Source organism: Zalophus californianus, chromosome 4 (genome assembly GCF_009762305.2).
Source record: "Zalophus californianus isolate mZalCal1 chromosome 4, mZalCal1.pri.v2, whole genome shotgun sequence".
NCBI lineage: Eukaryota > Metazoa > Chordata > Mammalia > Carnivora > Otariidae > Zalophus > Zalophus californianus.
The window spans coordinates 19,679,108-19,914,528 of record NC_045598.1 but is presented as its reverse complement, the minus strand read 5'-3'; the positions used below and the strand labels follow the sequence as shown (position 1 = coordinate 19,914,528).

General features: G+C 46.2%; 4 protein-coding genes, 1 long non-coding RNA gene and 1 pseudogene across 21 annotated transcripts; 2 read left to right on the top strand and 4 right to left on the bottom strand.

The window, feature by feature from the left end:
* Positions 1–87,450: 87,450 nt before the first annotated feature.
* Positions 87,451–124,746, bottom strand: RPS6KA1 (ribosomal protein S6 kinase A1). Of its 7 annotated transcripts, none has more exons than XM_027616365.2 (22): positions 124,592–124,746; positions 118,494–118,538; positions 109,946–110,062; positions 109,600–109,681; positions 107,547–107,627; positions 107,291–107,370; positions 105,882–105,988; positions 104,941–104,978; positions 104,414–104,556; positions 103,936–104,006; positions 103,555–103,643; positions 102,482–102,546; positions 102,123–102,225; positions 100,572–100,702; positions 99,318–99,443; positions 99,028–99,117; positions 98,473–98,631; positions 90,491–90,652; positions 90,168–90,244; positions 89,819–89,936; positions 88,766–88,964; positions 87,451–88,424 (listed from the first exon to the last, which is right to left on the bottom strand). In XM_027616365.2, the coding sequence occupies exons 1-22, from the start codon at positions 124,652–124,654 to the stop codon at positions 87,934–87,936; spliced, it is 2,637 nt and encodes an 878-aa protein (XP_027472166.2). In that variant the 5' UTR covers positions 124,655–124,746; the 3' UTR covers positions 87,451–87,933. The 7 variants fall into 7 exon arrangements, with proteins under 7 accessions (XP_027472166.2, XP_027472180.2, XP_027472154.2 ...); XM_027616388.2 differs by having other exon boundaries at positions 88,158–88,424; positions 88,766–88,903; positions 124,592–124,745; XM_027616379.2 differs by lacking the exons at positions 118,494–118,538; positions 124,592–124,746 and adding an exon at positions 112,748–112,894.
* Positions 124,747–142,506: 17,760 nt separating this feature from the next.
* LOC113937228 lies at positions 142,507–156,756 on the top strand. The gene is made up of 4 exons (XR_003524555.1): positions 142,507–142,892; positions 150,512–150,632; positions 156,242–156,499; positions 156,645–156,756. It is a non-coding gene; the product is annotated as an uncharacterized LOC113937228 (long non-coding RNA).
* Positions 144,828–145,072, top strand: LOC113937223 (annotated as a pseudogene).
* Positions 156,757–168,875: 12,119 nt separating the features above from the next.
* On the bottom strand, positions 168,876–172,833 carry HMGN2 (high mobility group nucleosomal binding domain 2). The gene is made up of 6 exons (XM_027603716.2): positions 172,573–172,833; positions 171,528–171,572; positions 171,322–171,351; positions 170,918–170,968; positions 170,188–170,283; positions 168,876–169,727 (listed from the first exon to the last, which is right to left on the bottom strand). Exons 1-6 carry the CDS (start codon positions 172,585–172,587, stop codon positions 169,692–169,694), a joined length of 273 nt encoding a protein of 90 aa, XP_027459517.1. The 5' UTR covers positions 172,588–172,833; the 3' UTR covers positions 168,876–169,691.
* Positions 172,834–172,943: 110 nt separating this feature from the next.
* DHDDS (dehydrodolichyl diphosphate synthase subunit) lies at positions 172,944–203,470 on the bottom strand. 11 transcript variants are annotated; one of them, XR_003521704.2, is made up of 9 exons: positions 202,783–203,364; positions 200,792–200,908; positions 197,801–197,943; positions 194,826–194,942; positions 193,791–193,892; positions 185,473–185,587; positions 183,398–183,505; positions 174,031–176,196; positions 172,944–173,920 (listed from the first exon to the last, which is right to left on the bottom strand). XR_003521704.2 is itself a non-coding variant. In XM_027603640.1 (9 exons), exons 2-9 carry the CDS (start codon positions 202,843–202,845, stop codon positions 175,957–175,959), a joined length of 1,005 nt encoding a protein of 334 aa, XP_027459441.1. In that variant the 5' UTR covers positions 202,846–202,973; positions 203,394–203,470; the 3' UTR covers positions 173,927–175,956. The 11 variants fall into 11 exon arrangements, 10 of the variants coding, with proteins under 10 accessions (XP_027459441.1, XP_027459480.1, XP_027459454.1 ...); XM_027603640.1 differs by lacking the exon at positions 172,944–173,920 and adding an exon at positions 203,394–203,470 and having other exon boundaries at positions 173,927–176,196; positions 202,783–202,973; XM_027603679.1 differs by lacking the exon at positions 172,944–173,920 and adding an exon at positions 203,394–203,467 and having other exon boundaries at positions 173,927–176,196; positions 202,783–202,855.
* A 4,457-nt stretch (positions 203,471–207,927) lies between these two features.
* Positions 207,928–219,877, bottom strand: LIN28A (lin-28 homolog A). Its single transcript, XM_027579315.1, has 4 exons — positions 219,847–219,877; positions 219,198–219,382; positions 208,813–208,997; positions 207,928–208,147 (listed from the first exon to the last, which is right to left on the bottom strand). The coding sequence occupies exons 1-4, from the start codon at positions 219,875–219,877 to the stop codon at positions 207,928–207,930; spliced, it is 621 nt and encodes a 206-aa protein (XP_027435116.1).
* Positions 219,878–235,421: the final 15,544 nt, after the last annotated feature.

The following is a 235,421-nucleotide window of genomic DNA, read 5'->3' as shown; positions in this document are numbered from 1 at the left end:
GAGTTTGAGCAAAAGGGCAACTATGTCAGTTGACGGAAGCCAGAAGCAGAGTTCAAATCCTGGCGTGGATTTCCGTCTGGAACTGCCTGCTTCTTAAAGTTTGTAACTCCGTGTTCAGAAACAGCCCCAGCGGAGGCTTTGGGAGCAGTGTGAAAGTCTAGCACTACCATCTGACAGCAAGCAGCAAAACTTTGGGCTGCATATTAAGCGAGGAAAGTGGATTGAAGCGAGAGTCAAGGCAATTCATTATATTATCGGCTCCCAGACGGGAGCTGTAAGATACGAACTGGATCGCCACGGAGAAAAATGGAATGGAGTCTAAATGGCGCTCAACAGCTCTTAGCGGTAAAATTGTGCCTGCCCAGCACCTAGAATCCTGAAGCAAGCAACTCCAGAGGCATCGAGCTTGGCGGGCGCTCAACAGATGCTTGTGTAGATGCTTTCTTCCACTCATCTCAAAGTTTTAAAATAATTTGGAGGAATTTACATTTAGAATAATAAGGAACACATTTTGAGAAATGTTCATTTCTGAATGAGGCTTTCTTTTTTTCCCCTACCAGAAGAGTAGCTCTGCAAAAATACCTTAGGGTGTAAATCAACTTGCTTTTTTTGTACCAACATAAAATGAGAATTACCCTCACCATCACCTCCCCAAAACGTAAAATCAGAAATAAAATAAAAGATCCAGGCTGGTCTGGTTTGTGGCAGATTTCAAACAAAACCTAACAACCCAGATTCAATCTAACATGAGGAAATAGGTACCAAGTCTCACACTGTAATATGTACCTTTTCCTTATCCACCAATCTCATTGGCGAGCTTGCTGACTATTCTTTTGGAGAAGACAGAGTATAGCTTCTAACAATATTTTAAAGACAAACAAACATACCTGAACTGGAGTTTTATAAAACCACTGGGCAGATCAGGAATTTGGACATTTCTGCTGAGCCTCACTGAAGGTTTATATTCATCAACTGATACAAAAATAGTATATGAAAAATCTACTTGCCAAAAAGCTTGAAAGCCACGTTAGAGTCCACCAGAAGAGAAACTGAATGATTTTGTATTTGGGACTTATTACACTAAGTTGTTTTTCAATTTGGAGAGCTAAATACCACCAATATTACCAAGGAAAGATAAGGTCAGCAATCTTAATATTGAGGGCTATTGCTCAGGAACAGGAAAAGTCTGTTATCTTTGACTTCCCATATTAAACCAATGTAGGCTGCTTTTGTTTTGCTTTACTTTAAAACCAATCTAGGAAAATTTCACACACGTAAAATGATTGTAAGGGAAATTTTTGAAAGTTGAGGGTAGAAGAGAAAATCCGAAGGAAAATAAAATATTCTAGGTGGGTGTTTATTTCAGCCCTGATTGCATAAAGCTTTCTTGCACTGCCATTTTACTGAGATAGGAAGAAGAGTCAGTGAGTGGGGAAGTTTCTCGTAGCAACTCTGGAATGGATCTGGAATGGAGTCTTTTTCTCCAACACAAGTTCTGTAGAAGAGAGTGGGAAAGAGAAGGAAAAATTGTGTGAGCACTGACAAAATGGAGGGAGGCAGGCAGGCAGTCCTGTAAACCCGGATGGGAGGCTGAAACAGCAAATGTGCCGCCTGTTCTCTGCAACACAGCTACCTCAAGAGAATACTCCAGCATGATCATCCGGGCTTTTTATGTAAGAATCAAAGAAAATCCAAAGGAACCTATTAGGCATAAGACAGGAAGTGAATGGCCCCTAAGGGAAAGCATTCCGACTAGCTTTAATAGAATTGAAACCCAACTATCCCTACAAAAAGAAAATGGCTTCTTCCAAAGATAAAAGTGGACCAAACAAAAAAGTGAGCTGTGATCTACTGTAGTGGTAGTGTTATGGCACTCCAGTGAAATGCAGAACTTACTAATGACACCAGAGGAAAGCTGCCATGAAAAACTCCAGTTGGTTTTGGCACTTTCTGCCTGGAAATTTAACAACATTGGATTCAGAAGCCACCAGAGGGGCTAGAGGGCCGGGACCGGCAGGTTAGTGCTCATTGGCCTACCCTTCCAAAGATACTACTGGAAACCTGTGTACAAATGTGTTGTTGTTCTGCCAGTCTTGCTGTGGAGGGAGAAAACAGGGGACAAAGGAGAAACAACCCAACACACTTCATCGCGCCTATCCGACAGGCCACTGAAAAACAGCACAGAACCTCCCACCACACACACATACACATACTCCTCTCTACCACAGTGTGTTTTCATTAATGGAGTCCATCCACACACTACACTCAAACAAAAGAATACACAATGCCATACAACATTAGGCACGATTTTTGCCCCCAACACCAAGACCAGGATGTAGATTATACATTGCTTAAATGTGAGGTCCCTTTTGACTTAGAACAGTCTAAGAGCTCATTTATTTTTTTTTCCCCAACCAACCAAAGCTACCTAAAAATATGGATACTCTGTCCAGCAAAAAAGAGTGGATGGCTAATATCGTGTTTCCCCATTAGCCCAGCTAAAGTTAGAAGTCCAAAGTATTCTAGAAAAGGAGTATTATAGTTGACTCCACACCTACTCTCTGTTTTTTATGAACTAGCAGCCAGTGTTTCTAAGATGGAATCATAGGAGAGTTGGAGTACTACATGGCCTTCAAAAAGATCTTCTCTAGGAAAAAACTTAGAGGTAAGGAGGTAATCCTGATTGGCCACTGAGGATTTTTAGTAATCCATCATTAGCACAATTTGTAACTTATTGTGGAGAGGTTAGATAGAAACCATTTTTATAAACTTAACCAAATACTATAGATCAAGGGCACTCAGTTTCCCCCTTGAATACTCCCCTTTCATGATGAGGCAGCTTTACCCTATGCACCTGACCTTCATCAGCAATCCTTGAGTTGCGTGTGCTATTCTGACCCAATTCACACCAAAATGGGTCTTCTGGGGCTCAGAAATCTTGTGAGTATATTATTCTTTCAACTAGAATGTAATAGCATGACTATTGCTAATAATAAGATCATTCCAAAGCCATATTTATATACTTCATTCAGTACCTTGTTCCTTGCCTTTTTTGTTTTTAGGATTTTATTTACTTATTTGAGAAAGAGAGCACAAGTTGGGGAGGGGGGACACAGAGGCAGAGGGAGAAGGAGACTCCTTGCTGAACAAGGAGCCTGATGCAGGGCTTGATCCCAGGACCCTGAGATCATGACCTGAGCTGAAGGCAGACGCTTAACTGATCCACCCCGATACCCCTCTTGTTCCTTGCTTTAACTATCTCCTAGAATACTTATTAATACTATGTTTGGCATAGACATTATTTTTATTTATTTTTATTTTTTAAAGATTTTATTTATTTATTTGACAGAGAGAGACACAGCAAGAGAGGGAACACAAGCAGGGGGAGTGGGAGAGGGAGAAGCAGGTTTCCTGTGGAGCAGGGAGCCCAGTGCAGGGCTTGATCCCAGGACCCTGAGATCATGACCTGCACCAAAGGCAGATGCTTAACAACTGAGCCACCTAGGCACCCCTGGCATAGACATTGTTTTAAAAAAAGATTTATTTATTCATTTATTAAGATTTTATTTATTTATTTGACAGAGAGAGAGAGAGAGAGATCACAAGTAGGCAGACAGGCAGGCAGAGGGGGAGGGAGAAGCAGGCTCCCCGTTCAGCAGGGAGCCTGATGCGGGGCTTGATCCCAGAACGCCGGGATCATGAGCTGAGCCAAAGGCAGATGCTTAACGACTGAGCCACCCAGGCGCCCCTTATTTATTTATTTTTAGAGAGAGAGCACAAGTGAGAGGGAAAGGGAAAGAGAATCTCAAGCTGACTCCACGTTGAGTGCGGAGGCTGACGAAGGGATCAGTCTCACCACCCTGAGATTTCCAGAGCTGAAGCCAAGAGTTGGATGCCACCCAGGTGCCCCTTTGGCATAGACATTTCTAAAGTCCCACAATAAAACTCACAGGACGGCCTTGTGATAACAAGAGTTCTAGGACTAAATGCAATAACAAACAGGAACAGTCATGCCGAGCCGTAACCGTTCACTGACATCACCTTTTGATTGCCTGTGAGTGACTCATATTCTCAATGATCTGCTAATTGAAGATTAATTAATTTAGTAGGTTCTTCACCATTGCACATCATAGGATCTGACCCAGTCTCTCCCTTACCTCTACCCCACATGTGCACACATACACACACACACTCTGACATCATGTTTCGGTGTATGAGAAATATTTAATAGGAACAACAGGGGAAACATTTTCTAAACAACTAAAAATATGAAGGGGACTGGATAATAAGGGATGCTTGTTTTCTACTTTAAGGTTTTTACTTCTATACTTAAACCCCAGAACACATACACACACACATACACACATACGAATATACGCGAATATACATATTATACATACATAAAGAATTCAAAACAAGTTTTTAAAAAAGGGCATCTTCAAATATATATATGTCTTTTTAAGGGATCACAGATGCCAGCCAGGATTAGGGTTATACCAAACGTTACCAAACATATTCTATACTGCCATTTTCCACACTAAGTGAAACAGAACAAAAACATGGAGAAGGAATTTACAGGAATGGAGTACTACAAAGATGTGAAAACTCTGTGAGAGGTCTTCTTTTGGGAGATGGGGGGTGGGGATTAATTAGGGAAAGACAAGATTTAAACAGGATGACCTACCTAGTATTCAAAGCAAAGAGTCTACCATTTGAGAGCTATATCAACATTTGAGACAAATGTCCAGACTTTGATTTTAAGTCAGATTTCCAAATGGCTGTATTCATTTATAAACTGTAATGATCAAGATTTTTAAAAATATTTTATTTATTTATTTGAGAGAGCATGAGAAGGGGGAAGAGTAGAGGGAGAGGGAGAAGCAGCCTCCCTCTGTGCAAGGAGCCTGATGTGGGGGGCTCAATCCCAGGACCCTGGGATCATGACCTGAGCTGAATGCAGACACTCAACCGACTGAGCCACCCAGGCACCCCCAAGATTTTAAATAGTCTCACAAAATCTAATCATATGAACTATGTATGCTCAGATGCATCAGAGCAGAGGCTCTCCATGAGTCAACTGACTATCTCTGCACTATGATGCTTTGAAACCAGTCTAGAATTTTCTACATTTTGATTTTGGATATAAATTCTCTTCATTGAGTTTACTTTTAAATGGGAGGCCCTTTTTTTTTTAAGATTTTATTTATTTATTTGAGAGAGAGAATGAGAGAGAGAGAGAGCATGAGAGGGGAGAGGGTCAGAGGGAGAAGCAGACTCCCTGCTGAGCAGGGAGCCCGATGCGGGACTTGATCCCGGGACTCCAGGATCATGACCTGAGCCGAAGGCAGTCGCTTAACCAACTGAGCCACCCAGGCGCCCAATGGGAGGCCCTTTGACATCACTCTGCTGTAATGTACAATATTGTATATACACTACCTTTCTACCTCCTATAAAGTACATTGTAGGCTGACGTCTACCTAAGAGGAAAGACAATGCCTCCAAAAATAGTATAGGCTTTTTTCATTCAAAATTTATAAGTTCTTAGCACTCAGGTCAAGGTCCCTCATTTTCTAAGAAAGTTGATGAAGAAAGAGAAAAGAGAAACAAAGAAAAACTTAAGACTTGGCAATACCCTGGGCACCTGGGTGGCTCAGTTGGTTAAGCGACTGCCTTTGGCTCAGGTCATGATCTCAGGGTCCTGGGATTGAGCCCCGCATCGGGCTCCCTGCTCAGCGGGAAGCCTGCTTCTCCCTTCCCCACTCCCCCTGCCTGTGTTCCCTCTCTCGCTGTCTCTCTCTGTCAAATAAATAAATAAAATCTTAAAAAAAAAAAAAGACTCGGCAATACCCATTCTATAGGTCCTTGAGATTTGGGTGAGTACAAGAAAATAATAGATGATAAAAGTGCTGTGAGATCACTGACCTAGTTATCAAAGGTAGTATTATTAATAATACTAATGCTCTTACATGCAGGTTATATTTTAGTCATTCTTTTCCCTTAGTGAGAATTAAGAGAAGTGAATTAAGATAACTTCTCCTGCTCCTCCCTCTTTTCTCTCTTCTCTCTTTTTTTGTCTCAGTGTCACATAGGCTCTCACGTTGGGTAATTGTACTTGGACTAACCAGTACAAAAATGTCCACGAGGTACAATTTTTGCCACATGGCTGCTCTCAAAGTTCAGGCTCCTGTACATAACAATGCTCATAACAGGGACTCCTGCATAGATTGGAACCCAGTGCTCCTAAGGCAGCTACGTGGAATGATGAGATACTTGTTCTATCTACCTAGCTGACTCCAAGTTTAGAATGGTCTTTGGTCTTTTTAACAAGAGAAACAACTGTCCACCAAAACAAATGGCTAAGATGCACCAAATCAAATAATGTCCTGAATTGGACAGATGAGGAAGAAAAGAACAAGCAGGACTTAGCGTCCATTTAATTCCAACAGAATCCTGGTGCTAGATGAGGAAACAGAATAGAGCCTTCCAACCTTTTGATCCTTGCTATTGAGGACAAGAATTTGATCTTTAGGTCAGTGTTTGGAGGGTTTCAAAATTAGTGACCTGGGAAGTCCCCAGCCAGCCGCTAGCACTTCCTCACTCCATGAACATGTGGCTACTCTTTTCAGGTGGCTGGTGTCTCCAGTTGAGTCTTTTTGAGCACCTCATGCAGCAGTGACACAAAGCAGAACAGTTAACAAAAGAAAGCCTAAATATTCAAAGCTGCATTGAACAGGTAGAACCCCTTGTTTTCTTTTTAAAATTTGAAAATAGGTGTTCAAGAGAATTCTTTATAAAACAGGTTTTTAAAAAAGGGCATCTTCAAAACTAGTTTCTGTTGGAGTGATAATTTACTTTAAACTCTAAACTTTATAAAAGTTGGCGTGATATTTACCTTAAACTCTAAACATTTACCAGTTGACAGCATTAGAGTCTTCTGTGATTTAAAAATCAAATAGAGAAGAAAACAAATTCTTGTCTCCATACTGCTTGGGCCTTCATATAGGTAATGAAGAGTACATGGTGATAGAAATGTGTTGGCAAGAGGTTAAATTTATAAAAGTGTAAAAAATGGGAAGAAATAAATTTTACTAATGCTGCATGGCAGGAACTTGCCAGTGATAATGTTTGCCACATTTTCTTCCAGAAACCAGGAAAACCAAGGAGACGAAGTTAGCCTCAAAGTCGAAAGCATATGAAAAGTAAACAGACACATTGGGCAGCCCCTGTATCTCTGTAACTTCAAGAGAATAGCCCAACCATAACATGAAGGAACAAGGCACCTGGGTACTCACCTAGTGGTGCAGGCCATGGACCTCCTAGGTCAGAGAGCCTCAAGAAAGAAGCAGCAGCAGTCCTTGCTCCAGCCCAAGCCATGTGCCTGTGATGTCATGTCATTTGCAGCAGGAATCCCTCTTCCATGGGGAGCTATTAAGGAGCAGCTCCGTTCCAAAACAGGGTTTTCCAAATTGCTTCTCTCTGTAGGCTTCCCCGAGGGCCAGGCATTAGGAGAACTTGCCTGTTGTACCTGTATAGGAAAAGGAAAATAACAGAGGCCCTAAAATGAAATTAAGCAATTCAGTTTGAAAATTTTTTCAACAAAAGTAAAGATCATTGTTGTTGAATTATTTCAGCTTCACACTTAAGAACCAAGGAGACCAGGGTGCCTGGCTGGCTCAGTTGGAAGAGCATGTGACTCGTGATCTTGGAGTCATGAATTCAAGCCCCATGTTGGGTGTAGAGAGTATCTAAATAAGTAAAATGTTAAAAAAAAAAAAAAAGAATCAAGGAGACCAAAATTCCTGTAGACTCTCTGAACTTTTCTTTGAATTCCTTAATATCAGAACTAATCCAAAAAAACCCATAACTTCTATGTATGAAAAATTTGATTTCATATGGATTTTTTTTTAGATTTTATTTATTTATTCATGAGAGACAGAGAGAGAGAGAGAGAGGGAGAGGGGCAGAGGGAGAAGCAGGCTCCCAAGGAGCAGGGAGCCCGATGCGGGACTCGATCCCAAGACCCTGGGATCATGACCTGAGCCGAAGGCAAATGCTTAACCATCTGAGCCACCCAGGCGCCCGATTTCATATGGATTTTACTAGAGCTCTAAATAACAATGCCTTATTCAAACGGTAAAGAAAAATAAACTTAAAGAAGCATCTCCTGGGGCGCCTGGGTGGCTCAGTTGGTTAAGCGTCCACCTTCAGCTCAGGTCATGATCCTGGGGTCCTGGGTTTAAGCTTCTCCCTCTGCCCCTCCCCCTGCTCGTGCTCTCTCTCAAATAAATAAATAAATAAATAAATAAAATCTTGAAGAAAAATAATAGTAATCTTATGAATGACCACTATGTGCATGCCATATAGTCTCTAGTACTCAAAAATCCACTAAGAGGGGCACCTGGGTGGCTCGGTCATTAAGCGTCTGCCTTCAGCTCAGGTCATGATCCCAGGGTCCTGTGATCAAGCCCCGCATCAGGCTCCCTGCTCTGCGGGAAGCCTGCTTCTCCCTCTCCCACTCCCCCTACTTGTGTTCCCTCTCTCACTGTGTCTCTCTCTGTCAAATAAATAAATAAAATCTTAAAAAAAATCCACTAAGATAGACGGTATTATCTCCAATCTATAAAGGAAGATACTGAAGCATAGATAAAGTAATCCAAGGTCATGACACTGGTAAATGACAGTCAGGATTCAAACCTAGCTCTCTTACAAATTCCAAATCCTAACTTTTCAATAAAAATAGATAATAAATTCCATAGTATACTTTAGTAATGTGCTTTTTTAAGATACTAGTATTAACTGTTATTAGAAGCATCATATATATATATATATATATGCCACTATACATCTAAATGGCACTATCAAGTATGAGGTCAAAATAAAACTATTTAGTTGGTCCTTTAACTTTATTATTATTTTTAAAGATTTATTTACTTATTTCAAAGGGAGAGAGCGCCAGCAGGGGAGAGGGAGCGGGGGAGAACTGGCAGAGGGAGAGGGAGAGAGAAACTCAGGCAGATTCCACACTGAGCGTGGAGCCTGACGTGGGCCTCAATCTCACGACCCTGAGATCAGACCTGAGCTGAAACCAAGAGTGAGACGCTTTAACCAACTGCGCCACCCAGGAGCCCCAGATCTCTTAACTTTTGAGTTCAGAGCTGACATAATATTGATCCCAATCAGACAATAAACATAATTTCATTGGGCATCTTAGAGTCTCTCTATTCAAATTGTGGTTCTAAGACTAGAAGTTTCAGGATCACCTAGGAGCTTCTTAGAAACGCACAATGTCAGGCTCCATTTCAGACCTTCTGAAACATAATCTGTATTCTGACAAGATCCTTAGGTGCTTTGTATGCAACTTAAAGTTTAAGTGGCATTGTCTTAGAGATGGGTGATTCCAGAAAAAGGGATGCCTCTCCCCCATACTGAGGCCGTCCCTATTCCTAAAACCAGGGAGGGAGAGAATGGTAAGAATGCACTCACATTATTACCTTTCCTCTCTGTTTTTTAACTAAATGTTCATCAGTCATTCTTTTTTTTTTTTTTGGTAACAACTTTATTGAGATATATTAAAACTCACCCATTAGGGGCGCCTAGGTGGCTCAGTCATTAAGCGTCTGCCTTCAGCTCAGGTCATGATCCCAGAGTCCAGGGATCGAGCCCCGCATCAGGCTCCCTGATCCACAGAAAGCCTGCTTCTCCCTCTCCCATTCCCCCTGCTTGTGTTCCTTCTCTCGCTGTGTCTCTCTCCCTCAAATAAATAAATAAAATCTTAAAAAAAAAACACCTCACCCATTAAAGTGCACAATTCAATTGTTTTTAGCTTACTCAGAGTTGTGCAACTGTCACCACAATCAATTTTAGAACGATTTCATCGCCCTCAAATGAAACCCCATACTCGTTAGCAGTCACCCCCAGTCTCCCCAGTGCCAACCCTAGGCAATTACTAATCTTTCTGTCTCTAAAGATTTGCCTATTCTGGACCTTTCCTACAATACAGTACAAAACAATATATGGTCTTTTGTGATTGGCTTCTTTCACTTACCATGTTCTCAGACTTCAACCATGTTGTTTATCAATCCGTCTTAATCCTTCCTCATAAGTGGTAGTTATTCCTTCAACAGAGGTGTGGGTGCCAGGCAATGGGACCCATCAGCCACTCCTCCCTGTGCCACTCCTGAGTGCCACTGCTCCCCTAGGAGGAGCCTTGCTCTTCCCAGTACTAACTACCCTAATAAGGAGGTCTTTAACAGAGTTCCCTTTTCCCCATCTTCTCCCTGGGATTTAGCAGCTCAAGTACAGCTGGCCCTTGGCCAAGTTTCTCTCCCCAACACCTGCAGGCACTACCAGTGCTGCCACCTTATGCCCATTTCTTGAAGTAGTGGACACTGGGTCAGGCACTCTCCTCCTCCCCAGAGCCCTGCTCTTTACTGTTTCTACAGCAATAAGGTTGTGACTCATGACAGAGTGTGACCAGGAGAGGTCGAGGGTGTGCTGTGTGGGAACACGTGCCTGGTACCTTCAAACAGCCAAGAGGCAGAGAAAGAAACAAGTGCAAACGCACTTGGGGCTAAAGGGGACATGATTTTGCAATCTCTCTTCCTGATTCTCTCGGCTGTTTCTTCAGCTACCATTTCTCTTCCTCTCTTCAGCTCACTTTCATTTCCCTATGCTATTCTTCACAGAATAGGGAACCTAAACATCTCTCCCCTTTCCTTCCTACCTGGATTGTTTTCTCTTGTGCTTCCAGCAGCACAACGGTTGGGTACTTAGACATTTGGGTATGCTAAGTTACTTCTTAAAAAAGAGAGTCGGTCTCAACCTTCTGCCCTACTGAACAGCAGATTAAGGAAAAGTTTGGTTTTTGTTTTGTTTTGTTTGTTCTCCAAAAGCAAGATGTTCTTTAATAAATGAAGAATTCTTGATAAAATTATCGGTCCCAAAGAAAAACCAGCATAATAACAAAAACACTTCCCCTCGTTGCTGGTGGCTGGATTTGGAACCTTGCCTGAGTTCATTTTGGGGTATGTAGCTTGACTGCAGATTGTCGTACACTACCCTGTACTCCCTGAGTAGCCCATATGTCCGCAGGTCATGCCCTTAGTCCTGGGAAAGGCTTTCCAAACTAAGGCTACAGGTACCTCAAGCTCTCATTGCCACTCTATCATAGTCGTTCACGAAATCTTTGGATACTACTCCACACCAGCCCTGTGCTGTACACAAGGCAGAAAAGGATCCAGCTCTCTCTTGTTTTGTGCAAGGGGATGTGGAGGAGGCTATATAATGGTACACTGCAGCCCTAATAGACCTGTCATGTGTTTGGCGGATTCCCTTAGTGTGTCTTAATGAATCCTGCTCTCTCTGAGTGAAAGCAGGCAAGAAAGACCTTGCTGTTTTAGACATCAAGGAAGAAAAGCAGATGGACTTGTGTGGTCCTGGCTGGTAGCCTTGCAGAACCTTCTGCCTTCAACTTACTCTGACACTTGAATAACCCCTGAGAGCCATAGAGGTATCACAAGGCTAAGAACCATAGTATTAATGGATTTCATGATATTACTGAATTCTTAAATAATAGCTTATATGTATTAGGCGTTGCTTAGAAATTATTCTTATATATAATCTTTGTTAATTTATATAGTTTCATATTATTTAGCAGCATAAATAATTTACATTGTGGGTTTGTTTGTATGATCATCCTTTAATTCTTGGGAACTTAGAAAAGGTGTTGCATACCTTTTCTATTTTCTACTTTTGTCTTCCACAGAGCTGGGCATGCCAATGGGAGCTTGTTAAACTTTTACTGTTAGTCAGCTTGTAGTGGAATGCATTATTTATTTTCTCTTGCTTGGGGGGTCAAAGCAACCAACCAGATCTAAAGACGCATTTAGAAGACCTGTCAACATAAACTGGTGTGTGTTTACTCTTTGCTGTTACAATCCAGAAAAGCTCCATTTATCTACACTTTTGAAAAATGTGAAAAGTCTGAATCCATTTTCTAAATAATTGGAAGTAATCCCTTTAAGTATAAAATGCTTAAAAATCTGGCATTAATGAAATATTATTTTAAATAAAATAGATTTCTGCATTCTTGAAACATATAGCAAATGTAATTTAACTTCTTATTTTCTTGGTCATTATTAGCATTCAGAACTAGAGTGTGGGCGCCTGGGTGGCTCAGTTGGTTAAGCGTCTGCCTTCAGCTCAGGTCGTGATCCCAGAGTCCTGGGATCTAACCCCATGTCAGGCTCCCTGCTCAGTAGGGAGTCTGCTTCTCCCTCTGCCCCTCCCCTCTGCTTGTTCTCTCTCTCTCTCTCTCTCATGCTCTCTCTCACACTCACTCTCTCTTAAATAAATCAATAAAATCTTAAAAAAAAAGAACTAGAGTGCAAAGTGATGCATCTTCAAGAAAGGCAGAAATATTCTAGGCTTTTTGCTCTACCCCAAATGATCCAAGGTTGGTGTGTTTTTGTGTTCTTTTATGCCCTTCTAATAATTTTTTTTTGCATTCTTAATCTTCATTTTATTTTATTTATTTATTTTAAAATTTTAATTCCAGGGTGCCTGGGTGGCTCAGTCGGTTGAGCGTCTGCCTTTGGTTTGGGTCATGATCCTGGGGTTCTAGGATTGAGTTCCACATCAGGCTCCATGCTCAGTGGAGAATCTGTTTCTCCCTCTGCCTCTCCCCCTCCCCTGCTCATACTCTCTAAATAAATAAATAAAATTAAAAATAAAATAAAATAAAACTTTAATTCCAGTAGAGTTAACCTACAGTGTTATATTAGTTTCAGGTGTACAACGTAGTGATTCAACAAATCCATACAGTCATCATGATTAGTGTACTCTTAATCCACTTCACCTGTTTCACCCATCCCCCACCCCTCCTCTCTGGTAACCAACTGTTTGTTCTCTATAGCTAAGAGTGTGCTTTTGGGGATGCCTGGGTGGCTCAGTCTTTAAGCATCTACCTTCAGCTCAGGTCATGATCCCAGGGTCCTGGCATCAAGCCCCACATCGGGCTCCCTGCTCAGCAGGAAGCCTGCTTCTCCCTCTCCCACTCTCTCTGCTTGTGTTCCCTCTCTCACTGTCTCTGTCAAATAAACAAAATTAAAAAAAAAAAGAGTCTGCTTTTGGTTTATCTCTTTTTTCTTTGTTCATTTGTTTTGTTAAATTCCACATATGAGTGAAATCATATGGTTTTTGTCTTTCTCTGACAGACTTATTTCACTTAGCATTATACTCTGTAGATCTACCCATTGTTGAAAATGGCAAGATTTCATTCCTTTTTATGGCTTAGTAATATTCCATTACACACACACACACACACACACACACACACACACACACACCCCACACACACCCCACATCTTTATCTTTATCCATTCATCTATCAATGGACATTTAGGCTGCTTCCATACTAGTAATTTTCTTTCTGGCTTTTTGCTCCCTATTTTGTTAAGATATTAGATAGTACCTCTTATTACTTCCTGGGTGCCTGGCTTTGGCAGTCCTCTACCTAATCTGTGTCCTAGGAAACCAGATAACCAAGTTTATTAGCATTGTGTATAAAGTGAGAGCAAATAGATTTTGAATCTGAGAGTCTTTCCTAAAAGTGAGTAGTACTGGCTTTTCAAAGGCAGTTCAATGTTCCTTTTTACTTGCTCCGATATTCTCAATTCCCCTACAGATACCCTAGATTGTTAGATAAATTACTTTCTGTAGAAAACTGAGGTATTATCACAATACTTTTCTGCTAACACAATTCAGCCAGATACAATTTTTTTCATCAAAAGTTCTTTGTGGGGCACCTGGGTGGCTCAGTTGGTTAGGCATCTGCCTTCAGCTCAGGTCACCATCCCAGAGTCCTGGGATTGAGCCCCATTTGGGCTTTCTGCTCAGCAGAGAGTCTGTTCCTCCCTCTGTCCCTACCCCTGCCCCTGCTCCTGCTCTCTCAAATAATAAATAAATAAAATCTTAAAAAAGTTATTTTTGTTTCTGAACTGTTCTTTTTAGTTCCTCCTTATTTCTGATTTAGAAACCATTAGTCCTTCCAATATGGGGATAAAGAAAACCTAAATAACTTAGAAACCTGGTAAAATTTCAAGATCTTCTTATAGATTACAGAGAGATTTCAAAATGCAATACTTTTTTCTGATAGGAAAAATGTCTGAGTTGTAGTTTTAAGTTAAAACCCATGTCCTCAGGCACGAGGTGGCTCAGTTGTTAAGCTTCTGCCTTCGACTCAGGTCATGATCCCAGAGTCCTGGGATCGAGCCCCACATCAGGCTCACTGCTCAGCAGAGAGCCTGCTTCTCCCTTTCCCTCTGCTGCTGCCCCTGCTTGTGCACTCTCTCTCTCTCTCAAATAAATAAATAAAATCTTTAAAAATAAAAAAATAAAACCAACATACTCAATTTAAAAAATATTACAACTACCATTTTATATTGAGTGTCCAATATATGCCAGGTGTACATATTTTTTCCCTCTACTTAGAACATCTCTGCAAAATATGTTAACAACCCTAATTTACATTTGTGGGACGCTAAAGCTAATAGACATTAAATGACTTAAACAGGGTTATAGGAATAATAAGTATAAGAGCTGAGATTCAAATCCAATCCTGAATCAAAAGTCTGGATTCTCTTTTCTTTTTTCTTTTTAAAAACAGAAAATAGAAATTTATTTGTCAAATAACAGTCTGGAAGATTCTGGACTTCAGGCAGCTCTGTTCCACCTAGTCAGTCAAGGACTTGGGTTCTTTTCATATTTTTGCTTTGCCCTCTCCTATGGGGATTTCACCTCCACTGCATGGTCAAAACTTAGTCTCAGGCACATCTGTTCCAACTTGCTCTGAATCAGCAGTGGCCGAACAGGAGCAGGCAAGTAAAACTTCAAATGCCCATGTGTTGAGGGAAAGGAGAAATAGGGGATCTGGATGCCCCTGGATGAATGAGGGTTAAGGACTAGGGATGCCCATCTCCCTACATTCACCTACCTCCCTCCTCATTCCCAGACCTAGAAAGCTACTCTGAAAGTCTGCATCTTTTCTATTAAGCCAAATTGCCTTCCTTATACTATTGCTTGTGAGGTAATAAGAGGGTTTTCAGCACGTATTCTGGTAATTGTGGTCAACTTGACCATGGACCTATTGGTAATAAATGTAGCCAACCAGCTGTCTGTAATCAGCAATTATTATTTGAAGATAAAGTGGAAGTGGTTCTTTTCAGCCGCTAGAATCTCCCCCTGAAGGAGGTGTTGGGGATGACTTGGACTAGCCCAGCTTGAGGCAAAGGCCATATCTTTTAAAGGCCATTATTGGGTTTCATAAGAGCAGATCTAAAGCCACCTGAGGAAAGCCAAATGGTTAAATATTAGGCTATCGGGGATATGAACACTCCATCCAGAGTGCAAAGGCAAATATTGGGCTGATGGAATATAGAGTTGAGATTTTGGTGAGAACAAGTACAGAAGTAGTTCAATAAGAAGAAATCTTAGGCGGAGTGCCTGGCTGGTTCAGTCGGAAGAACACACGACTCAATCTCAGGATTGTGAGTCTGAGGCCCCACTTTGGGTGTGGAGATTACTTAAATAAATAAGTAAATCTTAAAAAAAGAAGAAGAAGAAGAAATCTTGGGCAATTTTCTAAAATACCTGTTTCTGGAAGATATGTAGACAGGGCAATCTGGTTTAAAGGGGACAGGGTCTTCCATGCAGATATATGGGATGACTCAAATCATAGGAGCTGCTCACAAGTTCCATCAGCCAATGGCTTGGGCCTCTAATGAATAAATGACAATAAGAATTGTGCTTTTCTGAGTTCTTATTTAATATTTACAGCAGCTTTTTGAAGGCTTTAATTCTTTAGTTTTTCTTCCTTATTCCATTAATTGTGACAAATACCAATTCTGGTTTGCCTCAGTAAATTCATGTTTTCTCCCATTTTCTGCTTCTGCTTTAGGTTAGTTTATGCTGTGTAATATATGACATATATATTACTGCATTAGATTTCCTACCCAAACTGCTTCTACCCAGTTAGCTATACTATTCCATGATTCTTTAGCCAACTCCATCCTTGGGTTGGGTTTTGTTTCTTTTCCTTGACTTCTTTTTCCTTCAGATTTTCACATGTATAGTTTTGTCTGCTACTTGGTCTTCCATACACCTACTACTTTTTGCCTAGAAGATGTGAAACATCTCATCTTCAATATGGTAAACAGGGTCGGGGTTCTAGGGTTTCTCCTTTCTTCAGATGCTCTACCCCATCAAAGTTGGGGCCAAAATGCATTTGTGGTCAAAACCCAGTCGAACTAAAAGTTAACTAAGGTCAATAATTTAGCCTTCAAACTTTGCTTTGGATCTTTGTGTGAGGAGGAGGGGAAAGTAAGGATGTGGGCTGGGAGCTATGGAGCCATGTTTATGTCATGTCTCATATTTTCCTGTTAGCATCTTATTCCTTCAGTTCCTATAGTTGTAAGCTGCAGTGATTGAGGGTTAACCTAGTATGGTCTTACTCCATTAAAGAATCCTCTCCAGTGTATTATGGTATATCTCTTCATACCTTATCTCATGATGCTCCCTTCAGCAAAAGTACTTTTATGGCTCCTCCAAGTCTCATATCAAATGTCACGTGTATGGGAAGCAGTCTTTAATTCCTCTAGCCTGGGGTTGGCAAACATTTTCAGTAAAGAATCAGAGAGTAAATATTTTAAGCTATACAAGCCAAGAGCAATGAGAGTGCCACTTAACGCCTCCGTCTCAATGATTTCACTCTACCATTGTAGTGCAAAAGCAATCATAGACAATAGACAAGTGGGAGTGGCTGTACAGCAATAAAACTTTATTTATAAAAACAGGCAGTGAGCTAGATTTGGCCCATGATCTATGATTTATTGACCCCCTACTCTACTTATATATTTCTTTTCCAACCTCATTGTTCATGCCTCCATTATCACATTTGTACTGTAAGTTTACCTCCATCAGACTATGAGCACTTTGAGAGCAAGTATTCTGTCTTTACATCTCTCTGAACTGAGCAAAATGGAACTCCTAATGATTACAGGTACTTTGTAAACATTTATGGGAAAAGTGGGGAAGAAAGGTAGGAAGTGGTGGGGTTCTTAATTAAGTAGGAAACAGGATCCTGCAAATCCTCTACTGGTAGGCAATTGAATATGAACTTCTAGTAACACGAACAGGTGTTGTTTATAAAATGGCTGTGTTAGGCTCTTCAGCAAGTTTGCATTTGGAGATTTATATATGTGGTAGCCAGCCCCCAAGATGGCCCTTAGTAATCCTTACATCCTGGTACTGATACCTCCCTCCCATGCTGAACCATGACAATCTAGTAACCAATAAAATACTGTGGAAATAAAAGTGTATGACTTCTGGGGCAAGTCATAAAAGACATGCGGCTTCTGCCTTGCTCTCTCTTGGATCACTCTCTCTGGAGGAAACTAGCTATGTCTTGAGAACAAGCAACTGTATGGAGTGGTCCATGGAACAAAGAAATGAGGCTTCTTGCCAACAGCCATGTGAGTGAGCCATCCTGGAATTGGATCTTTCCTTCCTCCGTTAAGCCTCAGATGACTGCTGTTTCAACTGACATTCTGACTATAAACTGATGAGAGATTCTGAGGTATACTACTTAGACTCTCCTGAAATCCTATGAGATAATGTTTATTATTGTCTTAAGCTGCTAGTTTTGGAAATTATTTGTTATACAGCAATAGATAACATACAATATGCTAAGTGGCTTTCATTCTATCTAAAATCCCTATAGTCTTTCAGAACACCTTGTTAGCATTTCTTCTAGCATTTAAAATATCTAACTCTATACTTGTTTAATGTCTGTCTCTTTCATTGGGGCAGAGACCACATCTAATTTTTCATTGAGCATAATTCCCAGCATTCAGGAGGCATTCAAATGTTTTTTTTTGTTAATATCTAGTAACAAACAAAATAAAGAATCTTAAACCCAAGAGTGATTTGCTCCCAATGTTTTGTGTCCCTAAAACATATTATAATGGTGCCTTTCCAAAAATCATCCTTCACATGCGATTAAAACATTTACGTGCCTCTATTGTAGCATTATCACACCAAATAGGAGTTGCCTATCTATGAGCTCCATGAGGGCAAGGACCTTAGCTTATCACGTTATATTTCCAATATTTGCAAGTGCCCCCTACAAAGGTATTCAATAAGTGCTTGCTGAGTGATAAATTAAGTGATCAATTTGTGGAATGACTAAAACTGGACTTCCCATGATACTGTACAAGACTTGAAATTGTGCCATATCACTCAGTATTGCACTTTGGGGAATTCTTTGCTTTGTTGTAGTATCACCAATTATACTGAATTAAAAAATAAAACCCTCTAAATAATTCCTCTTGACCAAACCAGATTTAAATAAGAGGTCCTACTCAGACAGTAAATCAGAGCAAAGATAGTAGCATCTTTTATTTCAAATGCTGTTCCAGTTCAGCAGGTGGAGAACACAGGAAATAGATATTTCATAAGACATGTGGATCTACAGACTAGTCAACCCCTGTTTATACTGAATCAGCAAATCCAAGGATACCAAGATTCTGCAATTAGAAGGGCTCTCTTGAAAGACAATGCCATTCAAAATACTAGAAAGTTCAAGTGGTAATAGGATTTGGATAATTCATGATACATGCAATAGTAAAGCCCAGAGCAAAATGCCTAGAGACTGTATAGTATTTACAGTAATACTTACGAATGGTCATGGGTATAAATACCATTATTATGGGTGTCAACAAGTTAGCAGATACTTTTAAAATTAATTTTTCTTTTGGGGCACCTGGCTGGCTCTGTCAGTAGAACATGCTACTCTTGATCTCAGGGTTGTGAGTTCAACCCCATGTGGAGCATAGAGCTTACTTAAAAAAAAAAACAACTTAATTAAAACTAAATTAATTTTTATTTTATGTTATTGTGAAAATTTACAAAGAACTATTAAAGTCATTCTCAGTGGAAAAGTACATCTAAGGTACATATTATACCAGAACATATCAGTGATCTGTCCTGACTTCAACTAAAGCTGCTTATACAAATTATATAATAAGTATACACACTAATTAAAATTATCCAGAGTATCAGTTGTTTTAGGGATGACTGAGAGTTGAATCAGTTAATTTTCTCCTGTTACTTACAGTTCCTATTGCAGTGGCTACTAATATAACTTATTTATATTAATGTATCTATATAGAGTTCCATCATTGAAATAATGAAGTCATATCTTTCACTAGAGATCCTTCTGTTGATGCCTTCTCATGCCATATACAAAGAATTGCTGCAAAACAATAACAGAAACAAATCTATCTTAAATGGCCAAAGTGTAATGACCATGAAACACAGACCCTAGTAAAGAACCAAAGACATTTAAGCTGATTCTTCGAGGGTACTCCCGTGCTGAAACATTTTCATTTAGATTGCCATAAAGGGGAGAGCACAGTAATGCCGGCAATGGACCACATAGCTTTTTTTTTAGGTATTTCCTTTTTTTTTTAAGATTTTATTTATTTATTTGACAGAGAGAGACACGGTGAGAGAGGGAACACAAGCAGGGGGAATGGAAAAGGGAGAAGCAGGCTTCCCACCGAGCAGGGAGCCCAATGCGGGACTCGATCCCAGGATACTGGGATCATGATCTGAGCCGAAGGTAGACGCTTAACAACTGAGCCACCAGGTGCCCCAGACCACACAGCTTTGAAGAGGACCTCCTAACAGTGTCGAAGGAGCCACCAACATATAGTTGGTGTTCAAATGGAACATTCAAACATGATGCTTTGGGACTGGGCTCTGTTTATATGATGTTGATATAAAGAGCATCTCAGCCCCAGTTGTGGCTTGCTCACCAAGAGTTGTTCATTGCAATGGTCATGAGAGAAGGAGCTTTGTTAACAGATAAAGCTGACAAAGCTGTTAATTAACAGTTCCTAAGAAGTAACCATGAAGGCCTGAATTATAACTTTCACAGAAGTAGCCAACTTCGTTATGTTCCAATTTAATATATCGAATTTCATCATACATTCTCAAGCTACAATGGCAATCATTCATTCAACATATATTTTTTAAAGGCCTACAATTGGGGCAAATGGGTGTCTCAGTCACTTAAGTGTCCAACTCTTGATTTAGTCTCAGGTCATGATCTCAGGGTTATGAGATTGAGCCCCACGGCGGGCTCCATGCTCAGTGGGGAGTCTACCTGAGATTCTTTCTCCCTCTCCCTCTGCCCCTCCAGCTGCTTGTGTGCATGCACTCTCTCTCTCTCTCAAATAAATAAATAAATCTTAAAAAAAAAAAGGCCGATGATTTTCCTGGTACTGTTTTAGGTGTTAGGGTTACAGAGGTAAACAAAGTGAACAAAAGACTCTACCCTTAAAAACTTACATTTTAGTGCTGGAAGACGGATAATTAAAAAATAGTTAAAACAGGGGCCCCTGGGTGGCTCAATCAGTTAAGCGTCTGCCTTCGGCTCAGGTCATGATGCTAGGGTCCTAAGATCGAGTCCTACATCAGGCTCTCTGCTAAGCAGGGAGCCTGCTTCTCCCTCTGCCCCTCCCCACTGCTCATCCTCTTGCTTTCTGTCTCTCAAATGAATAAATAAAAAATCTTTAAAAATATCATTAAAATATAGGTAGTATATATGTCCGATGATTCAAAAGAAAAATAAAACAGGAAAGGGAGAAAGAGAATGCCAGGGTTAGGCAAGGTTGCAACTTTAAACAAGACAATGAGGAAATACCTCAGTGGAAAGGAAACATCAAGCAAAAATCTGAAGTGAGTGTGGGAGTTTATTAATCGGCTCAGACCACCATAACATAATACCATAGATTGTGGGGCTTAAACAACAGACATTTATTTTCCAACAGTTCTGGAGGCTGGAAATCTGAGATCAGGGTGTCAGCATAGCTGGGTTCTCATAAGAGCTCGCTCCCTGGCTTGCAGACGGTAGCCTTCTTGTTGTGTTCTCACATGGTCTTTCCTGAGTGTGTGCACATGGAGAGAGAAAGCGAGAGAGAGCTCTCTGTCATCTCTTCTTACATGGACACTAACCCTATTAGATCAGAACTCCACCCTCGTGACCTCCTTCAACCTTAATTACCTTCACAAAGGCCCTATCTCCAAATAGTTACATTGGGGGTTAGGGCTTCAACATATGGAATTTGGGTGAGGGACACAATTCAGTCCGTAGTAGGGAGTGAGCAGTGCAGATACCTGGGGAAGAATGTTTTAGGCAGAGAGTTTGGGCCAGAGATGTAAGTTAGGGATTTATTAGCACACAGATGATATATATTTTTTAAGATTTTGTTTGTTGGAGGGAGAGAGCGCACAAGCAGGGGGAATGGCAGGCAGAGGGAGAAGCAGGCTTCCCTCTGAGCAAGGAGTTCAATGTGGGGACTTGATCCCAGGACCCAAAGGCAGATGCTTTACCGACTGAGCCACCCAGGCATCCCATACAGATGATATTTAAAGCCATCAGGCTAGGGGCACCTGGGTGGCTCAGTGGGTTAAGCGACTGCCTTTGGCTCAGGTCATGATCCCAGGGCCCTGGGCCCTGCTCTGTGGGGAGCCTGCTTCTCCCTCTGCCTCTGCCCCTCCCCCTACTTGTGCTCTTTCTCTCTCTCTCTCAAATAAATAAATAAAATCTTACAAAAAAAAAATAAAGCCATCAGGCTAGATGAAATCGCCAACAGAGTGACTGTTGAGAAGAGATAACAAATCCAAGGTTTGCATCCTGCTGCACTCCAACCTTTAAAGGTCAGAGAGATGAGGAAGAAGCAGCAAAGGAGACTGAGAAGGAGCAGCCAGTGAGGTAGTTGAAAACCAGGAGGGTGTAGTATCTGGAAGCCTAATGAAAAAAGCATAGTATTTCAAGAAGGAAGGGGTGAGAGCTGTGTCAAATAAAAATGAAGGCTGAGTCCTGACCATTGGATCAATAATATGGAGGTTACTGGTGACTTGATCAAGAACAATTTTGATGCAGTGTTATGGGTAAAATCTTGGTTGGAGGAGAATCACGAGACACTGAGTGAAGAGGAATTTAAAACATTGAGTAGAAAAGCAACAAAAGAAAAAGTAGACAAATTGGACTATATCAAGATTTTAAACATTTTACTGCAAATGATAGATACCATCAAGAGAATGAAAAGACTGGGAACCTGGCTGATTCAGTCACTGGAGCCTAAGGCTCTAGATCTTAGGGTTGTGAGTTTGAGCCCCACATTGGGTGTAGAGATTACTTTAAGCATTAAAATTATCTAATTATTTTTAAAATAAAAATTTTTAAAGATTTTATTTATTTACTTGAGAGAGAGAGAGAGTGAAGATGAGTGGGGGTGGGGGCAGAAGGAGAAACAGACTCCCTGCAGAGCCGGGAACCCCACTTGGAACTTGATCCCAGGACCCCGGGATCATGACCTGAGCCGAAGGCAGACGCTTAACCGACTGAGCCACCCAGGTGCCCCTTAAAAATAAAATCTTAAACAAAAAAAGAGGGGCACGTGGGTGGCTCAGTCGGTTGAGCGTCTGCCTTCGGCTCAGGTCATGGTCCTGGGTCCTGGGATCAAGCCCCGCATCAAGCTCCCTGCTCAGCGGGGAATCTGCTTCTCTCTCTCTCTCTCTCTGTCTGCCCCTCCCCCTTCTTGTACACACTCTCTCTCTGTCAAATAAATAAATAAATAAAATCTTTAAAAAAAAGAAAAAAAAGAAAGTGAAAAGACAACCTACAACATGGGAGAAAATATTTACAAATCTGATAAGGGACTGGTATACAGAATATACATTAAAAACTCTTAGAACTCAACAACAAAAAAAACAAGGAACCCAATTTTTTTCAAATGGACACAGGATTTGAATAGACATTCCTCCAAGTAAGATATGTAAATGACCACTAAGCACATGCATAGATGCCCAACATCATTAGCCACTAGAGAAATGCAAATCAAAACTATAATGAGGGGCACCTGGGTGGCTCAGTTGGTTAGGCAGCCCTACTCTTGATCTCAGCTCAGGTCTTGATCTCAGGGTCATGAGTTCAAGCCCTGCACTGGGCTCTGCACTGGGCATGGAACCTATTTAGAAACAAAAAACAAACCATAATGAGATATCAAGTCACACCAATCAGGAGGGCTATAATCAGAAAGGCAGACAATAACAAGTGTTGGTGAGGGTGAAGAAACTGGAACCTCATATATTGCTGGTAGGTATGTAAAGTGATGTAGCATTTTATTTTTTTTAAGATTTTATTTATTTATTTGACAGAGAGATAAAGAGAGAGCACAAGTAGGCAGAGCAGCAGGCAGAGGGAGAGGGAGAAGCAAACTCCCTGCTGAGCAGGGAGCCTGACGCAGGCCTTGATCCCAGGACCCTGGGATCATGACCTAAGCTGAAGGCAGACGCTTAACGACTGAGCCACCCAGGCGCCCCAAATAAAACTTTTAAAAAAGAAAAAGTAGCACTCAGCACTGAATAATGGCAAGTCAACCCAATCAAATTCTCTCTTTAAAGACATAGAAATGCCAGGTGAACAAAGGGAAGGCAAGTAACTGAAGCCTAAGCTGTTGAGATTTTAGCAGCTTTGTGCTAAGTATAAAACATGAATTATTTGTAGGGAAGTTTTCAGTTGTCATCTAAAGAGTGAACCCAAACACTTCTTGAAAACAAGCTCACCCAGAAGGAACCCATGCACAGCACACTGGCGTGAAGTCATTTACTACCACTGATACTAGTAAACTAGTAGTGGTACAAATGATACTACTACTGGTATCACCCATACGGTATACATCTAATCATATGAAGCATTCTCCAAGGAGTTTTCAAAGAGAAACCAAGTCATTTCATCAGGTCAAATCATAGTGTCAATAAAAAATTTTAAATAAATTATCTTTTGTTCAAGGGGAGCAGAAATGAATAGAAGTGAGAACATCTAATCCAACAAGGCTTCTAAACCTTCTAAATCTTCATCTCTTCTTAAACCTTAAGCCCCCTTCCTACCTTGCACTCAGCTAATGAATTTGCCTTCTATGTTACTGGGAAAAGAAAGGCAATCAGATAGGAACTTTCTCATCCTCTCACCACCAAATCAACCATCCTATCTCTATCAGCACTCATATTCTCTGCCTTCTTTCCTGTGACAGAGGAAAAGTGTCCTTATTCCTATTAAAGGCCAATCAATTGGGGCGCCTGGGTGGCTCAGTCGTTAAGCGTCTGCCTTCGGCTCGGGTCATGGTCCCAGGGTCCTGGGATCAAGCCCCGCATCGGGCTCCCTGCTCCGCGGGAAGCCTGCTTCCCCCTCTCTCGCTCCCCCTGCTTGTGTTCCCTCTCTCGCTGTGTCTCTCTCTGTCAAATAAATAAATAAAATCCTTAAAAACATATATCTTAAAAAAAAAAAAGCCAATCGACCCACTTAAGCTCTGTGTCCCATCCCTTTAGCCCAGTCATGGGCTTTGCTACTGAAATTTTCCCTAATCTTTCCTGCATCATTGATTCCTCCCTTTCTTTTGAAAACATGTAAACATGCTCTAGTATCACCTTCCCCATACTTAAAAAAATTCTTGTCGGAATTTTTAAAAAAATACTTTTGGAGTGGGGAAGGTTTTTAAAGTATGATACAAAACTCAGATAAATTCAACTATGTAAAAATTTAAAATTTCTGGAGAGAAAAACATAAATAAAGTGAAAAGACATATCTGCAACTCATATCACAGAGGGCTAACGTGCCTGGTATATTAAGAGCTCCTACAGATGAATAAGAAAAAGACCAATGACTCATTAGAAGAATGAACAAAAGGGAGGAAGAGACAATTCAAAGAAATACAAATAGCTTTTAAACTTTTGAAAATATATTCAACCTCACTCAAAATAAAAGAATGCAAATTAAAGGTACAAGAAACCATCTTCAATTACTAGATTGGCAAAGATAAAAAAATTTTGATAATACACTGTATGGGGAAACCGGTGTTCTCATCATTGCTGGTAGGAAATATACTGGTACAATTTATATAGAAATATTTGGCACCATATATATCAAACTCACAAATGTACTTACCCTTTGACTCAGCAAGTCTAAGAAATTTTATCCTACAGATCTATATTTCCACACATGTGAAAAGACCTATTATAAAATTATTCATTGCAGCTTTATTTGTAATAACAAAATATTGGAAACCACCTAAGTATTCATCAGTAGGGATCACTAGGGGATTGAATAAATAAATTATTATATAATAACATAATGCAACCATAAAGAAAGCAGAAGACCTTTTTATATACTTATATAGAACAATCTTCAAGATACATTGATAAGTAGAAAAGCAAGGGGTAGAAACAGTATGTACAGTGAGCTACCATTTGTATATTTGTATAAAAGGAGGGAAGATAGAAGAATATATATACATATACATGTAAATATCTGCTTGTATATAGAGTATTTCCAGAAGGATTTGTAAGAGACTAGAAACATTGAAATGAGGGAGGAAAAACATTGTGACTAAGGGAAAGGTATGGGAGTGAGATTTTTCACTGTATATCATTTTGTACCAAGTAATGTAATCTATTGAAAATTTTGTTTTTATTTAAAACTATTTTTTTAAGATTTTATTTATTTATTTGACAGAGACAGAGACAGCGAGAGCAGGAACACAAGCAGCGGGAGTGGGAGAGGGAGAGCAGGCCTCCCGCCGAGGAGGGAGCCCAATGTGGGACTTGATCCCAGGACCCTGGGATCATGACCTGAGCCGGAGGCAGACGCTCAACGACTGAGCCACCCAGGCGCCCCTATTTAAAACTATTTTTAAAATTTTCCCTATCCCACCTCCTCCTATCATCCTATTTCTTTACAAAACTACTCAAAGCATTTGTCTCTATTTGCTCGTTCTACTTTCTCATCTCCATTCTCTCTTTAATCCATTTAAAAATAGTTTTTGTCCCTTCCATTCTTTTTTTTAAATATTTTATTTATTTATTTGACAGAGAGAGCGCACAAGTAGGGAGAGCTGCAGGCAGAGGGAGAGGGAGAAGCAGGCCCCCCGCTGAGCAGGGATCCTGACACTGGGCTCGATCCCAGGACCCTGGGATCATGACCTAAGCCAAAGGCAGCCGCTTAACTGACTGAGCCACCCAGGTATCGCTTTTTTTTTTTTTTTTTTTTTTTTAAGAGCGGTTGAGAGAGTAGGGGAGAGGAGCAGGGGGAGAGAGAGAGAGAATCTTAAGCAGGCTCTACACCCAGCATGGGTCTGATATGGGGCTCAATCTCACAACCCTGAGATCATGACCTGAGCCGAAATCAAGAGTCAGACACTTAACTGACTGAGCCACCGAGGCACCCCTGTTTTCACTATTCTACTGAAACTGCCTTTTCTGGGTCATTATAACCTTTATCTTGCCAAATCCAATGGCCTTATCTCTACCTTCATCTTAACCTCTCAACAGTATTCAACTCTGTCAACTACTCCCTCCTTGAAGTCATTTCTTTTCTTGGCTTATAGAATACTTCATTCTCCTAGTTTTCTTCTTGTGTCCTTGGTCATGTTTCAAAGATTTTATTTATTTATTTGACAGAGAGAGAGAGAGTGAGCACAGGCAGGGGGAGTGGAAGAGGGAGAGGGAGAAGCAGCCTCCCTGCTGAGCAGGGAGCCCGACATGGGGCTGAATCCCAGGACCCTGGGATCATGACCCAAGCCAAAGACAGACACTTAACTTACTGAGGCACCAAGGCACCCCAATACTTTTTTTTAAAGATTTGTTTATTTATTTATTTATTTTTATTAAAAGATTTTATTTATTTATTTTGATAGAGAGAGAGAGACAGCGAGAGAGGGAACACAAGTAGGGAGAGTGGGAGAGGGAGAAGCAGGCTTCCCGCTGAGCAGGGAGCCCAATGTGGGGCTTGATCCCAGGATCCTGGGATCATGACCTGAGCCGAAGGCAGACACTTAACAACTGAGCCACCCAGGTGCCCCAAGATTTGTTTATTTAATTTTGAGAGAGAGAGAGAGAAAGTGGGGGGAGGGGCAGAGGGACAGAATCTTTAAGCAGACTCACCACTGAGCACAAAGGGCTTGATTCCATGACCCATGAGATCATGACCTGAGCCAAAATCATGAGTGGGACACTCAAACAACTGAGCCTCCCAGGTGCCCCTAAGATATTCTTTTAACATAGCATGTGGGATCTTTTTTATAGAAATAAAAAAACTAGAGGGGCGCCTGAGTGGTTCAGTCGGTTAAGCACTGGACTCATGATTTCCACTCAGGTCATGATCTCATGGGTCGTGATATTGAGCCCTGGGTCAGGCTCCATGCTCAGTGGGGAGTCTGCTTGAGATTTTCTCTCCTTCTCCCTCTGCCCCTCCCCCCATTCTCTGTCTCTCTCAAATAAATAATTCTAAAAAAAAAAGAAATAAAAAAACTAGTACATAAGTATATGTGTACAAAGATATTTATTGTGGCATCATTTGTAGTGGGAAGAGCCTGGACTAAAAAATAGTCAGGTAGCTACTCTCTCTACATCTTTCTCTCCCTGTAGTCAACATGTTTCCTCACCTCTGTTTCTCTCTATATTTCTTCCTGGACTTGCAAATGGACCAACAAGGTCACCAGGTAGGAGTCTCTCTGATCTTACAAATCTCAGTGCTTCCTACCACCTTAGTCTAGAATTTCCATTTTGCTTATATGCAAATCTGTTATTTTTATGTCATTTTTATTTATTTATTTATTTAAAGATTTTATTTATTTATTTGTCAGAGAGAGAGACAGAGCACAAGCAGGGGGAGTACAGGCAGAGGGAGAAGCAGGCTCCTCACTGAGCAAGGAGCCCAATGTGGGACTCGATCCCAGGACCCTGGGATCATGACCTGAGCCGAAGGCAGCTGCTTAACTGACTGAGCCACCCAGGTGTCCCTTATTTATTTATTTTTAAAGATTTGTTTATATTAGAAAGAGAGAGAGAGAGAGTGTGAGTGAGTGAGTAGGGAGAGAGGCAGAGGGAGAGAGAGAATCTTAAAGCAGACTCCCCGCTGAGTGCAGAGTCCAGTGCAGGGCTTGATCCCAGGACCCTGAGATTATGACCTGAGTAGAAATCAAGATTTGGCAGCTTAACCAGCTGAGCCACCCAGGCACCCCTTTTATATCACTTTTAATAGTTTCTAGTTGTCTGCCAAGCTTTTCAAGTTTGGTTTTTATCTCCTTGAACATAGTACACAGAGTTGTTTTAGTTTGTGTCCAGTGATTGCAACATACAGAATCCCTGTGGGTCTGTTTCTATTATCTGTTATTTCTCCTCCTTAATCATGGTGTCTTGTCTCCTTGTGTGTCTGGTTATCTTTGTGCTGGACACTGTATTTGAAAAAACAATTTTTTATATAAATAATTTGAGACTGAGGATGATGATATTTTCCTTCAAAGAGGATTTTGATTTACTCTTGCTACTAGCAATTAGGGCCAATCTAATACAAGTTCAGACCCTGAGATTTTTCTGGACCACTTAGATGAAATGAAGTCAGCCTGAAGTCTGTATGAGGGTTAGTTTACTTTTGGTGTTCCCTTATACCTATAGTGCAGCATTTTATTTTATTTTTTTTAAAGATTTTTATTTATTTATTTGAGAGAGAGAGAATGAGAGACAGAGAGCACGAGAGGGAAGAGGGTCAGAGGGAGAAGCAGACTCCCTGCCGAGCATGGAGCCAGATGCGGGACTCGATCCTGGGACTCCAGGATCATGACCTGAGCCGAAGGCAGTCGCTTAACCAACTGAGCCACCCAGGCGCCCATAGTGCAGCATTTTAAAGGCCTGGTCAAAGAGGGTGATATGTCAGGGTCATCACCCTTTATGGGCCCTAGACTCCAACTTTTGTCCCCATCAGCTCTCAACACTGCCAAAAGTGCAGCTTAGTTTGACAATCACCTCTTCTGAATTAGTAAAGGTAGTGAATGCTTCCAGACAAAAGCAGCATGAGTGTCAGGCTCATCTCTCCAAATTCCTTACCTACTACCCAAAATCTTGGCCCAGTAATTCTTCACTATCTTCTTAGTTATTAGATGCTTTTTATGTTTCATCCAGTTTGTTTAGCTGTCTTCAGTAGGAGGGTTGAGTTGAATTACATAGTCTATCATTACTAACAATGAAAGCCCATTCAGTTTACTTTATTTCTGCAAGAGAAAATCTCATTAGCTCCAGTCAAGGGCCCATTCCTACTCTTGTGGCCAAGGGTCTAAGGTCATTTAATATACAGAGCATTCAATAGCTTTGAGAGGGCAGGTTCCTAAGAAGGGGATATGAGCATAGAAAAAATGATTGGCATCTCTAATATACCAAATTACCTGCTATTCTCTAAATGTACCCTCCTATATCATATTCCTGTGCTTTTTCATGTGCTGTCTCCTCAGCCAGGATTTGTTCCCCTCTGTTCACTAGGGAAACTCCCATTTCTTTTTCAAGACTTAACTCAAATAAGAATGCCTTATCTCAAAAACAAGCAAGCAAAAACAAACAAAAAGACACCTCTCCTGGGAGCCTGGGTGGCTCAGTCGGTTAAGCGACTGCCTTCAGCTCAGGTCACGATCCTGGAGTCCCGGGATTGAGTCCCGCATCGGGCTCCCTGCTTGGCGGGGAGTCTGCTTCTCCCTCTGACCCTCCCCCCATCATGTGCTCTCTCTCTCTCTCTCATTCTCAGTCTCTCAAAATAAATAAATAAATCTTTAAAAAAAAAGACACCTCTCCTATATGCTCTTTGTAATGTGCATAAATCTTTTCATAGCAATTATTCTATACTGAAGGATAAGAATTATTACTATTACTATTATTATTATTATTTTGCTGATATGACTTGACATTGTGCCAGACACATTCAACAAATATTTGTTGAGAAATGAATGAATGTGAGTAAAGAACAGCTTTTTCCTAAGTTTCCTCAGATCTTATGTTCTATGATTCTATAAAATTCCAACTCCAAAAAATAACTTAGTTCAGTGGTTTGTAATTCACTAGGCCTTACTTAATACTTACAATACTTACAATACTTATTCCTTTTCCTGCTAGGAATAAATAATACAGGTATGTTTTGAGAGAGAGTAGACAATGATATAATTTTAGAGGTAATTTCCTAATTTTTTTCCTTTACTAGATTTGGTACTCTCAGATTCTGACTTGTTTTCTGTGTTTTCATGCTTGGAAGACAAGGCTTCAAACTCATTAGTTAGCTTTATATCTACTTTGCACATTGCCCATCTCCCTCTTCATTCCCACAACCATCCCCCTCCATTTCTATCTCTTCTTCCTTCTAATTTTTCATTCTTTCTTTATACAAAGGACGTTCGCTGATCACACAACTGGTCAAATGCAGCTTTATATCTACACAGTTCTGTAACTTCTCTGAAAATCAGAGACCTAAAGCATATATCAAGTTTAATAAGGAGTCATAGCAATTTCTAACAAATTCAGAATATCCCTCAGGGACCCCTATCAACCAGTTCTAACAGTTGCACTACAAGGGAGAAATGGAAAAATCCTTGTTAGTGCCAAGAAGACACCTTTTGAAGATCTTTTTGAGAAAGATTAGGAGGGCAGTGGCTAGATAGGCCACTCATTAGCAATCACCTTCACCAGAATAAGGAAAAACAGAAAGCATCTGTTTAACCATATTCCCAAAAAAGTAGAGACTAGGAAGAAAACACACAGAAAGGGGCACCTGGGTGGCTCAGACAGTTAAGCGTCTGCCTTCTGCTCAGGTCATGATCCCCGGGTCCTGAGATCGAGCCCCACATCAGAGCCTGCTTCTCCCTCTCCCTCTGCCTGCCGCTTCCCCTGCTTGTATGCTCTCTCGCTCTGTCAAAAATAAATAAAAATCTTACAAAAAAAAGAAATAAAGAAAGAAAAGAAAACAGACAGAAAACAATAGTAGTTCTTCCAGGAGCAACAAAAAGAGAGTTGAAGTGTGAACAGTTGTACAAAGTTGGAAGGATACAAGAAAAAAAAATACTATTAAGTAGTTCTTTCAGCTCTAATGTGGCTACTGTCTTTAGAAAAGAATCAGTAGCCCAAAACTAAAGAAGCAAAATAAAAATGATAAAGTTTTACCCAAAGAATGAATAGCAAAGTGGATTTACTAGGTTTTTTCCTAAAATATGCTTATTCATTAACAATAAGAAACTTCTGATATTCCATAGGTACTGATAATTTGAGCCATTTCTTTGATCTTTTGAAAGGCTTCCTTTTCAATTGTTGTAGCCTCAAGTTCCCAGAATCATTATTGACTACCTAAGTGGTTTTAATATAATTTCCCAAGGCTTGCATGGGAATTTTCAACCTATGATATTTAAGAATCTCACATGCTCCAACCCAATATTTGTATTTTTTGTATACAGCAGAAAAAAATTATTTAAGTTGAGGGAAGGGCTAAAGAAAAGAGAGAATAAACCAACACATTTTTAAAGGCTGCTTTGGCAAATGCTTGGATGAACAAATGGCTAACAAGGAAAAGTTAGGAGGTAAACCAGAGATGGAGCAAGTAGTCAATCACCCCTTGAGAACACTCTCTTAAAGAGTAACTGGGGGCGCCTGGGTGGCTCAGTCGGTTGAGCGACTGCCTTCGGCTCAGGTCATGATCCTGGAGTCCCGGGATCGAGTCCGGCATCCAGCTCCCTGCTCAGCGAGGAGTCGGCTTCTCCCTCTGGCCCTCTTCCCTCTTGTGCTCTCTATCTCTCATTCTCTCTCTCTCTCAAATAAATAAATAAATAAAATATTTTTTAAAAATCTTAAAAAAAAGAGTAACTGGCCACTTCTGTAATATTTTTGCCCAAAATGTTTAACTTTAATCATAAAGAAATAATCAGATTGGGCGCCTGGGTGGCTCAGTTGGTTAAGCGACTGCCTTCGGCTCAGGTCATGATCCCGGAGTCCCGGGATCGAGTCCCACATCGGGCTCCCTGCTCAGCGGGGAGTCTGCTTCTCCCTCTGACCCTCTTCCCTCTCTTGTGCTCTCTCTCTCTCTCATTCTCTCTCTCAAATAAATAAATAAAATCTTTAAAAAAAAAAAAGAAAGAATCAGATTAATCCAGATTAAGGTGTTATCTCCCCAAAAATGGCAATATCATGGGAAAAAAGTGAGGAATTGTTCTAGAATAAAGAAAACTAAAGAACTGAAGACACCTGAGGACAAAATGCAATCCTGAATTAAAAAAAAAAAAAGCCATAGAGTAAATTATGAGAACAATTGGGAAAATTTAAATATGGATCATATTCTAGGTAATAAAATTGTGTCTGTGCTAAATTTCTTAAGAATGACAATTGTAGGGCTGCCTGGGTGGCTCAGTTGTTAAGAGTCTGCCTTCAGCTTAGGTCATGATCTCAGGGTCCTGGGATCGAGCCCCGCATCGGGCTCCCTGTTCTGTGGGCTCCCTGTTCTGCGGGAAGCCTGCTTCTCCCTCTCCCACTCCCCCTGCTTGTGTTCCCTCTCTCACTGTGTCTCTCTCTGTCAAATAAATAAATAAAATCTTAAAAAAAAAAAAGAATGACAATTGTAGGGACGCCTGGGTGGCTCAGTCAATTAAGCGTCTGCCTTCGGCTCAGGTCATGATCCCAGAGTCCTGGGATCGAGTTCCACGTCAGGCTCCCTGCTCAGCAGGAGCCTGCTTCTCTCTCTCCTCCCTGCTCATGCTCTCTTCTCGCTATCTCTGTCTGTCTCTCTCTCAAATAAATAAAATCTTAAAAAAAAAAAAAAAGAATGACAATTGTATTGTGGTTATGTAGGTGTATTGGGCTGAATGGTGGCCTCAAAAAAGATATGTCCTAATCCCCAGAACTTTGAATGTTATTTGGAAAAAGGGTTTTGTAGATGTAATTAAATTAAAAATCTTGAGATGAGGAGACTGACCTCGGTTTTCTGGGTGATTGCTAAATCCACTGAGAAGTGTCCCTATAAAAGACACATAGAGGGGCCCCTGGGTGGCTCAGTTAGTTGAGGGACTGACTTTTGATTTCGGCTCAGATCATGATCTCGGAGTTGAGAGATCAGTCCCCGTGTGTCAGGCTCCACACTGGGTGTGGAACCTGCTTGAGATTCTCTCCCTCTCCCTTTGCCCCTCCCCCACCCCCACCCTTCACTCATATGCACTTGATCTCTCTCTCTCTAAAAAAATTAAAAATTAAAAAAACTTTTTAAAAAAGACATATAGAGGAGACAGAGAAGAAGAAGAGGCAACGTGACCACAGAGGCAGAGGTTGGAATGATGTGACCACAAGTCAAGGAATACAGCCAGCCACCAAAAGCTGGAAGAGGCAAAGGATTCTCCCATAGAGCCTCCAGGGGAAGTGTGGCCCTGCCAACACCTTGATTTTGGACTTCTGACCTCAAGACTGTGAAAGAACACATTTCTTTTGTTTTAAACCACCAAGTTTGTGGTGATTTGTTACAGCAGCCACAAGAAACAGATACAGTAAGAACATGTATCTATTTTTATTTAGGCAACACAGGCTAATATATTTAGCACATTTAAGAAAGTGCCATAATGCCTGCAACTTGCAGTTTACTTTTGAAAGGATCTTTTTTTTTTAAGATTTTACTTATTTATTTGACAGAGAGAGAGAGCAAGCGCAAGCACAAGTAGGGGGAGCAGTGGAGGGAGAGGGAGAAGCAGGCTCCCCGCTGAGCAGGGAGCCCTATGTAAGGATGGATCCCAGGACACTGGGATCATGACCTGAGCTGAAAGGAGACACTTAACCAACTGAGCCACCCAGGCACTCCTTTTTGAAAGGATCTTAAAATATTTTTAAAGTATATATGTGTGTATTTTAAAGATATATACATACACATATGTAACAAGGCAAAATATTAATGTTAACATTGATAAATTTAGATGAAGGGTATATGGCATAGTCACTGCATTATTCTTTCCATCTCTATGTAGAATTGAAATTTGTAAAAAGTTAAAAGTTAGGAAAGAGGAATAAAAGAGTACTTCTCTAGCTCAGAATAAAGATTTACTGGCCATACTGGAGCTGTCATCTCTTAAAAGCAGCATTTATGGTACAAGGACAGTTATTTCAGAAAGTTTCTTGGAAATTTCAAATCAACACTAGCAGCATCTGCTGCCTTATATGCCCCACCCAACCCTCAAGATGGAAGGGCTATGAAAAGTAGCTAATGTTTCTGAATGGGGCGTCTGTGTGGCTCAGTGGTTAAGGATCTGTCTTCAGCTCAGGTCATGATCCCAGGGTCCTAGGATTGAGCCGCATGTTGGGCCCCTGCTTCTCCCTCTCCCGCTTCCCCTGTTTGTATTCCCTCTCTGGCTGTCTCTCTCTCTGTCAAATAAATAAAATCTTAAAAAAAAAGTTTCTGAATGACAGAGCTAAGCAGGCTCTATATCTTACTTATAATCTGGGGTGGCAAGGAGGTGGGGTGGCCAGTTTAAATAAAGCCAGGATGAACTTAGAAGATAAATTTATTTCTGACCTAGAAGGAAGAGAAAAATGAAGGGAAATCAGAGGGAGAGTTGAACCATGAGAGACTACGGACTCTGAGAAACAAACTGAGGGTGTTGGAGGGGAGGGGTGTGGGGGGATGGGTTAGCCCGGTGATGGGTATTAAGGAGGGCACGTACTGCATGGAGCACTGGGTGTTATACAAAAACAATGAAGTGTGGATCACTACATCAAAAACTAATGATGTATTGTATGGTGATTAACATAACATAATAAAATTAAATTAAAAAAATTTATTTCTGACCTTCCTCTTCTTCAGATTCATGGTCATTTGCATTACTAATGATTCCACCTGCACACATAGGTTCCTTCCCATCTTGCCTTTGTGGATATAAATACAGAGACCATTAACTTGAAAGGTGCTAATATGATTAAAGCCCTCTGGAGAAGAAATACAAACCTAAGGTAATAGCTTTAAGAAATAATACAAATACTATAAGCAGTACTGAGACAAAAGAAATTCAGAGCTCCAGTTAAACTCTTCGCTCTCAAAGTTGAAGATAAAGTGAAAGCAATTGTTATAAGTCAGGAAAATAAATACTGTGGAAATTCAGAAAACATGGACTAATTGGCTCAATTCTGTAATGATACATGACCAAATGGCATCTGTACAAGTGACGAATAACAAAATAAACCAAGGATGTTGATCTGCATTCATACACGTTGCTAATTTAAGAAGAGAATTAGATAAATGTTTTTCTGGATCCTAATGATAAAAATATAATCAATTATTCCAATTTAATTTTCTACTCATTCGTTTAAATATATATTTTTAAAGATTTATTTATTTATTTGAGAGAGAGAGGGAGAGAAAGGAAGAAAGGTAGCAGGGAGAGAGGCAGAGGGAGAGGGAGAGAAGCAGACTCCCTGTTGAGCACGGAGCCTGAAGACCCTGAGGTCAGGACCTGAGCTGAAATCAAGAGTCAGATGCTTAACCAACTGAGCTACCCAGGTGCCGCTCATTCATATATTTTTGAGCACCTGCTATGTGTAAGGCACTGGGGTTGCCATGGGATGGGAGGATTTAAAAATAAAAGGTGAAAATGAGCTCCTAATTTCAAGGTATATATGTATATATATTTTTGAACTAACATAATTCATGTACCATAAAATTTACCATTTAAATTTAAAGTGTAGGGCGTCCCTGGCTGACTTAGTCAGTGGGGCATGTGACCACTGATCTTGGGGTTTTTAGTTCAAGCCCTATGTTAGGTGAAGAGATTACTCAAAAAAATAAAATCTTAAAAAAATTTAAAAATAAATTTAAAATATATAATTTAGTAGGTTTATTTCACAAAGTTGTGCAAGCATCATCATTATCTAATTTCAGAACATTTTCATCACCCCCAAAGAAAACCTTGTATCTTCTTAGCAACCACATCCCATTTCTACCTCCTCCTAGCCTGTTGTGGCCACTAATTACTTTCTGTCTCTTAATTTTCCTACTCTGTACATTTCATATAAATGGAATCATACAATATGTAGCCTTTTTAGACTGGCTTCTTACATTTAACATAATGTTTTCAAGTTTCATCCATGTTGTAGCAAGTTTCAGGAGTTCATTCTTTTTTATTTCTAAATAATATTCCATTGCATTTTTGGGGAAAAATTTTATTTATTTATTTGAGAGAGAGAGAGAGAAAGAGCATGAGCAGAGGGGCAGAGGGAGAGGGAGAAGCAGGCTCTCGCGGAGCAGGGAGACTGACGGGGGGCTTGATCATGACCTGAGCCGAAGGCAGACGCTTAACGGACTTGAGCCATCCAGGTGCACCCCCCTGCATTTTTTTAAGTTTTATTTATTTATTTAAATAATCTCTACACCCAATGTGGGGCTCAGATTCATGACCCTAAGATCAAGAGTTGCATGCTCTCTGACTGAGCCAGCCAGGCATCCCCCATTAAATGTTATACCACATTTCGTTTATCCATTTATCAATTGACAGATACTTGGATTGTTTCCACTTTTAGGCTATTATGAATATTGCTGCTATGAATATTTGTGTACAAGTTTTTGTATGAGCAAAGTTAATTAATATGGAATGATTAATTAATGTACTAATTATGTATGAATTAATGTGTATCAATTTATTGACACAGAAGTAATGGAATGTAGTAATAAGCATCATGTAGTGATTTTTATTGGTTTTGGCTTCCCAGCACCTATTCCTCCTTCCTACTAGTAAAAGTACCCATATTCTTTTATGTGTAATAACACAAGGAAGCTTCCAAGGAATCTGACTCCACACTCAAATCCAGGGTAGACCTTTTTGATCTAAGTCCAGCACATCCTATCTCCATGGACATTAATTAGTTCAGTGACAGGTGAGTGACCTTCATTCAAGCCAATGAGATATGAAAAGATCTTTGCTGGGGCTTCTGGGAAAGATGCTTCCTTGTTCTTCTGAAGTAGCTCCCTTGAGAGATGTTCTTTTACTACTAGAGATGAGGGAAGACATATAGCTCTCCTAGAAACTGCTACAACCATATTGAGATTGAGCATATTGAGCCATATTGAGCAAATTTTAGAAAATCAAATATTTTTTAAAGATTTTATTTATTTATTTATTTGAGAGAGAGAGAATGAGAGATAGAGAGCACGAGAGGGAAGAGGGTCAGAGGGAGAAGCAGACTCCCCGCTGAGCAGGGAGCCCGATGTGGGACTCGATCCCAGGACTCCAGGATCATGACCTGAGCTGAAGGCAGTCACTCAACCAACTGAGCCACCCAGGCGCCCAGAAAATCAAATATTTTGAAAAAGAAATGGAAAGAAACCAGGTCTTTGGTAATATCATGGAGCCTCAATACTGAGGACCAAACTTTGCCTGAGTTTTCAGTTAATGACTAGTAAATTCTCTTAATTGTTTAAGCGAGTTTGAAATGAGTTTTCTGTTGCTTACAATCAAAAGATTACATCATAATATTAATAGAAACTAAATTTTTATAGCGCTTTATAATGTAACTCTGAGCTATGTGAATTCAGTGGTGGACACATTGGATACAGCCTGAGGGAATCATTAAAGTATTCATGCAGAAAGTGACATTTGTTGTTTTTGTTTTTTTTTTAAATTTATTTATTCATGAGAGACAGAGAGAGAGAGAGAGGCAGAGGCAGAGGGAGAAGCAGGCTCCCCGCTGAGCAGGGAGCCTGATATGGGACTCCATCCCAGGATCATGACCTGAACCGAAGGCAGACGCTTAACCATCTGAGCCACCCAGGCGCCCCAGAAAGTGACATTTGAATTACAACTTGCAATTTAGAAAGCATTAACTAAGTACAATGGACTAAACAAAATTAAGCAGATTTCTTTTATTGTAGACCTTCTCAGAGACTTTAATATTCATTCATAATATATTCATAATGTGAATTATAAATATATTCAAGAGAGGGATATAATATTTGGTGTTTACTTAATTTATTAATATCTGGACACCTAGTAATATCTCAAAGAATCCAGCTGGCTTGATAAACTGGCATGTATAATGTGTTAATGGGTGGCTAAAAGAGAAGAAAAGATCATCTTGGCCATCTTATTAGAAAATTTTTATGAAGATGAAGACATTTAAAACAAATTTTAAGAGATTGGCAAATTCTGAATAAGTAGAATGGATATAGGTAGCTTCTTGACTAAGTCAAGTTCATCAGCTAAACCCCTTAGTCAAGAAGAATTCTGAAAGGGTAGTCATCAGCAGTGTCATTCTTTAAAGTTTGTCAGTAAGGTGCTTTTTTCCTAGAGTCTTGGAGCAAATTCAACAAATTAAAGATAATAACTATTAGTAAAATAAGCTAAAGTGAAAAAATTTTAAATGTATTGCCCACTGTATTCATAGGAAATACCTGCAGAATGGAGGCATGAGTAACAGGCAAGTGATTCCTTTATATTTGATAAAGCACCCAGTAATCAATCTGTTTGTCACATCTTGGTTTCACTATATAATTATGAAAGAACCCTGAAATAAATACTACATCTTTTCAGCTCTAGCTATCTAACAGGAACCACTGATAGTTGGAGAAAACTCTGCAAGTTCGTAGGTGATAAAATTAGGAAATTAAGGGTTGTTACTTTATTAGAATCATTAAGTGTCTGAAAACCCATTTACAATTATTGATAGTAACACCATTTACCACAGATGAACAGTCCTTTCTCTTTGTTTTTTTCAAATCAGGTCTATGAATAACAGAGTGATTAAAGCTTGAAAAAAAAAAGAGACCAGAGATATTCATATATGTGTCCATTTTTTATTTTCCAAAGAAAATTGTACAACTTTGCCATAAGTTGCTTTCAACAAAGTTTTGGTTTACCCATAAAAAGATGGTGGGGAGGTGAGGATGGGGGTGGGTTTGGGGATAGGAGTGGGAGATTAACTAATAAAAGAAACCCAAAGACTATTTCTAGAAATGCTACACGGCAGAAGGAAGAAAATACAAACACTGGCCTTAAAACAAAGTCTCCGTTGACTTCTTACATCCATCAGTCAGTGCTTATCCAAATTCCCTGCTGAAGTAGCATCTTGCATACCACACATCTAACCCATAGAAGGTCAATTTGTCCTCAAGCAGGTAAAGCACACAAAACCAAATTCCTGGGCTGCAAAGATGCAAATGCTGACAAAATAAGATGTTTATAGGGAAGTTCTTATCAACAGCTAAGTCTTTAAAGGTATAAAAATCTGAGATACTCTTCAAGGTACCAGATTCATATACCAAACATTCACTGCCAAGTTTTGCTACTTAGTGGTTGAGTTTCTAGCTGAATTATCTTAAAAATATATAAATTATAAGAAATTATTATTGCCTTTCCCCTTCCCTTTAAAAATTGCTACATTAGGGAGCGTGACTGGCTCATTTGGTAGAGCATGTGACTCTTATTTCAGGGTCATGAGTTCAAACCCCACATTGGTTTTAGAGATTACTTAAGGAAATTAAAAAAAAAAATGGCTACATTACTACTTAGGACCCCAAGACTTGTTCATTGCCTTAGTCTTTCACTTTCCCTCATGACAATTTTTTTCTTGATATTTTACTCTGTTCCTCTGAACATGATTCCCAAAGGTCTTTTCAAATAATTCAATATTTTAGAAAATAAGGATATGATATATTTTCAGCAGAGTTAAAGGCAATTCAAGACTCTACTCTCTGGGGCTTAACAAAAGATCACTCATTCATTAAATAATATTCTAATTACTTTCAATTGTTTCCATTGGACTATGGAATTTTTTATTATAGAGACAGATATTATCAACCACTATTTTTTCTTAAATCATTTTCAAAATATTGTGTAAGTAGAAAATAATGCACTGAAGATACACAAATATACAAGAATATCTTTCATTATCTTAAAATTATCCCAGCTACTCCCCCATGGTATCACCCCAGGAAGTAAAAATCATGGAATACAACTATTTCTTCACCTTTCACCAAAGGCAAAGATGAAAGAATGCATTAACATAGTCTGCTCTGGGGCGCCTGGGTGCCTCAGTTGGTTAAGTGACTGCCTTCGGCTCAGGTCATGATCCTGGAGTCCTGGGATCGAGTCCCGCATCGGGCTCCCTGCTTAGCAGGGAGTCTGCTTCTCCCTCTGACCCTCTTCACTCCCGTGCTCTCTGTCTCTCATTCTCTCTCTCTCTCAAATAAATAAATAAAATCTTTAAAAAACAAACAAACAAAAAAAAACAAAGTCTGCTCTGGAATGGTAAAAAGGCAAAACTGAGAAAATAAGGAAGATCCAGGTGATTGAGGAGAATTGAGAACTAAGTAAAAGATAAGGGTGGGAGAGAGAAAGACATTGACAGACACAAGTCCATACAGTTGGGCTGCAGGAAATATAAGATCCAGATAGAACATGGGTGCTGAGATAGAAAGATCAGTGCACTGGGAGTCAGGATATTGCATTCTTGCCACACCTCTCAGATATCAGCTTTATGATGCTAGCTTTTGTTTCCTCATCTGAAGTATAAGGAGATTGAACAAACTGCCCCTGATATTCCATCTCTAACTTTCTAAGAACTGATGGAAGTCTCCCAAGTGGTGGAAGGTAATATAAGCCAAGATGGAAATTTGGAGGAATCTGAAGCCCAGCAAGAATTTCACAGAGTGTGAGGACAGGAATAGCCAGGGTAGAAAAAGAAACTGAGAAGTTGAAGAGTCAAGAGTAGATACTACATGAACTATCTCCATTTTTTATACCAATGCTGTAAGAAAAGAGAAAATAATTTAATAACCTAAAATAAACCTAATAATGTGCTCACTGCTATTAGGTTGAGCCATATAAAAGTGCTGATAGTTGTTACAAAAATGGCAATTTCATATGGTTCAACTTAATATTTTCCATTATCCCATTTGGAGACAAGGAGTCTTTGTATGGATGATAATTAACTGATTTACTGTGATTTACATAGAAAACAACAGATTTGAGTCCTTAATATTTTGATAAAGCTGATATTACTCAGTAACTAGTAGAATTATTAAATGCCCCCTACCATCTATTATTATGGTTAGATTACTCTCCTTAAGACTATAATTCTAAGATGCTATATCCCCTTTTTGTCCCAGTATATTATGCCTTAATTTTTCTACAAGAAAACTGACTCATAGAATCACAGAAATGAAAATATACAATTTTCTTTAGCATACACAGTATTGAAGAGACCTTGAAATGGGGTAGCCTATGGAAAGAAGTTTAAACGGTAATATGCCATCACTCTATAGGAGAAGGGGTATGAATAATGCCATATAAAAGAAACCATCCATCTACAGAAAAGGTTGGCAGTAAGAAAGATATTGAACCTATAAGAGTAAAGTGGTGTCCCAACTATACAGCTCAAAAACTTCAAATTGATCCTTGCCTAATAATGAAGGAACTGAAAGAGGCATTTACTTATGATACTGTGGTTCTCTAGTAGAAGGAACTAGGTCTAAGGAACCAAGACACTAAAAAGAGAAGTAAAAAGGGGTGGCTCAATTTTTGCCATCCAAACACAAACACCAAAGGATTCAGTTGGTGTTGTAAAAAGCAGACTGATATCTGTAGATCTGAGTTTTGCCCCTAACTCTTGTCACTAACTTGTTGTATGATCTTGAGCAAGTCTTCACCTTCCAAAATCTGAATTTTCACCTCTTCAAAGTGAGGAAGTGGAGCAAATGATCTAAAGCAATAGAATTCCAAAATGACAGAAAATTTGAACAATAGTAGAAGGAATTTCCCTGTCCTTTATCCAAATTCATTTGCTTTATTAGTCTATCTTTACATATAGACATAAATATATGTATTTTTTTCTGAACCATTGGAAACTTAGAGCCATCATACTCTTTTACTCCTAAATATTTCAGTGTGTTATTTATTAAGAACAAGGCATTCTCTTATGTAGTTACAGTATAGATATAAAAATTAGGACATTTGGGGCGCCTGGATGGCTCAGTTGGTTAAGCGACTGCCTTCGGCTCAGGTCATGATCCTGGAGTCCCGGGATCGAGTCCCACATTGGGCTCCCTGCTCGGCGGGGAGTCTGCTTCTCCCTCTGACCCTCCCCCCTCTCGTTCTCTCTCTCAAATAAATAAATAAAATCTTTAAAAAAAATTAGGACATTTAACATTGATACAATACTATTATCTGATTCACAATCCATGTTAAATTTTGTCAGCTGTCCTAAACACATTATTTAAGGTTATTTTTTTTTTCTCAGTCCAGAATCCGATCTAAGGTCACACATTGCATTTAGTTGTCATGTCTCTTTTGCCTCTTTTAATCTGGACCAGTTCCTCAGCCTTTCTTTTTGTTTCCTGACCTTGACATTTTTGAAGAGTACAGACCAGTTATTTTGTAAAATGGCTCTCAATTTGGGTTTGTCTGACATTTCCTCATGATTAGATTCACTTTGTACATTTTTGTCAGGATTACCAGTGAAGTGATGTTGTGTCCTCAGTGCTTCTTATTAAGAGATACATAAAGTCAGTCCATCCCAATATCTGTGATGTAAGCTTGATGACTTGGTTAAGGTGTTCAAGAGGTTCCTCCACTATTTCCCCTTTATAACTATTAAGTAGTTTATGGAGAGATACTTTGGGATGTAAATATCCTGCTCCTCATCAAACTTTCACCCATCAGTTTTAGCATCTATGAATGAGTTTCTTCCTCCATCATTCCATTTATATTTATTTGTTGTCATCCTACTGATAGGAAAAGCTTTCAATTTTCCTACATTTATATAATGATTATTTACTTATTTATTTCAGTGTGGACTCATAGACTCTTATTCAATTGTTTATAACCCATTACTAATAGTAATTATTTTTATTAAAGTAGGGCTTCTTAATCTTTCTTTGTACCATGGATTCCTTTGGCAGTATGGAAAAGCCTACAGACCTCTTGTCAGAATGTTTTTAAATGCATTAAATAATTACAGAGGATATTACATTGGCTTACAAAGGAAACCTAGGATGCCTGGGTGGCTCAGTCAAGAGCATCAGACTCTTGATTTTGGCTCAGGTCACGATCTCAGGGTCATGAGATAGAGCCCCATATTGGACTTTGCATTCAGCAAGAGTCTGCTTAAGATTCTCTCTCCCTCGGGCGCCTGGGTGGCTCAGTCGTTAAGCGTCTGCCTTCAGCTCAGGTCATGATCCCAGGGTCCTGGGATCGAGTCCCGCATCGGGCTCCCTGCTCAGCGGGAAGCCTGCTTCTCCCTCTCCCACTCCCCCTGCTTGTGTTCCTGCTCTCACTGTCTCTCTCTGTCAAATAAATAAATAAAATCTTTAAAAAAAAAAAAGATTCTCTCTCCCTCTCCCTAACCCCAAAACAGATAAATAAATCTTTTTTAAAAAGAGCTTTACAAAAAAAAAAGAGCTTTACAAAGGAAACCTATTATACCAAAATAGTTATCAAAATATTAAAAATTTACATCACAATGTGTTTCTTTATTAACACATTAAATAACAAGGTCTAGTGGTAAAGGGTGCGAACTATATCAACATGTCCACAACTACAGTGTGATAGGAAATTATCTGTGATTTCTATCAATGAAATTCACAAGTACGAGTATTGCTAATACTGCAGTGATTTTGTTACTAACATTCATACTAAAAGGAAATGCTAGGGATGCCTGGGTGTCTCAGTTGGTTTAAGCGTCTGCCTTCAACTCAGGTCATGATCCCAGGGTCCTGGGATCGAGCCCCGCATCGGGCTTCTTGCTGAGCAGGAAGACTGCTTCTCCCTCTGCCTGCTGCTCCCCCTGCTTGTGCTCTCTTTCTCTGTCAAATAAATAAATAAAATCTTAAAAAAAAAAAACAAAAACAAACACACACACACACACATGAAAAACCATAGGTGAAGAGTCCAGGGCCCTGTAGCACTAAGGCAAAAAAGTGGGCCCCCTGAAGAATGGCCTGGAGCTGGTTGTGGATCCAGCAAGACCCAGCAAGGTAGAGAGACTGAAGCCCAAATAAGAGGAATGACATACCCAGGATCCCACAAAGAATGGAGTCAGAAGCAGTGGCCAGAAAAGTCATCTTTAGAAGGCTTGGTGAATGAAAAAACTTAATGGGCAGCTATTCAAACTGTGGCTTCTAAAATGACTGAAGAAACAGAAGCCTTATGAATTCCAGCTTGGATTCAGGACTAACAATAAGGATCTGTTTATGCTATATGACACAGAGGTTGACAACAAAGGGGGACAAAAGGCCCAAATTCCATTAGGATAAAGGGGATGACTTGTGTCAATTTTTCTATAGGTTTTAGTCTACAATGTGATTTTCCCTTAAGAAATCAAATAGTGTCACTGTTCTCCCAGATCAGTGATAATAAACCATAGCAGCTTGACTCTTAATGTCTATGCGGTACTATTGCAGGTTATGAGTAACAATATAGTCACATAAAAGAATTTTATTTACACACAAGAATTCTGAAAATCATCCCTAGATTTAATAAAAAATAGTATTTTCACATGTAATTTTTTCATTTTACTTAAGAAAGACTGTTCTTGAGGTTCTCACAATTTAACTTCTGAACTTAAAAATTAGAAACAAAATGAGATTGAGCTGAATACCTAGTTACTTATCTTATAGACCACCCCAGGAGAGGCATCAGTTTGCAGACTAGGATGTAACATCATGGTGGAAGTTGCAGTGAACTCTGGAAGCAGAAGCAAGGGCCCAGCCCACACATTTAGAGTAGCTGAATGGAGCTAAAACTTAAAAAAAATCATTTCAGAAGGGTAACTTAAAAAAAAAAAGATTTTATTTATTTATTTTACACAGAGTGGGGAGCAAGCACAAGCAGGGGGAGCAGAGGGGCAGAGGGAGGAGCAGGCTCCCCGCTGATCAGGGAGCCCGATGTGGAGCTCAATCCCAGGACTGGAGCTGAAGGCAACCACTTAACTGACTGAGCCACCCTGGTGCCCCAAAGTTTTTTTTTTTTAAGATTTTTTAATTTAATTTAATTTTATTTATTTGACACACACACACACAGAGAGAGAGAGAGAGAGAGAAAGAGAGAAAGAGCACAAGTAGGCAGAGCATCAGGGAGAAGCAGGCTCCCCAAACAGGGAGCCTGATCCCAGGACTCGGGGCTCGATCCCAGGACCCTGGGATCATGACCTGAGCCAAAGGCAGGCGCTTAACTGACTGAGCCACCCAAGCACCCCTAGAAGAGTAACTTTGAATAATAAAGTTCAAATGCAATGCTTTCTAGATTGATCAAAAGTATTTATTTATTTAAAAGATTTTATTTATTTATTTGACAGAGAGAGACACCGCAAGAGAGGGAACACAAGCAGGGGGAGTGGGAGAGGGAGAAGCAGGCTTCCCACTGAGCGGGGAGCCCAATGCAGGGCTCAATCCCAGGACCCTGGGATCATGTCCTGAGCTGAAGGCAGACGCCCAACGCCTGAGCCACCCAGGTGCCCCGATCAAAAGTATTTAGATTTAAGTTATATTTAATCTCTTGACTTGTGATTTTCTTTGGGGGTGGGTGGGTAAGAGTTTTGGGTCTGTCTAAACTAATCAAAGGATCTCCCCACTCCTGCTTTAGGAAGTTTGAATTCCACTAGAAACTAGATTTTACTTCTCTACCACTGATCTTCCTTAAAACGCCTCACCAAATCTATGTATGTTGGTAAGACTATTCTATTCTTCCTGAAATAAAAACTGTTTGTGAACACTCATGCAAAGTTAAACAGTACATAATTCCTAAGGCTTCTTTCTTCAGCACTTAAAATCTGAAGACCTGCACATCCTTACACTTACACTTTTCTTTCCTGACATTCCTCTGATCTTATTTTTCAATACTGGACTGTGTCCTTATTCACATTTCCATTAAATCACTGCCCACTCCAGCTCCTTTCTGTTTAGATGGTTCTTAACTATTCATTGCTCCCATTTCTTGATCTGCATGTTCAGAACCTGAGAACTGCATATGAACAAAGGGGTAGAATTTTGTAAACCACAAGTTAATATATAACTTATGCGATTTTAAAAAAATGAATTAACTATAATGAATTTTCACTGATTTGAGCCTAAGATAGAGAGTTTTATCTCCACTACCAGATTGCATTTTAAGAATAGCCCTGTTTTGGGGCACCTGGGTGGCTCAATTGGTTGTAGGTCTGACTTCAGCTCAGGTCACTATCTTGGAATCCTAGGATGGAGCCCCTCCTTAGGCTCCACAATCAGCAGGGAGTCCGCTTGTCACTTTCCCTCTGCCCCCTCCCCCTGCGTGTGCTCTCTCTCTCAAATAAATAAATAAAATCTTAAAAAAAATAGCCCTGTCTTGTCCAACTTTATATCCCACAAAAGACCTAGTACTGCTATCTATGCATCTAGGAAGTATCCATTTGCTGAACAAATGTTCAGAAAGTGTTAGCACACAACAATCTTAGTCTACTTAACAAAAAACTCTCTTGTAACAAATCTGGACTGGTTCTTAAGACCATGGTTATGCTTAGGAGACATCAGCCCAACAAATAATTTAGAAATATTTACAATAGAGGAAAATCATGATAAAAGTGTCATTCCAAACCAAACAACAAAACAGATCCATATTTACAATGTTTGGTATAAGACTCAAAACATTTGAATCTGAATTAATGAATCTCTAGATACACATAAAATTACACAGCTCTCCTGTTTCCTTTCGTTCCCAGTTATATCTTTAAAGTTTGCGGTACACAAAAAGTTTGCAGTGCTTCCAGATTTTCTCCATGACATCTCTTGCAAGCCTCTCACAGACTCGAGATAACTCTAGTTAGAGCTGAAGCCCATGGAAGAACTGACTTTGGGAAGAGGGGGAATTCAGGATAATAATAACCAACCACATTAACAAAAAGGAAAAGTTATCTTTTAAAATAAAATTGTAGGGTTTTTTTTAATCGAGTAAACAAGTGCTATCAAAATGTATTCAAAACCTTAAAAAATGATCTCGAATGCGGGGAGGAATAAGAGAATTACAAGATCTAATAGAAAACATGACACATCATGTTAAAAAAACGATTTTACATTGAACAAATAACCTCTTATCACCTCTAAACGCCTCTTGTCTAGGATCTCGAATTGGCCCTTCTTCTGACGTAGTAAACGCTAGCTACATAGTTGATTTGGGGTAAATTGTTTCTATGGCTTTTGCTAACTGGTCTGTTGTAGCTTGCCCTGTAGGACTGAGGGTCCCAAGATAAAGCCTGGGGGGCTGTCTTTCCAAGGTTGCTTAAAACTGTAGGAAATCGAGGGTTTATCTTTACAGTGTCAGTTACGGTTTGATTTGGGGAAGAACTCGAAGTCTTCGGGATCCAGCCCGTCAGAGCTCTGGATCTTAACTTCCCCATCTGTAAAATGGAGCAGGCGATCGCCACTTAGAGGAAGAATTACAGGATCACAACCCGTAGCTCCGCCAACGTGAAAGCACCCATCCAGTTGGGGCAAGGAGTAGGCAGCGCGCTGAGAAGAGCGAGAACAGGGCAGTTCGCAGGAAGTGCTTCAGGGTTGGGAGGGGAAATAGAGGGCGGAGGCGGGAATGTGAAAGCCGAGCGCTAGCTGCGGAGTTTGTACCGAAGCTCGGGGGAGGCGGGGCGAAGCTGAGGTGAAGGGGTTAGTCAGTGGATAGGCAAGACGGGCCACCTCCCCCGAAAAGAGAGGGCTGGGTGCGGGGGAAGCTCTGAGGTGGCGGCCGAGGAACGTGGGGGGAGGGGGGGAAGCGAACGCTCTCAGGAAAGGGGCGGGAAGCGCGCGCCACCGCGCGCATGCGCGCGCCCAGCTCCTCCAGCTCACAGGCCTGGGCTTCTGACCGCGCGCCGAGCGCCGACGGTGCGGACGTTAGAGAAGGAGGAGTCACGCTCCCCCTCCTCGCCCAGCCGGGACCTGAGAGTCCTGCCTCGCGTACCCGGTGGTGGCGGGTCGTCACTTTTTTCTTCAGTGGGGATTTAGGTAGCAGGGAAAGGAACCACGTTTCTCTCCCTTCCTCTTTTCTTCCCCCTCCCCGACGAAAAATGGGACGGGAGGTCCTGGGCGTGTCAGGGAGAGTCCGCTCCGGGTTTTCCCGCCTACTTTAACTCCGTGAGCGCTTCGACCGCGCGGCGCTTCACTCCACCGGGCGCGCCCGAGCCCTCCGCCGGAACTCGTTCCGCCTCCCCCACACATCTTTCTCCGGCAACGCAAAGTGGAAGCTCGGACCTCTTTCCCTGAGCTCCTCAGGCCAGGCTGTCACCCCCTGTCTTTTCGGGGTTGCGACTCTGACAGCCTCTGGCAGCTAGAGTTCTCTATTAAGGTTGCTCTGAGGGACTACTTGATGTCTCCGTGCGCTTGGTGGTGCGGCCGCGCTCTGAGCTCTTCCTGGAAACTCCCGCCTCGGGGAGCCAGGAGAGCCCGGCCGGGGGGAGGGGAGCGGAGGGGACGCGCACGCCCCCTGTCCCGGGGGAGGGCTCCGTGCCCCCGCCCTTCTCCCTGCGGGGAGGGGAGGGAAGGCGCGAGAGGGGGAGGGGAGGGAGCGGGGCACGGAAACGGGGGGGCGCGGCTTCCCGCCCCACCCCCCGCCTCGAGAACAACGGGTTCCCGCTGCTGCCCCCTGCCGCCCACAGCGCTTCGCACCCCGCGCCCCTCCCCGGCTCCGAGAGGGGCGTCGGGGGCGCCGCTGCCGCCGGGGCCGTGGGAACCGGAGCCGAGACTTACAAGAACTGACCGGTTTCCTGTCAGAAAACTTCCAGTTACTTTAGAGAAGCCGGTTGGGCTAACTTGGTCCCAGCCGGGGTTGGCCACATTTTGACTACAGCCTGGTGACCTCCCTTCTACTTTAAAACAACGGGGAATAATCTTGGGGGAAGCAGTCGGTTGATAAAACCAAGAGCAACACCACGTTGCACCGCTCCGACTCAAAGGAAATTAAGCAAAATACTGATTGTGAGGAATTTTAAATAAAAGGCCACCAAACAGAAGGAACTCGGGTTTTTCAAGTTAAAGCCCCCCCGCGCCCCCGCAACTGTATGTACGCAAAGATTTAAGTCATGAGAGTTTACTACAGCAGTACATCTGCTTGTAAGCTTACTTACTCTGTAGTCTAAAAAACCTTCGTGAACTTTTAAAAAGACGTTTGTTTCTGAATCCAACAGGAAAAAAACCAATTCGAAAGAGCCTGAAAAAGTTCAATTAGAATAGCAGCCACATTTCAACATTTCCCAGATTTTGCAATATTAAACTGTGAGGGTTTGTGCCAAATTTTAAGGCAAGAATTCTTACTGCCAAATTACAAATTTCTCAAAATGAGGGGTGTTCAACCAAATTGCTGCCAGACCCCATAAACAGGCACTAACAGCACTGCTATAATTACACCTTATTATCTCCCTCTCAGTCTTACTTGATTCACTGCCGGATAAAATCCTCATCCCGGGCGTCACTAGCTGGCCTTTTTCTGGGGCTGAACAATCACACACCTCCCATTCCTCAGTTCACCCAATGCCTCTTTAGTTGTATAACTGATCCTCTATTCCATTCTTCACAGTCCATCTCTTCCTAAAATGTAACCCAATCAGATAGGTTATTTTCACCCCAGCTTCCCTAGGGACTAAGAAATGAAGAAGATGAAAACAAATTTATCGGAATTACAAGAAAAATTTCTTCTTTGAAGAAAAGGATTTAGGCCAAGAAACCAAATTTGTTGTTTAACTCAAGCCCCCTACAGGGATTTAGCATAGTGGGTTGAATGCAGTTAAACCAGCTTAATCACTTTCTTTGTTCTGGGCTCTTTGCATTTATTTAATGTTGTATTTTAACACGATTTGACACAACCTATACTAATTTCTTCTGTTAGTGTAGAGTCTACATTGTAGACCATACAACACTTAGCAAAACTTAAGTTTCTGTGGAACCTTTGGCATTTTGTAGAATTCTGTACTAAACTGCTGTATGACCAAGACTAAACAAGAGGGGTGGTTTTGGGTGGGGGGAGGGGGGTAGGAAGTCATGTTTTCATTTTTTAAATCCAGAGATTTTTAAAGCACAAAAGATTGGCCATTGTAGACCACTTAATTCTTTTGGTAGGATATGTAGCTCCACAGCCCTCACTAGGAGTTGTATTTACTCATTTTTGTCTGAAAGTTTTGTTGTTGTTGTTGTTTCAATGCGAAGAAAAGAAAGATAATGCTGGATCTCATCCCCGATAGATTTTAATTCTTCTAGCCTTTCTCCCTCTTAAATAACAATTCTACCCTGCTTCTTACCAGCCCCAGATTGAGGGGTATTCATTCACAAATGACTCTTGAGCCTCCTTCTGAAAGTCCGCTTCCTTATAAAGCCAAAACCTCAATACTAAGGCTCAATGAATTGAGGCTTGTAAAGATGCAGGCGGAAAACCTAAATGCCTGAGAGAAATAATCGCCTTTCTGTTTTGGCGTTATCCAACATGCAGGAATATCTGTCCACTATGTGTGAGCCAGACACTGTTCTAAGCTTTTTATATGAATTAACTCCTCACAACAGGCCTAAGAAGTGGGTACAATTGTCGCCACTATTTTATAGATGAGGAAATTGAGACACAGAGAAGTTAAGTAACTAGCACAAGATCACCCAGGCTACAGTCTGCAGAGTCAAGTTTTGAACCCAGGCTGCTTCCATTATTCTTATCATCATCCAAGCTGGTTAGTTAGCAGTCTAGCTGTCCACAGAGTGAAGAGTCACCATTCGTTCACCACATTGTTCATTCAGGATGACCAAGTCCTGGGCCATGTTTTTTCCTCTGGAACTCCAGTAAAGTGAAATTCATTGAAATCTGCTTAGGAAAAGCATTTTCAAATAAAACTACTCTCTTGGAAGCCAGCCTCAGACTGTTAGCATATGTATTGTAAATGCTAACCAGGACAGATACATCCAAATGTACCAGATTCAGAACATTCCTACCTCACATTTTAAAGAAACAAGACGGTTAGAAAGCAACTTGGTTTCTCTGATTTTGAACTAGGTAGGAACCAGGAGGTAGAGTGGGAAGAGATGAGGTGATAGAAACCAAGAGAAAATAAATGGAACCTATGTGCACATGCAGAGATTGGTACTACACTGCAAGGAATGAGGATCAAGGTCACGTAGAAGAAAAGTATGTCCATGTATTATGGCAGAACTAGAAAAGGAACATGAATATCAAAACCAAGTACATGGCAAGAGGAGGCAGTGAGGAGTCGGTTTGGGTTTTCCCCATATGGAGTTCAGATAAGATAAATTATGGAGTTCAGATAAGTGGAATTTTAGGCTAGATTGATAGAAATATAGCATCTGGGGCGTGCCTGGGTGGCTCAGTCATTAAGTGTCTGCCTTGGGTTCAGGTCATGATCCCAGGGCCCTGGGATTGAGCCCCGCATCGGGCTCCCTGCTTGGCAGGAAGCCTGCTTCTCCCTCTCCCACTCCCCCTGCTTGTGTTCCTTCTCTCACTGTCTCTCTCTCTGTCAAATAAATAAAATCTTAAAAAAAAAAAAAAAGAAATACAGCATTTGGAACAAGGGGGGAAAAGCTCCACTTTATTCTGTTTAGACCACATCTAAGTAATGTGTTCAATTTTAGAGGGATATAATAAAGAACAGCCACCCAAGATGGTGAGGAGACTTGAAACCCTGGCTTATGAGGAAGAGTTGAAGAATTCATGAGTGATAGAAGAACCATCTTGAAATAACCAAAGGATTACTGTATGAAAAAGGAATTAAACTTGTCCTCGGGGGGGCCCAAGACTAGAACTGATGATTAGGAGCTTTAGAAACACACATTTTAGCTCAGAATATGGAAGAAGTCATGTGAATATGAAATAGACTGTCTTAGGATGTAACAAGTTCCACATCCCTCACGAGAAGCATACAAAATGCACATGGTGGCTGGACTATATAATATTCAAAATGCCTATCATCCTTGCTCTGTCATTCACTTAGACACTGTAAAAAGAGGAAAAACAATATAACCCACCTCATTAATTTGTTGACAAGCACTTAGCACATAGTGATAAGTGATAGCACTCACTAAAAGTCAGCTCATAGTAACATCCCTGAAGTTCTAAGATTTAGTATTTATAAATTTATCAGTGGGCAATTATTTAAGGCTTGTGTTTATAGATCACTTTTTCTGGCATTATCAATATTATCCTGAATGGTGGCTTGGGTATCACTTAGCAATTTTAGGATACCTCGATGCAACTAAAACTTGTTTAGTAGCATCCAGGGAGCAATATTGTGAATTCTACACCATCAGGATTTTAAAAGTCGAATAGTAGCACTACACTGCAATTCCAGAGGCAAACAACATGATAAGATAATGTGGGGTGACTGTAGGAAGGGTGGAGAAAATAAACTTAATAAAATCTGGCCGACTGAGAGAACTTAAGCAGCACAGCTTTGTGTTAACTGTTGAAAAGCAATAGCAGCTGAGGTCAGCCTTACATTTCACATACGAGATACAGATGAAATGGCTCATCTTGAGCAAAAGGTGTCATGAAGTCCATGAAACCAACTGGAAAAGCTGTGTACAAAGAAAGACAAGCCAACCAGTGATCTAGTTACCTGCTCACCCTGGGAAACAAGTTCTGTAAAGACTGCTGTTTCACAGAGAATAAGGCCGACCTCAGCAACATCTTCAACAAAAAGAAAATGTGTGTGACTGCTAAAAGGGCCAATAAAGTTGTCTTAGCAATCAGACTTACTTAAGTTCTTCGTTCCTCCGACCCAAAAGGGAAAATGGAGAGGAGGCAGCACAGCTGTGGAGTAGGACGAAGCTGGGGCTAGAATCTAGGCTCTGCAGAGGCTAGATGAGTGACTACAGAAATGACTTGACCTCTTCAGGCCTCAGTTTTCTCATCTGTGGAATGGAAATAATAGCATACATAGCATTATTGTGAGGATTATAGCATTTTTGTGAGGGATTATCGGATTCCCCTCATAGTACTTGTGTGAGGATTTTAGGATATATTATATGTAAAATATACTTAGGGGGCACCTGAGTGGCTCAGTCAGTTAAGTGACTGACTCTTGATTTCGACTCAGGTTATGATCTCAGGGTCCTGGGATAGAACCCTGGGACGGGCTTCACACTCAGCCTGAAGTCTGCTTGTCCCTCTCCCTCTGTTCCTCCTCCTCTCTCTCTCTCAAATAAATAAAATCTTAATACACACACACACACATATGCACACATACATACTTAGGACAGTGTCTGACACATAGTGACTAATACATTATCAGAATAAAGTTCTACTGGAGAATGGGGGAAGAAATTGTGGCCATATTAGTGTTTGCAATATAGATTCTGCCGTCTAGAGATAGCAACATTATACAAAGGGAATGGAGAGCCATGACCACCACACAACCCTCTCAGGTGGTCACTAAAAGGCCTAACGCTTAGAACTTACAAAATTTATAGAAGGCCAGATGAAATAGAATTGCAAGTGTCCTTACTCCAAATGCAAGGTAAATAATTTCCCTTCTCTCTCCTTTGGTTCTGTTTTTCTCTTCATGCTTTAATCATTTTGACACCAAGCTGTACAAAAGTAATTTAAAATTAACATGTCTGACACTTGGTAGCTAGCAGAACCTGATTCTGAACCCTGCCCCCTCTCCAGGGCAGCCAAAAGTCTTCTTTGATTGGCTACCGGTCCTGCAGCAGCTGATGAAGGGCCCAGGAAAACACATCCAACAATTAATTTGCTAATTTAGTTTTCTGTTTAATTTGAAACCAGAAAATCCTCAATCACTCAGGAGCTTGGCTTTCTGGCTCAAGCATTGGCTTCTGAAACTTCTTGTTCAGTAGTGAGCAAAGAAACAGAAGCGGAGAAAGCTTACCTTCATAGGTACATACCATGCCCCCATGCCCTTCTCACTTCAAGATGATTTTCTATAGGATCACAGTTCACAAGGACTTTTACAAGAAAAATTGGGAGCAACACATTCATATTCAGTGTAAGTAAACTGCTTCCTTAGTTACAGGGAATTTCCAGACCAATATGTTTTCAGGATTTAGAAAACTTACCTTAGGGTTACAGACAGACACAGAAGGGTTTCTACCATTAGAAATAAGCATTGCCTTAAATTATGAAGCAGCTTTCAGGTTCCCTGGGAACTTTTCTGTTGATCTTTCTTTCTTTCTTTTTCTTTTCTTTCTTTCTTTCTTTCTTTCTTTCTTTTTTCTGTTGATTTTAAAAGGAAGAGGCAAAGGCAATTTGTATCAGAGATTGAAAAAATTTGTATGAGAGAGTTTAGTGAGAAGACACACACAGGTCCCTCTGGTAATTTTCCCTTTCTGGATAGAGTCTCAGAATTAAGAAGAGGGGGCAGGCCTAGCCATCAAGTGTGCACCAGAATCCATACCCTTTCTGTGACTTAGAGTGGATTTTGTTTAGTGGGTGGTTTAATTTTACCCCTTATTTTCCCACCTCAGTCAGGTTAAACTCTTTTGCTTAAGACCTTCTATAATCTGGCCCAACCCTACCTATCAATCCCTACTTCTAATTCTTCATCAAAGTATGTATTCTAATTTGGTCAGACTCCCTGTTCTAAGAACATGCTGCTGTGTTGCTGCCTCTGAACCTCTATTCATTTCCCTGCTGATTTCCCCCACATGCTCCTCTTTCCTTTATTCAAATCCTATCCAAAACTCAAAATCTTATTTCCTCTACTCAATCTTCCCCACCACTGACTTCTCCCCTTCTGGTCTTCATATTGGTAACATTTATACAATATACCACAGGTTGACCACTGTGATGAAACCATGCTCAGTTATTTCTTATCTCATTTCTAACTTTCCAAATAAACAACAAAGTTCATAAAGCTGGGGTCCATGTCATAGCCTTGGTATCCCTCACAGGGGTTCTCTAACCTGGCTATCCATGATAATCATCAGATGCTTGTTTTAAAACAGATTATTGGGGGGGCGCCTGGGTGGCTCAGTTGGTTAAGCGACTGCCTTCAGCTCAGGTCATGATCTCAGGGTCCTGGGATCGAGCCCCGCATCGGGCTCCCTGCTCGGCGGGAAGGCTGCTTCTCCCTCTCCCACTCCCCCTGCTTGTGTTCCCTCTCTCGCTGTCTCTCTCTGTGTGTCAATTAAATAAATAAAAAAAATAAAATAAAGCAGATTATTGGGGGCACCTGGGTGGCTCAGTTGTTAGTTGGCCTTAGGCTCCGGTCTTGATCCCAGGGTCCTGGGATTGAGCCCTAGCCCCACGTCCTGCTCTGCGGGAAGCCTGCTTCTCCCTCTCCCTGCTTGTGTTCCCTCTCTAGCTGTCTCTCTCTCTCTGTCAAATAAATAAAATCTTAAAAAAAAAACAAAAAACACAGATTATTGGGTTTTACTCTCCCTGAGATTCTGTTAGGTCTAAAAGGGGACCCAAGAATCTGTATTTTTTGCAGGTGCTCCAGGTGTAGTCAGTCCCCTGATAGGATTTGGAGAATCATTGCTCATAGCACACAGCAAGAGTCACTCAGCTTGAGTAGGAACATTTAGGTATAAACCACAAAATATGTACTTATTTATATCACATGGTGACCTAATCAATGGGCATTCACACTGCCAAATTTACACCTCAGGGCACAAATTGGAAGGCATATAACCTGGCTTACCTTCTGTGGCACCAGTATGGTGGTTTGAAATCCAAATCTCCTTTCACCTTATGATCTCTTTGTAATTACAATTGCAGAGATCAGGTTGATGGAATTGATACAACTATAGCTGGTTAGAAATAGGGACTCATTTCCCATCCTTTTCCATTAGTTGCAATCTATAGTATTTGTGGAGTGGTATTTAGGGGCAAGAGGACTTTGGCATGTGAAAAACTGGTCACATTCTGCCCCAGGCCCAACTGCAAAATTGGTAAAATGTTCCTGCCCAGTTCTCACCCCATATCCTAAATCCAACTCAAGTGCTAAATGATGAAGGATTAAGCTGTGATCCCCTCCTGGGATACTTGTGTTTCAGAGGGAATCCTCTGGAAGTGAGAAGAGAGGATTATCTTAATGACTCCCAACCTTATTTGATAGGCAGAGAGCCAGAGTCCAAGATTTGGGAAAGCATTTTCTTAGAAGATGACCCCTGAACACCTCTCTGATACCTCCTGTACTCTACCATCTTCAATAAAGTGAACAATGACCATAAAAGATTCCAATTATTGTTCTCAGAGCTGAGCGAATGGGACCCTTTCTGTTTAAATGTGAACATGTTCGTCTGCTGTGGCTAGTGTTAGAAGCAGCATCTGGCTCACAGAGTCCCATCACTGCTTTGTCGAAATGCTATATTCTGGATTTTCCGTATTCTTACACTACTAAATTCAAAGAGGGAACCCATGAAGTGTTTTTTTTATTCATTCAACAAATATTTATCAAGTGCCTATTATGTCCTAAGTACTGTCCTATATTCTAGACATACAACAATGAACAGATAAAATTCATGGAGGCTACATTATAGTGGGGGGCAGGGTGAGGAAAGGGCAAGATACAAACAAAATAAACAATTATATAATATGTTAAATGATAAATGCCATGGAGAAAAAATAAGCATAGAATAGAAATGAGAAGTGTTGAGGGGGAAGTTTTAAATTTTAAACTGAATGAGCAGGGAAGCTCTCACTGACAAGGAGTAAAGACCTGAAAGAGGTGAGGAAGCAAGCAAGCCGTATAGATATCTGACAAAAGAGAATTCCTGATAACTGGCTTAATACCTCTCAGAGCATGGCTTAAGAGTTAGGACTTGCAAATTCTTTTTTTTTTTTAAGATTTTATTTATTTATTTGAGAGAGAGAATGAGAGAGAGAGAGCACATCAGAGGGGATAGGGTCAGAGGGAGAAGCAGACTCCCTGCCGAGCAGGGAGCCTGATGCGGAACTCGATCCTGGGACTCCAGGATCATAACCTGAGCCGAAGGCAGTCGCTTAACCAACTGAGCCACCCAGGGGCCCAGGACTTGCAAATTCTAACCTAAGTTGAGTGTCTTTGTTAAATTCACAATAATTTCCCCTTTGAAAGTTACTCAGCCCTTAAAGCTATAAAGGCTTCTAAGGCTCAGTTGAAATTTTCAGGTTGAAAAGTAGATTTTACCTTTTTTCCTGAAAGCCAAATAGTACTACCGTAGTCACTTAGAGGTACGGAAATCCACCCAAAAAGCAAACAAGTAAAACTTCTTGAAATTTTCAGCTAAAAGATTTTCATTTATGTTAATTTACTTTAACTAAAAACATTATTCACAGAAATAATTGGACATTGGATTTTAAATGGATTTGTTTTAAAAAATGAAAAATAGTTTCATTTGGTTCTCAGAAGAAATTCTGAAATGTGTAAGACTGGTATTATGTTCAATTTACACAAAAGAATGCTAAGACTCAGAGAGATTAAGTGCCTTGCCTTAGGTCACACAGCTAATAAGTGGTTGAGCCAGTGTTAAAACTCAGGCCTTTTGACTCTAAATCCCATGTTTTTTCCCTCTATCATAGCTGCCATTTCAGTTCCCAATTTAGGAAAATAGCTACACCACAGTATTTACTTACAAAATTTAAGCAACCTCTAGATGCCCTGTGAAACCACATCTGTCACATAAAAAAGAAAAATATCAACAGCATATTGGAAAAGCTAGTTGTGAAGTTAAACTTAAAACCAAAAGGACAGACAGCTGGCACCAGTTCCTAAGGCCTCAGTTTTAAAGGTTGGAAGTCTAAATCACAGAAGAAATATTATACCTTTCTACCACGGGGCTCTGGTAGAAGGAATGCTTTCCACCTTGGTCAGAGTAGATGCTGAGAAGAAGCATAATGTTCCATTAAGCACTAAAGTTTATCAATACCCTAGTTCAGGCAAAAGGAGGTATAGATAAAGAAGTGGTTATATTTCTAGAATTTGGTTCTTTCCCCCCATTTCCAAAACCACTATGGTCAGGGCCCTTGTCACTTATTCCTCACATTTCTGTGAAAGCCTGCCATCTGGTTTTCCCAGTTCTGTTTCTCCCCTTTCTCTGACCTGTTTCTCAAACCTTTATTGTACATCCTCCAGATTAACCTTTCTGAAGTATTATCACCCTTTTGCATAAAGACCTTTAATGACTCCAAAATGTAAGTAATTTCAAGAAAAGATTCCGTTTAGTATTCAAGACCTTATCTAATACAGCCTACTAAAACTGACACAAGATGAAAGAAAAAATGTGAATTGCCCTATATCTATTAAAGAAATTGAATTTGTTATCAATAATCTTCCCTAACGAAAGCTCGAGGCCCAGATGGTTTCACTGGCAAATTCTAGCAAACATTTAAGGAAGAAGTAACATCAGTCTTACACATATTCTTTCAGAAAATAGAAGAAGAGGGAATATTTCCAACTTGTTAGACCTTCTCTAGCCAACCAGATCTTTGACACTTCTGCCCAACCACCAAAAACTGTGTTTCCTAATTACCCCACACACAACATGCTGCATGCCTTTGCTGACACTTTCCCTTTCTTGGAATGCCCTCCCCACTCCTTTTGCCTATACAAATACTTTGGATGGATAAGAGTGAGGATTCTTAGATAATCTGAAGCTTAGGTTTATTCTTTTGTCATCTGCATGTGAAGAAGACAAGTACAGCCTTGAGAAGTGAGCATAAAAAAATAGAACAAATCATTGTTAGTACTATACATAGACATTAAGCCCAGCACAGTGTACAGAAAAGAAGAGTCAAGGGATTTTCCGATTCAACAGGGAGAAGTGTTCCCACTCATCAGTAAAATGGAATATAGAATTGTGCAAAATGTGAAGAAAGTGAGATTTTTAAAAAAGAAAAAGAATAGCAGAATACCAATAAAAGTCTTTTATGTCATTCAGCCTTTCAACAAATATTTATTGAGAGCCTACTATGAGCAAAGCATGGTGCCAGGCATTGTGCATACCCTTGGTAGTCCCTGCCTTCATAGAACTTCCAGTCTAGTGGAAGAGACAGACGATAAACAGAAAATCAGAATTATAAGTTGTGATTCACTTTTCTGAATGAAAAGAACAAACCTTGAATGAAAAGAAGGAATAATAGTGGGAACCTATTTTTATTTTTTTATTTTTTATTTTTTTTGGAACCTGTTTTTAAATTGATGGTCAGATGGGGCACCTGGGTGGCTCAGTCGTTAAGCATCTGCCTTCGGCTCAGGTCATGATCCCAGGGTCCTGGGATCAAGCCCTGCATCGGGCTCCCTGCTCAGTGGGAAGCCTGCTTCTCCCTCTCCCACTCCCCCTGCTTGTGTTCCCTCTTTCGCTGTATCTCTCTCTGTCAAATAAATAAAATCTTAAAAAAAAAACCACATCAGTCTTATCAATACATATGAATTGGCTTCATTTATCCATTAAAGAAAACATTAAAAAAAATAAATTGATGGTCAAGAAACGCCACTTGGAGGAAATAGTTTCTTGCAGGATGAGAAGGCACCAGCCACTGGGGTGAGGGCCATTCCAGGCACAGAGAAGAAAATATGTGATAGTTCTGAAACTAGAAAGTTGTCAAGTTCTATTAGCAGCCAGACAGAAGGTCAATGTGGCTGGTGAGCTGGACAGGTAGGTGAGGCCAGACCATGCAGTATCTTTTTTTTTTTTTTAATTTTGCTGACCCATCCCAGAGAATAGACCGTGCGGTGTCTTCCTGGATTTGGAAGGAGTTTGATTTTATTCAAAATACAACGGGAAGCCATTAGAGGTAAGTTAATGAGGAGAGAATTGAGAAGACATCAGATCCATAGTATTTTAAAAGGCATTATTTGCTCCCAGGGTTCAAGTGACATGTATTGAGTATTGCTGTACCAGGTAATATTCTAAGAATTTTCACATCCCATTCAATTCTCACCATAGACCTGTGAGAGAGGTATTACTATCATCATCACTTTCTTACTGATGAAGCAGCAAATGCTCAGAGATGTTCGGTGACTTGTTCAAGATTACAAAACCCAGAAGCCATGGATTTAAGATTTAGTTTCACCGATTCAAGGCCTCTGCTCATTCCATTAGATAATTTAATAGTTGCTCAGTCCCCAACATCCACAATATACTTGACTCCTCTCTGTTTCTCATATACCCGTATCATGTCCATTAGCAATTCCTGGCACCTCTACCTCCAAAATCTAACCACTTGTCACCATCTGCAGTGCTGCCACCCTGACCTAAGCCACCATTGTTTCTTCCCTACACTCCTACACTTGCCTCCTAATTGTTGTTCTTCTTACTTCTACCCTTGCACTCCTCTCTTCTGTTTTCTACACAGCAGCCAGAATAAAGCTTTTAAATAATAATTATATCATAAAACATGTCATTCCTCCAGTAGCTTTCCATCTCAGAATAAAAGCCTACAATGACAAGTCCTTACAAAGTCTGCCTCCTGCTCTCCCACTTCCTTGACCTATCTCCTACATCTCTCCCTTGGCTCACTCTTTTCAGCTACACTGGTCTCCTTCACAAGGAAACTCCTGTCTCAGGGCCCTTACATTTGCTGTACCCTCTGCCTGGAATTCTCCTTGTCATATTTGTATAGTTTTCTCCCTCCCTTCTTTTATGTCTCAGCTCAGAGTGTCCTTTCTGACCATCCTTTCTGAACTAAAAAACTCTGCTCAAGTCATAATCCCCATCTCCCTTAACTCCTCTCTGATTCTTCATAATCCTTATTACCATTTGGTACGCTACCTGTTTACTTATTTGTTTATTGTTTGCCCCATCCCCAATCCACACACTTTAGAATCCAAGTCACATGAGGACAGGAACTTTATTTTATTTTCTGTTTTCAGCTCCTGGAACACTGCCTGGCACATAGTAGGTACTCAATGAAGAGTAGCAGGTGATCAAAGAACAAAGCCTATTTGTTCAATGACGGAATGAACAGAAAGTCAAAGTCAATCTTCTGAGGTTGGAAAAACACTTTGTAAACTAAGAAGTGGTGTGGAAGTTTATTTCTTTCAGTTGGTTCTTTGGTTTCTAAGTCTTAAGAACCACTTCTGAAATCCTTAACTAAATTGAGTGGACCCCAATGATCTTGGTTTATGTAATGCTGCCTTTTGGTAGGCCACCTACTACATAACTGGTATTGCCAGGGAATCCAGTCTTGTCTTCCTTGCCTTCAGTTTACTGGCAAAGCCAGCGAGGACCCCTTCTCTTTTCTAAGGCACCCTTGCATGCCTTTAGATTTTTAGAGTTTTTATTCTGGGCAATGGGAGTGATGGTTGATGCTCTATCTGTGGTTGGGATTCTATACAGGGAAAGTCATTCAATTAAATCAAGCAGTATTGAATTCTAAATTGACACAAATGAGACAGACAGACAGCTGGAGGAGTGGGGGAGGGATAGGGAGCAGGTGCTCTGCATAATGGAGAAAGAAGAGGGACAGAATATAAATTCAAACCAATGTTGGAGAAGCTCACATGTGAGTCTAGATTTTGTACCATGAGAAAGGTAAGTTTTGCCACAGCTTACTTTACACACAGGGGTGTGGTAAACAGTGGTATCTCTGCCAAGGAGAAGGCAACAGCTTTCAAATGTTTGTGCCATTTTGGCTGCCCTGATGGCCAAATCTGCCTCTTTTCAGGTACTGTCATTTGTGAGAATCACTCTTGGTAAAGCCTGGGGTTTTCTTTTCAAGATAACCTAATCAGATAATGTTTGAATAAAAGAAAACACTTTTAAATTCCATTTCTCAAATAAAGGGATTCTTAGTGCATGAGTTATGAAGGTGAAGGAAAGCATATTTCCAGATCTTCAAATGCCAGATATAGGGGGCATTCCTGCAGAGAAGGCATGTCCCTTGACAACTCTGGAATTTCCTCTGAGAATGTTGGGGGCATTTTTCCTCTTAGCGCCCTCTTGATCAGAGCTTTGACTCCCCAGCTTAGACAATTCTTCTCTGTATCCATGGGAATTGCTCCCATAATTAGCAGTGTCTCCTGCCTGGAACACAGACAAGTAAATGTTCAAACCTGGCAGCTGATCCTGGGAAGGAGAGCTGATTAAATCTTCCCTGTTGAGAGGCACCTCTTTGATTTGTATGTGACACCTACATCCTCCACCTCAGGTTTGTCTGAGGGAAGCAGTTTCACAGTTCCATGTCTTCATAACCAGAGACCCTAATATTTAAAGATGTATTTGTTCTTAAAAGGAGACCACTGGTTCCCTAAGTCAAGCAACTTAGGAAAATGCATAGGTGATTTTCCTCTCCCCTGGCCCCTTCTCCACTGAACACCACCCTGTATTTGCTGTGATGAAAGCTCCCACTGCACAGGTATCATCAAATGCCAGAGGCCTTGAGAAATAAAAGGAGTTCAGAACACCACTAAGTACACATAAGTATTAACTACAAATATAAGAGTGAAAGAGTGGGCAAAGTATTTCTTTAGAAGTTTTAGTAAGACAGGCTGGAACCGTCAAGCCACAAAGTGAATACTATTGGTGATATTCTGTTCTAGGAAAGCTTTCTATGGGAGGAGGTGTATTCTAATCTGGATGTAACTAGGATTATGTACTACCATTCAAACATGTTCAGGAGAGACAATATCCATTTTCTTCTGACATCAAGGCAGCCTTTTAAGTTTATCCAGATTTATTTTGGTTAGTGCAATAAAAAAGCCAGGTTGGAGAATTATGTCTAACAAAAATAAAGCCATTGTATGTTTAAAGTTTCCCACTGAAAGCCTGCTTTTAAAGCAGTTTGCTGCTCCACAGCTCCAGCCATCTCGCCATACTTGCATTCAGGCAGGTTGGCTGTGAACAAAGCAAATCTGCTTCACACACAACAGCCTAAACCTACACTCTCAGGACAAAAGTTTTCCTTAGCAGTGTTTTGTACATGGCTCTGGTTAAGGGCCATTCACTTACCTCCAACCTCTTTCTCCTAGGAGACAAAGGCACCTTTGGGTTGCAGTGACACGGGAGAGTTAGAATCAGATTTGTTATCAACATTGCAGCCTTCAATTTCAGTAAGAGGCTAAATGTGTCTATTCCAACTACAGGAAGGCAGTCTTTATAACCCCTGGAGCACTTGGCCAATTATGCACCTGCAAATATACCATACAGGACATTTCAGGTTCCTAAGCACTTTGAAAACCGATACTTAAACAGTCTCAAGGGATCCTATCACCCACCTCGAATAATAGCTGCTTTGGAATCTGTTGTTGGCACCAGAAAAAGAAAGAGTCCTCTGAAGTCATTCTAAAGCCATTTTTATTGTGCATTTTCAAACAAAGAACCTCACCAAAAGAACTTCTGTTACAAAATCAGGGTAGAAAGTCAAACTCATCTCATCTAAGAGTCAATTACCCTGGCAATTTTGTGAAGGGATGGGAAATGAGTGCTAGGGGAGAGAATTATGGGGAGGGGGTGGGATTGGCTTTTAAAATTCCCTGGGTGAGAAGGGTGTTCCCACTGACTCTAAACTCTAACAGTTACAACAGAAGGGCCTCTGTGACTTTCTGGCTATAAACTTTTTTATGATTATTAACTGGGGAAATCTAGAATATGTGGAGTTTCAACCTCCATTTGCTTCTTTCTGAGAAATTTGGTTTTGCACAGAGTGTAATAACCTAAGGCTCAGAATTTATATTGGCTATCTTGATATTCCTTGCTGAAAAGCCACCTTCTTACATGTCTTACTTCTAATAAGGAGGCAGATGCCCTACATGCTGTTTATCTCAGGAAAGAAATACATGTGGGAAAAGAAGCAATTTTCTTCTCATTGCAATTAAGTCATGACCACCTGTTGTGGGATTATCCTGCCATCTGCTGTTCAAAAGAGAAATAACAGCAGACAAATGGGATGGATGAGGTAAAATGTCCCTAAGTTGATGAAGGGTTTTGGCACAGCTAAAATCTTCCTTCTTTTAAGAGTATCACTCTCTTGGGCGCCTGGGTGGCTCAGTTGGTTAAGCAACTGCCTTCAGCTCAGGTCATGATCCCGGAGTCCCAGGATCGAGGCCCACATCGGGCTCCCTGCTCAGCAGGGAGTCTGCTTCTCCCTCTGACCCTCCCCCCTCTCATGCTCTCTCTCTCAAATAAATAAATAAAATCTTAAAAAAAAAAAAAAGAAGAGTATCACTCTCTTTTTATTATTGTGAGGTAGAGAAAATGGGATTCATGGCAGGAATTTTGATGCAGGGTCCCAGAAATGCGGGTATAATCCTTTTTGAAAACAATTGGCAATATTGTATCAAGAGCTGTCCAATGTTCTTCACCTTGACTTAATCACCACTCCTGGCAACCTCTTCTAATGGATGAATTCAAAATTCAGAAGCCATGTGTGTAAAGTTGTTCATCACAATGATCATTTTATATTGAAAAAAAGTTTAAAATGTGCAACTCGGGGCGCCTTGGTGGCTCAGTCGTTAAGCGTCTGCCTTTGGCTCAGGTCATGATCCCAGGATCCTGGGATCGAGCCCCGCATCGGGCTCCCTGCTCAGCGGGAAGCCTGCTTCTCCCTCTCCCACTTCCCCTGCTTATGTTCCCTCTCTTGCTGTGTCTCTCTCTGTCAAATAAATAAATAAAATCTTTAAAAAAATAAAATAAAATATGCAACTCAAATATCTACCAATTAGTAAATGATCAAAACCATCCACTTGGTGGAATATTCTGAAGCTATTAAGAATAATTATATTTTAAAAATTGTAACTACATGATGAAGTGTTTATATTATAATGCACCGTGAAAAAAGAGAAAACTGATTGAAAGAGCAGATTAAAACCTAAGCATAGAAAATATTTTTTGGGGGGGAAAAAAGTCACACCAAGTATTACCAGTAGTTCTTTGTGAGGCCATAAAGGACTAAACATTTTTCCCTACTTTTTAGTCTTTTCCAAATGGTCTTTCACAAATATATATTAACTTGTATAATGGAGGAAAAACTTGTTTCCCCTAAAAGAGGCCAAGGTTTTAATTCCGCATTTTACTAAAAAACATTTTAAAAACCCACAAGTCCTGCATGACGATGGGCACCCACTTCAGCTCTCTCGGGCTCAAGCCTTTCATCTGTCAGTTGCTTCCCTCCCCTCCCAGGGTTGTTCAAGGATCAATCCAATAATGGATGTGAAAGTACTTTGAGGAGTATGATATTCCATATGATTTATTATTAATAATTAATTTTGTCTACAGATTCTCCACAATCTTCTCCATTATCCTGGTTTCCCTATTGATTCAAAATCAATAGGGAAAATATAAAAATTTGTATTTTCCCTCACTCTTGGCAAAATAATAATTTATAATCTTGGTGATAGACACCACTCTCCATTCAGTAATCCAAGTCCTATGGGTGCCTCCCTTGAGCTCCTGATTGGGCCACTCTAAGTGTCTCCCATCTGATCTCTCTGTCTGGTCTCTCTTCCTCCACAGCTTTGCTTACACTAGTGCCAGTCAGAGTGATCATTCTCAAATGCAAGTTTGGGGCACCTGGCTGGCTCATTTGGTAGAGCCCACCCCCCCGTTGGGGGTGGAGATTACATAAAAAAAAATAAAATGCAAATTTGGTCAAACCATTCCCCAGCTCAGAATCCTTCAATGGGCCCCACTGCTTTATGGGATTAACTTCAAAGCCCTAGTCCTGGCATCCAAGATCTCTGTGTTGAACTTTCAAGTCTCCTGATTTGTCAGGCTATTTCACACCTCTTTGATTTTGCTTGGCCTGTTCCCTCTGCCAGGAATGCCCTTTCTGGCTATCTGCCTGACAAATCTGTCCTCATCTTTGGGGACTCAGTTTAGGCATCAGCTCCTTTTGAAACCTTCCCCGAAGCCCCGCCCCTCGATATAACTTGCCATACCCTCCTTCCTACCACCAGCTCCCCTTCCCCACCATGCTTTAATAATGCCACTTATCATAGAGTCAGGTAATTTTTTGTTTTCTTATCTTACTCCTTCACTAGATTAAAAGCTCCTTAGGAGTTTACAAATCTCATATTAAGGTATATATCCCAGCACTTAATTCTGTGCCTGGTTTATAGAAGAAATTTGGTAAATTCTTGTTGAATTAAAAAAAAACTCATTTAACATTTTTTAAAAGAGATCTTATTTATGTATTTGAGAGAGAGAGAGAATCTCAAGCAGACTCTGTACTGGGTAAGGAGCCCAGCAGGGCTCGATCTCACGACCCTGAGATCATAACCTGAGCTGAAATCAAGAGTGGATGCTTAACCAACTGCACCACCCAGGCGCCCCCTCATCTAACATTTTAACTTTAGAGGGCTTTCATATTGCTCCATTTGATCCTGGTAAGTGGCAAAGCAAGGAGTTGAGCCCAGCTTTTCTTTTCTTTTTCTTTTTTAAAAATATTTATTTATTTATTTGAGAGAGAGAATGAGATAGAGCATGAGGGGCGGAGGGTCAGAGGGAGAAGCAGACTCCCTGCTGAGCAGGGAGCTCGATGCGGGACTCAATCCTGGGACTCCAGGATCATGATCTGAGCCAAAGGCAATCACTTAACCAACTGAGCCACCCAGGCACCCGAGCCCAGCTTTTCTAAAAGGAGGGAAGAAATCCCAAACCCTGTAGCAGATATTATTCTTGCTCATTCCAGATCCTCTCAGATCTCTTACCAGTCCCTCTCAGCCCTCCCTTGTTTGCTGTTTGCTTTTGCTTCCAAGAACCAGCACCTGAGGCTCTTCTGAGGGAGGATGGTCCTCAGGCTACCAGAATGGTTTTGATCCTTCCCTTTTCCCTCGTCTCCAGCAAATGACTAATTGGATGTGAGAGTTTGAAAGCCCAGTTTACTTGTCTCCAGTAGAATTTACACTCCTAAATTCCCTGAGAGACTAAGCTGCCTGCTGTGGGACTGCCTGAAATCTTATTTTTGCTTGCCTTTTTCTTCTTTCCTGCCCTGCTTTCCCTATGCCCTTACTGGCTTCTCAGAACACTTCTTCTTCTTCTTCTTTTTTTTTAAGATTTTATTTATTTGACAGCGAGAGAGACACAGCGAGAGAGGGAACACAAGCAGGGGGAGTGGGAGAGGGAGAAGCAGGCTTCCTGCCGAGCAGGGAGCCCGACGCGGGGCTCGATAACAGGACCCTGGGATCATGACCTGAGCCAAAGGCAGACACTTGAACGACTGAGTCACCCAGGCGCCCCAGAACACTTCTTTAATAAGTCTTTTATCCAGGAATCCTGGTCTCAGGGTCTCCTTCTGAGGTTCCCCAGGCATCCAACTAAGCATGTTCTTAGTTCCTACTATATGCTAGAAACTCTTGGTTGCTTGTACAAAAACTAGGTTATTTATACCTCATAAACTCTCTGTGACGGGGCCTGGGTGGCTCAGTCGTTAAGCATCTGCCTTCGGTTCAGGTCATGATCCCAGGATCCTGGGATCGAGCCCCTCCTTTGGCTCCCTGCTCTGCGGGAAGCCTGCTTCTCCTTCTCCCACTCCCCCTGCTTGTATTCCTGTTCTTGCTAACTCTCTCTCTCTGTCAAATAAATAAATACAATCTTAAAAAAAAACTCTCTATGAATAAGGTATATGTATTTAATTTTTTTGTACCCGAATAAACAGGCTTAGAGACGCTGGGTAGTCACACAGCAATTGGAAGACTCAGAAGCTGAACCTACTCACTTTTATTCCAAAGGTATGTCCTTTCCACCAGGTTTTGATGCCTCTCCGAACTCTAAATTCAATGTTTTTCTCTTGGGGAAGACTACATAATAGACTGACTAGGGTAAAATCATTTGGTGGGAACACTTTTATTTTTGGTGTTTATTTACATACCTGGTTGACTCATTTACCAATTAGTACAACTTTTAGTAGTGTCATATTGAATGGCAAAAGGAGGTAAGAGACAAAAAGACCTTCAAAATAGGCGCTCTCTTTTTTTTCTCTCCTATTATAGGATTCCCTAGATTAACCATAAATCCCTCTAATGATGACATGACCTTTGGCAAGTGTCCTAATCTCTCTGGGTGTCAAATTTCTTATCTTTATTTTATTTTTGTTTTCAATTTTCTCATCTTTGAAGTGGAGAAATAAGATGATAAGAATAGGGGCGCCTGGGTGGCTCAGACAGTTAAGCGTCTGCCTTCAGCTCAGGTCATGATCCCAGGGTCCTGGGATTGAGCCCCCCATCGAGCTCCCTGCTCAGCTTCTCCCTCTCCCTCTGCCTGCTGCTTCCCCTGCTTGTACACTCTCTCTCTGTGTCAAAAATAAATAAAATCCTTAAAAAAAAAAGATGATAAGAATACCTACCTTATAGGATAGGTTAATGAAAAACACTTAGAATGGTGCCCAATGCAAAGTGCGCACTCAATAAATGTTGGCTATTGCCGCTTCTCCTTAGTCGACAGCTGTTCTCCAAAAGGCTCTTTGTTAGTCCTTCTGTCCATATGTTCATTATGGTGCTCAACCACAGAGACTCAGGATGGACAGAACACTAGCAATGAGTCACTCATATAAGCCCCAGATGTGAGATACTAAGAAGGAGCTGCTTGCTCAGATATCAATATTGTTCTTTCCAAGCGGGTAGATTTAAAAAATACTGAATTGTTTTCACAGTTCACAAGAGTAAATTCCTATTCCCCCTTGTGGTCACTCTGATAATTACCACTGCCTTACATCCTAGACCTTACAGGACCAGATTTCTAAGAGTTCCTAGAGACCACTGAGAGACCACATTTAGCTCAGAGGTTACCAAGCTGGAGTCCCAAACCCCCACATGTCAGAGAAGGTGCTAATAAATATGTTCAGAATTTCAAAAAAAAAATCTAGCTAAAAGCATTCCATTACCAATGACAGGGAAAAAAATTTTCACACATATTAACTCAATCCTCATAACAATTCTTTAAGGTAGGTCCACGTTATCATTCCCATTTTACAGATGAAGAAGATGACTCATAGAACAAATTGTCTAAGTAACAAATAGCAGAGATGGGTTTGAACTCAGGCAGTCTGGCTCCAGGGCCTATACATGTAACTACTCGGCTGTGTGGTTCAGCTCTATTTCCCCAGTACCCTTAATGTACCAGAACTCAAGCTAGGCTCACACCATATGTCCTCAAAACTGAGCTGCATTTTGCAGATGAAAAAGCTCAGACTCAAAGAAACACAAGGAAGCTTTTGTGGGTAAAGAATACATTCATTATCGATTTGTAAAGATGGTTTCACAGGTGTATACAAATGTCAGAACTCGTCAAATTGTTCTCTGTGCAGTTCATTGCATGCCAGTTTTATCTCAATAAAGCTGCTTTTAAAAACAGTGTGGAAATATCAGGTTATTACATCAGACTGGCAAAAATTAGAAACCAGGCAATGCTAAGTGTTAGCCAAAATGGGAGGAATATAGGGACTCTAGTGGGAATGTTAAATCAGTGCAGCCATTCGGGAGAACAACTGCCAGTACATAGTCAAATTCATTTTGGCTATAGCCTAGGTCCCAGTAATTCTATTCCTGAGCCAATATTAAAAAAAGAAGAATCCCATCATAGTGAAACTGCACAAAACCAAAGGAGAGAAAATACAAAAATATACAAGTGAGGAGGACATAAAATACCTGATATCAAGACTAACTATAAAGCGATGGTAATCAAAACAGTGTGGTACTATAAAGACATAGACCAATAGAATAGTTTGGGAACAGAGGCACACATATACAGTCAATCGATTTTCAACAACAGTGCTAAAAAAGGATAGTCTTTTTCAAAAAAATGGTGCAGAAACAACTGGATATACATAAGAACAAACAAGTATCAACCCTTATCTCATACCATACAAAAAATTAATTTGTGGATCATAGGCCTAATCATCAAAGGGAAAACTGTTGCAAGAAAACAGAAAAAAAATCTTTGAAACCTTGGATTGAAAAAGCTTTCTCAGAACAAAAAAAGAAAATTAACCGTAAAGGAAAAACTTAATAAATAGGACTTAATCAATGTTAAAAACTTCTGCCTTTCTTTTTTTTTTTAATTTTTTAAGATTTTTTTTTTTTTAATTTGTCAGAGAGAGAGAGAGCACAAGCAGGCGGAGTGGCAGGCAGAGCAGGCAGAGGGAGAAGCAGGCCTCCTGCCGAGCAAGGAACCTGATGTTGAACTCTATCCCAGGACCCTGGGATCAAGACCTGAGCTGAAGGCAGACGCTTAACTGACTGAGCCACCCAGGCGCCTGATAGTTTCTTATAAAATGAAACACACACTTATGACCTAGCAATTCCACTCCTAGATATTTACCCGAGATAAATAAAAACTTATGTCTACAAAAAAAGTCTTGTATATGGATGTGTATAGCAGCTTTATTCATAATAGCCTCAAATTGGAAATAACCCAAATGTCCATCAGCAGGTAAATGGGTAAATGAATCGTGGTATATTAAGGCAATGAAATACTACTCAGCAACAAACTGAACTGATTTCTTATTTTTTTAAAGATTTTATTTATTTATTGGACACAGAGAGACATGGTGAGAGAGGGAACACAAGCAGGGGGAGTGGGAGAGGGAGAAGCAGGCTCCCCGCTGAGCAGGGAGCCCGATGCAGGGGGCTTGATCCCAGGACCCCGGGACCATGGCCAGAGCCGAAGGCAGACGCTCATCACCTGAGCCCCCCAGGTGCCCCTGAACTAATTTCTGTGGTAATATGGATGAATCTCAAAAACATTATGTTAATGAGGGAAGCTAGACAAAACTGAGTACATACTATATTACTCCCTTTACATGAAATTTTATTTATTTATTTATTTATTTTTAAAGATTTTATTTATTTATTTGAGAGAGAGAGAATGAGAGACAGAGAGCACGAGAGGGAAGAGGGTCAGAGGGAGAAGCAGACTCCCCGCCGAGCAGGGAGCCCGACATGGGACTCGATCCCGGGACTCCAGGATCATGACCTGAGCCGAAGGCAGTCGCTTAACCAACTGAGCCACCCAGGTGCCCTCCATGAAATTTTAAGAACGGGCAAACCTATATATAATGGAAAGCATATCAGTAATTTTCTGGGAGTGGAGAGATTGACAGCAAAGGAGCATGAAAGAATTTGGGGAGCTAATATAATTGTTCCATTTCTTGGTTAAAGTGCTTTTGCATGGGTGTATATAGTTATCAAAACTCATCCAGCTGTATACTTTAAATGGGTGTGTTTTATTATATGAAAATTATAACAGTACATTTGATTTCAAAAATTAAAAGAAGAATAGAAACGAAAGGAATAAGAGGATGCAGGGGAAGAGGAAAAAGGTGAGGGAGAAGCAGCATCACTCAGGCTCAGAAAGGGAAAGCGATTTACTTAAGGTCATACAGCTAATGAACTGTGGATTTTGAGATCCCAATCTAGATCTAACTGACTTCAAATCTCTGCCACTCTTTCCACTGCTCCCATCGGCAAATGTAGTTTGATTGTAGTTCACAAGGTTAGAAAAGGAAAAAATAACACAAAGCGGGCTCTAATGGTTTTCAAACAAACAGAACCATTGGTTGGGTCTTAATCCCTCATTTCAGATGGAGACCTGAGGTCCAGAGAGGGAAGTGACTTGCCCGATGTCACACAGCTGGTAAATAACGGACTGGGGCAATAACTCTGCTTCTGTGTTCTGATGATTTCTCCATGGGACACCTTCTCTTCCACTTCACTCTTTCATTTTTCTCTGCCTCAAAGAGTTAAGAAAATAGTAAAGAAAGAATAAGAAAAAAGATGGGAAAGCAATGATCAAATGAGTGTTGCAAGCAACAGAAATAAAAGGAGACAAGCAATTGAACTTGAATGGTTAAGAAAGGCTTTTCTGGAGGAGATGGGACTTGAAGGAAACTTGGAAAGACAGTCATATAAGGTCTGTGAGCTAGAGTTCAGTTACTGAGGGAACAAGTGGTCTTCATAGGAATATGGTTTGGGAGGCACACCACCATCCCATTTGGAGTTTTTTCCTCTGGAAAACTGCCAACCCCAAAACGTTATTATCAGAGCCTTAATTTTTTAGGTTGAGATCATGTATCTCCAGGAGTCCCAGGTCAGGGTAACTATCCAACACACTAAATGCAGAGCTCAGTCCTTGGCTCTTCTATCATTTTGATAATCTGTGTCTAATTAGTGGGGGCACGGGGTATGAAGAGGTCTGGAGTGAGGAGTACTACCCTGGCTAGGCCCTCTGTGTGGACTTCTCAGGTCCACAAAGACAGGTCCTGGGAGGCTTGGAGGCTGGGGATTGCCAAAAATGAGAATGGACTCTTCATTGATCCCTTAGGGTAGTATTTGGTGCTATAACAAAAACCAACCCATAAAACAAGTTATTTCTTGCTAACATAAAATCCAAAAAAGTGTCCCTGATTGACATGTGACCTTCTTTTTAGCAGTGATTCAATAACCCAGGCTCCTGCCATCTCATGTCTCTGTCCATCTTCACTGCATGGCTCCCAAAGTGGCCGAACTGTCAAACCACAGGAAGAAGAAAGGGCATGGGGAGGAGGATCTGATGGACAGAGTATGTCTTTCACATCCCATTGGCTAGAACTCTGTCACATGGCCACACCTAACAGCAAGGGAATTTGGGAAATGTAGTCTGGCTGCCTGCTCAGAAAGAGGAGGAAATAGACTCAGAAGGGACATTGCCCACAGCAATTAAAAAATAAAATAATGACCACTGATTGAACATCTGCTTTGTTCCAAACATGGTGCTGGCACCTCATTTAATTTACTTAATTAACTCAGTCCTCTGAAACACCTCTGCAAAGTAGGTATAATATATAGGGAGGGGATGACAGAGGAAAAAAAACCAAGGTTTGGAAAAGTTGGATAATTTGCCCAAAGTCACATAGCTAGTGCGTGGTGGAGTCAAGGTTTTGAACCTGTATTTGTCTGATTCAAGAGCCCAATCTATTTGTAAGAGTGAGATTCCTTTGTATCTGTGTTTCTTATTTATATTTATATCTAATCTCCTTTCTTTTTTTTTCTTTTTTTTAAGATTTTATTTATTTATTTGACAGAGAGAGACAGTGAGAGAGGGAACACAAGCAGGGGGAGTGGGAGAGGAGAAGCAGGTTTCCTGCTGAGCAGGGAGCCCGATGCGGGGCTCGATCCCAGGACCCCAGGATCATGACCTGAGCCGAAGGCAGACACTTAATGACTGAGCCACTCAAGTGCCCCTCATCTCCTTTCTATAAGGCGCTCTGTAGTGGCAACAAGTTATTTATGCCTCCTCCCAGTACCTCCAATATATGCCTTGCACATAATTGGTGATCAACAGTGTTTTTTGATTGAATAATAATACATGTACACAGTGCTTTAGAGGTACACAAAGCCCTTTTATGCCTTTAAAACAATCCTGAGGGGCTCCTGCGTGGCTCAGTTGGTTGAGCATCTGCCTTTGGCTCAGGTCATGATCCCAGGTTCCCGGAATCAAGCCCTGAGTCAGGCTCCCTGCTCAGCAGGGAAACTGCTTCTCTCTCTGCCCATCCCTCCCTGCTCTGCTCTCTCTTGCTATCTCTCAAATAAATAAATAAAATCTTAAAAAAGTAAAATAAAAACAAAACTTGAACACAAGTCTTCCAATGCCAAGTCCAGCGCTGATACCAGCATTAGCACTTTCCAATAGGATGACCTTGAGTTGGTAATTTAACCTCACAAATAATTTAACCTCATACTCCTAAGTAAAATGAGTATAATCAAAGACTTCATTCCATAGGCAAGTAAGTAAAGGCACTAATACTTATAAAGCATTTGGTACAGTGGTTGGCGCTGGGTAAGCACTCAATAAAAATGAATTATTGATTAAGAGATTTAAGTTCTTTTTTTTAGACCATGGCATGAAGCTTTATTAGTTGTTTATAAGACACATATCACTCTCAGAGATGTTTAAAAAACATGCATTTTTTAAAAAGCAAGATTTAAGTTCTTTAATAGATCATTTGATTTACGTTCTCTAACATTCCAGTTTTTTGTCATATGTACATGGAAATACTCATATCTCCTTTGCTTTTTTTTTTAAGATTTTATTTATTTATTTGACGCAGAGAGAGAGAGCACAAATAGGGGAAGCGGCAGACAGAGGGAGAGGGAGAAGCAGGCTCTCCGCTGAGCAAGGACCCCAATCCCAGGACCCTGAGATCATGACCTGAGTCGAAGGCAGATGCTTAACAACTGAGCCACCCAGGACCCCTCCTTTGCTGTTTTTTTTTTAAATATTTTATTTTTAAGTAATCTCTATACCCAATGTGGGGCTTGAACTTATAACCCTAAGATCAAGAGTCACATGCTCTACTGACTGAGCCAGCCAGGCGCCCCTGTTTTTTTTTTTTTTTTAATAATTAAATGAGCAAAAGCCTTTAAAGCCCCTAGTAAAGTGCTTAGCATGTGGTAAATGGGAAGAAGGAACAAAGAGATTGCTTTTTAAGAAACACCAAACTAAAATCATAATTTTTTCCTTCAAAAAAGTAGATGCTGGGTAGATGCAACAGGAAATGTTTGTTGACTGACAAATGAGCAGATGCCAACATCACTGCAATGTACAGCATAATAAACAAATTTCATTTTTCTAAAACATGCTTTATAGGCACTTAGAACACTTGCCTGTCCCTACTCAGGCTTTCTAGTTTCTAGGTTGGAGATCAGTAAATCATTTTCTTTTTGCCATAGTGTCCCTATAAAGGCCCTAGGGATTACTCAAGACTCTCCTTTGAGATACTGAAGGAAGTAAGGTGGCTCTATAGGGCTATGGTCATAGGAATAGTCAGCCACTTCTGGATCTCCTTACCCCTTTCATTCCTAGCACACATGTTTCGGGCACAACTGGGCTCTGAAAACCACACACACAATTCTTTTTACTTAGGAATTTGTGGCTTTTCTTTTTTCTTTTCTAGAATCATAGCTTCATTTTAGAAAGTTTGTCAAGTATTCAAAAAATACAAAGCAGGCTCCCTGCTCAGTAGGCTGTCTGCTTGTCCCTCTCCCTCTTCTTCTGCCCCCGCTTGGGCTCTCTCAGTCTGTCTCTCAAATAAATAAATAAAACCTTTAAAAAAATTTAAAATATACAAAGAAGAATCATTGTTAATATTTTGTTTATCATTTGGGTTTGTTTCTATACATGTAAAATTTTTTTAAAAATTGATCTTATTTACACTTGATTCCTAAGACATTATATCATAAATATTTCCCTATGTTCTCAATAGTTTTCCCAAAAAGATTTTATTCATGTCTGTATAAAATATCATCATATAGCTATACCATAATGCATTTTTTGCCTCACTGGTGTATATTTAAGTTTGACCAATGTCCCACCAATAAAATAACACTGTGGGATACACTTGTACATAATATCTTATATTTATTCCTAATTTTTTCTTTAATGTAAATTCAGTGGTATTCTGGAGCCTATTTGTACTGGCTCCTGAGAGCCAACTGTGGACATCTCTTCCCAGCTACACATGTATGTTAGTAGCTTGAAAATGGCCATTGTGGGAACATTTATATCACAAAATTAGTAAAGGCTACAAATCAAGAGCTGTTCTCCCCGCCCCTGTCAGTTGTTAAATATTTTTCAGTATACCACTATATAAGTTCCTCAAAGTAGTATTTAAGAAGCAAAGAGTATGTGCATTTTATACACATTTTAAACATTTTGTTATTGCCTTGTCTTCAGAAAGGTCAGGCACTTTTACTAGCAACTTATGAGAATGAGGCAGTGTTGGCATTTTAGTCAGCTTCCAGTGGAGGAAGCAGGATAAACCTTGCAGATTTTAAAAGCAAAAATCAGTGAAACAAACAACAGAAAAACAATACAAAAAGTTGATTAAGCCAAAAACTACTTCTTTGAGAGTATCAGTAAAGCTGATAAAATCTCTAGCCGATTGATCAGGAAAAAAAGAGAAAAGACATAAATTACTAACATCTGGAATGAGAGACATTCCAGGGACATTACTATACATACCACAGACATTAAAATAATAAGGGAATATTAGGAAAAACTTTATGCCAGTAAATTAGATGCCAACAACCTAGATGAAATGGACAAATTCCTTGAAAGACACAAATGACCAAAGTTCATTCGAGAAGAAATAGATAACCTGAATAGCTGTGTATCTCAATAATGCAAAGTTAAACATCTGAAATCAATCTATATAATCACTGCATCAACAGACTAAAACAACAACAAAAATGATCATCTCAATAGGTACAGAAAAAGCATTTGACAAAATCCAAAATTCATTCATGATAAAAACTCTCAGCAAACTAGAAAGAGAAGGGACTTCTTTAGCTTGATAAAGGACATCCAGGAAAAACTCACAGATAACATCATACATTGTGGTGAAAGACTGAGTGCTTTCCTGCTAAGATTGAGAACAAGACAAAATATTTTTAATATTGTACCAAAGATTCTAGTCAATGCAATAAGCAAGAAAAAGAAATGAAACACATACAAATCAGAAAGGAATAGAAAAAACTATCTTTATTTGCAGAGGACAAGTTGTCTATGTGGAAAATCCTAAGGAATCAACAAAAACAGCTATCAGAACAGATAAGTAAGTTAAGCAAAATAGCAGAGTATACGGTCAATATATAAAAACCAATTGGGGGTGCCTGGGTGGTTCAGTCAGTTAAGTGTCTGCCTTTTGGCTCAGGTCATAATCCTGGGGTCCTGGGATCAAACCCCATGTCTGGCTCCCTGCTCAGCGGGGAGCCTGCTTCTCCCTCACCCTCTGCCACTCCCCTGCTTGTACTCTTTCTCTCAATCTCTCTCTCTCAAATAAGTAATAAAAATCTTTTAAAAAAATCAATTGTATTCGGGGCACCTGGGTGGCTCAGTCGTTAAGCGTCTGCCTTCGCCTCAGGTCGTGATCCCAGGGTCCTGGGATCGAGCCCCGCATCGGGCTCCCTGCTCAGCGGGAAGCCCGCTTCTCCCTCTCCTACTCCCCCTGCTTGTGTTCCCTCTCTCGCTGTGTCTCTCTCTGTCAAATAAATAAATAAAATCTTAAAAAAAAAATCAATTGTATTCTTATATACGAGCAACACATGACTGGAAATTGAAATTTAAGAAGCAATGCCATTGACATTATTCAAAATATTAAATTCTTAAGAATAAAGTCAACAAGAGATATGCAAGACCTGAACACTGACGTCTACAAAATTAAATAAAACCTCAACAGATGGGAGTGCCTGGCTGGCTCAGTCGGTGGAGCGTGTGACTCTTGATCTCGGGGTTGTGAGTTCCAGTTCCACATTGAGTGTAGAGTACTTAAAAATAAAATCTTAAAATAAGCAAATAAAAATAAAACCTCAAGAGATGAAGATACACTGTCTTCATGAATTGGAAGACTCAATATTGTTAAAATGTTAATTCTCCTCAAATTAAGTTACAGACCTAATGCAATTCCAATAAAAACCTTACAGATCTTTATAATTCCCAGATTAACCATCACCTGGGTTTGAAATATGGAGGTAGGAAAGCAGTAAAGATTAGGAGCAAGGAATTCCAGCTTAGACAGTCCTGAATTCAATCCCAAATTCTGTTCCTTCCTAGCTCTGGGCCCTTGAGTAAATTATTTAATTTCCCATTGCTTAGGTTTCCTCATCTTTTGAGTGGAGATGATAATTTACCTCATAGTGGTCACTCTGATGATTTGGCATAGTGCTTGGTGCCAAGGGCTCAGTGGTTGTTAGTATAATTTTCATTACAATTATGGGTTTTCCTTAAAAGAAAATATTTGTGGGGCGCCTGGGTGGCTCAATTGATTAAGCGACTGCCTTCGGCTCAGGTCATGATCCCGGGGTCCTGGGATCGAGCCCCACATCGGGCTCCCTGCTCGGCGGGAAGCCTGCTTCTCCCTCTCCCACTCCCCCTGCTTGTGTTCCCTCTCTCGCTGTCTCTCTCTCTCTCTCTGTCAATTAAATAAATAAAATTAAAAAAAAAAAAAGAAAATATTTGTGACAATTAGATAGGAAAAACAAAACAAAACCTCCTTGGATAGGAAAATATCAAACAAAATTAGAATTTGAGAAATAAATTATATTTTACCAAAATTTAGAACTTCTGCTCTTCAAATAAAGTGTCAAGTCTCAGATTGGAATATTCACAATACATGTATCTGACAAAGATATTGTACCAGAATATACAAATCCTTTACAATCTATAACTTAAATTTTAAAATAGGGCAAAAGGTGGGGCGCCTAGGTGGCTCAGTCAGTTAAGCATCTGCCTTCAGGTTGGGTCATGATCCCAGGGTCCTGGGATCGAGCCCCATGGTCGGGCTCCTGGCTCGGCGGGAAGTCTGCTTCTCCCTCTCCTGCTGCCTCTCCCCCTGCTCGTGCTCTCTCTCTCCCTCTCTCTCTGCATCTCAAATGAATAAATAAAATCTTAAAAAAATAAAAAATAAAAAAATAAAATAGGGCAAAAGTTTTGAACAGACGAAAGAATACATTGGAATAACTAGGAAGCACATGAAAAGATATTCAGCATCATTAGTCATTAGAGAAATGCAAATTAAAACCACAAAAGGAAACCTCTTCCCACCCACTAGAATGACTAAAGCTAAAAAGACTAATAATACCAAAGATTGTCAAGGGTATGAAGCAACTGGAACTTTCTTTTTTTTTAAATATTTTATTTATTTATTTGACAGAGAGAGAGAGAGAGAGAGAGTACAAGCAGGCAGAGCGGCAGGCAGAGGGAGAGGGAGAAGCAGGCTGCCTGCTGAGCAGAGAGCCCGATGTGGGGCTCTTGGAGCTCATGGGGCTTGTGGAGCTCGTGGGGCTCGATCCCAGGACCCTGGGACAATGACCTGAACAGAAGGCAGACACTTAACTGACTGAGCCACCCAGGCGTCACAAACTTTCAAACATTGCTGGTCAGAGTGTAAAATGTATTTTGGAAAATAGTAATTTTTATACAGTTAAATGTACACCTAACCTGTGATGTAGCAATGCCACTTCTATATATTTACCCAAGACAAATAAAAACATATGTCCAGACAAAGATCCTACATGAATATTACTTTTAGCCAAAAGCTGGGGGGAAAAGAAATGGCCATCAACAGATGAATGGATTCAACAAATTGTGATATATTCACTCAGTGGAATATGACTCAGCAGCAAAAGGGCATGAACCCCTGATACATGCAACCACACGGATGAATCTTCAGACATTATGTTGAACAAAAGAAGTCAGACACAGAAGAGCACGCACTGTTTCGATTCCATTTATACCAGTCCTAGAACAGGCAACACTAATCTGTGGTGACAAAAATTAGAATTGTGGGGGCGCCTGGGTGGCTCAGTTGGTTAAGCAACTGCTTTCGGCTCAGGTCATGATCCTGGAGTCCTGGGATCGAGTCCCGCATCAGGCTCCCTGCTCAGCGGGAGTCTGCTTCTCCCTCTGACCCTCTTCCCTCTCGTCCTCTCTATCTCTCATTCTCTCTCTCTCAAATAAATAAATAAAATCTTTAAGAAAAAAATCAGAACTGTGGCTGTCTAATATTGGGGGAGATTGAGAAAGGAACACAAGGGAATTCTCTGGGTTATGAAACAGTTCTGTATCTTGAGAGTGTTATGAGTTTCACCAGTGTATGCATTTGTCAAAAGTCATTCAACTGTACAAAGTGTATGCATTTTTATTGTGTGTAAATCAAACCTCAATATGGTTGATAGAAATACATGTGGAATTCCCTCTTGGTCTGTCAGTGTAAGTTGGAGTTTAGGAAGGGAAACCGTCCTTGCCCTCTCTGAGTCACCTCACGAAAGGGCTATTCACAGTCAATGACCTGCCACCCACAGGCAGCTCATCAGCACCACTGGGGAGGATGTGTGCCCATTGCCTAAATCTGGCTCCTTCATGATGACTCCAGGGCCTTCTTATGGAAGCTGATCCTGCTGGTCTTGGGACCAGAGGGAACTTTGGCAAGCCGCAGACCTGAGAGGGTCCCTGAACTGAGACACAGTGGCTGGCTTCGCAGTCAGAGATTTGGGGTTCCAATCCTAACAGTAGGCTTCCTTTAGAAGTATGTGACATTAGGGTGCCTGGGTGGCTCAGTTGGTTAAGCGACTGCCTTCGGCTCAGGTCATGATCCTGGAGTCCTAGGATCGAGTCCCACATCGGGCTCCTTGCTCAGCAGGGAATCTGCTTCTCCCTGACCCTCTTCCCTCTCGTGCTCTCTATCTCTCATTTTCTCTCTCTCTCAAATAAATAAATAAAATCTTAAAAAATAAAAAGAAGTATGTGACCTTGGCTAAATGACTTAACCTCTCTGATGCACAGTGCTCCAGAAAAGCGAGGAGGCTTTTATCTTTGTATCTTCAGTGCCTGAACATACATGTCTTCTGAATGAACTAATGCCCAGAGCTGGGACAGAAAGTCTGTCCTATACACTTTGAAAGGAAAAGTGCTGGTTATCCGCTCTCCTGGAGACAATAGTTCTTAACATTTTAGGGGATCACAAACCCCTTTCAAAATCTGATGACAACCTTGTACCCTCTCCTCCAGAAAAATACACATATATACACTATTTTACATATACATATAATTTCCATATTCTTGGGAAGCCTATGGACCTCGAGTTAAGCTCCTGTGGTTCTGGAGGGTCTCACCTAACTCTGAAGGTTCTATCAAGCATTCTTGCAATTTAGCTACCCTTTTTCTCTGCACCTAATCTCTGCCAGAGCCTTTGTTCTTATAACCCCGTGAGGATGGTTTGCAGATGAGGAAAATGAGGCTCAGAGGCCAATCGACTTGCCCAAGATCACATAGCTAGTCATGGCTGGGGTTGAGTTTTGACTCCAATCTCGCGCCTTCTGATTCCAACCCCTACTCATTCCTCCAAGCGAGAATTTAGTCCCTTCAGGCGCTCTCTGAAGTCCATGCAAAGGGTCTGATAACTCTAAAGTTCTGTCATGACGGCAGGAATGACTTTGACCAAATCCAGCCCTGGTCAGAAGATTTTGAGGTGGGTGAGTGACTCCAGGCTCATCGCGTACAACCCTCACATCCCATTCAAAGATGTGTCACATGTCTCTCAATTTCAATTTGGCCCACAGTCTGGGCAGTGGGTGTGGAACAAAAGAAGGGAAGAGAAACAGGAAATTATTTATAATAAGAAGTTTCAGACTGAGTCATAAACATGAAGTGTAACTCAGAGAGAGGTTCTGGGGTAGGAGGGGCAAAGAAAGAGTGGTCCTTAAGAGAGGGCTCTCCCTGTGGGGCAAAGATGCTCAGATGCATGGACCTCTCTCCAGGCCTTGGATGTGACTCCCTCTACTTAAAAGGGGGTTGGGGAGAGGGAGAGTGAGGGAATTGAGAGGTTGGAGTCTGTGCTCTGGGAGGAGGGAATGGGTAGTCAAAACGGGCTAAGTGGGTTAAGTACTTCATATGTGTCAGGCCCTGGGCTATATGTCTCTGACGCATTACCTTGTTTCACCTTCACCAAGGAGTAGACACCACTATTAACCCCCATCTTAAAAAAGAGAAAATCAAGGCAGAGAGGTTAAATGACATGTACAACTTTGTGCTGGGCCTGGAGACTGCTTAGGATTCTCTCTCTCCCCTCCCCCACCACTCCACCAACCCCTCCCCCCTCTGCTTACGTGTGCATGTACACGCGCGCTCTCTCTCTAGCAATAAAAAAAAAAGTTTTAAATGACTTGCCCAAAGTCACACAGACAAGTGGTCAAAACTGGATTCTAACCCAGGACTGCTCGTATGTCAAGAAAACAGTTAAACAAAACCAGGATAGCCTAACCTCAGAGTCTGCACTTAACCCCAACTCTAGACAGCTTCCTACATCCTGGGTGCTGTTAGCTTGTAACTGAAAAGCTCTGTAGACACTTCACACACACACACCCTCTCTTTTAATGTTCACAATAGCCCTGTTTGACGGTTGAGGGAACCTCAGAGCAGTGCAATGACTTGCCCAATGTCACATAACAGGTCGGTGTTGGGGCTGGAGTGTGATCCCAGGTCTGACTCCACGTCCAGTGCTATTCCCACTACGAACCCACTGCTGCCTTCACAGATGAGCTGGGCAGGAGTCAAGGCAGGAGGGAACAGGTAGGGGACCCCCTGCATGGGCCTGGGGGCGGAGGTGGTGGCAGGGGAGGGCCACGAGGCAGCACAACCTTAGCACCAAACCTTTGCCTGCCGTGGCAGCTACCTTCCCTGCGGGGGAGGGGAGGGCTCCTTTAGATTTCTCCCTACTACTGTTGTGTGATTTCCCCCTTGAGTCCCTTGGAGTTAGTGGGAACCCCCCAAGAAATACAAGCTGCTCAGAAGACCTCAAAGTGGAGGAACTTTCCAGCTGCGCGGGGACTGCCTTGTGATGTGGTGGAGTCTCCGTCATTGGCGGTATTTGAGCAGAACTCGATAACCATATATGGGCGATTCCTGTAGTGGGTGGAGATTGGCTCTGAGTCTTTTAGAGCCCTTTTGACTGTGAGATTTTTGTGTGTCACTGTGGCATGAAGCCCAGCCTGTGCATACTATGAGCTTTGGGTCCAAATAGACCTGGGTTCAAAATATGACTCACGTCACCAACTTGCTGGGGGACTGTGGGCAGGTTTTCTCTCTAAGCCTCATAAGATGGAAATTATAATACCTACACCATGAGGTTGCTTTGAGTACAGGTTTCCTCCAATGTCTAAAAGCACAGCGTTCCTACGAAAATTTCTATAAGCTGAAATGACATAAAACGAAGAAGCAATTAACATTAATTTATATGGAAATTTTTTTAGCTTTCCTAAGACCCCAAAAATTACCTCTCAGGCTTTTCTGATACCTTAGAACCCATCTTGCTAATGGATGCACAGAATAAACGGAGATAAAGCACAGATGCTCCCAGACACAGTTCAAAGGTCGAGTAGCTGGCTCAGTTGGTAGAGCATGCGACTCTTGAGCTTGGGGTCCTGAGTTCAAGCCCTGGTTGGGTGTAGAGCTTACTTAAAAAAAAAAAAAAAAAAAAAAAAGGAAAGAAAGAAAAGCTGTGGTGGCTTGATGCTGAATGGGTCTCCCCAGGGAGGAGCTTGGAGGGGCTGCCTGGGGCGAGTGCTGCCTCTATAAGAGCTCACCGCAAAACAGACGCTGAATGCTCTTTATTTTCCCTTTTTGCCTTTTTCGCATAAGTGAAAATCCTCTTTAGATTTCTTTCAGTTAGCAGAAACAGATGCTAATGTAGGTCTTTCGTAAAAGCGAAATGGCCTATTGCAAACTTTTGAAAAACGGAGGATAACTGCATTAGGGATGATGTGTATATTGCGCTCAGTGTAAAGAAGGAACTCGCCAAATCAGGCCTGCTATTATGGCCATTAAATGAATGGCCAAGACACAGATTGGCAGGTCCTTTGGTGGCCTTTTATTATAGGGTTGGGTGAGAGAAATCCAAGTGTTAACCAAAGTACCAAATGTTTGGATATCTAACATATGTAGGAAACCAGCCTTTTTTCTGAGGTTGCCTGTCTTAGAAACGATCATGGAGAACATGGTACGTAGTAGGTAAAATGCAAGAAATGCTCAGGGACTTTGATGCCTGTGCCAACAATTGAGAATCTGAGTCTCTGACTCAGAGGAGACGTGTAAGACCATTTAAACAGTCCCGGACTGGGGACTTAGAATCTCTTCTAAGATCCGGACAAGGCTCATTAGTTCTGTGTGAGTGCAGCCCAGGCAATGGGGAACTCACTACCTTATGAGACTGTGCATAGGAAACTCCCCACATTTCCCAGCATATTCTCTGTTGTTTGCCAGCTGGGAAATGTAACTGCCTAACAACTACATCCTCTAATGGAGACCAGACCCCAATAGTATAGAAACGTTGATGACCACACGAGACAGATCTGTGGAACATTTAAGTAGATTTGGGGCATTCTCGGAAGCAGAGAGATGGGACAGCACATTCGTTGAGTGAGTTTCAGAATCACACAGACTTCGTTTTGAGTTCTGCTCTGCCACTCACCCATGTCCTTGCGTAAATCAACCTCCAAGCCTCAGTTTTCTCATGTATGAAGTGGAATTAATAATTTCTCCTTCAGGGGCGCCTGGGTGGCTCAGCTGGTTGAGCGACTGCCTTCGGCTCGGGTCATGATCCTGGAGTCCTGGGATCGAGTCCGACATCGGGCTCCCTGCTCAGCGGGGAGTCTGCTTCTCCCTCTGACCCTCCTCCCTCTCGTGCTCTCTATCTCTCATTCTCTCTCTCTCAAATAAATAAATAAAATCTTTAAAAAAATAATTTCTCCTTCACATGAGGATCAAATGAAGTAAAGCAAGGAAAACATTTGGTGCCCAGCACTTCCACATAGTATTCCTTTATTTAGTTATTTTTTAGAGAGCGAGAGAGGGGAGGAGGGGCAGAGAGAGAGAGAATCTGAGCTCAGAGCCCAACGTGGGGCTCCATCCCACGACCCATGAGATCAAGACCTGAGTTGAAACCAAGGGTCGGATGCCCAACCAACTCAGCCACACAGGCACCCCGGGAGAGAGAGGATCTTAAGCAGGCTGCACACTCAAACAACCCTGAGATCATGACCTGAGCCGATATCCAAGAGTCGGATGCTTAACTGACTAAGCCACCCAGGCACCCCTAGTATTTGTTTAATGGACGGGAGCCAATATCTCATGGGAAGGGGTGTCCTACAGGGTAGGAGCTCAGGGATTTTTATTGAGCATTAAAGGGAAAAGTGACTCTAGAATTTAGGGACACATGGATTGACAATTTGTTTCCCCAAGCCAGGTTATTTCTATTTGTGGGTTTTACTCAGGGAGTCAGCACTCTGAGAAGGAAGTTCCAAGCTGAGATGCTGGCAGCTGGGAACTCTTTCTGGAGACCATTGAGTTCTTGGAGAGTTGTCTTGACTCTGTGAAAATTAGAACAAGCTTAATGGTACAAGCTGCTCTTTTAACTTCCTAAGCATGTTCATATTCACTTGCTCATTGATCTTCAGGTATGCTGTGAGATGGATGTGAAATAATGATCCCATTTAGCAAGTAGGGAAACCAAGCCTCAGAGAGGTGAAGTATTTTATGCTTTAGAGTTTAGCTGCTGAGAAAACCCCTATCGCTCCCACCCTACCCATCACCAATTCCTGGTTCTTGAATCTTCCCTTTGGTGCCTGGGACAAGACATTAACTGCTCTGGGCCTCAGAGTACCAGCTTCTCTTCCTCCTCCCCAGATGCCTTTCCAGGCTCCTGCAACTCTGAGGATGTAGTTTCTATGCTTCCTCCAGTACCACCCACCATCAAGTCCACAGTTCCTGCTTTCTCTTGTGCTGACCCATTCAACAAATGCTAGCTAAGGACCAAAATATTGTGTGCCAGGCCTGGTGCTAGGTGCTTGGGGTACAAAATGAACAAAGCATAGTCCATATCCTCAAGTTCAGTCTGGTGTTGGGGAGGGGAGGAAGACATCATCAGCTGTTTCCAAACAGTGTGATGTACAAAGAAATGGAACATGAGGGTATCTGGGGATCCCAAAGGAGGACTGCCAAAGTCTGTGTGGGGTGTGCTAGTTGGTTTCTTGGAAGTGTCATTCAAATTTTCCTAAAGAATGAGTAAAAGTCAACCAGAACACACATTGCAGCAGAATCCAAGGAAGGCAGAAGCATGGCAGTTCAGGTTTTGTGAGCAGTATGAGGATAAGTTATGAGAGCTGATGCTCAGCAAGGGCCAGATCACACAGGATACTGTCAGCCTGAGCTCTGTCTTGTGGACTATGAGGAGCCACTCCAGGGCAGATGCTGGGTCAGATTTGTAATTCTAAATGGAGGATGTTGGGGACCCAAAAGACTGGAGGGAATTAGTAGGCTGTGGCAAAGAACAAAAATATGAGGATAGGGAGGGTGGAGAGGAGGGGATAAATCCCCCAAATATTCTAGGAGACAGAATTGATGGGGCCAGGATGCAGATGGGATGTGGGAAGTGGGGGAAGGGGTCAGGAATGATGCTCAGGATTCCAGCTGTGGTGAAGAGGTCCAGGATGGACAACCCTGGGCAGTGGGCAGGGCAAGACATGTTGGTTTCACTGCACAGATGGAGAAACTGAATCTCAGGGGAGTGGCACATACCCAGGTCAGGGGCTCAGCACTATGTCTCAGTAGGTGTTCAGTGCCACCTTGAAGTGCTAGCATGCTCCAAGGTTCAATGGCAGTCCCTTTTCTTCTCTGCTCTCAGTCCCTACAACAGCACTTCTCAAAGCCCAGTGTGCACACAAACCGTAGGCCAATCTTGTTCAAATGTAGAATCTGACTGAGTAGGTCTGGGGATGGGGCTGAGATTCTGTATTTCTACCAAGTTCCCAGGTGCTGCTGCTGCTGGTCTGTGGGCCACACTTGGAAAAGCTCAGCCTCTTGGCTGTATAAACTTCCTCCCAGCTCGTGACTCCCAGATTTATACTTCCAATCCAGACCTCTCTCCAGAACTCCAACTTCTTGTTACAACTCTTAGTTGACATCTCTACTTGGGTATTTAAAAGGTATCTCCCACAGAATTCTCAAACCTGTTCCTCCACATTTCGCTCCGTGTTCAACTGCTCAAGTCAAAAATCTGGAAGATATCGTAAGAATCTCCTTTCTCTCTTAGTCTCTCTATCCAAACTGCCAATAAATGCTGTCTACTTTACTTATAAAGCATATCCTGCCTGTTCACTCCCTCCCCATGCGCCCTCCCGCTTTCCTAGTCCAGGCCACCCCATCTCTCATCTGAGCCACTGCAGTAGCCACAGATCTGTCACTCACTCTGCTTCCTGCCTCCCCCGTCCCCCCATTAACTCTCTACACATGAGTCAGAGCCATCTTTTAAAAATGTAAATCAAATCATGTCACTCTTCTGCTTAAATTCTTCTAGGAGCTTACATTTTACTTGGAATTAAACCCTAATCCCTTACCCTGGGCCACAAAGCCCAGCACGACCAGCCCCACCTTCCTTTCCAACCTCATCTCCTGCAAACCCCCTAGCCCTGATATCACAACCACATCGGCTTCTCTTTAGTCCCTCCCTGAGCATGCCCAGGCTGTTTCCTCCTTGGAAACAGTGTTTCCACGCCCACCTCCTTTGCAGTCGACTCTGCCCGGCCTCCCAGTCTTGGAGAGCCCCTTATTCATTCAATCTCAGCTTCTGGGTCACCTCCCCAAAGAGGCCTTCCTGATCATGCCATCTCCCATCCCAATTTAATTCTGCATATGTCTTATCCATAGCTGACCTCAGTTTGTTAATTGTCCATTTCCCCTATTAGGAGGAAAGACCCATGAAAACAGTGACCTTGTTTTCTACTTGCTTCCCCAGTATCTGGAGTAGGGCCAAGGTGGGTGCTCAGAAAATACTTAGTGTGGACAAAATGTCCTGTTTCCCCATCTATAAACAGAGTTGATAATAGACTAGCATTAAATGAGATATACATGTAAGGCCTAGGCACAGTGCCTGGCACTTGGTCATTGGTGGCTAATAATACCATGACTCTTATTAATACCATAATGGAATCCTCTGGCAGGAATGTGCAGGAAGGGCCGGTGGGACTCCCACATGCTCCCCAAATGACCTGAGCTCCAGGCAGCTGGGCTCATTGGCCCTAGTCCATTTCTTGTTGCTGCCAAAGTCCTCAACACCCAGTAGCAGAGAGGGGAAATTCAGGGATGAAAAGCGGAGGCGAGCGTGCTTCAACTCAACTGCAAATTTATTAGAAAGGCCATGGACAGATGAACCCTGAGTAACCAGCTGAGGAAGAAATGAAAAAGAGCCCCTGCCTCTCTTGGCCCGCCCCACAGGCCTCTTGTGAACTCTGTCCTGGAGCAGACTCCAACACAAGTCAGCCCAAAAGTGCTTCCGGGATCCTCCTCCTGGGGCTGCCCAATCTCCCTGCAGGGAACCCACTGGCGGAGCCGGTGTAGATGCTGGTGCCTGAGCTGGGGGCCACGGGGTCCTGGTCCTCTCTTCCAGCAGGAAGAGGTTTAGACCAACCCCGCCACCCTCCAGCAGAACAGAACGGAAAAGGAGCTGACTGCGAATAGAGCAAGTTCTGCTAAACAGCCGAGGGCTCTGGAAGGTGGTGCCGGACTGCCTTGGAGGTATGTGCAGATGGCTACTGATGGCCCGTCGTGGGGTGCCCCGGGGTAGGATACCAAAGCTCAAAGGATTCTCAGCCGCAGAGAGCCTTGGTGTGACTCAGTGCCCCTCCTGGGGCTGCAGTGGCTATTTCTGCTCCCAGAAAGGCAAATGGATCTTGTAAAAAAATCCATGGCGGTTTTTGCCATTTTTTTTCCTTAAAAAAAGATGAGTTTGTACAGTGAATTGATTTCAACCAGCAGAGCATGAGCCGAGAAGAGTCCATCCTGGGGAAGGAGAAGGCACTTCTCACACCCTCAGTGGGGGTGATCTGGGCTGGCTGCTTCCTGGGCCCCTCGGGGCTCTGCTCCCGCTGGCCCCGTGACTCAGGCCTGCTCCCTCCGGGAAGTATGCTGCCTCTATCAAGCCAGCACCGCCCTGTGGCCTGGACGCTCTGGCTTCTCATAGGGTGGTGGACGGCAGCTTCCTCACCCGCCGCTGGGCCAGGATCGATGACTCGATGGGCTTCAGCTGAGGGGTGGGCTTGGAGCTGTTGAGTGCAGAGTAGGTGGCTGCCATGGCCCCCTGGGAGAGAAGAGGGGAGGTCAGACCACAACGGCAGGCGGTGCAGGCGGGAGCGGGGACATGCGCACCCCTGCCGCTCTCAGTGTTCCACACCCGCCCGGCCCCCTGTTAATCCAGCCTCGGCGGTCCTTCATGGTCAGTAGTCCTGCCTCCTCCATCAGACTGGAGGCTTCACAGGTCAGAGCCTCAGTCCCCCAGAGGACCATGGACACCCTTGCATATTAGACGGGAGCTCCCTGAGGACAGACAGATACGGCATCTGCAGGCTATGCCGCCCAAGTTCTTGCCCTTGGAACCCTGGCCTGGGCCACCAGAACCCCAGCAGCCGGGAGTGGCCGTACCTTCACAAGCTGCAGGTCCTGGTGGGACAGCTGGCTCTGAGGGAGCTTGTCCTTCTGGGTGATCCATGGGTGCTGCAGGACCTGCTTGGCTGTGAGGCGCTGGTGGGGGTCCACATGCAGCATCTTGGACACCAGGTCCTGGGAGCGTGGCAGACAAGACGGTTGGTGGAGTTGGCAGCGGAGCACAAAGCTGCACCCACTGATGAGAAATGGGCAAGCGGCCGTCTCCCGCTGTCTCCCGCCTGAACCCTCCCAGTTGCCCCTGTAATCCATTCTCCACATTGCTCCAAGGCCTCCCCAAGCACATGCCCTTCTTTGGGACTTCTTCCTGGAATGTCCTTTCCTTTCTCGTTCACCTTCTAGAAGCCAGGCAGGAAGGTGGGGAGAACCTAAGATTGAGATCAGGCAGACTCAAGTTCAAAACTTGACTCTTCTGCTGATCAAGTGAGTATCCTGGGCAAATTACTTCAACACTCCGAGCCTCAGTTTCCCCTCTGAGAAAGAGGGAGAACAACAATATCTGCCTCATAAGGCTGATATGAGGTACTATTTATTAAGGGCTCGACCTGTTGTCTGGCACAGAGGCTCCCATAACTGGAAGCTTGCTAATACTGAGAGCTCAAATGTTCCCTCCCCTGAGAAGGCCTCTCTGCTTGACGTGATCAGTAGCTCTACTCCATGCCTCCAGTGCCTGCACCCCTGGAGGAGGACTTGCCTTTCTCTGCTGCCTGGCATCTCTGTTCCTTGTATGCAAGCCTCTATCTCTCCCCACACCCATTTCCCTCAAGGCAAGGGCTGTGATTATGCAGCCTTCTGTCCCCCTGCAGAGCTCAGAACACGGGAAGGGCTGTGAATGATCACCAAGTTGTCCAAACAAGGTAGGACAGCAGTCTGCCTGGGAACCTTCTGCTTGGAGAAATATAGCAACAGCGATTTGTGGAACATTCCACTTGCAGAAAGGAGGTTGCAGGTTACCTCTTCATGAACTGCTAAAGAGCCCTGGGATGGGACCCTGCCTCCCCACCCCAAATGAGCTGGGCCTCACAGACTCACCTTGGCTGTCTCTGAAACTGTGTTCCAATTTCCCCCACTCAGGGTGAACTTCCCACTGCCGATCCGGGTCAGGATTTCCTCCGGTGTGTCACTGGGTCCATTGGCAAATGGAGTGTATCTGGAGAAAAGTCCACCCAGTTGGGGTATAGCCTCTGGCCTCCATCCTGGGGTTAGGGGTGGGGGTCGGGAGCTGTGTTTCTCCCTTCAGACTGAGTCCTCCCCAGGGCAGTGTCTTGCCCTTCCATGTGGGGCTCCCCAAAGCAGGGCTGAGTCTCTCGCCTTGGCCAAGCACCGGCCCCGCCTGTGCACTAGGGCTGGAGGGAGGGACCGGGGAGGAGGGGCCGCTCACCCCGCCAGCATGGTGTACAGGAGAATGCCCAGGCTCCAGATGTCGCAGCCTTCATCGTAGCCCTGGCGTTTCAGCACCTGGCAGGAAGGAAGGCAGGGGAGGGTGGTTAGTCTGAGGGGCAGCGGCAAGTGGCCCCATATGCTTGCGTGCTGCTCCCCAAAGGGCAGGACAAGGATCCCAACCATGGCTGGATCCTCCCTTGGTACCGAAGCCAAGACCATACAGACTGGAATCCTGGACCACGTGGGGCCTCTGTAAAAGGGCACAAGGCCTCCTGTGCCAGGCTCCCTTACTCTCGCAGGTGAGGAGGCCAGAGCACTCACCTCGGGGGCCACAAAGTTGGCAGTGTAGCAAGGTGTCATGAGGAGCCCATTCTCAGCCCGCAGCTGCTTGGCAAAGCCAAAGTCGCAGATTCGCAGGCACTCGGGGTTCCCAGACTCGTCCACGTACAGGATGTTGCTGGGCTTGAGGTCCCTATGAACAACCTAGGGGCAGGGGGTCCAGTCAGTTCTCAATGTGGGCAGGCTGCTAGTGGCCTAGGTCAATTGCCAGGGATGAGACAGTTAGGAAGACGGGCCCAGAGAGGGACAGAAGCACCCAGAATCTGAAAGGAAGGGAAGGGGCTGAAATGGGGCCCTTAGTGCTGCTGCTCCTGCCGACTTGAATTTCGTGTGGATGTCTGCGAGGCAGCCCTAATTTCACCTGTCCACACCAAACTCTACTTATTTCTCCCCTCAAATCTGCTCATCACAGTTTTTCCTAAAGACAACTCCACCGATGCTTCCCATTGCTTGGGTCAAAATCCTGAGTCCTCCTCAATTCCTCTTTTTTTCTTATATTCCTCAATCAAGGCATCAGTAAGCTCTGCCGTCTCTACCACTGAAATATATCCAGAGCCCAACCACTTTTCAACCCCTCTACTGGCAGCACTGATTCCAACCAGGGACGCGATCATCCCTCACCTGTATTACAGCAACCACCTCCTAACTGGTCTCCCTGCTTCCGCCCTGCCTCCTACAGTCCTAAATACAGCAGCCAGGGTGCCTGGGTGGCTCAGTCGTTAAGCATCTGCCTTCAGCTCAGGTCATGATCCCGGGGTCCTGGGATCGAACCCTGTGTCGGGCTCCCTGCTTGGAGGGGAGCCTGCTTCTCCCTCTCCCTCTGCAGCTCCTCTTGCTTGTGTGCACGCTCTCTCTCTCTTTCAAATAATCTTTTTTAAAAATATATACATACATACACACAGCAGCCAGAGGGATCCTGTTAAATTAAGTTAGATCATGTCATCCTGGCTGGAACCCCTCCAAGGTTTCCCCTTTTAAGAGGCAGAGTCCTTCCAAAGGCCTACATGGCCCCACCTGATCTTTCCCCTGCCCCTCACCCACATCTCTTGTACTCTGTTGTCCTCTAGCACCCTCCTCCTTGCTCAATCAGCTTCAACCACACCAGCCTCTTTGCACTTTCCTTCAACATGCCAAGCACACTCCTGCCTCAGGGCCTTTGCACTCACTGGTCCCACTTTTAGGAACATTCTTCCCTCAAGCATCTGCCTGGCTCATTCTCTTGTTTCTTTCAGGTCTCAGCTCAAATGTTACCTTATCAGTGAGGACTTCCCTAGACCACTCCATATAAAATAGCAAATACCAACCAGTACTCCTCAGGCTCCTCATCCTGCTTTATTTTTATCCATAGCATTTACCTCCATTTGACATAATATTTACTTAATTGTTTTTCTGAATCCACCCACTGGAATGTAAGTTCCATGAGTGTTTTGTTCACTGCTGTATCTCAACAGTTAAAATAGTTCCTCGCACAGAGCAGGTATTCAAGGAGCATCTGTCCAATGCCTGAATGACACTCACTACTGAGGCCTGAAGCAAATGACTCCTCTGGCCCCCCTCAGCTCCTCTGTAATCTGAGGGCTGAACCACTCCACTTTCCATCCTCCCCCCGTCCCTCTGTAGGGTTCTATGTAGAGCCAATCCTCCATGACCTCATTATCAACAACTCTCAGATTGCCAACCCTAGCCCAGAACTTTCCTGAGTCCAGAATCATATAGCTGCTTGCCAGAGATCAACCACTGAATGTTCCACAGACCCTCGAACCCAACGCATCCCAGACTAAACTCCGTCTCACCCTCTTGCTCTTCCTCCCATAAGCTAATAGGGTGTTGTCAAAAACCTTCCATGGATCCCTACTACCTGCAAGATAAAGCCCAAAGTCCCCATCCTGGTTGTGGGAGGCTCAGTTACCCATTCCAGCCTCACTGTGCACCACAACCCCTCAAGTGTCCTGAGCTCAGGCCAATGGAGGCTCCTTCGACCATAACCATATCTGTCTGTGAAATGGCTGCTCGCCTCCAGCACCCCAGCACAGAGCAAATGCTAAGTGAACTCTGTGCAATGAATGAACAAATCCACCTCTGAAACACACAGAGATCTTACAGGTGAGGCTAGTTGACTCTCACAGGTTAGCTGGCTTTATGAGATGATCCTTTCATAGCCCCAGTTGAGCCCCAAGCCCTCTAGCAGGTGCCGGTGGGGCAGGTAGGTTGGAGGGTAGACATGGCCCTGACAGTCCACCTCCACAGAGGGAACAGTGCCCAATGAGGAGAGGGCTACATCGGCAGGGTGGTCTGGGTGACACCTGCGAATTGTATCCATACTCTTGGAAGCCCCTTCCTGGGCTGTGCCTGACCAGCTCCTAGGGCTCGGTCTTTCCTAATACAATCATATGGCCCCAAAGACAAGGCCAGACCCCAAGAATGTGGGCCCAGCCAAGCTTTCCAGAGGTCAGGGATGCTCAGCCTGGCTGAGTGTGTGAGTGATCTTCCTGGTTTCCAAAGTACTCTCCATGGTCTCATGGGGGCTGCCGTGACACCTAGGTCAGTGGGCAGGGCAGGGACTGCCGGCTCTATTCTCCAGAGAAGGAAACCAGGGCTATGAGAAGAGAATGGACTTGTTCATGTAAATAAGAAGCAGAGGTGGGCCTTGAACCCAGCTCTGACCTTAATTCCACAGTCTGCAGTTTGGTGTGACACAGATGACACTTTTGGGATATGGAAGTTTTCGATCTTGATCCTGCCCTCACACAACCCAGAGAAATGACAAACTCCTCCAGGTACTGTGGCTCACTACAGCAGGAAGCACCCTCTCCGCCCTGGTGATTCTAATACCTGCCCCCCCCCCCCAACCCTGGTTCTGTGTGGGGGGGGGAGGGTCCCATCCCCCTGCACTAAAGACCACAACAGGCGGGGCAAGCGAGGAGGGACACCAGGCTGAGAGGGAGCCAGGCCAACCAGTCTAAGGGGCAGCTGCGACCTACCCTACTCCAGCGGACAGTCCCCGCACAGCAACTCAGGCCCAGGTTTCAAAAGGAGCCTAATTACCCAACTCAACCAAACCCAAAGCAAAGAAACCACCCCACAGCCTGCAGGCCAAACAAAATATGCACGCAGGTCAAATGCAGCCAGTGAGTGGTAGGCTGCGGCCTCTGGCAGAGCTGTGATTTCGGTCGGGCCAGAGTGTGAATCCTGACTTTAGCAGCTTGTGTGATCTTGGGCGTGTCACTTCCCCTCTCTAGCCCTCGGTTTTCTCACCTGGGAAATGGGACTGGTGACAGTGTTGAGGCCAGAAGGAACAGATGAGTATATGAGTTATATACCAGGACCATTTAGCCCCGGGCTTGGGAAATGGCAGCTGTGGTCACAGTGACTCCAGCACTACCCGGGCTGACCCCACCGCCGTGCTGGATCTTAAGCTACAGAGCGCGCTTGTTAAGAAGCACTCAAAGGGGCGCCTGGCTGGCGTGGTCGTTTGGGTAGCTGCCTTTGGCTCACGTCATGATCCCAGGGTCCTGGGGTCAAACCCCGCATTGGGCTCCCTGCTTGGTGGGGAGCCTGCTTCTCCCTCTCCCTCTGCTGCTCCCCCTGCTCATGTACTCGTGCGCGCTCTCTCTCCGTCAAATAAATAAAATCTTTTTTTTTTTTTTAGATGCAGGCGGGAGGAGCAGAGGGAGAGGGAGAAATGGACTCTCCGATGAGAGAGCATGAGCAGGCGGGAGGAGCAGAGGGAGAGGGAGAAATGGACTCTCCGATGAGCAAGGAGCCCGATGTAGGGCTCGACCCCAGGACCCTGGGATCATGACCTGAGCCGAAGGCAGGCGATTAACCGACTAAGCCACCCAGGCGCCCCAAATAAATAAAATCTTTAAAAAAAGAAGCACTTAAAGATTAGAAGACAACAAAGATGGGCAAACTAGAGGACTGGGAAGGCAGATTAGCGAGGAGACTTTTACTTACCCCCAGAGCCTCAGCTCCCTCACCTCTACAATGGGCATAACGACTTCCACTGTCTGTTGGAACCATTAGGTGAGTTGATATGTAAAGTGCTTAGAAATCTGTCTGGCCCGTGGGAACTGCTGTGTAGCGCCAGCTACCATTAGCAGCCACACCTCTGTTGTCCTCCCAATCACTGGAGGAGTGCATTTAGGCGCCTGGGACCAGACACACACACACACACACACACACACACACACACACACACATACACACACTGCAACCCGGGGGGTCCACTGCTAGGTGTGCACACATCACACACACACACACACACACACACACACACACACTGCAACCCGGAGGGTCCACTGCTAGGTGTGCACACATCACACACACACACACACACACACACACACACACACACACACACTGCAACCCGGAGGGTCCACTGCTAGGTGTGCACACATCACACACACACACACACACACACACACACACACACACACACACTGCAACCCGGAGGGTCCACTGCTAGGTGTGCACACAGCATCACAATACCCAGGGGTGGTCACCAAAAGACAAGCGCTAGAATGTCACGGCAGCATTATTTACTTGTCATCGTCGAAAACTGGTAACAACCCAAAGTCCCTTAACAGCAGAAGGGACCACAGAAGCATTGTCTGTTCATACAGCAGAAGTTACACTGCAATGAGGATGAGGGAGCGACAGCCGCACTATGACATGGAGGATTCACAGAGCCAGAGGCAACAGAGAAGGTGTTTGTAAAATTCAAAGATGAGCAAAACCAATCGAAGCTGTTAGCAGTTAGCTTAGAATGGTCATCCTTGGGAAGGGGGCAGGGACTGGTAGGGATATGACAGAATTTGGGGAAACTGGAAAAGCCTTGATTTTTTTTTTTTTTTAAGATTTTATTTATTCGTTTGACAGAGACACAGCGAGAGAGGGAACACAAGCAGGGGGAGTGGGAGAGGGAGAAGCAGGCTTCCCGCTGAGCAGGGAGCCCGATGTGGGGCTCGATCCCACACCCTGGGATCATGACCTGAGCCGAAGGCAGACGCCTAACGACTGAGCCACCCAGGCGCCCCAAAATCTTTGATTCTTGATCTGGGTGCTGGTTACGTGGGTGTATTCACTTTCTGAAAATTTACTGATTTGTACGTTAGGATTCGTGTTTATGTCATACTTCAGTAAAAAGATAACATTAAAACAAATAGAAAGTCCCAGTGGACCCTCTTGCTGGTCATCCCCTTCCCATCCCTCTTAGGAGAGTCTCAGCTTCTAAACCAGAGATACTGCCAATTCATAATCAGCTCAAAGAATCTCCCTCCAAATACCTCAATGAGAGTTTCCCATTTCCTCATCATCTCCCTTGGTATTTGGAAAGGGCCAGAAACTTCAGAGACCCACAGACTCGCAACATTGGGAAAGAGACCACTTTCTCCCATAACACTCCCCCCCACGTGGTTGTCTGTACTTGGGAGTTTATATGTCCCTAGGGGGGACATATAGAGGAGGCAGCTCTCACTCTACAAAGCCCTTCCTTGCTTTGAGCTTGACCCATTGGAAACTCACTGCTTTGGCTCTGTCTTCTAAACCTTCTTGGGGGTAACTCTAACTAGGACTCACTTGAGAACAAAACAGGAAAAGGAAACATTTACTACCTGACCTGACATATTTAAATATTAGTCTATTTGCACTGGCCATTTCAAAAGCCAAAACCACTTCGAACATGACCATTAAAACGGTACATGTGGTAACCAAACTGAAGTTCTGATTCTTTTTTTTTTTTAAGATTTTATTTATTTATTTTTTGTCAGATAGAGAGAGAGAGCACAAGCAGGGGGAGCAGCAGGCAGAGGGAGAGGGAGAAGCAGGCTCTCTGCCAAGCAAGGAGCCCGATGCGGGGCTCGATCCCAGGACCCTGGGATCATGACCTGAGCCGAAGGCAGACGCTTAATGACTGAGCCACCCAGGCATCCCACTCTGATTCTTTTTTACAAAAGAATCCCCCTCATAAATTAGACAGAATGAGACACTGCCATTTTTGCAAACCCTAATGAAATTATTGATGCAGGCAAAGATCCTGAAAGGATGAAACCATTGCATGAGAGGTTGGTGACAGTCTTTACAGTACACTGTCGGGCTCACCCACTGCCTGCCACCCATTCACCCATCCCTAGACTGTTACCACCTGAGGGGACCAATGACTAATGGGGGCAAAGTGATGCTGTGCTTGGGGATGTGACGCCGTATGAAGTACACCACACCTCCCATGAAGTGTTTTCTAACTCCTTGCTTCTGAAAAGAAGTTGAAGCAGAATATAATGAAGATTTTAGAAACACAGGCAATAGAGAAACAATTAAAATGATGCCATAGGGCACCTGGGTGGTTCAGTCGGTTAAGCGTCTGCCTTCGGCTCAGGTCCTGATCCCGGGGTCCTGGGATCGAGCCCCGCATCGGGCTCCCTGCTCAGCGGGAAGCCTGCTTCTCCCTCTCCCACTCCCCCTGCTTGTGTTCCCTCTCTCGCTGTGTCTCTCTCTGTCAAATAAATAAATAAAATCTTTAAAAAAAAACTTTAATTATAGGTATTTATGGGTCAAGTGTCATAATGTCTGTAACTTCCTTTCAAATGCACCTGTAAAAATATATGTTTATGTGCAGAGATAAGGATATAGAGGTAGAGACAAAGACAAACAGAGATAAAGAAAATGTGGCAGACTGTTAAGATTTGGTGAATCTAGAAGAGCAATGGTTTTCATAAGATTCTTTTAACTTTTCTATAGATTTGAATGTTTTCCTCAATAAAAGGTTGGGAGAAATACCCTAGCAACAACAAAAAAAGAAAGAGAGGGAAGGAGAGAGGGTAGAAGGGAGATAAAAATCTCAACAATTCTTGAATCTGGGTGATGGGTATCTGGAGGTTCATCATACTCTTCTCATAGTTTTGTATAGATTTAAAAATTTTGACAATAGAAAGTTAATTAAAAAAAAAAAAGGCACAGCAATGATCTGGCCCTATTCCTCCCTATGCAGCATTTTCCACGGGGCTGCCATGGCCCGTGGAGCCTTCCAAGGGCAGCAATGTGTCAGCTCCTGCTATCCTGAGTTTGCAGATGAGGAAACGGCTCAGAGGCGAGAGGCCTTCCCAGCAGTACACACAGCACTTGGACATGGCCAATCATTGGATTCCAGAACCTGCATTCTTAACCCCCACGTTGTCTGACTGCGAGCACCTGAAAACATCGTCTCGTCCAGAGAGAAACTCATGCTAACTCTATTTTCAGCTTCTATACACACCACAGGAAATTTTCCACCTCCATCCCATGCAATGATAAAGGCCAAGTCGTATGGTTTGGACAAGCACCTCTTCTCTAGCACCTGCTGTCTTTCCAGCAGCATTTCCTCCTGCATCCACTTCCTCTGTCCTAGCAGCCAAACCCACAACCAGATTCAACTCCCTGCAGCTTCCTAACTCAAAGACCCACCCCCAATCTGCAGCCCCTGCAGCTTCCTAACTCAGAGACCCACACCTGATCTGCAGCCCCTGCAAGCTTCCTAACTCACAGACCCACACTCGATCTGCAGCCCCTCAACCACGTTCCTCAGTCAGACATTCTGGCTCTATTCTTCTCTGGCTGTGTGACCTTGGGCAAGTCACCTCACATCTCTGAGCCTTGGTCTTCTTACCTGTAAAGTGGGGCCAATAACAGTACCTACCTCATAGGTCTGTTGTGAAAATCAGTTGAGATGACGTAAGGAAAGAACTTAGCATGGTGCCTGGCACACAGCAAGCACTGTGTAAACATTCCTTTTCACCATCTGGCCTCATGTCTCCCTCCTTCGCTTCCTTCCATCCCTCTCCTTACCCACCCACCACCCGTCATCTCCCCTCTGGCTGGCTGCCTGAAGACAGCTCCCGCCTGGGCCAGTCCTGGCTCACGCACTCTGCTGATGGTAAGACCCTCAGTAGCTGGCCATCCCCACTGGGTGCCCCCTACCCCAGACTTACCCCCTGGGAGTGCAGGTACTCCACGGTTTTGCTGATGGTGTGCAGGACAAAGCTGGCCTCCCGCTCTGAGAAGAATTTCTGCCGCAAGATCTTGTCTAGCAGCTCCCCACCCCTCATCAGCTCTGTCACCAGGTACACGTGTTTGCCATCATCGTACACCTGTCAGAGATCTCACAGTCAGGGCGCTCCCCTCCATGCCAGGCCTGGGCCCCTTGGTTACCCGTTCACCAGGCCAGGAAAGAAGGACATGAGCCTCGGATATGTGTTCTGCTCCGTGCTTCAGTGGCCCTCGTGGGGCCTTCACTTCTCTGGGCCTCTGTCCTCCCTAGACAGGAGGATATTGGCCTTGGTCCCCCAAAAGGGGCAGGAAAGTAGTCAGAGAAGGCCCGAGTCTGAAGTGGAGAGCCTTGGGGCGCCAGCCAGACTGGAGGCACAAAGATCCTTCCCTCCCATGAGCAGAGGAAAATCAGAAGTCAAAGGAATGGCAGTCCTGAGACAAATCCCAGAGTTGAGTGCCCCAGGCCCCATCCTGGTCTCAAGGACCCTCCCACTCACATCTTTCAGAGTGATGATGTTGGGGTGCTGCCCATACCGCAGAAGAATCTCAATCTCTTCTGAGGGATCCCGCTTGCTCTTGTCGATGACCTAAGGAAAGGGGGTACATGGTCGATATCGGGGGACATTCTCCAGAGTCCCTCCCTGCCACGGAGCCCACACTGCAGGGCTTGGGGGGGGGTCTCCAGCCACATTCCTTTCACCCACCCACAGAGCCTAAGGCACCCACCCTCCTCTGCCAAAGGGCCAGGGCTACACAGCCTTGGCTGAGACATGGTCAAGAGGCCCACCTTGACAGCATACTCCATATTGGTGGCCTTATGGACACAGCGCTTGCACACGGAGTAGGAGCCCACACCAATCGTCTCCTTCACGACGTAGCCATCGCTAAAAACCAGGTTTTTCCCGTGGAGTTGCTGCAGGAGACCAACAGGTGGGGCTGACCCTCTGCTCTAAAATGCAGGGGTCGTCCCCCAGTGCCCAAGGCCTTAGCTCAGTGAAGGTGGCACCAGGCAGGAGCTGGAGGCCTGGGGCAGAATCTTGGTCCTGTAACCTCGAGCAAACATCTGCTCCCTCTGGGCCTCGGTTTTCTACTCTATGTGGGCACACGTAATGGCTCCAGGCTGTGGTCAGATGGGAGTGACAAGGGCAGGCAACAGAGCCACCACACACACATCAAGAGGTCTGTGGCTCTGAGAAAGCTGGGCAGGCCTGAGGGACGTAGGAGCCCTGAGCTGGGTCCTGGCGCTGCCACTTCCTGTGAATGTGGGTGAGTTGCCTCCCCCTTTTGGGGTGTCAGAGCCCATGTCATGAGGTGTCTTAAGGTTCTGAGCCATTAACAATAGCAAATGCTTCTGTGGTACTTAGTGTGCGGCAGGAACTATTCTCAGCACTTTTCAGCAGTGACCACATGCCCTGTGACAGCCCTGGTTCATGCCTGTTGTCCTTATACCCAGTCTGGTTTACTGTTTGTCCTGGACAAAGGTGTCTCAGCTGTATAATAAATTACATAGTCACCTTAACTTTCACACACAACCACCTATGGAGAAAGATTCTATCATCATCCCCATTTACAGCTGAGGGAACCGAGGCCCTGGGAAGACATTTGTCTCACTCAAAGTCCTTTACCTTAGAAGCTCTGAACGCGGGCAATGAGCTCCAGAGTCTACACTCAGGCCTCTCACTTCTAAATTTCCCACGGAGCTGGGAAAGCGCACTCATGGGGGACAAATGTGAGGAAACATGAGCCCTCTGCACCCCCATCCCCGTCAGGGATCTGTCAGCCACCCCACAGCACTACCACCCTGGACACCCCCTCACATTTATTTATCTAGGCTGTACAACGTCCCCGGCTCTGTGCTCGGAAATTTCTATCCATGTCGCCATCCAAGCAGAGAAACTGGGGCCCAAGGAGGTTGGGAGGTCCAATGGACTACACGGTGACAGTCAGGGTTTGAACTCCAGAGCCTGTGCCCTCAGCTGCTCTGCCTTGGTGGCTCCCGGGTAGGAAAGACAACGGAGTAGCAGTCTCCTGCCCCCCTCACCTGTACCACTGAGTGCAGTGGCGCTTGTGTGGCCCGAGGCTTGCCGTCATCCTCCATCAGGCCAGTGGCCACAAAGCTGAAGCCACGGAACAGCTGATGGGCGCCAGCGCTGGGGGGGATGCCTGGGGAGTCTGTGGGGGCGGGAGGGAGATGTCACCCTGAGAAGGCGCCCTTGACCATGGGGCTTCCAGGCCTGCCTCAGCGGCTGGCTGTGGAGGTGGCTTGGGTAGGCCCCTCATGCCAGGCCTCAGTCAGCCCATCTGTTCATGTGTCTTTAGACCAGCCCAGCCCTGACACATAAGAAACATAGAAGACCCCCCATACTGGGCGTCTGGCCCAAGCCAAGACACTTCATCTCTTTCTGGAGGCTTCCTGCCTCAGGTCGGCCCCTTCGGGCCCATCTTCTGTGCAGCACCAGGAGGGATGGTCCCAACTACAAATCTACCCCCTGCCCGAACACTTCAAGTGCTCCCCTCTGCCCTCAGAAGAAAGCCCAACTCCTCAGCTGGGCAACTGAGGTCCCTGCAATCTTAGCTCCCTCTGTCCCCATTCTGCAGCTCAGCCTCACTGGACTCCCCAGGTCCTTAAAGGAGCCCCTGAGCCCCCGCACATGCTATTCCCTGTACCCGGTACTCCACAGCTCTTCTGTCCTTCAAGGCTCGGCTGTCACGCTCCCCTCTGAGAAACTCTGCCTGAGGCTGCTCCTCCAGCTCCTCACCCCTGTGCAGCTGCACTCGTCACACTGCCCAGTTTTCATGTCTCTCCCCCAACTAGAGTCTGAGCCATATGAAGGCAGGGCCAGCCCCCTGTGGCTGATCACTGGCACACAGCAGGAACCTGGTACATACGGGTCAGATAAGTGAATCAAGATAAGACAAACTGTTGGACAAGTGCTGAGCTCCCTGTCATCAGAGATGTGCAAGCCCAGTGAGAAGAGCACCCCCTCTGCTAAAACCCATCCATCTGGGAATCCTTCCAGAATTAACACTACCCCCCAATATCTGGCCAAAATATTGGGATTTATCAAACTCCCTCCCGGAAGCCCCCTCCTTGGCTTCTCGCAGTAACCCCAGGAACTGAGAGGGTCTGTGGCTGAGCCCATGTTCTAGATGAGTACACTGAGGTCCAGTGATCAGAGCAGCCAAAGGCGATTCCCACACTTGCCCCTGACCTGTGGGCGCTGCCACCTCTGCTCTGCCAGACTGTCTCCACCTCATGTTTCTGCTGGGTCGGATTCTTTAGTCCTGACGTGAATGTGAGCCTCATGTGTTCGGTCTTCCCAGTGGGCTGGAAGATGCCCCGGGGAAGGGGGCCTGACTTTTCTGCTGTGGCCTTAACCACCCACTCCCCCACCCCCTCACCCAGACACAAAGAGGCCCGTAGAGCCCTGGAGTGGGAGAGTCAGGCTGAATGAGATGGGGACAAAGAGTCGGAGACCTATCCTGCAGTCTGCCCACACCCCTGGGCCTGACCACCCCTACATCCCAAGGGGCCCCCGACTCCCTGCTTCCTTCCTGTACCCGCCCAAGATAAGCCAGACCACAGACGCACCCTTGGGTGTGCGGGACGTGAACTCGGTGTCAAAGTAGAAGGTGTCGTCAGGTTGAGCCACGGCCGGCTTGAAGGGTGGCTTGATCTCACGACGGTACAGCTTCTGCAAGGTGGGGTGGGCACTCCAGTTACCATGGCGCCCCCACAGCCCATCAGGAGCCTCGGGCAGGAGAAGGTAATTGGCCTGGAGTGCAGGCCATGCAGACAGGGCATAACTGCTGGCACCCTGGGAGGCCAACCTCGCCTCCAAGGCCATGCCGTCACCCTCTGCTCCACATCTGGGGCCCTTGTTGGTAGAAGCCCCCTTCCGCCACAGGTGAAGCCCTGATGGGGGCTCTGGGGTGGACAGACACACTCACATTCCAGTCAATGGTAGAGTAGAAGGCATGCCGCTTGATTTCCTCTGCCCCATCAGGGCCGGAGCCTGAAAGAGCCCAGATGAGGGGTCTGTCCCTGGACGGTCCAAGCCCCCAGACACCCACCCTGTCTGCTGTGTGACCGCACTATGGTCTGGGACCAGCGGCTGCAGCAGTCTACTGGGAGCATGGGGGACAATGGGCTCCCCCTGTCCCCAATCCACCCAGCCATCACCCCAAGGGCCTACTGCCCACTCAGCATTTTCTACTTTCTGGAGACCCTTATGATCAAGCTCCAATGTACTGATGGAAGAAGAAAGTCCCAGAGAGGTCAGGCAATTTGCCCAAGGCCACACAGAACAGAAACTGGTCTCGTTCTGAGATCTGCAGAGGCCCCCATCTCCCGCCCAGCCCAGGCCTCCCCTCCATTGCTCTTATCCCATGTCCTTGTCAGCCACCAGGCAGACTCTCACTCCATTCAACCCCAGGGACCCGGACTGGACCTTACAAAGCTGGTCATGGTCCAGAGGAACCCAGGGGCCAAGGAGCCAAGACAGAGTGAACATCTTCTACACAGCAGGCATGTTCATGCAACTTCATTTGGTCAACGGGGTTCGAGAGCATCATCTCCCATGGAGACGGGGACCCAGGGCTCGGGGAGGTGAAGTCAACTGCCTTGGGTCACTTAGCTCATAAATGGCCCTCATTCAACAAATATTTACGGAGGGACCACTGTGTGGGGGCAGTGAGGACCTGACACAGTGCCAGGATTGGGACCTGTGCCTCCTGATTCTTGAGCTCATGCTCTTTCTGTTGTGCCAGCAGCCTTGGCGAAGGAGCTGTGTGGGGGCCTCTGTCCTTGTCCCCAGGGGGAGTGGGGATGACTCAGTTCCTGCCTTCCCCCTACACACAGGTCACCCCCCCCCAAACACCACACATGGAGCCAGAAAGCAGGGTGGCCCGCGGCATTGTCTGCCCACACAAAGGACAACAACGGCCCCTTTCAGCCCCAGATGTGGCTCTGTGGCCTAGGCTGCAGCTGTACCCCGCTCCCCTCCCGAGCTGGGGCTGCTTACCGAGCCGGTTGGCAGGATTCCGCTTGAACAGGGCCCGCAGGAGGCTCTGGGCTTCCGTGCTCAGAAACTGGGGCATGCCTAGCTTCGCCCTAAAATAGCCCCCAGGTCTCATCAGGGCTGAGCCCGCCCCAGAGGCCCTGTCTCCCCTCCCCACTCTGTCCAGGTCGAATTTCCAGCTCAATCCAGACAAACCATCCACGAACTCACCTCCCAAAGACTTCAGGGATTCCCCGCCCAAGCCCGGGAAAGCATAATGCTTAATCCAGAGGAGGGTCTCATTAATGGAGAAATCTGAGGCAGGAACAGGGTATTATTCTGGCCCCCAAGCTGGGGCCAGCATCGGCGGAAACCCTAAAGTATCAGGGCAGGGCTGGTGCTTACTTCAGAATCAGCGTCATGGTCTCTTTCCGGTCCTTCCCCTGGAAGGGCAGGGAGCCCGTCAGCATCTCAAACTGCAAAGGACAAGGGTCTATGAGGCTCTGGTCTCCATCTCCCATGTCCCTCACCTCGTCCCACCCAGGCCACTCAGCTCCATTCCCAGGACTCTTGCTGGACTGTGGCAGGTCCACCCGGATCAAGAATTGTGACTGTCTCTCTTTCCTCTGCCAGTCAGAACACCCAAAGCAGTACTAGGGGCTGAGGCTGAGGAGAGGCCCAATCCCGGGCTGGGGGCAGCCCACGTGGGGCCAAGCCTGGAATCCTCCCAAGGAAGGAACCTGCAGCTGGGTAGAGGGTGAGGCAGCTTGGCTGGGAAAATACAGGAGGAAGTCTTAGAGATTATCAACCCCCTCACTGTACAGAGGAGAAAACTGAGGCCCAAAGCATGGGCTGAATGCTTTACCGCTGTCTGGGCACTCACCATCAACACCCCGTAGGACCACCAGTCGGCACTGTGGGTGTGGCCCTGGCGGTTGACGACCTCGGGGGCCATGTACTCCACCGTCCCACAGAAGGAATAGGCTTTTTTCTCATGGTCAATGGCCTCCTTGCTCAGGCCAAAGTCTGTGGCAAGGAGGGCAAGAGGACACGTGAGTGAAGTGTCCTTTAGGAACCCCCCTGCCTTCCTTGCTGCCAACCCCTGCACACCCAAGCCCCCTGCACACCCAACGCCCCTGCCCACAGGCCTGAGGGAATCACCCCCATGACACTCAGGAGGAGGCTAAGGCCCAGAGAGGTTAGGTGACTGGCTCAAGGTTACCTAGTGGAGAAGCTAGGGTTCACACCCAGGCCATCCCAAGGCTAGGGCCTGGACTTTTCACGACTTCCAAGTGCCTGGCACAGCCTCTCAGGTAGAATGGATCTCCTGGCACTCGGCCCAGGCCTATCAAGAGCCCATCCTGCCCTCCCCTGGGACTTGATGGGTGGGAACAGGGGCGCTCTACTCACCAGTGAGTTTGATGTGGCCCTCCTCATCCAGAAGGATGCTGTAATGGAGAGATGGGTTCTGGTGACACCGTGGGGATTGTGGGGGGTTGGGCCTAGCCCAGAGAAGGTGATCCACCCAGATCCATCTAATGAGAGGCAGGTAGAGTAGACTGGTGCTGCCATGCAGATGTGTTGCCTGCCTTCTTTGCTAATCCTTGAAACAACGGGCTGAGGTAGGGACTATAATGGCCCCATTTTAACAATGGGGAATCTAGGGGCACCTGGGTGGCTCAGCCGTTAGGCGTCTGCCTTCGGCTCAGGTCATGATCTCAGGGTCCTGGGATTGAGCCCCGCATCGGGATCCCTGCTCAGTGGGAAGCCCGCTTCTCCCTCTCCCAATCCCCTTGCTTGTGTTCCCTCTCTCATTGTGTCTCTCTCTCTGTCAAATAAATAAATAAAATAAAACAACCAATGGGGAAACTAAAGCTCAGGGAAGTTAAGTAACTCCACACGGTCACAGAGCTAATAGGTGGTGGAGATAAGATTTGAATTCAGGTCTGCCTAACTCTAAAGCCAGATCTCTTTCCAGCCCAGCACCTACTCCCCTGGGCTCCCCCGAGTTACCATTTGAGGATATTTAGCTATTAAGGAAAATTCTAGAGAGGACCATATCAAGGAACAACCTTTAGTGATGGCATCTCAGACATCACACTGGATTAGCAAAAAATGTAGGCAATCACCTGCACGGAGGAGCCTCAGCCTTGTCAACGGCAGCAATGGTGATTAGGCAACCCCCCAAGGTAGGCCTGCTGCCACCACCACCCCACTCCACCCACCTATTCGGGGGGCAGCCATAGAGAGGGAGACTTTGTTGGGGAGTCACAGCCACCCGTCAGGAGAGACCCCAGGGCCTGCCTCTGCACTCCCTAGGGAGGCTGGTATGGAGTTCGGGCTTCACTCACTTTTCAGGCTTGAGGTCTCTGTAAATGATGCCCAGGCTGTGCAGGTGGTCCAGGCCCAAAGCCAGCTCAGCCAGGTAAAACTTCACGTCCTCCTCTGTGAACATCACCTACAAGAGGCGGGAGAGGGCGTCAGCTGGGAGCGCCTCTTCGTCAGGAGCTAGGGCACTAGGCAATCAGCAGCTTCCTGGTCCTCAGGGCCCACCCTGGGGAGGACCCTTAGACACCCCCAGGCCATACTCTCTTCTCTTTATAAAGGGGGTTGAGTATGAAATGACCAACACACAAGTCACTCATTGTGGCATTGTTTGGAAGTAACAAAAGGGTTGCAAAGAGCCCGAGGGTTGAGCAGAAGACTGAAATGAACTGTCTCTCCCATGCATGATGGAGAGCTATGTAGCCATAAAGGCACAAGGAATCTCTCCATGTTCTGACACGGATCGATCTCTAAGATACACTGTCTTGAGCAAGGCAAGATACAGAACGGTATAGACAGGGTAGTGCTTTTTCTGTAAGAAAATGGGGGTTGGAATTCAGAACGTGTACGAGAATGGTTTGTATTACTAAAGAAACATGGGGTGCTTAAACAAGAAATCAATAAAAATGTTTACCTATGGGGGGTAGAGGGACTGGGGTGGGAGGAAGACTTCTCAATGAGATTTTTCTTTTCAATCATGTAAACGTATTACCTATTCAAACATTAAAATAACATTTAAAAAATTTTTTTAAAGTTTGTTTCTCTTCGGAAGGTTGACTTGTATTAATGGTCCCATCTTTATATCTGGCTCAAATTCTTTTACGTCAGTTAAAATCTTTTTGGTTAGGGGCGCCTGGGTGGCTCAATCAGTTGGGCGTCTTGCCTTCGGCTCAGCTCGTGGTCTCGGGGTCCTGCGACTGAGCCCCACGTCAGGCTCCCTGCTCAGTGGGGAGTCTGCTTCTCCCTCTCCCTCAGCCTCTGTCCCTCCCGCTCATGCTTGCTCTCTCTCTCTCTCTCAAATAAATAAATAAAATCTTAAAAAAGAAAATCCTTTTGGTTAACACATAGGACATAATGTTAAAATACCCAGATTTCTGGGAGGATTTGCGCTTCTTCCCATCCTCAAAGCCTTGCCCGGGGCAGCCTTGGAAGAATGGAGGTGGAGAGGTGAAAGACCCCTTAGCTCCTGGGAATCAGGGTGGCGTCAGACGCAGGCCCTGATCCTCCTCACCCATCCTGGGAGAAACTCTGAGGCTTGGCCAGGGGGTACCCTCTGTCCCAGGGTGGGTTCCTAGGTCAGGGTCTGCTAGGCAGGCCTGGGTGGTCCCAGGTCCAAGCCACACTGGTCACGTTCTTCACAGAGCTCTGGGATGAGACGCCTCGTTGTCTCTCAAGCTCCATCCCGGGGCCCTATGGCAGTGGGGTGTCAGCTCACCTCTTTGGAGAGCCGTGTGAAGAGGTCCCCGCCACGCAGGAAGTCCAGAATAAGATAGAGCTTTCCCTCAGTCTGGAAGGCTGGGGAGAGGGGAAAAGGCAATGGTGGAGCCAGCTGGGCCCTGGGCCCTGCCCCTCTACCCTAAGCTCCCTTGGCCTGCTGGGGGTGGGGGCAACACCGGGGGAAGGCAGCAGCCCACAGGTAGGGCAAAGCCTGGCAGGCAGGGTGGGAATTCAAGTAGGGTCTGTGGTCTCACCATAGTGCAGCTTCACCACAAACGGGTGGTTTACATCAGCTAGGATGTCTCTCTCCATCTTGGTCCGAACGCGGTCACGCACTGGCCAGAAGAGAAAGGCAGTCACGGAGAATCTAGCCCCCGCAAAACGGTCATTCCCCAAGCCCTGGCTAAGAAGGGCTGCTCTCTTTTCCAAGTGTTCTTCACACCTCATGGCAGTGCCCAGGGCTGAGCCCTGGGCGCCCTGCCCATCCCTCGAGCCCCATCTCCTGCTGTGCCCCATCAGAGGCCATTCAACCCAGTCTGTCCAAGCAACCTGCCCTGTCCTCTGCGTGCCCTTAGCCTTTGCCCCCGAGGCTCCCCCGGAACGCTTTTACCAGCCTCCGCCCCACCTGGCACAAAAATCCCTAATGCCGGTCTGGGGGATGGAGAGTATAGTCACCTGGGAGCTAGTTAGGCAGATTCTTTCCTTGGGCCTAAAATTCAGACTCATGGGTCTTAGCGGCCACCCTCACATCCTTTTTTTTTTTTTTTTTTTTTTTAAGAATAAAAGTCCCTAGGCATTCTGATCACCAGCAGGTTCTTCTTTGACTCAGCTCAGGCCTCACCTCCTCCAGGAAGTCTTCCTTAAACTGCTAAGCTGAATTAGGGCCCTCTCTCCTACAGTGCTCGTGCTTGCCCCTTCAGAGTACTTTTCACCTTCTCTTTTAATTTTTTCGTTTCCCTCACCAGATGCGGCATGGACCATGCTGGAGTTGGACTATTCCAGCCACTGTTTCCCAAATATACCTTACATTTTTACACTTCTGCTCAGGCAAACAGCTTCTCCTTCCTGGGGTACTCTGCCTCTACTATTTTTAGTCTGGAGAACTCCTAACTCCTCCTTCAAGGCACAGGTCAAGCGGCCCCTCCTTATGTGAGCCCAGCCTCTGTGAGGCTGCAACCCGCCATCCCCCGGGCTCCCCGCTCACAGCCCCAGCTGCTCCAGACTGCAGCCGTGGCTTGGCCACTCCTGCCCTGGCCTGGGAGACCTTCACAGCAGTGCCCAAGTCCTCCATCCTCCCCCTCCACGGCTCCCATCATCCCTCCTGGGGAATGACTTCTACCCCTACCAGGTTGGCCTGAGAGCATCAAAGCTACAGCACCCCACAAACAACCCTTCACGGGCCACAGGACCCCTAAAGTCGGCAAGGCCGACACTCCTTTTTTTTTTTTTTTTTTTAAGATTTTATTTATTTATTTGAGAGAGAGAGAGAGCACACGAGAGGGGGGAGGGTCAGAGGGAGAAGCAGACTCCCCGCTGAGCAGGGAGCCCGATGCGGGACTCGATCCCGGGACCCCAGGATCATGACCTGAGCCGAAGGCAGTCACTTAACCGACTGAGCCACCCAGGCGCCCAAGGCCGACACTTCTGATCCTCCCCGCCTCACCCCAGCCAGGGCCCACTCCCCCTGGTCAGTGCCTACACTGGTTCCCAGACTGCTCCAAGGGTCACTGCCCAGCCCAAAGTCCACTACCAACCACTGTCATGCCCTTTGTGAGCCTGGGAATTCTAGACCTGGCCTTGGGCTCCCTTCTGAACCTCCCTGCGATCCATCTCTGGGGCCCTGCCTCCAGTCCCCCTCTCCTACCTTTCCTAGCTGCCTCCCTGGACTCCCTGCCCCTTCCCTCACACCTTTCTCCACCCCGAGAGGGTCTCCCTCAGACTCTCCAAGCATCGTGAAGCAACTCTGCCCAACTAACCTCAATATCAGGCATGTGAAGGCCCCTGCCACAAGCACACTGCACTCACCCCTTGCCTTCCTTCCAGACATTCACCTTCAGCTATGGTAATTGGTGCTTGGCTTGCGGGGGAGGGGAAGGGTGAGATTAATCCCCAGAAGTCTTTTCTTCGAAACGGACCCTGTCTCTGCCATGAGGTAGGAGGGGCGAAGGAGGAGGCTAAGGACAGGCCTGTTTCTCTACCTTCAGACCAGGTGCTCCTCCATCAGACACAACACTCCGGAGAACCAGGCTGTCTCCCTCAATCCTGTGCCTAGCCTGGGCTCTGCACGGGGAGGTGACCTTCACTCACCTTTCAGCGTTGCCTTCTTTAGTACCTTCATGGCATACAGGTGCCCACTATCAGGCCGGGTGACCTTCCGCACGAGGAAGACCTGAGAAGGCAATGGGGAAATGGCAGAGGAGAAGCTGGGGAGGGGGCCAAGCCTGTTAGCTCCCATCCTCCAGGTCCCAGGCTGACCTCTAACTTCTCTGAGCCCCAGGTTGACCTTTTGCCCTCCCTGGGTACCAAGGTGACCTCCTGTCCTCCCCTCAGACCCATCAACCCTTGCCCTCGGATCCTGAACCCCAAGGTGACCCTTCACCCCCACCTCTGACACGACCAGTGCTGCCCTCCCAGCTGTGGGCTCAGGACTCACTTTGCCAAAGGACCCCTGGCCCAGAACCTTGAGCAGCTCAAAATGGGATGGGTCAGCCTTCTCAGAGCCAGCCTTGACGTGGTGCGTGATGGAGATCTCCTTGAGGATGCCCTCATCCTGATGGAGGGATAGAGCTGATGAGCACGGTGGGGCCCATCCAGGCCAGCAGGGGACATGGTCCCCATCCAAGCCCACTCCCCCTGGAGACAGGGCCCTGCTGGCCACACCAGACAGCTATACTGATGGGGCCAGCCTCCTGGTTCATCAATCCCAAGAGGGGTTTAAGGGCCAGGGAGGGTCAAACTACCAAGGTGCCGAGTCAGGTGAGGCTCGGCTCCCACTGCTCCTACTCTTCTGGCCCGATGAGGCCCAGAGGGATGCCCAGGCCCGGTGCAGGTCCTGCCTGTGGGACTCCCCTCCCCCTGCTGCAAAGGTTTTGGTTTTGCCACAATAGGAAGTAGAGTTTGTTCTCATACCGGGGAGGCAGAGCCAGGCTTTTGTTCCTGGTCAGAGTGGATGATAGGATCCTTCTGGCCAAAAGGGCAGGGCTCAGATGCACATGGACCCAAGAGTCAGCAGAGACTACCCCCACCAACCCACTAAGTGCCAGTCTGGGGTGGACGGGAGCTAAGGCCAGAGACTCCATGATCCACCCTTTGAAACTTCCTTCATAGGAGTCTACTAAAAACCCCTTGCCAGGCCCTAGCTGTTCTGGGACCCTCCTGCCCTCCCTCCAATTGGCTGCTATTGCCCTGGAGCCCTGAAGCGCCTCCTCACTTCCCCAGGAAGCAAGTCTGGGCAGGGTCCAATTGTCCGGCAGGGTCAGGCTGGGGCCAGGAGAGCTGAGAGCCATCTGAGGCCAAGTTCGCTGCCCGGGCACCTGCTCCAAGGGCCACAGCCAGGCCAGGACCAGACATCTGGGCACACTCACCGAGTCCCGCCTGGGGCCAGAGCCAGGGCCAGGGGCAGGCAGAGAGGTCTGGCTGGTCCTGGGCCGCTGCTTCCTGGGCAGCCAGGGGAGCAGGGCCCAGAGCCGCAGGCGGGGCGGCTTGGGATCCTGCTCCATTCGCCCGGCAGGGCCGAGGCACCATGGCAGGAGCAGGCAGCGTCCGGGGCTGCCTCGGAGGTGGCCGGGCCCAAGGCGGATGTGCAGGGTGAGGGCGGGGGCTGGGCCCAGCTCAGGGCCGCCAATCACTCGGGGCCTGTGGTTTCCCAGCTCCAGGCCTACAATCTTACCACGTTCCCTTCCTCTCTTCCCCCACCCCCCATTGCCTGCGGGCTGCCCTCTGGCCCTTTCCCCCTTCATCCTCCCCGTGGGCCTGCAAAGGGAAAGCCCCATGCCAACGCAGCTGCTGAGGGGCAACAGGTACCCAACGGGCACAGACAGGTGTCTAATGTGTACAGGTGGAAAAAGAGGGACACCCAACAGGCAGAGGCAGGCATCCACAGGTAAAGACAGATGAAGGTGGGCATCTATCAGGCAGAGGTGGGAGGGCACACAGGCCCACCAGGCAGGGATGGAGAGGGACACACATCCAGCAAGGGGAGCTAGGAAGAACACACACCCAACAAGCAGAGACAGATGGGGACATGTACCCAACAAAGCAGAGGCAGGAGGGGACCCATACCTAACAGGCAGAAGTGCACGGGACATATATCCAACAGGCAGCGACAGAAGGGGACATGAACTCAACAGGCAGAGACAGATGGGGACCCAACAGGCAGAAGCAGATGGGGGCTGGCATCCAACAGGTGGAGACAGATGGGGACACACACTCAACAGGGAGAGACAGAAGGGGACACAACCCAACAGGCACCCAACATGTGACAGGTACCCAACAAGTGAGGACTGGCACTCATCAGGTGGAGACAGAGACAAGAAGCCGAAAGAGAGGCAGGTGGGCCGCAGAAAGGGAAAGCCAGTCCGTGAGGCCCAAGGAAACTGACAGAGACCCGGATCTGACACACAGAAAGCCAGACCCAGGACTCAAGGGCAGAACTCCGGGTTCTTGCTGGCCTGCCAGGGGCTGGGGGAAGAGTTGAGGGGACATCACCTGCAAACACCCCGCATCTGGGGGAAGAGTCCGGTATTTGTGGCAGACACACCTCTGAGGTTTCATCCCTGCCAGGGCCTGCAGAGGGCCCATGACCAAGACAGTGGGCTGAGAGGAACATCGCCTGAATGCAATCTGATGGCTTTGACTCTGATCCAAATTTCCCAAATCTGTTATCCCCATTGCAGATACAGGAAACCAAGGCCCAGGGGCCAGTGACTCACCCAGGCTGAAAGTGGACCAGCGGCAGAGCCGGCTTACACTCAAATCCTTCCCCTAGTTACTGCCTGGCTTGGGGTCAGCAGGCCTCCAGTGCCAGGAAAGGGTGAGCAGGTAAGTCAGCCAGAGCCCTGCCCCGCCCCACCACCTCCCTCAATACTGGGGTCAGCACAGGGACTTTCCATTCTAGGTCTAGGACCTGACAGACACAGCCCTATCTTCAGGGGACCTGGAACAGCCACAAAAGCTGCAACCATCAGAAGCTGCAGGCTCTGCAGGCCCCTGAGTATAACCCTGGGCGGGACAGGCAGAAATCCTGGCTCAGAGAGGGGCTGAGGTGAGCCAAGGCCACACAGCAACCCTTGCCCACCCCCGCCCTGAGGTTTGAGACTCCGCTCTCTGAGAACACTCCCTGGGGACAGAAGCAGTCACCCGGAAACCCCAGGGGACAGAGCCACTCCCCAAACCCATTCCTTGCCCAGGGCCATGGTGACAGATATTGCTGGAGGCAGACCAACCCTCTGCTCACCTTTCTGGGACAGGGGAGTGAGTCTCTCTCACCCCTGGGGAAATCTGCCGGGGTCTGCATGGTGGGACTCAAGCTGGTGGCCAAAGGGCCCCGTTACTCCTCTACTTCTGCTTTTTCAGCCTTCCCGGCCCAGAAGGCAGGGTCCCTGACCCCCTCCTTCTCACTTCCCCCTCTGCAGGGAGGAGGGACAGAAGATGGGTCAGTCTCCCCTGCCGAAGAGGGGACACTGTAGACCCCACACCCATCACTCCGCAGGGGGGCCCAGGGATACGCCCTCCTCATCTCCTCTGATCCTAAGGAGGGGAGACTAGAAGACAGACAAAAGTCACAAGATGACAAGGCGATGACACACTGGGCATCCCAGCACCTGCCAACATCCCCTTGAGGGAATATGGGGCAGAAGTCAGCGAGGCCACGGTCTCTGAGTGCCCCAGGACAGAGTGCAGAAGCTCCTTCCCTGGAAAGTGACCTTCCTATGGCTGGGCCCACCCAAAATGGCAACCCACCGAGCCGGCCCCGCCTGGGATGGGCAAGGGAGCCAAAGGGCCTAGCAAGGACCTCACAGAAGTCTGAGAGGAGGAGAAGGTAGCGGTGGGGCAGGGGCTGACCAGGCCCAGCCCCCTTCCACGTGGCCTGGCCGCATCAGTCCTACCAGTACACCCCCACAGGAACTGGCACGCCCACAAATACACACAGGCCGATGATCGGAAACCATTTCCACAGACATGTGGAAACACACGCCCCCACGTACACACGGACTTCCCCTTCCAGTCCTCAGAGGGCCTCCAACGACAGTCTGGTGAGGGCCTGCTGGCAGTTGTGAAAGGGACCTCCTTAGACTGCTCACTGCACCCAGCTCCTGCAAGCAGGGCTGTGGAGGCCGGGACAGCCCGGGGAGCCCCAAAGCTCTCCGTTCCGGACCCAGTGGGGCCCCCCACCAATCCTCAAATCCCAAAGCAAAGGAAGACTCTGGCTAGCAGGGTGCAGGAAGGGGCAACAGGAAGGAACCAGTCTCAGACCTGGCCTTTGCTGGGGGTCTATGCTGGGGCTGTGAGGCCTCTGGTGGCCGGAGTAGGGGAGGACAGACACCAGACCACACCCCTTGGTCCCTGCCCCATTCCCCACCATAGATACTTCCTCTTACCTACTTCCCCCCACAGGGCAGCTGGGAGAGAACCCCAGAGCCCCCCAGCCTGATCCCTGGTCCCTAGGGTCCTTCCACCAGCTGCAGCCCAAACCCAGCTGCCAATCCCCACGGTAACGGACACCAACAGCCCCTTCCCCAGTTGGCAGTATTTGCAGGGCCTCCCGGGCCTGCCCCTTCCGGTGGGACAGATCGCTCCTGATGGGGCAGGTGAGGAGAGGTCCCAGGCGTCCCTGCTGCACTAGGCCAGGACTGGGCTGTGAGTGACAACCAGAACTGTGCCCCTTATAAACGGAGCATGTATTGCACAAGGCCGCTCTTTCCTTCAACCTCCACTGGTGTGGCTTCTGCCAGGCCCTGTGTCTTAGCTTCGCGAGAGATCCTGTCATCCCATTCCAGAGACACGAAAACCAGACTCGGACAGAAAGTGACTTGCCCAAGGCCACATGGCTAGAAAGGGGGACAGCGAAGAGCAAAATCAAACAGTGTTTGCTTCCAAAGCCTACACTCAAGTGTTTCATTATCGCCCTCCACGCAAGCCCGTTTCCCCTTTGGACATCCGTCACAGCTACCGGCCCCCTGCTCTACCCCCAAGGCCCGAGCCTGACACTAGGAGGCGCACATGTTAAGACTCAGGCCTTGTTCTCAGGCAGCTCCTGAAAATACATGATAACAAAACACAAGTGGCTACAAATCTACAATCGTGTATTAGAAGTGCCCAGAGGCGGGAACTATCTGTCCGGGGTAAGGTCCCAAAAGACCTTCCAGAGAGGTTGCAGTCCAGCTAGAGCCTGAGGATGAACAGGAGTTGGCCAGGCAGAAAGGAGGAAGAGAAAGACGCTCTATGCAGAGACCTGCATGAAGAAGGGGCTGAGGCCAGGACGCAGGGTAGGAAGGTAAGAACCGTCCACTCACTAGCTGAGCGCTCCCAAGCAAATTGCCCTCCCTGTCTGAGCCTCAGTTTCCCCCTCTGTAAAACAGAGCTTACAACTAAATACTCCACCCTCGGAAGGCTGTTGCTACAAGTACAACAGGCCACAGAGACAACGGGATGTTGTAAGCAGGACTCCTCCCTGGACTGGGTGGGCAGTCTTACTGCTGCAGTCTCCTCTGGGCAGGCTGAGGGGACACAGCCCAGCCGCATGGTCCCGGGGCCTGGGAGGGCAGGCTAGCCTACCCCGGCCAGTCCAAGGGAAGTTCCCCCCAACACCTGAGGCTTCCAAGGCTCCCCGAAGTCCGCAGTCACATCCTGCTTGTGCTCCAGCCAGAGGAGCATGAGGGATCCGGGATGGATCAGGGTTTCATAAACAGGAAGAGAGGAGGAGAGGGGGGAGACGCCCAGCTCTCAAAATAGACCTGCAGGCACTTCAACGGGGTCCAGCTCCGGAGATAGCCAGGGGAGGGGGCCGGGGGTGCGCGGTCCACCCTCATGGAGGGAGGGAGGGTGAGCAGAGCCCCAGTCCGCCTGAGGACCCCAGGCGTGCCGGGGATGCCAAAGGGATTCGGGAAGCTCTTGCCCTGGACTGCTGTCTGTGCCACGGCTGCTAAAACCCAAATCCCCCTTTCGGCCTAAAATGAATAAAGTAAGCAAACATTAAGCACCACACTTTGGGGGCACCCGGCGGGCTCAGTCGGTGGAGGAGGCGACTCTTGGTCTCGGGGGTAGTGAGTTCGAGCTCCCCACTGGGTGTACAGATGACTGAAAAATAAAATCTTTAAAAAAAACCAACAAGAAAACAAAACACAGCAAACTTTGTGGGACTGTTTGATTTATACATATCACACTCCTCCTCCGGGTGGCCCTGAGGGGTGGACCCTGTTCTTCTATAGCAAAAGCCTCTAAACCTCAGAGCAGTACAGTACCCGCCCAAGTCCTACAGCAAATGAGAAAGGGGCAGGATCCTGAACTCAGAACGCCTGACTCCCAAGGGCCCCTCCCTGCCTCTTCTCCACCTGGAAGGCCCACTTCTCTCTGGAGCTGCCAAATCCTGCCTTCGGAGGCCCAGCCAAATGCCAGTTCTGCGGGGAAGGTGGCCTGCAGCCCTACTCCCCTGCCACACAGAGCCGTAACCATTGGCCCCTGCTCAGCCCCGAGCGCAGGTGCCCCTGGCTGGTTCCCCAGGACATTCTCCTCTTACCATCTCACCAGGAGAAATGTGGGCACCAGGAAAGGGGTACGTTTCTCTGCCCGATATGGGGCCTGGTGCAGAATGGAGATTCTCTGTGCCCACAGTCATGCTCCCCGCCATCACAGCACCCACCACCACACAGCTTGCCTGTCTCCACCCGCTCCTCAAGCCTGAGAGCAACCTGAGGCTGGGGGTACTGACTTCATTTTAGGGCCCCCCAGCACTCCAGCATGGTGCACCGAACGTCTGTCTGATGAAGCAAAGGAGAAACTGGCCTGCTCCCAGCTCCTTCCACCACACAAAGTGATGAGGGCCTGACCACAGGCTGAGCGCCCCCTGGTGTGCCAAGCCCAGAAGTAGGCCCTGGAGATACTGTGAGGTTCTGGGGGCAACAGAAAAGATAGATGAGCAGGTGTCTAGAAATGGTGGAACCTAGGGTCACAGGGACTCAATACTCCCCCTCTTCAGCATGCAGTGTTCTCTGGGCTGGGAGAAGTATGGGCTCTGTGGTCAAGCAAGACCTGACTCCATTGCTCACCAGCTATGTGACTTTGGGCCTCCGTTTTCTCATCTATAAAATGGGGATAGTAACAATCTCTACATCAGGGGTGTTGTGAAAACTAAATGCAAAGCTCCTGGGGTGGTGCCAGGTATGGGTTAAGCTCTTTCTCTTCCTTAACGTGGCATTCAAGGCTCTCCTTGCCCATCCAGCTCCAGCCTTGTCTCCCTTCCCATCCCAGGGTCGTCTGCTCGAGAGCAGGGGTCATAGGCTTGAGATCAGATGTAGGTTACCCACCCGAGTAAGCACCTGCCCTCTCCCTACAAGCCCGTCTAGCTCCTGAGGTAGCTTACCACCTGCCCCCGCAAAGCTGCAAGCTCCTCTGCAACCCCCAGAACTTGAGCCCCAAGATCTGAACATCCTGGTTGTTCCTTGATTCGTTTTGTTACGAGGCACCTAGAGGCAGCTAGTTTATGGAAGGAGATTCTCCAGACCAGGGGCCCAGTCTCTGCCACTTGGTCTGGCCGCTGTTGCCCCGGTGGCCCCAGTAACGTCAGAGGAGGGGTAGCAGCCTACTTATCTCACCTTGCCCTACCCCAGGCAACTCAGCTCCCTTATCTTAGGAGGCTGAGACAAGGCAAATATCAGCACCAGCCCCAGGTCTATTTTAAAGGTCAAGCTTATGGCAAGTCTGGTGCCCAGGCCGACCCAGGTCTAGAGGGTGTGGCCCCTGGAGGGCACGGAAGTAGAGCAATACACTGGGGTACCCGCGCAGCTGGTACTGAAGTCACCATGCGCCAGGCGGTTACTACCTCATCTGTCCTTGCCACCACTCCTGTGACTCAGGTACCATCAACCCCAGTTTACAGATGAGGAAACTGAGCCTCAAAAGTGAGAACACCTCTGGCCAAATAGTGAGGGTGGAGCCAGGACGTGAACACAGGTCCACCACCTACTGTCAGAACCCACGCTCCATCGTTCCTTGGCAGCTTCCGGAGCCCCCCACGGCCAGCAGCTCTGGGGCCTGACAGCTCCTGAAAACTGGGTGTGCTCTTTCCCAACAGAGAGATGAAAAAGCCCAGGCCCAGAAGGAACAAGGGACCCACCCCAGGTCACACAACTGCCACCCAGCCCCTGGTGCTTTTGTTGACACACAAAACCAGCAACGGGGACTGATGGGCTAAAGGGAGGTGCCCAGGGGAAGCAAAGACAGCAGTGGGGAGGGAAGCACCCAGGGCTGGGAGGTGGGAACCCAGAGAAACGGCCCGGGTGCCACATGCCGAGCACTGGGCCATGGATAGACCTGGGGGGCCACCAGGTACCCTCCCTTCATGTACCAGCACCACATACCCAGAAGATTCTAGGCCCTCATCATGCCCAGCTGACCTGAGCCTCTCCCATCACCCCTTCAGCCCTTTCCTTACAGCCAGCCCAGCTGCCATTAGGAAATAAACCAAGGAAGTGGCCTGGGTGAGGAGGAGCCCGAGTTCTAGCCTGGATTCTGCTCCTGACCCTCTCTGGGCCTCAGTCCCCTCGCCTGAGAAATAGGAAGGTTGAGGGGCACTTGGCTGGCTCAGTGGGTAGAGTGTGAGACTCCTGATCTCAGGGATGTAAGTTCAAGCCCCACGCTGGGTGTGAGATTACTTAATAAGAGCTTTAGGGGCGCCTGGGTAGCTCAGTCAGTTAAGTGGCTGACTTTGGCTCCAGCTGTGATCTCAGGGTCCCGTGATTGAGCCCCACATCGGCGCGCACATCTCTCTCTCTCAAATAAATAAATGAAATCTTTTAAAAATAAATAAATAAAACAAAATCTTAAAAAAGAAAGAAAGGAAGAAATAGGAAAGTTGGAGCAAGTGATCTCTGTGCACAGGGTCACCTCGAGGTTTCAGTGGGACCAGAGAGGGGGTGGGCCTCCCTCCTCCTCCACAACCATGCAAACGGTCCCCTGCTCAGGGTGCTTGCCTTGGTCCTCACCTTGGACGGCTGCAGTCCAGCTTCTTCCCCTGAGGCCTGTCCATTCTGGAAAAGAGAAGGGAGACTGGGGAATTTTACCAGAACTTACCAGGGTGGGAGAGTGCAAAAACAGACCCTACCAGAACCCCCCCCGCCCCCACCCCATGGGGCTGCCCCTGGATAGCTAGGGAGGCCATGTAGGCGAGGGCCCCCTACCTCCGCTTTCACTGGGGGGCGCAGGTGTCAGGCCTCCCACAGCAGCCCCTTGCCAGCATGTCCCACTCCTCCCTCGCTCGCGCTCTCTGCCTAGCAAATCCCTCGTCTTTGAAGACTGAGCTCAAATGTCACCTCCTCCCAGGGAGAAGGAAAGGGCATGTGTGGCTCCCAGCTCTGCTGGAGACAAACTGTGACTCTGTGCCAAAGAACCAACTGCAAAGAGGCCTCAGTCTCCTGATCTGTAACATGGGACTAGTTACCCCACCTCCCAGAATTGCTTCAGGGATATAAGGAGACCCCAGTCTGCGCAAGTGTCCAGCCTGGAACTGGTGGCTGCCCTGTCCTTGCCCCATTCTGGGGCTCCTCCCCTGCCCCTGCCGGGCAGAACCACGGCCACCACCCTGCGCCCCTGGCTTCCTTCCCTGTGCCCCTGGCCGCACGGCAGGGACTACGTACACAGAGGGCTGCCCTTCCTAGTAGAGGAGGGGACAGAGATTAGGCCTTGGTGCTAACAGCTGCTCTCTTCCGAGCCCCTGCCACATGCCAGGCACGGGGCTCGGTGCCTCGCACCTGTAGCACCATTAGATCCTCCTGACCTGGGAGGTAGGCCCTGTCCCCATTTGGCCGACGAAGAAACTGAGGTTCAGAGGAGCATAGTGATGGCGCACCTAAGGTCACACGACTGGTAAGTGGGGATTCAAAATCCGGTCTCTGACACCCAGGAGGTGCCCAAAAAAAGGTCTGCTCAAGAGCAGCCCACACCTCAGCACAGGAACAACCTGCAGAGAGGCGGCCACTGGGGCCCATTTCTAGGCAGTCCAGCTTCTTCCAGCCCCTGGACTTCGCCCTCAGGGGTATACCAACCCCAGCCCATCCCTTTCCTGCGTGATAGGAGGTGAGTAACCAGGCCTGGGGAAGCAAGGAAGGAGCTGTCCCCACCCCTCCTGGCACAGCAAGAGTGTGGTGAGGCAGCCGGAGGCTCCCACCGGTAGCGAGACCCAGCCTAGGGCAGGTCAGGACTTTGGAGCCAGGGGCTGGGTCCACAGGGCAGCTGTGGCTTTGCCTGGCAGAAGCAGGCACAGCTGTGCTCTGCCCATTACATAATCTCCCTGCCCCTGGAGCAGCTCCTCCCTGCTGCTCGTAGAACATCCTGCCCCCTGAGCCCCTTTAATGCCCCTAATCCTCCCCAGGGGCCGCTTTGTGCAGGCCCCTCCACACACACATGCACATACATTCTGTCATCTCTCAGCAACCTGGGGGAGGGCTGGGTTGATCAGGGCCGGGGAGTCAGGAGTAGGGGCCATGATGCATTTATGTATTGAGTTCACCCAGCATTCTAAACTCTTGCTATAATTCCCGCAGATGGTCATAACGGCCTTCTTGCCTACCAGCCCCCCTCCCTGCCCTCCTCATTCCAAACCCCCATCCTTCCTCAAACTCAACTGTGATCCTTGCATTGAGCAATCAACTCTCTCACTCACGCACTACTGATTGAGAACCTTCAATGGACCAGGCCCCAAACCCTGCCATGGCTTCCAGTGCCTGCAGAATAAAGTCCCAGCTCAGTCCCCAACTGCCCAACAGAGGTGAGTAAGTATGTGGGTTCTAGAACCTGACCTTCTGGGTTCAGATTCTGGCTTCTACCACTGCATGACCCTGAGGTTACTTCATTTCTCAGGGCTTCAGTTTCCTCATCTGTGAAATGGGAGATGAAAGTAATGTATCTCATTGGGTGGCTACGAGAAGCAAACAAAATAGCGCCTATAAATACCTAGCCCTAGCACATAACCAGTCCACAAACAATAGCCATTATTATTACTGGGTCTTATTCTTGAGCTTTAACCGAATGGCCTGGGACCCTGGGCAGACCAGCTTGTTCCATATCCCCAAGCATCTGTATGGTGGCTCCTTCTACCAAGAAAACCCTTCCTGCCTTGTCACTTTGGCAAAAGCCTGGCCTTCTTTCAGCACCCAGTGTCCTCTCCTCTGTTCACAAAGTCTCAAGTCCTTTCCTCCTTCCTCTGGGCCCCAATGGCACCGAGCAAACCACAGGTTAACTTAGGAAGAAGCCATGGCTTGTCCATCATCATTTCCCTAGCAGCCAGCTCAGGGTCGGGCACACAGCTGGTCACATGAAAGCTCAGCTCAGCAGAGACAGCAAGAAGACCAGAGCAGTACTCCTATTTTTCAGACGAGGCTCAGAGTTAAGGGACTTACCTGAGGTCCCTCAGCCAGCAGGTGATGGACATGGGGCCATAACCCAAAATCACATGGCTGCAAGCCTAAATCCCCAGTGAGGGAGGGTAAGAGGCCTCAGATGCACCCAGAGGTGTGGGCTTACTGAGCAATATCTGGATGATTCAGGGGACCCCACAGGTCTTGTTTGGCTGCCTCCAGTCCCAGGGTCTCTGGCCTGGGTACCATCCTCATGAAACCCTTTGCCTGTAAGAGCTGATGCACGATGTTTCTAGAAGGGGATGGGCAGCCCTGGAGAAAGGACTGGGAGTGCAGAGACCACAGGTGAGCATCCCCCTTAGAGCCAAGGTCCTGGGAAGACAGGGTCCATGTGCCCCTCTGGCCTGACTACTGCACAGGCAGGTGGAAAGAACACAGTTCTGCAGCCACAAAGACAGAGCTGCTAATCCCAGCTCTGCCGGCCACTTGCTCTGCCCTTGGGTCTGTCACATCACTCCTCTGACCCTCGGTTTGCTCATCCGTGTCATGAGGCCAGGTCTGTCTTGTTCACAGCTGCACTGTTGCTTGGCATAGTACTTGTCGTATGATAAGTACTCAATAAATATTTGCTGAATGGATGAATAAATAAATAAATGAAAGGGGACAATGATGCTGACCTTGCAGAATCCCAAGTCAAAGACCTTGTCTAAAAAGTCTGGTACAGGAAGGGCCTTCTGGCCTCTCCCACTCTCCCCACTCTTCTTCAGAGAGCTAGGACAGCTGCGTAGGTCCCCCAGACCACTGTGCCCCCTCCCCAGAGGTGAGAGATGGATTCCAAAAGGCATTCTTCCTTCCTGCCCAAGCAGCTCTGTCTTGAGAAGCAGGGCTCAGGGCAGCGTCTGGAGAAGCCAGGCAGCAGATGGACAAAGACAGCACATGCCCCACGAGCAGGAAGCAGCCCCAGGAGCTGGGGTCAGAGCCCAGCACTGGCAGCCCTGCACGCTGCTGGAGGCTGGGGGCCAGGTGCCAGGGCTGGCTCGCAACACCGGCCCTCTGAAAAGGCTGGACAGAGGCCCTGTGGGACAAGCAGACTCGGCCAACATCCGGAGCCTCTCCTGGAGTACCTTCCACCTGGGCCAGTTTGATCCCAGCCCTTCCCCATCCTTGAGCCCTACCCTCCCCCCAACTTGTTGGAAGACAGTGGAAGATCTGGACTCCCATCCTGACTCTGACAGTAATTCATATGCCAGTTCTCCTCTCTGAGTTCAGCTGTTTCATCCGAAAATGGGGGTAATAATCCCTTTTTTTTTTTAAAAGAGGCTCCTCACCTAACATGGGGCTTGAACTCACAACCCTGAGATCAAGAGTCGCATGCTCTACTGGACTGAGCCAGCCAGGCACCCCAATAATCCCTACTTTGGGAAGCTGTTTCGAGAATTATTTTATTTTAAGGAGGTAACAGCGGTGAAGCAGGGCCGGGGGCACACAGTGAAGCTCTGTACATGGCAGGACTGGGCCCCTTGAGAAGGTTCCTGCTTCCAGCAGGGCCAGGGAAGGCCCAGGCAGAATCCTCACCCACACCAACACCTGGGCCAGGCCCTGCCTCCCAGCAGCCCATTTTCGGCAGCGTCATGAGGAGGGCAGAGCTGTCCAGGTCCCAGGCCTCTGCCAAATGCCCCCAGCAGCCCCTTGCCTGCCTCCTTCCCGGCCAGGAGCCTGTGACAGTGCCTGTACCTGCAGGTCAGGCCACTATATCGCTTACATATCACCTGGACTAAGAACAGCAAGGCCCTGTTCTCCAGTGAGAACGGCCCAACCGGCGCCCTGGCTGCCCCATGGCTCCTATTACCCAAACAATAACACCCAGTCGCCTGGCACATCCATGGAGTGGGGGAGGGGGAGAACAGGCAGCAGTGCCCAGGGCCCTGCACCTCTCAGGCCCAGGAAGCATTAAGCTAGGACCCAGCACTGGCCACTGGAGGAACAGAGGTGCAGAGAGGCTAAGGACCAGCTGAGGGTCACACACAGTTTCCAAGCTGAAGCTCTGAGAAATCACGATGTCCCCAGTCCTAGGAAATACACTAATCTTCTCCTTTCACGGAACTCAGATGCAGTTGTACTCAAAACTGAGTTGAGTTTCCTGTTCAAACCTGGTCCCCTGCCCCAGGATTCCCCAAAGGGAAGCAGGAAGTAGTACCCTGCACTGGGAATCAAGCTCCTGGGTGTCTGCCCTTCCTACGAGTATAACCCAAGGTAAGTCCCTGGGTTAAGTCCTTCCCAGCCTACCTTCCTCTAGGGAGGCCTAAGTCACAGGGGCATGCCAGGGCAAAGGAATCCACCTCTGAGCGCCCCCCCCAACCAGGCCCTTATGCCCCAGGCCTCCCGGAGGGGGGGTACTGCAGAGGGCAGTGTTCCTCACCTCAGAGAGTGAGTCAGCGAGAGAGAACCTCCGAGAGTCGTGCAGGGCTTGTAAAAACCCCATGGCAGGGATCCCAGAACAATTTACTCCAAATTGCACCTTAAGGTTGGTTACCTAATCCTGCCGCGCCCACCCTCCAATAGCCAGTGTCAGCTATGACCATCCCTTTAAAGGGGTAGCACACCCTGGATGCTGGGGACCTAGGGTCCTCACTCTAATCACAACCTGTGGCCCTGAGAGGCAGGGTACTTGGTGGGTACTTGGTGGCTGCCCCAGGTAAGAGAACGCAGAGGAGGGGAGCTAGGCAGGGGCTAGGGACCAAAGCCAGGAGAAAATCACCTTGGCTCCCGGGCTCACTGAGGTCTTCACATCCTCCCAGTATACCCCCCACATCCCCTCTGGAAATGGAGTTTCATCTGCCTCCTTCCCAGCATGAGGCCAAGGGGAAAGTTTTCTTAATCTGCTGGTTCAGGGCCTTGACCTTGACCCTGGGGGTCAAAGGACACAGGAAGAGCTGGCCGTTCTGCATCCTAGGGCTTGGCACCACAGAATCTTCAGAGGAGGACCGGAGCTGCTTCTGGGAGAGGCTGGGTGACAGAGACCAAATGCCCCAGGGGCCCAGCCCTTCCTCTGGGAGGGCTCACAAGAAAGAAGGCAGGCACCAAGGTCCTCCCTGTCTCCGGGAATAATCTTCACAAGGTCTAAGGGCTTTTCCCCACTGTCTTCTCCACAGCCTGGGGTGGGGGACACGGGTATCCTCTGGCCCTAGCCTTGGGGCAAAGAAAACCAAGAGTTTCAGCCCTAGACAGGTGGTATCACCCCATATTCCACAACTGCCAAGGGTCAAGAGGGGTAACCCTGCTAGGGTCAGCAGCGGAGAAGCGGGCAGCTCTCGGGGTAGGGTGCTGGGAGGCATCAAGGAGACGTGGGGTTCCCATGACCCTTGTCTCTTGTAGAATCCCAGACATCTGGCACCTCAGCCCTGCCCATCTGCGCTGATAAAGGAAGCTCCGACAGCTCCCGGTACAGGTCCTAGGTGTGTGGGGTGAGGGGGGCCAGATCTCAGGGCCCCGCGGGATCCCCTCTCCGGGCTAAGGGGGTTCTGGGCGCTTGGCGGAACTGTCCCTCGCGCGCACACACACACACACCCGGGGCATGGGGGGTGGAGCCGAAGAAGGGCAAGAGATCGGAGTGCACTCGCGCCCTCGAGGGCGCCCGCCAGGCTACAGCGCCGCCGCGAGCCGCCCCGCCCCCGTGGGGACCCAGGCTCGCCGGCCGCTGGCCCCCGTCCCCCGCCCCGCTCACTCACCTCCGGGTCCAGCGGCACCAGCTCCATGAGCGGCCAGGGCTCCTTGAGCTGGGCGAGCGGCATCGCGCCGCCGCCGGGCCGCCCGCGCTCCTCCGGCGGCCCGTGCCGCGCCGCCTCCCGGGTCCCGGGGTCGCCGGCTCTGCGCCCCCGCGCCCCCCCCTCCCACGCGAGACCCCCCGCGCTCGGGCTGGGCCGTCCGCCGCCGCCGCCGCCGCCGCCGCGGCACTCGCACTTCGGCTCCCTCCGTCACCCGGCGCCGCCGCGCCCATTGGCTACCTGCGCGAGGGGCGGGACCGCCGAAGCCCCGCCCCAGCCCCCGCGGCGCGGCTTTCCCGGAGCGGACCCCCGCCCCCGGCGCGCGGGAGGGCTGGCCCCGCCTCCGCCGCGAGCCCCTGGCTGGTGCTCTGCTCCGCTTGGAAGAGGCCTTCCCGGCTCCTCCCTCCCAAACCTGGTCCTCCCTGTGCGGACCACGCCGGGGTCGTCAATTTCCCCTCATCGGCTAGTGTGGAGTCACGCCCCAGATACTCCTTCTTCCTCCTGCGGGAGGGAAGCCCCTGTTCCCCTAGCCCGCCTCCCCCCGCCCCCAGGCAAGCACTCACACCGAATATTCCGGGCCTGACCCAGGCAGAAGCTTGAAAGGAACCTGGGCCCCACGCCCCTCGGGCCCTCACCTCCCGAGGCCGTAGAGATCCCCGGGGATCTTAGCGCCCCAGCTCCAGGTAGGTTCCTAGTCTTCTGTTGCCACCATCAGTACCTACAGCGCCCCCAGAGTGATTTCTTAATACACATTTTTTGGTAATCTGTCCTTGAGGGGGCCCCATTCAAGCCATGCCTCCCCAGAATCTCTCCAACTTCAGGCTCAGCCCTGGGTTGATTTATGTTTGTGCCCCCTCTGAGGAGAGCAGGGTCCAGACTCCCAGGGTTGAGGGACACAGGCTGCCCGCGGAGTAAAAGGCCAGGGAAAAGGGTTCCTCTTGGAGAGATTCAACTTCCATCTAAAGAGGAGTGAGGGGTCCAGGTGTGGTGAGATTTATTCACGGGTGGAGGAGTGGAGGGATGGGCTTGCAGTTTTCATGGGTGGGGAAGAATGGCCAGTTATTTGCAAAGCTGTTCTAAGGCAGGGGTATGGTTGGGGTGCCCGGGTGGCGCAGGGGGTTAAGCATGGGACTCGGTTTTGGCTCAGGTTGTGATCTCAGAGTTGTGACATTGAGCCCTGCCTAGGGTAAGACTCCCCCACCTCTCCTTATACCCCTCCCCACTCTCTATAATAAATAAATAAATAAGTCTTAAGGCAGGGGGGATGGAGAGGATTGTTTATCCAAAACCTTCTGTGAACCAGCTCCATCAACCTGTGATTTCTTTGAATTCCCACCACCACCTAGTTTACAAATCATAAAACAGCCTCACAAGGATGAGATGATTTATCCAAGGTCACATAGCTGGTCAAGAACAGATTAGGATTTTTAAGAAATCAAAGTGTATGAGGATTTCTCCTAAATCTAGATGCTCCCCTTATTCCACGACTTTCCTAGGGTAGCAAGTGAATTGAATTTTCAGTGGAAAAGACTGGAATCCAACAAAAAATTTTTTAAAGATTTATTTATTTATTTACTTATTTATTTATGGGGGGGTAGGCAGAGGGAGAGAGACTCAAGCAGACTCACTGCTTTAGCTCAGAGCCCTACTCAGGGCTTGATCCCACAACCCTGAGATCATGACCTGAGCCAAACCAAGAGTATGATGCTTAACCCACTGAGCCACCCAGGCGCCCCCCAACAAATTTTTTTTGAAGCAGGCTCTGTGCACAGCATGGGGCTCAAACTCACAACCCCAAAATCAAGACCTGTATGCTCTATGGACTGAGCCAGCCAGGTGCTCCAGAACCCAAAAAATCTTAGCTCTATTACCTCCTTAACATTGGAAAATTAACTCACTTTATATCTCTAAACCACAGTTTCTTTATCTGTGAAGAATTATAATCCAAATCTTTTAGGTGTATACTGAGCTCAATATTCATTTTATTTATTTTAATTTATTTATTTGAGAGAGAGTGTGAGCAGGGGGAGGGGCACAGGGAGAAGGAGAGAATCCCCAAGCAGACTCCCTGCTGAGCACAGAGCCCAATGCAGGGCTTGATCCCAGGACCCAGAGGACCATGACCAGAGCCGAAATCAAGAATCGGCCGAGCAACCGACTGAGCCACCTGGGTGCCCCTACATTCATTTTAATTCAATAAACATTTATGCCCGTATATTACATGACAGGCCCTCTTTCTGAGCATATATTGTATACCGGGACTGCGTCTAGATCCTGAGGATAGAGCAATGAACAAAACCAAGCCCCTGCTCTCACGGAGTTTACGTTCAGTCTGGTGCGAATACATAGATAATTACAGCCAACGCACACCCAGTCCCTACTGTGGACCAGCACTGTTCTAAGCACTTTGCCTGTATAAACCCATTTAATCCTCACAACATTATGAGGTAGGTGCTCTTATTATCTCCAGTGAACAGATGAGGAAACTGAGGACAGAGAAAGTAAGCATCCCATTTTCTGGGTCTTTCTGAGTTACACAGCTTGGAAAATGGTCAAGCTGAGAGACCACCCTGGCAATGTGGTCAGACTCTGTTCTCTTGTTCACTCACTCTCCACGACCCTGATGAGAAAGGGTGAGGTCTACACCAGAAGCAGCACAGACCAGAGGGGGCAGCCATTCTTAACATCCGTGTTAGTATCGGCCAGTTCAGTTGCCTGGAACCAGTTTGCAGTGTCCTGGCCCCTGTTTCTCAGGGCTAGCATTGTAATATGTGGACTTACTTGCACTAAAACACTGTTGCTGTCTATCTGAAATTCAAATTTAACTGGGCATCCTGTATTTTGATTTGCTAAATCTAGTGATCCTACTTCGGATATAGAAGACATCGCACACAGGTGCCAAATATCTGATTGCAAGCTGCACTGAAATGAGACCGGAAGAGACCCCAGAGCATTAGGGCAAAGGACTGGGTGAGGGAGATGGGGTAGATGGGCAGGAGTAGAGGAAGTGCGGGGAAAGCAGGAGTAATTTTGTCTTCAGTCTGTCCCTTTCCTGGGGCCCCTGGCCCTCTTCCTTTCCCTTATAGGAAAAGGTTCCCTATCAAGTACATCATCTCCACTTAAGGACTGAGTAGTGATTGTGCTTTCCTATGAATAAGTTTCCCGTCCTATGTCCCCTCTCCCAAAGGTATTGGAAAGACAGTGGTGGGTCATGCTGGAAAAAGGAAGCCCAGAGGACACCCGGGCCCAGCCTGGGCAGCTTGGGCTGGTCAGCTTGCCTATCTATGTTGTAGTGACAGCCATCACTCAGCAGAGAGCTGTGGAGACCAAACCATCGCCTACACGGCAGTGACCCTGCTATAGGATCAGCTCACAATTTTCCCCATTTCCCTCTAGACTCCAGCCACACTGACTTTCCTTTGGTTCTCCTGCCACAGGGCCTTTGAACATGCTGTTCCTCGTACTTGAAACTGTCTTCCCTCTTCCTCAAACCAGCTTATCTCCACAATCACTTCCTCCAGGACATCTTCCTTTACCTCCCTGTTATACAAACTCATAGCAATGGATACTTCTCACGGTTGTACCTTTCCGTGTGTTTATGGGATTATTTGATTAACACCTGGCTCTTCAATTAGTAAGCTCTGAGAGGGTAGGGGTCACATCTTGGTTCTTCATTGTCTTCCTGACACCTGACATACTGCCTGGCACATAGTAGGTGCTCAAAGACGCTAAGTGATATTCCAGCATCATCTAGGTATGAAATGGTAAATCCAGGACTCAGACCCGAGCAGTCTAACCCCATGCTCTGAAATGCTATACTCTGAGTAGTGGATAAATGTTAGCTAATAATAATAATAATAATAATGGGGTTAGAACAGGCTGTTCTGGGCGGTCACTTGAAGTGTTTGTTAAATGAATGACTCATGAAAGGGCTTTGCTGGACACAAGTGAGGTTATTATTTTGTATTCTGTTGAAGAGATTTTTCTGGCATGGAGCAGGGGGGCTGAACTGACAGGGGCTGAGGGCTGGGTTTTGGGTCTCTCTAATGCAGCCTGGGCACATGCTTGCTGTAATGTTCAAGAGCACAGGGCATTGCCTCAGGGAGAGGGTCTGTCATTACTCTTTCTTAGCCTTTCAGTAGAGGAGGGTCTCCTGGCAGCAGGTGGAACACAATGAGAGGGATCATCATAATGGCAGTCCAGTTGTATTTCACAAGTGATTACAAAAGGACAGAGCTTGGTAAGTATTTAAATAATAATCACCAACTATGGAGGCTTATTGAGAGAGTACAATATGGCCTGCTTGGAGCTGTTTACAAACAAGAGCTCATCAAATCTTCCCAACACCACCACGAGGTAGAAATCATTGTCCTCATTTTTCAGATGAGAAAACCGAGGCTCATAAAGGGCCAAGACTGCCCGTGGTCAGACAGCTGGTAAGGAGTGCAGCTGGGCTGAGAACCCAGTTCTCTCAGACTCAAAGCCAGTACTCTTAATCACTTCACTACACTGCAAGCCCAGAAGGGGAGCGCAGGGGTACACAAGGTCCAGACAGTGGGTAGTGGTAAACAGGCGAGAGGGTGGAGTCTCTCCTCTGCTCCATCCAGGTCTGGGGATTGGGGTGGCATCACTCCCCTGCTTGAAACCCTCCTGTGGCTCCTCCATCACATTTCAAACAAAACCCACAGATTTTGCTGGGCCTGCAAAGCCCCACAGGACCCGACTGCCCGCTGCCCGGGACATCTCCTCTCCTATCATTCACTCACTGCCTTCCTGCCACCAGGCATCCTCCCTGCTCACTGACACTCCAGGTGGCTCCCACCTCAGGCTTTCACTCTTGCTGTCCCCTCCACGTGGAACATTCTCTTTCCGGCTCTCTGAGTTCACTCCCTCACTTCATTCACACCTCTGCTCAAATGTTACCTCTTCAGAGAGAACTGGCCCTATCTAAAATAGCTCCCCGGCAGCGGCATCACCTACGTGTTATCTTGTTTTCACGGCACGCCTCTCCACCCGCAATCATACTGCCTATTTACCTGTTTGCTATTGTTTGTTTCTCCCAGTAGAATAAAGTTCCACGAGGCAGGACTTGTCTGTTTTGTTTACCCTTGTATCCCTGGATACATCTGGCATATGGCAAACCCTCAAACATACTGATGAATGGAGCCACACCAACCTGGGCCCTAATCCAGGCTCTGCCACCTCCTAGCTTTGTGACTTGGAGCATTTAGTTAACCTCAGTTTCTGCATCTCTAAACTAGGGGTGTCTGCATTAAGTTAGATCGGGCAATAAAACATCTGTGTGGTGCCTGGCACATGGTAGGTGCTCAGGAGAAATGGCAAGTAACAACCATAGCCCCTCTCCCCTAAGTCTTCCCCCTGCAAAGGAGGGGAGGGCAGGAGGCTGGGACTTGGAGAGTTCACTGGATGGGTTCTCCATTGGTGTGAGATGAAGATGTGAGAAGAGGCTTCGGTTTAACGGCACTGCCATGACTGTGATCACGAGGCTGGTAAAGAATGAGGCCAGAGATGGAGTCATCAGAAAAGAAGAGGAGGAACAGGAACGTGCAGGTAGGATGGTCGCAGGACTGGTGGAGAACTGGCCAGGGGGCTCCCCCACTGCCCTGGAGCCTGGGGGTGAGGCAGAAGCTTGCTGCTATTAGTTGGGGAGGATGGAAAAGGAATTGGAGTTTGAGGGACAAAAGAGGAAGCATTTGGTCATCGGTAGATACTTATCGGGCACCTGCTATGTGCCAGGCACTGTTGTGGCCACTGGGGATACAGCAGAGGAGTAGAAAGTGAGGGTCTCTGCCCTCTAGGATAGGGGTGGGCGAATTATGGCCCATGAGCCAAATCTGACCTACTATTTTTGTACACCTGTGAGCTAAGAATGGTCTTTACATCTTTCACTGATTGAAAAAATCAAAAGAAGAATATTTCCTGACACGTGAAAATTATATGAAATTCAAATTTCAGTATCCACAAATAAAGTTTTATTGGCACACAGCCATGCTCCGTTTACGTGTGGTCTAGAGCTGCTTAGCACTACAACAACAGAGCCGGAGTAGTTGCAACACAAACCATATGGCCTGGAAAGCCTGAAATGTTTTTTTTTCTTAGGAAGAAAAAAAGGTTTGTCAACCCCTGCTCTAGGAACTTCCATTCTCTTTGGAGAGACAGTTAAAGAAGCAGGTAAGCGAGTTTCAGGATGCATCTGAAGACACATCAGCATTTCCTCATACCCAGCTTCTGCCTCCGCCACCTACCCCTGGAAGGGAAGTGCTCCATCCATCTGGGCTACATTACAGCCCAGAGGACTGGGGTCATTGTCATCAGCTCCCCGCCTCTGGGCCAAGAGGAGCTAGCCTTTTCCTGAAAGGAAAGAGTCACACTCAGTGATTTGCAAAGTCTAGCACCCACTGGATCCCCTGTCCCCTCTCCCAGATCCTCAATGTAAGAACAACTTCTAGGTAACCTCAGAGGAACATCCCCTTTGTCACCAAGGCCTGCCACCTACATGCAGTGTCTCCCTTTTTATAAAAAGTCTTCTCCCACCCTACCTCATGGAGCCCTGACAGGGATAGGTCATGGGTTGGGGTTATTGTTCCCATTTCACAGACAAGGAAACTGAGACTTAGAGAAATTACCTGAATTACCCAGGGTTACGCAGCTTGAAACAGCTTGCAGATCCAGAATTAGAAAGTAGCGGAGTGTCAGCTTTGAAAGGGCCTTTGGGATTGTCAGCGAGTCATCGAAAACTGGTGGCCTGGGGCTGAGGTGAATCAGGTGAGGGTGGTGGCAAATCCTCCCTGTGCAAGACATAAGGCGTGCATTGTCTATGGAGAATTTAAAAACATGAATGCAACTGGGTAGGTCTGCTTTTTTTTTTTTTTTTTTTTTTATTTTTTTTTTTAAAGATTTTATTTATTTATTTGAGAGAGAGAGAATGAGAGATAGAGAGCATGAGAGGGAAGAGGGTCAGAGGGAGAAGCAGACTCCCTGCTGAGCAGGGAGCCCGATGCGGGACTCGATCCCGGGACTCCAGGATCATGACCTGAGCCGAAGGCAGTCGCTTAACCAACTGAGCCACCCAGGCGCCCAGGGTAGGTCTGCTTTTTATTATCACCATGCCCTGGCACTTCCAAACAATGTCAGTGATAAAATCCTCCCTCCTGAAGAGATCTTTTTGTTGGTCTAAGTTCTAAATAATTGCTGTGATTATTAAGAGTTTTAAGAATGTAATATATCTGTAGGCTTCAAATTAGTACATTTATGTTACCTAACCTTGAATAAATAATATATGCTACGTGGAAGCTAATTTGGAGAGCTCCCCGGGTACACAATTGGCCCCCAACATATGGCTTCAACTTGAGAGTTCATAGCAGGTCAGAATCACTGGAGCTCACTTCGGGAGTGTTCAGGTCCCCATATCCCTGTATTTAAACAAATTTGAAATCAACAATGATGGTACAGTGACTGTAAAAAATGAAGGAACAAAACTTGAGTTACTGCAATTCTCTCATTCTCTGTGCAGATCATTCTCTGAACCCTGCCCTGTTGCCTCTTTTGGAGGCAATTTTTCTTGCATATGTGTGTGCATGTTCCTTTTTGTTAAAAAAAAAAACACAAAAAACCCACAAAAACACTTTAATGTAACTAAAAAATATTGGTCCATTACTTTTTTCCCTTTTGTGTTGTAATTTTTATTTTTTTAAATTTTGGTTGGTCTGAGTGTGTATATGAAGTCAATAAAAGGAAATTTTTACTGTTTTCTGGCCATTATTTGTTTTATATCACAATTATTATTAATGCTAATTCTGTCATGTTGTGGTTAAAAAATGATCCATGCTGGGTGTTAAATACACACTAGATTCATTGACCTGAAGACAGAAGAAGACCCACAGACAACGGCATTATTTTCTCAATCATGATCATCATTATTATATTTTTGAACACCTACTTGGTGCCAGGCCCTGTTCTAAGGTTTGACATGTATCATCTCTCTTTCTTTTTTTTTTTTTGACATTCAACAAATATTTATTAATATCCTACCCTGGGGGGGAGGGGGGTGGGGGGATGGGTTAGCCGGGTGATGGGTATTAAAGAGGGCACGTTCTGCGTGGAGCACTGGGTGTTATGCACAAACAATGAATCATGGAACACTACATCAAAAACTAATGATGTAATGTATGGTGGTTAACATAACAATAAAAAATTTAATAAAAAATAAAAAAATCCAAAAAAAAAAATCCTACCCTGGGTGAGCACCATTGTAGGTGCTGGGAATATGGCAGTGAACAAAGTCAAATGTTTTTTCTCTATTACCCTTGAACCACTGGGCCTGGAGGTGTTTCCTTGTGTGTCATCTCACTTTAAAAATGAAGACAGGCTCCTACAGGGCTGGAATTAGGGTAAAGTGAGTGAGGCCAAGTCATGCAGTGCAAGTTCAGATCCTGTCTATACTTAACATATTAGTAGTTTGTTCATCATAAATATTTATTGCATTACTTTTGACTTCTTTTTAAGGATTTAATTATTTGAGGGGTGCCTGGGTGGCTCAGTTGGTTAAGCAACTGCCTTCAGCTCAGGTCATGATCCTGGAGTCCCAGGATCGAATCCCGCATCGGGCTCTCTGCTCAGCAGGGAGTCTGCTTCTCCCTCTGACCTTCCCTCTCATGCTCTCTCTCTACCATATTCTCTCTCTCAATAAATAAAAATCTTTAAAAAAAAAGGATTTATTTATTTGAGAAAGAGAGTGGGGGGAGAGGCAAAGGGAGAGAATCCCCAAGCAGACTCCCCATTAAGTACAGAGCCTGACTTAGGGCTCTATCTTATGACCCATGAGATCATGCCCTGAGCCAAAACCAAGGGTTGGACGCCAAATCGACTGAGCCACCCAGGGACCCCTACTTTTGGCTTTTTATTTATTTTTAAATTTTTTATTTTTTAAAGATTTTATTTGTTGGGGGGGGAGGGAGAAGCAGACTCCCCTCTGAGCGTGGGGCCCAACACGGGGCTTGATCCCAGGACCCTGCGATCATGACCTGAGCCAAAGTCAGATGCTTAACTGACTGACCCACCCAGGTATCCCTACTTGATTGTTGAGTTTTTTGGTGCCCCCTTAAATCTTACACCCAAGATGATTCCTCATTAACCTCACCATAGTCCTATCTTCGCTCATCTAACCCTCATAGCAATCTTGTGAAGCAAGTGCAATAATTATCCCCATTTTACAGATAAGAAAAGTGAGGCACAGAGAGGCTAAATGATTTATTCAAGGACACACAGTTATTAAGTAGTAGAGCTGACACACAAACATCTCTTACTTTAGAGCCCATGCTCTTAACACTACTTTACATTTGTTTGGTCCACACAGGTTGCTAAATAACCCAAATAACTTGCCATTGCTTTAATTTAAATAAAAAATACAGCTAGCTAGCTAGCTTGCTTGCTTCCTTCCTTCCTCTCTTCCTTTCTTTCTTTCACAGGCTCCATGTCCAGCTCATGACCCTAAAATCAAGACTCCGAGATCAAGACCTGAGCGGAGATCAAGAGTTGGACACCTAACCAACTTACCACCCAGCTTCTTTAAAAGTCTGGCAACCTGGGCTCACATTCCTGTTTTGTAAGCATCAGCAGGATGAGTGGCACTCCTTCTTAAATCAGGCAAGCTCGTTAGGTAGCCACAGCCCCCACCACCCTCTATTGTCTCAACTCGTCCCCCGCTTTACTCTCTTGTTGCCTGCCTGCTCCTGGGGGCATCTGGATTCGGATCCCTAATCTGTCCATTTCACAAATGGCGGAATCCAGGCTTCAGAAAGGAAGAGGCTTATCCAGTGCTCCTAGCACTCCTATGACAAAGCTGGGCTCCAAGCCAGGCCCCACAGAGCCCCTCAGTCACAGGAGACAACTGTGAGTGACTTTACTTTTAAGGGAAGCTCAGAGAGGGAGCTCCTAGACTCAGATCCAGCTAACACTCATTCCCTGAGCTCCCAAAGGCTGGCACTGAGATGGGCACGCCCATGTCCACACGAACAACTCCCAGCAACTCTGACAGGTCGCCCTTGACAACCTCCATCTTACAGGTGAGAAACTGGCTCAGGAGGTCAAGTGACTTTCCCAGGATCTCACTACAAGTTTGTGGCAAAGCTGCCTAACTTTAGTTTACTAGCTCTTGACATAAGACCAGAGGAATCTACCTCCTGCTCCCTCCCTGCAACCCCCTCTCTCACTCTTGCTGGGGTTTTCTGGGGCTGAGGCTGTAGTCACCCCTGACTAAAGTTACTCTCTTCCAGGAGGATATTGACACAGAGCAGCCTGAGAAGCAAGACTGAGTTGTCAAAAATACCTGCTAGGGGCGCCTGGATGGCACAGTTGGCTAAGTGTCTGACTCTTGGTTTCGGCTCAGGTCCTGATCGCAGGGTCATGAGATGGAACCCATGTTGGGCTCCATGCTCAGCAGGGAGTCTCTTGAGATTCTCTCCCTCTCCCTGCGCTCCTGCCAATTGGGCTCATTCTCTCTCTCTCTCATTCTCTCTAAAAAATAAATAAATCTTGCGGTGCCTGGGTGGCTCAGTCGGTTAAGCATCTGACTTCAGCTCAGGTCGTGATCTCAGGATTCTGGGGTTGGGCCCCTGGTTGGGCTCTGTGCTTAGCCAGAGTCAGCTTGTCCCTCTCCTTCCCCCGCTACTCCTCCCCTTCCCTCTCACTCTCTCAAATAAATAAAATCTTTTAAAAATAATCAATCAATCAATCTTTAAACAATATGGGGGTGCCTGTCTGGCTTAGCAGATAGAGCATGCAATTCTTGATCTTGGGGTCATGGGTTTAAGCCTCACCTTGGGCATAGAGTTTACTTTAAAAAAAAATTTAAAAAGGGGCGCCTGGGTGGCTCAGTCATTAAGCGTCTGCCTTCGGCTCAGGCCCTGATCCCAGGATCCTGGGATCGAGCCCGGTATCGGACTCCCTGCTCCTTGGGAAGCCTGCTTCTCCCTCTCCCCCTCCCCCTGCTTGTGGTCCCTCTCTTGCTGTGTCTCTCTGTGTCAAATAAATAAACAAAATCTTTTTTAAAAAATTACATAATAAAATCTTAAAAAAAAATACCCGCTTTATGCCAGGCATGTGTTAGATGCTTTTCACAAGGCTTACATTCCCTTCTTTGTGTTTATCTGCATCTTCTAAATTTTCCACAATGAATACATTTTACTTCTGGTACAAGGAATTGCTTGATCATGGCCTTGAAATGAGTCTACTAAAGATTTGGGGAAGTTGGGAATCAGTATGCCCAATCGGCAATTAAGGAAACTGAGGCTGAGGGATTGCCCAAGGTCACACAGGCAGTAAGTGATGGGAGTCAGGATGTTTTCTGAGTCTAAGGCCAGTGCTCCTTCCACTCCATTGCTCTGCCTGCCTTCTCTTCAGATCTTTTTCCACAAAGGAGTTCATGCAAATTCTAAACCTACATAAGAGAAATCAAGCATTTATCCTACTATATTTCAGGAAGATCAAATAATGAATGAGGAAAAGTTCTTTATGTAAGAATTTCAGGTAATGAATGCAAAAAAGGATGACAGAATGAGAAAATTACCTTTCGGGACGCCTGACTGAGTCAGTTGATAGAGCGTGTGACTCTAGATCACTGGGTCATGAGTTTGAGCCCCACGTTGGGTGTAGAGATTACTTAAAAATAAATAAAAACTTGGGGTTCCTGGGTGGTACAGGCAGTTGGGTGTCTGATTCTTTGTTTGGGCTCAGGTTATGGTCTCCAGGAATGAGATCCACCCCGTGTCATGCTCAGTGGGGAGTTTGCTTAAGACTCCCTCTCCCTGGGTGCCTGGGTGGCTCAGTTGGTTAAGCGACTGCCTTTGGCTCAGGTCATGATCCTGGAGTCCCCGGATCGAGTTCTGCATCGGGCTCCCTGCTCGGCGGGGAGTCTGCTTCTCCCTCTGACCCTCCCCTCTCTCATGTGCTCTCTCTCTCTCAAATAAATAAATAAAAGCTTAAAAAAAAAGACTCTCTCTCCCTCTCCTTCTGCCCTTCCACCCCCTTCTCTAAGGTGAATAAATAAATCTTTTAAAATAAATAAATATTTTAAAAAGAGAAAAAATTTTTGTAACATCTAAGGAAATGATGGATCATAGGTGGATGTTAAAACTAATAGACAAGGGCGCCTCGGTGGCTCAGTTGGTTGAGCGACTGCCTTCGTTCAGCTCAGGTCATGATCCTGGAGTCCCGGGATCGAGTCCCGCATCGGGCTCCCTGCTCAGTAGGGAGTCTGCTTCTCCCTCTGACCTTCCCCCCTCTCATGTACACACTCTCTCTCTCTCTCTCTCTCTCTCTCATTCTCTCTCTCAAATAAATAAATAAAATCTTAAAAAAAAAACTAATAGACAAAAACATTGATGGGGAGCTTCATAATGAAGAGAGCAGGCCAAGAGCCCTGACCAACAGATCAATCAATAAAAATGTTTCAACTAAATATTATGTGCCTCCAGATGTGACTTAATAATAAGCACACAAATAAGTTATTCTTGCCAAAATCATTAGACCTAATCTAATCAAGCCGCTAGATCTAACTTTCAGTTTACTGAAATACAAATGACAGAAAAACAAGTTAAACTACACCATTAGGAAGCAATCAGCCCAAACTTCTGCGACTTGGGAAACTTCTCAGGACAATGCTCTGGTTTCTTTTACAAATAAAGAGCATGAAAAAAAAAAGGAAAGAAAGGTGGAACTGTTACAGACTAAAAGTTACTTAGACATATCAACAAATGAAATGTGTGAACCTCATTTGAATCCTGATTGGAACAAACCAACTATTAAAGAAATTTGAACATGAAGTAGGCATTGAGTGATTTTAGGGAATTTTTATTAATTTTGTTAGGTATGATAGTTATGTTTGAAACAGACCTATCTGTTAAGATATATGCTGAAATAATTTGGATGAAAGGATATGATGTCTGGGATTTGCTTTATAATACTCCAGAGAGAGGGAAAAGTGGGGAGGTAATTAAAACAAGATTGGCAAAACATTGATAATTATCGAAGATATATGATAGGAACATGACAATTTATTTTATTTTTTATTTTTTTATTTGACAGAGAGAGAGAGACAGTGAGAGAGGGAACACAAGCAGGGGGAGTGGGAAAGGGAGAAGCAGGCTTCCCGCCAAGCAGGGGGCCCAATGCAGCGCTTGATCCCAGGACCCCAGGATCATGACCTGAGCCGAAGGCAGATGCTTAAAGACTGAGCCACCCAGGCGCCCCGGAACATGACAACTTATTATAGTCTCTACTTTTATGCATGTTTGAAGTATTCCATAATAGAGAGGTTTGGGTTTTTTTTTTTAAAGCTTTTATGTATGTATGTATGTATGTATGTATTTGAGGGAGAGAGAGGGAGCATAACTGGGGGAGGGGGAAGAGCAGAAGGAGGGGGAGAAGCAGACTCCCTGATGAGCAGGACCCTGAGATCATAACCTGAGCCCAAGGCAGATGCTTAACTGACTGAGCCACCCAGGCGCCCCAATAGAGTGGTTTTTTTAAGGCTTAAAGTCCATAATTAAGAAAATTGGGACAAAGAGAAAATACAGATGAAGAAATAGAAAAGTTCTGAGCTTTTTAGCAGCCAAAGCAAAGAGGGAAATAAGAGGCATGCTAGCCAAGTGTTGAGAAAGGCAATCTCATGCTTATAGTCATTTGATTCCCACTCATAAGAATGCACCCCGGGCCTGGAACACTTCCTAACCAAGAGACAAAGAGCGCACACAGCTTGTGCTGGGTTTATCACCTTGTGTGGTATTATCTTTCCTTGTCTTAAGTGCAATGAGTATTCTTTTGTTTCTTCTTTGAGCACGTGCATCATATGGCATCTGGCTAACCCCACTGCTCTATCTGTTCTCTGGAAGGGGACGAGGTCTTTCCACCATGGAACAAGGAGAGTGAACATATAGGCAAATTGCCCTGTGTCCACCACTGGGAGAGATCCGCTGGCCATCAGGGACCAATGCCCAAGATTGAAGGTGATCTCACTCCGTCTCTTCTCTATGTGAGTAAAGCATCGTTCCATCCAATGCTTGACTGCATGTGTTTTCTTTGGCAACTCAAATACCAAGACGAGATGGGTTAGAAGGGTTTAGAGTTCTCCCCTGGGATTTGTAGCAGGTGCACAGTACTCTACTCTCTTGGGATTGATAACTGGTGCACGGTACTTCACTTGAACCAAGAGATATAGAAAACCACCAAACCCACACAGTCTCTTATTTATTTATTTAAATTTTGTTACTTAACATATAGCGCAATATTGGTTTCTGGAGTAGAATTCAGTGACTCATTACTTATGTACAAAACCCAGTGCTCATCATAACAAGTGCCCTCCTAAATATCCAACACCAATCTAGCGCATCCCCTACCCACCTCTCCCCATCAACCCTCAGTTTGTTCTCTATCGTTAAGAGTCTCTTATGGTGGGATACCTGGGTGGCTCAGTCTGTTAAGCATCTGCCTTGGGCTCGGGTCATGATCCCAGGGTCCTGGGATCGAGTCCCACATCGGGCTCCTTGCTCGGCGGGGAGCCTGCTTCTCCCTCTGCCTGCCACTCCCCCTGCCTGTGCTCTCTCTCTCTCTGACAAATAAATTTAAAAATCTTTTAAAAAAATAGTTTAAAAAAGTCTCTTATCGTTTGTTTCCCTATCTCTTTTTCCCTACTTCTCATATGTTCATCTGTTTTCCTTCTTAAATTTCACAAATGAGTGAGATCATACGGTATTTGACTTTCTCTGACTTATTTCACTCAGCATGATACACTCTAGTTCCATCCACATCATTGCAAATAGCAAGATTTCATTCTTTTTGATGGCTAATATTCCATTGTACATACATACCACCTCTTCTTTATCCATTTTCGTCAGTTAGTGGACATTTGGGCTCTTTCCATAGTTTGACTATTGCTGATAATGCTGCTATAAACTTCGGGGTGCATGTACCCCTTGAATCTGTTATTTTGTATCCTTTGGGTAAATACCTAGTAGTACAATTGCTGGACTGCACAGTTTCTTATAATCAAAGAGATTCCACTGGTGGCAAAATTGCCACTTAATATGAACTACCAGGTCGGGATGCCTGGGTGGTTCAGTCGGTTAAGTGTCTTACTTAGCTCTGGCTATGATCTCGGGGTCCTGGGATTGAGCCCCATGTCGGGCTCTGGAGTCGGCTTGTCCCTCTCCCTCTGCCCCTCCCCCTGCTCGTGCTCTCTCACTCTCTCAAATAAATGAATACAATTTAAAAAAACATACAAACTACCAGGTCACCAGTAGGGGGGCCGGTCACCTGTGCTTACCTGGGCTATGAGGGACTTGCAAAGGGGTGGGCCTTAGAGATGAGGGAAATGGAGAAAGACGGGGGAGAGCCAGGACATTCCAAGTGGAGGGCACCCAGGGAGCAAGGGCAGGAAGGCTATCTCTCTTCCTCAAAGTTCCATGCTATCAGAGTAGCTCCCCAAACCTCTTCTTTTTCTTTTTTCCAAATTCCTGGCCACCCAAATTCTGCCAGCTCACTCCCCTCCCCATCTCTCAGTAGCAGCTTTTCCTGAGTGGGACTGGGAGGAAATTTCTCCAGGTCGCTCCACTCCTTTGCTTAGGTTTGTTCCTCTCTCTTTGCCTTCCTTACAAAGACTCCTTAGAACTGTCTGGGAAGGAGGAAAAGCCATGAATATTTACATGTGAGTATTTTTGTCCTGTTGCATAGAAAAAAAGATTAGAAGGAAATACACCTGAATGTTAACAGTAAGAGACCAGCAGAGCTTTGGAATCAGGTGAAGTTGGGCCCAGGTCCTCGCTCTGGCACTTTTTAGTTGTGTAACCTTGGGCAAGCCTCACAGGGGATATTTCTCTAACTCTCAGAATGCTATTCCATAAATTACTTAGCATGTATCTGGCATATAGTAATTTTTCTGTAAAGCATAGCTTACAAAATAAAGGCGTTACCACTACCTGGTAGGAATATGGTGAACTTCATTTTGTCTTTATCACTATGTTTTGCCTTTATCAGTATTTTATTTGAAAATTTTTACATTGAGGTGTGCCTGGGAGGCTCAATCCGTTAAGCCGGCAGACTCTTCGTTGCAGTGGCTCAACGGCAGACTCTTCGTTGCAGTGGCTCAACTGATGGAGCCACCCAGGCGCCCCTAAATAAAATCTTTTAAAAATTAAAAAATAAAATTTTTTACAATGAGCACACGTTGTAATTTAAAATAAAACACCATAAAGATTATTATAAACACAGGCATAAACTGTTTATCAATAGAGGGCTAAATGAATTATGGGGCACGCATATTCTGAAATACTACAAACTCGTTAAAAATGTCAGTATAATGACATGGAAAAAATGTCCACAGAATAGCAAATTGCAAAACGGTATGTGTAGCATGACCCCTTTATGTATATTTTTACACACGTTGAGGATGTAAATACACAGAGAAGGTGTAAGGATACTCAACACCATAGGTATCTCAGCGGTGAGGATGAGGGTTTTTCATTTTTTTAAATCCGTATTTTGTAAGGTTTATTTTTTAATAAGGCGAATGAATTACTTTTATATAAAAGAAAACATCAGGGCGCCTGGGTGGCTCACTTGTTGAGTGTCTGCCTTCGGCTCAGGTCATGATCCCGGGGTCCTGGAATCAAGCCCCGCATCGGGCTCCCTGCTCAGCCGGAAGCCTGCTTCTCCCTCTCCCACTCCCCCAGCTTGTGTTCCCTCTCTCGCTGTGTCTCTCTGTGTCAAATAAATAAATAAAATCTTAAAAAAAAAAAAAAAGAAAACATTTAAGGGACATTTAAGGGGGGAAAATGGTCGGGGTTTCCCGGAGTGTTTCTCAGGCCCAACAACAGAGCATGGCAGAAAGCCAAGGACTCCAAGACTATCCGCTCCGCAATCCTATCGCTGTGCAGTCCGCTCCAGCAAGCTACTGGGTGGGGAGGGAGGGGTTAACAGTCGCACCCCGTCTTCAGCCCTCAAAGTCCATCCCAGGGAAAGTCCTCTTTTGCAAAGGCTGCAACATAAAGGAACTAGTTGAGGTTGCTCCCTCCTCCCTCCCACCGCGGACCGCCAATACCTCCGCTACGGAGAGTAAGATTTGCGGGAGCCGTGAAGAAGGCAAGGGGGAAGAGAAGGCCCTGGGGCCTGGAGATCTTTCTAGATGTGGCTTGTGGCCCCTTAGTCTTCCGTCCTCCCCCAATCTTTGTTGAAATTGAAAAAGAGGAAGGATCCTGGAGGGACAGCATGGCCTCCCTGCGTTCTCAGGGTAGGGTCCGCCCCTCAGCGTGTGGAGGGAGGGAACCGCTAAGTCCTCAAATACTTGGGGGACAAGCCTGAGCAGTTCCTGGAATGCAGGGGAAATGAGTGCGATGACACACCGGAGGGCCCCTAGCAGCGGTCTCTATAAAACCATCGCCTCCAGATCGAGCCCCTAGATTGAGTCCCAGGATATCCTGGCTGGTTCCAAGAACCCGGCCCGGAAAGTAGGCGGGGTTCCTGCCCCCTCCACGCCCCCCTCTGGCCGTTCTGACCTGTGGGCCCCAAGTCCCAGGCCAGCCCCAAGGCCAGCCCATTCGGCTCCCAGGTTTACTCGGCCCCGCGCTCCCTCAAATACCCTCGCCCCAGTGCCCGCCCCGCCCCAGGAGGACCTCTGCCCGCCCCCCAGGCCTGCGCCTTCCCCTCAACCCCGCGTCTCATTTCCGCATAGTTCCCGCTCCCGGCACCCCGCGCGCGCCTCGCGGACTCCGTGGCCCGCGGGAACCCAGGCCCGCGGACCCCGCCCCGAGGCCACGCCCCCTCCAAGGCCCCGCCCCTGCACGTGCCTGCGCGTGCTCCGTCCGGTGCTCTGGGCCTGCAAGGGTGTCCCTGTCCGTATCTGCCCCCAGGGTCCCCATTCGGAGGGTTGGCTAGGAGGGCGTTCTGAGAAGCTCGAGGAAGTTGAAGGCCCGGAGGCGGAAGCAGAGTATGGGAAGGCCCGGGGTCAGGCCAGTGAGGGCCTCAGAGATCGAGCCCACGCCCACCTCCTTTCCTCCAGCGGGCGCAGTTGGGCCCCGCGGGCTCGGAGCCCGAGTCTGAGCAAGAGTTGGCCCGGTACCCGCCAGGTGCGCTGCGCGGGATGGCAACGAGGCGGGGCGGCCCCCGGAGCGCTGGTCCGGCTGGAGGGCGAGTCACGTGAGCTGGGGATGTCCGACCCACGATCTGGAATCCAGGGCAAACGGGAGGTATTGAGGTGAGCCTCCGGCCCAGCGGCTCTCTCACCGTGGATGCCACGCCCTGTGCTGGCAGGGGTGGGGAGCAGGGCCCAGGAGGCCCAACTGATGGGGCGCTGCCTCTCCAGCGCCTCCCGGGTATGGGGAGTTCGGCTCTGCGTCGCCACCGTGTGGCCGCAGGAAGCAGCGCCTGCCTAGCACCCGGGGACTCCTCAGGGCTGGGGAAACGGACCTTGGCGACCAAGGGGCGGGCCGCCGTCGGGGACACCGGCTTTCGAGATCCCGCCCCTCCCGAACCGGGTTCTGGAAATGGGGTTGAGGTCGCCCTGGCAGTCCTTCTTTCGGCCACTGTGAATCCTGCTCAGGACTGCGTGGGACGTGGGTGTGGACACTCCGCATCCGCCCCCAATCATGCGCACCTAGTAGCTTGTGTGGATGAGAACGATCCCTCCCAAAGGCAGCAATGCCACCAATAACCAAGCAGCTTCTCCTAAGCGCCTGCTATGTGAAAGACACACAAAAATGAATCATTAAAATAAGTAGAGAAAGTCTTTTCAAATTCGTGGCTCCCTATTCTCATGAAAATAACAGGTAACATTTAAGGAGGGCTTACTGTATGCTGTGCATTTACGGCGTACTTTTATATGCATGACGACACTGAATTCTCACCACAGCCGTCTAAGGGTAGGCTGTTTAACAGATGGGGAATTTGAAGTTCAGAGAGGTCAAGTAAATTGTCCAAAGTCACACAGCTAGCTAACGATTGAATTTCGGAGACTTGGCTTTTTAATTATTATTTTTTTTTAAAAAAAAGAACAGTTTTAGTTCACAGAAAATTGAGCGAAAGGTGCAGAGCGTCTGTATAACCATCCCACACACATTCATACCCACTATCAACATCCCACACCACAGTGGTGTATTTGTTAAAATTAATGAACCCACAGGGGCACCTGGGTGGCTCAGTCGGTTAAGCGTCTGCCTTCAGCTCAGATCGTGATCCCGGGGTCATGGGATCGAGCCCCGCGAGCTCGGCGGGGAGCCTGCTTCTCTCTCTCTCTCCCTCTGCTGCTCCCCCTGCTTGTGCAGTCTCTCTCACTGTCAGATAAATAAATAAAATCTTTAAAAAAATTTAATGAACCCACACTGACACATTATTATCACCCAAAGTCCAAACTTTACTATTGATAAACCTTGGCTTTTAGCCACTGTGCCAGTCTCCTGCCCTAATTGAAGACCACTTCGCTGAGGGGGGATTCAACTGGGACTTTGAATTATCATTAAGAATTTCCAAAGCAGGGGTAGGAAGGGCCTTCCAGGCAGGAGAGCTATGTATATAAAGATGTGGAGGGATTCTCATGGTACTTGGTCAGTTTGGCTTGAGCAGGAGGTCCCAAATTTTATTTTATTTTTAAAGATTTATTTATTTGAGAGAGAACGCCAGTAAGGGCGAGCAGGGGGAGGGGCAGAGGGAGAGAGAGAGAATCCTCAAGCCAACTCTCCACCAGTGGGAGCCAGAGATTGGAACTGGAGCCAGGTCTCCATCCCTGGATCCTGAGATCATGACCTGACCCAAAATCAAGAGTAGGCGGCTTAACTGACTGAGCCACCCAGGTGCCCCACAAGGTCCCAAATTTTGGTCAATGTATCAACCTCATGAAGTTAGTCTTAAGCAATAATGGCCATGGAGTCATGGGTTTAATATGCAGGTTTTATTTTTTTTGAATGCCAACTGAAATAAGTATGTAACTTTAAACAAAACTTATTTTTTAAGTAATCTCTACACCCAACATGGGGCTCAAACTCAACCCTAAGAGTCCCATGCTCTATGGACTGAGCCAGCCAGGTGCCCCTAAAAATGTAACTATTTAAAACATATTTGATCACGGGGAGGCTGATGGTTCCTGCAAGGGTGGAGGGCGAAGTGACCCCCGCAGGAGTGAGGCGCTGCCCCGACCATGGGACGTGAGTCTGGGAATCTGACACGGATGTGGCATGTGATCACCTACAGCGTGTCGCCCTCTGAGCGACACATCTTCTGGCGCTGCTTCGGCCAGGCATCCCCACCATGCTGCTCCGCTTGCGGGCATGCACTCATCACATTGTGCCATTTGTAGTGTTTTATCTGGTCTACACATGGGGGACCCAGGAGTTTGAGAAATCCAACAGGAAGAATTCAGCTGCTTATGAAAATGATAAATGAGCCACTCATCTGGATAATGGTTTCCTGCATAGGAAAGACCCTTCTCTGGGAGAAAAGTCTACATTATAGGATTTTTTAAAAGCTTTTATTTATTTGAGAGAGAGCAGAGGGAGAGAGCACACAAGGTGGGATGAGGGTCAGAGGCAGAGGGAGAAGAAGGCAGGGAGCCTGATGTGGGGCTCCATCCCAGGACTCTGGGATCATAACCTGAGCTGATGGCAGATGCTTAACTAACTGAGCCACCCAGGCGCCCCTACATTATAGTATCTTGAAAGCATAATAAACTTATGGACTGAAAAAAAATTTTGCTCACACATCATTAAAATCATCCCTAGAACCCCCAGTGCTAGTCATACCCCATTCTGTAAAACAACCATAGGAAATTATTGGAGAAGCCCTGGGGAGGTAGGATGAGGTCATTTTTTGTTGAGCAAGGGTCAACATGTCCCAAGTCAGGGGCTTGCTGCTTTTCATAATTCTTTCTGAGTCTCAGACCTACCAGCATATCTGATCTTATTTTTCTTGGCTGGCTCCTCATTCTCTTCTGCATAAAGAGTAAATGCCTGGAAGGGCTCTGGTGGCTCAGTCAGTTGAGCATCCGACTCTTGATTTCTGCTCAGGTCATGATCTCAGAGTCATGAGATTGAGCCCCACGCCAGGCTCCATGCTCAGCAGGGAGTCTGCTGGAGATTCTCTCTCCCTCTCCCTCTGCCGCACCCCCCCCCGTGTGTGCTCTCTCTCTCTCTCAAAGAAAGAAATATATATATATTTTTTAAAGTGAATGCCTTGATGTGGTCTACAAGGTCCTTTGGGATCCTGGGATAGTCCCACAATGGCCCCATTAGGCTGATGAAGAGAGGGAAACAGGAGATAGGGAGATTTTTTTTTTAAGCAATGTATTTTTTTTTTAAGATGTTATTTATTTATTTGACAGAGACAGCGAGAGAGAGGGAACACAGCAGGGGGAGTGGGAGAGGGAGAAGCAGGCTCCCCACTGAGCAGGGAGCCCGATGCGGGGCTCGATCCCAGGACCCTGGGACCATGACCTGAGCCGAAGGCAGACGCTTAACGACTGAGCCCCAAGATTCTTTTATTAAATGAAAGTTATACATTTAATAACCCAGGTGCCCCGAGGTGCCCCGAGATTCTTTTATTAAATGAAAGTTATACATAAACATGATTTAAAGAAATAACAAGTATTATAAGGTTTTCTATGAAAACAGAAGGCTGTCCATCACCCTCTTCCCCCATTTCTACTTTTCCAGAGGCACCATTTTCAATTCTTTCAGCTGACTGTATTTTACATTTAACTCCATCATCTCTAAGTAGCGTGCTTGTTTTGCCACTTCTTGATGTTTCAATTTTAAGCACTATCTCTTGATTTTCTACTGAGAAAGATAAAGTTTTAACTCTTTCCCCATTGCCTGCCCCACCATACACATAATCCTGCTTCCCCAAACTGCCAACACAATTTTGGTTGGTTCAGTAGTCATTGTGCACATTATTACATGTACGCTATGATTACTTTTCCTTTTTTATTTTTTTAGATTTATTTATTTGAGAGAGAGAGGGTGCAAGTGGGGGGGAGGGGCAGAAGGAGAGGGAGAGAGAGGGAAAGAAGCAGATGCCCCACTGAGCACAGAGCCTGATGGGGGGAGGAGGGCCTCGACCCCACAACTCCTGAGATCATGACCTGAGCTGAAACCAAGAGTCGGATGCCGCACCGACTGAGCCACCCAGGCGCCCCCATTTTTCCTTTCTTGTACAGCTGTTTGTTTTCCCCAGAGTTAATAATTGTCCTGTTTTGTCACTTGCTTAGTTTTTATGAATTCCACTCTCCACCAGTTATCTAAATGTCTTCCCAAAATGTTCACATGCATCAGGTGTCTCAGGTTGGTATCTCTGGAGATAGACGGGGAGATAGAGATATTTATTAGGGATCAACAGCTGGGAAAGAAACTGGGTGGAAGCAGGGTTGGGCAGAGGGAAAAGGAACTTCAGTGAGGCCCCCAGCCTGGCAGGGAGCTTTGGAAAAAGGGTTGCCCATCAGAGTGTCCCAAGCCCAGCTGAAATGCTTGGGCCCTTAGACCCTGCCTGGCTCAGTCACAGTGTGGGGGCTGCCCCAGGGAACGATGCTCTCTTGCAAGGCAGCTCTGCATCTGGGGCTGACCCAGAAGGAGAAGGAGTTTACACCTGGTGAACAGGTATCATTCTGGGCGGGAAAGATCTGGATTTTGCAGGGTTTAAAGTTTTAAAGTTTACACAGTCTGGGGGCCCTTAAAAAAAAAGAATACAAAATTAGGTATAATTTATTTAGCTATAAGATAAACCAATAAATTCCTGGAGCTTTGAATCCCCTGGAGACTCGGGAACTTTTCTTCTGAGCTCTCATCAGGCAATCTAGCAGAAATGCTTTCTGATTACAACTTGGCTTCTCCTGCCCACCTAGAACCCTCTACAAGTCCCAGCACTCACAGGACCCCATGGAAGTGCAGGAACCTGGAGCTTCAGCTTTAGGAGCTTCTCGGAAAGTTCGCCACTGATCCTGGGATCTTCTTCTGGGATCAGTCTTCCTAGGGATTCCCCTGGGATCACTTTTTTCTTGATTTACTCCATCCTTTTTGTGGAGCACCTATTCCAATAGTTTCTTGGGAAAGAGGGTGTGGGAAGTGACATTTTGAGACCTTGCATGTCGGCAAATATCTTTTTTTTAAGTGTTCCTTTTTTTTTTTAATTGACATATAATGTATTATTTGTTTCAGGGGTACAGGTCTGTGATTCATCAGTCTTACACAATTCACAGCGCTCACCATAGCACATACTCTCCCCAATGTCCATCACCCAGCCACCCCCTCCCTCCCACCCCCCTCCACTCCAGCAACCCTCAGTTTGTTTCCTGAGATTAAGAGTCTCTTATGGTTTGTTGCAAATATCTTCATTCTACTTTCACCCTTAATAATTTGGCTGGGTACAGAATATATTTTAAAAACTCATAGAACAGTGCCTGGCATATAGGGGCGCCTGGGTGGCTCAGTCGGTTAAACATCCAACTCTTGGTTTCAGCTCAGGTCATGATCTCATGGGTCTTGAGACTGAGCCCCGCATTGGGCTCCACACTCAGCCAGGAATCTGCTTGAGGATTCTCTCCTTCTTCCCCTCCCCCAACTCTCTCTCTCTTTCTCTCAAATAAGTCTTTTTTAAAAATTATTTTTTAAGGGTGCCTGGGTGGCTCAGTTGGTTGGGCGACTGCCTTCGGCTCGGGTCATGATCCTGGAGTCCCGGGATCGAGTCCCGCATCGGGCTCCCTGCTCGGCAGGGAGTCTGCTTCTCCCTCTGACCCTCTTCCCTCTCGTGCTCTCTATCTCTCATTCTCTCTCTCTCAAATAAATAAATAAAATCTTTAAAAAAAATTATTTTTTAAAAAGCAGAATCTGGCATATTTTAAATGCCATTGGAGTTTTGGTATCATTATTATAAAAAATTCTAGTTGGAGATTATTTTCTTTTAGTGCTGTTACTGAGAAGTCCAAAGGCATCCTGATTCCTGGTGCTTTGTATGGGATGTCTTTTCCAATTTGGAAGGTGGAGGATCTTCTCTTTTTCTCCAGGGTTCTGACATTTCACGACAGCATCATGATACTGGTCTATTTTCATCCAGGCACCGAGCACTTTGGAGATACCTTTCAATATGGAAGCATCCGTCCTTCAGTTCTGGGAATTGTCTTCAAACTTTAATTGATATCTCCTCTCTTTTTTGTATTTTCTCTTTCTGTAATTTCTGTTGTCTACGTGTTGAGTGTCCTGGACCAGTCCTCTAATTTTCTTTTTTTACCTTCCTCTTTTCCATTTCTTTTTCTCTTTGTTTTACTTTCTGGAAGATTTCCTCAAATTTATTCCAACCCTTCCATTGAATTTTTAATTTGCAAGAGCTCATTGTTGTTGATGATGTTTGTTCTTTTTTTTTTTTGGATGATTGTTCTTTTTAAAATAACATCCCGCTCTTGCCTCACAGATGCAGGATGTTCTCTTCTCTCTATGAAGATATTAACAGTAGGTCTTCTTGGCCTGGTCAGATTACTTTTGAGAAAACTTTTTCTGATCCCCTCCTTGGAGCACAAAGCCCTGACTGCCAGCTTTCTCAGGGGCTAGCTGGGACACAGGGGCAGGGGTGTCTCAGCATTCCCAGCGTATATGTTCACGTCACTGCCTGACTTGGGGAGAATGCTCCTGCCCTCCCCTGCACCTGCGCTTTCCCCATTCCGGTGAACCTGTCTTATCCTTTCCAGAGAACAAACCTCCAGTCCGCTGCCGGGATTGGGGGAGGAACCCCCATGTCAGGTCCCCAAGGGACCTGATAATTCTGATCTTGAAACAGCTTCCAAACTTATTTCAGACACCCCTGCATTTAAACAGGTGCCTGGGGGAGTCTGGGATCCTTCTTCCCCCGCATCCAGTTTTCTTGGGATCTCTTTGTAGTTACCACCCGGCCATCTGTTTTCCAGCTTCCCTACAGGATGCTCTGATCTCTTCCCTCATTCTCCTCCTCTTAGTGGGTTTGTGCCTTAAACAAAATCTCTTTACTGTAGTTTTTGCGGGGTTTTAGGACGACGTGGAATTAGACAAGTATGTTCAATCTGCCATAATTTTCAGAAATTCCATTTTTCCTAAACCAGTAAGCAGGTTAATAATTACAGACTTGAGAGCTACGGAGGGAAACAAACCTGGGCCAAGATGAGCACAGCAGGCAGGACAACTCAGGCATAAGAAACTCAGATTTGTGTCTTTTTATTTATTTATTTACTTGAGAGAGAGAGAGCGCGCGCGCGCTCGCACCAGCGCGAGTGGGGGAGGGGCAGAGGGAGAGAATCCCAAGTGGACTCCCCACTGAGCGGCTGCGCGCAGAGCCTGAGGTGGGGCTCCATCCCACCACCCCGAGATCATGACCTGAGCAGAAGCCAAGAGTTGGACGCTCAGAAGGCTGAGCCCCCAGGCGCCCCATCTGATTTCTGTCTTTAAACTACACCCCTCGGGGCGCCTGGGTGGCTCAGTTGGTTAAGCAGCTGCCTTCGGCTCAGGTCATGATCCTGGAGTCCCGGGATCGAGTCCCGCATCGGGCTCCCTGCTCAGCGGGGGGTCTGCTTCTCCCTCTGACCTTCCCCCCTCTCCTGTACTCTCTCTCATTCTCTCTCTCAAATAAATAAATAAAATCTTTAAAAAAAAAAACAAAAAAAAAAACAAAAAACTACACCCCTCGGGGCGCCTGGGGGCTCAGTCGTTGAGCGTCTGCCTTCAGCTCAGGTCATGATCCCAGGGTCCAGGGATGGAGCCCCGCATCGGGCTCCCTGCTCGGCAGGAAGCCTGCTTCTCCCTCTGACCCTCCCCCTGCTTGTGTTCCCTCTCTTGCTGTGTCTCTCTCTATCAAATAAATAAAATCTTCAAGAAAAAAATAAACTACACCCCTCACTGCTGTGAAAAGAAGAGACCATCCAGGAACAGGTGTGGAGTCGGAGCCGGCGAGGAAGCCACCGTGAAGGTCAAGGTGAATGCGGTGGGCTGCGAAGGTGAGCTGTAGAGCTGGAAGGGGCCGTTTAGGACAGGGGCCATGAGGGCAGGAACCTCCAAGGAGGCATGGCCTGCTCCACGTCTGTTTTGTCCCCTGCTGTGTGTTTACCCAGGGCTTACCAATGTCCCTTGCTACCAGAGACACTTTATAAAATGTTTGCGAATGGACACAGTGAGGGTAGCGAGTGAGGAAGGGAGGAGGTGAAGACCATCTACAGGATTCTCCTGCTAGTGTAGACCTTGGAGGCCGATGAAGGGCTGTGGAGTGTGCCACCAAAGGGAGCCACAGAAGGTGTGGGAGCAGGGGACTGACCAGGTGAGAGTGGGTCTTTCCCCGCACACAGGACCAGCGTCACCATGTCCTTTCCCCTTCCAACCTGTCTTCTGTCACACCCTTTCCACTCTGGCCGCTCCTGCTGCTGCCTGGCTCATCCTGCCACTTTGGCCTCTGTCTGACGCATCCTCCCCCCAGCCTCACCTCTCCGCCTCGCCACTCCTCACTCTTGCACTGGCCCCAGGAGGCCACAGTCTGGTTCTTCAACCCTGTTCTTATGCTGACTCTTACCTCAGTCTGCGATTGGATTCTGTGTTTATTTTTTATTTTTTTTAAAGATTTTATTTATTTGAGAGAGAGAGAGAGAGAGAGACAGCGAGAGTGGGAACACAAGCAGCGGGAGTGGGAGAGGGAGAAGCAGGCTTCCCGCCGAGCAGGGAGCCCGATGCGGGGCTCGATCCCAGGACCCTGGGATCATGAACTGAGCCGAAGGCAGACGCTTAACGACTGAGCCACCCAGGCGCCCCGGGATTCTGTGTTTAATATCCAATTCCCCCACACAGTGTGAGTTCACAAGCGAGGGAATCGGCCTGTTTCACTTGCCATTGTGTCCCTAGCAGCTAAGACTGGGCCTCATGTACAAAAGTGGGCCCAGTAAAAACAAAAAACAAAAAACAAAAAACAAAAACTAAAATAAAAAAATTGAGATTTATTTATTTATATGAGAGAGAAAGCACAAGTGGGAGGGGCAGAGGGAGAGGGAGCTGAGCGCAGAGCTGGTCATGGGGCTGAATATCATGACCCTGAGATCACAACCTGAGCTAAAACCAAGAGTCTGAGGCTTAACCAACTGAGCCCAGGCGCCCCTGGCTCAGTAAATTAAAAAAAAAAAAACTATCTTTGGGCGCCTGGGTGGCTCAGTTGGTTAAGCCACTGCCTTCGGCTCAGGTCATGATCCTGGAGTCCCGGGATCGAGTCCTGCATCGAGTCCCGCATCGGGCTCCCTGCTCCGCAGGGAGTCTGCTTCTCCCTCTGACCCTCTCCCCTCTCATGCTCTCTCTCTATCTCATTCTCTCTCTCAAATAAATAAATAAAATCTTTAAAAAAAAAGAAATGGAACATATAAAAAAAACTATCTTTGTTTTATTGAGATATAATTGACATATAATATCATATTCATTTTAGGTGAACAACATAATGATTCAATACTTATATATATGTTACAAAATGATCAGCACAATAAGTCTAGTTAACACCCATCACCACTCATAGTTACAGTTTTGTTTTTTCTCATGGTGATAGCTTTTACATCAACTCTCTTGGCAGCTTTCAAATATACAATACAGTATTATTAACTATAGTCACTTGCTGGACCAATAATTGTTGAAAGAACCAGATGAAAGTAGGTGTCATCTCGCACAGGTGGGTTGGAGAAGAGGTTGAAGGGCAGACCATGGACAAGGCATGTGACGTGGGAAGGAGAGGGTACAGCCTGAGCACAGGTGAGGGGCAGAAGTCCTGAGAGCGGAAGTGATAGGTCTCAGGACCTGGTGGGCTTAGTGGAATGAAGCCATCCCTAAGCCCTTGCTCAGTGCTTGGCCCTGGGCCCTGGGCCCTGTGAATGTCTGTAACACAGGACTGGGTGAAATCAGCTATGGACTAACTGTGCTATGGGCAGATCACACCTGGTAAGGGTGTCAGGAAGATGAGGGTGCCCTGGAGATGGATTTTAAAAGCTGAGGGGGACATGGCCAGGATGCGGGGATGATTCCAAGGCCTGCAAGTTTCTGAGCCTGGGTGAGCGGTTGACTAGTGGGGCCACAGGCATAGGCAGGGGCATGGGTTTCAGAAACACTGATCAGTCCAGGATCTTGGAGAATGTGCAAGGACCTATGAGGGGCCAAGGTAAGAGGCAGGGCGGGACATGCACCTCAGGCTCACTCCACCTTCAGCATGGCCCTGCTTTCTTCTGGGTTTGACCTCACCCAACCCTGCTGCTCCCCCATCCCTGTTATGCACCCCGGCCTGAGTTCCAGGCAACTGACACCGGGTTGTGATGGCCCCATTACCCACCTCACTCCCAGCCTTTCCCCAGTTGGCGGGCCCTCATCTTTCACCCAGGAGCCTCTTCCCCTCACTTCAGCTCCCCTGGAAGTCCTCTAGGAAATTTTGTGCTGGGCACTTTTGCAGGCCTCTCTCTTATCTCTTTGCATTTGGTCAAGTACCCCACATTTTAAAGATGGGAAAACTGGGGCATGTCTGGCTCAGTCAGTAGAGCACGTGACTCTTGATCTCGGGGTTGTGAGTTGGAGCCCCATGTTGGGCCTGCAAACCCCCAATTGGATCAGTAGAACTGATCGGGGAGTTAAATTTGGGTCTGCTGACTCTGAAGCCTATCTCCTCACTGCACCCCAAAGGCCAGGCAGACAGGAAGCTGGGGACCAAGGCTATTTCTCATAGCCAAAGCTCTGGGTGCCCTGGGTGGGGGTTCATATTGGACTAAACAGGAGTGGTAGGAGCTTGAGGGACAATGCAGCACAGTGTTTACCAGCACAGACCTGAGGGTCCTAAGGGCCAGAGTGCTCAGGTTCAAGTCAGCTCCGCTACCTCCCATACCTCAATTTTCCCTTCTGCAAAATGGGATGAAGATAGTACTTGCCTTACTGTGGGTATTGTGGGGATTAAATGAGGCACATAGAAAATACTAGGTGTCATTATCTCCTTTCCTGAAGCTCCTCTGCCCGGTTAGGGGCTTCCATTCCTCCTACTCTGGCCAGGGGTGAGCACCAGGGAGTGCAGGGTTCCTCCCTTCTCTGGCCTGGGGACTGAAGACAGGAGGAAGGACCATTTCTTTTCTCCATTTTATTATTTTTTTTAAGTTTTTTTTTAATTTTTAAAATATTTTTATTTAGTTATTTGACAGAGAGAGCAGGAACACAAGCAGGGGGAGTGGGAGAGGGAGAAGCAGACTCCCCACTGAGCAGGGAGCCCGATGTGGGGCTCGATCCCAGGACCCCAGGATCATGACCTGAGCCGAAGGCAGACGCTTAACGATTGAGCCGCCCAGGTGCCCCAATCTCCATTTTATTAATGAGGAAGGCAAGTCTCAGGGGAGGTCCCTTGCCAAAGGTCATACGGTCAGGGACAGAGCCAGGATGAGAACCCTGGGGATGTCCAGAGGTGGGCAGTCACGAAGGCAGGCCGAAGCCGGTAAGGGGAGTGGACTGTGGGTTCTGGAACTGGGTGGCCCTGGGTTTAAATTCAGCTGTGTCATTAGTTTACTAGATCACTTCATCACCCTGAGCCCCATCATTCAGCGTAAAGTGATGGGTGGAATAAAACATCTTATTAGGACCCTTGCGAGATGGTTATCTTGGGGTTGGTGCCAGTAGGCACCGAGTACATATCTGTTGAGTGACTGATCAGCTGCATAGAAGAGGTTGGACCTGGAGGGGGAATGGCGGCTTCCGAGGAACAGCTTCTCAGTGCCTGGCCCCACCGTGTGCTGGCCCTTACATGCAGCCTCCTCTCCGGCCCTGCTGTCCTATCCTGCCTGGGCCCTAAGCCTACCAGGCCACCCCGCACCGGGAGCTGCTGCACAGTCCGATCCTGTTTATGGGCAGCTAAGCCCACCCCCAGCTTCTGAACACGTCCCTCACTGTCCCATCTCTGGCCCTGCTTATGACCTCAGACCTAAAGCTTGTTTCTCATCAACATCTTATATTCGCCCTCAACCACAGTTCACCTGTTCTCATAACATGTATTGTTTGGTTCCTGCATAGTATGCACCAGTGGTGGCCATTATTATAGGGTATTATTATTGTATTATACGTTATAATACAATCACATGGTACAACAGCAGGTTATCCATGGTCCTACAGGATGGTGCACCTGTGGGTGGGCTTGGAGTGCTTGAATTCAAATCCCAACTTGACCATGTATTTGCTCTGTGACTTTGAGGAAATTATCTAACTTTTCTCTCCCTCAGTTTCCTCATCTATAAAATGGGATAATAATAGTAACTACCTGATAAAGTTATAAGAAATTAGCAACCTAGAATGGAAGTTTGATAAGAGTGGGATTTTGGTCTGTTTTGTTCTTTGCAGTATCACCAGTGCCTAGCTACTGCCTGAGACATAGAAGCTATTCAACAAATATTTGTTAAATCAATCTGCAATAGTGAGGTAATGCATATAAAGTAGCACTAAAGCGCTAATAGAAATACAATACAAGCCACTTATAATTTTAAGATTTGTAGAAGCCATGTTAAAAAAAGTAAAAAGGTAAAATTAATTTTAATAATATATTTTTAACATAATGTATCCAAAATACCATTGCAACATGATATCAATGTAAGAATTATTACTGAGATTTTTAAATCTCTATGCCCAACGTGGGGCTCAAACTCACAACCCTGAGATCAAGAGTCACATGCTCTACTGACTGAGCCAGCCAGGTGCCCCTGAGATATTTTCTATTCTTTTTTTCCTACTAAGTCTTTGAAATCTGGTATGTATTTTACCCCTATAGCACATTTCAACTATACAACAATATCATAAGCAATGTCCTACCAAAAACTAAGTCATATTTAACAAATACTTTTATTTCTAAATTTAAAATAATTAAAATTAAATTAAATTAAAAATTTGGTTCCTTTCTAGTACTAGCCACATTTCAAGGGCTCAGGAGCCCCATGTGGTTCGTGGTGACCAGATTGGGCCAACAGAGATACGGAGTGCCCAGGGACTCGAGTTAGGTTCCCAGTGAAGTTCAGCTATTATTATTAGTGATCTGGAAGATGTCTGTGCTTTCGGTTGAGTGAAACAAGAAGTCACTGAGCATTGTGTACAACATGATTTCACTTGTGCAAACAAAGAAAAACCCCACCCCCAAACTATTTATATTTGTTAAATATGTAATCCAGATGTAAACAGAAGCCTCCTTGCCTTATAAGAGCTCCAATCTCGATCCATGAGAGCAGCAAGAAAACATGAAACGTGCCACAGATGCCTGATCAGGAGAGTGGGCCCAGAACAATGGAAGGCCTTTGTGTTAGTTCCAAGAGGAGTCTGAGAGAGGAGCTGGGGACCTGAATTGCTTGGGTTAGGAAGGGAGGAGAGTGTGAATTTCCCAAGGGTCAAGGTGGTAGAATGCATGGGGCAAAGGGCCAGGGAGCACCCCTCCCTGGGAATGGGGATGCCTAAGAGGATGTGAACCCATCACAGAGATGACACTTAAAATTGCTATGCGGGGTACAACGTGAACATTTCTGGGACCCCCAAACCTTCTGTGAAATCTACTCGACTGACTAATGTCTGTGTGCATGAGTTTTAGGGTAGAATCCAGAAAGAAGCTGACCTTTCATCTGAGTCAGAGAAAGGAGATGGCCAGGGCAGAAGCAAGGGCCAGAGACTGAGGAGACTGGACACATAAGGGTCCCCTTCTTTCCTCCAACACCATTCTTGGGACTCAAAGAAGTGACTTTCAACCTCCCATGATTCATGAAGGTGAAAGTAGGAGCCCTTCTCAGCATGTCCGCTACATCTCAGAGGCAAAGGGGGCCTCAGAACACATCTGGACTCCTCTGTGTTTGTAAGTGCCCAGGAAAAACCTGGAAGGGTCCGCATTAACGTGACAGGGGCTGCCTCTGGGAGGAGAGTGGGTTTGGAGAGGTGAAAATTTTCACGTTTGCCTTCTATATGTCTTTATTGAGTTGTTTCAAAAAATGTTTTTACAGTGAGCAGGCAATACTATTATGTTTAGGAAAAGAAAACACTGCCCTGCACCTTCCTCCCAGCCCACCCAAGGAGTACCTGGCCAGTGTGGAAAATTTAGGATGTATGGGTAGGTAAGTAGTAATAAGAAGCAGAAGTCATATCTCACTGCCTAGCAATGACCGTTCTCCCAAGGGCTGCTCAAACTCCGGGGAAATGTCTGGCCTCCGGGCTGGCCCTCTTAGCGCACCCCGAACAGGCCTCGCCATTTTGCCCCAGCCCAGACTAGCCAAAGGTCAGAGTAGCCAAAAAGGTTGCCTTAGGGCCCGGGGCTGTGAGGGGTCTCAGCCCTGTGCCTGGAGTGCCCTGGTGGAAAATGGGGCCTTTGCTTTGGCATGGGGACTGCTGTGGCGCTTGGGTAAGTCTCTGTTCAATTTAGGGGCTGTGCAGGGAACATGGATGGGAGCCCCCCTGTGGCACTGAGGACACTGCCTTCTCGTGACATAGAGGTCAGAAGTTTGGTCAACTTACTGTGAGCAAGTTACTTAACCATTCCAGGCTTCGGTGTTCTTTTTTGTAAAATGTTGTAAGGGTTAAATGAGATAATGCATCATATAGTTGGCACAAAGGAAGAATAAGGATATTCTAAGAACAGTCTTTGCTCAGCCAAGCCCTCTAGCCCTCATGAAGGAGGGGAGAGGGAATGAAATTTTTTCCTGTAGGGGAGTGGGAGATGGAGCCCAAGGGCCAGGGTTCTGTCTGGTTGGAGCAGAAAGAGTTGAGTCTCTGTCTTGGGGCACCGGCACCAGCAAGGAAGCTGGACACTTCCAAAGGTTCAGTGGTAGAAAATGGTGGGTAGTGGAGTGGCAGTTGACAACTTTAAGGGCTGGGGCCTATCATGGGGACCAGACCAGTGCGGAAACAGGTGTGGATTCTAGTCTGCACTCTGCCATCAGTGTGGCCCGGCACACGCTACTGGGGCCTCAGAATAGCATGGAGGTTTCTTTTCTTTTTTTTCTAAAGATTTATTTATTTTGGGGGCGCCTGGGTGGTTCAGTCGGTTAAGCATCTGCCTTTGGCTCAGGTCATGATCCCGGGATCGTGAGAGCAGGAGAGCACAAGCAGGGTCCTGGCTTCGAGCCCCACATCGGGCTCCCTGCTCAGCAGGGAGCCTGCTTCTCCCTCTCCCTCTGCTGCTCCCCCTGCTTGTGCTCTCTCTGTCAAATAAATAAAAACCTTTAAATTAAAAAAATTATTTGAGAGAGAGAGAGAGAGCACGTGAGTGGGGGGAGGGGCAGAGGGAGAGAATCTCAGAGCCAGACATGGGGCTCAATCTCACCACCCTGAGATCATCTGACCTGAACCAAAATGAAGAGTCGGATGCTCAACTGACTGAGCCACCCAGGTGCCCCTGTGTGGAGGTTTCTAGTGCAGCCTTCCTTCAGGCTCATTAATACAAGTTCAAATCAGGTTTAGTCACTCGACAACTATGTGATTTAGGGCAAGTTACTTAACACTCCTAGTGCTTCAATTCTCCATCTGTAAAACGGGAAGCATGCTGTTACTAGCTTGTCGTGAGAATTAAATGTGTAAGTCAAACACACTGTATAAAGGATACCAGGCTTACAGTGAGGGCTCGCTAACCATGAAGACTTGTTGGTATTGCCCGTCTGCAGCACGGAAGGGGCAGGTGATCCGTGGGGTTCTTTCTGGTTTGGGAAGTCATCATCTTTCATGTCTGACCCAGCTTCTCAGAGGGCAATTTAAGACCAGTCCCCTCTTGTTCCGTTCTACCTGCAGCCCTAGAGAATGACAAAGCTCTTGAATAACTGAGAAAAACATTCTCTACCCCCTGCATTTCTGTGGGAGAATGAAGGGAACGTTTTCTGCTCTGGCCAGTCATTAATGCTCCAACTTCTCAGTCCAGAGCCCAGTCCAGGCTCTGATCATTTACATTCCCATCTTCAAACCCAACTCACTAATTCCCACGGCAAATGCCATATGAGCATTTGCAGAACCAATTCATGATTCAGTGAGTGGACTCTGGAGCCAGACGGGCCTGCACTAGACTCGTGGCTGGACCACACTGGGTCTCCGAGACCCTGTTTCTTCACCTGTAAAATGGATAAATTAATTCCCACTTCTCAATTTAATGTGAGGATAAAATCAAACAATCTCTTGAATCATTTGGGGCTGTTTTTAGCTGCAAGTAACAGGTGACCTGACAAAACCAATCAAGGCGTTCCATTCTCTCCCGGAAGTATCTGGATTTGGTAGCTCTGAGGTTGGCTGGGCCACTAGCTCAGGCTCGCTCTTTTTGCTTTGCCATCTTCAGTGTCTTGACCTTATAATCCCAAAGTGGTTGCTGCAACCCCAAACTTCATATCCTCATAAAACACACTCAAGCAAAAGGATGCCTGGGTGGCTCAGTTGGGATTGAGCCTGGTCAGCAGGGAGCCTGCTTCTCCCTCTCCTTCTGCAGCTCCCCCTGCTTGTGCTCTCCTGCTCTCTCTCTCAAATAAATAAATAAAATCTTAAGAAAAAGAAAAAGAAATCACACTCAAGCAGGAAGCGGGGGTGGGGGTGGGTGGGAGGAAGAGGCTGAGGCACGGGTCCAAGCGCTGGTGCTTTTATTGGGAAGGCGCAGGCCCAGGGTGCGGGGGGCGAGGAGGAAGGGAAGAGGTGAAGCAATGAGCAGTGCTGCGTTAGGCCTGGGCTACTGCTTCCCAACAAGCTGCAGAGAGGCACAGCTGGGCACGCAGCAAGTGTATTAACTAGCACAGAGACTTTTCTGCAAGAGCTGAAAGGAGGAATTTTGGAGACAAGGAGGCAGTTAGCCCAGTTCCCTCCCTTTCCATCTACCATTTCCTACTTTTTAATGTTTGCCTCTGGGGAGCTAATGTCGCCACAGTTCTGGACTGAATCAGCTAACCACTTGGCTGCGTCTGAGGAAGCCAGACCCCATGGCCCTAGGAGTGGTTTTTCATCCAGGTCTCAGAATGGAGGGGTTCCTTGGTGCAGGGGGTCCAAATGGGAGCACTAAAGAGGCAGTTGAGAAATCTTTGGGAACCCACTGCAGGCAGAATAGTGCAGACTGCGGCAACTAGTTGGGTCCAAAGCAGATTTTAAAAAATGAGCCAATAGGATTTATTGATGGATTGATGATGGAGTGTGGGGGAGGGGGAGAAATTAAGGTTTTGGTGGATGATGGTGCTGTTTACTTAGATGGGGAAAGCTTGGGGCGGAAACTACTTTGTGAGGAAAATTAATTTTTTGCCCGTGTTAAATTGGTGAAGTCTACTAGGTGATCTAACTCTGGATCTGAGGGGCAGAGGTTCTAGGTGGAGATCAGAATTTGAGTCACTGTCACTACATGGTATTGAAAGTCAGAATACTGGTTGTGGTCACCTAAGAGAAGAGGTTAGTTGAAAAGAGAAGGGAGAGATGTGACAGAAACTTTGACTAGGGCAAGCCACACACCATGGGTGGCTTGTGTAATAGGTGGTGGGGGCAAAAGCCTCCTTATCTGGGGGCGCTGAGGAGAGGATGGAGGATTGGGAGTGGTGATGGAGACTACACTTCTTTGGGGAGCTTTGCTATAAAGGGGAGCAGAGAAATGGGGCAGTGGCTCAGGAGGGCCAAGGTCGGAGGCTTTGAAGGTGTTTGCAGGTGGGAATGGGCCAGCACAGTAAGATGGAGAATGCCAGAGAGAAAGGGGACAGCTGCACGGATTTCGTCTCAGAGCTAAGAGGGATGGATCCAGATCGCACGTCGAAGGCGTGGCCTTAGAGAAGAGAGGGTTTCCCCGCACAGGAGGGGATGTGGGGCGTGGGCACACTACGCTGCAGGCGGGCAGCACACCGAGGGGAAGATGAAGTCAGTCTGTTCTGACTCCATCTTCTATGACTGAAGTTTGAGGCACTGAAGTCACTGAAGAGGGTGTTGATGGGAGAGGAGACAGGGTAGGAAGCAGGTTATCCGAGCGAGAAAAGGTGAGTATTTCAGGGAGATGTCACAGGAGAGCTTGGCAGTGTGGAGGCCCGCTTGAAGTGCGGTCTTAAGTATGGGGTGAGTCGGGGTGGCATGGCTGGTGGGTGCTCTCTGCAACGTTCAGTTGTTCAGGTGCAGGTGGGTGCTGGAGAGGGGCCGTGAACGCGAGGGAGACGGGAGGGAGTGGAGTGTGCTCAGAGCCGGGCAACGAAATCTGAGTAAGGCAAGTGGACATAGGCGAGAAGAGGTGCCTGGTGCAGAAAAGGTGCAAAGAGGTCAGATCAGGGGGTTGGAAATCTCGGTGAGGCTGGAAGAGGCGATGCTTATTCTACAAGGCAGTAATGAAAAGTTAACCACGGGACAAAAACACACCTTTCAAAATACCAAACAGCTACAAGAAAAATGAAAAGAGGGAGTGCCTGGGGGGCTGATTTGGTTAAGCGGCTGCCTTCAGCTCAGGTCATGATCCCAGGGTCCTGGAATCGAGCCCTGCGTCCGGCTCCCTGCTCAGTGGGGAGTCTGCTTCTCTCTCTCCCCCTGACCCTCTCCCCTGCTTGTGCTCTTGCTCTCTCTCAAGCGAATTAAAAAAGAAAGAAGAAAGAAAGAGGAAAAAAGAAAGAGAAAAAAATAGACAACAGAAGGACTATATATAAAAGACTTGAGATGCATGTAAATATAACATAAAACAGTATGATGGATCAGAAGCCAAACATATTTATCATTTTGTGCTGCTGTAAAAGAATTGAGGAACCTCTACAATGGATCTCTAGAATATACTGGCTAGTTTTTGTTTTTTTAAGATTTTATTTATTTGAGAGAAAGAGAGAGCATGTGCAAACTAGGGGTGCGGCAGAGGGAAAGAATCTCAAGCACACTCTGCAGTGAGCATGGAGCCTGTTGTAGGGCTCGATCTCACACAACCCCTCCCTGAGACCATGACCTGAGCCAAAACCAAGAGTCAGATGCTTAACTGACTGAGCCACCCAGGTGCCCCCAGGATATGCTGTTAAGTGAATATGCAAGGTAGAGAAATGTATAGTATGCTTTTTTTAAAATTTTTTAAAGATTTATTTATTTGAGAGAGAGGGTGAGCGAGTGCGGGGTGGGGGGTGGGGGAGGAGGGGAGGAGCAGAGGGAGGGAGAGGGAGAGTCTTAAGCAGACTCCATGCGTGAGCCCAATGTGGGGCTTGATCCCACGACCCTGAGATCACAACCCGAACTGACTGTGCCACCCAGGCGCCCCGAGTATGTTCTCTTTATATAAGAAAAGGGAACTATAACATATTCATGTGTTTAAATTTAAAAATAATTGGAATGATTAAATCGAATAAAAAAGGTCACTAAATGGGAAGGGAGGGAATAAAGTGGAGGACATAGGAACAGAAATTAGACTTTGAAGAGATGTTTTGTAGATTAGACTTGGAACTATATAAATATTTTATGTATTAAACTAAGAGAAATTTTTTTACATTCTGTAAGGAAATGCAAGTTGACATTTTCTCATGTCCAAGATATGTAGAAAGGATGTATTTGCACATAAATTTCCAGGTGTAGCTCCGCTTTGTTCACGTTATAGATGGCTTTACAGGAATATTTTATAGTGACATATCATCATTTCATTATTCAATACCATGCGTTGTGCTTTGACTCATCATTTCCTCTGTGTTAACCCACAGAGTGCTGCGGGTCCCTGGGGTGCTGCGCAAAGCATGCGGCGCAGGGCCCATGCTAATCTTCTTTGGATCGTTCCAATTCTAGTCTACGTGTTGCTGAAGGGAGCCCAAGAAATTCTTTAAAAATGGAAAAATACATAGAACAGGTTAATGTATATGTGTATCCAGTGAGTAGCAAGCCACACAGAAAGGAACTATAGTAAACTGAAAACACTGTGAATGGACTGTATCTGCATCCTAGGAAATATCCCCAAAACAAAGAACTACAAACAAAACCTTAAACTCCCTTTTGTTATTCTGATACTGTTGTGTGATATGCAATAAAACAACTGAGTAATTGTGATTATCTATTTCATAATTCAGGATACAAACGAGAACCGGGATTCTCAATGTTGAGAAAAAAATATACACATGGAAGATATGAGTTGAGAAAATTTCTTAAGTCTTGAACTTGAATAAAAAGTATGAATGTGTTTTACCTTAAAAAGAAAATGTGTCCTAGCTTTGTCTAGCAAAGGCCATAAACAATGACCAATGTAGCAGCAGTAGACATTCTAGAGCCTTGATTTTGGTCTTGCAATGCCATTCACCACTAAAAGGAACCAGGATTTTGGTTTTTTTCCTAGAAACATGACCCTAGGCCTGGAGCAGGAAATGTACAACATAAATCTGGAATATCCTATCATACTAGATAGCAAGGAAGTTACCAGTACTACCATCAAAAGGGTTGTTATCAAAAGGACTCAGCAGCCACCTGACGAGGCCCCCCCCCCCCCCCACTGGACAAAAAAAACAATTTGAGCGTCATTACGTTGAATAACTACAATGTACTGAAACATATAAAATGTTTAATTCAGTGATCATGTTACTGACAACACTAAAAAACAACCCACTGATCACTTTTGTATGGAGGATGCTAGTAAACCCAACTCATTATTTTTTAAAACTGGCCAGATTTTTCCGATATGAACTCTAACTCCAGCTAACCAAAGAGCAGATGAGTCAAAGTTTCTCTTCACATTGGTATTTCAGGCATTATGTGAAGAAAGGATGGTAGAATTAGAGTATCCTCATTTTGCAACCCTTGATGAATTAATGAATCTAGGCATTGACCTTCACCGGCCACAGTATATAGAGACAACCAAGCGTGATGCATCTCCTGATGAAAGCATACACCACAGGGATGCCTGGGTGGCTCAGTCGTTAGCGTCTGCCTTCGGCTCAGGTCGTGATCCCAGGGTCCTGGGATCGAGCCCCACATCGGGCTCCTTGCTCAGTGAGGAGCCTGCTTCTCCCTCTCCCTCTGCTGCTCCCCCTGCTTGTGCGCTCTCTGTCTGACAAGTAAAAATCTTAAAAAAAACAAACATATTATTAAAAAAAAAAAAGCATACACCACTACGTGGTTTTCTTACCACTAAATCTGAATCCCATTACACCTCCAGATCTATTCCTATTTAGTAGGAAATACAAAAGATAAAGAAACCTGTGTAATGACACCATGGAGATAGAAGAGCAAAATCCAGGGGTGCCAGGGTGGCTCAGTCGTTAGGTGTCTGCCTTCGCCTGGGGTCATGATCCCAGAGTCCTGGGATCGAGCCCCGAGCCCCGCATCATCGGGCTCCCTGCTCAGCAGGGAGTCTGCTTCTCCCTCTCCCACTCCCCCTGCTTGTGTTCCCTCTCCCGCTGTGTCTCTGTTAAATAAATAAATAAAATCTTAAAAAAAAAAAAAGAGCAAAATCCAGACTGGGAGACATGGAGGGAACTTATAGGCACCAAGAGATAAGAAATATGCCAGCCATTTGCAATACATAGATTCTCATTCAAATAAATAAATTACTGAAGAAAAAAAACAAAGACACTCAGGCAATTAGAAATTTGAGAATTTGAGTATTTCATAATATTAAGGAATTGTTATTTCGGTAGGCTAATGATATTGTGTTTTCTACGAAGTCCCTATCCTTTAAAAATACTTAAGTATTTATGGATGAAATGGGGTGTCAGGTTATGGTAAGGGAGAGGAGCCCGTGGTATAAATTAAGTGAAATTAGCTGAGTTGATAATTGCTGAAACTATGTGATAGGTACAGGGGGTTTTGCTTAGTCTACTTTTGCACATATTTGAGAGATTTTTAAAAACGACTTATTTTAGAGAGAGGAGAGTGCACGCAGTGGCAGGGAGGAAGAGCAGAGGGAGAGAAGCAGACTACCCACTGTGCCAGGAGCCTGACAACCTCACGACTCTCAGAGATCAAGACCTGAGCCAAAATCAAGAGTCAGACGCTTAACTGACTGACACACCCAGGCGCTCCTATTTGAAATTTTCCATGACAAAAAAACAAGAATTTCCAAACTCAGGTCATCATGATTTAGGCTTTCCCTGGAAATGTGTGATGATGGGGAGGGACAGAGGTATCTGGGGTATATTTCAGGTTTCTTGCTTGAGGAATGGAACAGGTGGTGGTGTTTTACCAGGTTCAGGAAGAGTAGGGGAGGTGGGTTTGTGAAGAACAAGAGTTCCACTCTGGCCATGTTGATTTGGGGTGCCTGTAGTACATCTGGGTGGGACTGCACAAGAAGTTGGTGGAAATACCAAATGCAAAGAGATGGGGGCAGGTAATGAAAATGTGAGTCACTGAATGATGTCACAGGGAGAAACTATAGAGAAGGGGCTTGAGAAGTGGTCAATCAGACAAATAGTATCTTAGGAACCAGAGGGCCCCAGACAGGTCTAGAACAGTTTTTAAAAGAGGGGAATACTTGAGTCTTACGTCACACAGCATACAAAAATTAACTCAAAATGTTTTAAAGACCTCAATTTAAGAGTTAATGTTTTTCAAAACTCTTAGGAGACACAAGTATAAACCTTTATGACCCTGGACTGGGCAACAGATTTATCTTATCGTTTTTTAAGATTTTATTTACTTATTTGACAGAGAGAGAGAGGGATATCACAAGCAGGGGGAGCAGGAAAGGAAGAAGCAGACTCCCTGCTGAGCAGGGAGCCTGATGTGGGGTTCAATCCCAGGACCCTGGGATCATGACCTGAACCGAAGGCACTCAACCGACTGAGCCACCCAGGTGGTCCTGTGGAACAGATTTAGATAGGACACCAAGGCATAAGCAATAAAAAATTAAGTAAACTGGACTTCACCAAAACTAAAAATTGTTGTCTGACAAATAACCCTATCAAGTAAGTGAAGAAAACACAGAGAATGGGAGAAAACATTTGCAAATCATAAATCTGGTAAGAATATAATATCCAGAATATATAAAGAACTCCTGCACCTCACCAATAAAAAGACAAATAACCAATTAAAACATGAGCAAAAGGGGCGCCTGGCTGGCTCAGTCAGTAGAGTGTGTGCCTCTTGATCTTGGGGTCGTGAGTTCAAGCCCCATGTTGGGCATAGAGTATACTTAACCAAAAAAATGGGCACAGGATTTGAACATGTTAAAAAAAAAAAAGTTCAACACACATGGAAAGATGCTCAACATCCTAGGACGAGGAAAATACAAATCCATACCACACTGAAAGATCACTTCATACCCATCCGGATGCCTGTAATAAAAAAAGAAATGGGAAAATGTGTGCTGACAAGAATGTGGAGAAATCGGAACCCTTGTGCCCGGCTCGTGGGAGCGGGACATGGTGCCGCTGCTCTGAAAACGGCCGGGCAGCTCTAGGAGGGACAGCGATTCAAGACCCAGCAATCCTACTCCAAGGTACAGGTGGGAAAGAGCTGAAAACATCTGTCCACGCAAGAATGCATACACAGTAGAGGATTCGTAAAGCCCTCAAGTGGAAAGAACCCAAATGCCTATCAGCTGATCAATGAATAAACAAACTCTGGCACAGGTTTTCCCCACTATCCAGAAGTAGAGCTTTCCCATGAACTCCTTCCTAAGCCAGGGGGCACAGACTGAAGCAATCCCCATTCATCTAGATGGAGAGGTTTGTGAGCTTTCCCGGACCCCCAAAAACAACCTCTTAGGCTTGTCGGAGACCTTAGGACACGCTTGCTGACGGATGCACAAAATAAATTGAGATAAAGCAGATGCTCACACAGTTCAAAGGTGTTTAATGATGGTTTGGTTTGGGCCACTCTTGAGGCTCAGGCTGAGTGTTGCCTGGAGAAAGGCTTAAGAAACGCGCAATGCCTTTTTTTCTTTTAGGTCTTTTGTAAAAGCAAAGTGGCATAATGTGAACTTTCAAAAAGTGGAAGAGGTTATCTGTAAAAGGACTATTTGACCAAGGGAATCAAGTACGTGCTAGAACACAGATGGAACTCAACCACCTCATGCTACGAAGCCAGTCACAAGACTTCATGTCCAGGGATTCCATTTAGAAGAAATGTCCAAATAGGCTGATCTAGAGAAACAGAAAGTAGATTCGCAGTTGCCTAGGCCAGAAGAGGGAACGGGGACTGATTGCTAAGTATGGAGTTTCTTTTTTGTGATGGAACATTCTGCAGTTGTATAGTGTTGTTCCACAACCTTGTGAATATTCTAAAAACCACTGAATTGCGTGCTTTAAAATGGTGAATTCTTAATGCAAATTCTAGTTCAACTTTGGGCTCTTGCTCAGCAAATGCTGCAGTGAAGCCAGGCCCAGAGAGGCCTGGAGACACCATGGGCCCCGAGCTGGGTGGCGGCTGGCCACTCATGGCACCTGTCCTCTTCTGTCATCTCCCACCCACCTCCCACCCCGCCCAGCCCCCATTTAATTCCAGCAACTCTGGTGAATCCTAAACAGAATCCGTGGTTTCTTCCCTTTCACCACGATTGGTTTATAGGAGCAGGCAGGCAGGCCAGTTCTGCCCAAACTCGGGTTGCTGAGAGGCTTCTTGGAAATTATCTTCAGGAGAAACAGGTCTTCTGCCTCTGGACACCAATGTCCGAGTTGAGGCCTGGAGCAGCTGACTTGGGAGGTGGGGTGGTTGGACAACATGCCGAGGACAACACGGCAGAAAAGTTGGAAAGAAACAGCTGGGTACTTAGAACCACCTTACCTCAGGACTTCTCTTAGGGAAACTGACCTTCCTCCTGTTTATGCCATTTTATTTTACTTAAGAGCCCAGAGCATCCATTCTAATACAGGTTATGGTGACTGCTCCCCAGAGATGGGATAAAACGGGCTTGGGGACAGGGCCAGGGGAAGGAAATCCATTTTATCATTGACTTCGTTCGGGTCAGAGCTGGCACGGAGCATGATTGTGGCTGGCTTAAATAGTCTTACCCTGTTTTCAAGATTGGTTTCTTGGTCTGTAAGCCCAGGTACTCTCATGGTCCATGGCTAGTCCCATCAGCAAATATTTCCCATGAAGGAAAAACAAAGTTCAAGCTCACCCTACTCATCCTAATTCCTAAGTAACAGGAAGAGAAGAGTTACTACTGGGTTTAACTTCAGCCGGTCACTTCATGTTTTAACTGTAAAATGGGGGCAAAACACCTAATTTTTGACACAAAAATTAAGAGCCTTTGGCTGAGCTCCTAGCATGGTCCATAGCTCAACACATTTAACTGAATCTGAAGTCCTACAAACACTGATTAAAGGAACCCCAGCTGTGCCTTTCTCAAATTCTGCAATTTCTGCTCAAATACCAAGCTGCCGTCTCCCTCACAGCTGTACCATCCCCCATTCTGAAGAGGACACTGCCCTCTGACTAAAAATTAAGAGTGTACCACCTAGAACGATTTCAGCAAAAAGAAAGCAAGTGGCTACAAATTGCCTAAGTGGACAAATTATCCAAAAGGTGCCCCCAAACAGAAGTCAGAAGTTATTTTTGAATAAAACTGGGAGTTTGAGCCCTGAGTTTTTGCTACTCACTGTATGTATACAGAAGCCCGAACAAGTTTCTTCACCTGAGCTCATTTCCTCACATAAAAAGGGTGTTAACACTTGTGTTGCCCCTTTATTTCTCCCAAACGATAGAGATGACCTGTGAAAGCACATTCAAATTGCAAGCATCAATTTATTACAAGTTCTCTTTCCTAAGAGCTAACTTCTTATTCCTTCCTCTAGAGGAAAGGTGCTTCACTGCAGGGCCTCTAAACTGAAGCAATCAGAAAGTCCCCATTAACAGCTCTGGTTTTGGAGCTAGAGCAGTTCACCAGCAAGGACAAGAATTTAATCAATTCACAGAAGACTTGCAGGCCTGCTTAAGAGAGTGCCCATCAGTCTAACACATCTCTGGTCAAATGTATACAGACACAAAAGCATTTTTTCCTGACACAAGGACTATAGTTGGACCTACTAATTTTCTAGTTTTATAGAGACTTTAAGTGTGAATGAAGTGGAAAGGCTCTTCTGCTGTCCGCTACCAGGCCAAAACCTCAGACCTACCCAAACTCTGCCTTTAAAAATACACTTCAGGTAATGCTGCGTAACCAAGTACAGAAATCACTCCTCTGCTCCTGGCCTCTCACCAGTCCACTCCAGGGATCTTTCCTAACTGCACCGTGTTCTACAGACGGACTCGAGACCAGAACGGCTGTACCTGAAACCTCTACACCTCACACCAGAATGCATCCTGTCCCAAGAGACCTGGAGAAACCAGGCTCCCCCATTCCTGGGAAAAGATTAGAGGCAGCATTCCAAGCCAAACTGTATCCAGCTTTATTAAAGATACTTTTCATAAACAATCATGGTATTTCAGGCAGGACATGGGCAGACAATCGTTAACAGTATACAACAACTTTCAAACTCCCTTCTTCAATGGACTACCAAAATCAGAAAGCCACTATAAAACCCAATGAAGTCTTCATGTAGATGCTCTGAACAGGGAAAGTTTAGAGTGAGGGTTGACAGTTCACATTTAGCATGTTGTTTAACAACTTTTCACAAGCCGACCCTGACTTTCAGGAAATGAAATGAAAATGGCAGAATTATCAATCTGAAGATCCACGAGCTAAAAAAGGAACTTTTTTGAGGGATGCCATCTCAGTGGTGACACTGTAAAGTCCAGATTGCCTGACATACTGGGAACCATGTCTTGGGGGTCAGGTTCCAACAGGTCTCTGGGTTTAAGGGAGTCAAGTCTATGTTGAAGGCAGACAGGGAGAAGAAGACATAAAAAAATGAGTTTTAGTTTTTCCACACCACCGAGGGGTTTGTGCCAAGGCGGCTCATGTGTGTCAACATCAAGGAATCCCTCCTCCTGGGAGCCAAGAGGAAGTTTCTCAAAACTAGAAGGGAAAGGTGTTTTTCCCCTTTTATCAATCTAGCTTTGGAGATATTCTATTAGTGACATATGCCCTTCCCCCAAAACAATGAAGTGTTCTGTGTGCTAACAACATAGCTTAAAAAAAAAGTAAAACAAAATTCTGCATTTTTATAAAACTTGATAAAAAATAGTATTTCAAACTGTACAGTCACCAGAAGTACACAGTTATCAAAAATGCACACACTTCACTTGGCATCTCCAGCACCTTCAGCTTTCTGTGCCTAGAAGAAAAAGATTAATACGATGTTACCACCTACAGATTTGACGCTATTTTCATTCACATCCCATCCCTAGCACTACTTTGCTCCCACACTCAGGTTCAGATTTTAGATCCTTCAAGATGCAGTCCTTGTTTTGAGAATAACTTGGTAACTTTCCCTCTGGACCTCACTGTACAATCAGGGAAGGGGGCACATTAGCATTAGAAGGGAAGTTTATCCTCAGCTTGAAAACTCTATGGTGTAGCATGAGCTTGGGACACGGAGTTCACACTACAGTGCCCGTTATTGGATGGCAGAGACTTTAAGAACCCAGAATTTAAGCTAACGGAAAAACCATAAGCAAACTCCGGACTGAAAAGCAGACTTGGGCAATACAGACGCAGGAGAAAGGTAATAAAAGCTTTTGGGATTGGTAACTGGCTCAGAGCCAACTTCACAAAAAGTGAAATAGCAGTTGTACCTGGTCTGTTTTGGCATCTCCGTTTTCTGCAGGGTTATTCCCATCCTTGCCAGCATCAGCTTTCCCCTTTTTCCCTTTGGGTACCTTCTCTCCCTTCTAAAAAGGGGAAGGGAGAAAAAATAGAGTAGTTTCTTCTAATTTCGCATTAGCAGGGTATGGTCTGCAAAATTCTGTATGACACAGGATTGTTTATCAAAGATAACACATACACAAACTATAAACCCTCCCCCATCGATAAAAACGGATCAAAACAAGACCAAATTATCATTTGCTGTGGTCTTTAGCATACAAGTTTTTATTTGAGTGTAAATAATAGAAGAAAACAGCACCTTGAATACCTGGGTTTTAAATGTACAATCTTCTGTAAACTGATGACCACCCTCCCCCCCCACCCCGGACCTTGTTGTTCCATTATTATCCTGATGAGAGAGTTCTTGGTTAGAAAACCAATACTACAAATGTCAGGGATAAATAAGGCAAGCTATCAAAACAATAGGTATTCTAATCTATAAATGGAGTCGTCACTGTGCTGAATTAAGATGCTGAAGGACAGGCCTCATACTGTGAAAATGACCAATTCCAACATAGTTTTAAGGCCCAGTCCAGATAACTTTCTCATATCAAGTCTGTGTCAATGGATGAAGCCGTTATACAGAACTGTCAGCAACGTGGAAAACGGCACAGCCTTATGCAACTCCTAGAAGCAGCCTGGTCTCTCAGTTCCACTCACCTTTGCAGGGGCCTTTTTAGGCTTGGGCTCTGGCTTTGGAGGAGCAGGTTTCTTTTATTTCAGGGAGAGAGGAAGAGAACATTAGTATGATGGACCAAAGAAAACAACCCACCGCCAAACCACAGGACCACTGGCACGAAAGTTTCTTCTATTTCATAAAGCTTCTGGGGTTGGCTTTCCGCTGGAGTTTCCTATCTTCAGGAACCCATTTAAAGTAACACACCAAGGTGTCCCACGTTGGCTACAGCCACCAGAATTTCAGAACCAGCAAATATCAAACAGGAGAGCCCATAAGAGAGTAGATCATTCAAAAGCAGCTACAAATCATAACCCACGGGAAACAAAGGAAATTTTTCATGCTTTTTAGTTTCAGGGATAAACATAATTTAATAACAGACACTTACAGCAGATAACCTTGCAGATCTTCTCTGTGGCTATTAAAAGAAGAAAAAAAAGATTAGAAATAGGACAGTTAAGAAAAATCAAAAGATAAAAAATTTTCTCATCAGTTTGATCTAGACTACCGGAAGTGCAGAAAGCTTAGGGAAATTCGGGACTAGAGGTGTGGTTAATTGCCAGCAAAGGAGTCCCAAAGCTTTTTAAGACTCACCTCATCCTTCACCTTGGCTTTATCTCCTTTAGCATCCCCTTCAGCCTATAAAACACAAACAAAGCCTAAGAAAGTTGTAGCTTCTAAAGCAATTCTTAAGGACTCACTAAGCGTAACAGTCCTAAGCAAGAAAACCGAAGGGGGAAGCCTTGCACACAACTTTTCCATACGAATCTTCCGGTTTTAGCATCCCCAGCTCCTATAACGCCCGAAGTGCTCAAAGATCTGACTGCTCCTCTATACAACCATCACGCCCGAAATGGCCCAAAGCGCGCAGCAAAGGTGGGCGTCTGAGCCCCAGCCGGCTGGGAGCCTCCGCCAAGCCGCCCGGGGCAGCGCGCGCTAAACTGGAGCGAGGAGCGCGGAGGAGCGCAGCCCGCGCCGCGGCGCCAGGCAGAAGCAACAGCTGCAGATGGTGCAAACAAACCCCTCCGGAGGCGGGGCCCGGGCGCCGTTTCCATGGCAGCCGTCGAGGGCGGGAGACTGGAGGCGCGCGCAGCCGGGGGAACTCGTGGGCGGCAGCAGCGCGCACCGGCGCGAGTCCCGTGCGCCGGGGCCGTGGGCGGAGGCGGGGCCACACAGCGAAGCCCCGCCCCAAGGGACACGGGCCCCGCCCCCTCACGGCGGCGGTTTTTTGGCGGCAGCGCGCTCCCCCGCCCGCCAAGCCCGAGCGCCGCCTTCCCGCCCTTTCGGGTTTGAATTGCCCGCCTGCGGGGAGGGGAGGGGGCTTGGCGATGGGGGAGGGGGCGCGGGGCGGGCACGTCGAACCCGAGAGGAGCGGGATAAACAGCCGCCAACATGGCTCCTCCCGCCGCGGCCGCCGCTCCTCCAATATGGCCTCTGGCGCCCGCGGGCAGCCGAGCCGCGCAGGGTTAGCCCGGGGCAGCCTGACACCGCCTCGAGCCCCTGTGCAGGGCGTCTGAGCCTGCTCCAGCCCGGCGCCGATGCTCGCGCCCCGAAGCCGGGGAAGCGGCGGCGGCGGCAGCAGCAGCGGTAGTGGCGGCGGCAGTGGCGGCCCAGCGCCTGGGGCCCTCGCGCCACGTACCTTTCTCTTGGGCATGGTGGCGACGGCGGCGGGACGTAAGCGCTGGACGCGGGGATGCAGCGGCGCGCGGGATTTGGCCGGTCCGGGGGTCGTTCTCGCCTCTTCTTCTTCACACTGCTCGGGCTCCGGGGGGTTTATAAAGTTTTTATAGCGCTGGGAGCCCCGGACCGGTTAGAACCGGATTTCACCTCCCGCCGCCGCTCATTGGCCCAGCTGGGGTCACGTGGGCGGGGTTTAAACTCACCTCCTCTGGAGGGAGTGAGGAGGGGGGTACGGGGGGAGGGCGCGCGAGACGGCGGCGCGCCTAGGGGGTGGGGGCGCAGTGGGGGGAGGCGCGCGTCGATGGCAATAAACGAGGGGAGGGGGTGTGTGTGCGAGTCGGCGGGCTCTGCGTTTCGGCTCCCGCCAAGAGCTGGCTTTTGCAAACTACCAAGTTCCTTCTACCTTATGCAACCCAGCTACCCACTTCTCCAAGCCATGCGACACTTAGGGCGCATCTCGGCCGCTTTCCTTCCTGTTCCCGCTGGGGGCCCCAGAAGAAGGGTTTTCGAGGCCTGGCCGCACCGCCCTTCTCCGCCAGAGGCGGGAGGAAGCGCGCGGCGTGGAGGCACAGGCTGCAATTCCCAGGGCCAAGGCAGACGCTGAAGTGGGGAAAGAGCGGGGAAGCCAGCTTGGCGCAGCCGGACGTGCATCCTTCCAAGCTGCCACTCCGAGGAATCCTCTCGTGCTCCTCACCTGGAAGGCAGTCTGCTCGAGGTGGGGTGGGGGTTCGAGGGGGGAGACTTTACACGCAGAGGTCCCTTTCGGGTGCAGTGGGGCAGGTAGGAGCTGTCCTTTCAGCACCCGCTTCTCAGCCGCCTCCCCAAATGCCAACGAAGCCCCCCACCCCAAAGCCTGTCGAGTGGCTCCCTTAGGTCCCTGTATTCCCGAACCTCGGAACCCCGCCACAGAATGATGGAGAGCAGCCGCCTAGGCCTACTAGCACTCCCCTCCCCCTACGCTCCACCCGCTCTGGAGACATCAAGCTCAGCTGCCCCCACCCGACGCGGCCACCAAGCCCGGGCGCTGCAAACGCAGCTGGCGAAATCCCTCCTTCCACACTGGCAGGCTGGCTTCCTCTCACTTGCGGGAGGACAAGGAGGGTGGAGGAAAGCGACCGGGGATCAGGAAACAAGTAGAGGAACAGGTGTTGGGATGGCAAAAGGGCTTTTCCACTGCCTCCCCCACCCCGCACGCTCCCAAAGCTGGGGATCCTGGAGGTAGCCAAGCGCACCTGAGAAAGGGCAGACAACTGCAGCCGCAAAACCAGGTGTTCTTCTGTTGTACTGTTTGTAGACAAGTTTTACATCTAAGAAAGAATTTTTAAAATTCTATTTGAAACCCAGGAAAACACAAGAACACAATATCCTCAAGTGGGGGACTGGCTCACAGCTAAGGGGACATTTAAATAGGTCCCACCTTTCTTGAGGCAAGGGTTGAGCTGGTTTGTACAAATCCTGCGGGCAGAAAGCAATCACAGTGAGTCCCTATCAACTATTTGCAGCTCCTGCACCTTGGCAGTAGTGGTCCCTCAGCCCCTACACATCCCACTCTGTGTACCTTCTCCAGAATACGCCAAAGAGAGACACCAGCTCCATTAATCATCTCTGCTGTACCTCAGTCATATTAGGGAAAGTCAGACACAGAACGGAGACAGGACTCAATAGCCAGGCTCACTGGGCAGATTCCGTTTGTTGCCTCCAGCCCCTCATTCCCGCCTTAATTGTAGGGCTCTGCATTATAGCCGCATAATTCATGCCTCCCTAATTAAAGCTGTCAACAGCCCCATTATAAAGCTGGAAAATGTACAGCACCTGCTCTCTGGGAACCCTGTGCCAGGGATTGGTTGTGGGGAATGCCAGGTGTGTGTGGGGGGCTTGCCAAAGGGTGCATTGATTGGCTTCTCAATCGCAGTGTCTGGCATTTCTGCCTGATTCTGGGAGAAGGGATGATGGCCAATGGGTCTCTTGTGCCAGGTATCCTGGCACAGGAAGGGGAAGAGGAGACTGGAATACGGGGAAGTTAGGGGTTTAAAGACTTTGCTGGGAGCACTGCTTGCAAGACCCCGCCTCTCCCCTAGAGGGAGGTGCTGGGGAAACAGTTCGCAGAAAGTAAAATGGGAAGACTAAACATAGTGGTGTTTGGCTGGTGTTAAAGGCTGGTGCTTGCTGCTCCGGGCACCTGAAGCAGAGCTGCTCAGGCAGACAGCCCTTCAAAGGCACTAATCCTCTCAGCAGCTCTGCAGCAAGGCCTGGCAGGGAGAGGTAAGGGAAAGGACACGGCCCTTGACTTGGTCCTCTTCTCCCTGCTGGGCAGTGTTGGCCCTAAGAAGCGGAGACTCCGCCACGCTGAGAATAAATCAGTCTCAGGGGCTACTTAGGGGGCCAGGTCAAGAACAGAGAAGTCTCGAAGACTGAGGCGGTAGGAAGCAGAGTCTGAGATGGTGAGGACAGCAGTCAGTTGGGAGAAGCGCTTGTTTCTGTGCTCTGGGTCCTGTGACATGTTCCAGGGAAGGCCTGTGGTGGATTAGATTCACCAGGGCCTACAGGCCCTTCTGTTACCCTGTAGTCATGGAGGGGGCTGGTCTCACAGGGGCGTGGAGCCTGGCCCCATGCCCTGCAAGAGGAGGAGAAAAGCTTGTGTGGGCTGAGTCGACAATAGGTAATTGGATTGTAATCACCCGCCTGGCTTCCGCGCGCCATTGGGGGCGCTGAGCCTTTCAGTGAGCAATCAGTACTGTGTGGTGGGAGGGGGTAGAGATTCAATAGCAAATCCCAGGTGGAGAGCCCAGGGGGAGGAGCAGCAGATGGGCAAATTTTCTGTCTCTCCCTCCTCTTCCTTGCCCAAATAACGCTGGCTGCCTATTAGCTATTTACCAGCAGATCCAAGGTGGAGCCAAATCTTTTGTGAAAGTCGGGTAGAAGGTTAAGATGGAAGGGTAAAGGGCTAGGGTTTTGGGGAGACCTCTGCCCTGAAATTCTGTGTGTTGAAGGATGTGCTGGTAAAAAAAATAAAGTGCATCTAGGAGCACATGTCGATGGGGCAGAGGCAGAAGGAACAGGCAGCAAAGACCTGGGGCTCCCTGCTCTCCAAACCTATGGGTGACCAGAGCTGGCTTTAGTGTACTTGTGGGGAGACTATCACCTCAACCCTCCCCAGGGGCCACTGTCCCAGGCAGTCCAACAGGTCTATCTATGGCCAGCAGACCTGGCCTCTGGGGCTCCCCTGCCAAGCAAAGGAAACACAATTCATCATTAGGAGGGAGGCGCCTTTCACCAAGAAAAGAGAGGGGAGTGGGGCCCTGGAGGCAGAGGGCAGGGCAAAGTGGCAGGAGGCCAGCCTCATTCAGGCTGATGCAGTGCCCAGACGTGCCAGCCAGTCAGCCCGCTTGAGTTCCAAGGCCTGCAGGAAGCCTTGGACCCGCTCTTCCCGTCTGGCTGAGAGTTTGTGCAAGCGCGTCCGTCGGAGCTGGGCGTCCCCACTGGCCTGGAGCCCCTCTTGCAGCAGCTGCTCTGTCACTGCAGCCTGGTCCCTCTCCAGCTGCTGCCTCTTCCGCTCCTCTGCATACAAGTCTCGGGCCTTCTGCTAGAGAAAAGTGGGGGTCAGGGTGGGGAGATCATTTTTAGGTGTGAGTGGAACTGGGATGGAGGAGGTAGGGGGTGGGGCACCAGGCGGGCCAAGTTAAGTGGAACAATGGGGAGTTTGTACCAGATCAGGAAGAGCTTGGGAGTGGCTGTGCGAGGGGGGGGGGGGGGGATGAGGCAGAGGTCCAGCAGCGGCAGTTCTGGGGTCCATCTTGGTTTGTTTTGGGTGGGAGCCTCTGTCTCTCTTGAAATTCTTCTCAGGCTCACACTTAGAAGGGAACCAGGCGAACGTGGGTCTGACTTCTGGTTCTCCCACCAACTAGCTTTGTGGCTTTGGGCAAATCCTCTCCTAACCTCATTTCTTCATCTGTAAAGTGGGGGTTGTGTCTACCTTGAAGAGTGGTTTTAAGGATTAGAGATAATATATGCAAAACCCTCTCTTGCATATTTGCAGGTTCTCACACAGAAACAGCAATTTCACAAGTTATTGTCTATTCTCTGCTGCAAGGAAGGTCCTATTCCTGCCTGGGGCACGGCCAATGGGTCACTTCCTTTGGCTTCCCGGGTCATTCTAAGGGTGCCATCTTCCCAACCCCCTCAACTATTTTTCCGAGTTTGGCTCCAGACTTGCCTCCCGTGGGGAGACCGGCCTGACTCTTCCAGCAAATGATCCTCCTAGAAACGTGGTGAGAAACAGGTTCGGCTCTCTTAAGCCACTTACTGCATTCTACCGAATAGAATAGGTGTTAGTGTCCATAGGCCACTTCTTCTGTTAGAAAATAAAGCACGTGAAGGCTTGCCCGAGTGCTCAGGGCTCCTGGAACCAGCTCTGACCAGGGAAGGGATCATGCTCCCTGGCAGCACTTCTCATTCACTTGTGTATCTCCAGACAAACCATAAACTCCCAGAAGGCAGAGACCGTGTGGTGTTTCCTCTCTGGCACTTTGGGCACCCTGTACATGTGAAATACTCAACTGACTGACCAGGTGGCCCTAGGAGGGCAGGGAGGAAGCTCCTGGCGAGGGGAAAATCCCCCTGGAGCCGGACCAAGGCCATCCTGACTGGGCATGGAGCCGTGGCTCCAGAGCTCCTCCTGCCAGACCTATTCCACGTGTAAGAAACTACACTTTGCCGCTAAGTTGGCGTTCTATACCCTGACGACCCTTACCACATTCTACCTTGTAGCACAGTATTTGTGTACCTGTGTCCTACACAGCCTGCACATGTGGATTGCTCTGCCTTTAAAGAGTATCTTACACGTGCACAAGCACTTGACCCTCTCAGTGCAGCTACTTTTTATCTTTTGGAGACAGACATGAAATTCAGAGTAGGGAAATGATTTGCTAGGGTCTCTCAGCAATCAAGGTTTACTGTATGAATAGAGATGACAAATGGAAATTCTGGAAAATCCCTCCCTAGGCTCCTATATGAACCCAGGCATTCAAGGCCACTCTTCTGCTAGGGTGATGAGCTCACACATGGAGCTATGAAGCCTAGAAGAGTTTGAGAAGTCACTGTGAAGGCCTTCCATCTTGCTGGAAGGGCTTCTTCCTGGCCTTGGGCAGGAGGAATGCTTTGTGTACAGGACCTTACTAGGGTATGATGTACAGGATATGGAGGATATGGTCTCAGCAATCCACGTGCTTATGGGCCGATTAGGACACAGATCTATACACAAAGTCCCATAATACAAGGCAGAATGTCCTAAGGGTCATCAGAGAGGCAAGAGAAAAAGTCACGTAGCTCAGAGAAGAGAGACATTGTCGCTGATGATGATCAAGGAACAGTGATACCGCATGGACAGGCAGAATTTGAGCTGGGATTTAACCAACGGGGAGGATTTGGATAAAGGTGGGGTGTATGGGGGGAGGAGAGTATCAGGCAGTGGGAATAATGGCAAAGACACATGGAATTGATTGAAGAGCTTGACCAGGCCAGAGTGAATCCTCTGCACAATGGGTGGCTTGAGGAAAAATGAGAAAATGAATGGTCAACTTGGTGGCTGGCTATTCACGGTCAGCTAGTCTTCTCTTACCACTGCTTGTGGACAAAGCCAAGTAGCTAAATACTGGCAGGACAGAAAGGAGCGGAATACTCGACCACAGAGGGAGGAAACATAGAGCTGCTTAAAGTCACTCTGTGCGGCTCAGGCTTCTTCTGATGGCATCCCCAGACTGAGCGCCGGGCAGGGAGGCTGCAGTCAAGGGAGGGCCTGGCCCCTAATTGCCAGGAATCAGATTCACTGTTAGGATGACAGAGCCAGGGGAGTTCCTAAAGACCATCTGCCCAGCCTCCCCATTGTACAGATAAGGACACTGAGGCTGAGGTAGGGAGGGCCTAGGTCACAGCAGGCTGAAGTTCCACTGGTTTCTCCACTAAGGTAGCTTCTTGAGAGACCCATGGGAAATGTGTCTCTGGATAAGCTGCACTTTGTAGGGGTGGCGTGAGGAACCAGTGCATATAAATGCCTGTCTATCCAGCCTCCACGTGGTCTCGATCTACCTCCACATTTCAGATGTGTTCTAAGTCTTCTCAGGTATTCAGCCTCAGAAAATCCAGGCTCAAGAAGTCCTAACAATCAATTTCTCTCTCCCTGACCATACTGTCTACTTTCCCTTTTAATGACCAGTCAGGTGTGGGTAGCAATAATTTCCTTAGAGACTTTTTGTACAGACCTCATGCCGTCTTGGTGCAAGGGCTCCATGGAGCTCGCTTTGAGAAATGGAGCTCTGCCCTATTCATCTAAACCTCTCCTGAGCATTAAGCCTGTCCACTCTTGTTCTCTCAGTAGAATTAGGGAGCAAGATGTAATAGCCCCTCCAGTACATAAATCCTCAAGTCTTCCGCTACACTGTCTGGGCCTGGAGAGAGGCTGTAGGCATTTGGTTACAAAACATTTATTAGCCAATGACAAGTCCTCCCATAAGTCCCCATTTGCCGCAGTCAACGTGCCCAGGTGAGTAGCATGGGGGATGCCTTTCTGATGGCTGCCTGAGACAGCTACCCCTGCCAGAAACACCACACATACTGAAGTGCCCCCAGCGTCTCCTGCCTAGGGAACTGTACTGGCACGGGATGAGAAGGGTGCTCTGAGCCTATGGCTTTTCTGGAGACAGGAGAACTCTGATGAAGAGCTCAGAGCCACACACGGGAAAGGATACTGGCCACTATTCTCTGAAGATGAATTCTGCCCCAGCACTGCTCTCAGCACTTTCGCCGTATTAGCTCACTGCACCCTATCACAAACCTGTGAGGCAGGACTTTTTTTTTTTTTTTTTTTTTTTAAGTAGGCGCCATGCCCAGTGCAGAGCCCAATGTGGGGCTTGAACTCACAACCCTGAAATTAAGACCTGGGCCGAAATCAAGAGTTGGACCCTGAACTCACAGAGCCACCTAGGCGCCCCAGGCAGGCATTCTTATTGACACCACTCCTCTCATTTTACAGATGAGGAAAATGATACTCTGCAGGGTTAAGTCATTGCCAGGCAGTTCCAGAATGAGCAGGATTAGCAGGCAACGCCATGGTTCAAAGCCAGGGATGTCTGAGACAACAGTTCAAGCTTTTAACTTTTCCTAAGGAGAAGACAGCGACTACCTGAAGAAATAAAGTAGTTTTGCCTCACGTTTCATCTCTGACAAATGCATCAAAGGAAGTTTAGTGGGAACACGTATCCTCTGTGATACCATTCTTACCGAAGAGATAGACCAAACACTTACTAGTCATCTCCGTCAGTGACCCCTCATGGACTTTCCATTCCTGCAGCTTGTAACTGAGGCTCAGTGGCTCTGCATTGCTACCCACCCCTCCCCTGCTGATGTTCTCTCTGTCTTACTGCATGCTTTACCAGCAGCCCCTGTTTTCTACAGCTGATGGGTGATCACCTGAACACTGCCAAGGTCCCTTCAGATACCAAGGTCTAGCCCCAAACAACCTGTAGCTGAATCCCTGCTTCCCTTAGCTTGCACCAGGGACGCTCATCCCAGTGAGCTACTCTAGGTCCAGAAGCTACCTCCCTGCCTTCCGCCCTGGCTTCCTGTAGGAACAGAGACACACTGTGCTGGGGTTAGAGATAGAGCAGCTCACATTTTAACAATGGGAATTTGGGAAATGGGATGGGAACACAGACATGGAGGTTGGAAACTGAAGGGTGGGAAACTGAACAAGGAACCATGAAGAGTCTAGTCTGGTCATGAGACAGGGTACATAAAAGGGAGACACTGGAAAGACCAGCTCTCTGGTCTGAGGCCAGACTGGCGAGGATGTTGTTAGTCTGGAATCTACCCTAAGTGCTTCTGCTGAGGTGCTGAGATTTCTAGAAACAGAGCTTTGAGGACTCCTGAGTAGATAAAGCCTGGCCAGGATCCCCAAGAGGCCCCCTGAAAAAAAAAGGGTTCAGGACATCTCTGTTATAACTTTGGTTTCCTTACTTTAAAAATGGTGGCAATAACCATGGTATCGACCTTCTAGCACTAGAGAGATCCATGTAAAGGATGCCTGACATGTGGTAAGAACTCGATAAATGTTTGCAATTAGGATTCCCAAGTACAAATTGGGACTCTTAATACTTGTCCTCAAACATGTCCCACCTCACCCCAGGAAATAGCAGAACCATCCTCCCAACCACCCAGGCCAAAACCTACACGTCTGGATTACTAGTAACATTAATATTTGTACTCACTTTGTTTTATCCTCTGAGATTCATGAACTTCAAAATTATATCATCAACATTACCACTAACAAAAACCTCTTGAACAATGGTTAAGTTTCCTTTCAGTTTGTATTATCCTTAGAATATATCTCACTAAAGATGTATAGTCAGAGAACTATGTTGAGATAACCTAAATTCTTTTCTCTAGGGGTTATATTATTAATTTAGAGTTACTTTCATTTGTTTCTGTTTTTAACTTGTTTTTCCCCATCTCGGTCCACTCAACCCTCCCCCTCCCTACAGCCACCACCTGACCCTGAGGCACATCCTTTCACCTGGACTACTATAGGAGTTTGTTCCCTGACTCCCGCTTCCCTGAAAATCCTGGGTGATTGTTGCAAAATGTAAATCAGATCCTGTCATTCCTCTGACCAAAATTCTTCAGCCGTGTCACCATGGCCCATAAGGTCCTATATAACCAGAGGCCTGACTCCCACCCAGCCTCATCTCACACCCTTCTCCCTCCTGCACGATGGCCTCTTCATTTGTTCTTCCAAGACCCGGACTTGATGATCTCGGTGTCCTTACATTACTGCTCCTGTTGTAGAGAGTGATTGTTTACCCCCAGATTTTCATACATCTGGCTGCTTCTCCTCTTTTATATCATGGCTTAAAAACCACCTCCTCAGAAAGGCCTTCCTTGACTCTCTATGCAGTACCTCTTGCTTTCTTCATTACTTTCTAGTATATCACTCTATTTTCTTCACTGCCTTATTACAGTCTGAAATTATCTTATATATTTGTTTACTTGTTTATTATCTATCTCAAGTAAGACTATAAGCTCCACGAAGGTAGGAATCTTATGCTTAGTGTAGTCCCTGACTCATACTTGGTACTCAATAAATGTTCATGCAATGAATGGAAGTTAAGTCCTCTGAAATTACTATAAAAGGCTTCTGAGTAGCAAAGTCAGAGATGAGAGTATACCCATACACAAAAGCTCATGGACCATCCTCTGGGCTCAAAGCCAGTTTACTCTCACTTTATAGACCTATTTCTAACAAGCTTGACTGACTGGTTTCCTTGCCTATAGCCGATTTAAAACAGTAAATAGGAAGAGGAGGAGGGATGCTGTCAAATAGCCATTGACGGTGGTAGAAAATGAGATGGAGGAAGCACAAAAATACACACGAAATCCCAAAGCCAAGTATTTGGGGGCCATCTAGCTGAGGGCAAACAGTCCCACCCTTCAAGGGCATCACTGTCCAATGAAGGGCTTTAAGATGGCAGTTGCCATCATCATTATTAGCGAGTGCCTGGTATATACTAGGTGTCAATGATTATGTACAAGACACATTTCGGAAAGTTTTCCATCAAAAAAGGATAGAAAAAAATTTTGGTTCTTAAAGGAGCTTTGGTCATGTGGAAAAATCTGATATTCATTCCTCACTGATGGTGGATAATTGAGACTCTGCTGTTTTTCCTTTCACTTGAACAGAACTTCCTCTTTTAATTCTTCATATTCTAATGACCAAGCACATGACCAAAGCTTCATGATTTGGTTGACTTATACCAGGAGTTCTGGATGTGGGATTCATGGACAGATTTCAGGGGTTATGTAAACCCCTGGTAGCAGTCTAAGTGTTTCAGTGATGAGTACAATTCTATGCAAAATGCCATATGTTAGAATGATCTGTGCAATTTTTCTAGGGAGATGGTCTATGGTTTTTATCAGATTCTCCAAGGAGATTAAGAAGCCCTGACTTAAATCATTATTTCCTCCTGGCCATTTTCTTTCTAGACTCAAAAAACAGCGGCAGCTTTGGGTTTAAAAGTCTGTGGCCTGGAGACAGTGACTCTGTCCCCGTTTCCAGATTTGGAAAATGAAGACACCAAACCGGTGGGATTGCTGGAAGGGTTAAGTAAAAAAACTTACTTGAAAACATCTAACGTACTAACCACCACACAAACTACCATTATTATTAAGAATTCTAATCAGATGCACGTGACTCTGCCTCCTATTAAAACCTGTTTCAAGATGTGGTGATCAAAACTGAAAGAACTTCAAATGTTGGCAGAACACATTTTATATAATAGAAAGACAGTGCTACTTTGTTCTTAATCCCTTCTGGAAGAGGCTTGACTTTTGTATACTTCCATTTCTACAATCTTTTATTAGTTTAATATCGTCAGGGAATGGCCAATCTCTCTGAGAAGTCTTTCCTGTGTTTCTGAGGCAAAGAGATTAAAGACATGTAACTTGAATCCCAGTTCTGTCTCTTACTGGTTATGTGTCCTTAACAAAAGAATTTCAATGTATTCACTTGCACAACTGGGGCTGATAATACCCAGGTCATTGGGATCTTGGGAGCATTAAATGATATAGTACCTATAAAACGTTCACAGTCCCTGACACATAGTAAACAAGTAGTAGCTACTATCATCATTAACATGCTTATTAGCAAGTGCCTCATGTTAAGTAGTAGGTGGTCAATCGATGCTAACCTTTTCTTCCATCACATCCAGTCAGACCAGACCTGAACTCTTTCTTACCTGGAGCATGCTATGGTTCATCTGGTACTGCAGGATGGCCTCACAGAGGTTCCAAAATGTGTATTCTGGCCACAGAACGGGTTGGAACACCAAGCAGGAGTGGGAAGTCTGGGAAAGCGGGGGAAGGAAGACAGGATAGTTTAGTAGCATGTTGCTGGAACATATTCCTGGTCAGGCTTCCAAAGAAGGAGCAGGATGAGCATGACCCAGGGGCCCAGAGATGAAGAGGGCCCGGGCACCTCGAGCTGGAGCTACCATCGCCGCCAGTCCCGAAGTCCCTCGCTCATGGGGAGGGGTCATCTGAGGCACCTGAGTGCAGTGAGGCAGAACTATAGCAAGACTAGATCAACATTCCCACCGGGATTTTTCTAAGAGCCAATTTTAGGACTATGAAATAACATCTGGATTATGTTATTGGCTCTTGGCCCTTTAGAGGTCATCTGGGAGACATGTTGTCTGATAAAAGTCAGCAATGAACAAATGGTAGCTGGGGCTGTTATTTTTAAGTAGCAGAGTAGGACACGTGGTGAAGAGCATGGGCTCTGGGGCCAGACTACCTGGCTTCGGATCCTGGGTCTACCATTTACCATCCATGTGACATGAGGCAAGTTACTTAACCTCTCTGGGCCTCAGTCTCCTCAACTGTAAAACTGGGGAATAAGAATACCTGGTTTTTAAGGTACAATGAAAATTGAACAAGATAATGTACACAAAGCAGTCAGACTACAGAGTTGGATGAACCCTCATAATAATCACTGATGTAAGAATTCCTTTTGGAACATTCTTGACAGCCACCGCTTGATACCTTTAGTAGTGAGGAGTTCAGTGCCTCAAGAGGGCTGACTCTAGTTGTCAAGACAGCTTGTTCTGCTAAACCAATGTCACCTTCCCTGGAACTTCTACCAAAGTCTCAGGTCTTTTCTCCGGAACAGGTCTGTTTCTTCTTCAAAGTGACATTCTTTCAAATATTTGAAGTCAAGATTAGAACTGTTATTTGTCCCCAAGGTTGCCATGTCTTGCTCAGTTTACCTTTGCCAAAAAACCATACATTTTAAGGCAGCAGGGATTATTTCTGACTTGGTGACTGCCATATTCCCAGCACACGAAGGAGGAATTCAGTATTTTTTTCTAAGGGAATAAACTGTCACCATGCCTCCCTTTTCCAGACCACTATCCTTCACTCATTCCTTACATGCCATGAGTTCCAGATTCCTTGCTATCCAGGTTGGCTGCTTCTGGTAAGTCCTCTAGTTTACCAATGCAGTCTTTTAAAACTCAGTGCCCAGAAGTAAACTTTCCAGACATGATCTGACCGGCACAGCAGACCACCGAACCATAAGCTGCACGTTCTTTCTTTCAATATAGCCAAAGACCAAAAGTATCTTCAGTAGCTAAATCTTTTAAGACTATGGTCTATTAACATTTCTGGAACTTGCTTCAAAGCTGAGTCTCTCCAACCTCTCCTTGAACAGTCATGTGCTACTTAGGGGCCAAGTTAACAGATGATGGAGATTTTCAAGCAAAGGCAAACTGATTTGGCTCTGAGCTTTTGGGGGACCATTTACACAGAGGTGACTGAGCTAAGAGGCAGCAGCAGGCCCCTAAGAAAGAGTCTGCATACAGTTTGTATCCCTTGTGGACTGTGCCTGCATAGACACAGCTGTTTCATCTGAAGGAGACAGACCTGTAACTGCAAGGCAAGGTTCTAGCCCAGAGGGGCTGGAGTACCTGGCAGATTACCAGGGCAGCTGCTTATGCTCAAGGACACAAGGCAGAAGTCCAGTGCTTTGAACAGGGGCACAAGTGAAGTTTTCACCACAGCTAGATAGCCTTGACTTCCCTCTAGGCACTTCAGAGAGCAAGAACCACACAGGCTGACAAAGCCAGGGACAGAAGAAGGACAGCAAGTGTTACCAGGCACAGCCTGGATACATTTCTCCAGATTCCCCCTGCCACCCCAGTTCTCTGGTACCAGCATGGCTGCAAGTGGGGATAAGCCCTACTAAATCCACCCTGTGGGTGTAATCACAGTCTTCATGCTGACACAAACACACCAGTGGTTGCAAACTACTTACCTGCCAGAGCAAGAAGTCGCTGAGCCTCACTTCCCCGGAAGTCCGTATCAAGATGTCAGGATGCGGAGAGTGGTTGGTATAGAGGCACTTATCGAGCAGAGACTCAGAGACATCACTAAGGCGAGTGGGGAAGAGACAAAGGTAAGCACACATCTCTTTTCAGATTATTCCCATGCTGAACTGATACGTAAGGCTTCCCGGTTTATAGAACACCATTAGCCAATACAGGCAGAGGCCCTTAACATTCAAATAAATGGATGATTTTAGTCCTCACAACTACATAAAGTATTTTGATCCTCATTTTATACATAAGGAAACTGAGGCTCAGAGAAGATAAATAACTTGCCCAAAGTCATTTCACTGCAGGCCTAAAACGAGATGCACCCACTAGAATGTGTCCTTCACTTGAAACATCTTGTTTTTTAAAATGCATACATCTGGGGTGCCTGGGTGGCTCAGTCAGTTAAGAGTCTAACTTCAACTCAGGTCATGATCTCAGAGTCCTCCAATGGAGAGTCAGGCTCTGCACTCAGCAGGAGTCTGCTTCTTCCACTCCCTCTCCCTCTACCCCTCCCCTGCTCATGTGCATACACACACACTCTCTCTCAAATAAATAAATAAAATCTTTAAAAAAATAAAGAAAAATAAAGTAAACCCTGCAATTTGATACAATACTAATGCAACTATTTTTAATAAAGTTAAATCCAAATGTACTGATTGGGGAAGATCAGAGCTAATATTAATTGAAAAAAATAAGCTTCGGAAAATATACAGTGCAGGGGCGCCTGCGTGCCTCAGTCAGTTAAGTGTCAGACTCTTGATTTTGGCTCAGGTCATGATCTCAGGGTCATGAGATCAAGTCCTGTTTTGGGCTCCACAATGGGCATGGGTAGTCTGCTTAAGATTCTCTCTCACCTTCTTCCTCTGCACACACCCCTTAAAAAGAAAAAAGAAAATATAGACTGCAGGGCCACCTGGGTGGCTCAGTTAAGCACCTGCCTTTGGCTCAGGTCATGATCCCAGAGTCCTGGGATCGAGCCCTGCATTGGGCTCTCTACTAAGTGGGGAGTCTGCTTCTCCCTCTGCCCTCCCTCCATGTGCGCGTGCTCTCTCTCTCTCAAAAATAAATAAATAAAAATTTTAAAAATAAAAATAAAAAATAAAGAAAGAATAAAGTTTAGAAAGATATACACCATACTCTTAATGATGATTACTTCTGGAAGGTTGGATAAGAAGGAAAGACTAGGGGGAGACGAACCATGAGAGATGATGGACTCTGAAAAATAAACTGAGGGTTCTAGAGGGGAGGGGGTTGGGGGGAAGGGTTAGCCTGGTGAGGGGTATTAAAGAGGGCACATTCTGCATGGAGCACTGGGTGTTATGCACGAACAATGAATCATGGAACACTACATCAAAAACTAATGATGTGAGGTATGGTGATTAACAACAATAAAAAATTTAAAGAAAAAAAAGAAAGAAAGACTATTTCTTTTTTACTTTACGTACTTTTGTTATTGTTTGAATATATTACAAAGAACATCTTTTAGGAGCGCCTGGGTGGCTCAGTCGGTTAAACATCTGCCTTTGACTCAGGTCGTGATCCCAGGGTCCTGGGATAGAGTCCCGCATCAGGCTTTCTGCTCTGCGGGGAGCCTGCTTCTCCCTCTGCCTCTCTCTCTGTTTCTCATGAATAAATAAATAAAATGTTTTTTTTTTTTTTAAAGATTTTATTTATTTATTTGAGAGAGAGAGAATAAGAGAGAGAGAAAGCACATGAGGGGGGGAAGGGTCAGAGGGAGAAGCAGACTCCCTGTTGAGCAGAGAGCCCGATGCGGGACTCGATCCAGGGACTCCAGGATCATGACCTGAGCCGAAGGCAGTCGCTTAACCAACTGAGCCACCCAGGCGCCCAAATAAAATGTTTTTTAAAAAAGAACATTTTTTAAAAAGATTTATTATTTGAGAGACAGGGAGTGAGAGGGCGTGTGTGCGCAGGGTGGGGAGGGGCAGCAGGAAAGGGGGAGACTCCCTGGTAAGCGCAGAGCCTGACCCGGGGCCATGACCCCAAGATCATGACCTGAGCTGAAATCAAGAGTCAGCTGCTTCACCGACTAAGCTATCCAGGTGCCCCTAAAGAACATTTTTAAAAACTTTTAAGTCATATGGACCATGAAACATTGCAAAAAATCCATATTACTTAGGATTTAAAAAAAGAGCAAAATGATCAGCCCTCCCACGTCGGTTAAGAGCTACTTTCCCAAGCAGACGGACATTTAGAAAGGAGATGGAATGGAGGAAGAATGGGGACTGCCATCATTTATCTGAAGTAAAACACTCCCGTCCACGGAAAGAAGGTATTTGAAAGGTTGGTTGTCTGTTAGTTCTAAACACTGTTTACCTGTCCTACCAAGCACCAAGAGGCAGAATTTGGAATCTCCAAGTGGTAAGACTTGCATCTTGGGAGGGGTCTAGAAGATAAAATTTCTTGGTGGGAAGATTCTTCCAGGAGCACAGTTTAAAAAGCAGAGAGATCTGGGCTTTTTTTTTTTTTTTTAAGATTTATTTATTTATTTGAGAGAGGGAGAGACAGGGAGTGAGCACAAGCTGGGGGATGGGCACAGGGAGAGGGAGAGAGAGAATCTCAAGCAGACTCCCTGCTGAGTGCAGAACCCAACGTGGGGCTCAATCTCACAACCCTGAGATCATGATCTGAGCCTAAATCGAGAGTTGGACACTCAACTGACTGAGCCACCCAGGCACCTCTGGGTTGAGTGTTTAAAATGAGACTACATTTACCAACTGTGTGCCTTTCGGTCCTCTTTTTACAAATCACTGAGGGAGTTAAATTTTTTATACCATCACATGGGAAACAATATTCACTTATAAATTGCAAGAGGAAGGGCTCTAATTCAGATTTCCCTGAAAACCTGAAGAGTCTTGTCTTAGCAGCATGGTCTTAATTCTCTAGGAAATCTGAGACCCTGTATAATCAATATAATTTCTCAGCTCCCTTATCTTTGAAATGGGCACATTTGTCTTATCTACTTATAGGTTACTGTGAGGGTCAAATCAAATGAAATAACAGCGGCGCCTATGTGGCTCAGTTGATTAAGCATCCAACTCTTGATTTCGGCTTAGGTCATGATCTCAGGGTTGTGAGTTTGGCCGTGTCAGGCTCCATGCTGAGCGTGGAGCCTGCTTAAGATCTCTCTCTCCCTCTGCCCCCACCCCCTAAAAAAAACAAAACAAAAACAAATGAAGTAACAGATTTGAGTGTATCTTAGGAACTAACTATAAAGTATTATGTAAATAAAGAAGAAGAAATGTTATTTCCAGGCCCACCACTTTGCTGTGTGACTTCAGATCCCCACTTAATCTGAGTTTCAAATGGGTCTGCCAAAAGGTTTTTTCCATCTACTCAGGCAGTGGGCAGAATTCTTATCGAAAATGAGGTCACTCTAAGAGGGGTGGGAGGAGATAAAATAGACAAAATGAAAATAGAACATCTGTGCTATGGCTAACAAAAACCCATCATTACATAGCATTAGCTGTCTACATGAAGACTTTTAAGAAATACTTTTTTTTCTTTTCTTTTTTTTTAAAGTAATTCCTATACCCAATGTGGGGCTGGAACCCACAACCCCGAGATCAAGTCTCATGCTCTACCGACTCAGCCAGCCAGGTGCCCCAAGAAGTAATTTCTATTAAATAAAAGTAAAATACCAACTTTCACCTATAAAATTACAGTAGTTTATTTACTACTTTATTTGGCAAGAGTAAGGTGAAATGGACACATCCAGACCCAGATCCTGAGGTAATCCAAAATGCTGACAAGAGTTAAGTTTATAGACTTCATTGTAGCATTATTTTTTAAGATTTTATTTATTTATTTGAGAGAGGGAATGACAGGCAGAGAGCAGGAGAGGGAAGAGGGTCAGAGGGAGAAGCAGACCCCCCGCTGAGCAGGGAGCCCAATGTGGGACTTGATCCCGGGACTCCAGGATCATGACCTGAGCCGAAGGCAGTCGCTTAACCAACTGAGCCACCCAGGCACGCCATTGTAGCATTATTTGTAATATGAGAAATTAGAAACAGCCTACATAAACAACAACTTGAATAAGTCAATTAAAGCAAGATATATTCTGCAGCCATTAGAAATAACGATATGACAAAGTATTAAAAACACGCAGCATGGAAAAGTGCTCATATTACAACATCAAGTGAACAAAAGCATGATTCAGGTGGTAAAGTGTTCACAGTGTGATTTCTTTTGTTATAAATATTTGCATCATTATTGGACTTGTGTTTTAAAAAAGATGACTCTGGCTGAACTGCGAACCACAACTGATCACTACTTTCGTCAGCACCAGCTTGTGCCCTGCGCATCCATTAGTCTGGTACCCAGCACCATGTGTGACTTACGTGTGTACATGAACCAGACTGTGAGCTGCCTGAGGGCAAGCCTCATGACACATTCAGCTCTGTATTCTTGCTCTTCTAGCATGGCACCTTCTTGGGACAGAGAAAGACTTAATACATGTTTGAATAAATGAGTGAATGAATCACTGAAAATAGATCTCAGAAACAGATACATGTTGGTTTTCTGAATGTGAGGCGCTTACAGGCTAAAAAAGTTTTTGACAACGTACTTGCAAACAACCTAGAACCCAAACACAGGTAACAGATATTGTCACAACTTGATGGGAAAAATCAACTCAGTTGATTAAACTCACACACACATATTCAAGCAAACAGGAAGACCTAGAAAGACATACTTAAAGTGTTACCAGGAGTGTTGCAGATCCTGAAGATCTAAATTTTCATCTTTATATATCCAGTAGTTTGCAAACGCTCTCTGATGAACATGTAGGACCTTTATAAAATATGTGCGTATTGGGGCTCTGATGAGCCCAGTCCGAGCAGAACACCAACCTTTCTAAGTCTGCAGCCTCCTTACCCTGGCGACCCCGCCCCGCCCACGCCATATCCATCCACTTGACTAATCCCATGTAGGTAAGCTCCTAAGCCACGCAAGGCAAAGAAAATGAATATGGGAAAACTTCCTGGGCAAGAAGGAGAATATAAAGGTCAGTGATTGTCGCTGTGGTATGAGTATCAAGAACACTGAACTAAGAGGCAAGATCAGAGTTCTAGTCCTAGGCATGAACACACACATATCTACTAGCTAAAAGCTTTCTTTCTTTTCAGCATAAACTTTTATCTCTTTAAATGAAACATTAACTGGAAAGCACAATAATACTGTGAACAACTATGAAATCACCCCACAAGTCAAGAATCAGAAAACCACAGTAACCTGCATCTGCTCATATCACCCTCTTCCTCTTCCATCTCTCATCTTCCTGCCTGCCTCCCACCGACTTAACCAGCATCTTCATTTCTTCCCCAACAGTTCATTTTCAATCCGCGGCTTAACTGACCTCTCTACAGCGCTCGACACTGTGGCTCCCACCAACGCCGGCATCCTCCCACCCTGCACCAGCAAATTCCCTCTTCTCTTGGCTTCCGTAACACTGACTTGCCCAGCTTTCTTCCCGTCTTTCTGCTTGTTCATCCTCTTTTTTCCTTAAGGCTCCTTCTCCTCTACCCAGCCAGCAGAACTCAGAGTTTCTCAAAACTCTCCCCCACTCACTCGAGACGCTCCTCGATGTCCTCAGGCCCTCTTGGCTTTGGTTACCAACTACTCAGATGACCCCCACGCCAGTATGTCCAGTCCCCACCTCTCCTCGCAAACTGTCAGCCTGCCATCTATGCTCAACATGTACGGTATAACCCAAATCAAACTGCTCACCTTCCTCCTCAAACTGGACCCTCCCTCAGGGCTCCCTGGCACAGGGAGGGGCACTGCTATGCACCATTTTGGAAGTCAAAAACGCTGGAGTCACTCATAACACATCTTTTTCCCAGACTTGGCCCATGAAGGCCCCTCGATTTTATCTACTTCCTAACTCTTGATGCAGTCTATTTGACCTCTTCTTCCGCCACCACCACCACGCAAGCTCCATTCTGGGTAATCTCTACCTGAATTACCCCAACAGCCTTCCTGTAACCGACAAGCTCCTCACACTACTGCTGCCTCTTTCTCCAGTTACCACGTTGTCTTCCTTCTCTGGCCACCGATCATTTCCTCGGCAAAGCCTTCCCTACCAGGTCTACTCCTCTTACTATAAATTCTTGTTGTATCCGGCACCAATGTTTTTATAGTGTTTGATCACCATTATAATGGTATGTCAATGTGTATAATATTCATTATTGTCTGTTTCCTTTACCAGAACTCCCTGAGGGCAGGAAATATGTACTTTTTTTTAACCACTGTACCCTCTCTGTACAAGAATGTGCTTGGCCTTTATGTGGCACTTTTAAAATGTTTGTTGAGTGAATAAATGACTGAATGAATGAATGAACTCTGTGGCACAGAACAATCACCTGGCTGTTGGAGAGGAAAAGGACTTTAAAATAGCCTTAAAAACTGTCTCCTCTTCTGCTTATCTAATTCCGTTCCCACTGAGCAACTTTCTGATTTTTAACTTAGTTTCCCAGGTAAATCAAATTATACCCAAGAAAGGAATCAGACAATTTCCTGAGTCTCAAGGTCCTAGATGACAGAGGGAAAGGACAGGCACGCTGGAATCAGACAGCTCTCGAGATGAGTCTGCTCCGGCACTCACAGCAGGATGGCCTGGGGAAAGCCACTCTAATGCTCAGCTCAGCTTTCTCATCTATAAAATGGAGAAAACACTGGAACCTCTCATACATGAGATCAATGACTGAGTAAAATACAGAACATAACACATCGCCTGGGTTATTTTTGCTGTTATTTTACTCTTGCTATTGCTAGTTTATTAATATTATTACCAAATGTTATACGAACAATAACATGAAGGGACTGAGAGGCTAAGTCTCTACCACTCTAATAGTTCGGATTCCACATGCTGCTTGTGATGAACAATTTTCTTTTTGAAAAATACCTGAATCTCGCATGAAACTAACATGAGAGACCTAAAGGACTATAACAGCAACAAGTTGCATTCCTGAAAAACCATTCGAGGAAAAACACTGCCAAAGGACCAGGGGACATCTTTTTTTTTAAGATTTTATTTATTTATTTTTTAAAAGATTTTACTTTTAAAGTAACCTCTACACCCAATGTGGGGCTTGAACTCACGACCCCGAGGATCAAGAGTCACATGCTCCACAGACTGAGAGCCCCAGGTTCCCCATGGAGGACATCTGCTGTTTTTTTTTTTTTTTTAAGATTTTATTTATCTGAGAGAGAGTGACAGAGAGAGACGGTGCGCATGAGCAGAGGGAGAGAGGGAGAAGCAGACTCCCTGCTAAGCGTGGAGCCCGACATGGGGCTTGATCCCAGGACCCCGAGATCACAACCTAAGACAAAGACACTCAACTGACTGAGCCACCCAGGCACACCAGAGGGCATCTTTTTAAAAAAAAAATTTTTGAGGCATCTGGGTGGCTCAGTCAGTTGGGCATCTCCCTTCGGCTCAGGTCATGATCTCACACGTGGTCCTGGGACCAGGCCCCACGTCCGGCTTCCTGCTCGGTGGAGGGTCTGTTTCTCCCTCTCCCTCTGCCCCTCCCCCCTCCTCATTCTCTATCTCAAATAAATAAATTTGAAAAACCTAAAAAAAAAATTTCAATTCCAGAGGCACCTGGCTGGCTCAGTCAGTGGAACATGTGACTCTTGATCTCGGGGTCATGAGTTCAAGCCCGTTAAATGTAGAGATTACTCAAAAATAAGATCTTGGGGCACCTGGATGGCTCAGTCAGTTGAGTGTCTGCCTTCGGCTTAGGTCATGATCTCCAGGTCCTGGGATCGAGCCCAGTGTCAGGCTCCCTGCTCAGCGGGGAGTCTGCTTCTCCCTCTCTCTCTGCCTCTCCCCCTGCTTGTGCTCTGTCTCTTTCTCAAATGAATGAATAAAATCTTTAAAAATAATAATAATAAATAAAATCAAATAATAATAAATAAAATCTTAAAAAAATTAATTCCAATATAGTTAACATACAGTGTTATATTAATTTCAGGTGTAAGGACATCATTTTTCAGTGAATGCCACAGCCTTGCTACTTGCTACACCATTTTTCTGGGGCTTCTTGGGGTGCGGTGAACACAGAAATTCTGAAGCAGGCTTCGACAAGCCTATCCTAAGCTCTATGTGGGGAGGGTCATGCCCCAAATCTGTCTACATGCATCACTGAGTTGACTTCCGGCCCAAGGACATGGTTTAAGAGGGGCACGCCTGGTTTCCCTACCGGTTACCATGCTAAACAAGCAGGGGTACCTGGGATGCAGCAGGCCTCGCTCCACTCCCCAGGCCATCTCTCTCACAGCATTACTGATCTCGTGACGGGATGTGTAAGCAAAGCAGACATTTAGGAAACACCTGAGAAAGGAAGAAGAGAATAATTTACTAGAGGACAGGGACTAAGGACTAGAGTCACTGCCTACAGAGTACTGCTTCCCCAGAAGAACACACACGTACCAAATGTGAATCGTGGCTATCTCTGAAAGGTGAGATTATGAATTCTTTGCGTTTTCCAACTTTTCTTAGAATAAACATGTTATTAGTTTTGTAACAAGACAAACACTAAATGACCCTTTTACTCCCTAACCCTCTCTCCTTCTACTGCCAACCAGCTTTCAGAGGATGTGAATCCACTGTGATATTAACACAAGCAAAGTAGAATAGGGAGGAAATTTGATACGATCCAGTCCCCTGCCAAACACGTATCATATTCCAAAGGCACACATGCTGAAGTTTGGATGACTGAACTCTGACCTCCCAATGTCAACCTGTCCATGGGTAAAGAAGTGGGACAGAAAAAGATTTTCTTGAAAGATCTGTCTTCAGGGACAGAAATATACTGTAGACAGAGACAGAATATATTATAATGTGGGGTATCAGGCAGGTCCTGGAAGGAAAACTCTGATCCAGAGCTCAAGGCCATATCCACAGCTTACCTACCTTATAACACTCATTTTCACCCTAGCCCCTGTCAAGTAAAATAGTAATAATGATGATGATGATTGTATACGTGTGCATATGTAACCATATGTATATGCATGTATCGTGGTGGGCAGGCGCATGAAAGAGGCAGAGGATAAAGAACCGTTATGTGTGAGTTCACACACATTTGACACGGTATTAAGAACCATCTCTGGTCTGCCCTGCAGACGGAGGAAGTCTCTAAGCATCCCAAACCGCTCCTGGCCTCTTGTACCAAATGCAGACCAAGAAAGGCCCAGCATGTCTCTCTGAAGCTAGCAGGGAGTCAAAGACTGCTCCAGGTCACTGAGGGGAAACAGGAACACTTACTTGTTATAGTTCCTGGTGGCCTGTACCGCCTGCGCAATCAGCTCCTGGAGATCCAAGGGCAACAAATGCAGATCGCCCAGGACCCGGATACATACCCCATGCTTCTGCAGTTTCTCCCTATCAGGAAAAGGAGGCAGGGTTGGGACAGAGAGCCCGCGGTGCTGGAGAACGGCTAACACTCAGCTCCCAGTTCCTAAGCACTGCCCTGTGTGCCGTGTGTCACCACGTCCCAACAACTCGGACCCGAGTCTGCCACATTCCCCATTCTACAGCAGAAAACGGAAGCTCAGACAGGACAGGCAGACAGACACGGCCCAACGTCAGACGATATCAGAACTAAAATCCAGGTGTGCCCGGTTTGAGAACCTGAACCCAAACTCTTTACCACACGTTACAAGGCTTCATGCGTCCTTGTTGGCAAGTTACACTTCACGTGTCCTGTCCTGTTTTGAAAAGTGAATAAACTCAAGGGCAGAAGCTGTACTGTTCATTACTTCTGTACCTTCTGGTAAAAGATCTTAGTAACAGCAACATCATTAAGTTTATGTTTACTAAGTGCCAGACATTGGTCTAAGTGCTTTACACACATCAATATGTTCCATCCTTACACCAACCTTCGGGGCAGACACCATTATCATTCCCCTTTTACAGGTGAGGAAACTGAGGCACAGGGAGGTTAAGTAATTTGCTCAACATCAGACACGTGGTTAAGTGGAGAGCTGAATTTAAACCTAGGGAGCCTGGTTCCAGGGCCTGTCCTCTTCATCATGGCACCTTGCTGCCTCCATATAGTATTCCCAAATTCTGCACAGTGGGCAGAATTGAATTGTTACCCAACCAGCTTCCCTCGCCTGGGGACGCTATGGAGAAACTGAATTACTAGTGTTTGGAAAATGGGAACTTAATAACAAGAAGTATCCTGTAGAGCAGGTAGGTCCTGGAGATCCCTGATCCAGAGTGCAAGGCTGCATCCACAGCATCACTTTGTAACCCGCATCACTTTGCTTGTAGAGCGAAGCAAGACCTAACCACCTGTTTTTGAGAATCCACTGAAGCTGATATAGTAGGCAAATGTATACTCGGATCAAGGCAAAACCAGAAGGAAAATAGCTACATTCAAGTCCTAGAGCCAGCACTTACTAGCTGACCTTGTATAACCACTGAGCTTCTCTGAGCCTCAGTTTCCCGCACCCTGTGAACTAGGGGTAATAACCATCCCTGCCGTACTCTCCACATTGGCTTGCGTTGAGTAAGAGAAGGTACCTGAAAGTGTTTATTCTCAGACAACAGTCAGGTTATTTGAGTGAGGTCTATAGGGAAGGAGAGATAAAAGCCCTGGAGAGGAGCCAGGAGATCTTGGTTCCCAACCTGGTTTTGCCATGAGCTTGCTGTGTGACCATGAGCACGCCTTAAACTTCTATCCACTAGGGTTGTTTCCCAACTGATGAAACTGAACTAGGCCTGTGGTCTTCCAACCTTCCTAAAGCCAAAAACTCTTTCTTCAAGTCACACATTAAACAGAAGCCCAATACATATAATAGGTAAATGCCAACCAGCACCCTGTGCCCCATTCCCTCTGGCTTCTTTGCACACCTGCTCCTCAGAACTCTAAGGTTCTGTTGCACATCGTTGGAAAACCACCGATAAGATTTCTTCTTGTTCTGTCCAGGACTTTAGAACTTAAGACCATTTTCTCTACTGCTGACTGATTAGAGCAATCTCAGTAGCACCCTACTGCTATGCATTTTGATCTTCAGGAACTCTAAGATTACCTCCTGTCTTTCGGACCACACTGTAGCAGGCAACAGCTCAGCTCTGGAGTTGGAAAGATCCTGTCCGTCTTGACTCTGCCCGTCTGACAGCTGTGTGACCCCAGAGACACACCTAAACTTCTCTGGTTTTCACTTTCCTCCTCTCTACAACTGGGGTAATAATAATCTCTTTCTCACAGGATAAGGTGAATATTAAATGAAAATACATGCCAGGCTCAGGGCCTGGCACACAGTATAAATACTTTAAAAAGGTGGGATCAGTGTGATGTACAGAAGAATTTGAATACCTGGAAAGTGCCCCCAACGCCTCCAGCCCCAGCCCTTGAGTAGGAACTCTGAACCACACGGGCTCTGCTGGGGACCAGGAAGCTAGGTCTGTGGCCAAGTCTCACTATCCTATATGGACAGAGAGAAGCCTCGCTACCCTCCCCACTCCAAAACCCACACTGGGACAGAAATGACAAAACTGTTCTAGGCCCAGCTCCACTGGTGCCCTAGGCTCTCTGTTCTCTCATCTCCCTGCGTCCTGGTACAGGGAAGAGCTGGGCAGAAAAGGGTTGTAATGAAGAGTCTGGGGCAGTCCTGGCTGGGGAGGTTTCCACACTTTGAAGCAAATAATCTCCATCAAACTTCCCCTTTGTCCCTTTCTGGCACTGCTTCCTAAGTTAGTTTAAACTTAGTGAGAGCTAAGAACAGTCCTGAGTCTTCCCCATAAAGGCCTCATACACGTCATCCTGTCCCTTCCAAGAAAATATATAGGGCAGCATAGTAATGTTTAGGATGACTAAAAGGACTTTTCCAACATTTCTTTCATGCTACTCCCCTGATCACAGTTTATTGGTCGTGGGGTAGAAATCTAAGGTGGGCTATTAATTAAGGGCTTTAGTTCATTCTGGGCTGCTCTCTTGAAGCAGAGAAAGGTGGAGTGCAGAGAGTAGGAAGAGGCCCTTCTAATGGATTTCAATTCCTGGTTTCAGTTTTGCTTGAGGCTGGTTATACTTGTCCTTGAATTCTGTGAAATACCTCTATATTCTCAGATAAATGCCCCCTTAAAAAAAAGGGGGGTGGGACTAGCTTGCCATAGATGCCATCGAAGAGATGTGACTAACATTAAAAGGGTTTAGAGTTCCTTAGATAAGCCTGAGATAAGAGAGGTGAGGGTTATGGTGTAAGAGCACGCTCCCCCCTCCAATAGAATCTTACTGTTCTTCCATCAAGCGGCTGAACTTCTGCCGGGCCAGATCCATTAGCCCGTCTACCTCACTCTTGGAGCGTTTGAAGTTCTCAATGCTGAACGCGTAGACCGTCACCTCTAGGATGCCCAGGTTCAAACACCAGCGCAGGGTCTGAGAGGGAGAAGGCAAGGAGCTAGGGCACAAGGAAGAGCAGGAAGGGAAATAAGAGATGCCTCTGCTCTGACTCAGCGTTGGAGGTGAGAGGCAGACTTTTCTCCTCCCCAAACCAGGTAAAGCGAGGATAACACCAGCGTTTCTGTCAGAATAACAAACCAAGTAATCAGAAAGCTACCACCTGAGAAACTGAAAAATGTGAGCTTAATGAGTACTGCTCTGCTGGTGCTATTGTGGTTTACTAGAAAGAACTCTTTACCGACAGAGTAAAGATGTAGGTTCCAGTCCCCAACTCCAATGCGCACTTGCTATGTGACTGTAGGCAAATCATTTAACCTCTGTGGGCCTAAGTCTCCTTATCTGTAAAACAGGAGCACCATCCATCACTCACAAGGTGGCTGAAGGACAATATAAAACACAAGGTATTAGGGGCGTTCAGTCGGTTAAGCATCTGACCTCAGCTCAGGGTCATGATCTCGGGGTCGTGGGATCGAGCCCCACGTCGGGCACCACACTCAGTGAGGATTCTGCTTGTCCCTCTCCCTCTGCTCCTCCCCCTGTTCATTCTCCACCCCCCAAATAAATAAAATCTTAAACCCACAAGGAATTATTATTCTCAGCACAAGTTCATCTTTTAGATTGAGAGGCTGATGAGTTATAAGAATAAAGGCATCGAGTACACAACTGTGTAGCATTTAAGTCTACACAGGATTTTCACATACATTATTCCATTCAATTCTCTGAACAACCTCTTGAGAATGGCATTGCTGTCTTCATGCCTACTTTATAGAGGAGAAAAACTGAGACTCAGAGAGTGGAAGAAATGTGTCAGAAGGCTACAACTCTACTATACAAATCCACTATATAAGGTTCTAAAATGGCAAAAACTAACCTCTAGTGATAGAAATCGGTACAATTCTTGCCCCAACAGGGGAAGAGGAGGTGGGACAGGGTTTGACTGGGAAGGGAGGGGCACAAGGGAACTTTCTGGAGAGATGGAAATGTTCTAAATCTTAACAGGGGTATGGATTAGACAGGTAAATGCAACGGTCAAAACCCCACCTTGTGCATTTCACCATAAGAAGTTATACCTCAATGAAAAGAGAAGTGAAACTCATATTAAACCCAGTCCTTTGGGGCTGCTCTAACCCAGAACCACTAAAGGCAGAGAACTAACCAGAGCTAAGAATAACAGTGTTGAGATAGGGAGCCTGTAGGTTAAGGGTAGGGGACAGAAGACATTCAATCAGAACTGAACTGGAAGAAACAAAGCTGAAGAGAACTGTCTTTCTAATCCCTTAACAGGCATACATGCAACTCAATTCATTGCCACCGTGGGAAAATTACCAATGAGAACCTGACACTTGAATGGACTCAGGCTCCACAGACGACAGGGAAGCTACCTTTTGGCTGGCACATCTGGGTCGGAACCTACCACTGACCAGTCAATATAGCTGCTAACAATAACACTGCCAACTTTTTGAGCACTTTATGCCAAATCTTTTGCCAAATGCTTTTCATCATGCCATTTTATTTCATCCTCACATAATCTCTGGAAGTAGAGATTATTGTTGTTTTCATTTTATTGATGAAGAAACTGAGGCAAAAGGAAGCTAGCCTGCTACAGGTCACAGAGCCAGAAGTGGCAGAGCAGGGGTGCCCACAGGTTCTGAGTGACTCCAGAGCTTAAGCTCCTAAGCACTGCACAAAACTGCCTTTTACTTAGTCACAAAAGAGAAGATGGGGTCACCAAACCTAAAGACCTCCTCAGGGTGTTCAACTGAGCCCCACATCCACTCACTCAAGGCAAAAAATATCATTGCCCTGGCATCAGGCCATGTTCTTGTGCTGGAAAGCTGAGGTCTCTCCAGACCGAATTTCCATTCTTCTTAAAGTTAGCCTCACAAAGACAGACCATATTCCATTCTTATTGTTAAATTTAAAGTTTTCCAACTTGCAACATGCATTAAAAGCATAAAATGCCCTTAAACTTTGTTTAGAGTGATGAATCAGGTTGTCTGGCACTTTTCCCAGTTTAAGCGCCAAAAGGCCTCAGGCAGGGGTGCCTGGGTGGCTCATTCGTTAAGCGTCTGCCTTCGGCTCAGGTCCTGGTCCCAGGATCCTGGGATCGAGCCCCGCATCGGGCTCCCTGCTCAGCAGGAAGCCTGCTTCTCTCTCTCCCACTCCCCCTGCTTGTGTTCCTACTCTCACTGTCTCTCTGTCAAATAAATAAATAAAATCTTTAAAAATAAATAAATATAAATAAATAAATAAAAGGCCTCAGGTAAACCAGGATAGGCAGTCACCCCACCTTTGCTCCAGAAATGTTACTTCAAAGAATTTATTCTAAAATGGAACTATTTATAAGATCTGATAATGGTGGAGGAGCTAAACAAATTATGTCAGATCCTTGTAATAAAATATCCTATAGGCATTAAAACATATAGTTAGAAAAGCTATATATCAACCTAGAAAAAGACTTGCCAAAATACCCCGTAAAATAAGGTTACTAAAAGTACATGTGTAATTTTACAAATGTTAAGTCATGTTAGAACATATTACAAGGACTGGGATGAAGCACAGAAAACTATAGACTGCTGATTTACTGAGGTGGTAAGAGGAGTCAATTTTGTTCTTATTTCTAATATTCTGTGATGATTCACTATATAACTTAATTTCTGTTAATGTTGATATGAGACCTATAGCAGGCAAGCAAGCAACAAAACAAACAGCTATCAAAAAAAAAAAAATACTCTCAAACCATAGGAAACTCAGGGCCTGATTTTGTAGCTATAGTCCGATTCTCCACACACTGTACCCACTGGGTTCTGCCACCCACACTCACCTCAGCCAGCTTGTTGAAGCCCTGTGAGTGGCCTTCCTGCCGCTCCACTTGGCACTTCCTGGCATAGCGACGGTTTCCATCCATTATAAAGGCAATGTGTTTGGGCATTGGGCCCGCCTGTGAAGTAAGAAGACAAATGATGCACACAAGGAGACACTAAACCCCAGGCTGATAGGCTCGAGTTAGATGATAAAAGTGCCCCTGAGGAAGAGAACTGCGTATTTTGAGCTTTTGGCTCAATAAACGGGTATTAAGAGCTTTTACTTATTTATACATATTCATTTATACTGAGCAACCTACTACATGCCAAGTATTATTCTAGGCTTTTTTTTACTTCATCTCAGTTTTTTTCATATAAACCTATAAAGTAAACAGTATTAGCTTCATTTCATAGGTGAAAAAACAGGCTCAGAGAGGTCAAGTGACTTGAACAAGACACACAGCTAAGAAAAGGCAAAGTGGTTATTCAAACTGAGGTCCGTATGCTTTCAGAGTTCATCTTTTAACCATATGCACTTGACCACCACTTTGGTTTCATGTCTCCACCTGGAAGGCACAGGAAGGATATTGCTGGCTGTGGTCCAGTGGCAAGGGTATCCTCCACAGAAAAGAGGAATCCGCTCTATCCAATCGCTGCCACACAGGAATGGGGGCTCAATGTTGTTGCTCTTCTAATTACATAAGAGAAGCCAAGCACCAGGATTTTTATCAAAATGTAAATGTCAGAAGCCATTTCAAAGCAAACAAAAAAGACATTTTGGGGACCCAATAAAACGTCTTATCTGGCTTAGAGCTGCCTTTTGTTGTCTTTTGCAGCAGAAATACACTCCTTAGCCTAATTTCCCTCACTGAAGGGCCTCGTCACTGACTGCTTTCCCCACGCCTCTCCAACATTTTCAGCCTTTGTCCTCCACGTGTAGTCTTAAAAAAAAAAAAAAAAATTCCAGTCAAGTCATGCAGCTTGTTCTTCCCAACACATGACTGCAATGGTTCCCCAAGAAGATGCTTTCTATTTCCTGGCCTGCCTGAGATCACTTGGCATTGTGTGTGAATGTGTATGGGGGGGGTGGGGTATAAGGCTTGCTGACTCATAAATTCACTGCTACCCACTGCTTGACAGACTGTAGCTGAAAGACAAAACCAGGCTGACTGGCTTCAATCTTAACCTTGTTATATGCAGAAAACATAACATTGTTGTGATCCTCAGAGAAAAGTGGAGGCAAGATTTGGGGAAGTAAGTGAGTGTAGGAAATAGAACGATTGTAGTCTTCAAACAGCTGAAAACAGCCCCAACAATAGCAGTAATTAAGAACCGCTAGACACTGTTTTCGGTGTATGTTTCATTTCATCCTCAAAACAACCATATAAAGTCACATGGTTAATAAATGATAGACTAAGATTTTCATTCTGTTTGTCTGTCTCTACAGCCTAAACTCTTAACCATTATGCTCTACTGCAACATCAAGGAAAGATTATTCTATCTAAATCTAGAGAACAGTACAAGGAAAAATAGATTAAAGTTCCAAGTAACAAATTTCAGCTCCCTATAGGGAAGACCTAACAGTCTAGGTTGCCCAATGATATGGGGAGGTGCTGGGGTTCCTGAAAATGTGAAAGTTAGGGCAATAATCTGCCAGAAATGTAGACCTGGAAGTTACCTTGCAATTCAAAGACTTGTTGGTCCCATTGTTAAATTCCACTTAACATCATGTGTTACTCAATTTTATTTTTATTTAAAGATTGTATTTATTTATTTGAGAGAGAGAATGAGAGAGAGAGAGCATATGGGGGGGAGGGTCGAGGGAGAAGCAGACTTCCCAATAAGCAGGGAGCCCGATGCAGGACTCGATCCCGGGATTCCAGGATCATGACCCCAGCTGAAGGCAGTTGCTTAACCAACTGAGCCACCAAGACGCCCTGTGTTACTCAATTTTAATAATAGCTTTTGACACAAGATTACCCAACTAACCAGGCGACCAACTGGTACTCACTTTTATGATGTTGGCACAGAACCATTCCCAAAGTGACAGCTCTCCTTCCTTGATCCATGACATAGCTCCTGCCCTGGCAGAAGATGAGCCCAGGACAAGAAGACACCCGCCAGGTAAACTTGGATAAACAAGAGAATAAATCACCAGAGCTTGCAAACAGCTTCGGATGACTTTGTAGGGACTTATCTGGACTGTGAAGAGTAGCCAAGTTTAGGATCCAAAGACACTGGTCTAAGCCTACAATTCTTCACCACCCAGAGTTTATAAGCCAATGAGACCTTCGGGGCAGAGGCCTTTCCTTGGTTTTGGCTTGGTGGACCTTGCTGCTATCCCCTTTTCCTCGGTATCTGCACTGACTTTTCCTGAACATCCAAGTCTGCTTCCTGCCACCTCATAGGCTTTACATCCTGATCCCTCCCTGCTTCTTCCTTCTCCATCCTCCCCAAGACCCTTCCCATTCTGCGCTCCAACCCCCCTTCACGTGTCGCCCCGTCACCTCCAATCTCAGTATTCTCCAAATTATGTATTCCCTCACTCATCTCTTCCACTGTCCCCTCTGTTTCTCCCACAGCCGTCTCCCCGCCCAGTCACCTCTCTCGCCTCTCGCTCACCGCTTGAGCCCTGCACCTGCTCCGCACCGCCCGGCGCCTTTCAACCGCTCCACTTCCTCACGACGTGGCGCTGGAAGAACACGTCATCGTTGGGCGCTGGAACACGCCCCACCGTCACGTAATGGGCGGGGCTGCGCCCTGCGCCTGCGGGCTGGGAGAAGGGGCGGTGCTAGCATTCCAAGAGAAATTCGCACTCCCAGGAGCCGGGAAGGGAGGGTGGGGGGAGGGAAAGAGATGGAGAGCGACCGAGCGACCCGCTCACATCAACGAGGGGGGCGGGCGAGCGGGCTCCGGGCCACGTCCCGGGGACCGGGCCGGGAAAGCCGGGGTCGAGATCACCTAGGGGAGCGGGGAGGTCTGTGGAGCCAGATCGAGAGACCTCGGGCAGGCTGCCCTATAGGGCAAGAATTCGCGGATCGGCTTGCCAGAAGCGCAATTTCAGCAGCCGGTGGCAGGTTGCAACTGTTGAGAAACGGGCTTGGACAGTGTCCTGCTTGCTGGAAGGCATGAGAAGTGGACGTTGGAGTCCTGGTTCAAGTCTTGCAAATTCTGTATTTACTGCTTGCAGTTTTATTCTGTGGATTTAATCATTTGGTAATTTCCTAGCCTTAGTCTCACAGACGCACTTAGTAGTATCAATTCATTTTGTGCCGACTTAAAGCACTAATATTTTAGGATTTTCAGATTCTTAGGACCCACCCAGAGCAACTCAAAATGGGGTTGAGGCTGGAAAGAGCTCTGCTCTAAGAATGACTAATGAAAGGCCATCAATTAACCCTGATAGAAAAATCAAAGGCATTAAGCTCTGTAATCTTTAAGGAAAACTGTTGCAGAACTTGAGGGACTCACAAAAGAAACTAAGAGTTCGATTTTCCCAAAATTAAAAAAGGAAAAAAACCAACTTTACAATTTCTAAACCTTCTTCTCACTTTGTAGTCTCATCAAGAGAACAAGGTAAGGAAGAGTTACTGCACTGTTAACTTCCAGTTCACTGTCTCATGAAAGGGTTACTTTTAACACACATGATCAAAGAAAGCCCTAGAGATGAGTAACCCACCCTTGAATAGTCTTAAGCTTTTCTATCCTTCCTGCTTTGCAACCTAGGAATTAAGTTTCAGCCTTGCTGATTAGTTCAATTTTGCAGGAACACCATTTACTGAAGCCCTGTAGTAGTTTGCTTTTAGCAGCTTCCATGGCCAGCTTTGACTTTTGGTATGAAGTCTCTCAAGTGGATGTATGAAACTTCTTACCCTTGTCCTGCCATCTCTTTGCTCTTTGTGTAATAGATGGCATGCCTCCAATCAATTTTTTTTAAATTCCCTCCCTTGTTGGCAGGGCTGGGCGGGGGCCGGGGTGGGGGGGGGACTAGATATTTTAAAATACAATGTTCATTAGAAGGCTAGCACATTTGGGCTCAAAGAAAATGTTGTTTTTGTATAGCTAATCAGTGTTACTTCCTCCGGCCTCAATTTCCCTAGTTCCACATATTTCCCTCCCTGGGGTGCTGCAGGGGGTTAATTAATTAAGATTTGTAAAAGGCTTTGAGGAGCAGGGGAGAAAGTATTAGGGTCTCATGCCCCAAGCCATGGCCCCATCCTTTCATCCCAGCCAGTGGCACAGGCAACCCCATTCTTATGCATGCCAAGCTCCTAATCCCCTCTTGAATGTGGCAGCTTCCAAGAGGACAAGAGGCCTTAACTAGAAACAAAAATCCACTGTAATGAGGTGGAAGGGCTGAATTTTCAAGATTCATTTCTAACAAAATGGCCGAACAGGAAATGTAATGGTTCTTCTGTTACTTCTGAGTCCCAATCCAAGAAGGTGGGAATTATGGAAGAAAAAACACCCTAAAGATCCAACAAGAGGACAGTTTCAGTACCAATAACTTTTTATTTATTCATTGTATTTTTCCAGGGTAAAGAGAGAAGGGAAAAGGGTCAGCATGTGTGTTACAAAACAATAGCAAGTGGGAAAGAAGTACCCGGCACAGCAAAACAACCATCAAATAAACACTCCCAGAGATGGAGTCACTAAAGCCCAAGGAGGCTCAGTCTCCTGCAGTTCAGAAATGAGGGGAAGGGATCAGGGAAAGAACAGATAGGTACAGCTTTCCTCCCATGCCCCCCCCCCATAAATTCAAGATTTCACACAAAGCTTTGGTTTCTAGCAGTAAACATGGAGTTACATTCGTCCGTCTCCTATTAAACAATCTTGTGGCCACTTTGACATAAGCTTCTTGCACCTGCATAAAAGTTCCTGAGTGATTTGGATATACATTCATCTTCCCTTCCTTGGTCTCCCGACTCTTACTTCCTACATGGAAAGCCCCCCGCCACCATTGCATTTGCTTCTCTCTACCGTAAGACTGGAGATTAAAGGTTTGTTCCAACCAAATACAAGCATATTACTATGAATCACATCAAGGAATGGTCTTGGCACAGGAGACTGGGAACAAGGGAGGAAGTGTTCTTTGCTTCTTCCAGATGTGAATGTGTATGTGTGGGGGCTTTTTTGGGGAGGAGGGATAGAGGAGGGGTAGGGTAGGAGTCAAGTTTTTAGGACAGAAGATCTGGCCCAAAATAGGAAAAAGGGGAAGGGAACACAAAAGAAAGGATGGTTCAGACCGCCACACTTCCAGAGGGGTCACCAAGCTATGTTCCAGATTCTTTTCCTGGTGCAGAACCTTTTGTCAAAGATGCTTTGGCTATTTTTCTCAATACAAAAAGAAGTTTGTAAACAATAAAACCCCAAAAGAACATGGAGAAGACCAACACATTATATTTACACAAACCAGGCCACCTAGCAATCACCCAGTCCGCTATTCGTGAAGTCCTACGAAACCCAAACAAATACGAAAACTAGAAGGGGGACAGCGAGCGGGGGAGACAAGAACCCAGGATCAGACACACATCACCCAATGCGTTCTATTGCATTTGCCCCGTTTCAACACAGTGAGGTAGGTTTGTGGTGATCTCATAGCATGTAAATAAAACCTTTTCTCCTTTAGCTACCACGACACTAACCACTGCAGCAGCAGGACAGGACACCGGCTCTGGGCACCGTGAAGAAGCCATGGCTTATGGTCTCTCTGGAAGCCAACAAGAAAAGCCCAGAATTTATAAAGGTTAAGAAATTCAGCCTTCGTTTCATACACACATCCCTGGGCAGCTCAAGATGGGTCCAGAGTTATTCTTCTTAAACCCATCCTTACCAACTCATTTTTAAAACTCACGCGCACGCGCACACACACACACACACACACACACACACACACCCTGTTGTGCATGGTAGGCCTAGCCCAATCCAGTGAAGGATGGATCTGGTATGTAAAGTGAGTCCCGTGCCCTGGGATTAGAAGTCTGGAACAGGAATCCTTTATTACATGTATAGACAACCCTCCAACTAATCTTGGCTTCCCCTTGGCACCTTTCAGCTGGTGCGGCTTCTCCTGACGCTATTTCCTGGACCATTTTTCCTGTTCAGACCAATTTCCAATCTTCCAGTAGGAGATCAAGTCATGGGGCAACTGAGTTAAAACCTAGTCTCCCATGGCTCACTGAAGGTAGAGGGGTTTCAAGAGAACACTATGGCAGAAAAGCCAGCTCTAATTGCCAAAAATGAGGTAGTTCAATAGGCTATGCACTCCAAATAGATGTTCTCCCTGGTGATCAAACAAAATATTCCTGCTGTGCAGTCCCGGAGCTGCTGCCGACTTATCCCTGAGATCGCTAATGTACCTGAGAACACAGTGCAGGAATGAGGGCCTTAAGATTAAAATACACAAAAATACAAAACCAGAATATTTATATTACGAAAACAAAGTTAAAATGCACAAGATACGTCATTCGCACACAGCTAGTGCAGTTGGCATCCTGGAGAAAGTGGGGCCCAAGGTGCGGTTGTCCATGGGAGCAAATAAATAAAATTCTATTGGCCCGGAATGGGGTGGGAGTCAGCTTCGGAGCAGCAGGTCTGTAGCTGTTCCCCCAACAATCCTGTGGCTACTGTCACAACCCATTGCTTGAGACAGTCCTCAGTACCCTATATCCCAACAGTAGGTTATGAGACAAAATGTCGAAAAACCTGCCTTACCCCTGAGAGACTCCCTCCCACAGAATGTAGTGGCTCGTGGGTTGGGCCCATCCATGTGGTCTCATGCTTAAATCTCTACATTCTGGCATGGGAACAATTATTATTACATCTCCTTCGAAAGGAAAACAATTCCCCTCCCCAGGCCACTTTCAAAAGCTGGAGATCTAGGGGCGGAGACTCATATAAAGCACACAGGGAAGGATTTTCTCCAGAACCCTCAGAGCATTTGGATATAGCGTGGTTGGAGATCATTGGCCTCACCCCTTCCCCCCTACCCTGTGCCAAGAGGGAAGAGGGGGTGATGCTGTGGACCCCAGCCTGAGATGCATGGCAGAGCCAGCTGCCCCCCACCCACCTTGTCCCCACTTTCTCCGCTCTGCCGATTGATGCCTGCTCCTCAAAACTTCCTGATCGCCAAAGAATTGCCCCCACCCACTGCAGCTCAATTCTGGGCCTCTGGGAGCAGGGCAGGGCTGTGGATCTCTTCTTCTTCCTCCTCCCGAAAGTAGGCTGGCTTTCCCTGTGAGCTGGGGGCCTGCTGGGCCTTCAGGGGACATGAGGCCACCATATGGCTGATGCTCTGGCAGAAGTGGCACTTCTTGGGCTGGGGTGGCAGCTTGCATTCCTTGGCGTGGTGGTCTAGACCTCCACAGTTGTAGCACCTAGAACAGAGCAGGATGGTCAAGTTGAGAAAGGAGTGAGAGCAGAAGCCTTCCTCTGAGTGAGGACACCTGGGCTCTGGTCAGTTACTATACTCACTCCCCTTCCTGGAAACTAATTTCCCCACTTAGAAAAGGAAGAATATGACCACAACTACTACCTCTAAGTTCTTCCCAAATCTGTAATTGTCTAGATGGTATCTTCAGATTCAGGTCAACCTGAAAATACTGAAATATCGAGAATGGAAGTCATGGACCCCAACTGGAAACTGTAATTTGGGAGATAGGTGAGACCCTTAAGAAACGGTACCTGTCATTCACTAAAAATAAGGACAATTAAAGGAATCAGACCATATGATCTGCTCCAGGAGTTTCACATTCATGGTCTCCTTTGTCTCTAAAGTAATGTGAGGCTAGCTAGCATCACTGCCCTTAACTAACAATGGAGGAAAAGAGCTCACAGAGCAAAATTACTTGTCAAGTCAAAAAGCTAAGTCATCATATGCCCTTCTCACCTACAGCCCTTTCCCCATCTCCCATATCCTAAGGCAGAAACCCCGAAAACCGAGGTGTTGCCAGGGACCACAGGCTTCATTTTGTCTTTGGCATCCCGGTCCAAGAAAGGGGCTAGATCGGGCGAGCTCTCCCCTCTCAAGCCACCTGCATACCTGTCTCCCTTTGATCTGCGCTTCTGTGTGTTCTTCCCTTTGGGCCGCCTCTCACTCCCAATACAAAACACCCCACCAGGGCCGGTGACCCTGATAGACTCTAGGCCCTTCGCCGACTTCTTAAAGGTGAACTCCACTGCCTCACCCTCCTTCAGGCTCCGGAAGCCCTCCATGTGCAGCTTGCTCTGGGGAAGGGAAACATGGTAGATTTTAATGTTAGTTCTCCACGCTTACACCAAAGACCTGCATACATGAATTCTTGTAAGTTATGAAGAAGAAGTGTGATAATACTGCCATGTTATCAGTAAAGAAACTGTCAACTCAAAGAGCCCCACAATTAAGAACAAGGGATCTATGTTACATTAACAAAGAACAATCATTACATAATCAGATGCCATAACATTTTTGGTAGCTATTCTCGTTTAAACTAAAATAGAACAGATCAAAAATTTTTAAACTTAGGGGCGCCTGGGTGGCTTGGTCGTTAAGCGACTGCCTTCGGCTCAGGCCGTGATCCCAGGGTCCTGGGATTGAGCCTCACGTCGGGCTCCCTGCTCCACGGGGAAGACTGCTTCTCCCTCTCCCACTCCCCTTGCTTGTGTTCCCTCTCTCACTGTGTCTCTCTCCGTCAAATAAATAAAATCTTTAAAAAAAAATTTTTTTTAACTTAGCATGCACAAGAAATCAACAAATAGGGGCGCGTGGCTGGCTCAGTTGGTGGAGCATGTGGCTCTTGATCTTGGGGTCATAAGTTCAAGCCCCATGATGGGTACAGAGATTACAGGAAGGAAGGAAGGAAAGAGGGAAGGAAGGAAAAGAGAGAGAGAGAGAGAGAGAAAGAAAAGAAAAAGAAAGAGAAAAAAGAAGAAAGAAAAGAAAAAGAAAAAAGAAGAAAGAAAAGAAAAAGGGAGGGAGAGAGAAAGAGAGAAAGGAAGGGAAATCAACAAATATAAAATTGTAAAATGTAAGAGCCTTGTACACTTTAAAAATGCTGAGGTCATGGGCACCTCGGTGGCTCAGTCATTAAGTGTCTGCCTTCAGCTCAGGTCATGATCCCACCCTAGGATGGAGCCCCGCATCGAGCTCCCTGCTCCGCAGGAAGCCTGCTTCTCCCTCTCCCACTCCCCCTGCTTGTGTTCCCTCTCTTGCTGTGTCTCTGTCAAATAAAAATAAAATCTTAAAAAAAAAACGTTTAGGTCATGAAAAACAAAGTCTGAATAAGTACAGAAACTCAACAATTAAGTGTGATGCATGCTCCTGGAGTGGGTCCTGGAACAGGCTAAAAACCATTAGGACAACTCACAAAATTTACATATTGGAATACAGATGTTTCAACATTAAATGCCCAGATTTTGATCTTTGTATTGAGACTGTGAAAGAGTGACCCTAGTTTCGAAAATACACACTGAAATATTTAGCAATAAAGGTGCTTGATGTCTGTAACTTAGGATTAAGGAGACAAAAAAAGTTTATTTGTACAATGAAGAATGACAAGGCGATTGGGCCAGAATATTAAGAATTGCTGAATCTGGGTAAAGGTCCTATGGGAGTTTTGGGGTAAAGGTCATATGGGGAGTTTCTAGTATTATTCTTGCAACCTTCTTCCAGGTTTGGAATTCTATCAAAGTAATGTTACCGCAAGGTCAAGGAAAAAGACAGTATGACCCAAGCAGATGGATTAGTAAGTTTATAAGGGAAAATCCACTAAGAGATCCAAGTACATATAGAGAAATCAACAGGTGAGGGAAAGAGTTTAAAACCGTTGAGAAAATTAGCTGTCCGTTTTGGATATGGAGCCAGACTTCTATACTCTCTATCGCATGTATGCAAAATACATTCCAGAAGGTTTAAATATCAAAATATTTAAAAAAAAAAAGGGGGGGGGCGCCTGGGTGGCTCAGTCGTTAAGTGTCTGTCTTCAGCTCAGGTCATGATCCCAGTATTGAGATCATCTCAGGTCATGATCCCCCCATCAGGCTCTCTGCTCAGCGGGGAGCCTGCTTCTCCCTCTCCACTCCCCCTGCTTGTGTTCCCTCTCTCGCTGTCTCTGTCAAATAAATGAATCTTTAAAAAAAAGTTTTAAAAAATCCTGTAAAAAGACAGACTGATGAAACTACAAAAAGCAACTATAAATCAGTAAGAAAAAAAAAATCACAGAATATCATGCCTAACACATTTCTGAATGAACCAATGATCCAAGAGGTAAATCTGAATTATCTGACTTGGGAAGATGACCAAGTACTACTTGGTGAAGGAAAAAAAGATCTAGAATGTTTGGAACAACCCCATTAAAACACCACGTTTTTACCAAAATTTAAAAATATCAACACTTGCCCAGCAGCCTTCCCAGAAAATGGGAGTTATCACGTAGCTAGGTGAGCAGCTGTAACAGGGTCAGAAGAACCCAGGGTTCCTGATTTAAATAAAGCTCACAGCTTATTCCACCTTGCCACTTAATACATCAACAGCAACACCTTAGTGCAGGTGAAAGCCTCTCCCATAGCCTCCCCAGAATAGACTTCATTATAGCTTACCCCATTATGGTCAAATATCCAAAGAGTGTGTCAAATGTCAACAAAGTGTAGTCATAGAAAATAGGGTTCAGAGAAGCAAAAGGGATCACTGTGCACCCACTCTTGGCTTGAGGGAGCATGAATAAGTAACATTATTATATTATACAGGTAGTGGTTGGTAGGAGGAATATTTCAAACTGGGACTTAGGTCTTAGATGCAACATGCTCTTTAGCCGATGGGATCCCAATTTCTCCGCCATTTACATTGTTGTTTTAATTCAGATTGCGTTGCTGAAGACAAAGATCCCATTGAGATCATTAGTTAAGAGCCTATGTTTGAGTGCCAGACATGGTAGTTCATGAAATGTTGGTTCTACCAACTGTTGGCTGTATGACCTTAAATCAATCATTCACCTCTGGCCCTCAGCCCCTTCAGAGGATGGGGTAACAGGTAAATTACTCACCTAAGCCTCTAATGAAGATTATATGGGCATGGAAACATCAAGAATGTGCTCAGCTAATATTTCATGTATTATTATCTGTAGCTTTTGTCCACCAGTTCCATCACAGGAATAGCCTCTCCTGTCTTTTCCTTCCCACAGGAACAGCCTAGGACATGAAGACTGCTCCCCTCCCCCAATGTTGATGTGAGGCAAGGGGCAGAGTGTTAAAGCAGGAAATAAAAGCACTGCAGGGCTCTTTCCCCTTTCCTGTTGCACAGAAACCACCCTGATTTGAAGTTACATTTGACTTGTTTCTTATTCATCTGGGACAAGCCAGTCGGTCAGAAGGTACAATCCCAGGTCCTCCCATTTGCCTAGTGGGCTCGGAGGCTGAGACACTCCTAGTTCCAGCTGTGATTGAGCAGGTAAGTGATTAAGAACAAGGGTTTGGAGTCTGAGGGCCTGTTGTTCCCTCCTTTCTGCGCTGACCTATAAAATGGAGCAAATATTAATTTTATGGAGGAGCTATGAGGTTTTATGCATGAAGAGTGGTTAACACATAGCCCGCCACACATAAATCCTCAGTGAGTAGCAGTTATCAGCCCCTTCAGACTGGATCAGGGCAGGGTAACAGTGAGAACAAAGTGTCAAGAGCCTCAAAATTTTAACTCTGGTTTTTGTTAAGTGTGGAAACTCAGAAAAAAATATCCATCTACACCTCCTAGGCTTCCTGGGAGAACAAGACAATACCAGTGTGGGCAATGTGAAACTGACTGGTCCTCTCAGGTCACGCACTCCATCACTGGAGGATCTGAGGTCAATTTAAACCTCTCAAAAGTTTTAAAAAAAATAACCCCGCAGGCACCCTACCATAGCCGGTCAAGATTTAGACTGGTGGTCTCCAGGGGTGGCTCCCTGCCCCCCACCCCGCCCCTTTCTACAACACATAGTTTGAATTCCTCTCTTATCAGATAGGTAATCAACGTGCAGCCCCACTGAGCTGGCCTCACAGGGCCTGCATCAGAAAGGAGCCTGAAATTCTTGCTACCACCCCCACCCCACCCCACCCCCAACGACACACAAAGCAGGGCCCCGCCCCTCCCCCATCCCCTCCAAAAAAGAAAAGGCTTGGGGGGGAGGGGCAAGGCCTGAGCTCCCCCAATAGAGCCCAGCCCCAGGAAACAAAGAGTTGACACTGGTTGGTTCTGGTGGTCAGATTCCTGGAGTTCCAGAGGCTGCGGCTTCCCCCAACTCCCCCCCAACCCACATTCACCACATTCATCAGTTCCTTCCTCTCCACGTCGGGGTTATGGTCACAGAAAGAAATGGATAGAGACACCTTTCTTTCCCAGTCAAGCCTGCTGAGTCTGCCAAAGTCACCACCAGCAGCCATCCTTCCTTCTCCCTGACCTGCCATTCCAGCCTTCCACGGAAAGAACTACACAGGACCCCTGCCCACCCCCCAACCCTTGTTATCTTTGGTCAAATCCTTTATTCAGGAACCTGAACGAGGGTTATTTATTCCAATAAATTATGTTAAAAGTTAGTGGGGGAGGCAGGCTTCCTTCCCATCTTCCTTACCTAGTTTGTTCAAGGCCGGAGGGTGGGCAGCCCACAGGGGGCCCACTGCACGGGGGCCGGTGGCATTTCTTCTGTTGGATGGCAGGGAAGGGTTTAGGCCAGTTCTCTATTTAGACCCTCTGCTTCCTTCTTAATACCTCACCACTGTCTCCACTAACCTTCCCCTCATCAAATACTCCATCCCAGCATCAATCGGTGGCTTCAGCAGTTTATATAATAAAAAGGAGCTTAGGGGTCACTCAGAGAATGTGATGGAGTAAAAAGCATACAGGCACTTGAGTTTCCCCGGAAATTGCTCTATAAGGTCGGACACACGTGGGTCTTTTAATCTTTTGTAAAAGCAGAGCATCAGACTTCATGATAACCAGCTCCAACAAGGCCCATTTTTAGTCACATTGCTCCTTTCTACAGAAGTGGCAGGCAGAATTTCAGGAAAACTTGCTTCAGTCTCAGGGATCCAAGTCTGAGTTCCTGGTTTTTCTGCAACACTCAGGGCCATTCCAGCTCAAGACTGATTAGTGCATGTCCTATCCCCTCAGTGCTAGACACCTAGCAGTACCCAAATCTTTGTGGACTCAACCACGCTCTCCACTATCATAAGTTGCTGATATGTATCCATGCTTAGTAAGGCTAAGGAGATGCTAAGGAGAGCTCTAAGCACTTACCCTTTATACCAAGCCTGCCAAGTAGGCCTTTTTATGACCCCATGTTACAGCTGAGGTCAGGGAGGCAGAGAAGGGAGGCACCTCGTCCAAATTCAGTGAGACGCAGAGATGCTCTGATTGCAGCTAGCCTGACCCTCCAGCCAGTGCTATGCAATATAATGCACATCACATACACATATTCTAGAACTTTCTGACAGCCGCATATAAGGAAAGGAAGCCGATGAAAGAAATGACTCAGTCCTGAGGTGGTGTCATAGTCCTACCTGAGCTTCATTCCTGAAGGTAGGATTTGGTAGGGGCTAGGAAACCAACCAGCTCTACCAGAAGCAGTTTGTTTGATGATGTGTCAGGGAGGGTTGAGGAAAGAGATCTGTCCAGAACCAGAGGCTGCCAGCAGACAGGCAACCCCCAGAGAGTGCCTCTGCTTGGACACAGCCAGGACCCCAGCTCCTGCCTGGAGTCCTCCACCAGGTGGTGCTGCTCAGCAGCTTGTCTGCATTAAAAGCCGCTCTCGGGTGACTGCAGGGTGACTGAAAGGTGACTGAAGGAGTTGCCAGGTTCTGAGCTGAAAACCAGAGCTTTATCTCCCCAGCTCCTTAGGGCAGGAAGCTTCTGTCCTCAGGAAGGAGTTTCAAGGGGACCAAACTTTCAAGGATAGGAAACTGACTTCTCACCAGGGCCCACACCCACCCAAGGGGTGCAGAAGAAAGGGTCCTGGAGTTTTAAGCCAAAAACCCAGTTGTTCTGGGGCTCTTGACCGTTTACAAAAGCCACTTACTCTTCTTGGACTTTGAGTTCCTGTGTGAATTAAATACTCCAAGCTGAGATCACTTGAAATGAGTCTTTACAAATTATTTACTATTCCTGAAATTTTTCTCCTCCCCCACACTGCCTGACCCCAGACTTCATATAGATAGTAATTGTTACTCCTGCCTGCAGGAAGAAGGGAGGGTGTAGGTTTTGCCTAGAGCAGTTTCCCCTCCGCAAACGGGCAATTCTAGTAGGGTGGTTTGATTAGGAATGTTCCAGAAACAATCTTGCCCTGGGGAAAGTCACTAAAAGGCAGGCAGTTGTGTCACCAGCTGAACGAAGGTGACAAGTTTCTCATATTGAAAGCTCACTCAGGATGGTGGCACAGCCTTTACTTGGGACACTGTCCAGAAAGCATGTCTCTTCAGAAAGAGAAAGACCCGAGAAGATCCCGTAACGCTCAACTAACCTCTACTAACTCTCTGAAAATCAGGGTGATTCACTTACTTCTTAAAATCTGATTTATCCTGTTAAGATGAAAAAATTAAAGAATGACCAAACCTGTGGCTTCCAGGCTGTAAGCAAAAAAACCCAGAGGATCCCATCTGGGTCTCCACATTGTGACAATCCCACCACCAACTTTCATGGTGCATCTAAGAGCCCAGCCCTATTTTAGACATCAGTCTGGAAAAGCAGTTATCAGCTAACATTCCCTCCCCTATCTTTAATCTTTTTCTCTGTAGGAAGACCTCTACTGACAAGGACCCCAAACTGTTACTGGCCTCCTTATTCGGGAGCTCCTTACTTCATATGCATTCCTTCAGCCCACCAAGTAAGGACTAGGAAACTAACTGGACAGCTAGTCCTGCCCTTAAGAGCTTATAGATTAGTTAGAAGAGGAGAGATAAAACAAGCACATCACTAACTAGATATGAGGTGAGTAATCAGACGCACTAGTAAAGTTATAAACCAGGTGGGAAAGATCTCTTTACATTCTCCCCTCTCCGGCCCCAACACCCAAGAGTCCTAATCCAGACCCTGCCGGAGGTTGCTCTCCCACTCATCCTTCGCAGAAAAAGCAAGCCACGTGGCTTCAGCTGTTAACAGTTCCTCGGTATTGAAATTTTTCCTCCTAACCCAAACTTGGTCCCTTAGTCAGATTTGGGCTCTTCTTTTGCCTCCAGGCCTTCCAATTCTGCTTTTTAGCTAGAAAGCCATCTTAAACATATTTGGGTTCTGAGCAGCTGTAGAATAAGGAGGGAGCCTTTTCTTGTTCTCAAATTTCTACAAATCTTGGGGGTTTGGGAGTTGAGCCACAGGAAACATGAGTTAAGCCAAAACTCTTAAAATGGCTATGAAGATTTCAAAATTCTTGGTGAATCTTAGGAAAACAATTTAGTGCTTTCTTGCTCCTGCTTTCCCTATATAACTATTTCTCAACTGAGGGGGATTCTGCCTCCAAGGGGGCATTTGGCAACGTCTGGAGACATTTTTGGTTGTCACGACCGAGGGATGCCCTGAACAAAGAGTTATCCTTTTCAAAATATGCCAACAGTGTTGAGGTTGAGAAACCTTGATTTTAGGGCTGGCCACCTGCCAATATTATGATTTTTAAATTCTCCTAACCCCAGGGACAAGCAGAGAGTTCTAGATCTAAAGATCGCGTCTGAATAAAACGGTTGTTTAGAGAAATCTCTTTCGTACCCCCCTATTCTTAAGGGTAAGGGTAGGTCTTCTTTCCTACTCATCAACTGGGGGGGCGGGCATGAAGTGTTTTGAGAGGGAGCAAGGAGAGTAGTGAATAGTGTTGGGAACCAAATAAGCCCAACCTTGGAAGGAAAAGAAAATGTTAAGATTACTTTCCCCCCTTTTTCCTCTTTTCTTAGAAAGGGGCTCCCACCCTTCTCCCCTGGTAGATGTTTACCAGGACAATTATCCTTCTCACCACCTCAGACTCCAGGGTACCTACCAGCAGCAGCCAAAGAAGGGGAGGTTTTCTTCTTAAAGAGAGCTGCCTTACCCACGTCCCCCCGCCCACCACACACACACACACACACACACACACACACACACACACACACACACACACACACACACACACACACACACACATTCTCACTCTCTCTCTCTCTCGGAACACATTTCTTCCCTAGAACAATTTTTAGGGATCATCCGGCATCTACTCAATTCCTCTACATTCGATCCCCAAGAGATAGTTCAGATTTCTCAAGTGCAGGGACTGTAATCACCAGTCTACTGCTACCGTAGGGTTTGAGGATCAACCCAAGCCCCGGCAGCATGCTATCCTACCAGGTAAGGCTCAGGAAATTTCCAGTCATTGTCCTGTGACTGTTGGTGGAGGGCGTTTGGGAGACAAATTGCTGATTCCTTCTCCCTGCTCAACTCCCTCTTGATAACTTACTCAACCTCGGCATGTCCCTGGACATTCCAAGACCCAGATTATCTCCCAACTAACCCACATGAAGGAGCATGGTGCAGGCTCCACTCCCCAAACCTGAAGGTCCCTGCTTTCCTCTAGACCATCCAGTATTTTCCAATTGCTTTTGATCCCAATGTTAAGTGGCTTGAGGCACAGATTCATTTGTTCAGGAACACCTTCCTTGGGATTTGCATAGTACCAATGAACCCCAGATGATGAGGGACTACATTCCTCCCAGCCCCTATTTAGCAGCCTTTGGAAGGGAGGCAAGAAAATGTTGGGTCTCTTTTATTCCAAGCCTCCCAAAGTTGGGGAAGCTGTCCAGTCCGTCTCTAGACCAACAGAATTTAATCTCTTTGTGATCAGATAAATGGGAAAGTGGGAGAGCTGGCTACCCCGCTGAGGAGGGCCATTCAAAGCTGGTTCCTGTAATAAAGTGATTTAATAGATCTAAAGAGGCCAATTCCCTTCATTCTCCCACAATTACTTCCTGTGGGTTATCATTCACATATGTAAATGAGACGGGGGGGGGGCAAAGCCAGAACTAGTTGTCGGGATGGTGGGAGGGCGGTTGAGGGTGGGAGGAGATACAGGACACGGCTAGGAGGTGGCTAAGCATGCGGCTGCACACCCTCCCAGGGTATGTTCGAGTATCCCAGTGACCCCCTCCCCAATACCCAACATGAACTGGTTCCCTGCATCCCCTATCTCCCCACTCTGTGTCCTCGCTGAAGGCCATGCTCTGGAGCCTTCCCTGCAGCCTCCCACCAGTCCACCCAGGATCTCCCTTCACCCCTCCCCCTCCAGAATACCATCCCTCAGGCTCCAACCCTTAATCCCCACATCCTCCTTTCCCCTCCCCCCAAGGCTCCTAAAGCCAACCTCTCAGAAGTAACCCCTCCCTGCCCGGCCTGGGTGTCAACCTACTGGACCTGACGATCAATTTCTCCCTCCCAGGTCCCACACCAAACCTCCAAATGTGCAAGGGGGCCGAGCAGCAACTTCCCTTTCATGGTTGTTATGGGTGGCTGGTGTCTCAGGACCACCAGAACACTTCTAAGAGATTCAGGAGGGGGTGAGAGGAAGAGGAAGCCGGGGAGGAGGGAAACCTGAAGTCTCTGGCTCCTTGTTCGAGGCTGGAATGTTAGGACAGCAATCAATGGCTGTCTGGGGCCATAAATGCCAAGCAGAGAATAGGTCCAGAGGCTAGCCTCCCTCCACCCCCTGCCCTGCGACACTGAATTTCACCCCCACTGGGCTGCCTTGCTTTAACTGAGAACTTGGGGTTGTGACCTAACTCCCTCCCAGCATGGACGAGAAATCTAAGGCCTGGACTCCTTAGGTTTTCCTTCCTGGTAGAACTCCACAGCCAAAGCCCCAGTGGGTTAATTGTGTCTGAGATGGGTACTCTGGAAGAGGTTTCAGGCCCCCAGATTCTTCAAGGATCTGCCAAACTCACTCAGGCCCCAGGGCTTGAGTTTTGGGTGACCACCTGGGTGAGGAGACCCGGCTGACTTCTCAGCTTTACCCGTTTGATTCCGGAGCGGTTTGCCTGCTTCTCTCCCGCCCAGGGAGCTCCATTCACACGTTAGTGAAAGACGCTGGGCGCTCAGGGCCCTCCTCTGAAGGGGCATGTGCTTCCCTGGCCGGTCTGCTCGGCCCTCCCCCCACCGGCAAGCACAATACAACCTTAGTTTCTGCCACATGGGTCACCTCCCTGCCCCCTGCCCCCTTCCCAGGGGAAAGAGGTAACAGACACGTGTTAAGCCAGAGGGGTTCCGGTAAAGGTTGGGGGTGCTGATAATAGACTCTGCACACCCCCGTCCCGTTGGAGTTAAGGGGGACTCAGAACTGGCGTGCCACGGCACAGACGGGAGCGCACAATGAGGGCCCCACGATCTTCCTCAATCCAACAGCCGAGTCCGTCCGCCCATCCTTGAATATGCGCGCCAACATCCCCTTCCCCCGGCGAAGTTCCCCGAATCGGTCTCACCTGGTGCACAAAGACATCCACCGGGGGGTCAAGCGCGACCCCGGCGCGGGCGGTCATGGACAGGAAGCCGAACCCCATGCGCACGTTGAACCACTTACAGATGCCGGCACCGTGCAGCAGCTGCGGCTCTTCTGCCGCCCGAGCGGCGTCGTCCGGCGTCTCCTCCGGCGCCTTGGCGCAGCCACCTGGAGGTTGGGAGGGCGCTCAACTGGGGGGCCACGGAATTGGAGGGTCCTCTCAAGACCCAGCAGGGAGACCCGAGTGTCCAGCCCCCGGATGGGCACCCAGGTGGCTGCAGGTACCAAGCAGCTGGCGAGGAAAGACAGGTCCTGGCCGCCTCCCGCGCTCCCCAAGCTCACGCTGAAGCCAGTGTTGCCCCAAAAGTTTTGCTCCTCTTCCCACAACACGTTGCCCGGGGATAGATGGACGGACAGGCCCCTCCTCTTCTCTCCCCCCCGCCCCCGTAGCCTCGGCGTGCACGCCACTGGGACACCAGGGTTCCTTGGTCCAGAAATGGCCCCTGAAGCAGGAGGCCGCACAGACTTAGGGTCCTTCGGCCAGTCTGGGGGACATTTCCCCCACCTCCCTTTTATGTGGCTCCTGGGGGCCCCTGAAGCCTAAGGTGTCCCAGTAAGTCCCGAGCTCGAACCTGCAAACTGCTGGTTTGACACAGAGCCCATGGTAGTCGGCTAAGCCCGCGGCCCCGGGGCCCCTGGTCGGGTGGCTGCTGGCCCCAGAGAAGTCCGGAGGCAAAGGGGTGGCTCGGGGAAGAGGCTGCTACATCTTCCCCAGCACAATAGCGGTGGGAGGGCCCACGGCTTTTCAAAGGCTCCCAAATTCTAAAAGACAATGACCCAACCCCCCCGCGGGGCAGCCCCCTCCCCTCCCCTCCCTCTTCTTTCCCCTCCCTTTCCTCTGGCTCCAGCTCCGGCCCTCCCCCATCGCTATGGTCTCTGACACCTCTGGGGTGTCCCTTCTCAGAATCTTGAGGTTTGACACCCCCTCCCCACACACACATCTGGAGATGGGGGCCGTCAGCCCTAGAAGTCTTGAGTACCCCGGAATTTGGGATCCTGTACTTTAACGACTTAGTAGGGGCTCCCCAAAGCAGCATACAGGTGGGGGGCTTGTGGGGGGGGGTAGTTCTAAAACCATGTGACTGCTCCCACACACACTCACAGACCACCCCCACCCCCCGCGCAGATAATTATACATTCCAGAGAGTTGGGGGAGGGAGGTGTGAGCCTGGCAGCGCTGGCCAATCAGAGACTCAAACCACCTGTCAAGGGAGAAATGGATGAGCCCTCCCCCTCCCCCAACTCTTGAGCGCCCCTCCCCCTCCCTTCCCCTTCAGGCCTCCGAGCTGACCCGGCTGCTTGGCGCTGACCCGCTCTCACCCCCCACCCCCCGTGTGCTTAGATAGACCTGGAGTTCAGGACATTAGGAAGCCTGGATTGGGGAAGCAGGGGGGAGGCTGGAGACCCAGCAGGGCTGATCTCCAGTCCTGACCAAGGCGCTGCCTCTCAAGGGGCTGTCTCTGACTAACTGAATGTCTCCGCCTCCCTGAGTTTCGACTGTTTTTCTAGATCTCTCAAAGTGCTCCTAATTGATTCTGTGTAAAAAAAATCCTTTCCTTCCAAATCTGTATCTAAAATTGACTACACGTGGTGCTTCCTGGGCGAGCAGGAGGAACCCAAAGAGTGTTCCTCCCTCCTCCAGCTGTCCTCATTCTGTCCCCATCCCAATCGCGTCCCTATCTGTTGCTGGGAGAGGGACTAGGTGGGTACGTGGATGGAGGCATTTCTTCCAGGACTCCGGACACTCTTGGGTTCCCAGACCCTCCTTTCAGAGTCCCATCCTAAAGTGCGCTTCCCTCCCCAAGGAGTGAGGTTGGGGGGCGAACTGGAGTAAAGAATCTCCTTACTTAAAGAGGTAGCCTCCCCTTCTAAGAGATAAAGAGGGTTGGTCAAGGGGTGGCTAGTGCCCTGGTCGGAGATGGACAATGGCCGGGGGCTCAGTGCACGGCCCTGGCCCTGCCCCTTCACTTCCGGTGCTCAGTTCAAACTGGACAATGCCAGCTCCGGCCAGTTCCCCTCCCCCACTGCTACAACCCATTTAAAGAGACAGAGCCTGCTCTCGGGGGCATCCGCTTGCTCTGAATTCAGTCTCCACCAAGTGTACAGAACCTCTCGCGCTTCTCACCCTGAGCCTCTGTGTGTCTGTGTGTCTGTGTGTGCGTGTGTGTGCGCGCGCGCCCACATGTGTATTTGAGAAAGAGAGAAAGGGAATGAGTGGGGGTAGTGAAGGGAAAAAGAGAAGAGCAAGGGGCTGGGGAGAGATTATTTTTCCCTCTTTCCTATATGGAATCCTCTTCAAGAGACTAAAACTTGAGTGTAAGGGATGGCGGATAGGACTTTGGGTGATAAAGAGGACAACTGTGACCCTTTGCTACTCAGCCTAAAAAATACATATCATTAACAAATATCATTAGCAGTGCCCCACTCCCAACTGAGAACCTTAATTTAGTTCTTCCAAGTACATCAGCCAAAGCCATTTTTATTTATATAATCCTTCCTACCTCAGAGTCTTATCTCCCCTCTTTACTAGCGCCTTTAAAATATATGCACTCCCTGTATCTCTGTCCTTAAGATCCAAGAGCAGGTGACTGAGGTCTGGCTGAAAAGAGGGAAAAGGGAGTTTAGCGGTTTGGTTTCGCTTGGTCCCGCTCACGAATGAGAGTTGTTCCCTCTGCAAGCGTGACCAGCCTCTCTGTCCAGGGTCCTGAGAGTGTCAGGAGCCCTGTCCCACGGTGCTGAATAAGGCCAAGCTCTGCTGGCTCCCAGCTCCCAGCTTTGAGAATGCCTTCTTGACTTCCCATCTCCAAGTCCTTCCCAGAAAACCTAATTCTTCTCAACCCTTCAGTGACCCTGACACACTTGAAACAAGTGAAGGGATTCTCTTGAATGCCAAAAAGAGGGCATTTCCAGCAGTACGATTCTATGAGAGCAGAGCAAGTATCTCAAGCTCCCTTTCAGAAAAATGGATTTAACTATTCCTTTGGCCACAGAGGGTGACGAAAGAGGAGATAATGTTTTCTGATTCAAGGGAAACCAGAGTAGGGGCACTTGGCTGGCTCAGTCGCTAGAGCATCTGACTCTTGGTCTCTGGGTTGTGGGTTCCAGCCCCATGTTGGGTGTAGAGAGTACTTAAAAATAAAAGACCTTTAAAAAAATAAAACCTTTTTTAAAAAAGGAAACTAGAGCAGAAGAAACAAAAGAAAACAAACAAACAAAAGCAAAGGAAACCAGAGTAGAAGAGACACTAATCTTTGTTTTCAAATTATTTTCTTAATTAATAGGAAAATAGGAGCACAAGTGTTGGAGTCAGCTTGCCCATGTTTGAATGTCGAGTCTACTTTCACAGCTCTGTGAAGTGGGGCAAATTCTGGGATCGTGACCTGAACCAAAGGCAGATACTCAACCAAACTGAACCACCCAGGCACACCAAAAGGGCTCTTTAGACGAAGGTATTGTATTAACACAAAGAACATCCATTCTTTAAAGTATTTTGCCACATTTCTCTTGTGTAGGTTCATATCTTCATAAAAGGAAGAGCTGAAAGAGGTCTTAGTAATAACTCATTCAACATTTAAAAAATATTTATTGAGCACTCCCATGTGGCAGGCATTGTTCTAAGTGTTGGGAATACATCAATAAACAATACAAACAAAAATGCCACCTTTGTGGAGCTTTTATTCTGACAGGCATTAATAACAACAACTATTATTTATCAAGAATACAGGTACATTTCTTTACCATATTGTACACCTGAAACTCACATGACACTGTATGTTAACTAACTGGAATTAAAATAAAAACTTAAAAAGCCAAAAAATTATTTAAAAAAGAAGAAAGGCACATTTCTTATCTCATTCAAGCCTGTCAATAACTCTGAGTAATAGGTATTAATATACCCCTTTGTAAGAGAGGAAACTGAAGCTCAATGAATCAATATAACCTGCTTAAGGTAGCTCAGCTAATATGGCAGAAGCAAATTTAAACTCACATGTTTTGACTCCAAATCTCATATTCTTTCCATAGTCCTAGTAAGTTGTGACTGGCACTGTCCCCATTTTATCAATGAGGAACAAGATATGTACAAGCAAAAAGGCTGAGGAGCAAGACTATATATTCAGTATGATTAATAAGTATGGCCCAAGCTTGTGATTCCTCTTATCTGAGCCAGCTCATCTGTCATTTTTATTTATCAGCCTCCCCAAAAGTCCTTGGCTTTGTAAATCAAAGAGCTGGCCAGAGCCAAAGCAGGTCCTTTTTTGGGCAATCACCTACATCCAACTCCCATTTCTGAAGTGTTCTGAGAACTCTGTGGTAATGCCCAGGGTGGTGGTTTGGAGTTAAAGCCCTGACCATCTGCTAACATGAATGGTGCATTTGAGAAAAGTATTTCCCACAATGTGTCCTTCAGGAAACTAGTTCCATGGGATGATTAATACGTTACTATTTTTAAAAAGTTTCTATAGTGAAATGTTTGGAAAATGGTATGTTAACTAGATTTCCTATGCAGGACTTTTCAAAGCCTTTAGTATACTCTGTGACCTTATCAGAAAAGGAATACAATGTGTGCAGTGTTTCCGTTCATTCACTCAATCACCTAAAAAATATTTATTGAGCATCTATTGTGTGTCAGGTGGCACTGTTTTAAAGTGCTGATGATATGTCAGTGAATAAAACAGATGAAATTCCTACCCTCACTGAGCTTACATTCTAGAGGAGAGGGACAGACAATAAACAAGTAATTAAGTAAAAATGTATAGTGTATAGAGTTCAAGCCTGTTAATTTGCTCTGTTATCTCAAGAAAGGCACCTAGTTTTACCCTTTAAGGGTAAAATGAGAGCTGAATTAGTTGTTAGACAAATGTTTCTTCCAGTTCTGACATTTTAAGGTGATATTTGCATGGTGGTGTGTGAGAGAGAGAGACAGGTACAGAGAGATTGAGAGAGAGACCCCATTCCTAATTACAGGGAGAAGCAATCTGTTTTCACCCATACTGTCATCTTCATCCCACTCTAGGGACTAGGGAGAGCTTCCTACATCAAGTGGGATTGTGTACCTCTCACCTTCTAGGCCTGTTGAATTGGCAGGAGGATGAGCCAAGGGAGTCCCCCTTCCTTCTTTCAGCCCTGCTCCCCATGAGGGCCTTGCTTCACAGAGCAGGACGCCAGGCACTTGCTTTCACCAATAATGGCTTCATTACATTGAAAGGAGACGAGAGTGACCTCAGTGAAATAGACTTCCTGACCCCAGCTGACCTCTGACCCTCACCCTGACAGCCTCTAAATCTTTTCCTTCTGACACATCCCCCACAAGGTACAAGCAAGAGGAGGAAATGATGAGCCTGCTATAGCCCACTGTCCAGTGACTGTAACTCACCAGATATCCTGTTGCATGGAAGTTGCCATGCCCAACCATAATTTAGTTCATGGCTGCTGATCCTTTCAGTGATCTTCACTGTGACTCTAGTCTGGCCCATGGGTCACAACTCATGCAACTGTCATTCACCTGGTATCCATTTGTATGTGTCCAATGATTGTCATGTATCATGGAGGCAGGAGGCAGGGTGTCATTTTCCCAATACTATTTCAGCCTCGGCCTTTAACCTACCCTTTCCTGACTCTGTAGGTACTGTTTATTGAGAGCTGATTATATGCCAGGCGTGCACTAGGGGCTTTGTGTGTATTGTCTTTTTCTGTCCTCAGCCATCCTAATCTGACCCCCATTTCCCTAGAGAGGAAACTGAGATTTAGTGAGTAGAGTTAGGTGATTTGCCTTGACTCACAAATCACAAAAGGTGCATCCCAAATCTATCTCACTCCAATATTGTCCTTCTATACTTTTTTTAAAAACAGTTAAAATAATTAATGCATGTGATTTAAAAAAATCAATTAGTATTGAAAGAATTATAATGAAAAACAATAGTCCCCAGACTACCCTACCTCTTCTGCTCCCATGAAGCAACCACTCTTTGAGCCCTTTTTCTCTGGAGGATATTTCCCATATCTCTAAATAATATGCATGCACTTCTATTCCCTGACTTATCAATTTTAGATATTATGGATTTCCTGTTATAGTAGATGAGGACTTATCTCTCTTACCTCTCTGCCTTCCCTTTTCCCTTCTTCCTGGTACAGTTAAATCACCACTTTCAACCAAACAAATAACCAATGTTTATATTGTTATGATTATGGAAATGTTCACCATATTGCCAAAGTTGTATACTAAATAGGACAAAATTTCTTTTCTTTACCACGTTTTATTTTTCCTGGCTCTCTAACAACCTTTCTTTCTTTCCTGCAGTAATGGTCACTGAAATAACCTCAATTATTTTCAAGGGATCCATCACATTATCTTTTCCACTTAGTCCTCATTTTTCCCGGAGCCTCTTTCCTGAGGCCTTCCTTCCTGGTTGTTCTCTGGGCATGCTTCTCTGACTGACTGTCACCCTGTCACCTTCACTACAGTGGTTAGAGCCACTAATTCCTGGACCCCATGTCAATCTCTTCCTTGGTCACACTTAAGGAGCGCATCCTCGAGTAACTGCCTAAGAAAGGGTCCATGGGAGGGAAATTTTCTGGACTTTGCAAGTCTAAGTGTGTGGGTTTTTTTTACCCTTACCTTTTTGATATTTACAAAGCCATACCCTTTACCACTCTGCTATGCTGACCCCTAGCAAAATGAAGAAAAACAGTTGGCTTGAGGTGATTAACATAACAGTAAAAACAACAACAACAACAACAACAACAAAAAACAAACAGTTGGCTTGCATTGAGGACATTGAAGTTGGAGATGAGTTTTCTAGATGCTGAAGTTGTGAACCCAGTTATCAGTGGAATAAAAATTATGATAGTTAATGCTTTTTGAAGGTTCACCATGTGGCAGACACTGTGATGAGTGCTTTACATAAATTATCTCATTTAATCCTCACACCAAATTTATAAGATGGGCATGGTTATTGTTCCCATTTAAAGATGAAGCTGAGCACAGAAGGGTTAAAGTAACCTGGAACTCCATGTTCATGGAGTAAGTGATAGACTCAGGATTCAAACCCTGGTAGGTAGGTTGACTCTGGAATCCATGTTCAGATTCAGTAATTTACATTAGAAGAGGCTTAGAAATTAGTATCTTCAGACTTTGTCTTCCTCCCACGCATTTTGTAAATGTGGAAACAAGACCTAAAATCTAAGTGATTTGTTCAAGATCCCATAGGTAGTTAATAACAAGAACTAGAAATGCAGGTTTCCCAGCATCACCTTCTCAATCAGGAAATGGGGGTTCAAATTCAGGATTCATTTCTGAAATTTGGTTTCCCTGTCTGTTTAGCGGGGAGAAAACTATTGGAAAGGACAGATATAAAAGATTCATGTCCCATCAGATTGTTGCTGGGACGTATAATAGAAGCAGGTACAATGCACTGTGGAAACAAAGAAAACTAACTCATATGATATATTATGGAAGTCTTCCGCAGGGACAGTGGCATTGCACTGGACCTTGTACAGGACTTTGAAAGCCAAGGAGGACACGGCATTCCAGAGGAAAGGCACAGCAGAAATGAAAGCCAGGACAATTGAAAGTGAACAGCTTTTTTGAGGAACCATTGCAAAGTTTGGTTCCCACATTGGTGAGTCCTCTATGTCCCTGTGAAGACATACAGAGAGACCTGTCCTCCTTTCAATCAATCTTCAATCACACATTCATTCAACATTTTGTCAGTAAGAGAGACAGAATGGTATGGTAAGAAAGTTTCTGGGTTCTAGTCTTAGCTCTATCACTAATTCACCGAGTGACCTTGAGCAAATCTCTGGGCTTTAGTTTCCTCATATATCAAATAGGAAGAGTAGATTTATGATCTCTAAGATCTCTTCTTGCATTTGTGATAATTGCAGAGTGAGAATAGGGCAAAAGATGTCTAAGTGTCATTGATTCCCCTCCTTTAGAGTAAGGAGGAAAATAACATTTGTTAACTTCTGCTAAGTGCTAGGCATAGCCCCCTCCAACCACCCTGTGAGAGAGGTGTTATCTCCCCATTTCACAGAAGAGAAGACTGGAGCTCAGACTGTTTGAATACCATCCTCAAATTCTCCCAGCAAGTAACAACAAAAAATAAGAGCTAACAACATATGAGTGTTTACCATGTGCCAGACACTCTGTCAAGATCTACATTAGCTCATATAATCCCCCAACAACAACATGACGTGGGAATTATCATCTCCATTTTCAAGATGAGGAAACAGATTCAGAAATTAAACAATTTGTTCAGGGGAACTCTAAACAGTAAGTGACCCACCTCGGTCGGCCTGATGCCACAATCTCTGCTTCTAATTACTAGGCTACACTGCATCCCAGTGATGACATTTGAGTCTGCACCACACTTCCTATAAGCCACTCCAAAATCAAGGCTTCCAGATGACAAGGGACTGTCCCTTTCCTCTCCTCATCACTGGGCACCTGTGATTTGGCCATGGTGGAGGAAAGATGACAGAAGGACAGATACATAGAAACTGTCCTTTCCCAGGCACCTGGCTGGTTCAGTTGGTAGAGCATGCAACTCTTGATCTCGGGGTTGTGAGTTCAAGCCCCCATGTTGGGTGTAGAGATTATTCAAAAATAAAATCTTAAAAAGGGCGCCTGGGTGGCTCAGTCGTTAAGCATCTGCCTTCAGCTCGGGTCGTGATCCCGGGGTCCTGGGATCGAGCCCCGCATGGGGCTCCCTGATCCACGGGAAGCCTGCTTCTCCCTCTCCCACTCCCCCTGCTTGTGTTCCCTCTCTCTCTGTGTCTTTCTCTGTCAAATAATAAATAAAATCTTAAAAATAATAATAATAATAAAAATAAAATCTATCTGTGCCAACCTTTAAAAAAAAATAAAATCTTAAAAAAAAAAAAGCTGCTTTATCCCCCTCTGGCCTCTTCTGAATGCAAGCAGCCTGTTGAGAAGAGATGCCCCCACCACTCTGTTAAAGGAGAGAGTATGGAGGAAAGAGAATGGAGACCTTGGATCCTTGATTCCAAGATTATCAGGCCAAAAGGGACCTTGCAGACTGGCCAGTGCTCTCCCAGACCCCAAATACGACACTTTGACACCAGCCATTTTCTACACTCAGATTGCAAACCTCCAGCAACAGGAAGCTTATAGCTTCTGGAAACCTTGCCCATCCCCTGATAGTTGGGATTGTTAGAAAGTTCTTTCTTCATTGAACTGAAGCTGATCTCTATAGCCTTTAACCACTTGTCTTTAGAACAAGTCCCCTCCCTCTTCTGCAAAGACTTGAGGATCAAGCTTTCTGTTCAAACCCCAGGGCCACCCTTCCCCAGTTGTGTGATCTTGGACAAATTAGTTAGGGGCTCAATGCCTTAATTTTGGTAGATGTCCCACTGTTCCTCTGGAAGCTAACCTAAAGCCAGATTTACCCCAGCTTGATCCCCAACCCTCTTTCCATTGTCTGTGCATTACTTTGTACAATGCTTTTGCAACCACAGAGTGCTTTCCCATGACTCTGGAAAATAGGGTTGCTGCAAAAGGAGGGAGGCAAGATGGGTATGTGGTTATCTCAGTTTTGTAGATGGGGCAGGTCTCTACCCCCAATTCCAGACTTACCTCCAAACTTACACTCCTGACTCCTGCCAGTGAGCCTTCTGGGGCCTCCATACCCTTGCTCTCCCTTTCTTTCTGGTGTTTTTCTATGTTTACCCTTCTGCCCAAAGCACCATTTCCCTTACTTCACTTTTCCTTTACTTATTCATTCTTTAGGCTCCAACATAGACATCATTCATTCAGGGATCTCTTTGCTACCCACTCACTAACCTACCATCCCTCTCCCTTGTTCTTATAGTACCCTATACCTCTTTTTAAATTTTTTTAAGATTTTATTTATTTATTTGACAGAGAGAGAGAGCACAAGCAGGGGGGAGCAGCAGGCAGAGGGAGAGGGAGAAGCAGGCTTCCCACTGAGCAGAGAGCCTGAGGACCACGTGGGGCTCAAACCCAGGACCCTGGGATCATGACCTGAGCCAAAGGCAGACGCTTAGCCTACTAAGCTCCCCAGACGCCCCAATACACCCTATTTCTACAACAGAGTATCTCCCCACTTTGTTATATTTGGCTATTTGTCTTTCTCTCCCATTGGCTACCATAATGTAACACCATGAAGTCAGGGACTATGTCTTGTTCATTGTGTGCCCAGCTCACAGCACAAGCTTGGAAAAGAGTAATTGCTCATTAAGTGTTTGTTGAATGAATAAATGAATGACTTGGTTCAGGATTCCATGGCTAATAATGGCTAGGAGTAGAATCCAGGTTTTTATTTCTAAGTCCAGAATTCTTTTTACCATCTTCTGAATCTAACCTAATTCCTACCCTTAACCCCCGACTGTCAGCCCCTGTCCCCACTTAATTCCTTAGAATCTTAGATTGTTTATTTGGAAGAAATGTTTAGAGCTCATCTGATTCAACCTCTTCATTTTTATATATAAGAAAACCATAAAAAAAAAAAAGAAAGAAAAAGGAAATCATAGCGGTTAAGAAGTTTGCCCAAGACCACATAGCAAATTGTGGCTGTCCTCCTGACCACCAGAGCGGTGCTTTCCCAGAGCTCACCAGTGAGTCCATGGACTCCAGAGCTTTGTCTTGGAGGGTGGTAGTAGTTGCAAAGTAATTCCGTCCGAGTCCCTGCTTTTATGCTCTCTCTCGCTGCTCAAAAGTCCAGATACCAGAGTTTTCTCTGGAGACAGCTCACGGGCAGAAGTTTCAGGTAAGACAGGATGGAGGGGGGGATGTATGTGTTGAGGGGAGGAGTGGGTCATGGAGCCAAGGATGCAGACATGAAAACCAGGCTGTGTGGCACAGCCCCACGTTGTGGGGTCCCCCGAGGCCCCCACTGCGGCAACACCACTCCCTCTGCCCCTGATGCTGACCTTTGGGGGCCAGAGATCAATAACCTGGGACTTTGGCTTCAACCTCCTTTAGCCCCCCAGTGACCACAGGCCGCTCAGAAGAGCTAGCAGGACTCAGGGTCATTAAGTAACTGCCACTCTTCCCCAGCCACTGCTGGGGGAGGGGCCAGGAATGGGAACCATTATGGAGAGACACAGGTATGGTTGGTTCTCCTCCCCACCAGAGGAGTGACTTCTATCTGTTCTTGACCGCTGCCCTTTCCCCAAGATTAACTCCTGCCCTCTCTGTTCTGCCCCCCATAGCCTCAGCACTGAGCCTCCACTCGCCTCACAGAACCCCCAACCTCTTCTCTGAGTCTCTGTCCAGTTCGCTGAGCTCCCTCCCTCTCTCACTGAAACTCGGTATTTCTCTTAGCCTAATCTCCAATGACTCCCCCACCACACACAGACTGTGCTGTATGATCTGGAGACGTTTTATGCTTTCTCAGTCAAGGCAGTGGACAGGAATTCCTCATCCATCATTTTTTAAATGTCTCATCCCAGGTATCTTCTCATCCCCCGCTTCTCCCCAAGGGCAAGTTCACTCTTCTGGCCCTAACATTAACAGGATGGAGTTTCAGAAACACACTCACCCACTCCAGCCCCATCCGCCCAACTTTCCATGATCCCTGCTCACCATTCCTTCCCCACATCCACCCCAATGCCCTAGCCAATCACTCCTGATTGATTGATTAAGGAGGAGGAGGAAAGGGGATCGATGGAAGAATCTGGGACTATCCTTATTCAAGGCTAAAGGTCCAGGGGGAAGGGATATTAATTGTGGGGAGGATCAGAGATCGTCACTATGGAGCTGGGAGAAGGGTGAGGTGGTTGGCAGTCGTGGGGAGGATGGGTGCAGGGCTCAGACTATTCCCTGAAGGTTGGGAGCAGAGTTGGGGTGGAACTCACAGAAGTTAGAAGGCATAAACCGGTAGGAGTCATCAATGAGGTTAGAGTCCCCAGGGACTACTCCTCTGGTGAGAAATTTACCACCCCCGCCTTCTTCCCCGAAGGAGTCCTGGGTCCCTGGTACGCTTGTGTCCAGCAGGGGGCGCTCTGGCTCCACATTTCCCCTTTATTCACCCACCAGAACCAAGTTCCTTTGTTCATTCACTCATTCAAAAATACTAAGCCCCCACCGTGTACCAGGCACTGTACACCAGACGTTATGCCACTGGATTGCAAAAATGCAGGCACGAAGAGACAGAAAAACAAGGTCCCAGACTTCGCGGTGCTAGCAGGATGGAATTACAGTGAATAAATAATTATAGTGATTTAATTTAAGGGAAAGGGGAACAGGAAAGCTTTCCTGTGAAACTGACTTCTAAACTGAGATTTAACAGATGCCTAAATCTTGACCAGGTGACAATGTGGGAAAGAGGTTTAGATGGGGTGTGTAGGGGGTGCGTTTCAGGCAGAGAGAACAATGTGCAAAGACCCTGAGGCAGGAAAGATCAGGACCCCTTCAGAGGAAAGGAAAGAGGCCTGCATGGTGGCTGCATTCAGCTTTGGTCAGAGGTTTAACCCTTTGTATTGTGGAACACACACAGCTGGAGCCCTCAGCTTTCCAAGGCTCAATTTTCTTGATAATTGCTTTTTTTTTTTTTTTTTTTTTGAGAAAGGGAGGAGGGAGAACCAGCAGGTCTAGAGTAACTAAGTTGGAAGAGAGAATTCCTGTTCATCGCCTTCCTAAGCTCAAAACTTTTTGTCCAGAGGAGTGGAACAGAAGTAGATTTAGTTTTAGGAGATTTAGAAGTAAATTGAAGCTCAGGGCCCCTCCCACAGCTTTGGGGGAGCCAAGTCATGTGCTCATGTATTTTTATAAAATGTGCACCTTTGGCGGGGGTCGTGGTTCCAGGGTCCTGGGATGGAGCCGCACATCAGGCTCTCTGCTTGGCAGGGAGCCTGCTTCTCCCTCTCCCTCTGCTGCTCCCCCTGCTTGTGTTCCCTCTGTCTCTCTGTCAACTGACTAACTAAATAAAAATCTTTAAAAAAAAAAAAAGTGCACAAATGAGATATTTTAATCACAGTTGGGAATTTGAAATGTGAAATACCAGCAGCTACTCTGTTAAAAAGTAGTATAGAGGTGTGCCAGGCAGTTAAAATTAGTACAAATGTTTTATGGCATTTGTGGTATTTTTCAGCTTTTAAAAGATATAACTTATCATGACTTTTTTTCTCATTCTAAATAAATATTCACTAGGGGTATCTTGTTTTCCTTTGTTTAAAGAGGACCTCCTAAATTGAAAAAGCTCTCAGCCCAGTAGACCTGGATCTGCCTGAGTGGGACTCCAGAGCCCCGTCTTCTGGCTCCTGATCTTAACTGGCCCTTGAACCCTTCCTCTCCCTTTGCTCAGTCTCTCCTAGCTCTGTGGTCTACACCCCCAGGATGGATTGCTCATGGGTAATGAGAATGCCAAGGGAATAGAGCAGCCCTTTGGTTCCTGGGCAGAAGCACGTTGAGGGCTACACAGTGTTGGACTGCCCCTCGCCCCTCCTGAACTGGCCCCCAGAAGAGAAGCCGTCTCCAACTATCCAAGGTCTTTAGGCTAACATGAGAGGCCCATGGGAGTGCTGCTATCCGTCCCTTCATTAGTTCCTTCCCTCATCCTGTTGACCCAGCCAGCAGCTCTAAGGGGCCCTGTTGGCTTTGATGTCTACTTCACAGGTGTATGTTAGTCCTGAGTCAGAGAAGGCTCAGATAGATCTATTTTCAGGTTGTGCGGCAGACAAAGGGGGCCCAGTCCACTCACTGGAGTTGCACAGGTATTTTGAGATGGGGAGGAGGGAGGTGAGAGTGGTTTGAATGATGTGATTTCTTAGGCTCTGAGCGAGGTGTGCATCCCCATCAGGCACTGGGTGATACTGATCCTTCAGACCACATGGAAGAGCCCTGGACCTGAAGCTTGGAGATCTGGGTTCAAATCCTGTTTCACCACAAACTTAACAGTCCGGGGAAGTACCCTCAGTTCTCTAAACCCTTGTACCCGCATTTGTAAAATAAGGATATGCTAAGACCTTCTTTTTCAACTTCTACATGAAGAGCCAATGAGATCATTGAGGGTCAAATGTTTTAACTTTTTATTTTGAGATCATTCCAGATTTATAGAAAAGTTGCAAGGAGAATAAAACAAGTCCTGTCTCCCCTTTACCCAGATTCTCCAAATATTAAAAATCTACTTCACTTATTTCCTCTCCACTCCCACTTCCTCTGCACTCAACTATTTCAGAGTAAATTGCTGACCTCATGCCCTTTATCCTAAATACTTCAGGGTGTGTTTCCTAAAAATGCAGGGACATTCACAGACACAATCATAATACAATTACCAAAGCCAAGGTGCTATAATGCAATCCACAGACCTTACTTGAGTTTTTTTTCAATTTTCCTACCAAGGTTCTAACAATGTCATTTCTTGTCTAGAAGCAATCCAGAATTTAATTTCCGTTAAATTCTCACACCTCTATCTCTTTAATCTGGAATAATTCTTTGTATTTTTTTGTTTCTTATGACCTAGGCTTTTAAAGTTTATTTTTATACCCCGAGTGGGGCTCAAATTCACTGAGCCTGAGATCAAGAGTCGTAGGCTCCACCGCCGACTGAGCCAGCCAGGCGTCCCTCATGACCTGACACTTTAAAAAATAATAAGCCAGTTCTTTTGTTGAATAAATATCCTTCAATCTGGGTTTGTCTGATGTCCCCTCATGATTAGATTCAAATTTTGCATTTCTGGCAGGCATACCACAGAAAAGATACTTCTCTCTCAGTACATCGTATCAGGAAGGAAATGATATTTATTTGAACCATTATGTGTTGAGTTTGAATTGCTTGGTTGAGGTGCCAGGCTTCCCTACTGCAAAGTGCTTATTTTTTTCCCTACAAGAATTGTATAGGAACATATGCCAAGATGACATAAATATCCTGTTTCTCACAACTTTCACCCAGTAGTTTTAGCATTGGTTGGATGCTGAATAGGTTTTTTAAATTTTATTTTTATTTTTTTTGTGATGGTTACCAAATGGTGATTTTCTAATTACATAATCTCTGCATTTATTAGAAGAGATTTGCCTTCTCCATTTGTTTACTCATTTATTTATATCAGAATGGACTCATGGATTCCCATTGTTTCGATAGACTATAATGCATTCCTATCATTTATTTTGATGCTTAAATTGTCCTCAGTTGGGCTAGTGGATACTGGTGCCTGGGTCCTGGGTCCTCATCTTTCTTTGAGCACTTCCTTGCTTTCCGGCACTTGGAGCTGTTCCAGGCTTACCTAAACCTTCCCAGCCCAGGGCTGAGATCAGCTATCTCTTCAAGGAGCTGAGTGTTTTACAAACTAAAAGTGATAGGCAGGAGCTGTAGTCCTTCACTTAGGACATTAAGTTTATAGAACCCAATATCTCAAATTTCTTAAAAAGCCTTTGACCTTAGAAAAGAGCTGAGGTTTTTTTTTGTTGTTTTTTTTAAGATTTTATTTGTCCGAGAGAGCACAAACAGGGGGAGCGGCAGGCAGAAGGAGAAGCAGGCTCCCTGTTGAGCAAGGAGCTCCCTGCTGATCAGGGAACCCAATGTAGGACTCCATCCCAGGACCCTGGGATCATGACCTGAGCCGAAGGCAGACGCTTCACTGACTGATCCCCCAGGCATCTCAGAAAAGAGCTGAGGGGCGCCTGGGTGGCTCAGTTGGTTAAGCGACTGCCTTCGGCTCAGGTCATGATCCAGGAGTCCCGGGATCGAGTCCCACATCGGGCTCCCTGCTCAGCAGGGAGTCTGCTTCTCCCTCTGACCCTTCCTCCTCTCATGTGCTCTCTGTCCATTCTCACTCTCTCAAATAAATAAATAAAATCTTTAAAAAAAAAAAAGAGCTGAGTTTGAACGTCAAGTTTGCTTACTGGCTTTATGATCCTAGGTAATATGAAATGGGAGCAATAATGCCTAGCCCCCAGAGTTGTTGTGAGGACATCAACTCCAAGAGGCCAAGGATCATTGCCTGCTTTTGACTGCAGTGTCTCCAGCACCTAGCAAGGGCCCGTGCACACAAGGAGCTTGAAGGGATGAGCTGAGATGACAGGTGTAGAGTGTTAGCATCGTGCCTGGTTCTCAGCCAGCCTGCAGGCAGGGGTGGCTACTTTGGTGTTTACTGGACATGGTCTGCTCTGTGGACTGTTTGTCCATGCCCAGAGTTAGAGCTGATTGTCAGGAGTATGCTGGTTAGCT

What these genes read in the sequence shown, in the direction of transcription:
- RPS6KA1 (XM_027616353.2), bottom strand. Translation starts at nt 111,284, where the DNA reads ATGGGGCTTTCCCTTTGCAGGCCCACGGGGAGGATGAAGGGGGAAAGG. An exon ending in AAAGAAGGCAACGCTGAAAG is followed by an intron (nt 107,628 to 109,599) that starts GTGAGTGAAGGT and finishes TCTTCTGGCCAG; the next exon opens with TGCGTGACCGCGTTCGGACC. An exon ending in TCACACGGCTCTCCAAAGAG is followed by an intron (nt 105,989 to 107,290) that starts GTGAGCTGACAC and finishes CGCCTCTTGTAG; the next exon opens with GTGATGTTCACAGAGGAGGA.
- LIN28A (XM_027579315.1), bottom strand. Translation starts at nt 219,877, where the DNA reads ATGGGCTCTGTGTCAAACCAGCAGTTTGCAG. An exon ending in GTCAAACCAGCAGTTTGCAG is followed by an intron (nt 219,383 to 219,846) that starts GTTCGAGCTCGG and finishes CCCAACCTCCAG; the next exon opens with GTGGCTGCGCCAAGGCGCCG. An exon ending in TGGATGTCTTTGTGCACCAG is followed by an intron (nt 208,998 to 219,197) that starts GTGAGACCGATT and finishes TCCCTTCCCCAG; the next exon opens with AGCAAGCTGCACATGGAGGG.
- HMGN2 (XM_027603716.2), bottom strand. An exon ending in GATCTGCAAGGTTATCTGCT is followed by an intron (nt 170,969 to 171,321) that starts GTAAGTGTCTGT and finishes CTGAAATAAAAG; the next exon opens with AAACCTGCTCCTCCAAAGCC. An exon ending in CTAAAAAGGCCCCTGCAAAG is followed by an intron (nt 170,284 to 170,917) that starts GTGAGTGGAACT and finishes TCCCCTTTTTAG; the next exon opens with AAGGGAGAGAAGGTACCCAA.
- DHDDS (XM_027603640.1), bottom strand. Translation starts at nt 202,845, where the DNA reads ATGTCATGGATCAAGGAAGGAGAGCTGTCACTTTGGGAATGGTTCTGT. An exon ending in AGCCGCTTGATGGAAGAACA is followed by an intron (nt 194,943 to 197,800) that starts GTAAGATTCTAT and finishes TTTTCCTGATAG; the next exon opens with GGAGAAACTGCAGAAGCATG. An exon ending in GCCACCAGGAACTATAACAA is followed by an intron (nt 193,893 to 194,825) that starts GTAAGTGTTCCT and finishes TTCCTTTCTCAG; the next exon opens with GTGTTTCCTAAATGTCTGCT.